The sequence below is a fragment of the Mytilus trossulus genome, chromosome 3 (assembly GCF_036588685.1).
Source record: "Mytilus trossulus isolate FHL-02 chromosome 3, PNRI_Mtr1.1.1.hap1, whole genome shotgun sequence".
Classification (NCBI taxonomy): Eukaryota; Metazoa; Mollusca; class Bivalvia; order Mytilida; family Mytilidae; genus Mytilus; species Mytilus trossulus.
Window position 1 is genome coordinate 23120048 of NC_086375.1, and position 235323 is coordinate 23355370.

Consider the following 235323-nt stretch of genomic DNA (forward strand, 5'->3'; position numbering starts at 1 on the left):
AGATCAACTTACAACAGTCCACGCAATACTAAACAGATCAACTTACAACAGTCCACACAATACTAAACAGATCAACTTACAACAGTCCACACAATACTAAACAGATCAACTTACAACAGTCCACGCAATACTAAACAGATCAACTTACAACAGTCCACACAACACTACACGGATTAACTTACCACAGTCCACACAACACTACACGGATTAACTTACCACGGTCAACTAAACAATACACAAGAACAACTTACAACAGTCCACACAAAACTACACAGATCAACTTACAACAGTCCACACAATACTAAAAAGACCAACTTAACATAGTCCACACAACACTACACAGATCAACTTACTAGTCAACTAAACCATCAGGGGACCAACTTACAACAGTCCACACAATACTAAACAGACCAATTTAACATAGTCCACACAATACTACACAAATCAACTTACCACAGTCCACACAACACTACACAGATTAACTTACCACAGTCAACTAAACAATACACAAGAACAACTTACAACAGTCCACACAAAACTACACAGATCAGCTTACAACAGTCCACACAACACTACACATATAAACTTACAACAGTCCACACAATACTAAACAGATCAACTTACAACAGTCCACACAATACTAAACAGGACAACTTACCAACAGTCCACACAACACTACACGGATTAACTTACCACAGTCAACTAAACAATACACAAGAACAACTTACAACAGTCAACACAAAACTACACATATCAGCTTACAACAGTCCACACAATACTAAAAAGATAAACTTAACATAGTCAACACAACACTACACAGATCAACTTACTAGTCAACTAAACCATCAGGGTGGCCAACTTATAACAGTCCACACAATACTAAACAGACCAATTTAACATAGTCCACACAACACTACACAAATCAACTTACCACAGTCCACACAACACTACACAGATCAACGTACCACAGTCCATACAACACTTCACAGATCATCTTACCAAAGTCGACGCAACACTACACATATCAACTTACCACAGTACACGCAAAACTACACATATCAGTTTACCACAGTCCACACAATACTACAAATATCAACTTACCACAGTTCACACAATACTAAACAGACCAACTTAAAACAGTCCATACAACACTACACATATCAACTTACCACAGTCCACACAACACTAAACAGATCAACTGACCACAGTCAACACAATAAAAACAGACCAACTTACCACAGTCCACACAAAACTACACAGATCAAATTACCACATTTCACACAACACTAGACGGATCAACCTTCCACAGTCCACACAACACTCCACAGATCAACTTATCACAGTCCACACAACACTTCACATATCAACTTACCACAGTTCACACAATACTAAACAGACCAACTTAAAACAGTCCACACAAAACTACACATATCAACTTACCACAGTCCACACAACACTACACAGATCAACTTACCACATTCCACACAACATTAAACAGACCAACTTACCACAGTCCACACAAAACTACACATATCAACTTACCATAGTCCACACACCACTACACAGATCAACTTACCACAGTCCACACAATACTAAACAGACCAACTTACAACAGTCCACACAACACTTTACGGATCAACTTACCACATACCATACGAAACTACACTTATCAACTTTCAACAGTGCACACCAAACTACACATATCAAGTTTCCACATTCCACAGAACACTACACAGCTCAACTAACCACAGTCCACACAACACAATACAGATCAACTTATCACAGTCCACACAACACTACACAGATCAACTTTTATCCTGCAATTGGGTGTCTTACTTACATAATAGTTCTTGAAAAACTGGTCATTATCGTGATATATGGACTGCCCACAGGACAGTGGTATTGACTAAGATAGTGATAATGACTGAGCCGCCAAAGGCGAGGTCATTATTGCTGTCGCAGTCAATACCACCGTCCTACGGGCAGTCCATGTATCACGATAATGACCAGTTTTTCAAGAACTATTATGTTTATTTCATTGAAAAACCATGTTTTGGAAAATTCTCATAAATTCAAAACGCCTATGGCGAACTCGAGTAGTTGTACGATTTCTTTAGCAAAGAGTGATGACCAGTCGTAGTAATACTGCCATTCATTTTAGTGCAACTTTTCTTAATTAAGTTCTCTTTAATTTTACTATTAACGAAAACATATAATAAACAATTCAACAACTTAAATGTAATATTAAAAACAGGAACATGTTTTATAAAAGGTACATCTTTCTAAACAGAGAAACCACGCCCCATCGGTCATTAACAGAGAAACCACGCCCCAACAGTCATTATCAAACGGAAACCACGCCCCAACGGTCATTATCAGACGTAAACCACGCCCCATCGGTCCATATCATGTAAAAGTTCATTAACGACCGGTTTTCTGGTCCGTATTGTTCTGTTAATGACCGATGGAATTTATTACTGAAGATTAATGAATGTCATGTGACCCCTTTTCATCCAATAAGAGAATGTTATTCTCAACCGATATGAAATAGTATACAGATACAGCCCTACAGATATCGCTATGCTGTATCTGCTTAAAAGCTCCACCCACTGTCGGACTGAGTATCGTTTGAACCTGTGTGACCTCAGAATGTGTATTCCAGTTGTATTCCAATGACGATGACAATTGTCGATTTCAAACTTGAATGTGTATGATTCTGTTACAAAATCAACCATGTCAATTTCAGCATGCATGTTTAGTTAATGTCGAGTCTGAAGCGTAGGACAACTCGTACACTTCTGTTTCAAATTGGACAATGTTTTGTTATTTTTTTTTACTGTTGAAATTAGTTGTTATGTTAAAATAGATAATTATTCACTTTGAGCGATGTATTAATGTTGACCATTCGAGATTCTTTTTTTTGCGAACTCGTCTTCAGCGTAATGTGTGATTTTGATATTACTACGCGAGCCTCAAGGGATTACAAATCGAAAATAAATGCTAAACATGTTAGTTTTTGCGTCTTTCAAAACACAAACAATATACAGAATTAATTGCAGGATAAAGACAATAACTGTTTAGTGTCTTTAAATATCAGCTGTATTTGTACTCGGCTCGAAACAGGTGTAGTAGCTCGCTAAAAGCTCGCATACACCTTGTTTCCTAGCCTCGTACAAATACAGCTGATATTTAAAGACACTAAACGGTTATTGTCTATATCACAGTCCGCACAACACTATACAGATCAACTTACCACAGAACACCCAACACTAAGCAGATCAACTTTCCACAGTGCACACCACACTACTCAGATCAACTTACCACAATGCACACCTCACTACACAGATCAAGTTACGACAGTCCACACACCACTACACAGACCAATTTACCACAATGCACACCTCACTACACAGATCAAGTTACGACAGTCCACACAACACTACATAGATCAACTTACCACAGTCCACACAACACTATACAGATCAACTTACCACAGAACACGCAACACTACACAGATAAACATACAACAGTCCACACAACACTACACAGATAAACTAAGCACACAACACTATACAGATCAACTTACCACATAACACACAACACTACACAGATCAACTTACCACAGAACACACAACACTATACAGATCAACTTTCCACTGTGCACACAACACTACACATATCAACTTACCACATAACACACAACACTACACAGATCAACTTACCACAGAACACACAACACTATACAGATCAACTTTCCACTGTGCACACAACACTACACATATCAACTTACCACATAACACACAACACTACACAGATCAACTTACCACATAACACACAACACTACACAGATCAACTTACCACAGAACACACAACACTATACAGATCAACTAAGCACGATCCACACAACACTACACAGATCAATTAATCACAGTCCACACACCACTACACAGATCAATTAATCATAGTCCACACACCACTACACAGATCAATTTACCACAGTCCACACACCACTACACAGATCAATTAATCACAGTCCACACACCACTACACAGATCAATTAATCACAGTCCACACACCACTACACAGATCAATTTACCACAGTCCACACACCACTACACAGATCAATTTACCACAGTCCACACACCACTACACAGATCAATTTACCACAGTCCACACAACACTACACAGATCAATTTACCACAGTTCACACACCACTACACAGATCAATTTACCACAGTCCACACACCACTACACAGATCAATTTACCACAGTCCACACACCACTACACAGATCAACTTACCACAGTCCACACAACACTACACATATCAACTTACCACAGTCCACACAACACTACACATATCAACTTACCAAAGCCCACATAACACTACGCATATCAACTTTTCACAGTCCACACAACACTACACAGATCAACTAACCACAGTCCACACAACACTACACATATCAATTTACCACAGCCCACACAACACTACGTAGAATATGGAAGACATAACCAAAACAATCTTCATAAAGTACCGGGAAGGAACAAGCAGTACTGACATTCCACCCATAGCAAAGGCCATCATTGGCTACAGAGAAAAAATAAAGATTCTTATGAAATGATAAAATAACAGTGTATGTAAAGTGCGGATCCTAAAATATAATTTTCACTGTATATGCCACAAATTTCTGATGTAGAATGATAAATAAACAGACGATTTTTTTTATGAAGAAAATGAAGAAAATGAGTTGAAATGTATATGTTTAGAAATAAGGACATTTCACGCACAGATCGTGCAGGTGATTTAAAACTAGCAGGTAAGATTTTGTTGCAGAAAAGAATTCATTTCAACACAATTATTAAAGTTGTATAACGTAGAATAGGTTTTGTCATTCAGTTTCTTCATATTGAACTAAATTCCACTATGATGCTTTCTGTATGCTTTTCTGTCATGTTTACTGTCGAATAATTATACTATGCTTTCATTTTCACTGTAGAGCGATTCATTAGTATTGTATATACGGTGCATTTTCGCTATATGATTTTTTTTTTTATCTACAAGTATGGACACAGACGCAAATTGTCAGTGGGGGTAAAGGTCGTTACAAATGTATTGAAAGCTAGACTGGAAATGTGTATTAACAAATTGAGTTGATGTGTACATGTCTTCATTCAAATGCATTGACTGATAAAAGGGGGGGGCTTCAACTACCACTCTCTGTGGATTAGTTGTTTGAGTGTTTGAATATGGAGTTTGTTAATAAATAGCTGCACTGTAAGCGCATGATATATCTTGATTCCTTTTAAGCTTGCTTAAAGGTTGAACTATTTTGTTTTGTACAATTATTAGTCTATTTGTTTTCTCATTTCATTTGTTTTATATTTGTCATTTTAAGGTCTTTTATAGCTGACTGTGCTGTATGAGCTTTTGTCATTGTTGAAGGCTATTTGGGGACCTGTAGTTGTTAATCTTGTTTTAAATTTTGGAATGTAGCTGAAGTCAACAGACTTAGACAATTCACCCAAGTTTTATGAAATGATGTGGAAGTGTTTATGTGAATAATTGAGATGGGAAATGAGGAAAGTGTCAAAGTGACAACAACCCAACCATAGAGTAGACAACAGCTGAAGGCCTCCAATGGGTTTTCAATGTAGCCAGAAACTCCTGCACTTATAGGTGTCCAAAAACTATAAAATCCCTTCTTTTTTTGAGCATATATAAAAATTCATAACACAAAAATGTATAATCTGAAATTTATTACAATCAAAAGGGACCTAAGGTCAATAGTGTAAACAATTCACCAAAGTTTAATTAAAGGTGATGGATGCATTTTTGTGTTATTGTTCAAAATTGGAAAATTGTCTCTTTTTTAAGGATAAAATCTCTCTTCATAACATGGAAATGAAAATTCGAAAATTTATAAAATCAATGATAGATATAAACATTTCAACAAATGTTTTTGAAAGGTGGGGGAAGTGTTTTCTAGTTATTGTCTGAAGTGTGGATGATGGACTGATAGACAACAGTATACTATATTATGTTGTGTGTGAGACATTGGTATAATAAAATGGTTTTGAATGAATAATGATTAGAAACTGTTTAATGCAGTTATTGAGGGAACAACAGTGAAGAAATTCCTGAGATCAATGCGTTTGAATCCGAAGAATTCAATTTTTGTTGAAATGAAACAAAGTTCAATTTTTGACCCTTTGGATCTTAATGTAGACCAATTTGGAAAAGGGACAATCCTGTGCAATTGAATATTTCTTGCTATTGTGCAATACTGTGCAATTAAAAATTTCTTGCTATTGCACAATACTGTGCAATTGGAGATTTCTTGCTATTGTGCAATACTGTGCAATTGAACATTTCTTGCTATTGAACAATACTGTGCAATTGAAGATTTCTTGCTATTGCAGAATACTGCACAATTAATAATTTCTTGCTATTGCACAATACTTAGTATAATAATTTTTGACCCCGATTTGGACCAACTTGAAAACTGGGCCCATTATCAAAATCTAAGTACATGTTAAGACTCACCATATCAAAGAACCCCAAGAATTCAATTTTTAATAAAATCAAGCTTATTTTAATTTTGGACCCTTTGGAGTTTAATGTAAACCAATTAGAAAACAGGACCTAAAATTAAGAATTTGGACATGGATAGATTTGGCATATCAAAGAAGCACAATACCGTAATTCATTTTTTTAATGAAATCAAACAAAGTTTAATTTTGGCCCCTTATTCCTTGGGACCAAAACTCCAAAATTAATCCAAACCTACCTTTTGTGGTCATAAACCTTTATAGATTTCTATTAACTTATACTAAAGTAATTGTTCAAAAACCAAGAAAAATGCTTATTTTATCTATTAAAGCCCTAATTTAGCCGACTTGCTCAAACAATAGATAAAGTAAGAGAAGGATTTGATAAAGTTTGCGGATGAAAGATTCAATAGAAATAACATTGATTTCAAATGTGATTCTATTTAATTTCTTATAAATCGTAGGGATCTTGGTCCTTGGATTTATTTATCCATTTCCACGACACTTCATCACAGACTATAATCACGTACATCTTGATACATATAGATGAAACCGTTGGTTTTCCCGTTTGAAAGTTTTACACTGGAGCCCTTTAACTTGCTGTGAGCTAAGATTTCATGTTGAAGACCTTGAATACCTTGAAACCGTAATGGTCTACCTTTATAAATTGTGACTCGGATGGAGAGTTGTCTCATTGTCACATATGACATCTTCTTATATCTATCTTAAGCTCAAATCGAAACGGGACGGGATAAAAAGGGATAAAAACACAGTAATGTTAAAATATATTTACAATGGACTTAATGTGAGTGTTGTCAAATCGTACAATTTTGCCTAACCGGTTACTCGAATAGTAGTTCGACCGATTAACCGGTAGTTTTAGTTCATGTTTGAGAGTCTTGCCTATAGTACACTACAAAAGTTCGTTTTCTTATACGATGAATTTAAAAGAAAAGAGAATGGAATTCGGGAATATATCAAAGACAACAACCCAACCAAAGAGCAGATAACAGCCAGGGCCACCAATGGTTCGTCATTGACGTTTGTCCTTTTGCATTATACATGTTATAAGGATTGTCTGAAAGGAATACCGGCGAAGTTTGTCTTTTAATAATCCAATACTTACGTATATACATATGCTATGGCATATATATACGTAAGTATATGGATGTGTACGGATTGATTGCTCAGTCTTAGAGGCATGATTTTTTTATTAGTTGTTAATGGCTTGAACTAGCTGTCAGATAACTGCGAGTACTCTCAGATCTGTTCATTGTGTCTTTTTGTGTCGGGATGTATAAGTACCCGGCCACGTCCACTTTTATTTTCTGTCAATCTGATGTGTTAAGCCTTTTTCAACTGATTTTTATAGTTCGTTCTTATGTTGTACTGTTATACCACTGTCCCAGGTTAGGGGGAGGGTTGTGATCCCGCTAACATGTTTAACCCCGCCACATTAATTTATGTATGTGCCTGTCCCAAGTCAGGAGCCTGTAAATCAGTGGTTGTCGTTTGTTTATGTGTTACATATTTGTTTTTCGTTCATTTTTTTACATAAATAAGGCCGTTAGTTTTCTCACTTGAATTGTTTTACATTGTCTTATTTGGGCCTTTTATAGCTGACTATATGCGGTATGGGTTTTGCTCATTGTTGAAGGCCGTACGGTGACCTATAATTGTTAATGTTTGTGTCATTATGGTCTTTTGTGGATAGTTGTCTCATTGGCAATCATACCACATCTTCTTTTTTATATGGCGTTTGTAATATCTTCATATTGAAAAATTGAAAAACCTTCTTGATCTCGTCGAATTAAAATGATTTTTTCTCTTTCTCTTGATGTCTCAGAAAATAATGTGGGTGTTTCAATTTGAAATTATTAAGCCAGTTGCATCAAGTATATATTTATTATACTCACCTTGATTTTAGTTCAATCTTTTTAGTTGACATTTCGTTTAAAGTCTGACAAAGTTGAATACGTTCTTTGTTCGCATGTGTATGTATTGTGTGGAAGATAATGTGACATTTTGAGTAGAGTTTTTGTTACAAGTTTGTATAGCTATATATATTAAATGAAGAATGAATGAGGAGTTTGTATTTCAATTTGAAGCTATCATAAATACTTAATCATCAACTAAGTTTTTTCATTTGTTGTAAGTCCATTTATCACATAAATCTACAATAAAAATTCCTCGCATCTTCGAAAATTCTGCATCAATAATGATTGCACTAACAGTGATAATTCGTCGCATCTATAGTTAAAATGGATCGCTTTCAATAATCGATATGCTATATTATGTTGCTTTTATAAGACTTATTTGAACTTTAATGCTATGTTTGTACATTAAAAAGACATATCACAATGAAAATATGTTGAAACTTTCCTTAAAATCAATTATTTTGGTATTTTCGAAACGTAAACAAATACAGTTTTCCCATGATCCTCTATTCTACAATAGACATACCCGCATATGACAGTGAAAATGAACTAGCTGGATTCGCACTTTATATACACTGAAATAAGATAAGTTCATGATGATATGAAAAATAGTGGTAACTAAATATAAAGCACAAGTGTGGTCCATACCTTACATGGGGAATCCAAAGAAAAATATCCCATCCCCGCCCACAATCACACATAACAATGAGAAAGTGTACAATAGCAATATACAGTTGAGAATCTGCAAAAAAAAATAATGTCATTTTGATAAGAGAATTACAAATGTTTACTATAGTGTGCAAATATAATTTCTTTCAAAAGTAAAACCCAAAATGTGGTCAAATGATAAAAATGAAATAATAGGCGCAGAAGAAAATAATTCCGTCAAAGTCTCATGAATTTTCGTTCATCAGTTTAAGCGCGGAAGCGAATAAAAAAAGGCATTATAACTACGAACGGACGAACACACATACGGATGGACGGATGTACATACGGACGAACCCTCTGTCAATATATAAGGCGGGATATAATTAAGTACAATGTATGAAATTGATGATGACATTTACCACAGAATATGAATAAAAAAAACCCGTTACGCTTGCGCTAGTTCCATTCTTTTCGACGTCATAAACATCGCCGCTGCCAACGCTATCGTCGAAGTATCGCCGATAGAAGCACAAGCAGGATAATTTTTTGGAGGTATAAAAATTGATCCCTTGAAGCTTTTTAGAAGATAGAAGAAATCAAAAGAGAAGTGTGGTGAGTTATTTTATTGTACTTTTTATCCGACGGTACTATGTTTTTGGTTCTGGTTTCTATCATTACTACGTACTGAGACAAAAAAAAAGGAAAACCACCTTTAAGGGAAATTTTATTTTAAGGCCTTCATCACCTACAAGTTAATGTAAGTCTTCTTTTTCATTTTCTTGAACTAAGTTCGTTACGTTAATGAGAAGTTCTTTGTTATATTTCCTAATAAAGTATTAAGACATTAATGTATGTTAAATTTGCTGATCATCCTCTATACTTCCATAGATTTTGCGATAACTTTAGTTTGCCTAGACAGTTAATTCTAAAAGTACTTTTGACCTTAAAATTGGAGCTCTATGATGCAGTAATCTGAGATAAAATGACGGCAGGGTCAATATTAACTTCTCTTTATCTTAGCTGGGTAGAATTCGGCAAATTAGATATGTTAAATTTCGTTTATTCTAGAATCATTTTCAGGGTTTTAAGCCATTTGAAAATTTGAAATTGAGCAAACTTAGATTAAATGCATTGGTCAAATGAATGATTAAGAGCTAGCTTAGATTTTTCTGTTCATTCATACCATATAATAAGTAGTCATCAAGAACAATCAAATATAATATATAGTTGCTCAAGCAGACTGTTTTGAAATGGGATATAGGGGAGGGGGTACAACGAATTTCACAATAAATTTTTAATTTTGTCATTTATCTCAACAATCAACAGGATAAGTATGGAGTACCAAGAAGAAAAGGTACATCAGACAGCAGCTGTCTTGTGTGAAGCGATCATTAGTGTTGCATCATTCCATTTCACTCTTGAGCAATGGGAAGTAGTGGAGGTTGACATCAGAGCAGCGGAAGGCAGGGAATCTGCATTGTTAAAGGAATTAGGTATGTTCGTCAAATAGTCTTTCTCCTCTGTCTAAGCTTTCTGAATATAAAACAAAATAAAGATCGTCGCTAATGATCCTTTTGTCCATATATTGACCACTACTAATAATTTCTTAACCTATGGATAAATGATAACCATAAGTTTTGTAGAATATACCGTTAAAGATTCTATTGGGGTATATTATGTAGATATTCTGGTTCTCCGTTTCTAAGCCTTACAGTATGTCAAGGCAAGGATTTGTATAGACTAACTATACAAATCCTTGGTCAAGGTCAACATCGTCTCGCGTCTATACAAGTGGTAACTTAAATTTATAAGATACTTTTGTTCATTTGTATTGTTAGTTAGTTGTCTCATCATGTACAATATGGCAGGCCATCTCCCCAATGTTCAAGATCATTGTGATATATGAAATTGAGAATGGAAATGGGGAATTGGGAATGTGTTAAAGAGACATCAACCTGATCAAAGAGCAGGTAACAGCCGAAGGCCACCAATGGGTCTTCAATGCAATCAAACATGTCTGTTTCTCAATTCAGACAAATTAAAAGATCAGACCACAACTGCAGAAGAAAATACAGAAACAGAAGACATTGAAGTTCCAGACGACACTCAAAGTGTAGATGATTTATTGAAAGACTTAGGGGAGACACTAGACGAAGTAGAACAGCAGGAGGCATCAATGACAGAAGCAGGTAATGACGTCACTTCTGTATTCTTGAATTCAACTTTAATAATTGGACATTTTATATGGTTTAGTTTAAATATATTGTATTTCCTACATCTTAGACAGAAGTATGTAATACTTATTAAATCTTCTCTATAATTAAGTCGTATTTCTTGAGTTCTTTTTGGTTTTTGCTTTCAGTTAAAACGATATGTTCTTTCAGCTATGCCTATAAGTTCCTTCTTTCATGTTATTTACTATGAGCTAAACAGTAGCACTGAGTTTGTTTGTTCATTAAACATCAGTAAATAACATAAATTGTATAGTCGTTTGATTTGAAGGATATTAAGAATTATTTGATGTTTCATCTTTATATTTCACTTTACTAAGTTTAATTATTTTGTTCATTTTATAGGACCAACAGAGAAAACGATGGAAGATGGCAGATATGTTTTTAAGGTAAATAATAATAGGAAAGATGGTGATTACAGAAACAATCTTATATGATATACTGTGAAATATAAACGGGCGGTGGACAGATTTCTTTTTTATTGCTTTTCTTTGTCCTGAATATGTACGAACTATTTGCCACTGAACGTGAAGGCGGGAGAACAGCCACTCTGTTGTGTGAAAAGGGTAAAATGTTACTTTTTGCTGTAAGATTTTACACGATTGATTGATTGATTAATTTATTGATTGATTGCTAGATTTGTTTGATAGTTTCCTCCGGAAAACACTAAGCAATAATATATGTATAGGCTTCTAATATAAAGTGCAAATAAAACATGCCTCTAACAAATATTACCAATGGAACCTGTTATAGAAAGCGTACTAAAGAACAAAGTTGTATCCTATGTGATGGTTCTTACCCTTATAAATGATCATGCTGTTGGTGGCTGTATAAAATTTATAGATTTTTAATTACACCCCTAGTTTGTGATTGGGTTCGTGTTGTTTATTCTTTATTTTTCTATGTTGTGTCGTATTTACTATTGTTGTCTATTTGTTTTTTTCGTATTTAGCCTTGACGTTGTCAGATTATTTTCGATTTATGAGTTTGACTGTCCCTCTGGTATCTTTTGTCCCTCTTTTACTTTTACGACCTCTGGGCAAACGGGTTTAAGCCCTGGTATAACCCCACTAACTAATTGTTGTACCTTTACCAAATCTGGCTGTGTTCACCTTATATTGTCAGTTTTTGATGGTCTTTGTGTTTGAATATGGTGTTCAAGTCTTTTCAATCTGCGCAGTGGGGTGTTGGTACATGGTTTGTGTGATCAAACGCACTATCCAATATGCGAGTAACTCATGTTATTGTATAGCAATATAATATTTCCCACAGAAAGTAACCAAAAGTTAGCGTGCAATAAATTATAATATTGCACTAGTGCAATAAATCTTCAAAATTCATGACGTCATCAACGACAAAATCTTAGTTTAGACCAATTTTCAGTTTCAAATATTATATTGCTATACAATAAAAGGGTTATTGCATGAATATTGGGGAATATTGTCCCTCGTAGAACATATATTGCACTCGCAAGCTCGTGCAATATAAAATTCTACTCGGGACAATATTCCCCAATATTCATGCAATAACCCTATATTATCTTAAAAATTTGAGGAAAAAAAATATTTAGGAACAAAAATTTGAGAAAAAAAAAATTTGAGGAAAAAAATTTTGAGGGAAAAAAAATTTTGAGGAAAAAAAATTTCGAGAAAAAAAAAAATTTGAGGAAAAAAAAAATTTGAGGAAAAAAAATTTTGAGAAAAAAAAAATTCTGAGGAAAAAAAATTTTGAAGGAAATTTTTTTTAGTTTGGACTTGTAATATTTTTTTAAAATTTGAATATCGAAAAAGGAAAAAGGAAAAAGGAACCAACTTGTGTCTGGTCTGTTTTTGTCTTACTAGTATAAATGATATTTTTTTTCAATCGGTGAGTCTTATTGTACTTGATACACGATATTATAAGGAGGTTTATGGGTACGTAAAACTGCCTGTCAGGTATGACCTAATAATGGTCACATTCTGACTATCTTTGCTATACGTTGTTTTGTTCGTTCTTTTTTTACTACTTTTTCGTGTTTATTGGTTCATAGTAGCGAGGCGATGTTGGTTGCTGTAGTCTGTGGTTCTGTCCAATAGTTTGGAAATTCCTGTTTTTTAAAAATGTTTTATAAGATATGATACTATTGATATGCTTCCCGAATGATTATGGAAAGAGGATGACATCAAAGACTACATAAACGATGGGTATTTTTTTTGTATAGGATACAGTCCAGAATTTTGATTTAAATGGAGTTATTAGCAAGCAAAGGAAAAGGGAAATAAAGAGGGGAAAAAGCAAAGCAAAGAAAGAGGAGAAAATAAAAATGAAAATAGCCAAAGAAGAAGAAAAAGTCGTGCAGTTGTATTTCAAAGCAGTTGACAACATTATGTCAAGGTACAGCAAGGATGTTAGAATACAACACAAGAAGGAAGAAAAGAGGAGGAAGCAAATGGAAAAGGCGGAGAAAAAAGCCCTTAAGATGTTGGAGAAAGGTACATATTCATTTTATTAAAACGTACACTTTTAGGGGTTTTCTCCTTAATATTTTCTTATTCTTAATTTAACCAACACATGCCAATGATGAATAAAAAATCGTACAAACTCAAAATTTATGAATTTAATAATACATAAATTCATTTCCTTTAAAAGTTTCTTAAACAATGGTTAGATTTACAATTGGAACACTGAACATCAAAGCTTCTTATGAACTGAATATGTGTTGTAATTTTTTTTTAATTAATACCCACTAAACATTAATGTTAAAAAAAGAACAACAAAAACTCATTTAATTCAATAATAAAAACCAGTCGCTAATTCAAAACTTTGCTTCTCGGACGCTGACGCTTTTCGTGCCGTGAAAATGTTTGTTTAAAACATTCTTTAAGTTACAGCAAATTTAACATAAAAAGTAAAACATAGTCAAATAGTTGATACTGAAACAAAGTATGTTGCATGCAATAAAAAAATCTTTTTTGCACGTGTGTCTTTTTTGTATTTTAGTGTCTCGTTGAACGTAAGAACACTTGCTTTATTTTTATATTTTATTTTTAAAACTTCATAAACTTATTTGAGTGTAACACTTACCTTTACAGAAATAAATAAAAGAGATAAAGAATGTGTAAAGAATGAAAAGAAGAAACCGAACCAATCTGTAGATGAAAAGAAAAAACAAAACGATACAAAGAAAAGCAAAGCAAAGAAAGTTACAGGGAATAATAAGGACTATGAGAAGAAAGAGGCTCACACTGTTGATGATATAGAGACTAAAGAAATTGCTATGAAGAATAGAAAAGCAAAAAAAGGAGAAGAAAAGATCATAGATCAAAAGGAGAAAGATTCTCAAACTATGGATATTAAGGAGGAAAACATTGTTAGAATAGATACAACCATTGATGGAAAGAAGAACAAATTTTCAGCAAACATTCGTGCATTTTTCCGTTTTTTTTCTTGTACACACAAACGACAGGAAATGGGCAAAGCAGCAGCTGTAGTTTGATAAATCGTTTTTGTATAACATTAAATTTTCTATATTTTTCACTGTTTTTATGTTTTATTTTCTAAATGATCAGTCAAAATGGTATAAGCTGAATATATGAAGGGATGACAGAAACAGACCTGCCTATCGGAAGATGTAATTTGCCAGGAATTAAAAAGATAAATTTGATCACTGAGTTAGGGCTTTATTGAATACACAAATGAATTAGAAAAAGTCAAAACAAAACAAAGGCACATAAACACGTACTATCTTATTGTATTTTCTATGGTCCAAGAGCTGTAATTTTGTGAACGTAGTTAATCCAAAACACGAAATCGACTGGTACCTAACCATCTTACACATACTTAAAAATCATAGAAATAAAAAAAACTTTGGTATGTTTAAGCTTGCTAACGAGATATCTAGTCACAGAGACGTAAATGTATGCAATAAAAGGGCACAGTATGGCCTTCAACTATGATACAAAACTTAAACTGTATAGTAGGTTAGTAGCTCCTACAAGACATATCTAATCTCGAAAACCATAGAGTGACAGACACCATACTAATATGGCAGACAACAACCAAAGACCACCACCTAATTAAAGGCTTCTCTCTTTTGACAGACACTCAAATAATGAGCCAGGGTTCAACATTGTTTGCCAGTTCTCAAAACATCCTGACAGGCATGGGATAGAGTTGCAACAACATACCATTAGAGATAACCAATGAAATCAGTAACGCCCGTTAATTTTGTCTTTTTCCTAGGCGTTTTTATGCTACTTGCCGGTATTATGAGTTCAGTAATTTTCCATCTTATATTTACAGTTTGTTCTTATGTTGTACTGTTTAGTTGCATCACTGTCCTTTGATAGGCTGGAGTTGAGCACTCACACACATTAGTAACACTACCGCATTGTCATATGTTCAGTCTGATTATAATGCAGTTATATCTTACTTAGAGTGCTCGTATATATAATATCATATGAGGATTACGAAACCAGAGATCTGTATTTTAATAAGATTTTCAGAATCAGTGTCCAAGAACAGGATGTTATAACCTTAAAGTTTATTTCATAGTACGTCTTTCTATGTTGTGATGTTACACTATTGTTTCGGTAAGGGTGAAGGTTGGTACCTATTGAAATGTTTAAACTCACTGCATTTGTTTGTACGTTTATTATATAAATTAGACCGTTGCATGGTTCTCCCGTTTGAATAGTTTTACACTATAGTGATTTTTGGGGCCCTTAACATTTTGTTGTTCGGTCTGAGCCAAGGTTCCGTGAAGAAGACCGTACTTTGACCTATAATGGGTTTTCTTATACAAATTGTGGATTGAATGGACTGTTGTCTCATTAGCACTCATACCGCACCGTCTAATATCTAAATACATTGATTTTAATGTATTTTAACTTACATACATAAGTCGAGTTGTACAAATGTATCAAAGAATTATCAGACTTTAATACAGTGTTGTACGACGCACGTTTTGTTTGTACATACCCTTCATTATTTGTCTGGGGGTAAAATCTGTGTATTCCCGGCAAAGGATGTTATAGAATGTGTTTGAAAAGGTAAAGAGATCGTGAGGTCAATAACGGACAATAATGCACACAACTAAAAACAACTTCTAGACGAACAAAAATATCCTAACATCACTAAACAAACCCTGAAGATTGAGCAAAACGTACCGTTATTAAACCGAAGGTGAAATCGTGTGCTCCGGAATGGACTAACAGCAGTCCTGTTCTACTAGAACAAAAGGGGGGAGGGTCCAACTATATATCCCCATTAACATGTATTTATCGGCCAAAAAGGGGGTTCCAACCCCGGACCCCCCCTTTTGGATCCGCCAATGTGACGGTAAACCATATGATGTATATATACTTAGCAAAACAGCAGGAACACTTTTTTAGCCATAAGGGGACGACCATTTGATATTCTGGGGGGGGGGGGGGGGGGGCAGGAGGATTTGTTTTTGATCGGTTATTTATTTTTGTAAACTGAGAGGACAGATAATTCATTTTCTGCACTATTGAAGCAAGATTTTTCATTTTCATTAAAGCAAGGGACTGATCATTAATTTTTTACCACTTTATTTATGATATTCGAAAAACATACAATTTTTTGAATATTTGTTAATTATGAATAATTAGATATAGGAAGATGTGGTGTGAGTGCCATTGAGACAACACTCCATCCAAATAACCAATTAAAAAAAGGCAAACCATTAATACATGTATAGTCAAGTCATTGTGTACCATTTAATCAGATTACTAGTAGATCATTATCCCCTTCAGAAATTGTAAGATTCAAGATTTCATTCATAACCTCAGACACATACTTGTGTACAAGAGGACAATATATACAAATATTTTAAAGTACATAGCGAGACAGGACAAACGAAACACAAATACATAGTAATAGGTATATTATAAGAGACAATTGGTATAATTAGATTAAGTATTTTATAATTTTCTGAACGAAAAGAATCATTTATATTCCCAAGCAATATACACATATTGCATACATAATGTACAGTATTATAGTTAATTTAGTTTGGTTTTACCTATCCTCTTTCAAAAGTATTGTCAAACATATTTTGCCGAGCGGAGCGAGGCAAAACATTTGTTTGAAGGGTTTTGGAACCGCTGAAGGCCCAATAAACTATAGACCTGCTGAGTTATTTATTTTCAATACATTGCAAGTCAGGTAATTTATTTTCAAACTACCACAGAACAAACCATTTATTTTTGTGATTATCAAGGCTGAGTTATTTATTTTCAAAATCCTCCTGCCCCCCCCCCCCCCCCCCCAGAATATCAAATGGTCGTCCCCTAAGGTATTTGCGGATATATAGGTGGCTGTGTTATCAAGTGCGTCGTAAGAATAAGGTAAGGTGTTTTTAGAAGTTTGCCACAACCCCACTTTTCAGTCTATACGTGACGTACTTCACTAAAACGAAATGATTGATACCGCTTTTACGCCAAAAAATAAAGTATCCGGCGTTTTTGTACATCAAATTTCTCTTCCTCTTAACTTCAGATACCATTACAGTAAAATGATTTCAGTAGCTTGCCTGTTATATTAGCCGAGCCGTGAAATAATTACAAAATTATAAAATTTACAACCAAGACAGATAGATTGGTTATATGTCGGACTAGTCTACTCTTAAAGAAGGGTAGTGACTTCACTGTTCATCTTGTAATTAGCGGTAAGCCAAAGATATTTCTGTAAGTCATTTTGCTATTATATACAAACTAAATTGAAAATATATAATTATTAACACAGCTATAACTCTGTGCATTTTTATTCTTTTTATTAAAAATAGGCGTTCGAAATATAAACCGGATTTTAGTCAACTCTCTCCGATATTGTTCTGTAATTCGCATTGAATTTTGACAGATGGCGGGAAAATATGTCATTGGTGATTCGGAAAGCGAACAACCCAGGTTCTTGTAGAGAGGACTAACAGGTATAAAATCAAGACAGATAAGACACAACCATTGAGTGTTCATGATGAGAAATGAAAACTATGAATAAGGATCATAAACATTACTAAAAGTTTAAAATATTCTGAAACAAAAAAGCAAATTTTGAAAGACATGCATTTAATATTTATACACATGTATTAAATCTAGTTGCATTTATTGAACTTACAACATAAATTTTACACAGAACTTTTAAACTAAAAAGAGAAAAAAAACAATATTCACCTATAACCAAAAATCTGCCAAATTATCAGTGGTGTATCTAGAAATTTTCATAAGTGGGGGCCCACTGACTGACTAAAGAGAGGGCCCGCTCTAGTCATGCTTCAGTGATTCCCTATATAAGCAACCAAATTTTTCCTCAGGTCCCCAGTGATTGGGAAGGCCGTGCGCCTATAGCACATATTGACAAGAAATGGCGCACGATACTTTTCACTTCGTTTTGAAACGTTTAGATATCGTCAAATGAATTTCCGATCGTGTTCCATGCCGCCATGTGTGTGTACACAACTGTGTAATGTTCCTCCAATAATAGGAGCACCTATATATTTTTGGGACGTCTCAGCTGTTTTCCTATGATAATAGAACCATGCGATTTCACGTCCCGGGTGTTTTCCTATTGTAATAATAGAACCATGCGGTCTAACTGATAACCCGAAAAACGTAATTAACCATCATTCATGATATATATTTTTTTTATAAAGAACTTAATTTGTGAAATTTGGCTAGTACAGACGAGATTTAACCCTTAAAATAATCTCATTTAGTTTAGCTTGCTATTATTTCGATTGAAGAACCCCAAAGACTTTTTAGGAATATAGTTTTTGTCTCCTTAAAAGACGCTTAACTGTCCTTGTCATTTTTTGGTCTTTGGCTCATTTTGACATTTTGTAAACATGACTTCTAAAGCGATTTGTTGTTTTGTTCTATGAATTAATGGTACTCTATACTGTTATTCTTGTCACCGTGATGAGGTTCTATAACGTTTTACCTATAAAACTTTTTAATGACATGGCAATAGATAATCCTATGTTTCCAAATCTATCTGATACACAAAAACTAGTAATTCTACTAAATCCTTCTAATATAAACCAAGTGAAAAAAACAGGTTCCTTTATAAAACAGTCTTTAGAGCTGAGGACAGGGGACTTTTAGTTACTTTTACTTGTATATATATAGATATGTGTGTGTTCAACTCAGTTATTTTATTGTTGTTGTTACTTTTGTTTATGTCACAAGTATAATGTTACTTATATGACAAATAAAGATTATTATATTAATACAAGAAGTGCAGAGGAATTGCCTGAAATGTCCTCTGATACGGAACGTCTTGAATAAGGATGGTATCGACGAAGACCTAAATTTGATGTAAAAAAAACCAACATGAACATGAAAAAGGCAACAGTACCAGTTTAAACATTGTAAACAGGCGTTGGTTCACCACACGGAATTTAATTGTAAATAAAGGTTAACTTAAATATTGTTGGGGTTGGAAGAAGTTATTGTATATTCATTGAAATTGAAATTACAAAATCACAGGAACTATTAGGTCCAAGGACACAGTTATCGTCCTTTGGTTTTCGTTGTCTACGAATATAGTCCCTAGTGTAAACAGTGTATAACTTGCATGTCTTATTTGATACACTTTCCCAATTTATTTCTTGATATTAAATGCATGAAATATCAAGTAGGGGGATGTAATTACATGTAAAAAAAAATTGGGTGCTGAATCTTTATGTAAAGAAGTAAATTGGTCCAGTTCTAAAAGGTTAAATTTTAGCACGTCTGAAGCTGTCAAACTGAATTTTACACCCCCTTAACACAGAATTGTCAATATTTTGAGTTAGAGCTGGTAGAAGTTTCTATAATTTTGATATTATTTGTCTCACTGGTAGTACACTACACTGTAAAAATCTTTTTGAGAAAGAGCAGGTGCGATTTTTTTAATTTGAATTTATTGTCTAAAAGAAATGCACTACGAAATAACTGTGTTCTCGGGCCTAAGAGATGGATTCCTGAAATCTAGATTCTGTACTTTGGCAACTTTCCTGAATGATTTGCTGGTTTCAGTTTGTCAAACGCAATCAAAGTAAAGGATTTACATCTTTGGTTTACAGAAATTCTGTTAAAATGTGCCATTTTGGCATTCTACGGCTATAATAAGCATTTTAAAGCAGTTTACATTTTATGGCTAAGAGGCATGCTGACTTTCTATCTGACAGCTTTTTTGTTCCTGATATTTGTGTTTCTATGATTAAATCAAATTTAATTAACCATTTGTGAACTCTGGATATAGAGAAAAGTAGATTATCACAGAAAAAAAGTGCAGATATTTGTATTCACGGCCATGGTTAAATGGCGTAATAGATGTATGTAAAATGTGAAGAGCTTTGTACATCAAAATTGTAGTCCATCACAAATATTTCACTAAATCTGTAAAAAAAGCACTTTATTATACTCAGTACACCTTACTCCTTTCATAGGCTACCATTTTTTTTCTCTGTATGATAGTAAGTGGTCCAACTTTATGCCTATTAAGGCTAAAACTAAATGCAAGTTTTCCATTGAAAAGTGAAAAAAACTGGCCATCAGACCATATTGTTTCTAAAAAAATTAAATGCAAGAGTCCTTTTGCAATTAGACTTCTTGTATCATAACGCCTTAGCATAGAAATGAGCAAAAAGTTACACATTTTCATTTCTAATAGCTTCTGTGTGCATTTTTATATGTCAATATGGGCTACCGCCTAAATCGACTCTAAATAATTCTCAGTACTACATGGCCCAAGACCATTTTATACTCATGTGGTATGCTTTTTGACACTTTTCTATACATTTAAAGTACATTTTATATATATGAAAGAATAAATTAGGCATAAAAAACTTCAAAATCTTCAAATTGGCTGAGAAAAATGCATATTTATATAAGGCGTCCCTAAATTGGAAAATCTCTATTTTCAGGCATAGGCTTATATAAATTTAACTTTGGAATAATTACAATACATCTGATAAATAAAATGAGTGTTCAGATGCTTTTAATACATAATATTTGATATTCAAGAGCATTTAAAAAGCAAATTTTTGCAAAATTTAAAATTTTAAGGCCAAAATCTTGACAGTTGAAGATATTTGATTTACACGTCAAAAATAAACATTCAAATGTCTATATTAAAATGACCCTAGTGTCTCTAATATATGTCATATGGCCATGAAACTTGGCAACCTATCTCACAATTGCCTAAGCTTAGGTTATGCAAAGTTTTATAAAGATTGGTCAAGTCTTTCTGTCCTATTAGGTCCAAGGACACAGTTATCGTCCTTTGGTTTTCGTTGTCTACGAATATAGTCCCTAGTGTAAACAGTGTATAACTTGCATGTCTTATTTGATACACTTTCCCAATTTATTTCTTGATATTAAATGCATGAAATATCAAGTAGGGGGATGTAATTACATGTAAAAAAAAATTGGGTGCTGAATCTTTATGTTAAGAAGTAAATTGGTCCAGTTCTAAAAGGTCAAATTTTAGCACGTCTGAAGCTGTCAAACTGAATTTTACACCCCCTTAACACAGAATTGTCAATATTTTGAGTTAGAGCTGGTAGAAGTTTCTATAATTTTGATATTATTTGTCTCACTGGTAGTACACTACACTGTAAAAATCTTTTTGAGAAAGAGCAGGTGCGATTTTTTTAATTTGAATTTATTGTCTAAAAGAAATGCACTACGAAATAACTGTGTTCTCGGGCCAATATCCATGTTTTTATTTATGTAAAAGTAAGTACCTCTTTGCCAAAATATACTGATACTTTTATTTTTCACAGAAGTCAATTCCAAATGGCCCACTCATTTGACAACATGGCCCATTATTTTTTAAAATGGCCCATTGAATTTATTTTTGAGGGGCCCTGGGCTCATAGTGAAAAAAACCTTCCAGATCACTGGGTCCCCCTAAATCCGCCTCTGATTATGCATTTTCCCCAATTTGTGTGCTTTTTATAGCTGTTCAGTGTTTATAAAAAAGAAAATTGGGTATGATTGCCAATTAGATTAATACAGAGGCGGATTTAGAGGGTTGGGAAAAAAATTGTTTGCTTATATAGGGTATCACTGAAGCTTGACTGGAGCGAGCCCACTCTTTAGTCAGTCAGTGGGCCCCCACTTACGAAAATTTCTAGATCCACCAGTGAACTATATATCCACAAGAGACCAAAATGATACAAAAATAAACAAATATAGGCCACTGTACGGCCTTCATCAATGAGCAAAGTCCTTAAAGCATAGTCAACTATAAAAGGCCCCGAAATGACAACAATTGAATTCAAACAAGAAAACTTTATTTGGCCTTATTTTTAAGCCAATTTCTAGCAATCCAAGTGAATCACCTTAATTGCTTATAATTTATAAATTTTGTCTTGACAGTTTTATACAGGTTTTTCTTCTTCGCTAAACCAACAAACATGGACATCAATAAGTGCTTACATGTATCTTGTTTAAAAATTGTGTCTGGCGACCTGCTCAACCAACCAAGATGGCCACATTGCCTAAAATAGAACATAGGGGTAAAATGCAGGTTTTGGCTTATAACTCAAAAACCAAAGCATTTACAGCAAATCTGACATATTAAATTGTTTATCAGGTCAATTTCTATCTGCCCTTAAAATTTCAGATGAATCGAACAACCCGTTGTTGGGTTGCTGCACTTGAATTGGTAATTTTAAGGAAATTTTGCTGTTTTTGGTTATTATCTTGTTTAATATTATAGATAGAGATAAACAGTAAACAACAATAATGTTCAGCAAAGTTAGATTTACAAATAAGTCAACACGACCAATATGGTCAGTTGACCCTTTTAGGAGTTATTGCCCTTTATAGTCAATTTATTACATTTTTCATAAATTATTGTAGACTTTTAGAAAATATTTTCCACTGTAATTACTGGGCCAAGTTTATCATAAATAGAGATAATTGGAACAACAAGAATGTTTAGTAAAGTAAGATCTACAAACACATCACAATAATCAATACACAATTTTGTTATGAATTTATCTGTGTCCATATTTTTAATATGCACATAAACCAAAGTGAGCGACACAGGCCTCTCGTTCATAATTTTTGTAGATTTTTAGAAAATATTTTCCATTGTAATTACTGGGCCAAGTTCATTATTGATAGAGATAATTGTAGCAACAGGAATGTTCAGTAAAGTAAGATTTAAAAACTTCCATTTTTAGAAATAAATGATATACAAGAATGTTCAGTAAAGTAAGATCTACAAACACATCACCATCATCAAAACACAATTTTGTTTTGAATTTATCTGTGTCCATTGTTTAATATGCAAATAAACCAAGGTGAGCGACACAGGCTCTTGAGAGCCTTTAGTTTACAAATTGTAAATGTAAACCTCTAGCCAGGAGGACAACATTACACTTTAATTCTTTAACACCAATAGCACATGAGATGCAGGGTTCCACAGAACACTTTTTAAATTTTTTGAAAGGATCCAATCGTAATAAATTATTTTTCCTATTGTTATATTTGGATGTGAGGTATAATAATAATGATACTAATATTTTTCTATTTTCAGTCCAGAAAAGCTTCTTATAGACCACAGTAAAATGGATTCAGGCTTAGAAGAAAAAGGTAATAAATTAAAGATAAAAAAGGTAGAAACAAAAAAGAACATTTTGGTTCAATTAACAAATATTAAGCCCAAGTGCTTCCTTGATAAAAAAAAAATCTAATGAATAAGCACATAAAACATGAACGACGGCAACAAAAAAACCTATTGATTTACACTAGGTTACATATCAAAATAAGATCTGATATTGTCAATGTAAATTTACTGCAAAATATATATAGAGGTCTCCTACGAACCTTTATTATAAACATTACCATAATATCTGTTCCAGTTGGAACAAATATAATATATCCTTTATTTCTATAGGAAAGAATACTGTGATATGTGTTCCATGAGTTTGAAATAATGTTACATACTATTTCTTCAAGTTCCTCTTGGAATGAACTTTTATTTTGTGAGAGTTTGATTGCAAGTGAGACAACTCGCCACCAGAAATTGAATAGGATTACAGTTTGTTAAGTACCAATTTCAAATCATGCCTCCTTCTTTAAGGGTAAAGCAGCATGAAGGTAACTAAAAACCAGACATTAATCAAGATTAGTCATATTGGGTAACTGATGAAAATCTAAGTTTTCACATAGAAATGGATTGGTTATTGTGGCTTGTTTTACATTAGAAAATATATAAACCACAGTTGAATATAATCTTTAACAGTATATAGAAACTTATTTTGGTTTAATTATGGTCAAATGTAAAAATTATAAATGCATGAAGAAGATATTTTTTCTGGACATAAAATGTAGGATAAACAAATCTTGAAATGCATGTAGAAGGTTTTTTCTGGACATAGGATTAACTAGTTTATAACTGAATCAGGATTAACTAGTTTATAACTGAATCAAAGTCACTTTACAACAACGAAAAAAAGAATTCCACACTGTTTTACATTAAAATTTCCTGTTTATTCATAAATCTTGTATTTTACTTTTTTTCAGGATCAAACAATAGTTCAGGTTCTGAAACACCTATGGATACAGCTGAAGGTTCAAGTGACTCCAAAAGTCCTAAACGTAGTAAAAATGATAAGGTACTAGATTCTGACTCTAGTAGTCCATGGTCTGACTTTCCCAGCTTGAGTGAAGATGATTCATCTGAGGAAGAAGACATTGAGGAAGGTGAACGCACAAGTCAGATTCAACTGGACAGATTGTTCTGGTATCTTTATTCTAGGTTATTGAAAGATAAAACATGTTTAAATGACATTTACACAGACCTTTTTGCTAATCCTGGACTTTATGACAAGTTTAAATTCATCAAGAAAATCATGAATGCTTGTGAGTTTGGACCAACCTTTGATACTTTTTGTTTTTCCCTGCCAAGGCCAGATAATATGGAGAACGATTTCAGAAGAGCTGTTCACAGCATGAAAGAGCTTCTAAAGAAGTGTCAAGATGGGTCTGTTACAACAACTTGTATGAATTCTTTAGATTTTCCTTCGGAGTCATCCAAACAAATGGCGGAAAAATTATTGCAGAAGTTAAAGAAGAAACTTGAAAGAGAACCAGTTGAACAACCCAAACAAGATAAAGCTCTTCGTGAACAAACAAAGAAGGCTGAACAAATCACAGATAAGGGGGTCAATGGTACTAAAAATGATGATCAGGACACAAGTTTTAAAGAAAAAGCTTCCTCCAATGCATCAAATACAAGTAAAAAAGAAACCAGTTCCAAAAATAATACTAGTTGCAAGGAAGACAATACCAGTCAAAAGGCCGCAAATTCTCAGGATCAAGAAAAGAAGGTAAATGGTTCTAAAACAAATGCTGGTTCCTATTCTGAAAATGATGATCTAAAGGACACCAGTTCTAAAGAAAAAGCTACATCCAAAGCATCAAAAACTAGTAAAAAAGAAACCAGTTCCAAAAATAATACTAGTTCCAAGGAAGATAATGCCAGTCAAAAGGCCACCAGTTCTAAGGATCAAGATAAGCAGACACCAGATGATCCAGATGCAGAACATGATCAGAACGAGGAAAGCATAGACGAAAACCAGGAGGAGCACAATGATTCAGACTGGGATTATTATGGAGCTGAAGAGGAGTTTGATGAACTTACAGAGGATCAAAAAATAAATAAGATTCTTGCAAATAGCTTCCCACATAATATAATTTATTTGCTGTCGGATGGAAAAACAGATATTATACCATCTTGGTGTGGTCAGATACAGGTTCTTGTCAATCCTGTCAATAAAATATTGTCCTTTTTGATGTATGATTATGTACCATTGTATCCAGATGATATAAGAGGAGCGATATTAAATGGAATGTCAGCACCAGTTGTCCGTAGAAACATTGCTAAGGAACTTGAGAAGTTTGAATGTTGCAGACTGTTAAGGATGGATGTTCCACTAAAAAGCTTGGAAGAATTGTTTGTAGTTCAGCCAAATGATAGGGAGTTCCTCATATATTCAAAATTGACTCCTCCTGCAAAATTTTATCAGAGATATATCAGTGTCAGTTGCAGGGATGGAAATAATTGGAGTGAAAGGCAGCCATTTTTACCTTTTGAAGGTCATTCGTTTTCCGATTGTTCAAGAAAGTATATGCTCATTTTTGGTGGAGAAGTTTCAGAGATGTCAGACATCATGGCACAGATAATTGCATGTAGACCAGAACAAAAAATATGTACTGAACCAAAGGGAAAAATTACTATGGTGGATCTAATAGAAAAATTAAATGAAAATGATGATCCAGAAAATTCCAGTGCAATTAACACTCACTCTAGAGAGGAGGAGACTGAGCATCAAAATATAGATGTTAATATAAGGCACAGGAACAATATATTGGACATGTTGATTAAGTACGAAATTATCAATGAAGATCAGGGTGAAAAAATTAAACAGAATGTGGATTTGAAACAAAAAAAGCCACAAAATAAGAAGATAAACAACTTTCTTGACAAGCTAGATCTTGACCCATGTTTGAAGGATTATGTCAATTTTGGATGTGAAGATGTCAGCAAATTGGAGAAGCACTTGACAAAAAAATTAGAAGCTGGAGAATATGGCCATGAAATGGAGAGCTTGATGTTGAAATATCCAGAAAGATACAACTTTGATGATATAACAGTTGCTGAATTCCTTAATGCAGAAAAAAAGGATAAAAGCTATAGGACTCTTTTTTATTCCTTTTGCAGGTCTGAACCAGAACAATGCGACTGCACGTGGCACTGTAAGGTATGCAAGCAGTGCCAGGATTGGAGATCTTGGCATTGTTCAAACTGCAACAAATGTGCATATGGCATATCAAATTCCATATGTGAATATTGTGGCTATAAGAGTTCTGGAAAATTTATTCTTCAGCCTGATTCATATCACACAGAAAAAATAGAAGCATATGAAGGAATGTATACTTGTAATAAAATAAAAGACCACTGGAATTTAAAGTTGTCCATAGATGATGTCCCTGATTGGACAAAAGAGGTGAAAGTTGATGATGAAAGTTCAGGAGACTTCAAGCTAAAAGATTATATAAACAGGGATGACCTTGGAATAGTTAACCTTTGGGCATTGGCTATAGGGTTGTCTGGTAGTGGTCCAAGGAGGCACATTGGTCGTTTCTTCACTGAGTATTTTAGATATCAAATTGCAGAAAATATTCCTCTGATTGTGTTACATTAATAAATGTTATGTATCTGTATAGAGAGAAAACATTTGAATAGGAGCTACTGGAAATGTACATTCTTTTGGGAAATTGGATATTTGTTACATTTTCTTAGAAATTTTTTATTTGTGTTCTATAGATTTTTTGTTATTTATCATTCTTTGCTACCACAAAAAAGTGTTTTGTATATCAATTTGCTTACTTCTATATATATATATATATATATTCTTTACTGTAAGAGCATGTTGATTCGTGAATAATTAATATTAGTGCTAGGATTTGGTTTAAAAATTGTAAATATTGTGTAGTGTGAATTTACATCAAATTATTTTATTTCCAAGCTGGAGTTTTGTTGCAATGATGTGGATCATCTACAAAAAGTTATGAGAAAAATAGAGTGTTCATTTTTATGTTTGTGCTATTTTGTAAAAATAGCATTATTGATGATGTAGATTTAGTTTTGAAATTTTCCTAGAAAATTGAGAATCAGGTTACAGCTAGTGTCTGAGTGAAAACTCTTATTTTTTTGTAAATGTAGTCAATATCTAAATAATGTTCAAGAAATTATGTAGCTTTCTGTTATAAGTACAGCTAGTGCTTCAGTTATCTAAATCATACATGTTTTTCCGTTTTGATTTGGTTCTAATTGTACAGTTTGTACATGTGGTGTTTTCCTTGAAAAATTTAGTTTATTATTTTGACATTGATCTTTGACAAATAGGTAGTATATATATAAAGTTGAAGAAGAAAATTTTAATGCTTAAGTAAAATGGTAATTATTTTTTTTTTATATAAAGCTTGGCAAAAAAGATTTTTTCAAAATTTCAATACAGTTATAGTGGGTTACTTCCCCTTAAATTAATGATTTGTACAAGGAATACACAAACAGTGTTCTGCAAATGGTCCAGCATGATAAATGATTTGCAAAGTGGTTTTACTACCTTGTTAATGAGAGGACTTACCGGGTAACCCACAATTGTAAATGATATTTCAAAAGTTTACACAAGAAGAAACCTTAATTGGTTACAATTTCATTAAAAATAGATTTATTACCAAAGACATATAAAACCTGTTTTAGTTTCTTCCAATGTTATTGAAATATGATAATATATATGAGTTATAAGTTTTGATTTTAGGTGAAAATTTCTTGATAATATACAAATAACTTGTATGTACATGGAATGTTTATTATACATTTCTGTTGTGAACATTTTAAGCTTTACATTTGACATGGCTAATTTATTTACATAAAAAAAAAACTTCACTTTTATTTATCAGGCAAATTGTACATACATCTTTTCTTTTTTGTCCTTTTTTGTTTGAAATAAAAATTAAATGCAAGATTTGATTTTATTTTCATGAAAGAACAGTGAAGCTGTGAAAAAAACTTGACATTTAGTTCACATGTTCATTATAATTTAAACAGTTTAAAATCTGCTTAAAATTAGGCCCAGGAATTGGCCCAGATTTTACAGTCCACTGAACAAGGAAATATAATAGTGCAATCAGGATATGATGTCCTATTGATGCAAATTCTTCATGACCAATACAAGAAATGATGAAAAATCTTTAATAGTCTCTGTGAATAAATATGAATTCACATCCTTTGTCTAGAGATTAGACGATTTAAGCCTTTTTGTGTGGATTAGACAACCATGTACATGTACTTCTTTGAAACACACAGACATAAAAAGATGTGGTATGAGTGTCAATGAGACAACTCTCCATCCAAGTCACAATTTGTAAAAGTAAACTATTATAGGTTTACATAAAGCCTTCAACATGGAGCCTAGTCTCACACTTAACAGCCAGCTATAAAGGGCCTAAAAAATTACTAGTGTAAAACCATTCAAGCAGGAAATCTAACAATCTAATCTATTTAAAATCCATAATCACCTATGAACTGTTATAATTTCATACTTTTTATTTGACATGTATAATAAATAACACCAAAGGGTGTGTTGTAATGGTTGTACAGCTTTCTAGGTCAAGGTCGATGAATCTAGTTTATGTTGACAACCTAATCTTCTATGGTTACGATCATGTCTGCTCTATATCTCGAGAATCGTTATGATTTCATACATACATTAACCAACACCAGAGGCCGAGGGTGTGTCAAAATGTTTGTACAACTTACCTGGTCAAAAACTAGTTCCAGTTGACAACCCAATCGGCTATGGTTACGATCATGTCTGCTCTATATCTCGAGAACCGTTATGATTTCATACATACATTAACCAACACCAGAGGGTGTGTCAAAATGTTTGTACAACTTCCCTGGTCAAAAACTAGTTCCAGTTGACAACCCAATCGGCTATGGTAAAGATCGAATTCGCTCTATATCTTGAGAGCCATTATGATTTCAAAGCTAATACTTGACATGAACATTAATCAACACCAGATAGTGTGTCAAAATATATGTGTAACTTCCAAGACGAAAGGTCAAGGTCAAAAACTTACAGTTAACAATCCTATGTCCTATGGTAAAAGATCAAGTATATCTTGAGAACCATTATGATTTCAAAGCCTATACTTGACATGTATATTAAACAACACTAGATGGTATGTCATAATCTTTGTACAACTTCCTAGGTATAAGGTCAAGGTCAAAAATTGGTTTCAGTTGACAATTCTATGTCCTTTGGTAAACATAATGTCCACTGTATATCTTGAGACCCCTTATGATTTCAAAGATTATACTTGCTATATACATTAACCAACACCAGAAGGTGCGTCAATTTGTATGTACAACTTCCAAGGTCAAAGTTCAAGGTCAAAACTGGTTTCTGTTGACAACCCAAAGTCGTATAGTCATGAACCAGTATGATTTTAACGTTTATACTTGACATGTATATTAACCAACACCAGATAGTCATACAGTATGTACAACTTCCTAGGTCAAAGGTCAAGGTAAAACAAAATTGGTTTCAGTTGACAAACCTACGTCCTTTGGTAAAGAACTTACACGCTCTATATCTTGAAACCCGTTATGCATTCAAAGATTATAGTTGTCATGTACATTAAGCAACACCAGAGAGTATATCAAAATATATGCACAACTTCCTAGATCAAAGGTTAAGGTTAAAAACTGGTTTCTGTTGACAACTCCATGTCTTAAGGTAAAAATAGTGTCCGCTCTATATCTTGAGTACCATTATGATTTTAAATTTAATACTTGACATGTATATTAACAAACACCAGATGATGTGTCATAATGTATGTACAACTTACTAGGTCAAAGGTCAATGTCAAAAACTTTGGTTTCAGTTGATAACAATATATCCTTTGGTAAAGATCGTGTAAGCTCTATATCTTGAGAACCATTTTAATTTCATAAAGTTTATACTTGACATGTATATCAAACAGCACCAGAGAATGTGTCATAATGTATATTGTACACTTTCCTAGGTCAAGGTCAAGGCCAAAAACTCCGGTCTCAGTTGACAACATCAAGAGACAACTACATTTTTTTACCACACGTCATCCATCTCAATGATGTCTAGTTAGTTCACATCCAGTTCTGCTGTCAAGACTATACAGGCTGAAATGTCTCGCCTATTTTACTTATCATTATTGAATTTATACTGAAAAATTGAAAATGAACATGACGAAGGTATTACTACAAATATCACATAAACTTAACATTATCCATTATCAATGATCCTACAAAATTGGGTTAAGTTCAAATGAACCCTGCCAGCAAGATTTGTAAAAAGTCGAACTCTGCTTGTTACATAACATGGTTGTATAGACGTAAAACATTTTGTGTTTCTGGACAGTAATTAAAGCCATAAGTGGCAATATCTTTATCAAACCCAGTTTGCTAATGCCCAATACATTTTGATGTGTCGAAATGTTAAGGGTTACAACAGCTATTGAGGGGTGTTGCATATTGTGGAAGTCTGTACTGGGCCAGATTAATATATGTCTTTGATGCTACATAGAATTGCTTAAATTCACGCTAATGATTGGACTCTGGTGGATAGTTTGTCTGATTGACAATCATACCCCTTACCGAAAAATAAGCCATGCGGCAAATGTTTGCCACAAGATTACCATGCAAACGAAGGTTGCGGCAAGCTGGCTGCAAACATCATTATGCAAATTAGATTTGCCGCAAGCTTGCTGCAATTGTTTGATGCAAGATTGCGGGAATTGTTTGATGCAAAACTACGGCAAACTTGCAGTAAGTTGAACAATTTATTTCTTTCAAGTTACACAGCAACATTTTTAAAAAGTCAATTCCTGCCTGTATACAAACAGTCATTGAAAGAGTTCTTGTAAACTTATGAGATTTAAGGAAATACTGAATATCCTATACTGAACCAAAATGCCTCCTTGATCTCTTATACTAGTTTGTGAAATGCATTTTCTAAACTCAAATTTCAAATTGTTTTCTTCCAGGAAGTGCCAACTAGGCATGCCAGGTCAATATTGTATAATTCTTGCAATGTTCTTGCAAACATATAGAATTGTCTGCAATCTTGCGGCAAACATTCTTTATCATGTTAAACTTTTTTGAAATCTTACAGCAAACATTTATGTTTCTGCAAACTTGCCGCAAGCCTGCAGCAAAAGGCTGCCATTTTTGCCATAATTTTGCAGCTAGCGACAAACATCTGCAAACACTATTCTCTGTGTTCCTGCAAACACTTCAGTATACACTTTCGTCTTTGTATAAAAATGCCTCATCATGTTACCAAGTTTCCGTCAGTCACATGTCCCTTGACACCATTTTCATGGTTCAGTGAGGCTACTTGAAAACATAGTCAAGTTAAGTTTTTTTGTAATGTGAAATTCTCAATCAGACGATACACTATTGAAACGTACATAGATTTTGTCAATTTAATAAAGGAGCACTAGCTACGATATATATAAAAAAATTAAGTATATATTTTTTTAGATTAATCATTAATTAAATTGGAATAATGAAATAATAATTTGCTTTTAGCAATCAATTTGCTTTAATTTTGTTGAAATAAGCGATTATACATAATTTTTGACTGATTCACTTGCAAGTGAAAACGTCATCATCATTCTAACCGGTATTCATATGAACTTAACTTAACCCCCTAGCTAGAGACTGACAACGCATGCATTGTACGTGAACTGGTTATTTAAAGAAAAAAAATGTCAACAATGAAAGTGAAACTACAGTAAATCATTTGATTACTAATTCGATCCACATAAATTATTTCTTATACGGTTAAAAACAACGAGTAACTTATATTTTTAATCTATAAATTCAAATCAAACAGACCTGTAAAAATCCAATTGCACGTGCTGGTTTAACCTATTCATATCTTTATTTGTGTTTACATCGCTTATATGGTCATCTGAGGTCAAATCGATAGTTAATTAGATGGCGTCTGGATTTAAATACACACGAAACGAACCTACATATCATCTACCCCATGCTCTGTAAACTGTTTATTTTAAACGTTTGATATATTGGATAAATGTTTTACATTGTTATTAATCAAATATGAGAATTTGAGTCAAATTGGTGACCATGAATTTGACAGCTAGTGCCCCTTTAAGGTAAAAATGTATAATCTTCACGGTCTTCATTCCTGCCAATCTGATAATTAAGGATATCTGAGACTATTATAACACTGAATATACTTAGTCTCAGAGGATAGATCAGGATAGTTATCAGCCAGTTTATTTTTTTTCCTTTTTTGAAAAGAAGTCTACAAGAGTTGCAGTGGCGATAAATTATCAATCATACTTGTCTTGATAAAAATCACACAACAAGAGTATGTAAATCATTTGATTTTCAGACTAGGAAAAATAAACTTAGGATAATGGGGCAAACATGTATCATCCAAGTTTTCATGGCTTTGACAAACGCATACAAAACGAAACACCACATTTTTTCTATCAAATGGATGCGTCAACTCTTCTTCATCACCTGAATACTACACTGTCCGACTGCTTGGACTGCTGTAGTACTTTAATATAAGTATTAAAAGTTACATCAAATATATGTATAAAAACCGGATTTTATGCTTGATTATATCCGATACTGTTTTATATTTAGAGTTAAATGACAGATGGCGGGAAACTTTCCCTCGTTAATTCTTCAATTCAGAATTCTCGGAAGAATGTGAAGATTGATTTTTACCATAAAGTAAGTTAACAATTGTGTTACCCTACAAGCTCACGAACTTCATAACTATTGCCATTATTGTCAACAAAGTTGAAAAAGTCAGTAGACTAGTCCTTTTCTCAGCCTCAGCTGCACAGGCACTCGTCTCAGAATTCCCCCCTATATACCTTTATCAGGGGCGTATCTAGAAAGAAATAATGTGCAAGCAACCAAGGATTTGTATAGTGAGACTATACAAATCCTTGTCAGGACTTATAAAAAATTATGATTGTAAAACTATTTAGTATTATAATAATAAATTTTCTGAATAGAGTAATACATAAACAACACACATTTGTGATACAGAATTTACTCAAAATCGTCAAAAATATGTGCTTTGGGTCTAGGCAGAAACAAACTTCTCTATTACGTTGTCAATATTCACACTGAAATACAGATGAATATGCAGTAACTGCATGTCGTTGTTCATTTTTTTATCGTACTTTTGTTTTCAACATACCAATTACACTGATAGTTCTCAATGGTCATATGATGGTAGCACTCGCAAGATGTTATAAACCAGCTTACATATTCGGCATGGAGTGACTAATTAAATTAGACAAAATTACATGCCAGGTCAGTTTCGTATGTCTCAGACAATAATGAGATTTGTTCGTCTGTTATATTTCCTAAAACACGATGAAGCAGATACAGCACAAAGAAGCGACTTTCTAATACTGGTACTAGAGGCGACTCCACTCTCCAGTTCCCTTATCATATGGTTTATGAACGCAAAAAATTATAATGAGACTTTCCAATACTGTTTTGGCGTGTTTGCAGGGTGCTTGGCTCTGGTAGTCTGGGGACCACATTGCCCCGGCATATTTTCAATGTTATCGAAGGGTTCTGATAAATCTAATGTCGATTGGTTCATTTCATTCCAAACTGATGAACCGTGCACTGTAAAATGTGCTCCAAAACTAAATGTCTTGACTGAGTATTACAAATTCATATATATCTTGTAAAAGATACAAGTTACTGTCCGATTTTGCCATCATCTCCAATAAAACTTTTATTTTGAAACCATATGCCGTTATTTAATGACATGTTATCTATTCAAAAAGTGACAACATAGGTGTTTCCTTTAACATTCAATTTATAAATTTTGATTTTGCCATTTTTTTTTTTGCATTCCGAATCGATGTGCATGCAACTGTGTGTTAGCGTATAGGGAGCTATGCGCCTGTTTATATAACACAGGTACTTAACTCGCAATATAGAAAAATGTCAGGCGGTGACTTAATTCCGTTATATGTCGATTTCTCGGCTGTCAACCACCCTAAAACTTGTTATTTCGTAAATCTCAACAAAAGTAGGAGCAAAGATAAATTTAGAGTACAGACCCTTGTGTTATAAAAATGTATATAGGATTTTTTTTCTGAGATGAGTGCCTGTGCTCAGTCAGCTACCGTCTCAAATACATTTAATATGTTATGGTCGGTGTTACAAGTCTCAATTCAAGCACACCAATCTGGCAATCAAGTAAAAGATAAAGAGGATATACGCTATGATTGTGATTTCATTTACATATATATCATTGTGTGATGTGTTTTCGTACAAATAACAATTTTTACTGCTTACTGTTTTCACTGTTGAGTTTTTATTCAGGAGTTTACTCAAATTTAAAAGCATGTCCTGTAGATTGATTTTAGGTACAGTATCTACTTTTTTTTTGTCAAGGCTTACTGCAATTTTTTACTGTTTTCTATTACTTTGTGCTGGGAACAGTATATTTAAGGGGAGATGAATCTGATAGGCTTTTCGGTATAAAATTGATGAAATCTCGTACTCCCCAAGACTTCTGAGATTTATAGATTTTGGTAGGTCTGACTGAAAAAATATCAGAACTGCTCAACAAATTAACCACATAACTCTAATCATAAATAAATACAAGTTTTATCATAAAGTAAATATATTTTGTCATAATAGACAATAGACAATATTTTATTGGCACAAACGCATTTACAATAAATGGTAATGACCGAATGGATAAACAATTTGCTATACATGGTAGTAAAATACAAACAATTATATATATATGTGAATAAACGATTAAAGGTATAATGAAAATCTATTACAATAGATTACTTCTTGCATTAAAACAATTTGTTACGAAAGAGGAAGATAATTTTAGTGCCTTATAGGATGTATTATTAAGTATGAGATTTATTATATTTTTATCACACAATGTGGTTACACTTTTTCCTGTAATATTAAACATTTTTAATACAAAAGACTCTCTAATACTGGAGTAACCGCTACAGTGTAGCAACATGTGCTGTTCATTTTCAATTTCGCCACTTTTACAGATTTCACAAATTCTTTGATCTCTGGGCATTTTTAAATATCTTCCTCTTTCAATGGCAAGGTTATGAGCACGAACTCTTAATTTACATAATGATGATCGATCTGATCTATTTTTTAAAGCATCAACATAACCTGCCCGTTCATTAATTTTGTAGACACTCTGGAAAAATATTAATTTAGGAGATGCTGAAATATTTGCATGTTGTTCCTGAAAACCCTGATCAGTTAGTCTTTGTTTTATGAAACCAAACAGGGGTTTAATAGTAAGGTTATCATTTGACAAATAAGATAAACCTAAGTTTTGAATAATAATATTTAACTTTTTAACCCATGGGTTGCTTTTTTTTGTAGCATTATATATTTGGTGAACTAAACTTCCTTCTGAAGTGATTAAATGATCCCAGAATTTAATGCTAGATAACATTATCCTATTTTTCAATGGCAGTCTTGCAAGTTCGGAACGACATGCATCATTTGAGGCCTTACAGTGTACTCCTAAGATTTCTTTAATAAATTTTATATGCAACTTTTCGTAGGCATCACTGTCTTTAAATGTCGAAATAATCCCCCAGATTTCACTACAATAAAGGAGAATAGGGGCTACTAAGGAATCAAAAAGGTTTTCCAGAAGTTTACAAGGGTTATCTAATCCTATTGTTTTCTTTATTTTAAAATACGCTTTCCTAGCTTTTTCCATAAGCGAAGTGATGGCGACATTAAAACTGCCATTATATCTAATATTTATACCCAAGTAACAATAAGTATTAACTGTCTCTAAGGATTTGCCATTATAATAAAATTCGTTCAGAAAAGACTTTCCGTTTGAATTAAAAACCATTACTTTTGATTTCTCTGTATTGACTTGCAATTTCCAAGAAGAACAATAATTACTTAATGTATTGATACAATTTTGCAAACCCTCTTTGCTATCAGATAATAATACAATATCATCTGCATACAAAAGTGCATTTAATGAAACATCACCAACTACAACTGGATCTGCATTGATATTTTCCAAGTCTTTAAGTATGTCGTTTATAAAAAAATTATAAATATAAAATTACCAAAATAAGTTTGATTTATTTGATGTAAATTGATTTATTATTGTTTGGAAATTTGAGAATCATCGTGGCAATTGCCGCCATTTTTTTATTATCCATATAATCCTGTTTACATTCTGTATCATTCTTTGATGAAATGAATGCAACTTTAACAATTTTAAGTGACAGAATACAAGATTTATACTCTTGCATCACTATAAAATTAGTTTGAATGACATTTTATTGATATTATCAGAAATTATCAGGATAATAGCGAAAATGTATTTTACACATGTCTGTTTCCGTATCGAATCTTTATTACCTATGACCCGACGATAAAATCGACTACAATTAGTTAGTGTCAAGTCCCGTCAATATACATGTTCCTGCTTTGTGTGATTTTTGTATGTAAAAAAAAAACCGGTGTCATATGTTTTTATATGAAATAAAAATCAGTACACGGCTAGGTGATGACTAAAATCTGGAAATTAGTATTTTCTTAAGTCGTGGTTCTGGTACGGTGATTGCTTGAATCATAAAAAAAGTTATTTAAAACTTTTCAGTACTTAAAATTACTAGTCAATAGTTTTAGGTTGGTGTTTCATGTGCTGAAATTGTTAGATTTTGATTAATTTCAGATTAGCACTTTGTTTGTACAAAATACATTATTTATTTTTTTAGATAAAATGCATTTTTCAAAATTTATGGTTAAATATTAAAAGTTAAGACTGTTTTCATCTTCATTTATCAAGGATGAATAAAAAGAATTGTCAATAAAATATTGAAATTTAAATGAATATTAAGAACCATGATAACTTTAACTGGCTGGTTTGTAATAAAAATGACAAAAAAAACCATGATAGTCACATGTCTTGAAGATCCGATGTCAGACAGGCAGACGATATGGGTATAACAACTATTCTAGTGATGCGTATTTTTGACATTAAATAAAAATGGCTGAACAAGCAAGTTTCATTTATATTAGTTCTTACGGTCATTTTGAAATCAAGCATATAATATTTCACTATTTTTATTTGATCCACCCCCTGTAAACAAAAATTTAAAATGTAATCCACCCTCTATTAACAAATGATTAAACATTAATATGCCAAAATTTAAACATGCAAAACAGTTAACCATGTCATTTCATGGAAATATTGCAAATATAAAATAATCTTTTCTAATTTCCTATTTTGGGCTATTTAAGAAAAACATGTTCCTAAGTAAGACCCAAAAGGATCTTTTAATGAAAACAAAACGGCACATTTGTAGTGTTCGTCACCTCAGAATCATCTGTTTAGACTTTTGTATCAAAATTCAACTGTTTGTTTGCAGATTAGATGAATATTTTATCAATAATTGGAGAATTTATTGCTCTACAGTATTTTCTTTCATGATGCGGCTTGCCGTGGCCATGATTAGATTTTTTTTCAAAAATTTCACAAATCGCTGTAAATTTTAATTTATAATTAATTTCTACCAACATGCTCGAACTATTAAGCTGATTATAACAAAATTTGAATGAAATATAACAACTGGTTTATTAGTGTTATGCAGCACCAATATAAAAAAGGACGATGTGGTATGATTGCCAATGAGACAACTCTCCACAAAAGACCAAAATGACACAGAAATTAACAACTATAGGTCACTGTATGTCCTTCAACAATGAGCAAAGCCCATACCGTGTAGTCAGCTATAAAAGCTCCGGAAATAACACTGTAAAACAATTCAAATGAGAAAACCAATTTTATGTATGCATTTTATATCGGACAAAATGACACAAAATGGCAGCTTCCTACATCACCTAGCTAAGTCATGTTATGTCTTACTTAATTGTCATGATATGAATCATGGTAAAAATATAATTCCAGGAATTATTTGACTGTTGTAATCATTGGTTAATTCTTCTTGACATTTGGTATTTTGAAGTATGCAAACTACTCATTTCCATGTGCAAAAAATATAATTCCCCACTTTGAATTTATAAAAAAAATTGAATCCCCCTTTTCCACACACAGAAACAAAACTTGTATTTTGACAACAAAATGACAGAATTCAGATATTTATTGTATGTTCTTATGTGTCATTATCCAGATTGATCAAAAGGTTATCCTTCTGAAATTGTTTCATGTTAAAAAACTATAATAATAAAAATGTTATTAAGATATTTAAGCATAATTTCATTGTATATATAGAGCATGTAAAAACATTTATTTCAAAGAGATAGTTTTTAATGACCTTGACTACCCATGAGGGTCTTAACATTATTTTTGGAATATATACAAATGGATGTACAAAGGGAGATAATTCAATCCCTGCTATCAACTTATTATAAATGTTTCAATGTTTCAAGGAGTTTCAGCAGCATTTGCCACAAAATTATTGCTTTAAATTTCATTATCACAAAATTAGATTAACATATATTTTTGAGTGGAGAAATATTGTTTCTCATCTGAAACAAAATTTATACAATGTACATTGTATTAGAATCCTGTGGTTAATTTATTTTTCTGTATTCATATTCCTGCCAACTTTTTAAAATCCCCATAGCAGAACTGCAAGTGTGCCTCTCATATTGTCATAAGTGTTTATAACCTACTTCTTTATAGGTTGAATGAGTTTGTATTTGCTTAAATACCCTTATTACTCATTTGATCTGTGTTGTTGGGTTCAGTTGAGTTCATATACATTATAATAAAAATGTTTGGTCCTAGTTCTTGATATTAAAATACATTCTGAAAAGACCATAGCCTTCAATGTATATGTGCTGTAAGGTCCTAGGTACAGCAGTGGAAATGACTCTTACTGTCTGCACTCGAAAAATATTTAAGATAGACTACCCTATACAACCAAAGTGTGACTGTCTGCTAAATTGTTGAATGAAGAGTAAAACTTTATGAGTAATTTTCACAAACCTGAACAATCTTTTTTGTAATGGGCATATACTAGTAGCCATATTGAATTGAACAATCTGCCTTCCAGGTACTTGTTAATAGACAATAATTAATTCTTTGAATATTTCAGAGTTGAATACCATGGACAGTGAAGGTTCAGAAAACTCTATGGATTCATCTGAAGTGGAAGATTGTATCCAAGATTCTGAAAATTCTGAAACAGATTTTGATAACAGTAGTGACCAGAGCATGGAACAGGATAATTTGTCATCTAGAGAAAAGGAGGAAGAAAAATCTGCTAATCAGATGAAATTAGACACAATATTTGGGTGTGTATATTCCGACAAAAAAAAAGGACCCCTTGAAATTTATAAACTTTTGCCTGGATCACTTTATGAAAAGTATGAATTAGTTAAGAAAATCATGAATGCCTGCAGTGAATTTGGACCAATCTTTGACACATTTTGTTTTTCACTTCCAAGACCATATGAAAAAGAGAACAGTTTCAAAAGAGCTGTACAAAACATGAAAGAGCTTCGTAAAAATTGCCAAGAAGGATCAGTGGAATTTCCTTCAATAGATTTGTCAGAATTCCCATCTGAATTCTCAAAACAACAAGCCAACAAATTATGTGAGAAGATAAGAAAAAAACTTAAAATGGAACCTCTGAAAGAAAAAGATGAACCACCAGTTGTATTATATACTAAACTGGTACCTGGTGGAGAAATAATAAAAGTAACAAAGAAAAGAAAACTTGGCACAAATGAAAAAGATACCACCACTGAATTGAAACCTAGCTTCTGTAATGAACGTAAGAAAGAAAAATCACCAAAGATAAGAAAACATAACCATGATCAAGATGGAGATTTTGAAACTAATGATCATGATAACTACGATTCCGATATGGACGATTTTGATGATGAAGAGGCTTTCAGTGATCAGAATGAGGAGCAGATTGTTAACACTATACTTGACAACAGTTTTCCTCACAGTATACTACATCTGCTGTCGGATGGTAAAACAGACATCTTGCCATTGTGGTGCGGTCAGATTCAGCTAAGAGTAAATCCTATTGATAAATCATTGTCCTTTTTAATGCTTGACTATGAACCATCGTACCCTGATAAAATAAGAGATGAAATTTTTAAAGAAATTTCCTCGCCAGAAGTTTGTGAAACAATTGCCAAAGAAGTAGAAAAATATGAATGCTGCAGACAGCTAAGGATGGATATTCCGCTTGAAAATTTGGAAGAATTGTTTGTTGTCAATCAAAGTTCAAATGAGGTTTTGATATTTTCAAAACTGGTTCCCTCGGTCAAGTTTTATCAGAGGTTCATTCATGTCAGTACCAAGGATAGGAACAATTGGACAGAAAGACAGCCATTTTTGCCATTTGAGGGACAATCCTTTACTGATTGTTCAAGAGAGTATTTATTAGCTTTTGGAGGAGACCTCTCAGAGATGTCAGACATCTTGGCACAGATAAAGGCATGTAGACTTGATCAAAAGATTTGTATGAATCCAAAGAAAAATACCATGTCTGAGCTCATGAAAGATGTCAGTGACAATCAAACTGGGAAAGACTATTCTTTTTCAAATGCTAAAAAGAAGACAGAAGACCGAAACATTGAGGTCGATTTTACACGTAGGAATAAGATACTAAATGTTTTGAAAAAACACAACATAATATCAAAGAAAAAATGTGATGATTTGAAGAAGACGATGAAAGTCATTCCCGTAAAGATACCCAGCGGAAAAGTGTACAATGGTCTGGATGATCTTGATCTTGATGATGTTTGCTTAAAGGATTACCTAAACCATGTTTGTATAAATGTTCGTGAACTTGAACAACATTTGACCAAAAAATTACGCGCAGGAGATTACGCTCATGAAATGGAGAGCCTGAATTTGATGTATCCAGACAAATATGATTTTGACGATATGACTGTAGCTGAATTTTTATCAGCTGAAAAGGATGATTTAAATGGATGGAAAGAAATATTTTATTCCTTTTGTAGATCTGGACCAGAACAAGATAGCTGTACATGGCACTGTGACGTGTGCAAGAGTTGTGAACCTTGGAGAACTTGGCACTGCCCAAAGTGTGATAAATGTACATATGGAAAAGAAAATCCAATTTGTGAATTTTGCGGCTACAAGGATTACAGTAGTGACTTTGAATTGATGGATTTAAGAAATAAGAGACACAAGAACCAACAATTCATCATCCAACCATATACATATTATTGGGAAGGGATGTTTAGTGAAGGAAACACCAGTACAGTTAAAAGAGATTGGAATATTAAATTGTCTTTGACTGATATACCAGATTGGACAAATGAGATAAAAGTTGATGGTAAAACTACATGTACAAGAAACTTCATCCTGAAGGATTATCTTAATCATGATGACCTTGGGATGGTTAACCTATGGAGATTAGCATATCGCTTGCAAGGTAGTGGACCAAGAAGGCATATTGGTCTTTTTTTCTCTCAGCGTTTTAGATGTGAAATTAGAAGTAATTTTCGGCTGTAGTAATGAAACGTAGTTAAAAGGCGTAGAAAGTGCATGGGGATGCAAAAAGTACAATTACCATTGAATTTGTTTCATATTTGTTTTGAAAGTATTTCCAAACAGAAGGTTTTTACATTATTTTTATTTTTAGTGTCTTTACCGGGTATATACATCATAAGAAATCTAGAAAAAGGAACAGGTTTAGCACTTAAACATATTTTCTTTCTACATGTATAAGGAAGGTAATATGTTTGATACACCATATGTTTTTGGTACATTTGTTTTTCCTTGGAGCATATGGAATAAAGAAATAAGTTTCTTTTGTTTTGATAAAATTATAAACATATCTGTAGCTTCAGTTGATATAAGAAAACACATATATGTCAGTAATGGTACTTAAAAATTAAAAATGAATAAGAAAGGCAAAAGAATGCAAGAAAGAAAAAATGTACATTGTTAATTGTCACGAAAAAATAACTGAGAAGACATGAAATTAGTTTTCGTATTTCTGAGACAAATGTTGCAGTACTTTAATATGCAGCTAAGGAATCATCTAGCAGTATAAGGTTTTGTAAGAAATTTTATTTTATATGTAAGAATGATACATCTCTATAGATGCCATTCAGGTCGGTCTGAATAGGTGGGTGGGGTTGGGGTTGGGGGTCTGTTATTCTGTAAACGTTTAATTTTCACCCCTTTTTTCTCTAATCTTCTAAAAAATAACCGCATTTTTCTCTATTAAATATCCTCCAAAAATGTACCCCTTTTTTCTCTAATATTCATTTTTAAGAGCATTATTCTTTAATCATTTAACAGCCATCCAAACCCTCATTTGGAATGACATTTCCATCAGTTGTCCTTGTCTAATTTGCCATATTTTCATAAAAATTTGAAATGACCACATGAAAAACTACTTTCATTTTCTTCAATTGATCTGTCTTATTTTGTCGTAACAAACTACACATGTGTATGTAATGAGAACCATACATTTCATTTTATTTGTGAAATATATTTGAATATAATTTTTCTTTTAAATGTCATTTTATTTGTGAAATATATGTATTTAATTTTTATTTTAAATGTCATTTTATTTGTGAAGTATATATGTATTTAATTTTTCTTTTAAATGTCATTTTATTTGTGAAATAGATATGTATATAATTTTTCTTTTAAATGTCATTTTATTTGTGAAATATATATGTATACACATGTATAACTTTACTTTTTAAAAATATTAGTAACTAGCACGACCCATTTGTTTTTGACCAAATATTAAAAACAGGTACATCATTACATGTAGATGTAGTGTAAATACACATTTATTACAGGCTATTTGGCACTGAAGATACATAAGGTGTTAACTGCAACTAAGTTAAAAATCTCTCTTACAAGGTGACATTGGTGATGGTTAATGTGTGTGTGACATTGGTGATTGTTGATGTGTTTGTGACATTGCTGATTGTTTATTAACATGTTTGTGACATTGGTGATTGTTAATGTGTTGGAGACATTGGATTGTTAATGTGTTAGTGACATTTGGTGATTGTTAATGTGTTTGTGACATTGGTGATTGTTGATGTGTTGGTGACATTGGTGATTGTTAATGTGTTTGTGACATTGGTGATTGTTCATGTGTTTGTGACATTGGTGATTGTTCATGTGTTGGTAACATTAGTGATTGTTAATGTGTTTGTGACATTGATGATTGTTGATGTGTTTGTGACATTAGTGATTGTTAATGTGTTTGTGACATTGGTGATTGTTAATATGTTTGTGACATTGGTGATTGTTAATGTGTTTGTTACATTGGTGATTGTTAATGTGTTTGTGACATTGGTGATTGTTAATGTGTTTGTTACATTGGTGATTGTTGATGTGTTTGTGACATTGGTGATTGTTGATGTGTTTGTGACATTGGTGATTGTTAATGTGTTTGTTACATTGGTGATTGTTGATGTGTTTGTGACATTGGTGATTGTTAATGTGTTTGTTTCATTGGTGATTGTTGATGTGTTTGTGACATTGGTGATTGTTAATATGTGTGCGACATTGGTGATTGTTATTGTGTTTGTGACATTGGTGATCATAAACATGTTTGTGACATTGGTGATTGTTAACATGTGTGTGACATTGATGGTTGTTTATGTGTTTGTGACATTGGGGATGTTAACATAATGTGTTTGTGACATTGGTAATTGTTAATGTGTTGGTGACATTGGTGATTGTTAATGTGTTTGTTACATTGGTGATTGTTGATGTGTTTGTGACATTGGTGATTGTTGATGTGTTTGTGACATTGGTGATTGTTAATGTGTTTGTTACATTGGTGATTGTTGATGTGTTTGTGACATTGGTGATTGTTAATGTGTTTGTTTCATTGGTGATTGTTGATGTGTTTGTGACATTGGTGATTGTTAATATGTGTGCGACATTGGTGATTGTTATTGTGTTTGTGACATTGGTGATCATAAACATGTTTGTGACATTGGTGATTGTTAACATGTGTGTGACATTGATGGTTGTTTATGTGTTTGTGACATTGGGGATGTTAACATAATGTGTTTGTGACATTGGTAATTGTTAATGTGTTGGTGACATTGGTGATTGTTAATGTGATTGTGACATTGGTGATTGTTGATGTGTTTGTGACATTTGTGATTGTTAATGTGTTTGTGACATTGATGATTGTTAATGTGTTTGTTACATTTGTGATTGTTAATGTGTTTGTTACATTGGTGATTGTTAATGTGTTTGTGACATTTGATGATCGTTAATGTGTTTGTTACATTGGTGATTGTTAATGTGTTTGTTACATTGGTGATTGTTGATGTGTTTGGGACATTGGTGATTGAAGACATGTTTGTGACATTGGTGATTGTTGATACAATGGTGACATTGGTGATTGTTGATGTGTTTGTGACATTGGTGATTGTTAACATGTTTGTGACATTGGTGATTGTTGATGTGTTAGTGACATTTGGTGATTGTTAATGTGTTTGTGACATTGGTGATTGTTCATGTGTTTGTGACATTGGTGATTGTTCATGTGTTGGTAACATTAGTGATTGTTAATGTGTTTGTTACATTGGTGATTGTTAATGTGTTGGTGACATTGGTGATTGTTAATGTATTTGTGACATTGGTGACTTACAGTCAGTAGATTTGAATATGTGTGCCAAGGAATAATTATTCCAATTAATAAAGTTAATTTAAAATCTTCTAACATGCGAATTTTTTTTTTTATAAGAAGTGCATAAACTTTAGTTGAATTGTAACATAACTGAACTTTCCTTATAAGATGATGAACTAATGCCATTAGGAGGTCATTATTTAGGTTTTCCAACAAAACATTTTGTGCTTTTAAAAAACAATATCTTCAAATAACATATTTTGATAATTCCTGGCCCATGGGTAAAACAGCAAAGACTTTTATGGGTTTTGAGGCTACTAGGCGAAAGGTAAAAGTTACAACATAGCTGGACCCTTGCAAAGAACAAGAGGGTATTAACTTTTAGGTTTGTGATTCAAAGGTAAAAATCACAATGATGATTACAGATTGCTCAAGTCTATAAACATGTACATGTATGATTGTCATTAACTAAATGAATCCATCTTTAACTATTCCTGTAATGTATATCGAAATATCTGTGGAGTTGTGACAGTAGGTTGAGGGATATAACTTGAAAAATTATTAATTTACATTTCAACAAATTCCATTGGTATATAAAATGAAAGGGCAAGGCGAACCTATACATGACATACCCGTATCCAGGGGGGGGTTCAAGGGGTTCGGACCCCCCTTGAAAACAAATATGCACTGTTAAAGTCAATGTTCTGTTAGAAATGTGACTGTTAAAGTCGAGTTTGTGAGTCCAACGAACCCCTCTTTGTTAATTCCTGGCTACGGGCCTGCATGCCATATATGTGATTGCATGTTGTTGTTGTTTTTTAAACAGTTCAGAAGCATGTTGAGCAAGTTTAGTATACTTTTGTTGAATTCTCAAATTTTCATTGTCATGGCCATACCTGCAACTAAAAGGTTTTTGTCAAGTATATGCTGTATATTTTTGTTGTATTTGCTTATTTTGTAAAATTTTCCTTTGTTTTGTCATGCCTGCAATAAAAGGCTATAGCTTTTGTTTAAGTACAATGTAAATGATGTATTGATAATTTTTGTGAAATTTTTATTTTTTAATTTTTACGTCAATACCTGCATCCAATAGCTTTGGTTCAAGTGTAAGAAGTTACATTTTGTAAAATTTCCGGGTTTTTTTCTCCATTTCTTAACAAAAGCTACTGATCATGTAAAGACATATTAATTTAAAGTATGTTTTTTTTTTAAATCAATGTTTTCAATCAAGCATTTAAAAGTGCTACTTTTTTCCCATAACATGTGCATTTTTGTTATATTTTGAATTGTACACCACAACAAAAAATGGTTGGATCAAGATTTAATAAGTCCTTGTAAAAAGTTATTAACACTAGACAAGTTTTCAACATACTATTTAATACTTTACAAGAATCAACTTCATAATGCAAAAAAAAATAATATATTTGTTTATGCTAACCATACCTATCCTAATTTTAACTGCCTACCTTAACACTTTTATGCCATTTTGTTAAAGTCTGACTGCAGGCTCCCTAGAAGTAACCAGCAAAAAAATGTTTGTAAAATAATTTATAATCCTACCAACCTTATTTTTTCAGCACTTTAGCAGAAACACCTGTATTGTTTTTTGTACCTAATTTCTGTTTCAACTTTGCCATAAGAAGGCAAGACATATCCCTGTGTGGAAAGTTATGTATTAAATAATATAATAAAGAAAAAGAGATTGTGTAGCTTGATATTTCATTTTCCAAGAAATTCTACTGTTCATAAGCTCTTAATTGCATCATATATATTAAAATCAGAAGATGTGGTATGAATATTGCCATGATGTGACAAGTTTTGCCCTCCAGTATACCAAAGATCAAATTACTTGGAAGTTACCAACCACATATGATGTCACTGTACGGCTATCAACAATGAGGAAAAAGCATATAGCATAGCAAGCTATAACGGTCCTCAAAATGACAAAATGTAATCAATTCAGGCGAGAAAATTTTCGACCTGATTTATGAATGAAACAAGATATATACAAAAACAAACGACAACCACTGAATTACATGATCCTATCTTATTAGGACAAGTAAACACAGAATGTGGTATGGTTAAACATGTTTGTGGCAGCCCAACTTTCCTCTTACCTAGGATAGTGATGTTACAGCACAACATAAGAACAAACCATCAAAATATTGAGAGTGCATAAATGCTGCCTGTTTTATTCATCATTGAAAGAATTCATGTTGAAAGTCTAAGAATTTAGCAACAAGTATCACAATAACTTAACATTATCAATGTTCTAAGAAAATGAAGTCATAATCATTTGAACCATGCCAGACAGACATACATGTACATTATCATGTTACAGTAATTCCATGCACCAAAAATAGTGTTCCTCTCCCAGTTGTACAAGAGAAAAAGATCAAATGACAAAACTTAAACATTGACCAATGAACTATAAATATGAGGTCAAGGTCATATGAATCTCGCCAGACAAACATATACACCTTACAGTAATTCCATACATAAAATATGGACCCATTGCTTATAGTAACTGATAAACTGACAAAACCACAAAAATGTGTTGAACATGAGGTCAAGGTCATATGAACCCTATCAGACATGTACACCTGACAGTTGTTACATTCATAAAATATAACATAAATTATGAGAAATGGACTAAAATACAAAAAACTCCATGTCCAACAAACTTATATAATAAAAGTGAGGTCAAGGTCAGATGAAACCTGCTAGGCTGACATGTTCACCTTATAATTGTTCTATACACCAGATATAGTAGCCCTGTTGTTTATTGTAAAAGACTTGCAAACCACAACTCAAAAAAACATTGACCAATGAACCATGAAAATAAGTCGAGGTCAGATGACACCTGTCAGTTGGACATGTTCACCTTCCAATCATTCCTTGCACAAAATACAGCAGACCTATTACTTATAGTAAGTGAAATATGGACATGACCATGAAAACTTAACCTTGTTCCCTGGTCCATGAAATGAGGTTGAGGAAGTGAAAACTGTCCAACAAGGAGTAATATCGTGGTTCATGTTAGTTGCTGTGTTACATATTTGTGTTTTGTTCATTTATATTTTGTATAAGTTAGACCGTTTGTTTTCTTGTTTTACATTTATTCTTTGAGGCTTTAAGTATCAGACTATGGTATGGGCTTGGTTCATTGTTGAAGGCTGTATGTTGACCTATTGTTCTCATTATAGTATCTGAGACAAGTGACTTCTCAATGATCACAGTTCAGTGAAATGAGGTTATGGAAAAGTTAATTCTGGTCTGAAAGACATGAAGACCTAGCAAGGTACCCTTATACCAAACAGAACCATGAAATTGAGGTGAAGGACAATTGCAATATGTCAGACAGAAACTTCACAACAAGGTATGATGCATCCAGGTATTCTGTCTTCTGTTCAAAGAGTAATGCTTAAAACAAGATTACACAGGCACGCCTGCAGGATTGTATTCCCTGTCCCAACAATTTTGCAGGCAAGAAAAAAAGTTGATGATATCATTGAGACACAAATAATGAATGTAAACAATGACCTCAAAGATAGCACAGAAAGTAGTTCAATGCATTATCATGTTCAGGGAGGCTTATTATAATGTATTATTTCATATCGGTTAAGAATAAGCTTATCTTATTGGATAAAAAGAGGTCACATGACATTCTTCATTCTTCAGTACTAAGTTCCACTGGTCATTAACAGAACAAAACCGACCGGAAAACTGGTCGTTAACAGACTTACCTGATAATGACCGGTGGGGTGTTGTTACGGCCAGAAATCGCCTTTAAATTATAGCCAACAAAAGACACAAATCAATAGCAAAATTTAACAATATTTATTATACAAAAGTTTACAAGAAGTATTTCACAAATATTACTAGCAACTTAACTGTCAAATATGAGCTTTATCTGTATCCGGAAATCTTTCGGAATCCAATCTGAATATTATGTTCACTATTAAGGTCGCAATCCAGTATGATGTTGTTTGTAGAATAAAGTGTCGATCCAAATGCTGTGAATACTAATGTCTATCAATGTCTATGTCCAAGTTTAATTATGAGAGTTTAACTTTAGTGTCTGTATATATAGTGTTGTCATGGAAAATTCTAGAACACTCTATAATGGAACATTGTGGAAAATCCTGGAAAGTTACAACGGAAGTTTCTGGAATAACGTAGAAGTTTAAATTACGCATCTTTTATAAGGATCATTCTAGAAAGTTCCAATCATTCTGTGATTGTTCCAGTGATTCCTAACTGCACAGTTATAAGATTATTTGGTAAACAACTATCAGGCCATACAACACAAATTAGGCCAACATAAATAAACATAATAATTACAATATCATAACACCTCCCCCCTTAAAAGAAGTTTTAGTGTAACAAAAACTTATCAAGAATAATATGAACAAAAATACATAATATATACAAAGTGATTTAATAAGCTCTAGATAAAGCATCAGCTATTACATTATCTTTACCCTTAATATGTTTTACAATTACATCATATTCCTGTAACAATAAACTCCACCTAGTCAACCTCTGATTCTTGTTTCTCATTTTATGCATGAAGGTGAGAGGATTATGATCAGTATAAACAAGAATAGGATATACAGTGGGATTCAAATATACATCAAAATGTTGAAGTGCTGACAACATTGCAAAACACTCTTTTTCAATAGTTGAATAATTTTTCTGATGTTTATCTAATTTCTTAGAAAAATATGATATAGGTTTTTCAACATTATCATCTGTCTCTTGATATAAAACAGCTCCTATTCCTACATCGCTTGCATCAACGGCAAGTTTAAATTGTTTTTCAAAGTCTGGAGTAATCAGAACTGGACTATTAATTAAAAGTGATTTGCTATTTTCAAAAGCTTTTTGACAATTTTCGCTCCAGATAAATTTAGAATCTTTCCGTAAAAGATGAGTCAATGGTTGAACAACAGTAGCAAAATTTGAACAAAATTTTCTGTAAAATCCAATCATGCCTAAATATCTCATAAGTTGTTTTCTATTTGTAGGAGGTGGAAATTTGGAAATAGCTTCCACTTTAGCCATAATAGGTTTTACTTGACCTTGGCCAACTGTATGCCCTAAATAATCAACAGTGGCCTGACAAAATTCACTTTTACCAAGATTAACAGTCAAATTTGATTTTGACAATCTATCAAAAGTATCATACAAATGTTTTAAATGCTGTTCCCAGCTATCACTACATACAATAAGATCATCAATATAAGCATAACAACAGTCTAAATCTTTTATAACATTATTGATCATTCTTTGAAATGTAGCTGGAGCACTTTTCATGCCAAACGGCATTACAGTATATTGAAATAAGCCATCTGGTGTAACAAAAGCTGATATTTCACGAGCTCTCTGTGTCAATGGAACTTGCCAATAACCTTTCAATAAATCAAATTTGCTCACAAATTTTGCTTGACCAATATTGTCAATACAATCGTCTATCCTTGGAATCGGATAGGAATCAGATTTTGAGACTGAATTTACTTTTCTAAAATCAGTCACGAAACGAAAAGTTTTATCTGGTTTTGGCACAAGGAGACAAGGAGAGCTCCATTCACTGTTACTCGGCTCAATAATATCATTGTCAAGCATATATTTAATTTCTTTTCTCATAACTTCAAGTTTGAGTGGATTGAGCCTGTAAGGATGTTGCTTAATTGGAGAAGCATCTCCGACATCAACATCATGACAAACAGCAGTGGTTTTGTTTGGCACATCTGGAAAAAGATTTTTAAAAGAAAATACCAAAGTTTTTATTTCTTCTCCACGATCAAAAGACAGATGTGCAAGTTTTGAATCTAAATTTGACAAAATTTCTGAATTTTTCAATCTAACTGTCTCTTCCATAGTTTTACAACTAAAAGTTGGTTCAATTACATCTGGTTTGTCATGATTGTTCTCAAATTTAACCATGCCTAAAGTGGCAACTGGTTTACTATCACATAGTACATTAGTACGCTCAAAATATGGTTTTAACATATTAATATGACACACTCTATTTTGTTTGCGCCGACCTGGAGTTTTTACAATATAATTCAAATCATTAATTTTACTCTCTATTGTATAAGGACCACAATATTTAGCCTGTAAAGGATGTCCAGGGACTGGCAAACACACAAGTACCTTATCACCAGGCTCAAAAACTCTGTCCCTGGCATCTTTATCATACCATATTTTCATCTTGTTCTGTACATTTTTCAAGTTTTTCTGAGCAATTTGACAAGCAGTATACAATTTTTCTTTAAATCTAGATACATAGTCTAAAAGATTCAAGTCAGTATGTTCAGTAAGCCACTTTTCCTTAATCAATTTTAACGGCCCCCTTACAGTATGACCAAATATCAACTCAAAGGGACTAAATCCAAGGGATTCTTGAACAGCCTCTCGAACCGCAAAAAGTAGAAAGTGAACTCAGCCATCATCCCAGTCTCTGTCAAATTGAAGACAAAAAGTTCTAATCATGTTCTTCAATGTTTGATGAAAACGTTCTAAGGCACCTTGAGATTCTGGATGATAAGCACTTGATCTGTACTGAGCAATCCCTAACTGGTATACGACTTGCTGAAATAAACCTGACATGAAATTTGATCCCTGGTCGGACTGTATAGACTTAGGAAGTCCTACTAATGTGAAAAATTTGATCAAAGCTTTGACGATAGTAGGTGTCTTGATATTTCTGAGCGGAATAGCTTCAGGAAAGCGAGTAGATGTACACATGATCGTCAATAAATACGCATTTCCATTCTTGGTCTTTGGTAAAGGTCCAACGCAGTCAATTAGAACTCTGCTGAAAGGTTCGTCAAAGGCTGGAATAGGCAGAAGAGGTGCTGGTGGTATTTTCTTGTTAGGTTTACCAACAACCTGGCATATATGACATGATTTGCAGTATTCTGCAACATCATTTCTAAGTTTAGGCCAGTAGAAATGCTGCAAGATCTTAAGGCAAGTCTTCCTGATACCTAAGTGTCCAGCCAAGGGGGTGTCATGGGCAAGACCAATAATTTCTTGCCTATAAACTTTAGGCACCACCACTTGGTACACCACTCTCCATTCCTCATCTGGGGTAGCATCAGGAGGCCTCCACTTTCTCATTAAAATGCCGTCCTGATGGTAATAGCATTCGGCCACTTTGTCTGCTTCCTCCTGTGGTTGAGCTCTCTGGCTGAGCTGAAGAACCTCAGGGTCTTTATGTTGTTCTTCAGATAAATTCTTTCGGTCTAATGAATGGCTGTTAACGTCTGGCCATGGCATAATAACATTCTTGTTAACACTAGGTGGTTTTGTAATGGCCTTTTCTGAGCTACCAGGACCTTCAATGTCAGCTATAAAAGTGTCAGAAAGGTCCATGTAATCAAACTTGTCTTTTTGCAAATTCTCATTTTGTTGTTTTCTAGCCATCGCCCTAGTAACAACACAAGCTGGATACAATTCAGCATCATCTTCAGGTGATTTAACATCCACCACCGGTTCACTGGTAACAATTGGTTCAGCAACCACTTTGTTCCTAGCTAGATCATTTCCTAGCAATAATGTAACACCCTCGACAGGGAGATTAGGACGAACACCTACAACAACTGGTCCAGTTATTAAATTTGACTTCAGATAAATACGATGGAGAGGAACATCTATACAACCTAACTCTACACCTTGTAACAAAACGGAGGCACCAACAGAAGTATTCTCGGACAAAGGCAACACACCTTCTAACAATAAAGTCTGAGAAGCTCCAGTGTCCCGTAAAATCTTAATAGGATGAAGAGTGGTATCATCAACAATAGAAACAAACCCATCAGACATAAAGGGTTTGTATTCCTCCATGTAATCACAAAAACTGGACTTAAAAGCCTGACGCGCAGGGCATTCCAATGTACTGGTAATATAAGGTGTCGTACAAGCACTGGTCTTCGGCTTATTATCTCGTTCATTCTTCTTCTGGAGTCTAAAACAATCAGCCATCAGGTGACCAATCTTCTTACAATAAGCACAAGTCAGTGACTTCTTCTCAAAAGTATCAAATTTTGGACTAGACATATTATAACTGGACTGACTCTTATTCTGTGCAACAGGCTTACTATCAGTACGCTCAGTGCTTTGATTTTTGTAATTTCCACTGGAAGTATAAACATTTTGACCCTTGAAACTTCTTTTATGTGAAAGAGTATAATTATCTGAGATGACAGCTGCATCATGTATTGACTCGACAGTTTTGTCGTCTAAATGTGTTTTTAAGTCTAAATGAACACATAGTTTGAACTCTTCTAATAACATCAATTGTCTTAGGTTATCAAAATTGTTATCTGTTTTCTTTGACGTAAGCCATTTATCAAAAAGATCTTCTTTTTCCCGAGCAAATTCCACATATGTTTGTGAATCAAACTTTTTATAAGATCTAAATTTCTGTCTATATGCTTCTGGTACTAGTTCATAAGCTTTCAAAACTTCCTGTTTTACAATATCATAATCAGAACTTTTTTCTGATGGAAGTGCGGAATATATTTCAGCGGCCTTACCCTCAAAAACACTTTGCAGCATCGTAGTCCAATACGGCATTGGCCATTTTAAATTATTAGCAATTTTCTCAAACTGTGGAAAATATTTATCGACTGTTTTTTCACTAAATTTTGGAACCAAACGTATATTTTTTGCTGCATCAAAATAATCTGATTTGGTCTGGACTTTAGTGTTGCTTTCTTCTTTGACCATTTCAATTTTCAGTTTTTCCATCTCAAGCCTTTCTCTCATTTCAAGTTCTTTTAATTTAAATTCATCTTCTTTTTCTTTTTTATCCATTTCCAACCTTTCCTTCATTTCCAGCTCTGTCTGTTTAATTTTAAGTTCATCTTGTTTTTCCTTGGTTTTCTCCATCTCTAACCTTTCCTTCATTTCTAGTTCTTTTAATTTAAGTTCATGTTCTAATGCAAGCTGTTTTAATTTAATAGCGTCAACAGTTTCGACCTTAAGATCAAGAGCCTCTTCACCTAAAATTTCTGCGTCAACTAATTTGTCTATAACCAAATTTTTTATAATTTGTTTTCTCATAGATACTTTAAAAACTAATTTCAGTTGTTTAGCAAGCAACACTAATTCCTCTTTCTTTAAATTATCAAAACTCTCCAGGTCTGGTGTTTTCAAAAATTTACCAGCATCAAATGCCATTTTGTAGAATTTTGTTGGCTAGTTATAATAAAAATACTAAACAAATTTTGAATAAAATATTTTTAAGATCCCGGACGAGCCCCCAATTTCTGTTACGGCCAGAAATCGCCTTTAAATTATAGCCAACAAAAGACACAAATCAATAGTAAAATTTAACAATATTTATTATACAAAAGTTTACAAGAAGTATTTCACAAATATTACTATCAACTTAACTGTCAAATATGAGTCCAATCTTTTATCTTTATCTGTATCCGGAAATCTTTCGGAATCCAATCTGAATATTATGTTCACTATTAAGGTCGCAATCCAGTATGATGTTGTTTGTAGAATAAAGTGTCGATCCAAATGCTGTGAATACTAATGTCTATCAATGTCTATGTCCAAGTTTAATTATGAGAGTTTAACTTTAGTGTCTGTATATATAGTGTTGTCATGGAAAATTCTAGAACACTCTATAATGGAACATTGTGGAAAATCCTGGAAAGTTACAACGGAAGTTTCTGGAATAACGTAGAAGTTTAAATTACGCATCTTTTATAAGGATCATTCTAGAAAGTTCCAATCATTCTGTGATTGTTCCAGTGATTCCTAACTGCACAGTTATAAGATTATTTGGTAAACAACTATCAGGCCATACAACACAAATTAGGCCAACATAAATAAACATAATAATTACAATATCATAACAGTGTGGTTTGTCTGTTTGAGTGACGTTCCTTAATAAAACGCAACGTGATTCAGCTAGATGTGTTTGCAGTTTACAGTTAGGAATATGGAACACACAACTGCTAGTGCAGACAAATCTAAAGACCATTTTGCTACTCATAAAATTATAGTAAACTTTATTTTGTATTTCAAATATTGAAGTGACTTATATAGATATCTGAAACGATGACCAGACTTCACTCCTTCCGAAAGAAATTGTACATTATCTGGAGGTTACTTTCAACAATTTGAATTTTATTTTATGAATTCTTTTAAAACATAAGTTTCTCAAGGAAATAACATAATAATAAAAAAAAACTGGTCATTATCGTGATATATGGACAGTCCATATATTAGGATAATGACCAGTTTTTCAATAACTATTATGTAAGTATGATGTTGTACTGCACTGTACTAGAACAACAGTGTCTGGTTTGATTCGGGGTGGCTATTGATTTCATAACCGTCCACACTGCTGACCAATCAATACCACAATGACATTACTGAGGATGATTTTGGCTGTTTTGGGATATACCTCAACAGGCCCGTAGCCAGGAATTTCCAAAGGGGGGTTCGTTTGACTCACAAACTCGACTTTAACAGTCACAATTCGAACAGAACATCGACTTTAACAGTGCTTAATAGTTTTCAAGGGGGGGTTCGTCCGAACCCCCCGAACCCCCCCTGGCTACGGGTATGCTCAATGAGTTCATATCAAAGGCTATTATTTGCCTGTTTGTCCTTCTCATTTTAAGCCATGGGGTTGTCAGTTTATTTTCTATTTATGAGTTAGACCGTGTTCCACTGTTATCTTTCACCGCTCTTTTATGTCTTTTGGTCAAATAAATATAAGAAAAACTTCAGGGTACATAAAATATTTTTATTAATTGTGCAAGGAAAAACTGAACTTTTGTCTTCAGCTTTATATCTATCATCAATAAAAAAAAAGTACATGTACAATATTATGTCCCATTGGTTAATAGTCTTGACAACAGAAGATTAAGAATTTTATTTCAGCAAGGGAGTTAATAACATTGTATAAAGGGAGCAACGATTGCATTTATAAGGGAAGGCAAAGACATTTAATGATCACAAAAAAATTTATCAATATATAAAAGAAAACTGAACTGGATATGCTTGTAGCAACAACAAAAAAAAAAGAAAAAAAAAGTTTTCTAAATTTTGTAAAAAAAAAAATAATTTGTGTTTGTAAAAACAATTTCGCATCTAACTGTATAAGAATGAAATGGTTGCTCCCTAATTTAGTCCTGCAACAATTCACTGTTTTAAAAACAAAAACAAAAAACTATTTTTATAACTTGATTGAATAATCATTGGTTGCTAAACAACCAGCGGCAAATACTTCTTAACTCATTTTATACCTTTAAAGGAAAATGTACGCTGAACACAAACTAGAAAAAAAAATCAAAACACACTGCTTGATAAAAGATATTTATAAATGTAAAATGTTGTTTACATATCTTTTCTAGGAATGGAACATTAGAATTGTAATTTTCAAAAACATAAACAAATTGATCTTAGGTAACTGGAGTTTTAACTCAAATTTTAGTGAAAATACTGAGATATGGGAGATAACTCAATGTGTATTTCACAATCCACAATCCACATATGATATACTTTTCAGTAGTACTAATTATCCATTTGTAAAATGCATGCATATGCTATTGCTTTATACAGAATTTGTTAAAACTACATAGTCAAAACTACATCAATTTGATATACTGTAAATTCAGAAATTATTGCAAGGTTTTTATTATTGCGAATAATGCGACTGAGTAGTAAACGCAATAATTAAAACTCGCATTTTGTAATATTTTAACTGAATTAAGCATGACTTTTCTCAAAATCGTAAAAATTTAAATCGCATTCAAGTGTAAAATGACAAAATCGCAATAATAAATGCACGCAATAATTTCTGAATTTACAGTATTCAATATAGATCTCTTAAAAATCAAATACACTCCTTGTGCGAAGCATACATTATGACCTGAGATAAAAAAAAACACATGTGAACCAGATTGACCGTCTGCAAGTCCCATTTTTTCTCTAATTTTTTAAAAATAATGTGCCACAGTCAAAACTTAACCAAACTTGGAATAACAATATGATAATTTGCAAAAAAACACAGATATTTGAGATCTAAATACACGTCATTCTGAGTACACCACAATTCTTGCAGAGAATGGGAATGTGGATAAGTTTGACCGTCTGCAAGTTCATTTTTTTTTATGAATTTTGAAATTGTAATGTGCCACAGTCAAAACTTAACCAAACTTGGAATAAGAATATGATCATTTGAAAAAACACAGGTATTTGAGATCTAAATACACATCATTCTCAGTACACCACAATTCTTGCCAAGAATGGGAACAAAAATGAGACACTATAACTGTTGTACAATGGGTATACTGTTATATCATCAGTCAGCTGGGCTGGGTAAAAAAAATGTACATATTGACAATTCAAAACAATACAATTATGAAAGAATTGTATGTATAATGATAAATATTTTAAAATGTTCTATGATATAATGCATCACTCATGTCATCAAAATATACAATTCTAAAATGACAAATTGTCACATGTAAAAAATGCAAAAAACAAAATGCACTTAAACGGAAATGCATGTACTACATAATATTCCATGTAATTCATAATTATAGTACTACAATAGTTTACATGGCTTCTGTAAAAAAAAGGCTGAGTCAGAAATTTTGCTTGTCCTGCAATTCTGTTAATTTGTTTACCATAATTTTAATTCAAATTAACAGATTAACCCTGACAACCAAAATTACCAGCCAGCTATACAAATGACTTTTTTTTAGAGGTTAAAGACAACATTATCAAAAGATTGAGAGAAAAAAGTAAATTACCTCATATGTTCAAAGTTGCACCTGTATATACTTGTTTACAAATATTTCCAAGGTGAAAATACAATCCTATAAAGACATGTACATAAATGCATGATGCCATAATGAATCAAATCATTAGAAAAAAGTTAAAAATCTGATATGTACTTCAGAAATTTTTATAGGTCATAAAAAATATTTATATACCAAATCTTTTTTTCATGTAATGAAAATCTTTATGTAAAACTCAAACCTTTTAAAAACATAACTTAATTCTATGGAGTCATAATTTCAATGCTTTGTCTGTTCATGCTTTTTTTTTTCTCTCCCCAAAAAGCATTTCATGGGCATTAAATCAGGTAGAGAGTGATTTTTGTTTGGCTCTGTGGTGCACCATTCATGATTCATACAATGGAGAATTTTGAAAATTATCATGAAGCTTTATGTTAACCCATCAGTGTCAGAGGCAGATTTAAGGGGGGAGGGGGGGCAGATGGGCCGAGCCCCCCCTTTTTTGGAAAAAATTTGGTTGCTTATATAGGGAAACACTGAAGCGTGACTGGAGCGTGCCCCCTCTTAGGTCAATCAGTGGGCCCCCACTTATGAAAATTTCTGGATCCGCCACTGAGTGTAACCCATTAGGTAGCCTATCTATTGTGTTATCTTATAAAAAAAACTTTCATGTAATTTTAACAGTTTAAGGAAAAATAATGTTCTATTAAACCAAAGTACACTCTGGTCAAAAAAAGGGAGCAAAGCTAAACATCATTTTTGACAACCTAACGCAAATTTTTTTCCCCTAATCAAAGGAGGAATGTATGTCCTCTAAACCTCACCTAAAACCATGTAATTTGTAATTGTTTCTTGGCATGGTAGTTTATTTTGGTAGGAATGAACAATACATAAATGAAATGCCTGGAATGATTGTTAACAATGAAGAATGGTTATGAATGAAACAATGGTTTGAATTTATTTACAATTCAACAATATTTACATTTCTTAAAATAAATTAATTTTATCTGAAAATTTTCATCAACTTTTCTCTCATGATCATAGAGTTTATACAAATATAATAAGATGTTGCGAGTTATCTCCCTTTGGATTTTATAACTGAGAGTTATCTCCCTTCTGATTTAAAGCTAAATTTGGCTATTTCTTAAGTGTTTTAGCTTGGTACAACTGTCATCATTTGAAAGTTCATTTTATAACTTGTTGTAACAGCATATCAACCAAGAACCATATGCTCATTTTCATGCAAATGATTAATTGCATTTAAGCTTGCAGAAGAAATTGCTATCAAAAGTATAACAGCTTTATTCATTTTTTCATTTACAGCCAAGCCCTTCTCAAAAACAAATTTGATGTAAAAAGTTTTTTTGAATGCTCTTTCAACACCGATACTATTATAGAAACAGTAAACACATGGATGGGTCATGCTATAAATGTTAATAACAAGATACTTAGTCTTTTCTTTAAGGAGCTGAGCTTTATTTAGGAGGAGATAACTCTTTTAATCAGTTATGCATTTGAAAAAGTCAAGTTTCATCAATGAATTTTAAACATATACCCGAAACAGATTGGAAATAATCTATGTAACCCAGAAGCTTAAAATATAATAATGAAAATGGTAGACACAAACGTAATGATGATTTTATTTCCCTTAACCGATGTCTACCTCCTTAATTTACCATAGAAATAAACATAACAAAACAATCCATATTTTCTTATTGCTATATTTATCATATTTCTATAAACAAATTCATAATCCAAGCATGTACAGCTGGGAAAAGCATGAGCTTAAAACGATTTATAAGTACTTAAATAAGCTGACCTAGCCATAATAGTAAATACAACACTGTCAACATGATTAAAATCTGGAAAATTTAAGATATGAACCCCAGGTGTTGATGATGCTTTCATTTTCAGATCAACCAAGAGAATTTAGCAACAGTGTTACAATAGAACATAGGGTTCAATGACATCAAACCCGCAAAAATTTAACTCCAGAGGACAAAATCAATATTGTAAACATAAAAAAGGCTGATATCAATGAGATAATTTAAAGTACTGAGATTTAAAAGAAAAAAAACATTTTTACAATTTTACTATTGAACTGAAAGTTTTTCTTTAATAATAATAAAAAATAACCTCTTAAATTCCATACAACCCACCTTTTTTTAAACCTAATTTAAATTTACAGCAGAAACCCTTCATGTTGGCTAATATTCATGCAAGAAATAAAGTCGTTAAATCTAATATTTTCAGGGTGACTTTGTTGTGATTTTTTTTTTGTACATGTACAGAGAGAAAGTAAAATTGTTGGAAAAATTACAATTTGAGGAAAACCTTTCACTATATTCAGATTTTTTAGTCTTAGTAAGTCTGCGAGCATCAATACTGTGTAGCTTGAGTTTGATCTGGGTTTTTTTAAAATTCTTTCTTTCTTTTATTCACCAAAGAGAAATCTCCACTATTCCTTCTTTCTTTTATTCACCAAAGAGAAATCTTCACTAAAGTCATATTGATTTACTAAAGCCATTTTGATTCTTACTTCCTGGATTTGTCGCACACATTTCTAAAAATAAGAAATTACAAAAGAAACATATCCGTCCCTAATATTATCCAATTAGTTTGTCCACTGTACAAAAAGTAGTCAATTGATTTTATGCTCAAATTTATCATTAAGTGGCAACAACAAAAGCAGCAGCAGCTGCCTTTGAGCAAAAAGCTTAAGAAAAATCCTGTCAAACAATGCTCGTAATAGCATCTGAAGAAAATTCACTTTATACCGTTAATGAATGACTGGACGAATACAGCATGAATGCTTATTATAACCACAGGCGATGTTATATATACATAATAAAACATTTCTACTGGACAGATTACACAAAAATGTTTCATATTTTGTATTCATACATTAATTTAAAACATGAACATTCTAAAAATATACTTGCTCTTTGAGTGTGCTTAGTTTTCATTCATGGAGATCAAGGATATAATGACACTCATATCTTTATAGTTAATACAATGTATTACATGAATTGAAAAAAATACATTGTCAAAATTTCAAGACATTTAAGTAATCTTAAAAAAAGTCCAAATTTCAAGACATTATTTCTTAGACAACAATGATAATCAGTTTGCACAGTTAAAGGCAAAATTGTGCATGCATAAGCGTATTTAAATTTAATTTACAGCTTTCGAAAAAAAAGATGGGTACGGAATTTGATATTGTTTAGGTGAGTCAGCTTGCTCATGGTGACATTACAAAATGAACGCCAAATGAGCAATTTTGGTCTAATTATTATGAAAACCACGATTGTTTTTTTTTTAGTTAAATGTTCTTATGAACTGTTAATTCCAAAATGTTTGCGATTTTATTGTAATTATTGTGAAGAAATCAAAAGCTTGCATTTTAAATTTTGATAGCATAAGTTCCTAATGCAGTGCATTTCCAAAATTTTGCAATAATTAATCTTGCCTGTGTGCGACCCAGTAACAATCGACAATACTAAATGCATGAAATAATATGTTGTTCAATTAATGATCATTAATTGATATGAGAGAATAGATTAACAAAATTTTTTTATATAAATTATACCCATATTTCGTCTGCATACAAACATTTCTAGGTTTGATATGAATGAAGGTTCCATGTTTATAACATGTATTCAATATCCTGCAACATGTTTCAAAAGTATTCTGACCTTTCAATAAAAAAATACAGATGCATTCTGGTATACCAGAGGGAGACAACTCTTTGATATGTAACTTTTTTTTTAATTTCCATGACAACAAACTTTCAGTTTAAGTTACAAGCATTTTGATGACTCCATTTTCAATTCCATTTCATTTCACTGTGGAATAAAAACTATTTTGTAATTCTTTTGATGTTCATAATAAGTTCTAACAATCCTTTTTTGGAAGAACATCAATTTAAGTCTTTGTAACCATAGTTACTGATAACATCAATGGTCTCTATTGTCTTCTGCTAAATTGTCTCTTGATGATGATCGTCCAATTTCTTGTACTATTTCTTGATGTTCATCAAGCATTTTTTCAAGCTCTTTCTTTCTGTGTTCTGCGTCTTCCTGAAAGATTCAGAAAATAACTTTTGAATGAAATGAAAATACTCCTATATTTTCACAGGAAAAAGGAACAGATAGTAACAATCACAAATTAGCAACAAAACATTTAACCCATTATTTTGACATCACTATTATATGTCCTGAAAACTATACAAATATAAAATTAAATGCAGGTCAATTGAAAATTGTAAATAAGTTTTTATGTATAATCTCTTTTGAGTGTTTTATGAAGAATGGATTTTCATGATTGCAGTTTCATCATTAATCAGTACTTGGGCAAGATGGATACCAAAGTGGTAGTACTACAGTAGTATTTGTGCCTTTAAAAGGTATTAGATTATGGCGAGAGTAACTACTACCATATAAACACAAAAAAAAACCTGGTCTAAATTTTGCATTTGAAGCTCTTTCTAAATACAAATGTATCCAAATCAATATTATTACCAATCAAAATGTCTATTATGAGAATACTTTACATATTGTTCATAATATCATTATTAATAAACCAAAACAAGAAGTTTTTTTTTTTTCTACTATAAATGACAATGACTCGTCTGTAATTTATATCTACAAGCAATACAATTTGAACTGTAATCATTCCAAGCAATTTGAGCTAGAACGATTAACCTTGATACAAGACATAAAAAGTTTCTTTCATTGAACAATAATTGCTGCTAAGGTACATTGAATAAAGGGAATCAAACAGCACGGATATTACAGAAACACAAGACATGAAAAGTTTCCACCATTGAACAATAATTGCAGCTTTGGTTCATTGAATAAAGAAAATCAAACAGCGCGGATACTACAGAAACATGACAGTCAAATAAGAAGCCTTCCTTCCACGGTAAAAAGATCCTGTGATCTGTCGAGTTACTACATAAAAATCAATTTAAGTTGCATTAACGACTCACTTCCTACCAAAATAATAACAAGTATTTCTAGTAAATCAATGCTCTTCTGACTGGTTTCGGTTATTTTTCTTTAAGTACATTATGTCATGAAATTGAAATAACTTTCGGTTAAAAATTTCACGACTAACGTGGGTTGTCTGTACATAAAATTCCATACTGTTACACATAAAAGACTATAATTGTAGATGGCTTCTAGATATTATATTCTAATATAGGAACAAGATACTTCATAGACATAAGCTTATAATAACGCTTCGAGCTAGAAAAAAATCACATTACTAGAAAAATAAGAATGCAGTAATTTATTATTGATTAAGTATTATTTTATTGACTTGAATACAGTGTATATAAATGACAGCAAAATTAAACAATAGTATATTTTACAAGAGTGGACACACTGTAATGGTTTGCCTGTTGTACTGATTATGATCGAATTTACAGTGAAAATATTAAAGATAATGGTTTTACAACAGTTATCCCATAAATTAATATAATATTTAATCAAATAATCCAAGAAAATGCAGCCAAGGTCAGATGAATTTTGCTAAACAGATATGTACATCTTTCATACATGTGAACCTCACGACGGAAGTACAATAATCCCTAATCTCCTGACCAAAATTTCCAAATCTCCTGATCTGAGTTTCACAGTCCATCACATGTATGACCTTTTATTATATATAATCACTTTATATACCAAATATAGTTCATAAAGCATCTGAGGAATGGACCCAACAACAAAAGCTAAAGGTTGACCAATGAAGAATATAACAAGGTTGAGGTCAGATGAACCCTGTCAGTCAAACATGTACACCTTACAATCAGGGCTTAATACACCATATAAGTTTACCTACTTCTAAAAGTTTCTGAGAAAATGTACAAAATCACAAAAAAACTAACCATGATCACATGAAAATGAGGTCAAGGTCAGGTGAAACAATGTTTGATTTATATGAAGATGGCTTGACAATCAAATTATGGGAGGTGTTTGGTTTGTTGTTCGAACACCAACTTTTATACATCCATGTACGTTATGAGAAAAATAGACCACCAACTTTTTGAACAAATAACAATATCAACTTAGCAAGTTAAGACTAACAAATCAAGTGCACCTAACACTTTTTTATATAACAAGAACAATTCTTAAGCTGCCACTGTAATCAAAATTGCTTATTACTAAGAAAGTTTCATACAAAATACTCCAAACTTCAGACTTAATCCCAATATATAAGCAATTTTTATTCTAACAGTAGTTGCCATCAAAGAACGACCTGTGACCTTGAACTTATTGACTTTCAATATGTCTATTTAACCCAATTCTTAGAAAACTGACAACTTTTGAAATCAAATTGATTACACAAAACTCAAATAACTTGTTTTAAGAAGCTCTTGACTTAAACAATCAAAATAAGAATTGTACTTTGGTTAATACATGAATGGATTTAACCAAGAAATATTAATGTTGTTATAGATCAATGATGTCATTACAGAGATGATATTTTTCTGCTGAATTTTCCTAATAATTGATACCAGTAAATCTAGTTTGTTTAACAACTGACCCTGTCGCTAGATTTCCCGGACTCATCTTATGATTTATCGTACAATAAAGCTAGGTCAATTATCTCGTATTTGGAAATACATCTCGACATTTATACCATAACGGATGACCAGACCAATTAATCATACGGAAACACTGATTTCTAGATTTGATTTCCGACTTCTAATCATTAATGGATGTTTCTTTTGTCTAACTACCGAAATATTATATTGGATAATAACTCAGAATTATAGAAGGTCATTCATCTGTAAATAAGACAGCAACCCAACAAAATGGATGTTTGTTTTGTCCAACTACTAAATCATGTATTAAGTAATACCTCAAAACTAAAGAATGTCATTCATACGTAAGTTAGACAGCCACCCAACAAAAATAAAAGCTAAAAGACAGGAGTCAGCAATGCAATGACAAAAATAGCCAAAAGACATGAGACACCAACCTAATGAAAATGCCATAAGACATCAAGACACCAACCTAATGAGAAAACCATTAGACATGAGACATTAACCTAACAAGAAAACCATTAGACATGAGACATCAACCTAACAAGAAAACCATTAGACATGAGACACCAACCTAACAAGAAAACCATTAGACATGAGACATCAACCTTACAAGAAAACCATTAGACATGAGACACAAACCTAACAAGAAAACCATTAGACATGAGACACAAACCTAACAAGAAAACCATTAGACATGAGACATCAACCTAACAAGAAAACCATTAGACATGAGACACCAACCTAACAAGAAAACCATTAGACATGAGACATCAACCTAACAAGAAAACCATTAGACATGAGACATCAACCTTACAAGAAAACCATTAGACATGAGACACAAACCTAACAAGAAAACCATTAGACATGAGACATCAACCTAACAAGAAAACCATTAGACATGAGACACCAACCTAACAAGAAAACCATTAGACATGAGACATCAACCTAACAAGAAAACCATTAGACATGAGACACCAACCTAACAAGAAAACCATTAGACATGAGACATCAACCTAACAAGAAAACCATTAGACATGAGACACCAACCTAACAAGAAAACCATTAGACATGAGACATCAACCTAACAAGAAAACCATTAGACATGAGACATCAATCCTTTGAAAAAAATAGTTAAAAGGCATGAGACAACAAACTAATAAAAATGCCTTAAGACATGAGACAACAATCCTATAACAAAAATAGCCAAAACACATGATACAACAGCCTAATAAAAATGCCATGACATAGACAACAATCCTATGACAAAAATAACCAAAATACATGATACAACAGCCTAATGAAAATACCATGACATAGACAACAATCCTATGACAAAAATAACCAAAATACATGATACAACAGCCTAATGAAAATGCCATGACATAGACAGCAATCCTTTGACAAAAATAGTCAAAATACATGACACAGCAACCTAATGAAAATGCCATGACATAGACAGCAATCCTTTGACAAAAATAGTCAAAAAGACATGAGAAAGCAACCTAATAAAAATGCCATAACACCGCAATCTAAAGCTCGAAATATCAAATGAATAGATAACAACAGTTAGTTTCCTGATTAGGTGCACACATTTCTTATGAAGAAAATGGTGGATTAAACCTGGTTTTATAGCTAGCTTTCCCTCTCACATAAATTTCACATGCATGCTATGATATACTTTATCACTAATTTTCATGATTTATTACCTTTCTTCATGTAATTACATAATGAAAGATCCAACTTTCACATACCAGTGACAATTTAAAGTAATTTTTCTACTTAAGAATGTCACCAAAAAATGTATGGCTTTTGAAAATTGGTATGAGACTAAAATTAAACTGTAATAATCATTTGAATCCACAATAGAATCTATTGTCAATAGGTCAAGACAAATTTGATATCACAATAGATTAGCTGAAATAGATTTTAGTGTTCACAAATAACCAGATGCTGTTATAAAATATCGAAAGAGATGTGATTTCACAGCATGTTGAAGTCTACAAATAGTGACAATTGTCTTTGTTTAAAATGACTTACTAAGTACAATATGGTTATGGTATATCTTGGTACATATGAATGTATAACCTAATCAGACTAAAATGGGAAGAAATGTTTGCAGCAAAATAATTCCATTCAGACATCTTGAAGGGGATATAATTGAACTGACTGCTGATTTGTAAACTAAAGATGGATGTATTTCTAGTTGATCTTTACTATGCTTAGAAAATGTTATAAAGTCTAACCGAAGACCAGCTCCTAATTACCGGTATAGTGAAAACTAGAATGTGTCCAAAGTATATGGATGCCCCTCTTACACTATCATTTTCTATGTTCAGTGGACCATGAAATTATGGTCAAAATTCTAATTTGGCTTTAATATTAGAAAGTTCATTAAATGGAGAACATGCAAACTAACTTTCAATTGATTGGACTCCAACTACCTTGACCTTAAACTTTAACCTGAAGTTGGACAGACAGACAAACAGACCAACAACCAAACCAACAATTATTAGAAAAAATGAACAAACTACCTTTGAAGACAGATCATAAAAATGTACTCTCCAACAGGATTCTTACAAAGCTTAAGTAAATATTGTCAATTGTACAATCAGTTAGGAGGTGAATTAATTAGTTTTTTCCTGAAAGTTTGATAAAGTTAAACATGCATGGATTCATAATTGGTGTTCCTTTATTGGAATGCTACAGTTGTAAAAGATTTTAATTGGACTTAAACTTTACAAGTAGGACTGCATGCTGAGACTGTAAAATAATTTACACTGATGGAAGACAAAATTTGGAAATTTCTAATATTGATGATGACAATGATGGATGGGCGTTTTACTCCCAGCAACTAATTAAGTGAATAATCAGGACAAGGACAGATTAATGCAATATAAAATCTTTAAACCTGCTTTGTACTAGACTGACACATTGTGCAGGATTTGTATGTGCCCAGCTTAATCACAAGGTTACAGTACTCAGGAAAACATGTCACTCTACCAAGACATATGATTTTAACTCTGACTCTTGAGCAGACCGGTCTTGGATTTGCTCTTACTATCATATCCCGCATACTTAGCTGAGAAGCATCAAATACCAAATTTTAAAGTTTGATTTGACCTGGCTGGGTGCGACACACAACCTCCATCACTCCCAGCAAACATGCTACGGTACAACAATTGAGACCACCAATTCTAATACTAACATCATTAATAGACATGTTATTTCTGTAATTATACTGGTAGCTAAATAAATAATCATTCTATTACAATAACTATACTACTACATGTACTATTTCTATTAAAACACCCATCTTCACTAACAAAAGGTTACGATTCAGTCCCCTCCTGGATTGTATCCCTTGGCTAGCCAAGATGTACAACATCATGTCAAATATTGAAAGATACACATGCAATCATTCTGACAAAATAAAATAAAATTTCATATACAATGTTGGAAGATGCACATGCAATACTTATGATTAAATATAGAAATCAAACAACAATATAGATCTTTACAAAGTACCCAAAGACCTATAATGTTTTAGTATAGAGACCCTCAGAAATAAGTTATTTTATCATTTATGTGAAAAACAATTGAGAAAAATAACTGTTTAAGTATGGTGAAAAAAGCTGTGAAAACAGATGTCAAAGTACTGTGAAAAATTATTTAAAACTAAAAAAAAAGTTTGCCAAAAGTTGAAAACACACCAAGGTAATTCAATTTCTAAACCAATATGTTAGATATTCCGTTTGCATACATTGACTAATAATTGTGATGTTAGTGAACTACAGGTACATGGTTAGAACATCTACATGCAGGTAAAAATAAAGGGGGGTCTACACCAAGTTTACCTTTATTGTATCAATATAGGCTTGAGATATTCTCGACTTTTCAACTTTATCAGTTATTGAGGCTTTACGAACTTTTCCTCTAAAGGGTATTACTACAAGAAATCATGTTTTGAAATCATTAAAGATAACCTGAAAACGTATACATTAGTAATAAAAACAAAAACATATACAACATGAAATTAATTAGTACATAAACAGTAAATTACAGATTCAAAATAGAGAGCAGGATTTGTTTAAACTTAAAAAGTGTTAGTTACATAGAAGCAAGCTTTGGAAATTAACCATTTCTACAAATCACTGCAAAAAGTTAGGAACTGACATAAGTCAAACAAGGTCCAACAAACCTCGCAATAGTAGTAAAAAATAGTCTAAAACATGTCTGTTCTTTAGAAACAAAAACCAAGTTTCAGCCATACCGGGGTATTTAACAATTGGCATACTTTGGATTCAATTTATTTTCTTTATTGTGGAAAACTTTTTGAAGTTTTGATTTTGTTAATTTGCCAAAGGTTGTTTACAAGCCTTAAGAATTTTTTTTTACATCATTAAATATTTAAATTTGTGGTTTATCTTATGCCACCAAATCCATGAAAATTTGTTTCCCAATAACGTTAAGGAATCCATAGTATATTCCTTACCAATTCAACAATTTGATTGGATGATGCAATCTGCATAGGGTCAGATGTTTTCAAAGTTGCATACCAATTATAGTCAAGTCACAATTAATAACAGACAGCCTTTTGATTAGACCAATTTGTTAGTCTGACAATGCCAATTAATAGCAGAATTTGAGAAAGACTGATAGCATTTTAAACTCAAGATTTACAAAACAAACTGACACAACAAATGCCAAAAATGATTTATTTCATATACATCAAGATTGTATGAAATATTTGTTTTGGAAACATAAATCAATGAATTATCCCTTTCTTATAAAATATCACCATTTTTATTCTGGCGTGTATTTTCAATATATAAAATCCCAAAAATGTATATCAAGTAATGAAATTTAAAAGCAGAAAGTTGTAAACAGTAAAGTTCATAGAAATTGAGTGCAGATCTTACAGATCTTTTTAACTGCTTATGTTTAAAGGCAAATTCTGTGACCTGTAAAAAATACCATCAATGGTTTCAATGTTTAATGTCTTATTAAAGTAATAAAAGTAAGAAAAATATAAGATAAATGGAATTCAGGAATGCCTTAATATCACGAAGATTTTTTTGAAGCCTAGTTCCGAAACGACTTTAAAAAAAGAAGCACTCTGTCTAAAAATAAATCACGTTTTCTCAATTCTCATTTTAAAATTCTCCAAGCAAGAATCCAATTCAGATATGTTTCACAGTATCACAATAAATAGACTACAAAACAAAACCTTTTCTGTAACTTTACAACCACTCAAACATAGAATAGCTGGGAGCAATAACACTTTCCTTAAAATGGAAGCCGTTCAAATCAATGTTATTAAGAGCTAGTTTCACAGAGGTTGTCATCATTAAGGTTACATATTAGTTAGTAACAGAAATTCAGCTATTCAAATGTAAAATGTGCCTTTAAAAACAAGTTATATTGATTCACAATTCTACAAATTAACAATTAAACTCCATTTTATTTTTGGTTGGAAATTCCTGTTTACAAAGATTTAAAGTGCTTCTTAAGTTACGTTTTTAATAGAAGATTTGACTCTTAGAAAACATGCTTAGAAAGAAAGGGATTTATGTCTGAGCAATGACAAATGTCTCAAGACAACATTTGGCAACCCCACCCAGCTCTGTTAATTGTTTTGCATTGTCTTATTGCGGCCTTTTATAGCTGACTACGCGGTATGGGCTTTGCTCATTGTTGAAGGCCATACCATGACCTATAGTTGTTAATGTCTGTGTCATTTTGGTCTTTTGTGGATAGCTTTCTCATTGGCAATCATACCAAATCTTCTTTTTTATATCCTTTCTTAGAAAAGATATCTACATGTAAATACAATGTAGTTCTTTAAAGGATAAATTAAAAATTTTATTCACATTATTATATAATTCTTGCATGAATAGTAGAAGAGATATAATAGCTGTATACTTTTTTAAACAAGTAAAGGACATGGGCCAAATACATCATTGCCATTAATCACCATCCAGTTTATTCTTATTTTATATGAACATAAACATCAACTTATTGTCACTTGTGAAGACATAAAAATAGAGTCTGTCTGTCAGACAGACAGGTCTTGTTAGCACTCAAAAGTCTACGATTCTTGCCAGATATTTATATGATTTATATCAACAATGCTGTGATGGAGTTACAACATCAGTTTAGAGGAGTTTTGGCCCTTGGAAATACTTATAGAAAATTGCATTGTTAGTGCTCTCAATCCTACATTTCTTGTATAGTTGTTAGAAAATCTATATGTATGCTTTATATCAGCAATGTCTTAGAGTGAATTCGAAAATCAACACTTTTCTTTTTAACTTTTTACAGGAGTTACTTCTCTATGATATGTAATTTTATATTGAACATTGCATTGAAAGAACTTTCAGTCACAGCTACCAGGCACATTTCTTATCAAATTTTTATGAAGATTATATCAAAGGCTTATATGAGCAAAGTTTTAGAAGAGTGCTGACCAACTTTTTTTACAGGAGTTGTGTCCCTTTGAAGTAGAAATATATGGAACTATCATAGTGTTAACTGTCTTATGCCTACATTTTTGTTAAGATATTTATGAAAAGTTTTAACTTTTTTTTAGTTATAAAATAAGATAAAATAGGTGCAAAGCAGGGGACATTCCAGGAACTCTATTCTTTTATAAACCTTCAATGACTGACAATTTTTAAAAGCATACAACTTGGTGTGTGGTTGTTAGTAATTACACAGTGATACAAAACACACAATGGTAAAAATAAAGATTTTTGGTTGAGTCTACGTCACTTTTTATGAGGTTACGTCATCAAATATCAAAGTCTGAGCATTATTATTCAAAACTGCCAGAAGAAAAGTGAAATTTCTTGTAAAATAGATATGCATAAAGTGATATGATAATTTTTCATTAAAATATATTTCATGCTGTTGTATATAAAGCCTCTAGCACTGAACTGCATCACGAATTTTCTTTCGACATTTGAAAACATATCTATTCACATGAATAAATCAAACAAAAAACATATTAATAAATAAACGGGACCAAATTTTACTTTTATTTCTTGAAAACAAACAATTTTTTAAAAATACTATCAAAAATAAATTTTTCTTACAAGAAACTGATGCAAAAGTAGTTTTTTAAATCCTTGCAAAATTTAAAAGATATTTATTTACTCGATGAATATTTCTTACATAGAAAAGTCTTTTCATTTTTCAACTTGGTTAACCAGTGGTGTTCACACTCAAACTGCTGACAGTTAACCACCTAATATAGTTTCAGTCTAGATACATGTAATTATTGTCATATCTCACTTTTTTTTAATCTCTACGTAAAATCTCAGCAAGAATAAATGATTGATGTCAGAATTACGACAGTTTAAGTCAGAAAGATGTGACAGTACCTATAAATCATATCTATACCTTGTGATTTTACATGGCTATTATAATATTACATGTACATGAAAACATTGTTATGTAATAATTTAGACATATGACATATACTTTTATATTAAATTAAAAGTTCTTTAAATAGATTTTTGCCTTCACTGTGAGAGTTTATTTTGGCATTTATCATGAATTTTATAGCAATTATATCTTTGCACATTTGATTTTGTATTCTTAACCTATAATCTAATGCTGCACATATCTCAATTTTTGTAGTTATTTCAATCAAATTGTTACAAGAGCTGTTTTGAAAGCTGTAGCTGTTGAAATCAAAATTACTTAACATTATAGTATTGTGTCTATGGTTAAGTCACAGGCAGCAAATAGATTCATCTTGGCAATAAGTATTTCTAACTACTAATTAGATATAAGAAGATGTGGTATGAGTGCCAATGAGACAACTCTCCTTCTAAGTCATAATTTGAAAAAGTCAACCATTATAGGTCAAAGTACTAACATTTTTTGTTTACAGATTCTGTTACAATTGTAACAATTGATTTCCAAATTACTGATTATATTTTTTGAAAAAATCAGAGGAAGAATATTTCAAGAAAAGTTATGAGTTTTGACTGAGATTCTAAATCATAAAGCTATTTTGCATTGCCTTTGGTTTATTTTCTGTTTTAATTTGTTAAGAATAAGATCAGTTACTTAATGTGTTGAAGTGACAGTCGAATACAAATAACAGCTTCATTAGGGATCTCTAATGAATTATCTACACCATTTTCACTTTTTAAATGTGGCATAACTGTCTGAACATACATACTTTTAATGGTAAATAAAAAAAAGACTGATTGCTTCCTTTGAAGTTGTCAAAAAAGAGGGTATCATTTATGAATTGCATGTCAGAAGATATATGATGCTGATGAGGTATTACAGATCGCTTTCTATTTTCATAGTGCTGATTATGTGGGAAATATCTTATATTTCACAACGTTTTTTTTTTTTTTTGAATAGGTGAAGTTCATATGTAAGATAGAAACCTTCGGGGAATGCAATATGCATCACGTTTATGCTTAACAATTGATATATTTCATAGTGCTGATTATATGGCAAATATCTTATATTTTACAACGTTTTTTTTTTTTTGAAAAGGTGAAGTTCATATGTAAGATAGAAACCTCAGGGAATGCAATATGCATTGGTTTATGTTTAAACAATTGATATATTTCATAAGGAAAATTGATTTATTAAATTATAGTTTATACACAATACAATGCATCTGTTCATCAAAGATTAGCAGGCCGTATCTTAGTCTATTCTTAGGCAATTGCATAACATTTATTTTTAGATTATTAGGAATAGTGCCCTAGAGGGGGGTTAGAGTATTGTTGATGAAATTGAGAGAACGCATCGATGTATCGGATGCAAGAACAATTAGCTATTATTTACTGGTTTCGAACCATATTCGAAAAAATCTTTTTATGTTAACGGATATTGACATAGATATACGTTTCTTTGGAATAGTGATTGGATATTGTTCATTTCATTGAGTTATTATCATCACTTCAATGTCACTTTCCAAGTGCGTGCTATGGGTACGCACCCAGGTAAACACAGATATCGTATTATGAGCTTTAATATTTCGAAACTGAATTAACTCTTCTTGTAGAGTTGAGAACAAGAACATAGATGTTCAGCTCACGCTATGAGAATGACTGATTGACCTATGGAGACATTCGGCCATGACAGCATTTACAAGTGCGCGATCCCACAATGCAACGCATATATGTAAACAATAACAATATTGGAATAGAACCACGATTGAGTAGACTAAGTGTGTAAACGTTCGTTTTATATTTACTACACAACTTGATTAATAAATAACTGTTGGTCAGCTTTTTCCAAATGTCAGTATCATTACAGTTTCCCGTACATTATGCCCGCCAGTTTTATCGCTATGTCGACGGCATTCAATATTTCATAAACACTACGTTTGAACTCATGCTATATCAGCACACTAGCTATGCATACACATTCCATTTGCGTCGGCCTTTAATGCTTAATTTCTTTGATAAGCAGCCGATAAGCATGTTTCTACCGCCCAGGCTCGGAAGTCAGTGATCGTGATACATGAGATATATACAAATTTGTTATGGTTTTATGCAGGACCACTGCGTCTGGTGGACACTTTGCTTCAACGTAGATATATATAGTTCCAGTTTAGTCCTTACAATGTATTATTTCCGCAGTTCTTCAACACTAGTCCAAGGGCACTGAGGGAACGCTTAGAGCATACAGACACACCGGGTTTACATATACTAGGCTAGTATACAGGTTTATCATATACTACTGCAGAGTAGGGTGTGAAGAGCAGCATGGAGATTCGAAGACACGTATACTCAGCACGTATATATGTCTGAACTTCTTAAGGATATGCAACTGAATGTATTGTATTGGTGGAAACTCTGCCTTTGTTAAGTATATTAGTAATATTTTTTTTTTTTTTTTTTATTTTATTGATAAGCACAACATACATCTGTAATAACAGCAGACACATACATGTATTTATATGAGTAATACTATGTATTAATGTCTCATATTTTAGCACATAGTATCACACAGTATCTTTATCTCTTTTCTAGATTGTTCCACACCGACAGAGATCTCTTCAGGTTAACATTTCGTACATATAGTATGAATTTATATTTTATGTACATGTATATATTCCACATACATGTAGTACAGAAGCACCAGTATTTATCATGTTCATATTGCTATTATAGATTGCTACATGTACATGTATCTCTATTCTAGATTATTCTACACCTTCCAGGACATTTCTCAGTCATATGTATTTATTTTATATGTATGATATTTCATCACATAGCACAGTTTTTATCATATTTATATTTATTCCTGAGTGTTCCACAACCGTCCAAGATCTCTTCAGGTGTATATTTCGTACGGTATATTAGAATTATATGAATTTAAATGTATATATATTTCAGCACAAAGTACATGAAGCACACAGTTTTTATCATGTTCATATCGCTATTCTATTTGCTATCTCTATACTAGATTATTTTACACATTCCAGGATTTTCCAGATGGACATTTCTCAGTATTGTTATGCATACATGTATATATTTATTTTATATCTATTATATTTCAGCACATAGTACATGTAGCACACAGTTATTTATTGTGTTTATATCTTTAGTCTAGATTGCTTCACACATGCAGGGCTCTCCAGGTGTATCGCCACAGGTCATTTTCTTATGTATATTGCACTACACCTGCTGGATCGCCACAGGTTATTTATTTATGTGTATTGTACTAAGCCTGCTGGATCGCCACAGGTTATATTATTTTATTTATATATATTGTACTACGCCTGCTGGATCGCCACAGGTAATTTTATTTATGTGTATTGTACTACGCCTGTTGGATCGCCACAGGTCGTATTACCCTGCTGGATCGCCACAGGCCATTCATTCTCTTTATGTATACTGTACTACACCTGCTGGATCGCCACAGGTCATTCTGTCTATTTATGTGTATTGTACTACGCCTGCTGGATCGCCACAGGTCATTTTCTTATTATGTATATTGCACTACGCCTGCTGGATCGCCACAGGTTATTTTATTTATGTGTATTGTACTACGCCTGCTGGATCGCCACAGGTTATTTTATTTATATATATTGTACTACGCCTGCTGGATCGCCACAGGAAATTTTATTTATGTATACATGTATTGTACTACAGCTGCTGGATCGCCACAGGTTATTTTACTTAGGTGTATTGTACTACGCCTGCTGGATCGCCACAGGTCATACTACCCCTGCTGGATCGCCACAGGTCATTCATTATTTCAGTATAGTAATGCATACATGTAGGTATTTATTTTATATGTATTATATTTCAGCACATAGTACATGTAGCACACAGTATTTATCATGTTTATATCTTTAGTCTAGATTGCTCCACACATGCAGGGATCTCTCCAGGTGTACATTTCATACAGTACAGTTATATATATTATATTTCAGGTCGAACCTGCTGGATCGCTACAGGTCTTTCATTCTTTTTATGTATATTGTATTACACCTGCTGGATCGCCACAGGTCGTATGGTACTTGCTGCATCGCCACAGATCATTCATTATCTTAATGTATACTGTACTACGCATGCTGGATCGCTACAGGTTAATTAATTATGTGTATTGTACTATGCCTGCTGGATCGCCACAGGTCATATTATCTTTTATTATGTATTAATGTGTTATATTTAACTCAGCTAGTATTTCCACTTAGACTCTCTTGTTTAAGGATTACTAAGACTTCCCAGGTTGTTTCTTTTCTTTTATTTTACAGGAAAATACAGATACAGATATTAAAACCTTCGTTTTATCGGATGAAGACTTCAGAACTTTATAGCACCGTTATATATAGAAAACATACCCTGATGCCTGCCTTCATATATAGTAAAATGTGTTAGACAACAGTTCAACTTTGTTTATTAACCTATCGTTTTCGGATGCAGAATTCAGAACTATTAAGCACTGGAATATGAGGACAGCATATCTTGAAGCAACTTCAGAACTATATAGCAACTAAATATATAAGGAGGACGATACTTGATTCATGCATTCATAGTTAATGTGTCAGAACTACAGTCACACTTCTTTAAGCATTAAACGCAAGAATTTTAACTATGTAAGACAGAGTTATTTTATCCGTCTGGGTTAGAGAGAAGTGATTACTGTTATCACTCTTTCAGAACTGGTAGAGGGTTCTTTTTAAAGCACAACAGAAATGTGTTGTTTTTAAAATCTTCAGCGGCAGCAGCGGGAATTGAAGATCATATCATACAAACACTTGGTAGATGGTCATCGGACTGTTATATCAGACATATAAGAACTGATAAGAGAGTTATTTCTAAAGCACAACAGATAATGTGTCATTTTTGAAATTAATGTTTTGGTAATGTTGTTTATTTTTACATATGTGTTTTTAAGCATTATTATTTCTTGGGGGCTTTCATTCTTTCATTAATGAACTCATTTCATTTGGCCTTTTTAATTCCAGGGGAATCATACTCCCCCAATTCAATAATACATCAGATAGGTTCCTGTCGAGGAACAAATAGGTAGTTTAAAGTAGTATTTTTACTACGCTGGGATCGCCCAGAAGCAATTAGGTTCATTCCTGGGGGTCGCCCCAGGAATTAGGTTCATTCCTGTCGAGGAACAAATAGGTTCATTCCTGGGGATCGCCCCAGGAACAATAGGCTCATTCCTGGGGGTCGCCCCAGGAAATAGGTTCATTCCTGTCGAGGAACAATAGGCTCATTCCTGGGGGTCGCCCCAGGAAATAGGCTCATTCCTGTCGAGGAACAATAGGTCATTCCTGTCGAGGAACAATAGGTCATTCCTGTCGAGGAACAATAGGTCATTCCTGTCGAGGAACAATAGGTCATTCCTGTCGAGGAACATAAGTCATTCCTGGGGGTCGCCCCAGGAAATAGGCTCATTCCTGTCGAGGAACAATAGGTCATTCCTGTCGAGGAACAATAGGTCATTCCTGTCGAGGAACAATAGGTCATTCCTGTCGAGGAACATAAGTCATTCCTGGGGGTCGCCCCAGGAAATAGGTTCATTCCTGCCGAGGAACAATAGGCTCATTCCTGGGGATCGCCTCAGGAACAATTTTTTAAATTTATTTTTCTCATATTTTGATTAGTTTGAAATATTCATTTTTTCTCATATTTTGATAAGATTTTTAAAATTAAGCCAAATTTTTTAAGTGAATGAGTAGCCCCAAGAAAGCCAATAATGTATTATAGTGTTTATAGTCTTGCCATGTAGAAAGATATGTACTGTTATGTTACAGTTTATTTTAATATTATGTGTAGATTTAGTATGTTTTGATATTTTAATAATAAACATTATTCTTAAATTGTGTTGTGTATAAAAGGAAAATTGATTTATTAAATTATAGTTTATACACAATACAATGCATCTGTTCATCAAAGATTAGCAGGCCGTATCTTAGTCTATTCTTAGGCAATTGCATAACATTTATTTTTAGATTATTAGGAATAGTGCCCTAGAGGGGGGTTAGAGTATTGTTGATGAAATTGAGAGAACGCATCGATGTATCGGATGCAAGAACAATTAGCTATCCCACCCGCCTTCCCCTACAACACCTGTGCATTAACTGGGTATTTAGTCTACAGGTCATGATTGGATAAAATATGCTATAAGTACTGAAAGAGTTATTTAGTTACAGTCAGGTCTATAATTAAATTCTGACTAAACATTTAAGAATATTCATATAGCGGAGTAGTTGGTTTTTGTTCTCATATAGCTGATGAGTGTTTTCCATGCATTCACTCAAGCGAAGTCGAAAATATATCTATAATTGATGTTATAAAGAATGATTTGAAATTGCTATATTACATTGTGAAAGATCTATTATATTTCTAGTTTGTTATTTTCAAATGTACATATTTGTTACTTCATGTTTAAGGGGCTACTCATATAGAAATGATATGTGTATTTTTGCCTTTTTAATTCCAGGGGAATCATACTCCCCCAATTCAATAATACATCAGATAGGTTCCTGTCGAGGAACAAATAGGTAGTTTAAAGTAGTATTTTTACTACGCTGGGATCGCCCAGAAGCAATTAGGTTCATTCCTGGGGGTCGCCCCAGGAATTAGGTTCATTCCTGTCGAGGAACAAATAGGTTCATTCCTGGGGATCGCCCCAGGAACAATAGGCTCATTCCTGGGGGTCGCCCCAGGAAATAGGTTCATTCCTGTCGAGGAACAATAGGCTCATTCCTGGGGGTCGCCCCAGGAAATAGGCTCATTCCTGTCGAGGAACAATAGGTCATTCCTGTCGAGGAACAATAGGTCATTCCTGTCGAGGAACAATAGGTCATTCCTGTCGAGGAACAATAGGTCATTCCTGTCGAGGAACATAAGTCATTCCTGGGGGTCGCCCCAGGAAATAGGCTCACTCCTGTCGAGGAACAATAGGTCATTCCTGTCGAGGAACAATAGGTCATTCCTGTCGAGGAACAATAGGTCATTCCTGTCGAGGAACATAAGTCATTCCTGGGGGTCGCCCCAGGAAATAGGTTCATTCCTGCCGAGGAACAATAGGCTCATTCCTGGGGATCGCCTCAGGAACAATTTTTTAAATTTATTTTTCTCATATTTTGATTAGTTTGAAATATTCATTTTTTCTCATATTTTGATAAGATTTTTAAAATTAAGCCAAATTTTTTAAGTGAATGAGTAGCCCCAAGAAAGCCAATAATGTATTATAGTGTTTATAGTCTTGCCATGTAGAAAGATATGTACTGTTATGTTACAGTTTATTTTAATATTATGTGTAGATTTAGTATGTTTTGATATTTTAATAATAAACATTATTCTTAAATTGTGTTGTGTATAAAGTGCTGATTATATGGCAAATATCTAATATTTCACAATGTTTTTTGAAAAGGTGAAGTTCGTATGTAAGATATAAACCTCCAGAGAATGTGATATGAATCAAGTTTATGAAATAAAATTAATATAAAGGTTAAAAGTACATTCAACAATCAAAAACTCTACTCAGCAGCTGTATCATTATTCTGATTCAAATTCCAGAGCCTTGAAATCTAATATAATTTGGAAATTTCTCTGCTAAAAACAGGTCAATTATAGGAGAATCATATTAAAATCGCTTATCTGATTTTATACGGTTCAAAAATAGATTTTAGAATTACTGTTTTCATAATTAGAAGAAGATATCAAATTATTTTCCAGGCTACTTCTAATGAGCAATAATTATGTCTCATGGTCTGTGAAACAGAAAAAAAGCTTCAGTTTATGCAGTTTAAATAGTAAACAAATGTATTAAAAATGTCAAGAAACAAATTTTATATCTTAAAATAGTCAGTTAATGTTAATCTTATAGTGGAAAGAAAACCTATTTTGTAGCAATAATTGGACATCTAATGCAAATTAAATCAATTTAAAAAATTTCTTTCATGAACAAATCATTCTAAATGATTTTTTATACAAATCAAATGATTATTCACTGGAAAAATGTCAAGAAAAAGATAGCCAACAGAGAGATACAATAAAAAATCCAAATTAAGATATGCAGAGACATGAAATAAATGCTGACATAAGCATGTTTGAAGACTTATTAATGCAGGTTGTCCACACATTGTGCAAACTTTATATGATTAATGACGTGAACTCTCCGTAACAGACAATGCATGGTATTAGTTATTACACAGAAAACAATATCCGGTTAAGTTCTATACTTTTATTACATTGAAACACTCCAACATGGTACATATTAAACTAGTCAGAAATATTTGAATTTCAGTACCTTTTATTTAAAACTAAATAGCCTCTAAAATAAAGATAGGGCTGATAAACTTACGTGAGAGGTACTTTATGTCTTTAAATGATCAAAGCCTTAAATGATTGTTCGAGTAAAACATTACTAAATGAGAAGGGTACAGGTATTAAACGAATCAGTCTCTATCTTTTAACTGATGAACATTTTAAACATGGTACATCTGTCAGTCCAAATGCCTTTTAAGATAAAATTCTCTTGATGAATATTTTAACTTCTTCAGCTTATATGGAAAAAAACCATAAGGGGACAAGTTTCAAGAAAATATGTATGAGGTTCGAGTCAGTCCAAATGTATATAATAAGACAAAATTCTTTTCATGAGCATTTTAATTTCTCAAGCTTATATGGGAGAAAAAGCCCATTTAACCGGACTAGTTTCAAGAAAATATGTATGAGGTTGGAGTGTTTCTGCAGTGTAAATCACAAATTAATAAAGAGTTTATCTTTAAAATTATTACCTTCTTCTTGCTCTTCTTCTGGAGCATCTATTTCGACTTCACATTCCTTCCCATGCTCGTCTGAAACTCCAAAATGGATGTCATCTTTTTTCTGGTCAGAATCTGACATCTTACAGTCATCACCGACCTTCATGGAAATATGAACAGGTTTTCCCGTTTCTGAAGAAAACAAGATCTTAATGTTACAAAAAGGTGTTGGAAATGTCATACATTGATGATATACACCATACGAACTATAATCCTAAACGTTCTCATTAGTTAATATCACAACAGAATCATTTCCGTTCTCTCGTACCATTCTTTAAGGAATAGATATCGCTGTTTACAGTGAAATCAGGTGGAAAATTAAACATCATTATATCATCAATACAGTACAAAGAGCAACAAACAAACCTTACCTTAGGAGAGTTAATTAAAAGAATCAAAAAGGTCTCAGGTGTGAAAGGCATACACAGTGAATGACGTATAGATTTGTCAAGTGAAATAATGCTTCTTTGTATATAACATGCTCATGTATAAAAGTCATACATATATCTTTAATACCATCTAAACGTAATAAACGACAGGTACTTGTAAACTGTACAAATTTAGTCAATCACCTATCAATTTACAATTCCATCTGTCGTATATGGCTGTTCGAGCATCAACAAAAGGGAAATCAAAAGTGCTTAGCAAACAAATGTTTGGTCATTTAAGTTTATATCATCATAAAATTATTTGATTTCATTCATAATCAAAGTAAAATTATTCTCAATATAAAAATTTCATTCTTGTTCAATGATATTCGGTAGCAAACAAATGTTTGGTAATTAGATGTTTATATCATAATAAAATTATTTGATATCATTCACTATTATAGTAAAATTATTCCCAATATAAAACTTTCATTCACTGTTCTCTGTTCAATGGTATTTGGTGGCAAATAACTGTATGGTAATTAAAAGTTTATATCATAATGAAAATTATTTTATTTCATTCACAAATATAGTAGAAAAAATTCCCATCATAAAAATTCCATTCACTATAATATTTCTGTTCAATGATATTTGCGGTTAAATTAGATCTTAATGATTTTCAGTTAAAATATGCAAAATAGGGCTTTCAAATTAATTCAATTACCTTTATTAATTAAAAGATATAAATAGAAATAAAAGTTATTTATAGAAACAAACAATAGACAGGAGGACTAATTTGAAACTTATTTTTGATTTTTAAAAATTTTGGATTATAATAACTTTTACAAATACTGTGTTGAAAAGGAAAAATTACACACAATGGGAAAAGTTTAACTAAAGTTTGAAAACACTTTTCATTTATGACGCATTAAGCCAAATCATCTATGTTATAATACTTAAATACAACCAAAAGAATTACAATTCAAACCATACATGTGTTAAACACCAATTTTCTTGTCCTAGTCAGTTTGATATTAATTCATCAAAAGCATAAATCACTGGCAGTACAATGATATTCTATTATGACATTCCTCAAACCCTTAAGTACACACCCGTGGTAAAACATGAATAAATTGCATGTCAACAGATCGACAATGTCATGATTTCTTGGGGCTGTTCTGATGGTGTAAATTATCTGCCTTCCCCTAAAGAGCTTAGACTAGAAATTATTCCTGTGGGTTTGAATTTATACTGATTTTCCCACAGGTTTGCCCATTCATGCCAATATTTTACACCTCACAATCGCCTGTGGTAAAATTAGTATAAATTAAAGCCATGGTAGAATTAGAAAGCCAGCAGGGTGCCCTCCTCAAGTCTGATGCTACATTTATGAGTTATGTGCCTTTCACTTGTTCAACTTCACACAATGTATTATAAGTGGACCCTTAAGCCCCCCTTTTTGCAAAAATCCAGGATCCACATCTGTTAAATGTTGGATGTCAGAATTTGTTTTCAAATCTAAGAAAAACCATAGCTAGTGTTCCAAATTACATGGTATCAAATTGCTTTTAGCTTCAAATGAGAAAAAGCAATTTTATGTTTAAAGTATTTTGATTTACAACACTGCACAAAGATTCAAAAAGCAATGGGGTAAAATTGTCCACCAATTGATCAGTTTGATGAATGATTTGAAATCATGGGGCGAATCCAGCCATTCAAAAAAGGGGTGAGAATCTCAACCTAGGATAAAGGGGGGGCGGATTCCAACTATATGTCCCTGTTCAAATGCATAGATCTTCACCGCCATTGTAAATTGAATTTGGAAAAATATTTAACCAATTGGTATTGAAACCCACATTACTTACTTGTAACAGCTAGCATCAGGTAAATTTGCATTAGTTCCTCCACAGTACCATATAAGTTTGTTTTATTTCGAGGGATATTTTTCAAATCAGATCTTGATAAAATTGAAATATAACTGACCGCTTACAAGGAAACTTGTTAATACCAGTATTGATTTCAATTGTTATTTAGTATAAGGATATTTTCATTACGTAAATTTAAATGATCAACTACAATGAGTTATCAGGATCTCTTTTGAGTAATATTAACACCTTTATGAAAACCGGTAAACAAAAAATAAATAATTAATTTTACTTCCGACTTTATTCAATACAAAATTAAAAAGATAACCACAAAATAAATGCTAAAAGCCATTTATCAAATTTGTAATTAAATAAAAACTTTTTCAGATTTAACTTAAGACATTAATCGGTCAAATAAAATCAAGACTAGAAAACTGACTACTGAATCAGCAAGGGCCCAGCTTGCAATTTTTTATGTGTGTCAAAGAAACTGATGCATAAAAAGCAAATTCATTAGTCGCAATTTACATAAATTTTTACACCTGCAACTATTAAATTCAGGATTTGTTCTCGATAAACGCATGTTTTGTTAAAAATGCAAGCACATAATGTATTTGATGGGCATTTTCCTAAATGGTGGACAACGAATAAATTTTTTACACACAAAATCGTATTGCCATAGCAAATAATACATTTTTCATTTTCATCCGCAAAAAATATGATTCTCCGGTATGCACAACAACTGTAAAAATTTTCATTTGTCGATCTCCTACATTTACTTTTGAAGATTTTGCATTCAAGAAAACCATTGACCGACCAACAGACAGACATATAGATGGATGGACAAAGAGAATATTAAAGGGCTGCAGAATCCTTGATGCAGTCTCCCCTAAATATGTGTCCAAAACTTTGACCAGATATGAGCTGTCACATTTCCAAGTTCAGTGAACCACGAAATCTAGGTTAAAACCCAGTTGTCAAATATATTTATTTCACTCCTGGGTCAGATCAAAGAATTTAAAAGTGTTTATTTCTGCATCATACTCATATGTCTTCCTGCTTATATGTCTAACTGTATTGTGAAAAGCAGAATATGTTCACATCTCATTAATATTAAATTGTCATGAAAATTTCTGCAATATTTGCCGCTGTACATTTAACAGTATAGTGCAAAGCAGTATATGTTCATGATGATCCCATTAACATTATATTGTCCTGAAAATTTCTGCAATATTTGCCGCTGTACATTTAACAGTCGTCAAACATTTTAAAATTTCAAGTGGCAATTTGAAAAAAGTAAAATCACAAAAATACTGAACTCAGAGGATAATCAAATCAGAAAGTTCCTAATCACATGGCAAAATCGAATGACAAAACACATCAAAATGAATGTTGTGATCTTAATCATACATTTTAAAACCCTTCAACACTTGTGTGTACCAAGATTTTAATAATCCGTGTCGATTCTTAATCTCTGTAAGTACCATGACCTTTTTAAACTTTCAGAGAACTGTGATTTTAAATATACATTTTGTAATCTGTATAAGTATTATTTTTTTTTTAAACTTTATAATGACATTACTTTGATATTAAATATACTTCTACTTTTTTTAAACTCTATGCACTATGAATTTATTAATACATTTTTTAAACTCTAATAGTACATAGATTTTAATGATACTTTTTTTCCCTAAAACACAACTGAATACTCATCAACACAAAGTAAAATTAAGTAATTAAGATGTCAAGAAAAAATCTGATGTTAATTATTCATCTGAAGAGTTTCAAGGACTTAGTATTTCTGAAGCTAATTTCTCTGACAGGAGTCAACCTGAAGTTCACCTTTTAAGTACATTTTCTTATCAATTTTATACTTATATAGTTATTTATATAATTATCAAATGAGCTTTACTATATAAGATCAGTAATAAGATGGTGATGATGGTTCACTGTTTATTGTTCTCTGGCAAATTATATGCGTATTTAGGACTTAAAAGTGAAAATTTGATAAGACTAGACTGACACACTCTGCAGGACTTTAAACGGTCCAGTTCAATAGGTTTCATTTCCACTGAAGACAGGTTCTCCAACCCAGACACATAATTCTTAAATCCAAGCTAACCAGTTTTGCTCTTACTCCAAAATGCTACATGCTTAGCAGGAAAGTAGCAAATATCATTTTTCCTGCCAATGGTTTTGAACCCATGACCTCCAGGACTGGAGGCGAAAACAACACCACTCTGGCGGCCAACCAGAAAAAAACTCAAATAAATGGCTTTAACATGAGATCATTGTCCACTATCCATGGTCAATCCCACATCATTGAAAAAAATCTTTTTTCATAAAAGGGAACTTTCAGAAGTGGATCCATAAATTTTCATAATGGAGGCCCACTGGGTGTCTATTCTTTTTATGCCGAACAGGGTAACTTTCAGTTGTGGATAAAAAGTTTTCATAAGGGGGCCCATTCAGGCATTGACTGTCTATGCGGGAACCCAGTCATGTTCAGTGATGCCCTATTAGTATTATTATCAACAATAGTTTTCCCTTAAAAAAGGGGGGGGGGGGGGGGGGCACCCTCCACCTAAGTCCACCTCTAACTTTGTCAATCCAAAGACATTGTAAATAAACTTATTTTTATTATCTTAATAACAGACTGGAGATAAATAAATTATTCATCCATGTGAAAAATCTATTATCTATTGAGGTGAACAGAGTAATATAAATTATGTCCATGAGATAAGCAGTAACATCTTAATATTTTTTATCAATTTTTTTTTCTTTTATCTTTAAATGGCATCTTTTCTTACTAATTTAATATAAATATGTGATTCAAATTTATCTCTCTTTGAAAACCCCCAACATTAAATATATCTCTTAAACATCAATGATCAAATGAATCTTAAAAAAAAAATGATTTAGAATAATAGTTTCTTACCAGGATCAGAATCCACTAAATCCAACATGAAAATTTCAGCGAAATCTGTCAAACGGAAATTCATAAACTTAAACTTTTAAATCTTCCTCGACTGGTTTAATGAACACAAAACAAACACAAATATTTATAAATTTGAAGAAATGTCAACTTGTTTTTCTTACTGTACAACAAACTAAACATGGTTTGATAACAGAATATATCTTTATAACTTTTAGCTCAAACTTATGACGTCAATGCCCAAGTCAATTTAATATTGTGTTAATTAAGGCTTACTCAAATCACAAAAGTTTTTAAAGTTTACAAGATTTTACAATACAATATTAAAATCTTACCACAAGAAAGCATTACACAATATTAGATGAGATTTATTTAACAGGTTTTGATATCGTCAGCTCACTGGGAATAATATAGAATTTTTCAAATCTGGTTAATTATAAAACAGATAGAAAAAATATTTGGCAGAAGATAAGACAACTGTATGGAGAGAGAAGCCAGGTAGTGGTTAGATAACCCTCAATCAGGTTTTGTAATACTGGAAACATTTTCCGTCATACAGGGACATTTACCATGCTAAAAAAGAATGTTGGGCAGTAATTCTTTATTTCATTTACCATACATAAAACGAATCAATAATTCATTAAATATCTTTATAGATTCATCACCAAAACATGTGTGAATTGATTTAGACTTCATTTCTATTTCAAGTTGTTCTGTTAATTTTCCTACAGATTTGGTTTCCCCAATTTTCCATCAATAAATTTGTAACATTGATTATATTTGTTGATAACTGTAACTTTGGTATCTTTTCACATAAGAATATCTTGTCCTCTGGGAAAAAATAGATATCTGCATTTGCTTCCAGATTTCTTGAAGGTCAAATCTGAACATCAGGGGTCGTAAAGTCAATCCATTGAAAATTTCACCCCTGGGCAGAGCAATGTACTATCATGGTACGATTTTATCAATGTTGCATCAAATGGATACATTTGCATTATGAAATAATTTTATTTTTTGAATTCAATATTTCCTGATTGCTGATACTGCATGATTTTGATTGAAACAAGAATGTGTCCATAGTACATTGATGCCCTATCCGCACTATCATTTTATATGTTCAATGGACTGTGAAAATGGGGTAAAAAATCTAATTTGGCTTTAAAATTAGAAAGATCATATCATAGGGAACATGTGTACTAAGTTTCAAGTTGATTGCACTTCAACTTCATCAAAAACTACCTCAACCAAAAACTTTAACCTGAGGTGGGACAGATGGACAGACTAACGTACTAACAGAAGGGACGCACAGACAAGGAAACATATATATATAATGCCCATAAATGGAGCATAAAAACATAATTCCCATAAATAGGGTATACAAATATTTTTCAAAATCAGACTTTAAATGTGACTAAATAGTTTCGTATACCTGGACCTTTAAGGGTTTATATATGGGAGAGAGACAGAAACCTAATATCAAAAATAGCAAAGAAACATCTAGAGGTCAATGGACTGTGTTTAATAATAAACAGGTGTCAATGCATGGTATATGTCAAGCTCTATATCTGTCCAAGTTTTAAAAAGCTGTGAAGAAATTTCACAGAAATTATCAAAGATCTACCATAGCATTGAATTGGTTATTATTAGTAACTGATAAATTTATTCCTTTTGTAGATATTTAAAAAAAATTGCTAATTGTTAATGACGTAGCAGCTACTGACATGTATTTTATAGGTGTCAGACCACCAATTCAAAATCTCTGGCTTTTAAAATGTTAAGTTTTTGGCATTCCTGATGAATTCCAGGAAATTGGAATTCAAGATGCCCAAAGTTTTATAAAGTGTTTATTTCGTTTGCATTTCACAAACTTTACAAATCTTGTTATCTTTTTATATTCTCTATCTTCATTATTTCATGAGCTTACTCTAAATAAAAAATTAATACCTAACTGGTTTTTAAATTTTGTGGTTTTATTACAAATTTAATGAAACTTTTTCTCCAGAATAACGCTCTCTTGGTCAAATCATTTATGAACAATTAGAAGATCATACAATCCATTAAAAAGACGTGTTTTCTGTAATTTTTTTAAAAACAAATTGAGGAAAACTCATGCTTTCAGATAAACAGCTCTAAGTATGAGATAACAGCCAAGAAATTCCCTATTGTTTGAAAATACCCATTGATAAACTATAAATTGATGATGTAGTATATTTGTTTAGGGACCAGCTGAAGGACGCCTCTGGGTGCGGGAGTTTCTCCCTACATTGAAGACCCATTGGTGGCTTTTGGCTGTTGTCTGCTCTATGATAGGGTTGTTGTCTCCTTGACACATTCCCCATTTTCATTCTCAATTTTACTATAAATAATTGATCTATTTGGTCATCTTTATTCCAATTGTTTTTTCATGCAAACTTTCGAGACCTGCATACTTAATCCATTGACATGATTAAATCTCTTTTTTTAGTATTCAGACAATGAATGCCAAGCAGAATGAGAATATGAGAAAAAAATCCAATTATAATCCATCTCAGCTCAAACCTATATTAAAAGTCAAACCAAAGCGCTGTAATAACTATTAATTTAATTTTACGGCTGCCCATCAAGGTTGAATATCAATGATAATGGGAATATAACCTATTTTGTTCTTATTTCTATTTCCAAGGATAACATTCATTTACATTTACTGGAATAGCTTAATAACCCAGATCTGAATCTCTTATACTCACAAAAGCAGCCAAACAGTGATATTTTATGATTCAGCTATGCCCAGACTGTTACTTAGTGAAAGTTGCTGATTCAATAAAGTGAACTCACAAAAAGGGAATGAAATATAATGTCTCAAGGTGATTTTTTTAAACTGAGGTTTACATCTTTTGATTTTTATTATACATGTTTCTGGTAAAAAGATCAAATAAAACCTTATTCCACTCAAGAAGATCCAAAATTTGATATGTTGCCTGTAGAAATCGGTCTTTTGTTGAAGACTGTATGTTAATGATGACCCTCTGATTTCTTTGCGATATTTTAAATTTTATTTTTATTTTCATTAGGTTTCTGCAGCATTGAAGTAAAGTTATATACCCCACATATATCTTTTTTTAAATTCAAAACATGTCTGATTTCATGAAAATATTGTTTTTTTTTTATTTTTAAAATTTCTTACATTTGTACACCAGGTTATATATCTACTCTATTTCGAGGGACAAAAACAAATAGAAATTGACATATGATGTAATGAAATGACATCTGACCAGCTGCAACAAAACAGTGCATGAGGTCACAACTTTTGTGCTCTTAGTCATCAGAAATTGACTGTTAACATATTTAATTAGAACTTATTGGACATTAACATGCCTAACTTCATTCTTGATCCTACAGTTTTGTATTACCATGGTGATAACTGAAAAAGTCAATTCTCAAAATGTCACACTATAATTCAATTTATCACAATATAATATGGCTGTCACATGGCTTCTGGTAGAGAGCGATTTTACTTCATTCAATTTTTCATTTTTTTATTTAATAAATCTTTAGAGCTCAAACTCAATATAATCTAAAGTCAATCACAATTCATAAAACAGTATAAAATATTACCTTGGTATAAAACAAACATGGCTCCTTGAAGCGAAGATTTTGGCCCTGGAAATAGTCTTCAAACAAGCACTTAAGATGTTTTATTAGAAACCAATTTCTTGATTAGAGAAGTTTTTAGTAGACTATAATAATTCTTTGTTAATAGCCACTTGAAATGACGTCAATACAATTTAGTAAGGTATTATACCACTATTTACACGACCAGAAGTCAAACAAAAAGAATACGATAGATGGACACTCGCTTTTTTTATTCATTAAACCCCACCTTGTATAGACAATAAATTGGTGAAAATAAAAATAGGAACAAAACATAAGAGACGTTTTTCTAGAGATTCTACGTCAAATCAATACATCGTTCTTTCTGATTTGTAATTGAAGATTTATCTATAAGGGGCTTGCTGCAAAAAATCTATAGTTGTTAGCTTAAAAATTTCTTTGAAACTGAAATAGCCCGTGTTTAATCTGTAATAAACCATCATCTGTCATTCGGTGTTTAATGGACATAATTAAACCATCCACGGAAAATTGTTAAGCAAGGGAAGTACAAGGCAAATTAGATTAGATTTACGATTTCATCAATAGTTCAAGAAAAAAATAAACAAATCAGTTATTTCATCATTCCTTTACAACTTGTCAGTGATGAATTATACTTTTTTCTATGCATCGGAATAACAAATGCTAGCATAATCCTACTTCTAAATATTCTAATAGTTTTTTTCTACAATTAAAATCATTGATTAGGGATTTCATGTAACGAATACCATTTTATGGTGCCTGCATGATCATAATAAAATAAATCTATTTAATAGATCGCAATACAAGGAAAGAACAATAATACTTTTATTGTTAAAATAGCATCTGCTTATTAAGTGCTTTTCTTTCATTTAACTTCATTTTGTTCGGTTGCTGTCTCATTTTCTTTCATTCAATATTTCCATAAAACTTTCATTCATCTTATCATAAAAAATCTTCTCTGACTAACAAGAGCTGAACGACCATTTTCATATTACATTGTACTGACTTTTGACTTTATATTTAAATTGTTACTGATTTCCTTAAATTTTGCGTGTGTAAAACACATATTGCAATTAATTTCCCTTAAAATAGTACCGATTGTAATCTTTAATTTTACTTCTTGGTGTTGCTTTTACTTGACCAAGTACAAGAATGTCCTACTGTAGAGAAGGTAAATTGTTGAAAAAATATAAACTCAGGAGTTCAAAGTCGGTCATATGAAAAATTGTAATACTTTAATTAGACATAATCTTCTTTTACAAAAGTCGGTCATATGAAAATAGTCTACTAGAATACTTCAATGAGTAGTAATCTACTGATACGCCACGACTTAGAGGCCCTAAAGAGCCTGTATCCTTCACCTTAAGGTTTCATGTGTATCTTCAACGATGGACAGCAATCGCTTTGTTAGTATTATTTTGTATAATCCTATGTGAAACTAAGATTATAAAATCATCCCAGAAAAAAAGTCTGAACTAGAAGACAACAAAAACAAATGTACCATTAAATATATGTATTATATACTTTCTTGTGCTATTGTTTCAAAGAATTAATGCAATTATTGAAGGCAAGCTTAAAGTACTTTTATTTTCTGAAATAGATATCATGTTGTTCTTACACTCCAATATGTTCTATAATATCAGCTCTATTTCTTTGGATAAGATTTCATTCAACAAATCTATCAAAAGTGCAGGAAGACATGATTTTGCTAAAACATCTTCAAATGTCAGAGGTAGATTTGTACAGAATTTCTTAAGCAAAACAAAAGTATGAAATGAAAGAGTCAACGCTATAGTCTTGTTTCAAACTATAAATACACAACTGGTATTCACAAAAAACTTTTGTTTTTCACAATTTATAAATCATACAAGGGGAAATTACAGAACATATTGGTTAAATTTAAAAGGACAGCAACCAAGCAATGAAATGAAAAATAAATGTCCCCATGATGCAATTGAAATTAAGATAACTTTATTTCTATAACAAGAAAACATGTACATGAGGGTACTATATGCCCCACTAGGCGAGTAGCACTATCACATTATTATGTACAGAATCCATGAAGGCTTGGTCAAAACTCAAAACCCTACTTTGTATATAGATATACATAAGATATGGTATGAGACTGTGAACTCTCCATCCAAGAAAAAAATTGTAAAAGTAAACCAGTATAGGTCATCATAGAGCCTTGGAAGACATTGATCAGCAATATATTCTAATAAGGCAACATCATGCTGACAAAAACTGTATTTAAAGTTTATGTAACTAGAACATCATGGTAAGCTTCCTTAAATAAAAACTTTAAGCAGCAGGTATGAGATGGAGTAATGAATGAACTGATGCACAACCCTGAACCATAAAACCTTTTGTTTAAGAACGAACTTTTAGAGCATCTACTCCTCTTTAATGGCCTCTTTACCCATAACACACCATTTCTTAATGCACTTGCTCAATTTTCTGGAAAAACTGTTCCTCAATTTAATTGTCTACGACCTAATCTCTATATACAACATAATTAATAAAAATAGAAAATCACAAAACGTATGCACCAACTTTTCTGCTGGCATACAAAATCATAGACTGTGCTATTGAATAGGTATCAAAGAAAAAGAAAGGAATCTAATCAAATCAGCTTAATCAGCGTTCTACGAAGTTGAAAGTGATATTGTCGATTGAGAATGCACCTGCATTGTATGTTGTAATGGGATTATTACGGTACTGACGGGGAAAGAAGAATCGCATCCACACGTCTCATTCATTACGGGATTAAGTATAAAGTATGTAAAATTTTCCTATCAATATATGTACTTTCTGACAATTGCTATTGATTACATCTCTAAAGTTAATTCCTTTAAATTGAAATAGAAAGTCATTGGCATCATCTCCAATAGCACTATGCAAAACCACTAACCAGATAAAACCGATTTTTTTTCTGCAGGTTTTTCGCATTGTTTTTTTCAATGTGATTTTTCATGGCTTCCTATATACAGGAAGAATTGTGGCGTAATATCCCATTCAATTTAAATTCTTAATTAGTTGACTCGAAAACAACAAAACAAGTCTGTGAATCATCACAGCTAAAACTCAATACTGCTAAGTATCTGCTTTGTAACAAGGTTTGAGAGGAAAATGGAAGAACTTAGCGAAGCATTTACAAATTAAGAGATTAAAAGTTCTATGGATCATAGCTTTAAGAAAATGAAAAGAGGGTTTAAGGCTAAAAAAAATTAAAAAATTGCTTCTTGAATTTGAATAAAAAGAAGAACTTATATTGCAACTGAGTTTGGAAATTATAATACAACTGTATTGTCAAAAGGTCAGAGCTTTTTCTGTAAGTATATTAAAGAAGGAAAATTTAGGACTTCTCCAAATATATGTATAAGCAAATAAAAAAAATCTGGTTACATTGAACTAAATGCCATTTTTAGTTTCATGAAGAGCTCTTATAAATAATTAAAGATATTAAAGCCAAAATTGATAATCAGGCTGATTTCATATAAAACCTGCAGCGGGATCTGATTATCCTTCTGGAGCACCTGAGATCATACCTCTTTCTTGGTTGGGATTGAAATGTTCAGTTTTAGTTCTATGTTATATTTTCTGGACTGTTATTTGTTTTTATTTTTTTGCAATGGCATATTTGTCAGTTTGTTTAAAACTTAAAAGTTTGAATGTCCCTTTGGTATGTTTTGCATTTTTTCCCCTGAAGCAGCTGCTTCACCTTGTGGGAAATTATCGATTCAATGCCTTACAAATCTTTAAATAGCCTCTACCCGATAGAAACAGTGTAAAATCCAAATTAATCTTAACAGTTTTAAGAATTAATCAACAAATGTACAATGTTTATATGTCATCGCGTAGTTTTAACATTTTAAAAGTGAAATAAATAATGACCAAATGGATATTGACCCATTTTCCTTTGTAATTACTGATGTCTTTAAACACAAGTTTGTCACAGTATGATTTTTAGGTGTTATAATGTCATTTTAATAATTAAGTGAATATTATGACCAAAAGGATATTGACCGACTTTCTTTTGTAATTATTGATGTCTTTAAACATAAGTTTGTCTCAGTATGACATATTGCTAGATTTTTTTAGGATAATCCTTCTTATAAATTAAGTGACATCACAATGCTCTAGATAATGAGATTTATTGAAAATGTGATTTAAGTACATAGTACTTTAAAGATACTATTTTTTGTGGATTTCGTGGGTACTGGTTTACAACAAATGCCACATTTCCTATTAAGTTGTATGCAGACTTTGGCAAAACTATGAAATCACATATCCACAAAAATGCAAGGTTCCTACAATCCACCAAAATTGGCACCCATGAAAATGAAATAATCCACAGTATACTGACTATCAGTAAATATTACTGAATTTCATAGACTATAAGTTTGCACTAAGCAATGAATTTCATAAATATACAAGAAAAAAAGTCTGTTTTAATGTTATAAATCAAAATTACATTTGATTTCCATCAACTATAAACGTTATGAATTCCCAATTTCGTAAAAAAAGTTTGTATTGTTTGTCTGCTCAACAGTCCTTTTATTTGGCAATGCTTTAAACTGGTTTAACACCAAGTTTTCATTTCTTTACTAATGGTAATTTAAAATCAAATTAGTCCAACGATTTAGAAAGAGGTTACAAAAATATGAAGGAAAGTTTGGAATCAAAATAGTGTAACTTAGAGAGAGGTTACAAAAATATGATAATTTAATGCAAGCTATTTTGAATAAAGCACACATTCAAATTGTTGACAATAGCTCAAAAAGCCCTTTAAACCAGGTGAGCTAAACAAATCCTTTCTAAAATGTCTACCCATCAACCTATAATTACCTTTGTCAATGTATCCAAGGTAACATGAATAATCATTGTTTGAATTACTACATGTACATCAAAACGGAAGAAAATAGCCTTACCACTAAAATGTCTACCCTACCCATCTATGTATAATAACCTTCCTAAATGTATTGAAATTAACATGTATAATCATCCTTTGAATTACCACATTTATATGAAAGTGAAGAAAATAACCTTACCACTAAAATGTCTACCTAACTCTCATAATCTTCCTAAATATATCAAAATTAACATGTATAATCATCCTTTGAATTACTACATGTACATGAAATGGAAGAAAATAACCTTACCACTAAAATGTAAAATGTCTACCCATCTACCTATAATTACCTTTGTCTATGTATTGAAATATACATGTACGTGTATAATCATTGTTTGATTTGCTATAATATGAAACTGAAGAAAATAAGACAATTATAATCCATACTTAATCCAGGAGAATGGAAAACATATATATTCATATAGATTCTATTACAATTCCTGATATTCATCTTTTGAAGAGTCAAGTAATGACATTATAGATATAGAATTGAAAATTGAAATTGTAAAATCAGAAATAATAATTTAAAGCAATAGAATCTGCTTCTTTAGTAAAACTTAAGGAATATAGTCTAACTTTAATATTATGAAACCTTAATGAATTTGAAATAAGAAAATTAAGAGGCGGAAAACACAAAAGTGACATTCAAAACCCTTAAGTTGTAGAAAACTGATAACACCATGGCGAACAAAAAGAAATTAAATGAAAGATGACATACATAGAAAACTACAGATTGGGAACCAAAAGGGTAAGCAGATCCTTGCTCCACATAGGGTCACTAATCATGACATGTTTAGTACAAACTTTGTGATAAGTCCTAATCTGTGATGTCACACACGTGGAAAAGAAATCGTCTAACAAATAATCGAAATGGTCAGAATTTGTCTCATAAAACATGAAAAAGACATAGAAAAAAAATGTTTTCACAAGATATTGATGATATAAATTAGCACCTTGTTTTCTGTTGTAATACATGTATCATAGTATCACATCATATAAAGTTACAGAATCAATCTAATGACAAAAAATATACTGGAGCAGGTGTTTATGTGCTAGTTCTAAAGGTCAATCTACATTCATTACGCAATACTGCTTTTTTAGCTATTTTTTGTAGTTTTTGCTGAAAATTGAGGCAGGCTTAAGTACCTCCTTTCTTCATTCCTTTTATGTTTTCTATTTCAAGGTAGTGGTGATCAGGATTCTGGAAAGATATATTTGCTTTGCCCCATACTTGCATGGTTATGTTTGCTTTGCCCCAGTTTTTAAAACTGAGGGTGTCAGACTTATGTCAGACAGAATTTTGATACTGCACTTGTACTTTTTTTTTGCGGGTACTTATTTTCGCAAATTATGTATTTCAAACACGTTCACTGGTATTTTTTTTTGTGATTTTATAATTATTGCCTTTTAGTTGAAAGGTTTGATTTAGATTTGCGTGTATTTATTTTCACGATAGTAAGCCAACCGCCAAATTCCTGAAAATAAGTACACTGTGAAAATAAGTACACCGCAAAAATAAGTACAATTACAGTACTTATGTAACTATAGTTAATTGAATCTAACATTTCAGTATCGTGAGTGAAAGTAAATTGTTTATTTGTTATATTCTTCATTGTATCTATGTATTTCATTTATTATTTCTTGACCATTATAGATGAACTGTTGCAATAAAGGTTACTTTAAATAGACATATAACTATGTTGATGTGGAATGATAGCCAATTAGACAACTATCCACCCGAGAGACCAAAGGACACTAATTTTAGCAACTATAGGTCATTCTTCTGGCATCAACAATAAGCATTGTCACATTTTCAGTATAAACAAGATCTTGTTAAATTGTTCGGTGCAGATAAGTCAAATTTCACTTAACATCATAAAAGACCAAACAAAATAAACAGTGTTATATATCTTATTTGTAATCCTATTTTGATAAATAAATATGAGTCAATTTTTTTATAACTTTGACAAAAACATGAATCTTAAAGGTCACGGATAGGCTGATAGCGCTTAATTATACTCCAATCAGAGTGCTTTTCTTGATCAAAACTTCATGTTCCACTCAAAGGATAACAAAATAATTACAAAAGCATCACATGGCTATGTCATTGATCTTTATCCTACATCTACTTCTAAGGCATATCGTAACAAAATAAAAACAAGCCTTAATAACTCTAGAATCATGCCTGACTTGTCAAAATCCTCATGGGGGATTTGAAGCACAACAGAACCTTAATATGTCAAAAATATACTTGTGTTTTGAATGAGTATAAAATTGAGAAAGAAAAAGGGGAATGTGTCAAAGAGACAGCCATCCAACAAAAGAGCAGAATGTAAATATGTGCTTAAACACTGTTTTTATGAGAATGAGAGTGAAAAGTTTACAGTTTGTCAACCTCTTTGACAAATTTGACCATAACAATAATTAAAAGCAAGTGTTATTTCTATGGGAGTTATAGTAAGTTAGTATAGATTGTATAATTTACTTCGTTTGCCCTCTACTTCAGACTTTTCAAAAAATTTAATGCATAAATCTTAACAATCATTATTCATTGCCTAAACTTGAAAAGTACTTTTACGTCTTTAGCTATATTTCATTTGCTCTCTCCTTTTAAACTTTTCAAAAAGGTTAATGCACAAGTCTTAGCAACCATTGTTCATTGCTTAAACTTGAAAAGTAATTTTTACATCTTTAGTTATATTTCATTAAGTGTGGTTCTCCAATTGATATGCCATATAAAATAACACCCAAGTAATTAAATCTGGTCACGTATGGTAATACGAGAGAGGAGTATTCAGAGAGAAAAAATCTATACCTTTTTGTTGTTTTCGTCTTCATAGTTATGGCTTAATTAAAACTGAAGTAAAACCTGTTTTTACTGAAGCAACCATAAATGGAAGCAATGACGTTTTTATTTTAAAATGATTTAATGACCTGCATGACATACAAATGCTTCTTTTTATGTTTAAAAGACAGCTGTTCAAATTTTACGATTCCTACAACTTTTCAAAAAATATTTTATAAACGTTTTGTTAAAAGTAAAATGTTGTGTGTTAAAAGAAATAAAGACCTACCTTGTATCGAATCTTCATCTTTATTATCTCTAGGAGTACCCTGTAAATACAGAGAAATTATCATGTCAATAAATCAAGGAGAAAAAAATCTCAAATCAATAGAATAAAATAACAGAGCGTAAACCTACCATTAAATGGCAGCAGAATTTTTTCATCAACCATGAATTAAATCTTTGCATTTAAATTTTCATTGACACAAATTCTCTTTTAAAATAGTAACGCTATATTCCCAGTTGGTGACGATAAGGACGGTCTTCAAACAAGTGATCGTTAATTGCAATTTCCTCTATCGTATTCCTTACATCTCAATTCTGTTGACCGAGCAGTTCATTAACTGGTTAATGTCACAGATCCATTTCACTCGTAACGAAATGAGCGACAATACTATAACAAGAAGATTATAACGCCTTTCTCTCACTGTCCACCAGGTTTCACGTTTGTATCCAAATCGGATAAAACACAATTATCTCCTAAATGGTAGTCAGATATTTCTTTGTACGGCAGTGCATCGTAATTTAAGAACCGATAGGACACAATAGAGAAGAGCTCAATATGATGAAACTTTTATGAATTGGCTTTTTGTTTAGAGTATGAGAAGGAAGAATAATATAAAAAGATTATCAATATTTCTCAATCACTGTTTTCCTTCTGTTTTATAATCCGTATTCTATATTTAGATAGTTATAAAAACACCCCCATTCCTCATGTACATTATATGAGTTATTTCTGTATTTTAGAATTAATTAAATATTTCTATAAACTGAAAGAAATTAAAATCATAGAGCCAAGATTGCTATGGTCCAAACATTATATTTACCTTCATTTGTATAACATAGTGTCTAATTCAGTACTTGTTCTACTCTTTATTTAGTATCAAACATCAAGTGTTGGTGGATATATTTTAAGAAGAACGCCTTCTTACTTTTAAATAAGTTACAAATACATAGCTATACATAAATGTAATTTCCTAACTACAAATAAGGTAAGAGATACTTTTTAGAATCCACTGTGAAAAAAACAGAAAACTCATTTAATTACCAGGCTTATTCTATAAATGTCAAATTCATCAGTTTTGCTAGAAACAGTGAAGATGGAAAGCCAAATTAATTATGAAGTCGATGAGCATTGATAATAAAAATAATCCCAAGTTTTGCCAAATAAATCTGACTTTTGATATGCTTAAAATTATTGCAGCTTTTTTTTGTTAAAAGTGAATTTTAAATTATTGAAGCTTTTTATTTACATGTAAATTTTGAATATTGCAACTTTTTATTAACAGTTATAAGTTTTGAAATATTGAAATTTTTTATAACAGTAAATTTTGATTTTGAATATTTCAATTCTATCAACAGTAAAAGTACACAATGAGAGAACCAATGATATTTCTTGAAGGCACAGCACTGAATACTGACGTGATGGTGTACTCGCAAGGATATAAGTCTACAAGCAGTGGCAAGTCAACCATGTGGTTTTAAACCTCACCAAAGATAACAAACAGCATGGCTTATGATGATTTAGTATGCTGCATACAAGTATGTCTACACAAAGACTCAATTATGTACTTCGTAAAAAAGCCCAAACCTCCAAAAACATTTTATCAACAGTTTTAACATCTACAGCCAATGACCTTATCACTGTCATAAAGACAGCATTATGAGCTTGGCAGGAGATACCCACACTGGCGGCCCACTGACTGCCTAAGAGGGGGCCTGCTCCAGTCACGCTTCAGTGATTCCCTATATAAGCAACCATTTTCTTCCCCCTGGCCCCTCCTAAATCCGCCTCTGATCCACGATAACTTAACATCAACCAGTTGGCATCAACCTAAGTAGTTTTTAAATTGCAACATAAATACCAGAACCTTATAAGACAACTTATGACATACAAAATATTGTTTTCTCTTTCTACCTTTCCAGAAACACATCTTTCAAGGCTATATCACCTCACATGCAAGACCCTCAGATCCCTCGTGGGTCGTCAAGGTCTTTTAAAAAACAAACTTATTGTAAATGCTATCTTATTACTAGACATATATTTTGTCCTTGTGCAATTCATCACACACAAGACAATTGGCATTAAAAGTGGACTCAAAATGTGACACAAAAACATAACAAACAATTTCTAAGAATATTTTCTTATTCAAAATAATCATAGAGGAGCCTGCTGGGTTATTTTCATTCTTTGTGATCGGCACATTTTTGCTATGGTGATACGTTTTTTCGACAGATTTTTATTTTATATTATGGTGATCTGTGATCATGGAAATTTATTTTCTGGTGAATTGTGATTGACAAAAAACTTGTGAATCCTGATGAGACCATCCCCCATCAGGCCCCTCATCATAAGGATGATGCCCAGCTTTAAATCTATCCAAACATTTGCTACTAGATTCAAATGGTCGTCCCTGAGCTTCTAAAATCAAAATGTCAATGCATGACTCATGAGAAATGTTTATACCTTTTAAGATCAATAGAACTTATGTTATACATATATCTAGTGCTCTTTGCTCCTTTGTATAACACAATAAAATGCTCCTTACTATTCTACATAACACTATAAAACCTGCCTTTATTGCAATCTTTAATGCAGGTAATGGCTTCCGTAGTTCATTCATTACATTCATTATTAGATATTGAACTTTAAGGATACTATAACCTAAATGAGATTTTCAAATGCAATCATAATTTAGCATGGAAAATAGAAACGATAGGATTTTAATTTTTCTTAAACACATATATGTTCAAAATAATGCAATGTTCAGATAGCAATATTTGTAAAATGTTTCACCTTATCAAGGTTGCATAACTTTACAACAGAAATAATTCTAATATTTTAACTGATTGTTTTGCAACTTGTTATCCAAATCTATTAAATTTAATCAAATTATTTAAAAAAAAAAATCCCATTTATCTTTTAAAACTGATTTGAAACAGTTTGATATATCTAATAGTAACTATACAAAATGAAATAGATTCCCCTGATTTCAACCTTGACAATCTAAGTCTCAACATCAGAATTTTTGTTTAGTGTAGCATATCTATAAATATGCAATAAAATGAAAATAAAATTTACGATCTATAAATTTACAAGTCAATTGTTGTAAGAAAATGAAGAAATGAATTGTTTCTGCTGTCATTCAGTTAGGTTATATTTGGTTCAGTTATAAAAGATGAACTAATAAAAAAAGTCCTTTCCGAGTTCACAGTGAGGTCAACTAAAGAAAAAATACATCACAAATAGCTAATATTAATAGATTTCTTAACAATCAATGTAGTCTGCCTTTCAGTGATACACTACAGATTTAATTAATTACAGGTTTATGAATTAAGTTCAATTAGTAAGGGGAGAAAACTCTGTAATAATCAATGGAGGGAAAGAGATAGTTGACACATTTTAAAATTCATCAATCTGAACTTTACGCTCACTAATAAGGCATGTTGTTTCAACTGAATTTCACTGCAAAAAAAACAGTTATGTTTTAACACAAATTAATTTCGTTAAAAGACATGTCAGTACCAAACGATCAATCAACCATTCGACACACATGCAGTAAGATAAAAGAAAGGGTATGGAATATAAAGTCATAAATCTTTTTAAATACACCTGACAAACTCCCAGGCAACCAAACAGTGCTTTTAGTGCCTGGGGCTCACATTATATAAAAATCGAGACAACAGGATAAAAATAAATTAAAAAGCTAAATCTAAATAAATAACCCTATAATCTACCATGCTTCAAAAAATCAAGTTACCCTCCACTTACTGGCTTTCACAGTAATAATGACAAATAATATGGTTTGCTGCGCTAGATCAAAATTTGCTTGTTGATAATTTTTTTCTGTTTATAGTTTCTAAAGGGGAATAACTCCAACAAATAGTCAATTGAGTGTTTTTGGTCATCTCATTTATTTGTATCGTATTTCTTGCCTGGGTGGTAATTCTTTGTTTTGTACAATCTCGGTTTCTTGATATAATAAAATCTATATTATACTGTAGACAAAAACATAAAAATTTGCCAAAAACATCATTAAAGAAGAATTAGCCCTAAAAGAAGTCAATTTAATGGTTTCAGTCATATTGTCTTTTTTGTATATATAAGTTATTGTAGTGTTCATGTTGCTTAGTCTTAGTTTTTTATGTTGTGTACTTATATTTGTCTGTTTGTCTGGTTTCAGCTAATTTGGCTTTATTTTGTATCTCAGTCATTATAGGGTCCATGTGGCTCAGTCTTTAGTTTTCTATGTTGTGTTTTGTCTATACTCTTGTTTGTCTTTTGATCTACATCTAATTTGCCCTGGCTTTGTCAGTTAATTTTTGAAATGAGTTTGAAAGTCCATTTGATATCCTTTTATAGCCTCTCTTATATTGCTGATTAATTGCTTTTTTAGTTATAGATTCCAAGAAAAATGACAGGAAACTTTAAAGTTTGTTAAATAAAAAATGCATCCAGGGGCAATAACTCCTACAAGGAGTTAATTGAAGGTTTGCCATATTGATAGCTAATTTTGTTATTTACATATTCTTCCTACATTCAAAATTATTAATTTCTTGTGATTGGGTTCCTGTTTTTTTTGTACTATTTTGGTTGCTGCCTGTTTTCATTTTGCCATCGTTTATGCCATCTTTGTTTTTCTTTTTTTCTTTTATCATTTTATATTCTGAAAGCCCCATCCAGACACAAATAGATCTAAAATCATGAGCAGAAGTGGACTCTTAAACTCTATATATATTTGGGGATATTGCCTCTAATGTTCGATCAATACTGCTTATAGTTCTTCAATCTTTCTATTTTGATACTTATTTAGAGATGAATTCATCAAAAGGCAACTCAAATATAAATTTCTGTTAATAGATCAGATGTTATTTCTTAAAGTGTCTTATACTAAACCTTTATTCTTAGATTCACAGCAGAGGCCATTCACATGCTAATTTTTATTTTTGGAAATGATCTATTAATTCTATTTTGATAATTGCAGATGTTATTTTGAAAATTAATAATCAGGATTTAAGATGGATCACATGAGTAAGACTTATTTAACAAATAACATTCTTTAATAGATTCTATTTACAACAACAACAAAATCTGCAAAGATAGGATTGAGCTTTTGAATTAGCTTTTTGACTTTTCCATTTTAGATTTTCTTTGGCGTTTGATATTTCAATTATTTTACTTTTTACCAGAAAATTAGATCTTGTATTGATGTTGATCAGTTTTATTTCTTACATTCTACTCTTATCTATTTTGATTTTCAAGATAATCAGCAAGAATGCTAAACTTGTTAAAAAAATTAAAAAAATTAAGGGCAATAACTCTAGCTTGCAACTTTTGTGGTGATAAAGTAAGTATATATATCTTGATATTTTGAGGTTATGCTTATTCCCCATTTTTTTTTATATTTATCTTATTTCATTCTTTCCTTTATGTTCTATTTTAAGCCATGGTGGCCATTCAAACTGATTGGCAGCAACAAAAAATAGAAACTTTATACTTGAAACACTAGCAAAATTTTGGTTGCAATGGTCCTATGATTTTCGTAGAACATAAAGAAGTTTACCACAAATGACAGACACCAAATGATGCCTGTCAGGTCAGGATAGGGCACAGAGATGTCTGTATTATAACAAAAAATAAAAGAAGATGAAATACTAGTTTATATGCTATTCTCTCCCTTCATCAAGGGGAGACCAAAAAATAATAAAATACTACTATATAGCACTATAAAACAAACCTACCCTAAAGGCAAATAAACTAAAAGATGAAATACATTTGAGAATGGAAATGGGGAATGTGTCAAAGAGACAACAACCAAACCATGAGCAGACAACAGCCAAAGGCCACCAATGGGTTTTCAAAGACGTGGGAAACTCCCGCATCCAGAGGTGTCCTTCAGTTGGCCCCTAAACAAACATTTCTAAACACACAAAATACTGTATCACAAATAATTATAAAAAAAATCCTTTTCATTTACAAAATAAATAGAGGAAATTATATGTCATTGGGATGAACACTATTATACTAGATCTTCATTTTCAATCAACTGGTCACTTTTATCTTGATTGTTATAAGAGCTATGGTATAATAACAAGAGCAGTGAATTTGAATATAAAGGCAAACAGTTCTTATTTCATCATGAATAATACAATATTGTAAACTTAATTCTTGAAATTAGTTAAAATTAAATTTGAGATTTTTCAAGAGATTTCATTGAAAAATTAATGCACAGTTTTTTATGATTTTCTGGGTACTTTTCTTATAGTTAAAGTTTTTTTTGCTTTAATTTCAAAACATATTTGAGGACAAATTGAGGCATTGCCTTATTGAAATCAGACTAGTCGTAACAATATAGATCAGTTGAAAAAACATATAGATTAGTATGGTTTTTTCCCAAAACTAGAAATAAGGTGTTATTTATAAAAAAAAAATCAGTGTTGTGCTATGGTAATAGAGGAACAAAAATAAAATATCTAAATAATAAACAATTAAATATGACTCAAAAATAAAATTAACTTGTTACATATAAATTATTCAGTTTTATGCTATGGTAATAAAGGAACACAAATATAATATCTAAATAAAAAAGTCAACATGTTATTAAAACATAAGAGGAAAATATAATGGAATGACACAATCCTAAAATACCTGAATATCTGGTTCTGACGGTTGATAAAAAATTCCTCGACCCTGAAGGTGAAAAAAATCTCTATTTGGTTAAATTTTTATATACCTATACTATAATATTTTGAAGGATGAACAAAATGCATATTCAAAATTAAATCATGCTTTCAGACATTTTCAAATGAATTTTAACTACCAAGTATAAACATGCATTTGGTAAAACCTTGGAAATCATACAAAAGAAACAAATTCTCCTTCTCTTTATCATAAGTTACAAAACTCTTTTCTCTGGATGGAAAGTTCTAGATTTTAAATAAATAGGTAGGTGTGGTATCAGTGCCAATGAGATAACTCACTATCCAAGTCACAGTGTATAAAAAGTGAACAATTATAGGTTGAAGTACGGCCTCCAACTTGGCACCTTTGTTTACACTGGACAGGGCTCTACAAAGGGCCCTAAAATGTCACCTACAGTCAAACCCATAATTGTAAAATATATGGGTATACACAAACAAGCATTTTTGTGTCATTTTGGTCTTTTGTGGATAGTTGTCTCATTGGCAATCATACCACATCTTCTTTTTTATATATGGAGACACATTCTACTTCACCAACAAAGTATGAACATCAAATCTTGCAGTCAATATGCTTGCTTAAGCTTGTATAATTGCTGAAAACCTTAAATTGCTTGTGTAGACCACATGCAATCTGCGCTAATGTCATCCTAAGTTACCTGATGATTTTTACCACATAAAATATTAAGATTAAGCAACGGAACTGACTTAAGTTAAATTGCAAGAAAATTGGCAAACATGTACTTCATGGTTCCAGTTGTAAAAGTAAATAACATTTAGTGTTTAATACACGACAACAAAACTATGTTATTGAAAAATGCTCTCTATAGATAATTTTCATGTTCAAGTAAAATAATTAAGAAAGACCTTTTCAAATTTACCATTAAATCTGTTTATTTTCATTCCATAAACAATGTTTGACATTTTGATCACACCCACTATAATAATGTCTGATGTTTAAAATCTCAAATATCATCAAACAAAAGACACTTCCTGCCTACCAATATAGTACAATAAAACATCATTCTTATTACCATACATATTATTGTGGGTTGACATCTTTCTGTTGATGCATCTTCTGGCTCAATAGAAGTTTAAACTCCTTTGAAACACATGATTCTAATTTCTTTTTATTGTGGGTAGACATATCTTTCTGTGGTGACACCCTCTAACTCATTAGGAGTTTGAACTCCTTAGAAATATGTATAACATATATATCTGATCAGGGTAATTGTACTATAAAATTGGAATCAAATAAGATAATGATTTGTCAGTTTATAATGCTTAAAAGTCCCAGATATACAACTCAGAAACCCAAAATATAAATGGCTGGAACATTGAAGAGAAGGTCACAGTGAGGTGATTTCTGCCAGTCTTATGTATGACCCTGATAATAATTTAAGATTACCCCCTCCCATTCTGTATGTACATGTATTGTGTCTGTCCAAAATCATGTAGAAGCCTGTAATTCAGTGGTTGTGGTTTTTTGCTGTACATTTATTAGGCCGTTATTTTTCTTGTTTAAATGATTTTACATTTGTGATTTCGGGGCCTTTTATAGCATACTATGTGGTATGGGCTTTACTCATTGCTGAAAGCCGTAACCTATAGCTGTTAATTTTGGTGTCATTTTGTCTCTTAAGGAGAGTTGTCTCATTGGCAATTATACCACATCTTCTTTTTTATAAACAAACAAATGAAGGAAGAAAAAAAAGACCATAAAGATCGTACACAATTTTTTTTTTCATATTTCTTTCAATTGATAAAATAAAAAAATGTTTTGTAAAGCTAATTCATTCTTTAAAAAGTTATGGTATTTCAAACAAAAAGTAACAAACTAAAATTACACAGAAGAATGGAAAATCCTTAATCTTCAAAAAGGAAGGAATAAATTGTATTTTTACTGGTCATCTTTGCCTTAATAATACTTGTTTGCAACTATATACTCGCTACACTTTGAAATTTTCATTCATTGTTATTTTAAACAAAAGCTAACAAGAAAGCAAAAATTTATAAAGTATAAACCTTGGCTTAGTTTCTCTTGTTCAAAAATCCATAAAAAACTGTTCTAGTTTATGCCACATCAGCATTTTTTAATACATCATATTTTTTAACCTTATTTGATAATAATCATCATGTTGATGAGGGAATATGATATATAATATTTCAATATATAAGAATGAACAATGAGAAGCCATCATTAGTTACCTTGATGGAGGGATTATAGACAAGACATATCGCATTATTGATTTTTACATAAGAAAACTTTTTTTTTAGGTTTATTTCCTGATGCTGTGCAAATTCATTAATCAGACTTCATCGAGCTTTATTTTTTCTACAATTTAGAATTGGATGGTACTGTGAATTATGCAAATCTAACGAAACCTTGCAAAAGTAAGATGGAAAAGAAAATCAAACATTAAGTCTACTTTGATGTTAAGCCTGTTGAAATTTCCGACAGGGAAAATGCTGAGAAATGTTTTTTAGCATGCAAATTAGTTTCTTAGAAAAGAAAACCTTCGTCTATATAAAAAAATACTTTACTTAGGTAACACTGAGTTGGTACTGGTCATTCCTAGCAGATAAATAAATTTATCACTATTTTATGAAATTTTCCTTTGATCTTACTAACTGATTATTTTCCAATCTAAGCGCAGCAGAGTAATATGCAAACTAAGGGTGCACGTGCCTTCGCCAATGTAATTAACAATGTCATCATAGGCAAAATATCGATAAACAGTTTATCCAAGCTCCGTGTTGAAGGCCGTACTTTAACCTATAATGGTTTAATTTTTAAATTGTTATTTGGATGGAGAGTTGTCTCATTGGCACTCACACCACATCTTCCTATATCTATCATTGGTCATATCAACTCATTTGCTTTTCTCATTTTTGCAGTAACGGCTCAAGCGAGAAAATCAATCTCATTGATATGAACAACAATAATCTATATATATATCAGTTACTTGTAGCCAGTGATATCTTACTGGCATGCTTTTTGTAGTATTTCAATCCAAAATTATTTAATTATACTACAACTATAATGTTGTAACTCCCTTAGGGAAAGTTACCTAGAGGAGGTTTGGTCTCTCACTCTGTTTTTGGACCCTTTTATTAAATTTTTGTATCACATATATTTTGTGGTCTCTTAAAGTATCTAAAGGTTATTCCAGAATGAACCTTAATGCATGCAATGTTGTTTGCTCTATGGTCGGGTGGTTGTCGCTTTGACATATTCACCATTTCCTTTCTCAATTTTATTCATTTGGTTTCTTTTAATCATGTTCCAGGTATATGAACTACATTTCTTGTGTTTTTGTTTGTGAGTTTGGTATGCTGTTCACTGATTTACACATTGAAAGGTTAACAAACTGTTGTACCATATGCATACTCTAATTTTTCACACAAAAACAGGCAAAATATCAATTCAATAAATAACAATAACACTTTGGAGCGAGTTCATTGATTGAAGGAAGATGTTTTGGTCACTCAGACAATAACTCAACACAAAAATAAACATGTTACTGTACAAGTCAGCTAACTTGACAAAAGTTATAGATATAGGAAGATGTGGTGTGAGTGCCAATGAGACAACTCTCCATCGACAGCTAACTTGACAAAAGTTGTAGCATGTGTATGTACAATGTTCTTTGCTTGTTTCTTTTATCTTAATTACAAATCACACACCCAACAATTTGCAGGAAAACTGCCAATACCAGCAAATTCAGATTGGAAAATGCTTTTCAAATCACCCCTTTCTACCTAGTATAGTGATACATATTCATGATTGTTTGGGTTCACTTAAAATTGAGAAATTGGAAACTGGGAATGGGTCAAAGAGACTGCTTGAGCTGATCCCTAAACAATAATGTGTACTAGTTCAATCGAAGCAATCAGGAAACATTTAAGACAATTTTATTCTTTTTTAAAATATTTATATATATCTTGAAAAAAACAAAAATTTTAGTTTTTAGGACAATCAAAGGTGTGTATGCCATCCACGCAACCCTGGATCCTCCAATGGAAACCCATCAAATTATAAATAATCCACCTACATACATGTAAGTAGCTATTGATGTATCATATTTATCATGTTTAGGTACTGAAAATAAGCCTAATAAGGAAACAAGCATGAAAATAGATCAGATTTACCATCAACAGTTTGTATAAAACCTGCTTTCATATGAAATCTAATTGGTTTTAGCATTAAACAGATATTGTATGTTATTATTATCATCACATGGTAATTAATACCTATAGATTATTTTTTTCAGCTTACTTGGTTCAGAGACATGTAATAATCTAAATCTAAATATTTCTGATTTGTTACCAGTGAGAACAGAGCAAATTACAACAGGTGATTTTGTTATCAATATGATTTTAGCAGTTGATTTTTTTTTTTAAATATGACTTCATTTTTTATGAAGTATTATAACATGGTTGCCAGTTTGTTAAAAACTTACTAATGAAATATATTCAACTTTTTATTCCCCTATTGCAATTAAACACTTAAAACAGACATCTGATTGGCTCTTTCATCTTACAGAGTGCCAATAAAAATCCAAGATTTAAGTCATGTTTTTAAAATTATACCCATATTAAGAGTTAAGGCCCTCCATCTGAATGCCCTCCTAGATAGGAGAGATTCATTTAAAAGGTCCTTAATTATTTGAGTAACCTATGCCTAAGCAATATGGGTGTAATTCCTGGTAAAATCAACTACTTGCCAGATATGTAACATCTGTATATAAAGCTTGTGTGTAAACATGGTATCCAAAAAACGTTAGTAATGCATGAACACAACCTTTTTCACAGTATAAAAATAATTGTACATAACATTATAAACATTGTAGTCCAGAAAAATGCATAAACTCTGAAACTTAAAACTGAACATATAACATCAAAATGCAATTATAACACAAAAGGAGCATACCATGTGCCAGACCTTAAACCATTGAAGGCATGCTGTAAAAAAAAGGACAAACTGTGGACATTGCAATTGTGACTAAGACACAAGTCAAAATTTCATGCAAATACATTTTTTGAGAGTGATCTCCCCTTTACCCTGTGTTTTCCCTTTAACCACCTGACAAACATTTCATGCCAATGAACACAACTCACTTTTAAAATAAAGATGAATGTGAACGTAGCCTTTTCCTCTCCATTAACTACAAATATGTTAACAGTGGTTCAAGAAATAATTATCATCATAAATCTCATAAAATAACAGTCTACGTACAATATATGTTAATATGTTTTAATACTAGAGTACTAGTGACATGAAAGAGCTTTAAATTACCATATAAACTGAAATTGAAATATATGCTGCAATTATAAACCCATCTGTAATTCTATGAAAGTGACCCAAAATATTGTTGTTACAGGTAGACTAATTGCTTTACAAAAAGAGTCACTTTTTAAGCATTGCATTACCTAATCTGAAATTCCACCGAATCTTACGCTTGAGCATTACAAAGTCTGAACATCATCTGTGATTGTGCAGATTGTTCGACACATAAACCATGGATTTTACACCCTCAAAATATATTGTGTCATCCAATCAAAATTGGTGTTACAATGGAGTTTCATTCATAATCTTCTTACTATATATGGTATTGCTGCTAGATTTTCAGAGAGGACTTTCAGTAGCGACTGTGTTTAATAAATAATGAAACATGATAACCTCTTCTACTGGAACTATAAGATTAAGTAACAACTTACATGCAATTTTCCATGTAGTCTAAAATCTGTTTCACTCCACGCTGACCTAGTTTTGATTCCACGAGACAGAGCACCAGCACCTTGAGCTGCCATTATTTTGGAACCAGTTCCATTCAAAGACTGGAACTGATCTGTAAATAAAACAGAATTTTTTTTATCTTGAAAGTTAGGTATACCATATTTTATGGAGTCAAAATACATATAGACTAGAAGGGCTTTCGAGTTTTGGACAGAAAAAAATTCATCAATACTTGTCATGAAAGATTTTCAGCAAAAACATAAAAGTACCACTTTTATTTGCATATTTATTGCAAGTTTGAATTTGTTTTTTTCATCTAACCTAATTTAATAATATAATTCTTCAATAAGCACGACTGAAGTTCAATGTTGACGTCACCATACGAAATTTAAGATTTTAAAAATTGGAGTAGATTATCTATCATAAGTCGGATTAATGTTAAGCTTGTCAACTTTCATTATACAACATCTCCGTTATTAAAGGATTAACCTATTACGAGGCCTTGGAATTTATAAATTATCCCTCACTAGTCAAATATAGGTTGTTTTATCATGTAGGAAATTAGATATCTCAGCAGAAAATGGTTATTTTCTTGAGAAGGCCTATCTAGATTGTGTCTGGAGAGGGCAATAAGTCTTTATTGTTTCAAAATCTAAAACCTTGGTTTTTAGTTTGTAATAAGGTCAGATATCTCAGGTTTTGACATTGTACTATATAACTCACATGGCATCACATTTATACATACATATTGCTAATCATAAACATTAAAGATTGAACTTTAGAACAGATATGTGCTATTTACAAGCATCAGTATTTGAATTTTAAATAATTAATTTATTTGTATTATATCACATTTAATAATGAGCAAGGCAGAAGATAGAACATGGAATAAATCTCAGAATCTGTGTCTGTAAAAGCTAATTCCTATAAAGAAATATACTTGGAAAGGACAAGGTACAATAAGGTCTGATTTACCCCCCCTATTTTCTTAATTTTCAAATTCTGCCTTGGAAATCTACTTATTATGTAAAGATATTTCCCTGAGGTTTGAAGTTTGCATAGATGAACTTCAAAACCTCTAATTTTAACAACTTGGTGAGGTGAGGGGGGGTAAACCCTCTGTTATTATTCAAATATTGTAAATATTATTCACTTTACAGGTGTTCCTTACAATATTTTTTTAGTTTTTAAGTGCGCCTAAATAACCCTGGAATTTTTTTATTCTTATGTCATGAGAACTGTTTTTGCAGACTAAATCACCTTAATTTTCTCCAGGTCAGATAGGCACTTGCTTATAAATTTTAAGAAACATTGGCTAAAAATTGTAGTTTTTCCTTCTTTTGGGGTTTTATATGCCCTTTTAACCCCCGAATCTCACCTATTTTCTGAAATTAATGGTTTTGAAGTTCATTTAAATAAACTTCAAACCCAAGGGAATAGTTTAAGGTGATAAGTAGCTTTCCAAAACAAAATTTGAAAAATGAGAAAATAGGGGGGTGGGGTGGAAATGGGCCTTATTGTACCTTGTCCTTTCTGTTCTCACTGGTCATTCAGGTCATGAAAGTTATATAAAAAAAAATAAAGATTGCAGACTATGATCCAGGATTGTATTCAATTATATGGGGGTGTTCCTTACCTTATTTTGACACAAAATTGGCTTTACTTTTACCTATACATTATATTGACTTTTTGCTCTTTTAAAGGTGGGGAGATGGGGGTCTTTGCATTGGGATGTGCCCCATCTTAAACCATGCCTGGATTGGGTAAATTTGTCAAAATTAAACTTGAACACTGAAAAAGCATAAAATTAGTAATTCAAAAATAAAATTTCAACGGAGCATAACTAACTACTCACTTCATACCATTTCAAATATCAGACATCATTTCAAATTCGTGTTAGATACCACAGCATTGCAGACTTTTATTTAATTTTCAGGTGCTGCTTAAGTTTAGCAGTTTTAGCATTATGATTGATTGAATGATTTAATAACTAGAGGCTCTAAAGAGCCTGTGTCGCTCACCTTGGTCTATGTGAATATTAAACAAAGGAAGCAGATGGATTTATGACAAAATTGTGTTTTGGTGATGGTGATGTGTTTGTACATCTTACTTTACTAAACAGTCTTGCTGCTTACAATTATCTCTATCTATAATGAACTTGGCCCAGTAGTTTCAGTGGAAAATGTTAATAAAAATTCACAAATTTTATGAAAATTGTTAAAAATTGACTATAAAGGACAATAACTCCTTAGGGGGTCAATTGACCATTTCGGGCATTTGACTTATTTGTAAATCTTACTTTGCTGAACATTATTACTGTTTACAGTTTAAATCTATCCATAATAATATTCAAGATAATAACCAAAATAAGAAAAATTTCCCTTAAATTACCGATTTAGGGACAGCAACCCTACAACAGGTTGTGTGATTCATCTGAAAATTTCAGGGCAGATAGATGTTGACCTGATAAACAATCTTACTCCGTCAAATTTGCTCTTTATGCTTTGGTTTTTGAGTTATAAGCCAAAAACTGCATTTTACCCCTATGTTCAATTTTTAGCCGTGTTGGCCATCTTGGTTGGTTGACCAGGTCACGCCACACATTTTTAAAACTAGATACCCCAATGATGATTGTGGCCAAGTTCGGATTAATTTGGCCCAGTAGTTTCAGAGGAGAAGATTTTTGTTAAAGATAAATGAGATTTATGAAAAATAGATAAAAATTGACTATAAAGGGCAATAACTCCTGAAGGGGTCAACTGACCATTTTGAACATGTTGACTTATTTGTAAATCTTACTTTGCTGAACATTATTGCTGTTTACAGTTTATCTCTATCTATAATAATATTCAAGATAATAACCAAAAACATCAAAATTTCCTTAAAATTACAAATTCAGGGGCAGCAAACCAACAACGGGTTATTCGATTCGTCTGAAAATTACAGGGCAGATAGATCTTGACCTTATTAACAATTTAACTTATGTCATATTTGCTCTAAATGCTTTGGTTTTTGAGTTATAAGCCAAAAACTGCATTTTACCCCTATGTTCTATTTTTAGCCGTGGCAGCCATCTTGGATGGTTGACCGGGTCACGCCACACATTTTTTAAACTAGATACCCCAATGATGATTGTGGCCAAGTTTGGTTTAATTTGGCCCAGTAGTTTCAGAGGAGAAGATTTTTCTAAAAGCTAACGACGACAGAGGACGACGACCGACGCCGGACGCCAAGTGATGGGAAAAGCTCACTTGGCCCTTTGGGCCAGGTGAGCTAAAAAGAGAAATCTTAATGCATAATACACTCTCTAAGAACTCCTTTAAAACAATTAAAAAATATTCAGGAATTCTGTTAGGAATTCTTTTTTCCAGGCAGATTCCTGCTACAATCCAGCTGGAGTATACCCAATTTTCCTGTAGGAATTTCAAATGGTATTCCTACAAGAGTAAGCATTTTTTTAAGATTGATTAGTTCATGTATGCAGGTGTACCCTACATTAATATATAGATATTTGTAAGCCATTCAACTGAATAGATAGCTACAGAGCCAATCAAATAGCTTTAATAAGACTGTTAGATACAGTTAGACTTAATAAATAACTCCAGCTTTAATCAAATAGCTTTAATTAGATAGTTACCTACAGTTTGCATTAATTCTCATATATTTGACAGTTATGTCAATTCTATTCTGATTAACTTTCATTTTTTGACAGCTCTTGTTAATTAAAATCCATAACTATACTATTAACACAATTTCGCCTTAAAATAATAAATCCTTATTCTGATTGACTTTCATATTTTCACAGTTTTTGGTAATTAAAATCAATAGCAAAACTACAAAATGTATTGCTCTAAAATGATAAAAATGATAAAAATCATTTACACAGTTTTATCTAAACCCTGAAGAACCACAATAAAAAGACCTTTTTCTGCGATAAATTATTTTTCTTCAGAGATTGTTGTCTATTCTACATCCTGCCCCGTAGAAATAAAAAGAAATAAAATTATCAACGAAAATATAAAACTTAATCACAATGCCGTTTGAAGGAATGATTATGAGATCTGAAAATGATGACAATAAATTGATTGCATTGAATTTTATGTGATAAAATGCCAAATGACAGATAGAATGATCTGTAGTAAGGTTCATAGTACCAGTTTTACAGCACCAGATTCACAAGTGACGTCTAGTCAGTGATTCTGGAGGTCAAAATCAAAACCTAACAAAATCGTTGTAGACACAGGCACTAATGTCTTCTATCAATGGCAAGATCTACTATGCCTATATATAAGGACAGCTTGCAGATGAAGAACTGATACTAGCAAAGAGGATCACATTTCGACAATTGATGTCTAGTCAGTAATTCTGGAGGGCAAAATCAAAACCGTACAAAATTGTTGTAGACACAGGCACTTGTTTTCTATCCATGGAAAGATCTTCTAACTACCCCTATATAAAGGAACAGCATGTGTTGAAAAGCTGATACAAGCAAAGAGGACCTAAAGTATAGTCAAATCTGGGCATGGAATCAGAGCTATGAATGAGATATATTCCTTAATCAAAATGATTTCAAAAATTGCATAACAGCAAACTTCAATCAATTCTATGATTACAGCAGATCTATGACAAAAGTTAATTAATCAAAACTTTTCAGCTGTCATTATTTTTCCGCCAAATATTTTGTTTCATGAATCTTATTATTTCCCTCTTTTTCATTTGCTACTTTTTATGAATGATTGAAAGGTCAAACTAAGGGACCTGAAAATTACAGTTACACCACTATCTTTTGAGAGCAATTTATTAACTTGAACTTTGAGAATAAAAAAATAATGTTTTTTTATTTGGGACTTATTAATTTGAATCTTTGCAAATTTAAACATTTCAAAAAAGTTAGAAAATTGAATGAAAAATAAATTGTTGCAAATTGAACAACTGAAATTGGTTAAACCCATTCATTAACATTGATTTCATTTGTAAAGTGTTCTTGTTTTAAAGTATGGATTGCCATTAAGCAACTACAGAATACGATTAATGTATGTTTTTTCGTTTTTTCAGTCACCGCATTAATTATCCATTGGATTAGATCAATGTTATTACTATGAAGTTAGTGTCAGCTTGAGAGGTGCATTGCAATTGTGATATTTAAAAAACAATGCAATTTTTTCGTTTCCTTCACAAGGTTTTATTTTATATTCCCAAAAATAAAAATAAAATTTGAGCCATTGTACAAGTGTCATATAACAGATTTTTTTTTAATATTCATAGCATTAAACTGAATAAGATTATTTTTTTAGAATATACTCCTTGATATAACCAGCACTCAACCAGATTCATTTCATGAACATATTAATAAGGAATTTTTTTTCAAAACAACAAAAGGTATTCATTTACTGTGGATTCATTATTATTCGTTGGATACCAATTTTCGTGGATTTCGTGGGTACTGGTCAACCACGAATTCAAATGTCCCACGAACTGCAATTTTTCTATAGGATTGTATGCAGACTCTGACAAAACCACAGAATCAAATATCCACGAAAATGCAAGTTTTCACCAATCCACGAAAATTGATACCCACAAAAATAAATGAATCCACAGTATGTGTAATTAGCAAAGAAGATTCAGCAATAGCCTCGATAACAATGAGATCCATGTACACAGTGTACTACACACCAGCTGCTTTTGGGTGAGAGAAAGAAACAAGAGGCTCTGAAGAGCCTGAATCACTTATCTGTAATTATTTGCTATAATCTTTGACTGGTTCAGTAGCTTCAGAGGAGAAGATGTTTGAAATAGTTTAAAGTAGATGGAAGGGGAGGACGATGGAAGACGATGTAGGAAGATGGATGCCCAGTGATGGCAAAAGTACCAAGCTTGATGTCACCTCATCTAAACAGTTATCACTTCCAGGGCAATTGTCACCTGGGTAATTTACACACTGAATTGCCTCTATTATATATTCAAGGTCATCGCAATTAAGAAAATGATTTCAAATTATCATCTTCGCTAGCCTAGGGTTACGATCCATCGCCAAGGGTGAAGAGAGCGGGAGCAGATCCTAACCCTTGGCTAGCAAAGATGCAAATTATAAGCTGCAATTAAAATACAGATACTTAAATGGTAACTTTTCTAGACAATAACTGAATTTACCCAATTACTGTGTGCAACTTTTCTTTCTGACTTCAAAATGGTGATTAAACCTTTTCGATCATAGTTAATATCTTGATATATAGGTAAAACATAGAGAGTTCAGACAGGTGTGCATGCTCTTCAATTATGTCCTAGTCAATCGATGAACACAATTGCATTGACACTCTACAATCATTGCCATCTTCGAATGATAACTATTTCAGTACATGATTAAACGGCCTATTTTTTAATGCTGACTTCATATGTACATAGACATCACGATCATTATACACCTGTACTTCACCCAAGAGTGGGTGTGTTGAGGAAATCGAGATATGATAATATTATAAACACAGTTTTTTAGCTTTCTTAATGATGCAAATATTATCATTTACCCTTTTGAGGTGTGTAGTAATATGATTTCATTTTTGGGGATCAAGAAAAATCAGCAACAGAATGTTTATCTCATGATTTATATTTATTCTGCATGCTAAATGCATCAACTTCTGTATATTCTTGATCACTCATTCAGTACTGTAAAAAATTCCATGAGTAACTTCCCTTGCACAAATTAAATAATTGATTGATTGGTGACTGCTAAACATGGCCGTAGCCCACTTCAAGTGTTAACACAATGACAGCTTTTAAAATGTATTTGATAAAAATGAATCAATGTTTGCATATCAACAGACTGTTACTATGAATTGATACAAAAAAATCGTGAAATAAACAAACAGCCTTTTAGTTTGTAGGTGACTGCGGACTTACTTATTTTAACTGTAAAATAAAAAAATAATGTTTATAACTATTTCTTTAATATATATTGTACAATGTATATCGCTCTCTTACAAGAATTCAACTCATGGACACATTTTGAAATTTGCTTCTTATTAAATTCCAATCATCAATTCAAACCTTGGTCAAGAGAAATACTGTTCTACAGATATTTCCTAGAGTTATGTCCCTTTAAATTTTTAAAGACTGAAAATAAACTTGAAGCAGCATCATACAAAATATAAAAAAGTGATAACAAAAAGAAAAATTTATCATAATTGTTTAAATCATAGTAGAATATCACTTTGTAAAACTTATGACGCTACAAAGGAATGATTTACACTTATGACAATACATTTGCTATTCCTGAGCACATAAAATATCTGAAGGTTTGTCTGCATAAATAATATAAAGCAGCTTTAAAAAAATAGAAACACAGAATTATTCCTTATTCTAGTAAATATTTTCAACATCAATACTGTCATAATGATGATATTTATCACATCAGGGTAGTTAAATTTCAAATTTTAAATGCAAGGGTTGGCAAGCAAATTGGAAAATTTAACTATCAAGAGATGAAAAATATTGTATTCTACAGAGTATACAATGGAAGAATCTGTTTTGAATGAATGAAAAGAAAAATCCTTTTAAACCTTGATAAAAAACATCTCCTTTTGACCTGCTCAAGCAGGCTTGTTTTATTTTTTTTAAACAAGGAAAACTCTTTTAATATCTTTTTTATAACTTCATAATCACATTTATCAGGATGTCATTAAAGTCGAAGTGTCTATACCTGGCTTAGATATCATGGCTGCAGGCATAAATAGAAATCTTAATCAAAAGAACATCTTTCAGTGAAAAACTAGGACAAACAATGTCCTTCTCGTACCATGCCCTTTTATGGAAATCAAATATATAGGTCATATGAAGTTACCACAGTATATGCTGATAGGTGGTACCTAATTATCTTCTCTTATATTTGCAATTACGTCTCATTTCCTTTCCACGTAGTTTTGTCTGACAAGAATGTTCTCCTGTTATTGGATTAATCATTCCTAGAATGCATACTGTCCTATATATCATGGGACTTGATAAGAAATTTGAATTTGTCGATTCTTCAGATGCTATTGAAAACTGTGGATACTTTTTTTTTAATTTGAACTCTTTATTATGACTGGTATATCCATAGGGAGGTGAAATCCTTAATTTTCAAGAAAAACATTCTCCCTTCAACATTTAGATTTTTTGTCCTATCTAATAATTTAATTTTCACGTAAAAAAATGGCAAAACATTGTCTTCTTACATATCAAAGTCTGTCAAAGCCTAAGCTTAGAAGGTAATAAAAAACTAATATGTTAGTTTATGGATTTTTTAAACCTTAAAATCAACTATATTGAATTTCATCTTGTTTATCAAAGAAATGTTATCCCACAATGCATCAGATTATCAAGGAATAGAAAAAACTTACTTTCAAACTTAGAAGATGGAGTAGTCCTTCCATTTTTAGCACTTAATGAAAATTTTGTATATGGATTACTATAATATCTAAAGAAATAGGGACTGGGCACCAGTGGTCGACTTGGCTGTGATGGTACTGTTTTAGGACGTCCAGTTTGATTAAAGTTAGCCATTATTTCTGCACTTTTGGGATTTCTGTAACTCCTATAAAACATTAAAAAGATAAAAACAATTTAAAACATTTATACAGTTTAGAAATTCTACAGCTCATAGACATTTCCCCTCCTCAATCCCACAAAAAAATTAATCACATGATAATTTAAACCATAATTTTTCCAGGAATCATCAGGGACTGGAGAAATGGTTTAGATATTGACAATAATTTTTATATACTATCTACACAGATATTGTTTTTGGACATTGTCACTTGATCATAAATTTTTGTGCTTATAGATATAGGAAGATGTGGTGTGAGTGCCAATGAGACAACTCTCCATCCAAATAACAATTTAGAAAGTAAACCATTATAGGTTAAAGTACGGCCTTCAACACAGAGCCTTGGCTCACACCGAACAACAAGCTATAAAGGGCCCCAAAATTACTAGTGTAAAACCATTCAAACGGGAAAACCAACGGTCTAATCTATATAAACAAATCCATATTATGCCAAAAAACAAAATACTGATTTAATTTATATTTCAATTAGGAAGCCATCTTCGTTGGCAAGCAATAATAGTGCTCAAACACTTCAAAATTGCCTACATTGACAAACAACTGTCCTATTTTCAGTTTATGTAAAGAACATCTATTATTGTTGAATCGATAAAGAAAATTTTCATTGATCAAATCTGCCTGTATCTTTTTGAAATCCAATTTCTATTAAAAAGAAGCCATCTTGGTTGGCAAGCAATAATAGTCTCCAAACACTCCAAAATAGCCTCAGTAACAGACCAACATTGATAAACTGCCCTATTTTTAGTTTATAAGAAGGACATCTATGATTGTTGAATGGATAAAGGAAATTTTCATTGATCAAATCTGCCTGTATCTTTTTGAAATTCAATTTCTATTTCAAAGAAGCCATCTTGGTTGGCAAGCAATAATAGTCTCCAAACATTCCAAAATAGCCTAAGTAAAAGACCAGAATTGATAAAATGCCCTATTTTTAGTTTATAAGAAGGAGATCTATGATTGTTGAATGGATAAAGGAAATTTTCATTGATCAAATCTGCCTGTATCTTTTTGAAATCCAATTTCTATTTCAAAGAAGCCATCTTGGTTGGCAAGCAATAATAGTCTCCAAACATTTCAAAATAGCCTAAGTAAAAGACCAGAATTGATAAAATGCCCTATTTTTAGTTTATAAGAAGGAGATCTATGATTGTTGAATGGATAAAGGAAATTTTCATTGATCAAATCTGCCTGTATCTTTTTGAAATCCAATTTCTATTTCAAAGAAGCCATCTTGGTTGGCAAGCAATAATAGTCTCCAAACATTTCAAAATAGCCTAAGTAAAAGACCAGAATTGATAAAATGCCCTATTTTTAGTTTATAAGAAGGACATCTATGATTGTTGAATGGATAAAGGAAAATTTCATTGATCAAATCTGCCTGTACCTTTTTGAAATTCAATTTTTATTTCAAAGAAGCCATCTTGGTTGGCAAGCAATAATAGTCTCCAAACATTTCAAAATAGCCTAAGTAAAAGACCAGCATTGATAAAATGCCCTATTTTTAGTTTATAAGAAGAACATCTATGATTGTTGAATGGATAAAGAAAATTTTCATTGATCAAATCTGCCTGTATCTTTTTGAAATTCAATTTCTATTTAAAAGAAGCCATCTTGGTTGGCAAGCAATAATAGTCTCCAAACACTCCAAAATAGCCTCAGTAAAAGACCAGCATTGATAAAATGCCCTATTTATAGTTTATAAGAAGGACATCTATGATTGTTGAATGGATAAAGGAAAATTTCATTGATCAAATCTGCCTGTATCTTTTTGAAATTCAATTTCTATTTCAAAGAAGCCATCTTGGTTGGCAAGCAATAATAGTCTCCAAACATTTCAAAATAGCCTCAGTAAAAGACCAACATTGATGAACTGCCCTATTTTTAGTTTATAAGAAGAACATCTATGATTGTTGAATGGATAAAGGAAAATTTCATTGATCAAATCTGCCTGTATCTTTTTGAAATTCAATTTCTCTTTTAAAGGAAGCCATCTTGGTTGGCAAGCAATAATAGTCTCCAAACACTTCAAAATAGCCTCAGTAAAGACCAGCATTGATGAAATGCCCTATTTATAGTTTATAAGAAGAACATCTATGATTGTTGAATGGATAAAGGAAAATTTCATTGATCAATCTGCCTGTATCTTTTTGAAATCAAATCAATGAAACTCTTGTCTAACTGACTGCATGGATCAGAGTTTATCTGTAATTACAATCTTACCTTACAGTGAAACCTGTGCTAAATGCAGTTTGTGATCTGTTTAATTGCTGTGTCTTCCTGTAGGGTAATAATGTCTGCATATTTTCTACTTTACCCTGAAATAACATTTATAATCAAATATTGGAACTTGAATCAAAGAACGTGTATTCATTTCCTGAAAGTAATTGTTCTTTAAATTGGATGCTGATTTCATGGTATATACATACCAAAAAAGAACAAATTTTTTTATGCGCAGGAATTTCAAACTAATGAAACAAATGCATGCATACATTTCAATTCCAGATTTCCATATGTTGAATATGACACTAAAATAGGATATAAAACCAAACATTATCCTTATTGGGAAATAATACAGATTGGGAAAATTTTCTTTATATTTAAACCCGGTGACTTTCATGGCTACCATTCTTTATTGGTGGAGGGAGCTGGAGTGCTAAATAAATTAAATTGGGAATGAATTTCTTTACAAGATGAATGAAAATTTATTACTTTCATGTACAAATAATTACACATATTCCTAAAAACAAATATGAATTAAAGGAAATGTCTGAAATACCTCCTTGCCACAGGTACCAAACACCACAAAAACACTGATAGTTTCTGTTTAATTCAACTTACAGCCTTTTTAAACTTTGATATTGCCCCAAGTTTATGGTTCACCTCTCCATATTTTTAATAATTTTGCATTGTTTAGCTGCTGTCTTGTTGAAGTTGTACATAGGCGGATCCAGGGTGAGGGGGACCCTGCCCCCCCCCCCCTTTTGTGGGAAAAATTTGATTGATTATATAGGGAATCATTGATTTATGACTGGAACGGGCCCCTCTTAGGAAAAGTTCTGGATCCGCAACCATTGTAGGTAGCTTTCTTGTGACATGAGTTGTTAGGTTATTCAGATTCATCATTCTGAATCAAAAGCAGACCCATTTTCACATTTACTCTAAAAATGTTATGGCCTTAAGGGAGAAGCAGCATATACAAATGTTAAAGCCGTTGGTATTTATCAGTTTGGAGCCATGCCAATGACCTCCTGTAAAAGGTAGGCTTCAGATCTTGGATTTTGTTAATGTTTATATGAATCTATTTAATATTCACAACTTTTATAAACTGAACTATTAAAAGAATAATTATTTGTATAAAATTCTTCCTATTGTTGAAAATAAATAAGATACTGTGGTATAAACTATACACTAGATAATAAAGATACATGTATAAATAAACTCATCATAGATTTTAAAGCAAATATAGATCCATATCACCATATAGGCTTCAACATTGAGAAAAACTTGTATGGTTGAAGACATTTTAGAAGTGCCCTCCAGATGGTTTTTTTTTGTTTGGTTGCTTTATATTCATACTTTGAGCCAATGAAGGCTGACATCTAAACTTAATCATCAATTTATTTGTTAAGACAAATGTATATCAGGTACATATATTGTGATATTTTTTTAAATCTGTTTTGTTTCAAACTATTTATTACCTTGCAAACATGTCTAAAACAGTCTTCCAAAGCAGAATCTTCTACGTCATGAGTAGATATTTTTGTCACCTCGTCAGCCAAAGCTTCAGCATACATGCCATCACTATTATGGCCCTCATCGTAACTTGCTAAACCAGATAAATTCTCTGACCTCGTCACTCCATTGTTAACCACAACTGTAAAGTTTCTAGGATTTGTCCTGAAAAAAAAGATACTTTTATCTGAAGTTCTTTTAATTTATTTAGACTGTGATAGATTTTTTTTTATGAAATTGTTAGTTGTTGATCAAAATATTTGAAATGACTCTAGACTGGGGGGGTGGGCTCATATTCGCCGGGGACACAATTTCGCCGTTATATGATTTTGGGGTGTATAAACTTCAAAGGATGGCTGAAATGGAAGAAATATGCCGATAAATTATGATTTTATAACAAATATGATTACTTTTAAACTTAAATAAAATTACGGCACTTACTGCAAAAGGGCCGAAAAACGTACAACAATTTTCAGTTAATTTCCTGAAAGAAAACAGGTTTTTCAAAGAATTTTTTCATAGTAATTTTTTGACTGATTGGCCTAAATTTCTGTTTTTTACACCTTTGAAATGTCTGCTGTTCATCTATAATGAAATTTATTTGTAAAATATTATATAAAGCTGCAGTTATTTGGTTTTTAAAAGATGTGTAAAAACGGCGAATATGTGTCCCCCATTGACAAAATATCAGGAAATTTCAAACACCCTTTAATCTAACTTTACAGATGATTATTTCAAACAAACATGTTTTCAAGCTTAAGAATATTTTGCATTTGAAGTTATCTTCATATAGAAATATCAGTTTACTTCAAAAACATATAAACCTGAACATAAACTGTAGAAAACATGGAAAGATATGGCGAAAATGAGCACCCCACTCTACACCATGTTTCAAGTAGCATATTAAATAACGATGAATTTATCAGAATTCCACCTTACGATCTTAATCTGAACAGCTATCTTATCTTTTTACAATTACATGTAATTTACGGGTCACAAAACATAATGGCTGACATGTAAATTTGCTTTTACTGTAATACAGCATACTGGCAATCATACCACATCTTCTTATTTTTTTATTTATAAGGTCTAAACTTTGGCCACCATTACCTGTCTATTATCCTTTTTATATGTTTTTCATGTTTTTTAGATTCTTGGTGATTTAATCTTTATTAAAGTTTTGGGATTTAACCAATTCATTATTTTTGCATTATGAAAGCATTTATTTTCATTTTTAGGGACCTTCCCAGAATTATATCATGTACAGCTAAGGCTATGACATTTCATTCATTAAATGTTTACAATTCAACAACAAAATAGGTCATGAAATTCCTTATATCATGACAATTAGGAATGTTTGTTAAAAACATTTCTATTTACCTTTAACTTAATCAATTATTTACATGAATGCAAAATATTCAAAGTAAACGAAGTGATTAGAGATATCAAGTTTTATGTCTGATTAAAGCTTGCGAGTTCTTAATATGTTTTTGATCATAATGATCCCTTAAAAGAGCAGTATATCAAAAACAAATTTCTTCAAATACAGTTATTTAAATTGATTTACTTTGAATAGAAATTTATTTTGAGATTGTCCTTGAACTGAAACCATAAAAAGCATATATATGTGTCTCAAAAGTAAATAACATTATATATAAGGATAATTTTTCTTGTCATAAATTTTGATTTTTCCTTAATGCTTTGTAACCCTCCGATTTTTTCCCATGCTATGCAATAATAAAACAGAAGCAACAGCTATATAGCTATATTACTCAATAATTTTGGTTATTTCTTATACAGTTTAATTAAGTTTAACAATCATTTTTATACATATATCTTGCATGAATAATCCTAAAGAAACCAAATTTTCATAATGGTACATTCTTTTATTTTTCCCATGATTTTTGAAGTAACATAATAATTTTCATTATCTAGTGACAGGGGGGGGGGGGCAATCAGGGGTCCGTTAAAATTTTAACAACACCTCGATTTTGGCAAAAACAGTTAACAACAAATGCAAAAATGATGATAATAGATAACACAGAGGGTTGAAAACAGTTAACTGTTTAAATTTATCTCAGATAACAGTTAAAACAACACCTTGAAAAAAAACAAACACAGGTTCACATAAAAAGGTATTGCTCCCAGTCCCACCCCTAAAGAGAAAGAAATGAATTTAGGCAACAAACAATATTAATAAATCTACAAAATGCAATCTACCACATTCCAGCATCTGAAACTGCCTTACCTAATAAGATCATAGAAATCATTTCTATTGGCATGTTTTGCAGGTCCCCATTGTTTTGCAGTCTGGGATCGTGGAGAAAGATTTGAATTCAAATTCTCAGGATTATCTGCTGGTTGCCTCCTCTGTAACAGATGTTGCTAAAAAAAATAATAAAACAATCATAACATCATCATAACATCAAACCTTTAAAAGAAATATTTATAATTTAATAAAAAGTGAAAGCTGACTTCACTGTTGTTTATAAAAATAGCAATTTTCAATAACATCCATTTAGTGTTCCTAAACACGTTAAAATACCAATTACCACATGTGACATTAAGGCAGTCATCTGGTCTGAGAGGTTACATTTGTTATTTGAATTTTACAAAAATAAATTTTAAAAAAGACCTTGAATTAGCGCAAAGTCTTTTAAGAATGTCCTTCATTTTAAAATGTATAAGAAACAGATGTATCTTGAGCATATGGTATGCCAATCCAACTTAATAAATATACATGAAAGGATAAAAGGGGAAAAGTCAATGAATCAGCAATCATTTTTTTTTTTTTATATAGATTAGACTGTTGGTTTTCCTGTTTGAAAATTTTTTCACTAGTAATTTTTGGGCTCTTTATAGCGTGCTGTTCGGTGTGAGTCTAGGCTCAAGGTTGAAGGCCGTACCTTGACCTATAATAATTTGCTTTTTAATAAATTGTTACTTCAATACTTGGATGGACAGTTGTCTCATTGGCACTGATACCATATCTTCCTATATCTATCAGCTTAATATAACCTTGACCTACCTTTAATGGCTGTCCAACAAATCCTCGACTCTCTTCTTTAATTCTAAGCTGTTCTACCAATCTCTGTAAAAATAAGAACAAATGAGGTTTACAATGGTAAATTTTTTGGGTTGCTGACTTCTTTAAAACATTCACCCAATCAGACATCTTGGTAGATTGCTGTCTTCTTTATAAACTTTACCACCTTTCAGACATTTGTTATTCCTAAAACACCTTAAGGATGCAACTAAGGTGAGGTAAGGTAAAAATTAAGAAATCAAGAAATTAAAATTGATACTTTTAGCTGGTAGAACATCAATTTAGGATAATGATAAGCTAAAAATATTGATAGGTCATGGACCTCCTTTTCGAGATATTTGAGATTTAAAATATGGCGGAAAAAAGCTGACTCAGACTTTTACCTTATACATTACTTGCATTGGTATTATTTGGGTCTCAAAACAAAAGAAAGAAAATCAAGAATCTTCTAAAATTTCAGGAGCTATTAAGTCTTATATGAAAAAACAAATGGGTGTTATGATCATGAGGCAAAATATTTTACATTGTACTGTATGGAAAAACACCAAGGAGTCCAAACATTTGACACAAATTCCAAAACCTCCTACTTACATCCTTAATGTTTAGATTTCTTTTTTTTCGTACATTTTGTGTTTTGTATTATGTCATTCTCTACATTTTTAATGGGTTTTTGCATTTTTAATTGAAATTGATTTAATAGATTCACTTAACTTAACAGCTTATATATGACATTCAGTTCCGAAATTATAAGCAAAATATCCTGCAACTCAAAGAATAAAATACACTGTAAGGCACTATACAGAAAGGCAGGGGGGAAAACTTGCATGAAGATTTTTCATATCAACAAAATAGATACTGTAAAGCAAAAATCTATCAGAAGTGAACCAATTTCTTGTACATGTAATAGTAAATAATATTTAGATTATAACTAAAGCGTTTGAAAAAAAATACAATTATAAATAAAAAGATGTGATATGAGTGCCAATGAGACATCTCTTCATCTAAGTCAAAATATGTACAATGTAAACAATTATAGGTCAATGTACAGAGCCTTGGTTCACACCAAAGGACCCAAAATGATTGCTTGATTTGTTATTTTTTTTCTCAAGTGCTTTTAACAACCTAAAGTACGGTATTAAAACTGGCCACTTCCAATACAAAATTGTTTGACAGTGTTCTACAAATAAAATTGTCCCTATAAAATCAACTTTAACTGAAATATGAATTGTACACTTTAAAGATAAATTTAGCATGTATATTGCAATACAACATGCCCGTAGCCAGGAATTTCCAAAGGGGGTTCTTTGGACTCACAAACTTGACTTTAACAGTCAAAATTCGAACAGAACATTGACTTTAACAGTGCTTATTTGTTTTCATGGCTACGGGTATGTACAATGTGTACAAACAACACCTTTTTACATTTAAAACCCATTTAAAAGATCATAATAAAAAAGTGTTGAATGCTAAAAATGCTGAATAATGTGGTCAAACATGCAGTAAAAGTTTTTCTGTAAAACATGTAAGCATGTGATATAAATGTCATTTACATGTTGAAGTGTCTCAGCTGGACTCAAAATAAAACACAGCTTGCAAATAAAATGCCATAAAATATCATAATGGTCACTTATAACCAGGGATAAAAGTATCAGTCTCCTTCAGTGAACAAATTATTACTCTGAAATATGTATGTGATAATTGTCTATGGCAAATATAATCTAGCATGCCTATTTACATATTTATAATTAACTGACTGACAAAGAATCAATATAAAAGTACACTTGAACCCTGATCCAGCTTACTATAATATCTCTATATGTGTAACCTTGAATTGGCTAAATTTTTCTAAATCCCCAATATTAACTTGTTTTGACCAGAGAGATAAATGGTTGATAAAGCATTATTATTATAACAGTTATTGACTGATTGACTAACTAATTGTCTGTGATTTCACACAAAATCTATTGGAAGTACCATACTTATAATTCTTTTTTTAAATCATTTGAATAACATATAAAATTTAGATGGAAATGGGGAATGTGTCAAAAACAACAACCTAAACAAAGGGCAGATAACAGCTGAAGGCCTGCTAATGGGTCTTCAACATAGCATTAGAATCCTGCACCCAGGGGAGGGTTTCAGCTGGCCCCTAAGCAAAATGTTTACAAGTTCAATGAAAATGATCTTCACCCACATAAAACTAGAGGCTCTAAAGAGCCTGTGTCGCTCACCTTGGTCTATGTTAATATTAAACATTGTACACAAATGAATTCATGACAAAATTGTGTTTTGGTGCTGGTGATGTGTTTGAAGATCTTACTTTACTAAACATTTTTGCTGCTTACAATTATCTCTATCTATAACAGTAGTTTCTGTGGAAAATGTTAGTGAAAATCTACAAATTTTGTGAAAATTGTTAAAAAATGACTATGAAGGGCAATAACTCCTCAGGGGGTCAATTGACTATTTTGGTCATGTTGACTCATTTTTAGTTCTTACTTTACTGTACATTATTGCTGTTTACAGTTTATCTCTATCTATAATAATATTCAAGATAATAACAAAAAAACAGCAAAATTTCCTCAAAATTACCAATTTAGGGGCAGCAACCTAACAACCGATGATCCAATTCATCTGAAAAATCCTGGGCAGATAGATCTTGACCTGATCAACAATTTCAACTCTGTCAGATTTGCTCTTAATGCTTTGTTTTTTGGGTTATAAGCCAAAAACTGCATTTTACTCCCATGTTCTATTTTTAGCCATGGCCGCCATCTTGGTTGGTTGGCCAAGTTACCGGACACAATTTTTATACTAGATACCCCAAAGATGATTGTGGCCAAGTTTCAATTAATTTGGCCCAGTAGTTTCAGAGGAGAAGATTTTTCTAAAAGATAACTAAGATTTACGTAAAATGGTTAAAAATTGACTATAAAGGGCAATAACTCCTACAGTGGTCAACTGACCATTTTGGTCATGTTGACTTATTTGTAGATCTTACTTTGCTGAACATTATTGCTGTTTACAGTTTTTCTCTATCTATAATAATATTCAAGATAATAACCAAAAACAGCAAAATTTCCTTAAAATTACTGATTCAGGGGCAGCAACCTAACAACGGAATGTCAGATTCATCTGAAAATTTCAAGGCAGATAGATCTTAACCTGATAAACAATTTTACCCCATGTCAGATTTGCTCTAAATGCTTTGGTTTTTGAGTTATAAGCCAAAAACTGCATTTTACCCCTATGTTCTATTTTTAGCCATGGCGGCCATCTTGGTTGGTTGGCAAGGTCACCAGACACAATTTTCAAACTAGATACCTCAATGATGATTGTTGCCAAGTTTGGTTAAATTTGGCCCAGTAGTTTCAGAGGAGAAGATTTTTGTAAAAGTTAACGCCGGACGACGACGGACGACGACAGACGACGGACGCCAAGTGATGAGAAAAGCTCACTTGGCCCTTCGGGCCAGGTGAGCTAAAAACTAAAATTTAAAAACCACAAGACTAACAAAAGCCAGAGACTCCTGACTTGGGTCAGACGCAAAAATGCAGCCGGGTTGAACATGTTTTGTGAGATCTCAACTCTCCCCCTATACCTCAAGCCAATATAGTTTAAAAGACACATTAATTATTTACATGTATTTAATCAATCTTAATTTACATTTTCAATTAGAACTACATTGTACCTTTAGTTGATAAGTATAATAATTAATAGTCCGGGTAAAGGTCAATATAAAAGCAACCCAATGATATAAGCATCAACCATAGGTGACAACATTTTTCTACAATAAATTGATAAGTGTCCATAGCTCATACCTTGGCATTGCCAAGAATGCAGAAAACCAATGAATTCACTGAACATTGAAGTGATCCTAGGTCTAGCAACAACAACTGGCAACAATGACCTTGAGACAATTATCAAGTCAAAAACTACATACAAATTACTTTTTTCATTTATTGAGAAATAAAAAAATATTAATAATTGTCACAAGGCACATGCTACCAAGACATCCTTCTAAAAAACCTTGACTATTTTCATTAGACAAATATTATCATAGGTTGTCTCATGGAAATCTTAGAAATTATCTTACTTCCTTATTTAACATCAGAAAAATGGTTCCCCGCGGAGATATATAACATTGAAATAATATTTATAGCTTGTTTGTATAACATTCATGATTTGTACATAAAAGGTTGACAGACAGATCATCTGGTACTACAAAAATTAAATCCTGCTGCAAAATTCTCTTCATAGTCATTTAGATGCTATGCCCTTTTTATAATATATACCAGTATATGAAACATCTTAACAATTGTGAAAAGTGACTTGTCTACCATGTAGGTTGTGGGGGAAATAAAGAATCTGAAGAAGGCCAGAGGCCAAAACATCTTAAAGAATATAGTTTAATTACTACAAAAATGTCAGATGTGTTTCCTATTGGCGTTTCTACACAAGATTTTATATTATCTTTAATTTTTACCATTTATGTCAAATATGTTTCCTAACGTATACAAAATTGTATAATGTCTTCAATGTGATTATTGTTTGGTTGCTGAATGAGTGCCTTATTAAGAATAAGAAAAACAACATCTCCTTTCATTCCTATTACAACGACATGACAACTGTTTCATTGTTTTATTACCAAAAGTGGGTGGAGAACTGATAGCAAGAAATGTTACTGTTCAATAAGTATTGATAAAATTCTTACATGAAATCCATTATATGATGGAAGCTATTATAGATCCCAAATTGTGAATTGTCCAGTACCATGAAAAGTAAAATCAAATATTAAACAAAAATGTGTCCATAGTACACAGATGCCTTTCTGCTCTATCATTTTCTATGTTCAGTGGACCGTGAAAAATGGGTAAAAACTCTAATTCAGTCTTAAAATTAAAAAGATTATAGGGAACATGTGCACTAAGTTTCAAGTTGAATGGACTTCAAATTCATCAAAATCTATCTCAGTTCATTTTTTCTTCAAAAATCCAGTTAAAAACCTTTCCTTTCAATGGTAAACTGAATTTAACATTATAAGATTGGACTAAACCTATATAATGTGGATTTATAATTAATAATTAGGTACTAAATTCCATTGATCTAATAGTTAAAGATGGTCACTATCAAAATTCATATATTGAACACAAAAAGTCGCATGTTAACGTCTTGTTTGCAGAATTTGAAAAAAAAACCAAAAACATGTATCTATGAAAATACAATGTTTCCTTTGAACTATGAAAATTGATATCAAGATATAAGTGAATCCACAGTAAATGCAAAATGTGAAATAATCTTTAAATCTTATATAATTTAATCTATTCTGATTGGCTGATGTTGTTTTGTTTATCAGCTCATAGACATAATTTCATCATGTGACCGTGATGTCAGCAACTTCTTTTCATGGTTTACTCAACTTTAAAATGGAATTTAAAATAAAATTAGAAGAAATTACTCTTAAAATATTTTATCAGTTTGTTTCAATTAAAATATAAAACATGGTGCACAATTTAGAATAACCCGCTACAGGGGTTATTCAGTGTGCACTACATTTTTTATGTTATTTCTTCATAGACAGAAAAAGTATTACAGTCATTTCTTAAATGAAATACCTTTCTGATCAGACAAGAATCAAGAAAGACAAAAGAAAAACTGCTTCTCAATTGAAAAAGAAACATTACAATTTCAATGAACTTTGATTTAAGGACAGAAGCTTAATATCAAATGAGCCTAATAATTATTGCATCACAAAATAAATAGAGCTCAATGACTGAGCATGTTTGAGGATCGTGGTGATCAAAGGAAATCTTTATAAGTGGCATTTCAACATTATTACATAATTATATATTTCCCTTTACTTAGAATAGTAATCGTTAAATCAAATACAATTAAAACATTTAGCAATTTATATATTAAATCACAATTACAAAATCGTCTCAGGCAATACCATTTATCTTCTTTTAACTACAAGACAATTTATTTTAAATTCATTTTACTAAACTGAGTACATGTACACAAATGCTGGCTTCATTACTGGCATTTCAAATACGCTAGCAAAAACAACAGTACAATGTAAATCCATAATGTTCAGTTGTTTAGTTATGACCATTTAACTTCAAGGAGGGGGATGCATATTTTCCCCATACCTTATAGTGTTAAATTTTGCAAAAAAACATTTGATTGACAGTAAATAAATATTTTCTGACTCCTAAATATAACCCTTAACCCCCTTAAAGTTAAATGGTCAGTCCATTATAATCCGTTGCTCTATGACGGCTACATTAACATGGCAAGGAGGGGTGATTGATTAAGGGGAGGGACTGATTTATTTGGATTAGTAATATAATCATACACTTTCAATGAAAAATATGTGAATATGCTAAGAAAACGAATAACAAACGAACAAGAGGGAATTTTATAAGAGTCAATACACCTACTCACAAACTTGTCATTACTGTAAATTCAGAAATTATTGCGAGGTTTTTATTATTGCGAATAATGCGACTGAGTTGTAAACGCAATAATTAAAACTCGCATTCTGTAATATTTCAACTGAATTAAGCATGACTTTTCTCAAAATCGTAAAAATTAAAATCGCATTCAAGTGTAAAATGACAATATCGCAATAATAAATGCACGCAATAATTTCTGAATTTACAGTATCACATTAAAATATGTTCAGAAAATTAATAAAATGTTCACAATATGACAACTTACCATGACAACTAATCAAGAAAAAATTACAATTCTAATTAAGACCTTACACAAGTAGACATCATATTCAATCCTTAGGTCAATTTTTCAACTTATCTATTAATGTTCAGATTGTTAACAAACAAAACATACTGAATTTTCTGAAAGATACTAAACAATACTGAATTGACTGCAAGCCAAACGTTTGAACAGTGCTGAATTTACAACAGGAAAATTATCTGAAAGTAACTTTAACTCAAGCAAGAACTGAGTGTTTTTCAGTTCACACTTCTCAGATGTTGTTAAGATTAAAATAACTGTTTAAGAATAAGAATAAATTTTATTTACCAGTGAGAGAATTGGTGTGGAAATTGTGTGATAACACCTAAACACTTCAAATCAAAAGAAAATATCTAATGAGGTACAAAAAAATTTCATATATTTTGTGCTTTCTAGCTGAATGCATGAATTTCTGCCAAAAACTAATTTCTACAAAAAGTTAACTCTTCATTTATGATGTTTTGGTTAAAATTATAAATATTTGAAAACAGGCTTTATATTCTTGGGCTGCCATAGAATTTAAGACCAATATTACTTAGATGTGATTTGCAGATTCTGCAACTGGTGCTCTCAAATATTACTGGTAGTGCAAAGTTGACTTGCCCAAAAAACAAAATTGTTTTGCAGGTCTATCTTTCCACCAATCTTTTGCACAAAAGATAAAACCATTAATATTAAAAAAAAAGATATATTAATTATATATAAAGGTGAAGGGAAAAGGACAAAATCACAAATGCTGGTGCTACCCATAAAACAATTGATAATAAAAAAGTTACTTTCCAATACCACAGTAGATATCAAAAACATACTAAATACTAGAAATAGCAAAATGTAAAAAAAACTAAACAATTTTACCTTCCGTTGTTCCTCCTTGCTCTAAAATAATTTTACAGATTTATATGTTTATAGAAATTCTTCCTGAAAATTTAATAGTCAGAAAAGGCCATGTTTAAGTATGGGATATTATAACAGGCACATGCCTTCATGTCCTCTAGAATCTATTATTTTTGCATTTCTGTTACATTATTTTTAGTCATCAGCAATATTATACGTTACAGTGATTTGTGTTTCTAAAGAAAATCAAGGGACATAACTTGTAAAAAAAAAATGATTTTGAAATAGGACTACTGTGGATTCATTTATTTTCGTGGGTACCAATTTTCGTGGATTGAGAAAAATTTACATGTTCATGGATATTTGATTTCGTGGTTTTGCCAAAATCTGCATACAAGCCTATAGAAAATTTGGTGTTCGTTGAACATTTAATTTCGTGGTTCACCTGTTCCCACGAAAACCAAGAAAATTGGTATCCAACGAATAATAATGAATCCACAGTATTAAGTTTTTTAAGAACTGTATTATCTAAAGTTCTGCTTTAAATCTGGTTGCTTTGACAAGGATACACTTCTAAAAAGACAAAAGGTGTTTCTTTTTTCTGCAAAATGAATAAATTATTAAATTTCTAATTACTGTAAGCATTTTTCTGCACCTTCCTTTAAAGCACTTACATATCGTCTTTGTTCTGTGGGTGTGCGTATCCTATTAGAAATTCTTCTGCCTCTTGCCAACGGAGAAATGCCCACTGTTGTTTTCACTGTTGGAGGTTTAATGTTCCCTTCCTGGAAATTGAAAAATAAGTTAGCAATACATGAACTTGAGGGTCTGACTCTTTCATATCTTTATTCTAATTTTTTTAGACCATTTTTCATTTTACTTTATATATTATCATAATTATGCCAATTATTCTCTTCTCTTTATATTCTAACACCACATGCCATTCTTCCCTATTTATCATGCCAATTTTTCTTCATTCTTCCCCCTCCCCCCTTTTATTCTGCACTTTTATTTTCTATTATTCTCTATTCTGTAAACCCCATCCAGACCATCATACATTAGCACTGGCATGCTCATAAGATAGAGTAATGGTCCTTATAGTGAACGAGCAAATACCTTCTTTTTCGCTTCTCTTCATGTAAAATTCCCTCTTTTCACATACTCACTATCATTATCATTAGGTGTAAATAAAAATTAAATTGCAGACTTCTCGGTGTCCAAGCACTGCCTTTAAGTTGGAGTGGGGATTGCCCTTGTAAGTATTGTTGCAAATACACTAGGGACAGATCTCCATTAATCCCTTTAGGGAGTGTACACCAACTCTGCTATACCCTCACAGCTCTCGAGAGGTGCTCCTCCAAATAATGAAGGAATCTACCACTACCAGTACATACAATGTATTTGTAACTATCTTTGATAATGAGTTTTTTTTGGTGTATCAAAATTCCTGAAAGCTTAATATAAAATTTTACTTACCAAACCAAGATAAATACCAGTCATGTTGCGTGGCTGTGCTTTACTAGGAACACTTTTTGTGGTGAATGGCATATTTCTAGTCACTGGCAAATCCGGAGAATTTGGTGGTAAATTCCTCATGATTTAAGTCTTATAACAGTCAATTTATATTTTCCATTTAAAATATCACATATCTATAATTCCCATAGATTTTTTATGATTATATTCAAGCTTGAGTTTCCCGTCTTTTACATTTTGTTAATTGTCTGGTCAAAAATTAGCTACAAATAGAAAGAGTTGACATGAATAGTAATAAAATCTCATAAATAAATATTTTCAGTATTGTTTTTTATGAAGAACAAAAGAAATTAAATAAAGTTATTTGTAACTTAACAGACTTACGATATATCATGTTTCATATCTTAAACTGAAAACTATTCAAACTGAACAATTCTAAAGTGACAAAAATCAAAATGTCATATATTGATCAAATACGATTTCATATTAATCCTTGACAAAAGTTAGGTACACATTAATGATATATATTGTAAAGTTCCTTTGATATAACTGAAGTGTCAATGTTAATAATATTTACCTTTTCAAAGCAAAGTCTACTTTTTCAGAAATATTACAACTTTAGAAGAATGCTTCACTTTTTCAAAGTCAATCAGCATTTTAATTGTAAAAAATATTATTAATATCAATATTACAAGATTAACCGATTTGATTCCGATTGCATCTAAAAGGGGGATACACAAGGTCATAATATTTCTGATTCTGACACAGTGTCAAAGAATTAAAACCCATAGTATTTAAACAAGACCAATTTAAAGATATAGTGTTAAAATCCCACAGAAAAATCTTATCAAGAAGTTCAATCAAATATTTTTTTTGGCAGTAGGCCACCCTACATGATACTCGATAACTTTACACATTTGAAGTGTTCAATAAATTTCATTGTTTATTGAAGCATTATATTGCAACACACGATACACATTGAATGATATTGATATGCAATTTACTTATAAGACCTATCAAAATAACACTCTATATATGCATGTAAATTTAAAAACCTCCCTAAATTGTCTTACATGTATTTCATAATTCTATATCTTGTTATCCCCCTTAATAGCTCATTCCAGTTTTAATACATGTACTTGATTTCCAATGAAACTTGACAGATAACCATTAAACAACTCTAAAAACAGCAAACATATGGCCATATAAAACTTGACATTCCAATTCAATTCTGTTTAAGTCTAACTAATGGTGACTTCAATCTTATTGTAATATACAATGTATATCTATGTACATTTAGTACCAAGAAAATTTAGCATGCATAAATGTGGATTTGATTTTTGATTATTGGTATTTTAATGCCACTTTTAAGCTCTGCATTTAGACTTTTTAGAGGTAGCCAGTTTTATTGTTGGAGGAAGCCAGAGTGCCCAGAGAAAATCAAGACCTTTGATAGGAAAACTGATAATCCTAGTCAATTAAGATTGTAGTTGAGTGCACCTGCACTTGCCGGGTTGGAACCCACAACCTCAGTGCTGACTGGCTAGTGTTTACAGTAGTAACTACTTAGACTACTCAGCCATGGAAAATTTGAAAGGATTCAACAGAGGAAAAAATTGATGATGAAAGGTTGAAATAAGTTCATAAAACATAAAGCTTACAAGTTTTTATTGTTGGCAGAACAGAGTTACTTCCCTTTCAAAACAAAACAAAGAAATATGAAAGGATTCAACAGACGAAAAATTTGATACATGTAATGCACCATTTTAAAAAATTCATAAACTAACTTTAAAGCTAGAAAGTTGTTTTTGTTGGCATTTGTTTTCTGTATAGACAAATGGAAGTAGGATCTTAATACTGAAGAATTGATCACTTTGATAAACCGCTAGTCAAAATAGTCGGTAAGATACCAAAGGGATTAGAAAAGCAGAAGATACCAAAGGGATTAGAAAAGCAGAAGATAAATGTGCCAAAGGGATATAAAAACTATGAAGATGCCAAAGGGATATAAAAACTTGGAAGATGCCAAAGGGATATAAAAACTTGGAAGATGCCAAAGGGATAATCAGAAAAGCAGAAGATACCAAAGGGATATAAAAACTCAGGAGATACCAAAGGGATTAGAAAAGCAGAAGATACCAAAGGGATTAGAAAAGCAGAAGATACCAAACGGATATAAAAACTTGGAAGATGCCAAAGGGATATAAAAACTCAGGAAATACCAAAGGGATATAAAAACTCAGAAGATACCAAGGGGATATTAAATCTTAGAAGATATGAATGGGATAAAAAAAAATCAGAAGATATGAAAGGGATAATTAAACTCGGTATATACCGAAGGGATAAAAAAAACTCAGAAGATACCAATGGGATAAAAAACTCAGAAGATATCAAAGGGACAAAAAAACCTCAGAAGATACCAAAGGGATAAAAAAAAAAATCAGAAGATATCAAAGGGACAAAAAAAACTCAGAAGATACCAAAGGGATAAAAAAAACTCAGAAGATATCAAAGGGTTATAAAAAACTCAGAAGATACCAAAGGGATAAAAAAACTCAGAAGATATCAAAGGGATAAAAAAAACTCAGATGATACCAAAGGGATAAAAAAAAAAACTCAGAAGATACCAAAGGGATAAAAAAAAACTCAGAAGATATCAAAGGGATAAAAAAACTCAGAAGATATCAAAGGGAATAAAAAAAACTCAGAAGATATCAAAGGGATAAAAAAAACTCAGAAGATACCAAAGGGATAAAAAAACTCAGAAGATATCAAAGGGACAAAAAAAAACTCAGAAGATACCAATGGGATAAAAAACTCAGAATATATCAAAGGGACAAAAAAAACTCAGAAGATATCAAAGGGATAAAAAAACTCAGAAGAAATCAAAGGGACAAAAAAAACTCAGAAGATACCAAAGGGATAAAAAAAACTCAGAAGATACCAAAGGGTTATAAAAAACTTGAAAGATCCAAAAGAGATATAAAAACTCGGATTGTTCTTTTTTACATCATGGCAATTAAAAATATTTCTCTTGCCAAAAAAAATTGGATCTGGTGGAGGTCTCTTAAAAATTGTCTTTATTTATAACAAACCAAATAAAGGCTCATAACTCCAGATCCACAATTTGAAAAATGACAGAATCTGATGACGGGAGCTTTAGCTTGCACTAATTGAACAAGAATATCAGAAAAATTGGAACCAATATGTTTAATTGTGTAAATTTGTGGTATTGAAAATAAAATATGAATTTAATACGTACATTTGTACTGAAAACTGATAACTCTCAAAGGTTATTTCTAAATTTGTTAAAATTCAAATAGGACCCTCTGCATCCTGTAAGGAACAAATTTGAATAGATCTTGAGGTTTAAAATGGTCAATCTTAGTAGTAACTAAAGTCCAATAACTCTATCTGAAAAATCAGAAAAAAAAGGCAAAATCAACAGGAAACTTGCATTGCCTATCATGAAACAAAGCTTTAAGTGTGTATGTAACTTTTTTCCAATAAATCAAATACGACAAACCTTAGTTATCCTGATACATCACAAATTAGAGTACTTAAAATCAAAGCACCCTAAAACTCTAACAGCAGACATCTCCAGGCAGACATTGTTGTCATCAAAAGGGAGCTAATAAAAATGAAGTTAGTGTCTTCATACATTTATAACCATAATTAAGCTATGTATAAAATTTTGTAGGAATTATTTTAGTAAAAAATACAGAGATCATGAAAACATTGTATACACAAATCTTAAATAAGAAGACAACAATATTATACAATTGCTATCCTTTTTATTTACTTTCGAAAAACTAGTATTCATGCATTGAGGTTGTCTTTTTCAATCTAACAACATATTTACCAAAAAAGATTCATGTAGTACAAAAAAAATGTGAAGCAATAACTACAGGCTGAGTTCTGATGCCAAGTTGTAAAGAGTGCAGTCAACTTAATACTTCAGGTGAATTTGCTGTTTTATTTAAAATCTTAAGTTTATATTGATCAATATAGAAAAACTTACATGTGCTAAGATGATACTAATATGAAATAAACCAGAATATGTCCATCACTTAGGGGATATAACTTTTTTAATATATACAATATAAAAAAATAACAGCGTATAAAATGAGGTCATTTTTTAAAAGGCTTTTACACTGTGCATCATCGTACAGCGGATATAGGTACTAACCAAGCGGGCGTGAGTGATTTTGATCTTACAGGGGAAAGAAAATCTTTGTTTTGTTCACATAATATCAATGTGTACTTCAATCTAAACATAATTGCTGTTTTAAGAAATGATTTGGTCGTAGGTTGATGGTTAGAGATGTCTCATTATTTTTCCCAAAACAAGAGGGATTACTAAAATATTGTAAAAGCATGTGCAAATACTTGTCAAAGAAGTTGGCCCTGGTCTCATCCGATGTAATTCTATATTCATTGCAACTCTTTGTCTGATAGAAGGTCAATGTGTGTGTGTAATAAATATAGCTGTTTCAATAATTGGCATTGAAATCTTTCATACACATGTGCATATGTTATTTTTCGATATTTTATCCATAAAAAAGTGTTGTGTACGGGGTTTAGCTGACCACATAAAATCCTTATGTACGGTGCATAGTTATGTTGTTGTACACCGTACACGAAAACATTATTTTTATACTCATTTAATACCCAAAATGTTTCAAGGAATGAGTAATCACAGGTAGGTTAATGATTGGTGACTATTACTTTTGCCCTGTATTAGGTTTATTTCAGATAAAACATGTAAATGTCTCAACAACTGTATCGAAATTGAAAGTTGGTGTTGACATTCACAACTATTTGATCTTGTACAAGTTAATGGTTCTATTTACAACATCAAATTTGTTTTATGAAAAGGAAAAAATCGATGTGAAAATTATTTAGGAGCAGGAATTTCAAATGTTGAGAAATGTACATGAATATTCATTTTATTGATCAAGCAAAACAAAGATTTTCGTTAACGTGTAAAGTCAAAATCGATCATGCCCGCTTGCTTAGTACCTATGTATGGTGTACTGATGATACACAGTATTTGAGAAAGGTTCAACTTCCAATTTTTTTAAACATAGCACCATCCTTATCCATGTTTATAATTCAATTATCTCCCTTTCTCTTAAAAAAAACAAAATTTAAAAACTACAATGTGTGTGGGAGTCTGTGGGAGTACAGAAACCAAAACCTTCATAATCATAAGCATATTATATACATGTACAAACAGTTCAGTATTTTAACACAGGCAAACTCGAGGAAACTTAAATTGTAGGAATCGTTCCCAAGCATTATTTTTTTATCTATTTTTTGGAAAAATTAAAATGCATAGCACGTACAGCAATTATTCAACTTGGATTTTTTTCTAATTATGGAATTTGCATAATTTCTTGTGCTCAGACTTACAAAGAATACAAACATTATCTGATATTTTAGGATAGATAATCATATCATAGAAAGTTGCCCATTTCATGTTCATAATAACATATACCTGCAGTACATGTTTGATATTTCACTATTGTATGCGGCTGCCTAACAATCTGTGAAAAGGGAAATTCGTGAAAAGCTTCTGAACATTTAAAAATAAAGGACACTCTTTACAACTTACATGTAAATTCACATCATTTGGACTCTTACTTAGTTGCATCATTGGCAAGCATACAAGGTCATTATTCTTACTCAATACATATACAGCACTTTTTATTCTTGTGGAATTATTTATAACCACAATCGAATAAATATGATCTGGTATATATTTTTTTGATTCAGCAGTTTAAAATTATATCAGCAAATATAATGTTGACCTAACAGAGCCATTTAAAAACATGATTTTTAATTTTTTAAGGGTAAATTTTGTTGATATATCAGAAACATATGATGCATGTATATACACATTGTATTCACTCATGTAAATGTACATGTAGGTGAATGAATCGGCAACTGTTACACCCTTGTTTCAGTACAACTGGGTTGAGTTCGATATGGTTGCCGCTAGGTAATGGCTATATATAGCTGCTATCAAGATCTATGTAGCAGCTAGTCTATAGCTGAACGTTCAATAGCCAAATCTATGTAGCACTACTAGCAGCTACAATATTGAACGTGGCCCTGATGTAACATACATTTGTAAATATCGAGACTGACAGATTATTTTACCTGGGACTAACTTAATATTATTTATTAGTCCTGCTGCATAAGAACTTCTTTTCAAGTATATAGGTAAAATAGGGCACAAAGTTAAAATTATAATGATACTAAAATTTAAGTAAAAACAACAATATCAGATAGTTACTGCATAACCATATACATTTACAGTCCATTTGACAATATTCTATTTATATGAAACAACCAGTAATTGAGTATAATATATTCAATTGCTGTTTCAATTATTTTCTTACGTGAAAACAACTCGATTGCAATGTTTATTACACTTTTACGTTTTGCATGATCATGGTATTCAACACCTTTACCATGTTTACATGTTTCACACCGTCTTTTCATGTTCAAACAAAAGAATTGAGGGCATGCTATTGATCTTAAATAACCATAAGAATGTATGTCAATTTAAGGTTATCACAGTTTTCAATAAATATGCTTTTTACCTTAAAATTTCCTAAAATTTCTGTACGTGACGTCAGCTAGCAACATCAAGCTTTCTGAATGGCCAAGGAAAGTGTCAGAGGAGTTTCGATTGTAATTTTAGAGTTAGTTCCCTTGTATAACAGGTGCGCGTTTTTCAATATTTTTAAATGACTAAAATTTGTTAGAAATATTATATTAAAGTTAATGTCGGTCGCCGCCTCGATGTGTAAATTTCTTTTCGAATTTCAAAAACACACATGATGCTAGCGATATGCGTGTCTTAAGTGAAGGCTTTTAAAATATGTTAATTAATAACTGTCAGAGACGGAATAAAGGGGGGGGGGGGGGGGGGCAGCCCCCCCCCCCCCCCATAAATGATCATTTCTGGATCTACCGTCAAATCTATAAATTTAACCAGTATAACATGGGACGCCGGGTACAATGCATTTTGACTTCAATATACGGTAGAAAAATATAAACAGAACGATTGCAGTATGAGATATCTGGTCTTATTTTATCAGATACCGAGTAGAAGCTAGGAGGGGTGTCAACTGACCAAATGTCGCTTTTAAAAGTGGAGAAATTTTTTATCTGTCAGTCCCTGCCCCTCCCCCACCCGCCCATACACTTTTATTTCTTTTTTTTTCTAAATTTAAGAAAAAGAAAATAGAAGAGTACTCTTTTTTTTTAAACTTCTTGACAATTTAATTAAAAAGTTTTTTTGCTTTGCATGATTTCGAAACGGTTTAAAATTAATTACCCTAATCTCTTTTCAGCAGTCTACTCCCATTCACATATTACATTGGCATATGCCGTCCAAGTTTATCCGGACGGCCTAGTCTTACGACAGCCATATCTTGCCAAGAATGTAGTGGATTCAAAATGAAATCGTCCATTACAATAAAGGCAACAAAAACATCAATAGATATAGGAAGATGTGGTGTGAGTGCCAATGAGACAACTCTCCATCCAAATAACAATTTAACTGAAAATGAATGTATAGGCTTATCTTTCTCCTGGCCAAATGAAACCTGCCGTAACCCCCCCCCCCCCCCCCCCCCCCCCAAAAAAAAATGTTGGAAATACCAGTAGTTTGGGGGGCAAAAATTCTTTAAACTGCGGCTTGTTTTGCCGTCACGAACAAGTGTAAAGTTATTCTAAATGTATGATGCGATTTTTTCCGGCTTTAATTCAGTAATACATGATGTACATCAATAAATTTGGTATAGATACTTCCATAAGATAGCCATGTACACATAGTATAGCTTTTCTAGGCGGTACTGGTCTACCGTCAAGATACACTGAATGTTCAGAGAACCGACTCAACTCAAATCAGTTTTATTGCAGAATTCTGGTTAGTCATTCTTATTTCATAGTTTATTCATAATTTTTACGTATACAAAGAAATAATACTAGACTTGATGATATTGACCGAATACGGTGATGACCTCTAACATGCATATAGCTATGTACGCCAACTCTCTTTCAAAGATGAACAACCAAGATTATAGCATTCACTTAAAATCGTGTGTATTAATCTTACACACGGAGCCCCGACTTAAAGGCTTCTATTTTTTCAAGTTTTCTAAACTCTCCATGCCTCTGCATTCCTATCAAAATCAAAGGCATAATTCGAGCAACACTGAAGACCATTTTTAAAGTGCATGGATTGCATCATTAATATTGTGGAAGTGTGTCGAGTCGCTTTAGCAGTCTGTGATGTTGTTGATACGAACTGCCTTTCTCCTTTGTAAAATTAAGCCACGAGCAGGGTGAGCAAGAGCAAACGACAAACTTTTCGGCCTCTATTCAAAAAAATATTCCGGATCGATCCCCAGTGGGTGATATGGCAACCTCGGGATTGGCACATGCAGTAATCATCAATCAATCATGCATGGACCACAACCCAAGTTCATGAACGTTGATGTACGATGTTTTGGGTTTCATTTCAAAATATTTGTTTTCGGTAAACTTTATAAAGAACTAGTCTTAAAACGAGACTATGCAGTACTATTGACAATTCTTATCAGACAATGAACTTGAACTGGCTGTAGCACAGACTATTTAATCATATAACCAAACATTGCACCGATATAGAATTTACTTTTTTAAATTATTCACAAACACTGTCACGAAGGACAATCAATTTTATATACAGTTCGTTCGAGTTGAGTATTTGAATTTGGTTAATTCGACAACTTAGTAAGTGGTCCTTGTACCGTTTGCTAAATTCAGACATGATTCGGGTTTGGATATTTTTGTTTAAAAGGTCAAACAAAGTTAAAAACATCTTTCAGTTATTAGATTGTTTTAAATTTTAATTATCCGAACATTCAAAACTTCTTTTTTATATACATGCTCAATACTGACAGACAATATAAAACTGCAAATTATGCAAACTGATAGAAACAAAACAGATCAAACCCGATTAAGTGACAAAACACACAAACAAATTGGAAACATTGTTTAATTTTCGGCTCACGTTTTGCAAGCACGAGACCAACTGTCCAAACGTAATTGATTAGTATTTCATAAATCTGATCCAAGGTCCCGCAAAGTTGTTTTTCGCACATTTTTTGTTTTATAACTTGAGATTATAAAACGTAGAATGAGCATTAAAACATATTCATAAAGGAATATGGACGAAGATATGAGAGTCAGAGTTAGGCTGCATAAAAGACTGTCTGGTTTAAATGATGTATTAGACAACGAATTAAATTACAAAGTTAACAAAATAACCAAGGACCAGAGGAGAGCTTTTGCTCAACTGGAAACCGGTATGAAACTTTTAAAAAGGGAGCTTTCAATGTGTTCATTAAATTCAGACAAAGAGTTGGACCTTTCTCAAAACAAAAATTGGGATAAACCTTCTGCTGTTGTTTTGAAAGCCAGGATGATGCTTAAAACTAACCCTTTGCGGAAGAATAAATCTGAAGAGAAGGACAAATATAATCGAGAGAAAATATTACCAAAGAATGTGATACGCTTAGAGGATTTGCCGAGAATACGATACGAACTTAAACAAAAGCTGCAGATTTCAAAAGATGAAAGATCGACTGACACATCTGACTCAGAGGAAAATATAACGTCTTCGACTTCGGAGTCATGTGCACTTATGACTAATGATATGACTTCATCATATGATGAAATTGAAGATTCTGACACCGTTTCTGATGAATTAGTTTCTGAGATGTTCCCGAGGAGATTGATACATCGACGCCAGTCTCTTCCAGTGATATCGACACCACCAATCATATCGACAACACCAATTTTATCGACAACACCAACCATATCGACAACACCAATCTTATCGACAACTCCAATCATATCGGCAACACAGATGACAAAAAATAATGACAAAACATTTAGAAGAGGATCTATTCCATCGGATCAGTTGGAATTGATTGATTTTAAGCACAACAAAACAGAAATCGTTTCTGGATCTCGACTGGAACGTCGACGCTCTTCTATTCAAACTGACATTGAGTGTGTGCAATTCAAAGTTCCGACTCAATCAGAACGTCGCCGTCAATCGTTACCAAACATTATGGTCAAACCAAATATCGGTATGTGCTCTAGCAGATTAGATGGAGAATCTGATGGGAACGATTATCTTGAAGTGAAATTTAACAAATGTACCGGACCATCAAATAGTGAGAGACGTGTTCTTATGAGGAAAAGCAGCTCCTTCAGAATATACAGATATTTAGCAGATGAAATCCCACACATGTCTAACCAAACATTAGCAGACATTCATAGATCGCGACAGACAATTCGCGACGACAAAATATGAACATTTTTTCACATGATTTGTGAATAACAGGAAATACACAGGGCCAGCTGGACTAATTTAAATTTATTTATATGTTCTATGCATTTTCTCGAATAAGTTTTGGACAAAAGACAATATTCAGTAAGTGATATCTTGCTTGTAGTAGCCATGGCCAAGGACATAAATAAGAGGCTTGTTAACAATGGTTGACAATTTACAATAAATAAAGTTCAAAAAAGTATTTAAGTTATTATTTCTTATTTTATTTCTTAGGTATTCATGCTCTTTGTGTTTAGATATTTTATCTATTGCATGACATTTTCATATATAATTGTTAGTTAGGAACTTACATGATTTTACATGTAGCTATAATTTACCAAATTGTATATTTCTATGTTTTCGTTTTTGTCAATAAACTTTTCAGCTGGTCTTTTAGAAAATTGGAGTTGAATCAGAGTTGATTGAGTTGGTAATATACTGGTTTAGTCCCCTTTTCCGCCACATCGTATGTTTGTAAGTAAAGAACTTGGTGGGCCGTCGTCTTACGTCATCCGGGTGCGGCATTTTTCTCGCTGTGTTGATGAATAGGCCTGGTGCTGTTTTCTGCTTTTTTATTCTCAATTAATTTTACTGGTCTTTTGTAGATGTATGTTTATCATATTTTTTGATTTGTTGCTCGAATGCCTTTTTGATAAACACATATACCACATTTCATTTTACCCTATTCATATTTGAAAACATATCTTAATATAAGTTATGAAGTATGTTTCTTTAAGAGAAAAAGTGTGGACACAGATAAGTGTGGATAGTATGTTTGAAAGCATGGCAGTGTGTTCTGAGTTCTCTGGTTTTCGCCATGGGTTGTATGTAAAACTGTGTTGCAGAGTGACTTTTAAGAACTATACGAATAAGTTTCTACATACAGCATTTCAAGAACATGCTTATCGTTGATATTTTTGCTCAATAAATGTTTCAGTTGAATTTAATTCTACTTATTGATCATTTTTAAAATTGCAAATACTAGAAATGTGTACACCGAAAGGATTCTGATGATACATTGAATGCACTTCCTGCAACAAGTATCTCAATTACAAGAGATCTGCTTTCTTTGAGTTCACATCTTCCAATCAAGAGTTATGACCCTTGGGGTCTCTTGTAAAGATGTCAAATTCAGACTGTCAAGCAATGTCTGTGATCACAAAAAAAGCTTCTTCCAGTTTATTTCGTATATGTTACAACGTATCTAAGAGAGAATCGCTTTTCTATATAAAAAAAGGAGATGTGGTATGACAATAAGACAGCTATCCACCAGAGACCGAAGAAAGAGAATGTAAACAGCAATACTATAGATCACCGTGAGACCTTCATCAACGAGCAAAACTCATAACGTCATATTGAAAGATATAAAAGGTCACGACACGACAAAATGGGAAACAAACAAAAAACAAACAAAAAACCACACGACATGAAAAGTTAAAAATGATAAATACGACAGAGCGATCAGCGATAACAACCTACTTACACAGAGGGGCGAACGATATACCAGAGGGACATTCAAACTCATAAATTGAAAATAAACTGACATTGCTATGGCGAAAAAGACAAATAACAGTACACAAGACACAACATAGAAAACTAAAGACTGAACAACACCACAACCCCACAAATACTTGAGAGCTCCAGAAGGCTTAGTAGATCATGTTCCTGCACCCGTCGTGGTAATTGCTCGTGTTATTACAAACCCAGTATATACTCGGTCTAATTCGGTAGGTAAACTTTTAAAAGGATATTTAAACTAAAAAGTCGAAAATAAATCAACAACGCCATGGAAAAATACCCAGACAAACGGTCGTATGCAAAGTTTGTACCCCACCATAAAAAGCGGGGATGCTCTCAGGTGCTCGTAAAAGGTAAGCTGAACCTGCTCCTCATGTGGCACATGCATCGTCAGAATGTAGGTGCACATATGAGTGAAACGATACATTATAACCTGAAAATATATATAATCAGTTTTTATTGTATCTTGAAACTGTTACAACTAGACATCCGGTTCGTAAATCTGCTTTTTAAGTCTAGTTAAAGATTGTACTTCTCGATGAATGGTATTGCTTCGTTGTAAGATCATACTTATTTCTCTTTGACGCTTATGCATGTCATCCTGTATTTCCGCCAGTTCAAAATGTCGTATTGGTACATAATTTAATCTCCTGTCCGATTCTTCGTCTGCCATTGGAGAATCAGTTTTAATGAAAGCCCACTTATATTTTGCTCCATGATTTTTCATGAACTCGTCACATAGTATATCTGTGATGTGCTGGAGAAAAGTTTCTATTTGAACGGTATTCGGGCCTTGGTAAAATATCTCGAAGTCGTTTTTTCAAGGGTCCATCTTTTTCCCACAATTTTGTTAACTCCTTAAACTTTTCGGCCCAGAACTGTGCTTGTTTCAAAGAAAAATCAGGTTGCTTAACGTCTATCTTTTTAGGTTTAATGAATGCATATGGCGGCGATTGATATGTCGGCTGTCGTCTTTGCAATCGACTAGGTCTTGCACCTTCAATCTGTATTCCCCCAGATATACTTTGAACTATTTTTATTTTTTGGAAAGCATTTCCCCATGCAGTTTTTCCTTTTGATGTTTTCGGACGTTTTGAATCGTTTGGATGACGTTCCTCTTGCACAGTTTGTGGTCGAGCAGGCATATTTGGCTTTGGTTGGTTAGATGGAGACACCTTTCCGGGAGCAGTTACGGGTCGGATATCAATTCGCATGGTTGGGAGGCTACCAGCATGTATTATTTTGGTATCACCATCCTCATCACTTTGCGCTATTTTCTTCTCTCGTTCCTTTTCGGCATGTAGCATTGTGTGATGGTTGTACATTGTTTCTCCAGCCTCTTTAGATAAGAGGTTTTGTATTTTTTGCGGACATTCTATCTTTTTAGTCAAATCCTCAATTTGACGTATGGGTTTGATTTTCGTTGTCATAATGGTCCCTAAAATAAAATTAAAAATTAAATAGTATAAGGACTACTTTAAAAATATAGTTAAATCAAAATTACATGTACGAAAGCGAACTCGATATAATGTTGGAAATTGTTGTGTTTATCGTGTTTTAGCGAAATTTAGACATTGTCTTTTGGATCAATTTTTGTGAATGCATTACATTAACGCAATTAACTGCTCTTTAAGCACTCCCATTTTCTCGTTTTTCATACTAAATACTCAGAACAATTTTTAAAAACTCTTCAGATTATATAGACAAATCTGTCAAGAATTGGAGATTGTATGATACCGTCTATATATAAAGTTCTTCGTGTGAGTGTGTCTATTTGATGTATACTCCACTTTCTTGAGGTAGGATTTTGAAAGGGGAGGGGGCAAACTAATCAACACTATAATAGTTGGACATTGATCATGAAAAATCTATGTATTTACCCACATATATTATGGCTCCATTGGGGAAACTGCACCCCTCTGTCAACACCCCGAAATATGCATCTGCACCCCCTATTATTATTTTTTCATTGAGTTTTGATACTTTAGACAATAATACTTTCTGTTTAAAAATGGATTCTGGATAACATGGAGACGTATTACGTCTGTCAACAATCCATAAGCGTAAAAGAGAGTAGAAAGATACCGAAAGAACTTTCAAACTCTCAGTCGAAAACAAATTGACAAAACCATAGCAAATAAATACAAACGAACGAATGACAAACAACAGTAAACCAAACACAACATATCAGGGGAAGGATTGGCGCCTTCAGACTTGTATAATATGACCGCATTATGTAAATGGGTCTCTCTGAAGTTAGGAGCCTGTAAGTGGTTGTCATTTTTTGCTGTATATATTGTTATTTTTGGGTTCTCGGTATGTTAAAACACTACAGTCTCATGCAGACTAGGGTAGGGTTGGCACCATTAAACATGTTCATAAATAAGGCAGTTATTTTTTTTCTTCAATTTAATTGTTTCATATTCTATATGGCTGGGCCTTTTATAGTCGTCTATACGGTATGTGTGTTTATCGTTGTTGAAGACCGTATACAGTTGCATATAAATGCTTACATTCACTTTATTTCATCTTTGGTGGATAAATGTCTCATTGGCAATCATATCATACGCCTTATGTCTTAAGTTAAAACTAGAGACAGAAGGTAATATGTTAAAATCTTGTATGCTTTATATGTGTTGTTGCTCCTGTTGGCAAAGCATATACATATTAAGCTATATTTAATGATTATTTGCGTTTGATTTGTTAACGTAAAGGACAGAATACAGATATAAAGTATCCAAGTATATTTTGCAACTGATATGTTATGTTCAACGACAAAAAAAAATATTCTTCTTTGTCTTTGGTAATGATATAGGAAGATGTGGTATGAGTGCGAATGAGACAACTCTTCATCCAAGTCACAATTTATAAAAGTAAACCATCATAGGTCAAGGTGCGGTCTTCAACACAGAGCCTAGGATTACACCGAAAACAAGCAAGAAAGCAAGAAAAAAGTGCATGACATATAATTTGATAATTTAGTATTAAAAAACTGAGTCATGCATGTAAGTGTTAAATTATTGAATTTGGATTATTGTACTCGTTTACAGTATGTATAAGGAGTTTGTTACACTAACTTTTGTGTCACTCATGTGTGGATTTTTTTAAATACACCTGTCATCCTCGACATGATTATTAATCTGTCAAGTAAAATCGGTTGTCGTCAACTACAATATACCATTTGAATGTTGAAAAAAGAGAAAGTTAAGAGATCTGTGATCCTGAGAACAATTTAAGTTTTGAGCTGTTACTGATTTCAACAAGTAAACATCTTTATTAACAAGAATTTCCTTTTTGTTTTACAATAGTCCTCCGACATCCAGAAAATTCGGTACGACAACAAAAACTAAAACAGAATTTGTAAGAACATAATGACCGATGTCTCCATACATGTAAGTTTTTTGCACAGACCCCTTGATTATAAACCAGGAACTTATTAAAAAAAAGTAGTTCTCAAATATTCAAATATTCACATCCAGGTGTTATATATATATTTTCCTCAAGAGAACCAACTTTTCTGTCTGTTGAGGTGGATGGAAAAATCTTTGTATATTCTGTGTTTTATTTACAACTTTTCTAGAGTTGTGCCAATTAATAACGTTGCATGTTATTTAGATAGTTGTCAAATACTTATTATTTTTTTTTTTTTTTTTTTTTTTATCGAATAGGTTTTCAAATGCTTTGGTTCATATTTATTCTTGGGTAGAGTGTTCCTGATGAAATAAATCCAGACTGAAATCGTTTCGGACTTATCCAATTTATAAATTGATATTTTCGTTTTTTTTATCTGTTTTTGAAGACCATGTGTTGAACCAATTTCTTTGTATATTTTGTGTCGTGTAATAATTAATTTAATGTTTATCACACATCTCCATCGAATCTATAAATATTCAACCCAGTTCAAATACGCCACATAATCACGTGTCTGTCCTAAGTCAGGTACCTCGTCAGGGTTTGTCTTCTGTCATCATTCATTATCCAAGTTGTGGCCATATTGAGCTTTTTAGGGCTTTGAAGTATGAAGTTCATGAACATCCTTAGTGAACAAAAGATTTAGAAAAATTGAGAATCTATAGGTTGAATGATCACTTCTTTTTTTAGCCCCCACCACTGAACCTGCTCAGTAATGTGCGCGCTAAGCCCTTTTAAGTTCACTGAATATGTTTAATACTATAAACAGCTTAATCTTCGAATCATAAAGAAATACACGAGTCTCGTTCTTTTCAAACCATCTTGTTTTGTATCTAACAATCTTTGGGTATTTCTTACTCAGTATTTTTTTAAAAAGTGTCTGATATCAGTACTTAACGCCTATGTTCGTGAAATTTGGGAAAGTATTGTATATAGAAATATCAGTTTCGTAAATATATATTTATGGTGTTGTGGTCAGGGAGTTATCAACAGTGTGAAACAACAAAACATAATAGTCATTTCATCGGGGCCAGTTATAGTGCAACCAGATCTATGACATTGATATAACAACACACATTATTTTTTTAAAACTTACCTCTATTTTCCTCCACAAAACTGATTTTCCTTTCCCGTTATGATCTAGGTAACCATTATAATTTGTTCTTCTAGTTATTAAAATTACGATTTTACGAATCCTGTAACCTTATACCAAAACAATGAATGTTTTCAATTCAGTGAATAATTTAAAACAATGGTATCTAATATATGAAGTGTCACTTTAATTTGCGACCATTTAACCCTATTCAAAGCACAATAATGCACATATATGACCTTAAGCTAACCGAGACATGTGTAAATGCATATAAATTTGCCCATGCATTGGACTGGAGAAAGTAACAAATGTGCAATATCATTAGATATAGGAAGATGTGGTGTGAGTGCCAATGAGACAACTCTCCATCCAAATAACAATTTAAAAATTAAACCATTATAGGTTAAAGTACGGCCTTCAACACATGTAATAGAATTGTTATACTTGGTTACGACAGTTCAACATCGCTCACTTTGCTTGTTTGCTAAAATGTATATAGTAAAAGTAGAATAAGTGTTTCGTTCTATGACTTGGGGTTTGGCGAGTGTGTAATCGCATGTCTCTTTCAGTGGCAACTTCAAAACACATTCTTCTTTTTTTTTTTTTTTAATTCGGAATGAAAATAAGAGAATCGTTGTAACATTTTGCATTTATGTTCATATTCTAGTATAGAACTAATTCATTTAGTGAGCACCGTTTTATTTTCAAAAAAATGACGGATTCGTAAAACATATGGTGTGTCCGATCAGTTTGAATGGGGGGGGGGGGTCTTAAATTAGAGTCAAGAATTGAGTGCAAGGATGGCAGCAAGAAAGAAAAATGAAGAGTAAAAATAAGTGTTATTCTTTATAGTTTTTTTTTTTTTTTTTTTTTTTTTTTTTTCATCTATTCTGTATTTATTTTACAACTTCTTTTCCGAGTCTCTTAGGTGTCTGATGCGAATCAATCATTCTGAAAAAAGGGGGCACAGCACTTAAATTAAAAAAAATCTGGGTCGGTATAGGTAAAAAATCAGGATTTACAATACATGTAGCTCCATAAGAAGGGCATCCTCCCTAAATCCGCATCTAAATGTACATTACTTTAATCACAGCCCGTTATTTTGCTAAATACCAAGACTGAAAAGTTGAAGCTAAACCCATACACACAAATTATTCTTTCATTGTTGCATAATTCTCTCTAATAAAAAAAACATATCTGTTCAAATGGTCCGAGTGTCAACGCGAGTCCTTCTGCATCTGATACAAAGTTTTTCGATATATCTCTTTGATAGACTTCTATCATTGAACTCTATGCTCAATTATATGATTGGAAGTTGTATTTGATATTTCAAATTTTGTCTTCAAATATAGATTTTTTTCTGGAAATTTTTGATAAATTCATTACCGAACTCCTACCCTCCGAAGATAAGTCTTTTGCATAATCGGCATACTTCTCGACTGAACGCTGTATTGATCCGCTTTTCTTAACTATCATTTTTGTGTTTTTTAATCTTCGTGATACATCTCCGTGAATGCTTGCAAGTTCCTGTCTAGAAATGGAAAAGTTTTTACGACCACCCGTAGTTACAGCGCTATGATTGGACGTCGCAGACGATAGGTTCATCTGTGTCCTATATTTGGAGCCAAATCTCCGAACAAATGCTTTCAGTCTTTTCTCTGTTTCGGTCATTTCCGTTTTATGCACAGGTGGTGTAATTGGGCGTTTTGCACGCGAAGCACGAGAAGCAACGCTAAATATATCGTTATCGATGAAATCATCTTCGTTATCCTCTAAATCCCATTTATCAATGGCGTATCGAACTTTTCTGGACCAAAATATAGCCAATTCACTTTCAGGTTGCTTCTTTCGATAAAAATCGGCAGTTTTTGGTCGGCGACGGTTATGCTGTAAATAGTCGCATGTAACCGGAATGTTTTCGATAGATATTTGTTCATCTTGAGAATTCCTCTTTTCGTTGAGTTCATTTGAATTCACAGATTTTGTTTTTTGTACAATTTCTTTGACCTTTATCCAAGCATTCTTTGGTTTTTGACCAGTATCTTTACGCTCAACATCGCATTGTTCTTCATCACCTTTGTTTTCATTCTGCGGTATTAATGGATGAGCTGAAGATGGTCGCTTTTGTTTACTATCAGTTTTATCATGTTGACCATGAGCTGTTTGTGGGCGAAGTCGTGTATTGTTAACATCAGCGTCTACAATAGTTCTTTCGTGTGTATTGGAATAACTCGGCTTTGCTGTTTTTGGTCTTTTCTTAAAATTTTCTTTTTCTTTTAATGTTGCTTCATGCAACAATTGGTACGTAAATGAAACACATGATTCTGCTATGCATTGATTCCTCCTCTGGGAAGTTTTGTATTCTTTTTCTAGACCTTTAAATGACCGCTCCAACTGCTTTTGCAAAACAAAATTTCTGTCTAATGTCCGATTCATTGAGCTTAAGTAACCTGGAATGAAGATGATATTGAATATTTATACGTGACCAGTAGGCAGAAAATTTCAACTTATATAATGTAGTTGATTCGAAACAAATACTCTATCATACCAATCACATGACCATAAAGGAAATGGTATATGGTGTCTCAAAGTTCGCAATGTTAACAAAAAATTGAAATATATGTTTATGCAGTTAATGATAAATGTTTCATAAAAAAACAATACATATTCAAGAACTCAAAATACAGTTCATAAAAAAGGAAGTATGTATGCATAAAATGTAAATAATTGTTCATAAGCATTTTTTTACATTTATATAAGTTCATAAAACCAAACGATTGATCATAAAAAAAAAAGAAATGTGTTCATAAAATAGAAATATTTGTTCATAGCATTTAATAATTTAGAAACAAATTTAGGAACTGCACTTCGTAATAAAAGAAAGAAAATACAACTACAAATTTATCTGACGTCTGGCAGTCTCTTTTAGAGATGGCGTGTCTCACGACCAAAGTAAGACATATAAACAGGTTCGGTCAAATCTCAAAGCAACCTTGGGCTACCATGAAAGCAGTCAGTTAAATCGCTTTGATTCAAGTTATATTAATATGACATGCAGACTTTGTTTTGAGAATTGCATTGAATGTTTATTTTTTCTTTTGTAGATTAGTAAAAATCACTTTATCCCTACTTTCTTTCCGATAAATTAAAGAGTTTATCTTAATTGTCCGAATTTTTAGACAGAAGTTTTACTGTGACTACCAACTCGAAAGAACACGCGTCAATGAATTATACGGACAGAAACACTAATCATGCTTACTATGAAAGGGAAAATGAGTCGGTGAATCCTCGACACCCCTCCACAAAAAACAAATAAAAAACAAACGTTTCCTATGAATGTAAATTTTGGCCAATTCGCTTATTAAAAGTAATTAGCTCTCCCAGTTTTCATTTCATCTACAACGGTGCTGATTTGTTTTCAAATGACTCTATAAACTTCATTTTAATGCTTACAATGTGGAAGACCATTGGCCAAATGTTAAGAAGTTATAAACAAATTTTGTTCTAAAACTGTGCTGTACAAAACCTTTTTCTCTAAATGAATAAAAATATGAACTTACCATTTACCGGTACATATATCAGTTTTTTGTTTCATTCATAGAAAATATTTTCTTAAATTTGTAAAAAGGTGTATATAAATCTGCACTTACCTTTGTTAAGTTCTAACCAGGTTGTTTTAAATATTTGAAGTAAGAAAAAAGGATTTTATTTTATTTTAGAGACTTCTAATGTTCGAACGAGTTAAGTTAGTAGCAATTAATCGACAAACTATGTGTATTACAAATAGCTTTAATCGGATTTAGTTGTATTTTTAATCGCCATATTGGTACTTTGTTCAAGTGTTTAAATACAATGTTATGAGTATACTAAATCTCTTGTTTGTAGTTTTATACCCTGTTATATAATCAAAGTAAAAAAATCTGTAGAAACGTCACAAACAAACGAGAATCAAACAACTCTTCTTTGAACTTTAACACGAATAGCTTTATACATAGCACTTGAAATATGATTTTAAAAACACCTTTTTATCAGAAAATATGTACTTTAATCAGAGAGGAAAAAACGACGAAAGATTAACGAAATGAGAAAAAGAGCGAGCACGTACAATGAGGACAGTATGTGTTTTATATCAATACCACCCAAAAATGTCGCAATTTTTTTTTTAAATCTTATAATATGTTATACCTTAAATAGATTAAGTGAATCATTCGTTATATCATAGTGATTATTCGATTATTCACAGGCAGATCTATTTCGGACTGGAGAACATGATAAGGTCATCTGATCCATACGACAAGACTGAGCTATTGCAATCAACTTGTGTCCTAAGTTATAGTTGACATTGTTTAAGATTTTGATACTTTGATTAATATTTCATTTTGATCGAGTTAATCCATCTCAACTGATATTTTCTAGAGTGTCCTTCTATATGTTGTTATGTTTGATACATGTACTACTGTTGTATGTTATGTTTTATACATGTACTACTGTTGTATGTTATGTTTTATACATGTACTACTGTTGTATGTTATGTTTTATACATGTACTACTGTTGTATGTTATGTTTTATACATGTACTACTGTTGTATGTTATGTTTTATACATGTACTACTGTTGTATGTTATGATGAAGGTTGGCGCCTGTGTCACCACTGCATTTGTTAGCGCCTGTCTTAATCTGTTTGTTAGTGTTTGTCTATTTTTTTTTTTGGTTCATAATTGTTTCTCATTTCTCGTTTTTTTTTAATACAACCTAGACCGTTTATTTTTTAGGTTGTCTGAATTGTTTTACACTGACTGGTCATCTGGGGGTCCTTTAATTATCAATAGCTTAATTGCTGTTCGGTGTGAGCAAGGACTTGTATAGCGAGTGTCTCACTTTACAAATACTTGGTGTGAGCCAAGGATCCGTATTGAAGGCTGTATCTTGACCTGTAATTGTTATTTTTTATATATATATATATACCTCAGGCTTTCACTGTTTCATGATGTTTACATTAGGACAATCCCCCTCCCCCCAAAAAAAACAAGGGCAAAACCAAAACATTTGCCAGAAGGGATATCATTTTGTTTTATTTATTTCGTGAAACTGTGACTTGGGACTACTAGTATCACATGATAGGCTTTGCCGGCTAGTATAATAGTTTCCAGTACTGAGCGGATCCAGAAATTGTCATAAGTGGGGACCCACTGACTGCCTAAGAGGGGACCCGCTCCAGTCACGATTCAGTGATTCCCTATATAAGCAACCAAATTTTTTTCCCAAAAGTGGGGCCTAGGCCCCCTGCCCATAAATGCGCCTCTGGTTTCAATAGTCCCAGATAAAACTGTTGAAAAAAGGAACAATTAACATAATGGGCAGGAAGGATATCAATATTAATCTTCTTGTTATTATTTCATCTGCAAGAAATTACTTCAAATAAAATTTTGAAAAAAAAAGTTAAAATAATAACACAGAAGTAGTATCATTGCTACAACGGGCCCCTTGTTTTAAAACCGAGTTATCTTTTCTTTGTTTACTTCCTGTCAAAGTGAAAGTGACATCAGCACGTTGATATGTCAATGCATCAGTGATTCAGTATCGTATCTTTTAATCATTAAGGCCAACCCAAGTCAAAAGTACCTATCAGCAGTTTTATGGACAAAGGCTACTAGAGTTCGAAAATTGCATACATGTTTAATACGGAAACAAGAGGTCAAAGTTGGTAGACAATCAACACCGGCAAGCAAAACTATGTCAAAAAGATATGACTTGTTATTGAGATTATTGCTTGTTGGGGAAACTGGGGTTGGAAAAACTTGTCTACTATGTAAATACATAAACCAAGATTTCATCAGTGCTCATATATCTACAATTGGTAAGTTTTACACAATGCATTTTGCAGTACATGTTTATTTCATAATTAATGTATCCTTTCAATCATCAGGTTTGGACTACTGGCATGACTGCAATTAGTCTTGGTCCAAAGGCAAATGTGTAATTATTAAATAATAACAAGTTTGGGACATAATATTCCAAAATGGAATATAGATTAACAGTGGGATTTTATCAAAATTATTTAAAAGTGTATTTGTATTCAGATTAACTTTTACTTTTTGTTAATGACTTTTCCAGAAGATGAATTATTTTTCTGAAATCCTTAGTTTAAAAAGAAAAATCATCTGTTACTTAGAAACTATATATGTAACACAGAATTATTGCACTTTGGGAATATTGCATTGGCGGATCCAGGAGGGTTCAGGGGGTTAGAACGATCAATGCATTTGAATGGGGACTTACATGTATAGTGGACCCCCCCCCCCCCCCTTTATCTAGGGTTGGGACCCCCCTTTTTTAAATGGCTGGGTCCGCCCCTGTAATTTCTTCAATTATCAAGTGGTGATGGAAGTCACATGTCAGAATCAACTAACTTATTGTACCCTGGAAATGCTGTATGTTGTACATGCTGCATGTAATTGCCACCTAAACTTTTTAATTGCTTGATTCATTTATATTCGTTGGTACCAATTTTCATGATTTGACAAAAACTTGCATTTTTGTGGATATTTAAATTCATAGATTAAGCAAAGACTGCATGCATTCCTTTCAAAAATTTGACTTTTGTTGAATATTTACTTAGTTACATAATGTTTGAATTCGTGGTTTGTCATTACCCACGAAATCCACAAAAATTAATATCTAACGAATAAGTATAATAAATCTACAGTATAAGCAGAAAGAAATAATACAATGTAGATTATGACCTTTTTAATCAAGCTTCTTATGCCCCTTTCTTGGCTACAGCCATGACACAGACAGTTGGCATCATACATGTATATGAGGGAGGGTAGGAGAGGTCCTGATCCCGAATTCCCGGCTTAAAAACACGAAATCCTGAAATCCTGGACTTAAAAACACGAAACCCCTTGGTCCCGAATTTCGAAAAAAAAAATTCCCTGATCCCGAAAGGGTCAATCCGGAAATCCCGAGCTTAAAACACCCAAATCGTGGAGTCCAGATAAAGGTCCTATCCCCCCTCATATATACCTAAAACATATACAGGACATGTACTATATCTTTCTTTAGAATGAAAAAATATAACATGTTTTCAATGTTTGTAATACGATGATCATGCAATAACATGGATAAAGTTCAATGAGATCAAGTTCAATACAGCTTACATTTTCCAAACTTTTAATTGTCTTTTATAAATCAAAAAAAATTGTACAAATTTACAGGATCTTATCCAATCCATATAAGTGTCGTCTCCTTTGTAATACAATTTCATTGCCAATTCATGTAAAGAAATGTGTTAGATCATGATTAGAATACATGTATTTTAGACACTATCTTGTATCTGGTCAGTTGTCATAGAACATTTGATATTTACCCTGAGGAAATATAGATACCAATAATGACCAGAATGAGATAATGTTGTTATAATGTATTGGCAATACATATTTATTTCTTGTCTGGTTCAATTTTTGATGTAAATTTGCATGATTTATTAATTTTGGGGGTAAATTAGGGTTCTATTTTATTTTTTTCTAATTGTAAAACATGTGAAGTTTTTCTGCTAGTTTCTGTGTATTTGAATACGTAGTTAAGGATATTTAAGAGATTAATTCATTGAACATATTAAACATTGACCTTCAAATTTAATATTGCACCTTTCTCACAGTCAGATTTCAAGTAGACCAGTGAGACAGAGTAAAGCCTAAAAGGCCTACAATATAAATTATAGAAGATTTGGGGTTTGTGTATCGATGTGATAGTAACAGAGGTGCACATTGAGAGGTTTCAAATCCCTAAACATTACAAAATATAGAAACATACATGTACACCGCAAGCATGGGGACATTATTTACACACAGCACTAGAGACAAACTAAACATGTAATGTATATTAGTAAAAGGGTATACTTTAATGAAACAGAAATATTTAAGCTACCAACATAAAGATAAATTGATGGCAGTCAGATTCATTTGTGAAGAAAACTTGTTACAAGATGTTAAACTAATTGTTCCTCAGTGAGAAACTGACAAACTAATGTAAAGTGTACTTTGCTATTTTTTTGAAATGAACAGTGATAATCAAACTCTACATGTATGTAGATAGTGTTTGGCTGAAGTTTTCTGCTAAATGTTGATCAACTGCTAACACTGTACCAAGATTATACCATATGATTATACCTATAAAAAATATGAAAATATGGTATGATTGTCTATGAACCAACTCTAAACCAGTGACCAAATGACAGTTTCTGAAAATTGTTTCCATAAGCAATGAAAATTTATGCAAGTTAATACATGTAAGCAAATTTTGATGGGATGTACTTGTAACCTTGAGTGACTTTTAGTACAATGAGTTTATTTATCTTAAATATACATGTACACATTTATAGTAAGGAAATTGGAAGACACCTATTTTTATGTGATATAAAAATATATTTCAAAGAACTCCTTTAATCTGTGTGATTCCTTATTTTTTACTTGAAGGTATTGACTTCAAGATGAAAACATTACAGATTAATGATAGAGTAGTTAAAGTTCAAATCTGGTAAGTACACTAGTACTTATACTTTAAACTGAAAAAGAGGCAATCTGAGATTGATGTAAAGGAGACAAAATTCTATTTCAATAGTAATGAAAACACATGATCCACATTACAATGTACACTTTTTACTTTTAAACCGAATATATAACTTATACCATTAGCAAAATAGGAGTTGTCTTTCTTCTTTCATCAAATAAGTCATGCCATTTTAAACCTCAATTCATATAACAAAATACTACATATAAAAAATAATCAGCTCTGTATAAAAAGTAACCAGTACATATTGACAAAGCAAGACTTTTACTGCTTTTCATTTTGGCAGTTGCTTCTTCAATTATAAACTAAGAATTTCCGAATTTACTTCAAATCAAAGACAATTGGAGCAGTTGCACTCAACTCCTATCCTAATTGACTAGGATTGAGAGTTTTCCTACCCAAGGTTGATGGTTTCCTCCAAGCACTCAGGCTTTCTCAACCAATAAAAACTGACCACAGCAAAATAACATAATGGTGTTGAAAGTAACATTAAACACCAATCAATCAAAATAAAGACAACTGAATATTTGCTTTGATATTAAGAAACCTGTCCTTCTAAAAAATTTCCGAGACAAAAAAGGGTAAAACCTACAAATCTAACTTCAGTTTATCACAATGACATGCATTGAGCCATTGACCTATGTTTTGTTACAGGGATACTGCTGGTCAGGAAAGATTTGAATCCATTACAAAACAGTTCTACAGACGTGCACAGGTAATTCTTACATAGAAAACTTGATTAAAGATGAGTTAAAAAAAACATATGTACATGTACATGTCATGCAGGACACAGATTTCTCAATTTCTATTAATTTTTAAAATGTATATTTCCTTTTTGGTAATATTTTTAATAATATGTCATTCTTCACTGTCTATACATTTGTATTTTGTAATCATGCACATGCGCAACAATTTTTAGATTCATATCATTTTCATTACAGAAAAAACTATTGCTTAGCCAGTACATTGACTTTTTGACCTCATCTACAGTTTCATTTGAACTGATCTTGTATCTTTGTTTTTCTATGTACATTGTTAAATTCTTTCTACAAAGAAAGCGTTTGTAAGTGATCACACTTATCTCGGCTGCAATATAGAAATCATCTCAATTAAGATACTTGTGGCTCTCTGTAATGACATAATTTATGCACAAAGAACACACAAATGATGATCAAGAATGTCCTCTCAAGCTTTTTACTTTGTAGGAGTTTTGACTATTGGAACCATTGCCTTAACTCTTGTGACTTAATATAGATATGTGTATTGGAAACAAGATATTAGGAATTGACCACTTTTTACATGTATGAAAAATAAAGTGAGTTGATCAGATGTTTCATTGGATATTTTCATTGATTTTAGGGTGTTTTACTTGTGTACGACATGTCTAGTAGATCTTCATTTGAAGCTATACCAAAGTGGCTAGCCCATGTAGAACAGGTATTTGTACATAAGATAAATGCATGTTTCTTGTTGCTCACTTTTTTTTATGGATCAAAAATGAAATACAGTAAAGAAAGCAGTAAAAATAGCCAAGTACAAAGGTTTTTTTCTTCTTCAGATTTTGCATTAAAATTTTTTATCACATTTACATTATATGAATGTATAAAGTTTAGGTTTTTCATAAATTATGAATCTTTCAAAAGGTTTTATTCTTAATATCATTTACTTTTTGTCAAAGTAAGCTTTTTTCCACAGTTTTGTAAAGAAGATGTTAGTGTGATGTTACTAGGAAATAAATGTGATAGAGAGGACAGGAGACAAGTCACAACCAAAGAAGCTAGTCAGGTAATTATAAAAAAGAATGAAGGGGTATGATTGCCAATGAGACAACTCTCCACAAGGGACCAAATGACATAGAAATTTAAAACAACTATTGGTCACTGTATGGCTTTCAAAAATGAGCAAGGCCCATACCACTTAGTGAGCTATAAAAGGTCCAGAAATAACAATGAAAAACAATTCAAACGAAAAAACTAATAACCTAATTTATGTACAAAAAATGAACAAACAACAAATATGTAACACGTCAACAAACAACAACTACTGTATTACAGTCTCCTGACTTAGAAAAATTGGCAGGGTTACACATGTTAGCGAGATCCCAACTTCCCCCTAACCTGGGACAGTGGTGTAACAGTACAACATCAGAACAAATTAAAAAAATTAGTTGAAAAAGGCGTAACTCATCAGATGGAGACAAATAGAAATACATGTAACAAAAACATAGAGTTCATCTCTACAAAAATATGTCTTTTGATATTCCTGCCACACATTCTTCTGACACTACCAAGCACTAAGCATTTTTTTCATATTTTACCACAAGGTCATTAACAAGACCAGGGTGTAAGGGGAAAATGTATATCAAATATGTATTGCAAACTTTTTAAAAGTTCAAATTGATTTACCGGTAGTTTTTTAAAAAAAATCTAGAAATTCTTATTTATAGGTAAATATTATCAGCTTTTCTGCCCTTTAGATTGTTCAATATCAGCCACAAGTAAATCTTGGTATTGAGAAGTGCAACAAATTAGATGAAAATCTTCACATTGTGTCAAGATGCTAATAGTTTACAATATCTATACTAAGAAAACCCAATAATCAGTTTATAGTTTTGATATTTTTTGTCTCCCTTTGATATGTTTTAATGTGAAATGAGCTACATGTATAATTACAGAAAATATAGCTTTTATTCTTTTCTTTTTAGTTTGCCAAAGAGCATGGAATAATGTTTAGTGAAACAAGTGCTAAAAGTAGTAGCAATCTAGAGAAGGTAAGAAAGTAATACAGATAATACAAAAACAAGAAGATGTGGTATGATTGCCAATGTGACATCTCTCCACAAGAGACCAAATGGCACAGAAACTAACAGCTATACAGTGTAGGTTACCGACAGCCTTTAACAGTAAGCAAAACCAATTTACTTACTCAGTCCAATTAAAAAAAAACCAACAATATTTGTCTGTCAAATGCAATACATTTGAATAAGAATAAAAGAGAAAATATTACCACAAGCCAAACCCTTTCAACACTAAGACCTTACCAAATTATGTGTCATTTAAAATAGCTTACTTTCCATAGATGTTCAAGTTATGTAAATGAATTGATTATTGTTCAGGTCAATTGGAATTGCAACATAAAGTAAAATATGCAATGTCTGGGTTCTACATACTTTGAAAACTGGTTTACAAACTTTAGTTTTCAGAATAAGATAAGAGATTAAATTTTATAGAACTGAAAAAAGTTAATTTTATTTCCAAGTAGCCAGTAAAATACAAATTTGCGGTCAATTGAGATTCCATCAATTATAATTACACATTTCAAATATGTGTGTCCAAAGTCAGGAACCGCGTAAGTGGTTACCTATGGTCAAATCTTTATGGTTGTCTTTTTGTAGTTTTTGGTGTTTATGACAATCTTTAGAAGTTCATTCTTCCCAACTGCTGTATCACCCTTAGAGATAAGCATATTAAAGATGGACATGTATTTTTATACGACTGCAAAAACATTTTTTTGTGTCATATAATCATGATAATGGTATCATGTCTTCGTCTGAGTCATCATCATCTGAAGACACATTTAGTTTCCGGACAATTACTTAAGATATAGTGAATGGATCTCTATAAATTTTTACCAGAAGGTTAAATACCACCAAAGGAAGGTTGTGATTGATTTTCAGGTTTATGGTCCCAATAGTTTAAGAATTAGGGGCAAAAAAGGGGGCCCAAAATAAGCATTTTTGTAGTTTTCAAAAAATAACTTGTGTTTTAGCGGATGAATCTCTATGAAATTATACCACAAGTTTCCAAACCATGAAGGGATAGTTGGTTATGACTTGGGGGGAGGGGGTAGTAGTTTTCATTTTTTTTCCCAAATTTTTTAAAAAGTTTGAAGAAGAAATCTTTAATTGGACAATATTGCAGAATAGATTGTAAGATCTTGACATTTGATTTGTGTCAGAAACTCATATTATGTCAAGAATTTGATTACAATCCAAATTCAGAGCTGTTTCAAAATCTTGTGTCCATACTTGGCCCAACTGTTCAGGGTTCAACCTCTGTGCTCGTATTAAGCTTCACCAGCGGAGCACTGGTTCTATTATGCATGACTGCATGATGACCTGTAAATTGTATTTGTGAGTCTGCTGTGTTGTTAGGTTGCATAATATTGATGAATATTATAAAAAAAAGATATATTGTTTAACAGGCATTTCTAGATATGTGTACAGACATCATAGAATCACAAGAACAGCAGGCAGCTGAGTCAAGATCCAGTATAAGTTTGGATGAAGATTCTTCTCACTTTGATAGTCATTCTGATTCATCACAGCTCCTATCTGATGGTGGACGTAAGAGGTGCTGCTGAAACATACTGTTGGTTCAATGCAGAATGTGTCTGACAGAAGATATTGATGTAACACTGCTTACTTAAAGTCTGTTTGAAGCAAAATCATAACAAAAAAGGTTTCTTAGTCATTTCATTCACATTTTTGTTAATGGAGCTGTTTTTTGTTTTGTTTTTATACTGTTAAGTTTTTTGAATGAATTTATAATCAGACTTAAAAAGTCATAGATAAAATAAATTCATTGAAATCCATTTTTTGATGCTGCTACTAACAACCAATCTCTTAATGTGTGTTACTTCAGGTTAATGTGACTTTCATGTGCATCTTTTATTGATTCTTTTTGTCAATCAAGCACTGATCCATGCAGAACAAAGAAGCTAGTATTCAGAATGCTGTGTTTATGCTACTTTTTTTAAACACCTTCTTTTTAAAAGATTTTTATAAAATACTCAAGTGAAAAAAACTCCAAAAAAAAGACAAACAAAGTTTGGTAAGGGAATAGCGTTTTTCACTGTTTCAGTTGGGTATACAAGAAGTTTAAGTTTAATTCATTTGAATTATGGTAAAAATGCTCAAAAACTTTTATGGTTAAGTTGAAAGTTAGAACTACATTATTTTATGTCGGAATTACAAATATGAAAATAATTCTCCCAATTTCTTTTCTTTTCTTAGTATTGAATTAAAAGAATAAGTAAATTATAGTCAAGTACAAATAAATAGTTTGTGTGGCTATAGAGAAAACTAGATATTCATTAACATATATGTATAAAATACTTCTATAAAATGAGGAAAATAAATTTACTGTATAGATCTCCATTCAAATCAAAATCATATGGTAATGAATTGACTACAATAATGTACATAACAGTTTTAGCAGACCTTCTCTTTAATATTTATGGAGTTTAAAAAGGTCCAACTTCTGAGACTTTTTTTCATTTGTTTGTAAATGTCAATTACCATGATATGGCCAGTGTTATAAGGGTGCAGGGACTAGAAAATTGTGTTAAAAAATGTAGTTGATTGTTTTATTTTATGCTTTTCATTGCACAATAAATTAAATTCAAAGCTTTTTAGATAATTTCTATTATGGTAATAACAACAAACTTACGGATGTACTTAGGTGAATTTAAGTGAAAATTAGGAAATTAAGAAAATAAAATTGATACTATAAGCTGGTAGAGCATCAATTAAGGATATAGATAAGCTAAAAATATTGATAGGTCATGGACCTCTTTTTTGAGATATTTGAGATTTAGAATATGGCGGGAAAAGGCTGACTCAGACTTTTACCTTATATTTACATTGGTATTATTTGGGTCTCAAAACGAAAGAAAGAAAATCCAGAATCTTCTAAAAAAATTTCATGAGCTATTAAGTCTTATATGAAAATATAAATGGGTGTTATGGGGCAAAATATTTTACATTGTATTTTATGGAAAAACACCAAGGAGGTGGAACATTTGACACAAATTCCAAGACCTCACCTAAGTTCATCCTTAAGTCATCAGCTAGTTTTTATTTTGTTAACTGATTGTTTGATCAAAATAAAAGTACAGGTTATTATTGTATTTTGTGTACTATACTTTGCTCTTTTGGCTGCTTTAGCAGTTTAGATAATGTGCCGTTAACAGCATTTCATTTTTGATAAACTTCATTTTTTTTTATGTCAAAATGAATTGGATGCATATTATATGATAATTTTTCTTTTAAAAAAAAGTCTTTTATCTTGATAATAATTAATGCTTGAATGCTATTATTCTTACCCACATGACATTGTATCTATAATCCATAATTTCAGTATTAGAAACATCCATGACTGTTTAAGCTGTATTGGTTTTTTCTTTTTTGGGGTATTTTGTGTCTTTGTTGGTTTTTTTCTAACAAACAGACTTGGTATTTTTTCACATTGACTCATTTTCACATATTTCGTAAATTTTTGTTTTGTGAGCTAATGAAAGATTTATCTCTTTATATTAATTTTATGTACAACTAGTTACAATTTAATGTCAACCTTATATAATATTCAGATAAATATCATAAAAGTTAAAATCTATCCATACAGAATTAAGGCTTATATAGGGTATATGAGAGTTAGTTATCCAATTGAATAATTGGTATTGTATCTGAAATAAGTATTCTTTTGTGCATCTGCACAAACCGAAATATTCCAAGGTTTCAGATAATTGGATTTTGATTTTTTGAAAATCTTTGTTTCTCCATTATTTTGAGAAGTTTTCCTATTTTATGCTCTGTTCCAATAATGTAGTAAAAACATGTTATAAGTAGTTATTACAGATGTTTTCTATTTGTTTTCCTTGCACAAAGAAGATGTGAAGAGACAGTTTGTGTTTCCAAAATGCTGAAAATTAAACATTAAGATTTGTTTTCCTTTTGACTTTATGAGAACAGCAATATCAGATTTTTTTAATTTTTAAAGAAAAAACCAAGTTTTAGCAATTGTGTAATATTTACATCCTAAAAATAAAACCTACAGGGACTTGGGATATGCACTTGAAATCTTTACTTAGGAAAGGTGTCAAAATATTAATTTTTACATTTAAATTGCAGTAAAATTCTTAAATTGCCTTTACAGGTAGACTGCGTTCACAGGGTATACTCTATGTTTTTATGGATCCATATAAATTGCATATTTAAATTTTTTGTTTTAAATGATTGATTTTAAAATGGAAATCCTGTCAATACTTACCACCTTTAGTATATATAAAATATCCTAGAAAAAAACATGAACACATAGTTAACAACACAAGGTTTTTGTTTCAACCACATTCAAATGTGATGAAATTTGAGAAATGATATGGTAATCTTTGAGGTTTATTTTTCATTCACTTTAGAAAATAATATATTGGAATGAAGAATTTAAGATTTAAAGAAGAGTATTACTATAAAACACAATATTTGGTTATTGTCACTTGGGTAAGTTTTTAGCAAATGGAAACCAATAGAAGTATGAAGATTTACATTAAATGGAGTAAAAGAAATATTCCAAGAAAGATGATGAGTAATTTATAGTGGAATTTACTTTCCAAAAAAATATTTGAAGCTATAAACATTCATGCATATGTGTTATGGAAAATGTTCTTACTTACTTTAAGTATTCATGAAAATATCTTTAGAGAACTCTCCTGACACATGTACATGAAACCTGTTTGATGTTGCCCATTATTTGATGATGAGTGATATTGTTGATATGCCTTATATATTATACATATGCTAGTTAAATGTAAACACCATTGCGCACAATTGTGATATATATATTTGCAAATATTTTTCTTGTTTATATTTTATATTATATTTATTAGTTATTCATATAATCATATTGTTAAATATACATTCATATTGTAAAATATACATACATATTTATTTTATACATTCTTAAGTGCCTATTACATGTATACATGATTACTGCAGAACCATGAAACTCATGGATACAACTAGACTTAAAGGCAACAGTAGTATACTGCTGTTCTATAGTCATTAATCGAAAGCAAAAACAAATCTAGGTCACAAACCAAAACTGAGGGAAACACAGCATATATAAGAACAACAGAAACACTGAACTGCAACACAAACAAATGCCAACATACTTAGAAAGGACTATTTGATAACGACAACCATATTTCTGAAGGGGTACAGGCAATTTTAAAAAGAATGGTGGATTGAACCAGGTTTTATGGCTAACTAAACTTCCCATTTACATGGCAAGTAACCAGATCTTAATTTTCCACAAGTTTATTAAGTCCTAAAAGTTCTGCTCAAAGTAAACATCATGTAACATGAATCTCAGTGATTTGTATTTCATGTGAATATCAGAACCAGTTTAAAATGGACATATTTTTATGTACCATATAATTAATTTTGTACAACCATACACACAGTTACAGAAACCAAAACAAATGAGATAAGAATACCCTCTGTTATGTGACCTTATGTCACACAAGGTATAAAGAGTAATAAAGAGAGTTAGTTTATGGTTCTGCAGTTGTCGCTCGTTGCTTGCCTTGTGTATTTGCAATTTATGTTTTATTTGTTATATTTAACTTTACGCAAGTTTTCAATTTAGAGATATTAATTGTCTTTGTATTGTTAAGTTTTTATTGAAATATTCCAAGAATATGTCTTATTTGCCTTTTTACAGTTATCATTTGTTTTATAATTAATTTAAGTCAAAGACTTGCATTTTTAAAATCAAATTTATAGAGAATCAGCATTTTCTCTGGTTATCTAGTCAGCGGGACCAATATGATATATTTTATAAGAACACAATGACTGCCTTTTAATATTTTAATATTTTGTTGTTTTATTATAACCAATTTATAGAAAAATCAGTTTCATATTTATTTCTTACAACTACAAAAATCATCTTATATAACATCATCTCTTGGTATCTATGATGAGTTTATTCATTTGTATCAGAAATATTTTATTTACTGGCAGTGTCAATTTTTTTTTAGTAAATCAAGTACTGCATTTAGAAAGTAAGTTTTATTATCAATAATCTGTTTATTTAAAGTATTTGTATTTTAATTTTTAGGGGAAAACTGCTAATTTGCTTTGAAAGACAGTGGACATTTTTCATTAATTGCAAAATTTTGTGTTGTAAAAGAATTTCCATTTTGAAATTTGATGACTCCAATGCAAAAGTATGTTGCGTTTGAGACCAATTGGTGGCTTTTGGCTGGTTCTAATCTTTGACTCATTCCTGGTTTCCATTCTATTTCATATATCATCAAAACATTTAGTAAAATTTATAGAAAAAAACAAAACACCAGATTGTTGAAAATTTGCTTTGATTGTTTTAATCTTTCAGACTTTATTAAAATCTAACTCTTTTTTCATGGTACTAATGTTTATATTCCTATTGCATTTAATGGTGGAAGGGAGTTTAATTTATTTAACAGGGTGATATAGCATTTATTTCAAAATCAGTCAATTGTGAATCATGATGTTTTTAATGATTTCATTAATTCTGAAATGAAGTTGATATGAATTTGTTTTTAGTCACTTTGTATTTTTTACATTTTTTCAATATTTATTATCATTTTTTCTGTGTGTTTTGAACAGAATAGCTTTTGTTTGCTACATGAGTATCATTTGATAAATAAAAACTTATAAATGATATCTGCTTGTTTTAATAATTTGGAAATTTTGAACATTTAAAGATCAAGAAATGTATAGGTTGTAAATGACTGATACAGTAAAACCTATGCTAACATTTATCAAGTCCCACTAAAAAATATGTCACAGCAATACAGGATTCACAATCTTTTCTATTTCTACCTTTTTAGCTCACCTGGCCCGAAGGTCCAAGTGAGCTTTTCTCATCACTTGACGTCCGTCGTACGTCATCGCCAAATGGCGTCGTCCATTGTCGTGGTCGTTAACTTTTTACATTTTGAACTTCTTCTAGAGAACAAATTAATGGAATGAAACCAAACATAGCATGAATGTTCCTTATGAGGTGCTGACTTAGTGTTGTAACTTTGTAGCTGATCCATCATCCAAAATGGCCGCCTGTCGAGAACGTACTTTAACATAGGACCCTATGGGAAATGCATACAAATGACTTCGTTTACTGAACCATTGAATAGAATGAAACCAAACATAGTATGAATGTTCCTTATGAGGTGTTGACAAAGTGTTGTTACTTTATAGCCGGTCCATCATCCCAAGATGGCAACCAGCGGGGGACTTGGTTTAACATAGGGCCCTATGGGAAATGCATACTAAAGTCTTCTAGAGAACCACTGAATTGAATGAAACCAAACATAGCATGGATTTTTCTTTCCTTAAGAGGTGCTGGCCAAGTGTTGTTACTTTGTGGCCAAATTTTATATTTGTCAATATGATTTCAAAAACCTAAGTAGAGTCATGTGAGCAATACAGGCTCTTGAGAACCTCTAGTTATTCAAGTCACCAAAAAAAAACTATTTATATTACAGTGATTTATTTCAGAATGATCGACTTTAAAATTCAGTTTGTCCTTTTATAAAAAATATTTCTCTCTTACGAAGTTATCATGGCATTAATCTTTTGACAAAAAAGAAAACCCACAGTGTACATGTTGATGTTCTTGAGGTGATAGTCCACGGCATGTATTTCCTAGCTGAATTTTCATGATGCATATCTTTTAAATACTAGGAAGATAACTAGAATTAAACTAGGGTTTTTAAATGGTTATTTAAAGTAATTCTTTCACTATCATGCATTGCTTACTCATAATACAATATAATGTTTATCATAGATGATCATGCATGTCTTCCATTTTGTGTAGTAAATATGCATTAACAATCCTGTCCACTTTTCTTTGCTACCTTTATACTTTTCAAAAGACCAACAGACAAAAAAGTATCTTGTAATGTTTTCTAATTCAGTTCCAGGTATGCTGATGATGTTCTACCACTCAAAAACTCACATTTAAATAATGCTTATATCTCAAATATCCAAGTGAACTGGAAATAAAGCATCTCGGTATTGTAACAGGTGTATTTCAAATTAGAATCTATTATAAAAGTTATGAGTTAAAATTTCCAATTGATATCTTCCCATTTCTCAGCAGTAACATACCCTCTTTTCCCCTTCATTGTATGGCTTTTGTATATTGAATAAGGCAACAGTAGAATACCGCTGTTCAAAAGACACAAATTGATTAAACAGCTTTCATGACAATAGTGTTTTGTCTGATCTCCTTTATCCGTATCGTACTTGATTGTCCAGGATTTTGCCATGACTGTTAGCTTCATTCGTGTTGTTTAAGTCGTTGTCTAGGTTGAGTAACCTACCACTGCTGGGGCCAAGTGAGCTATTCTCATCTCTTGACGTTCGTCGTCCGTCGCTGTCCGTTGTTGTCGGCATTAAATTTTCTACGACCGCAAAATTTTCTTGGTTGAATATTGGTATCACATCGTTGTCTTCACCGTCAGCATCATCTGGAGACAGATGATTTGCGGATAACAACTTTAATATAAGTAAATAAAAAATCAAAAAATATTAACACAAGGTTTACAATCACTTATGGAAAGCTGGGAATGATTTTGGGGTTTATGGCCCCCACTGTTTAGGAATTATAGGGACACTCATAAGCATTTTTCTAGTTTCCAGACAAAAACTTGTGTGCAAGTGCATGGATCCTTCTGAAATTGTACCATAAGGTTTCATACCAAATACGAAAGGTTCGGATAGAGTTTGGGGTCATGGCCCTCACTGTTTAGGAATTAGGGCTAAAATAGAGAGAAAAAAATACTTTTCTATATTGCTTATTTCTTGACCAATTTCAATGAGGTTTTATTCTTGGATTCTTAGGATTCTTTAATATGCTGATTCTAACAGTGTATTAAGTTTTTGGATTTTGGGTACCATTTTTAAGATTGGTCCCCATTGAGGTCCAAAGGGTCCAAAATTGGTTTATGTTTGATTTCATCAAAAATTAAATTCTTGGGGTTCTTTGATATGCCTAATCTAACCGTGTTTTTACATTTTAACATTTTAGTCCCGTTTTAAAATTGGTCTACATTACGGTCCTTAGGGTCTAAAATTGAACTAAGTTTGTTTTAAACAAAAAAATGAATTCAATGGGTTCTTTGATATGCTGAATTTTAAAAATGTATTTAGATTTTTTATTATGGGCCCAGTTTTCAAGATTTCAATCAGGGTTAAACTTTGTTTAACAAACATTAAATGTGTGGCGTTATTTGATATGCAGAATTTAACCATGTATTAAGATTTAAGATTTTTGGGCCCGTTATCAAATTGGTCCTCATTGAGTCAAAAGTGGTCCTAAATAAAACTATTTGTTTTGATTCACCAACAATTGAATTCTTGGGGTTCTTTGATATGCTGAATCTAACCATGTATTTAGATTTTGGATATTGAACCTTAAAAGGTAAATGTTCAATTTAAATTTTTGAGTTCTAAGACCTCATTCATTCTGTGTCAGAAACCTATGAGACAAATATTTAATCACAATCCAAATTCAGAGCTGTATTAAGTTAAAATGTTGTGTCCATACTTGCCCCAGCTTTTTTTCAGGGTTCCATCTCTGGTCGAATAAAGCTGTGCCCTGCGGAGCAATTCATCAAATTTTGAACTTCTTCTAGAGAATCACTTAATGGAATGTAAGCAAAAATTGCATGAATGTTCCTTATGATGTGCTGACCAAGTGTTGTTACTACGTAGCCGTTCCATCATCCAAGATGGCCGCCATCGTGAACTTCGTTTAACATAGGGCCCTATGAACTTAACATACCAGTGTCTTTTGTTTGAGAACCACTGAATTGAATGAAACCAAACATAGCATGAATGTTCTTTATGAGGAGTTTTGTTACTTTGTAGCCAATCCACCATCCAAGATGATCGCAAGCGGGGTACTTAGTTTAACATTGGACCCTTTGGGAAAACATACAAATGTCTTCTTATAGGTAACCACTACATGGAATGAAACCAAACATACCACGAATGTTCCTAATGAGGTGCTGACCAAGTGTTGTTACTTTGTAGCCGATCTATCTTCCAAGTTGGCTACCAGCGGGGGAATAAGTTTAACATAGGACCCGACGGGAAATACATACAAATGTCTTCTTTTAGAGAACCACTGAATGGAATGAAACCAAATTTAGAATGAATGTTTATTATGAGATGCTGACCAAGTGTTGTTACTTTGTAGCCGATCAATTATCCCAGATGGCCGCCAGTGGGAGACTTTGTTTAAAATAGGACCCTCCGAGAAAATACTTGCAAATGTTTTCTTTCAGAGAACCACAGAATTGAAAGCAATTTTGGACCAAATTTGGCCTGAATCATTATTTAAGTATCTATTATGATTTTTTTTAATCTTTTTTATATGATTTCAAAAACCCAAGTAAAGTCAGGTGAGCGACACAGGCTCTTGAGAGCTTCAACATTATATGTTTCGTTGAAAAATGTACAAAAAAGGTTGATATATAGTTCTACAATTTTAAGGAAAACTTGTGTTACGAATATAAAAAAGAGATTTTTTTTTTTTTTTAATTAGTCAAATACTAACTTATTTTGCAGAAGTAGATGACTGCTATTTTTATAGTTTAATGTTTAATTTCTTTAACAATAACACAAACAAACGATGAACTGTTCATTTAATTAAGTTTCATTCAATGAAATTCGTCATATGCAACTCAGTTTTTCCAGAATCCGTACAACCGATCACTAACTGTCCTTCTTTATTCAAACATATACTAACTGGCTCAGTTATGTTAGTGTCTGCAATACAATTACAGATAAATTGCCCATCCTTCGAAAGAACATGAATTGCATTTGTTTTTTTCTCAGCCACAAGAACAAGATCCAAAGATGTTGTGATAATGTCGTTGGGAGAAAAGTCATTCTCTGAATTTATGTCTGGATGACCACTATATATCCACTTAGGCTGCCCCCATTTCCCAATAACTACAACTCTTGGCTTTTTTGGATACCTGGGCTTATCTAAAACACAAACATATCCATTGATGTTTGTTGTAATTTTTTTCGGAAGAGTAATAAATTCTTTACTATTGCCCTCAACGCGTCTCATTATACTTTTGTTATATGTGTAAATCATTTTGGGAGGCGCGAATGTCATATGAGTTAGTTCAAAGAATCCAGCAGAACAGTCCCTCCTGTTAGTAAAACCTAAAATGATTTCTTTTTTCTTAGTTGTATGAATACCTTCAAAACTGAGATTATCGTCTGTTATTGACGGTGACAATTCTTCAAATTGTCCATTCCTTCTAAGACGTCTTATTTTAAACTTGTCATCTGAAAGTAAGATATCTTCCTTATAGTTTGTTATATCTGAAATATTTGCATATCCGGAATTTACACTTTCATCTATAAAATCATTTGTAGTGACAAATTTGGAACCTGATATTGTAAAAAACACAAATCTTCTAGAATTTCGGTTGAACATAACATATATATCATCATTAAGCGACACTAGTCTATTTATCTTGGGAAAATTAAGCTTAAAAGTATGATTTAAAACTACTTTAGGCATCCTTATTACTGATCCCAAGACTTCTTTTATACATTTCTCGTTTGGTTCAACGTAAACCAGACCTGGTGGTTCTATTCCCAAAGCGAATTCCTCTGGTATGTCTCTACTAGCGTTTTCTGCAGTTTAAAAAACTGAAGCAGGATCTTGTGTTTCCAAAACTTCGCCAAGACTATTTTTTCTGGTCATTAAATCTTGTTCTGTCTGAAATAGTCTTTCACGTTCTGTTACTACTGGATTGTTTTCTGGATCCCATATACCTTTCATAACTTCTTCAAGTTTAAATGCTTCCCTAGTTACCGTATCTTTAACTTCATTTTTCCGATTAGAAATTTTTTCTTTTATTTCGTTTTGTTTTGTGACCTCATCATCATCCATTTTTCTAAATTTCGACGCTTGCTCTTCAAAGAATGGATAACATGCATCAATTTTTCTTTTTAAATCTTTGAGTAAAAGATGTTTTTCTTCATATACTTGATTAAGTTTCTCACACTGAAATGGTCTGATTAAGCACGACGAGCATAATGATTTGTCGCAGTTTAGACAGTAGGAGACACATGTCTGATCCGTATGTTTTGAACATGAAATCTGTTTCAAGTCCACTTGTTTTACATTTTCCAAATTCGCAATGTTTTCCCCATGTTGTAAAAGTTCCAACTTGTGTTCGGATAATTTTTCAATTTTTGTGTGAATTTTGGTATTGCATACATCACACAGATTTAGATCACATGACTGGCAGCGCCATTTTACGACATCAGGTTCATCACAAAATTGGCAGTTTGAAGGTTTACCGGCCATTCTTTTTTGTTCATCCTATTATCGGAAGATTTTTTTTTCGATCAGCATAAATTTAAGTTAAACTAAAAATAAGTTTAAGTTATTCAGTTCATTTAAAGTCTTTTAAAAAGTATGTGAAGCAAATTCAAACTTTCTATCTACAGTTCTATACTTTAAACAGTCATGTACTTGCTTAATCGTTAATCTACAGATTTTCTTCAGTGACTCTATAGAAGACAACACAATCATGCAAGTGATTAACAACAAAAGATATATTGTCGTTGTAATAAAATAAAAGAATTTAAATTGTCTGATCGTCCACATGCAAAATAAATGCTATGCTTTATAAAAAGTATTATTAAAAGATATGTTATGCATTCTAATAAGACGTCCTTATTACGCTTTGTAAACAAAGCGGTGTTCTAATGAGCACAAAATATGTTTGACACATGCACACAAACTTACTGTTCATATTAACGTAATTTCCATCGTTATCCTTTAAAATGTATACATTTAAGCAGCTAACATAAACTTTTATTATATATTTTTATAAAACAACTCATATTTACCCTGCTCGTAGATTTTAAACTTATCAAATATGAAATGTAATACGTACAGACTCCTCGGGGAGGAAACGGGAACATTCAATCATTTTTACGATATTTTCGTACGCTTCGACCTGTAAAAATACTGAATTTGTCCACATTTTAAAAATCGCTAACGCTCAGTGTAAAATATCGACAAATATAATGCCTACCCATGTTAAAATGAGCATAGAGCATGACGTGCAGGAATTATTTCTTAAATTATGCATGGATGTTATTACCCATTATTTTATAAATGTCTTTTATCTGTTATTGATCGACATGCGCTGAATGTTTTTTTGTCAATGCAATGTGTTATAAAAATATGAATGCTCTATTTTCTTAATTTGAAATAATGAATTTAATTTCGTGCAACTTAAATGATAAGAATTTTGAATCTTTATAAGTTTATTGGCACTTATATGTCAGTGGTTTTTTTTTACTTGCGTTAAAACAAAAAATAAAAGTTGTACCAGTCTTCACCCTATGAATCCTTAATAGAGTATATCTTTTTTCTTCTAATACTTAACTTGATGACACAGACCATGGAAGTAAATTTAAAAAGGAATAACATCATCGTCAGTTCAAGGGTTTCATCTGCGTTACCGCCCATTTTTCGATAACTCGTTAATTGGTTTAATATCTGGCATGGAAGTTGATTTTCTGCATGTGATCGATCAAATCACTGACACTTTTCGGTCATTTTCGTGATCACGAATAATTACGAACAGATAAGTTTTTGTCGTATATACGTGCGAAGTAACCCAAATAGTCCATTCGTTACATTCCGTTGCCGAATAGAGTCATTCGTTCAATTTTTATTTTAGTCCAATTTCCTATTTCTGGTTAGTTTGATCTTAATAGTTTAAACCGACAGCTATCACATGTGAGCTGTGTCATTTATCAATCTTAATATTTACAGACAGTTGAAAGGCCATTTCCGTAATTTAAGAAGATGAAGTTATACAAAAAATACATGTGGACCCTTTTTTTTTTTTTATTAAAAACGAATAATCTATGTCTTTCGTGTTATAGTCAATTAAAATATTTAAAAACGGTTCTATCCTTCAATATATAGTTCTTGATACATAAACTAATTCTTGTAAAAATATATTTGCCGTCAGACAGATAGCGTCAAGCTCATTTTGTCGGTTTGTTTAATTTTTGCTGTAGCTTGTTATGGTGATACAAGTATTCCACAATAAGCACTTTAAAAATATATATTTACGAACATATTTATGACCATTTTAGTTGCCCAGTTTCAATAATCAATGACATTTATGACATATACATAAATCTAGAATACTTGAAAGTAAATATCCTTTTTTAAATCTCGATAAACTTTGCATATTTCAACAACAAAACAATCTATGTCTAGATTTGTTTGTATTATTTTGTTAAACATCATGGGAAACCTAACCGATTCATCGGTATTTACCTGTTTTATTCGGGATTCGCTTTTAACCGGAAAATACTTTTAGAACAGTTTAAAACAAACGGTAAAAAGCAAAAATATGCTAAATTATATACAATTGTCCATGCTAAACTGTTGTAGTTACAATTTTCGTACTTTTTATTCAGTTTTTTTTTACATCATACGACTTCTTTCTGTGGGTAGATACCTGAGCGACAGTCAAGCTCATAAATTGAAAATAAACTGACAACGCCATGGCTAAAAATGAAAAGGACAAACAATAGCCCACATGACACAACATAAACAACTAAAGAATAAGCCAAACGAACCCCTCCAAAAACTAGGGGTGATTTCCGGTGCTCCGTAATGGTGTGCAGATCCTGTTCCACATGTGACACCCGTTGTGAAAGTATGATTGATAGATTTAAACGAACCGGGTAATGTACAATCACTATCCTATGGAGTTTAAGTTAGCGCCTCGTTACGACACATATTTTTCCAATCGTCATCATGAAAGAAATTGAATTTTAGCTCTTGAAAATCGATAAATATATTTACATTGGCTGCATATCATTCATAGTTTCATTCAATTTTTAAACAAACCTACTGCGTTGAAATCAATAATATTCCGAAAATTTGCTTGCAGTCATTTTAGAACAGCTAAGCTTTCAGACAATTCAAACGAAATGCTGAAGAGTACAGGTAAATAATAACCGATGAGAAAGCATGTATAGAGACGGCAGATATCTAATTTGACTGAAGGCAAAATATTTAATGAACAGTAATGATTTTTTCGCAGTTGATAAGACTGAAAATTTACAAACAAGACTGAATGTGACTTGGCTTATTTATTGTCAGTCTTGTATAAATTAAGGCAACGGTAGAATACCACTGTTTCAAAAGTCAATAATCATATTAGAGAAAAGAATACAGGTTACAAACTAAAACTAAAACACATCATCTATAAGAGAAAAACAACGAAACAACAGAATCATTGAAGAGCAACAAAAACAAACTACAATGCAACATACAGGTTTTCAATTTAAACAATATGCACATGCATATTTACTGGTAACATTCCTAAGTTATGTCTCCGTGAGATGTTCCTCCTCCCTTGTTTCAATTTTTAAAAGAATTTGAAAACAAGACTTTAATTATTGCCAGCTTATCCTATTTACATATTTTCTGATATAAAATGCTTAGAACCTGTTTAAAACTGTTTTGATAACCTATTGAAAGCATATATCAGAATACTATAATTAGCTATCAAAGGTGGTACCAAGATTGTAATTTAGTACGCCAGACGCGCGTTTCGTCCTCATAAGACTCATCAGTGACGCTCATATGTGACTTTAATTATTGCCAGCTTACCCTATTTACATATTTTCTGATATATAATGCCTAGAACCTGTTAAAAACTGTTTTGATAACCTATTGAAAGCATATCAGAATACTATAAATGTAAGGTTAGGGGACGGTTGGGATCCCGCTAACATGTTTAACCCCGCCACATTATTTATGTATGTGCCTGTCCCAAGTCAGGAAGCTGTAATTCAGTGGTTGTCGTTTGTTTATGTGTTACATATTTGTTTTTCTTTCATTTTTTTACTTAAATAAGGCCTTTTGTTTGCTCGTTTGAATTGTTTTACACTAACTTATCGGGGTCTTTTATAGCTGACTATGCCGTATGGGCTTTGTTCATTGTTGAAGGCCGTACGGTGACCTATAGTTGTTAAGGTTTGTGTCTCATTTTGGTCTTTTGTGGATAGTTGTCTCATTGGCAATCATACCACATATTTTTTTTATATAACATTCAATATTATATAAACTATCCAATCCTGCCTGTCTCCAGTCCTCAACTTACTGTATGCTTATTTTACTATGAAGTTTTGATTTTTTTTTTATCCTAGATTGATAGTTCATATGCACTACAATTTTTTTCAAAGGTCAAAATATAGGGCTTTGCGGCATATTTTTAACATTTATATACTTTTTTAGTTTAACTAACAATAATTTTCTAAACTACCCCTACCTCGAATGAAGGGTAACCACAGTTTTCAATGTAAACAATATGCACATTTACTGGTAACATTCACAAGTTATGTCTCTGTGAGATGGAATACAGAGAGAATAACTGAGAACCAGTATGCAAACAAAATATATTTTCTATGAATATTCTAAATCTCCCCAAAAGAGGCATGGTTTGAGAAACAGCTGTATTTACAAAGTGCAACCTACACAGAAATGAACTATAAGATATCAGTTGCAATTTTCATGACTTTGTACAGGACATTTTAAAAAAAAAAAATGGTGGGTTTAACCTTGTGTTGTGGCTAGCCAAAATTCGCGCTTTGGTGGCAATGTTATTGATACCACAAAAATTGACAACATTACATGACAATAATACAGTACAAATGAATGCAAGAACATTCAGGAAAGCGAAATACATGGGTACACAATACAATAGTACATGCTAATCATAGAACAAAAGCAAACACGTAAAACAACCTGGAACAGAACACAAAAACATCCCAACAGAACCCCGAACTGTCCGTCACACGACTCTATAAACGCAACAAAAGTGACGTCACAGGTAAATTTCTAATTATTGGATATAAATCAAGAAAATGTCTGTAATTATGTTATTTGATGTATGTTACTATAATTACAAGTATATTAATAAAGAATTGAGTGAGTAGGCCTACTTAGATATTTTTAAAATTGTATTATCTAGCTTTGTCGGAATTTCTTCTAAATCAAATTGTAAAACAAATAAACGTGTACATAAAGTTGCTTCAAACTAAAATATATAAATGCACTTAATGATTAATTATCTTTACTTTAACATACGAATAGACTACAACTCTTCCCTTTTTGTAATATGCTGATTTATCACACAAATACATCTATTGATATTTCTTGTTAACCTTTTAGGAAGGGCGCACAATGTTTTACTGTTGCCCTCAATGCGTCTCTTTATATATGAGTTATGCGTGTAACTCATATTGGGAGCCACGAATCGCTGATCAATAATTCCAGCGGAAGAGCAAGTGTTGATACCAAACCCTACAGTTTTTTCTTTATTTTCAGTTGCACAAATACTATAAAAAGCAATTTTATCGTTTGCTAATGAATGTGAAATTTTCAAATTGTCCAGTTTTTTTAAGCCGTCTAATTTGAAATCTTTAATCTGTTAGTAAGAGCTAGTTATATCTAAAATTCCGTAATATTTTTCTTTTTTTATTCGTCTAGCAAGTCATTTTGATCATCTTTTATAAAAGCTTTGGATTTCAAATATTTTGGCCACGAGCATCACCGAAGAGACATGTATTGTCGAAATGCGCATTTGGTGCAAGAAAATTGGTACCGTTAATTTTATTACTACCACTGGGTCGATGCCTCTGCTGGTGGACTATTAGTCCACGATGGTATCACCAACCCAGTAGAAAGTACTTTGGTACTGGCATGATAATACGGATTGTTTGTGTTATTAAAATTTACTGTACAAAATATTAGAAATTAATTTAAATTAAGGAATGTATCTCCCTCATGCAAAGCTCTGATTCCTTTCACGGATTTGGCTATACTTTTTGGACCTTTTGGATTATATCTCTTCATCTTTAATATAAGCTTTGGATTTCAAATATTTTGATCACATGACTAGCAATGCTTTTTTATAACATTGGCCGTTTGAATATTCGTAAGCCATTTTCAAATTTTTTAAACTTTTTTTCAATTTTTAAGCAGCAATTAATTGAGTTGAACTAACATGATGAGAAATCCGTGTTTTTGGAAATTCGTTTAATTTTATAATTTAAACGTTAATGTGTCTTATCGGAAATTTAAGAATGCAGTATGAACATGAAACTAAATTAACAAATAATATATAGATATACTGTTATTGCAGTTAATGAAAAAATCTTGAATTTTGTGAATGTCCCCATGCAACTAGTGTGTTACGTTTTTAAGATATCTTTTACAGATCACTATCGGATTACAGATCATATAAAGAGTGGTTGTACTTTACTTTTATCTCTCGCCTTGAAGGTCAAGATTTCAGATATCTTGTGGCTATCATGGATTGATATACGTTTACGGGGGTCTATTAAAGATAATATTATAAAGATAGACATTTAACTTTTTCAAGTAACAGATTTGTAACTGAAAAGAAACGATATATGATTGAACTAATCAGTAAATGATTATTTTTCAAAAAAATTGTGAAAATAATTCTTAAGTATATTTTTTCACGTATCAACAAAATGTGAAAACTCAAATATACTGAACTCCGAGGAAAATTCAGAAAGGAAAGTCCAAAATAAAAAGTCCAAACACATCAAACGAATGGATAACAACTGACATATTCATATAAAAGCGGAATTATGAATTGGTATTTCAAAATAAGATGTCAATTTGTCCCAAATTGGTCATCTGAGCTTCGATTGAATTAGCTAGCGATTGGGGTTTCGCAAGTACTGAGCGTGTTCGGTTAGTAAAGGAAAATAATGGCGATACTGAAAGTGAAGTTGACAGAATCGATCCACAAAAAAATAATTTTTATACAGGTCAAAACGATGATTACATACGTTTTGAACCAATAACATGAAACAAAAAATAGCAATAAAGAACGTGTTCGTTGTCTTTTTGTTTATATCTTTGTTTAAATCGATGTATATGACCGTCGGCAGACTTCGGAGGTCATCTGGATGGTTATGTTGAAGACTAAAATACACACGCAATACAGATATATATTATCGAGTCAATGTATTGTCACTTGTTTATTTTAGTTTGTTGTAAATCAAATGTGAAAATTTGAGCCGTATCAATGAACATGAATTTGACAGCTAATGCTCGTTCAAAGTATTTGGTAAATACTGATAGCCAATGTTAGCAAAAGAACTTGCATTTTCCATAGAATCCTTATTGAGAATATATGTTGAATGTTATATAAATAACAAATTAAATCTTTTAGTATGGTGAGGAATTTTTATATTTTGATAAACATATTGGTAATTTAAACTGTTTTGAATCAAATTTAACATTTGAAAGTTAAACAATGCGACAATAATTAAAGAGTCTATCAAATAATGTTCTTAAATTACGATCCACTTTTGCTTTGTGCTGACGTTGTGTATCCTTTGATTTACTTCATAGTGTCCCCCTGGTTTATCTTTGTACTCTCATCTTCCGTTTGGTCGTATGACTATGACTTGGTTCAGTATTTGTTCGTCTAGCTTTTGGGTTTTTGGCTTTTGTCATTCCTGATGTCGATGAATTCAGATGTTCAAATCGAACGCTTAAGGTTTTTATAGTGTTATTTTCATATGATATACCCTATACATTTTACTTTATTTGTACTCCATCGGAAAACATGTTCATGTCATCATATTTTAATATACTGTATTGACTCTCAACTGAATATATGTGTTTTCTTTATGTCTTTGTTCGACTCAAATGGTATTTGTTTGTTTGAAACGTTAACCAATTATGTCTGTGTGAGTTTCTAACCAGTTTGTTTTCAATATAATAAAACTATAAACAATTATCATATAAGTGGAAGTATTGACATTAATATCAATAATATGGCCATTTTCATAAATTTCCTGTCTACCAAAGAATGAATTTTTCGAGAAAAAAAACCCGAAGGATTTTCTTATCCCAGACATAGATTACCTTTTTCGTATTTGGCACAATTTTTTGAAATCTTGGGTCCTCAATGATCTTCAACATTGTACTTCATAACATTTTTTTTTTATCTGAGAGTCACTGATGAGTCTTATGAAGACGAAACGCGCGTCTGGCGTATTAAAATATAAGCCTGGTATCTTTCATAACTTTAATTCCAAGTTGAAACCACAATATTTTTCTTTAAAAGCCTATACCAAGTCAGGCATGTGACAGTTGTTGGTTGATAAAACCGAACGTTTGTTTTTTTCAGGTTTCATGGACTTCCCAATTTTTTATTTGCATTGGTGTTTTTTGTTAATACTTTTCTTATACCCAAAGGAGTAGGTTCAGTAAGATCCCTTTTTGGCCCCAAAATATAGCAGTTTTACAAAATTATTAGATATTTATTGGAAAAAAGAATGCTTCTGTCACATACATATGGGCTGAGTTTTTTTTTTACTATACAATGCACATATCGGGTACTAGCATCATTAAGTCGTGCTTAATTACTAAAATCTTCACAATTTTAGCATTTTAGTTAAATTTTCGACGGTTTCCGTCTTAAATGAATTTGCCGCATTTGTGTTCATTCTAAATATTGAAATGTAGGTTGTATTTGATGATAGTACATAACATGTATAAGGGTTAAGGATGAACACGGATGCGGCCACTTTCATTTTTGACAAAAAAATCTGAAAAGTGACATTATTTGGCATATATGATAGATTTTTCATATTTAAGCTTGAATTGTAAAGTTTTTAATAACGAAATCAGTTACAATGTTTCACATAAAGTAACCGAATCAACTGAAATTGACACTGAAGTGTTTGGAAAGAGTCCAAAATCTTTCGTCAGATGAACCTGCTATTTGAGGCCAAAATCGGCCCTTACCGGACCTACTCCTTTTCTATATGGACTTTTGCAAAACCATAAAATTAAAGATCTATGAAAATGTAAGTTTTCCTCGATCCCGGAATATTGGAACCCATGAAAATAGATGAATCCATAGTACTGTAAATTCAGATATTATTGCGTGCATTTTTCATTGCGATTTTGTCATTTTAGACTTAAATGTGATTCTAGTTTTTACAATTTTGAGAAAAATCCTGTTAAATTCATATAAAATATTTCAAAATGCGAGTATAAATTAATGCGATAACAACTCAGTCGCATTTTTCGCAATAATAAAAGCCTCGCATTAATTTCTGAATTTAAAAGTCTTCAGATTTCTTGTTAAATAGTAATAGTGATAAAAAAAACTTTACGAGCTGGAGAAACAAAACCTATATGAAATCCTGTAAAGTGAAAGATAAGGTTCGTGTGCTTGCGATCACAATTGGATTTGTAAAATCTATCTTATTTTGAACGCAGTTTTGAATTAAAATGAATATTCCTTTGGAGTATGTTTACTAAGAATATTTATTAAAACGTAAAACCATGATGTTTAACATGAAGTATTCCTTACTTAGGTCTCATTCATAGAAATCCACGATATGCAATTTGGTTTCTCCTGAATCTGAACAACCAATCATTAACTGTCCTTTATTGTTAAAACATATGCTAACAGGCGCAATTATTTCACTATCTGATAAACAATTACAGATAAATTGTCCATCGTTTGAAAGGACATGTATTGCGTTTGTCTCTTTCTCGGCCACCAGAACCATCCCTGAAGATGTTGTGACAATATCATTGGGGTAAAAATCTCCTGCTCTTTCTTCTTCTTCTTCTTCTTCTTCTTCTTCTTCTTCTTCGTCATCATCCTCGGATTCTCCTACTGCTGATACTGGGTTAAGGCTCTGATGACCACTGTATGTCCACTTTGGTTGGCCCCATTTCCCAATCGATACAACTCTTCGAGAAAAATGTAACACATCTATAACAAAAATATCTCCTTCGGTGTCTGTAGTTATCTTTATTGGAAAATCAAATAATTGTTTGTCACTGCCTTTGTCGCATTCAACGCGTCTTATCTCGCTTGTCTTTTTGGTATAATCGGTATCGGTTAGTTCAAGAATTCCAGTAGACTTCATCCCTTTATTAGAAAAACCAACGATAATTTCATAGTCATTTGCTGCATGGATACCATAAAAAAACAGTTTATCTTTTGAAAACGACGGTGATATATTCTCGAACGTTCCATTATTCTTAAGGCGTCTCATTTGAAATGTGTCATCCGACAAGACAACTTCTTCATTATAACTTGTTATATCCATAATCTTTACATAATCATGTATGTTCTTTTTGCTTTCATCTACTATGTCATTTTTCGTTGTAACAAACTTTAAATCAGAGATTGTGAAATACTTAAATCTGCGACAATCTTTGTTATACATAACACATATGTCATCATTCAGAGATACTAATCCATTGATCTCTGGAAAATCAACCTCAAATGTCTCTATCAAAACTACTTTAGGTTTACTGATTATTGATCCCAAGATCCTTTCCATATTTATATCTACTGGCTCTATATAATACAGTTCTGGTGGTGTTACCTCTAAAACCGATTTCTCTGGTATATCTCTTCTGATGTTGTCTGCAGTTGAAAAAACTAAAGCTGGCTCTTGAGTTTGTGTCGCTTCGTGGAGAACTTTTTGTCGGGCCTTTAAATCTTGTTCTACTTGACGAAGTCGTTCACGTTCTGTTTTTAGTGGATTATTGTCTGCATCCCATATACCTTTCATAACTTCTACTCAGGTTAAAGCTTCCTTTGATACTGCATTCTTTACTTCATTTTTCCTTTTAAAAATGTTCTCTTTTATTTCGTTGTGCTTATCGACTTCATTATCATCCTTTTTCCGAAAATCATCTGCTTTCTCTTCAAAAAAAGGGAAGCATTCGTCAATTTTGCTCTGTAAATCTGGGAGTAGAAGATATTTTTCCTCGTATACTTTGTTTAATTTCTCATACTGAAATGGGCGGATTAAACAAGAGGCACATAAGGATTTGTCGCAATTTAGACAGTATGTTACACATTTTTGATCCATATGTTTTGAACATGCAATCTCCTTCAAGTTCACTTTTCGTAGATTTTCCAACTCCTTATTATTTTCTCCATCTTTTAAAAGTTCGACCTCGTGTTCAGATAATTTTTTGCTCCTCGTATGAATTTTTGTATTGCATAGATCACAGAGATTCAGATCACATGACTGACAATGCCAATTCACATCCGCGGCTTCTTCACAAAATTGACAGTTTGCATATTTGCTAGCCATTTTACAAATGTTCATCCCATTTCTTTCACATTTGCTTCTTAAATTTTACTTTTTTTTTGGTGGAAACTTTCTTTTCATATACAAATAAGCTAGCCCTAAACACGTTTGTCTGGTATCTTTTCGTTTATTATATTGTAAAGGTCTTATCTAAATCTACCTGTGTTCTTTATTGATTTGATAGAATTCCACGTAATGCACTTGCGTCAAACATCATTGATAAAGTTTTTAACAGTGAAGTAAGGTATTGTCTTTTTGATAAAATGAAATAAGATAAATTTGCCTGTAACCATGTTACATGTGAACTATGTTTAAAAATATAACACGTATAGTTCATGAGTGATTTTATCAGTGTGTGTTGTTTTTCTTTCGCTACTTGATCCAAATAAATGGTTTTATGAGTGTCTTAGTGATAATTTTTGCAGTTAAATGTTTCTTTCTGTCTATTATAGTTTCAGGATAATAGGCAAAAATCGGGAAAAATACCAAAATCCGTCAATTATAGGAAATAATTCCAACAAGAAGTCGTCTGATAGTTCTGGTGAAATAGACAACTGGTAGAGCTTAACACTCTAAATATTTGTGCTCTGTCAGATTTTCTCTGTTTAGAACAGGTTTCAAGTAAAAGACAAAACTTGCATTTAACCAGGTCGGCCATCTCGGTAATCTTGGTTGGTAGGCAGCATCATCGGGCACATTTAAAAAGATATATACCCTAGTAATAATTATGAGCAAGTTATGGGAAAGTAGTTTTAGAAAAGAAGATTTTTGTAAAGTTAACAGACGACAACGGACGACGACCGGCCAAGTGAGCTTTTCTTATCACTTGGCACTCTGGGCCAGATGAGCTAGAAATACTAACAATACGGTTCTATTTTTGTTATGTTATTACGAGGATCAAAAGTTTTTACCATTTGAGTTCAGTATTTTTGTGATTTAATTTCTTTTTTATACACAATTCATGCAATTCGTTTTGTATTTGATAAATAATGGTTTTTGTTTGATTCATTGTCTAATTTCGACAAATATCACAAATATCTCTCAAATTTGAAATTAAGTAGATATAAGTAATTATAGGCGAACTAAGCGGCCATCAACAGTGAGAATAAAATCACACCGTTTGGTCGGCTATAAAACACCCGACATGAAAAATATACAGCAATTCAAATCAGGAACTAAAGACATAACTTATCTAAAAAAACAATCAAAGAAAAACTACAGTGACAGATATGAACAGCTGAACTACAGGCTCTAGACTTTGGACAGACGCATACAGAATTTGGCTAGGCTCTGCCCTCCTTGGACTTGTGATGTAACAGAACAATATTAGAAGGAACTATATTAATCAGTTGAAAAAGGCTTAACTCATTAGATGGATACAAATAGGAGGGAGTAAGATTGGTCCTAATTCCGAAATCCCGAGGTCCCAAATCTAAATAAATTGAAATCCCGACATCCCGAATTTCGAAAAAAAGAATTCCCGAAACCCAAAAGCGTAATTTCCAAAATCCCGAGCTTAAATACACCCGATCCTGGAGTCTCGATAAAAGTCCTATCCCCTCTGACAAATAGAAATATATCTAACTAAACCACAAAGTGGATGTGGACGGATACTTTTACATCTCCCTAAAAAAGTAGAGATCTGTGAGTACTCAAAGCCAAATGTATAATTATAAACGTGTATACTTTGGTTGGTTTTACTTTAATTTGTTATTAAAAAACACAAACAAACAATCTCACATTATCATGATCACAAATTGGTAGTTTGCCCTCTTCTTTTTTATTCTTAGAAATATTTAACAAAAGAACAATTTTATTTCATCAAGAATAACCCTAACAATTGGGTTGTTCAACGAATTTCACAGTATGTAACGTGGTGATGTCTGTACCACTGTACAATTCATACCCTGAACAACCGATTAATAACTGTCCCTTGTTAAAACAAATACTACATGGACGAGTTATTCCACTTGCTGAGAGACAATGACAAAAAAATTGCCCTTCCTTAGATAGAACATTTTTGCATTTCTCAGGTACCAGTACAAGACCAGAATATGTTGCGACAATTTCATTGGGAGAAAACGAAAATCTTGAATTTATATTTCGATGACCGTATTATGTCCATTTTTGGTTGTTCTCATTTATCAACTTTGTACGTGTTTGGCTTTATAAATATTTAGATATGAGCGTCACTGATGAGTCTTATGTAGACGGAACGCGCGTCTGGCGTACTAAATTATAATCCTGGTACCTTTGATAACTATTATTAATTACTACAATTCTTGCCCTTTTTGACTTCAGACGGTCTATCACACAAATAGTATCATTAATTTGAGAAGTGACCTTTTCCAGAAGTGAAAACAATGTTTCATATTCGCGGCTCTTACATTCCATCCGTTTCATCAGGCATACATGCTTATGCTTATTAATTTTAATTTTCAAAATTCCAGCAGATCCCGATGTTTGAGTAAAACCGACGATTAGTCTATCATAACTAGTAGAATGGATGTCATGGAAGTTAAGCTCATCGCTGTTAAACGATAATGATAGGTTTTCAAATATACCACTATTCTTAAAGCATATTATACTTGATAGAAAATAGCTCCGTAACATTTGGTTAAATCTAAAAACGTAGTAGAATTTTCTTTATCTCCTTTTTTGATTCATCTATAATGACTTTCGTAGTTATTATCCTAGATATTGGGAAATATTTAATTTTGCTAGAAGTAGTGCTATGCATAACACAAATATCATCACCAAGAAACACTAGTTTACTTAGCTTGGTAATATTTGAATATTTGTTTTAAATGTCTTGTAAACTAGTTCTGGAGGCTGTATTTCCAAAATTGATTTTTCTGATATTTCTCTGCCGATATATTCTACTATAGAGAAAACGGAATCTTGCGTTTTTTCTTCTATCGCTTTGTCAATTACAATTTTCTTGCTTTTAGTTCTTGTTCTATTTGACTGAACATTTTGCGTTCTGTTGAAGCTGAATTTTTTCTGTATCCCATATCTCTTTTATAATGCATACAAGCTTTAAAAAAAAACCCGCTGTGTTTAAGTACCTGATTATCATCCATTTTGCTTTCTCTTCAAAGAATGGAAAGCATTCGCCGATTTGTGTTTTGATATCTTTGAGTAAAATATTTTTTCCTTCGTATACTTTACTTAATTCTTCAAACTGAAATGATCGGATGAAACAAGACGAGAATAACGATTTATCGCAATTTAGGCAGTATGTTTCACATTCCTGATCCATATGTGTCGAACAAACAATCTCCTTCAAGTCAACTTTATTAAGAAGTTCGACACCTTCGCTATTATCTTTGCAAAAGGAAATGTTCAGTTTAGCACGTTTTGAATGAATTTTTATATTGTATGAATCACACAGATATGTATCACATGAATTGCTTTGCCATTTAAGGAAGCTCGCTTGTCATGTTTTGAAATTTTGGCCAGAATCCTCTGGGTTTTTTTTGAATGCCTTAACTGATTTTTTCTTTTAACAATTATTTTACATGTATAATGATAAGCCGTCTGTTAAAGTCTTATAACATTTTAATCATTTTTTTAATGGTTTTGGAGGACTTAAACTTGTCAATGATAAAGCTAAGAAAAGTCAAGAGAAAACATTTCCCGCCAAATTTTCACTGACTTATATCTCGAAAATAAGCACGGTGACCTATATATTATATTTGCTCTTTTGATTGATAGTAATCCCCTATCAATATATGCTAGTGTTTTGAAAAGCAATAATATTAAAACTGAGAAGCCAACTTCACCAGCTGATCCTTTACAAAATTGACAGTTTGGATATTTACTAGCCATTTTTCAACGTCCGTCCAATTGCGCTCAAGTATGCTTTTCATCAGGATTATAAACACGATTGGAGAACATGTTATTCTTATAAAAAAAAACATTACCAGTGCATAGATTGTTTTGTATCTACACTTCCTAATTTTAAGTTTGATGTCTCTTATCTTTAACCATCTGAATCGTATTATTGATTTGATAAAAATTCCACATAAGAACATACATGTGTTTCTTAAAATTTCGATAAAGGTGATAACAGAGAAATTAAATATTTCCGTTGTCAAAACCAAATAAATCCGCTTGGTCATCATGTTGCAAAAACCCTCCGTTCAAATATATGACCAACAGTTTATTGTCTGTTTCAGTGTGGTTGTTTGTACTTTTTGACACTTTTTCAAATAGTAAAGTTTAAGGAGTTTAAAGTGTGATCAGCGGTATACTACTTTTGCCATTATTTGCGGAGAATAGGTTTAGCCTCTTGTTAAAAATAAACTATTGAAAAAGTGTCACTTGTATGTGTGTGACTTCCTTTCTTGTTTATTTCACGTGGCTGCATACATTAACTGCTTAATGATCAAGTTATCATATTTAACAAACCTGGTAAACTTTTAAAAGAATATCTTTATTTCGAACAGAAACAAGTTTAAGAATGTTTTAACAATTTTAAGTATTTATGTTTGAAAGTCATATCTAGTAGACATTTTAAGCAAGGAAAGAAATAATTATATATAAAAAAAATTAAAATCCCGAAAAGCTGTTAAATTGAAAAGATCTTTCTACTTTATTACATATATATTATTTTACAAGAAACCCCGTTTTAATGTATGGCAGTAAAATTACAGGTATGTTTATAACTAGCTCTGCAGCATTCCAGAAAGAAAGTGAATATCTATTACAGCCTATTTTTATGAAGTATTTTTTTTAAGATAAATCCAATTTAAGATATGTGAAGTGTATCCTAAGCGAACAAAATAGCTTAGCTTACTAGAATATTGGTTTAGAATAAAAGTCATACGAAACGAGTTACCGGTGAAAAATAATGATCTTCCAATTCTTGAACCAATGCATACAAACATCATTAACTTAGTCTTCTGTGAACGAATTTATCATTTTTTTTAGTGTAAATTTCTTATACTAGTAATCGTCAATTTTTTTTTCAATCGGTCAGTGTTGTTGTAAAAATATGGCAGAAAATAATAGTTCGTGTTTTGAAGCCGAAGTTTAACGATTGTCACCTGTTTGTCAACAAACGACAAAAAATCAACAAAAGTATGGAAATTGAGCACGTGTTTAACATGTAAATTCAGATAATAGTTTATTTTAAGGACATACATGCGTATTGTGATCACCGGATTTTTACGAGATGGGTCACACTGAGGTCACTTTGCATACGGAAAATATGTCGGGGGAATTGCTTCCTTCCTTCCTTCAATTAAATTAAAGTAAACTTCTTCTAAATATGAATACATTAAAGAATTTTCTTCAGAAGAAAAGTATATAAATTGAGAATGGAAACGAGGAATGTGTCAAAGAGACAACAACCCGACCAAATAAAAAAAACAACAGCAGGTCACCAACAGGTCTTCAATGTAGCGAGAAATTCCCGCACCCGGAGGTGTCCTTTAGCTGGCCCCTTAACAAATATATACTAGTTCAGTGATAATGAACGCCATACTAATTTCCAAATTGTACACAAGAAACTGAAATTTAAATAACACAAGACTTACAAAGGCCAGAGGCTCCTGACTTGGGACAGGGGCAAAAATGCGGCGGGGTTAAACATGTTTGTGAGATCTCAACCCTTCTCCCTATATCTCTAACTAATGTAGAAAAGTAAACGCCTAACAATACGCACATTAAAATTTAGTACTAGAGAAGTCCGAGTCTGATGTCCGAAGATGTAACCAAGGAAAATAAACAAAATGACAATAATACATAAATAACAACAGACTACTAGGAGTTAACTGACATGCCAGCTCCAGACTTCAATTAAACTGACTGAAAGATTATAATTTCATCATATGAACATCCGGCACAATCCTTTCCGTTAAGGGTTTAGTATCATACCATCATAACATATATGAGAAGAACATAACCCGTGTCATGCCAACAACAATATGTACATAAGTTTTATAATGAAAACTATCCATTGAGTTATAAAAAAACATATGCACTATTTTTTTTTGATGTGAGGTTTCTTATGACTTTAAAAATGTGAACGATGATTTATAACTGTATGATACACATTTGCATAACAAAAACATGTTAACTAACAATATTGAATGCTAGTATAAATCCATACATTACATTTTTAAAAAAGCTGAATATTCATAATTTGCAGGTAAAGCTTTACTTTTTTATCAATTTATTTAAGGAGGCTCGCGGGTATAAGATTTTCAGAAAAAAATAAACATTTATTTTTCATTGCAAATTTTATAAACTACCTTTAGTAGTTGTTACTTTAACATATGGTACAAAAATAATTCAAAAACAAAAATACGTGTTGGCTCTAGGTGACTTTTAAAATGTAGATATCATCAAAAAAGCTCCAAATTATCTTCCTTTTGGTGCAAAAATGCCATAATTTGTCATTAAAATTGAAATATCTTATCGGTGACCAATTTTTTTATTGTTGTTTTCGAATAATCTGTACATAAACTAAATAATTGTAAAATTTAAGCGATTTCTGTAATTTAGTTCTTTTTTTTTTGTATTTCGATAGTACCGCTATTTCTCCTATTAGTTCAACAGAAAAAAAGGACATTAACAAAAATGTAAGCTTCTTTCGAAGACACATTGTCGCGTAAATGAACGTTGACCCCATTTTTTTTAATTTCTTTTTCTATTAAGTATAAGATTAAGTTCATACAAAGAAAAAATGTAACGAAATCCTATATTAAATTAAAAAAAAATGATTTAGACCCGCGAGCTCCATTCAGTAAAAACTTTGTGATAGTTTTGTAAAATTTTGGAATACAAAGAGAATAGATACAAAGAGTAGTAAATTAGATACTTTCTTCAAACAAACAAAAAAAACAAAATTCTTAAGAAATGTATCTTTAAACAATTTTCAACTGAAAAATTCCATACGTAAAATCAGAATCAGTGCTCAAAATAGAAAGAGACAGGTATAGAACTTTATATAAAGAAAGAATCAAGGGCTTTGTAAGAAATGTACTCTAATTCTATCACTGGTTGTCCGACATACAAAGATGATAGAGAGATATTTTTTTCAAAGAGATCAACATCATTTGGCTTATTTTTCATATCTCTCAAATGAGCCAAGTTTGTTTGTTTATTTACTTATGAAAATGTTCTGTACTTAAATATTTATGAGTATATATATATATACGTTTAGATGTTAGACGAAATGTAAATTAATTTATGATATACCAATGATAACTGTAATAAATGTATGATTCTGGTCCTGCCTGGATAAAATGTATGTGATTTTTACCGAATGGAGATAATAACATTCGTCAGAACTTTTTAATGTTTTATTTCAATATATTGAAGAAAAAAAAATTCCGTCACAAATCATGATTTGTTGTATATGTTCATGTCAGGCCCTTGTTCGGAATATTTCTTATTCAAAGAAAACGTCAATAGCATTGCTAGCTATTAGTAGGTTACAACGGCAAATATTTGTATGTCGTTTTATTACGTTTAGCTTCTTTTCAGTCCTTTCATTTTTGAAGTAATCAAAAGGAGAGAACCCCGCTTATTATTTTTTTCTTATCATAAAAATTAACTCATTATAATTAGTTTTTTAGTTTAAACATATTTATTTAGAGTGGATTGGGAAACAAGTTTTGCAACTTATATTAATCCCTTTCCACTTTGCGGGTGCGAGTTCTGCCTTGTAGCGGCATTAGCCTACTCTTTTTCGAAATCTACAAGGGTGTCTTTAACGTGCAAGAGATATGGCTCTCTCTTAACACGGGTCAGCCATTTATCGTCCCCTTCCGACGGACTATCATCTTTTCCTTAAGACCATACTCGCTAATGGTGTCAAGGGAGAGCCGAAAATTGAGTTCCTGAAATTTTCATCCCAAACGGGAATCGAACCAGGAACCTTTGTGTTAGTAGTCAGATGCACTAACCACTACACCACGGCTCTTAAAGGATTATAGTTTGATACGCCAGACGTGCGTTTAGTCTACATTAGACTCACCAGTGACGCTCAAAATCGTTATTAAAACAAACAAGTACAAAGTTAAAGAGCATTGAGGACTAAAAATTCCAAACCGTTGTGCTTAGTACGGCTAAGGTTATTCCTGCAAGGGATACGAAAATCCTCAGTATTTCGAAAAATTCATACTTTTATAAACATAAAATTTATCAAATGACCACATAATTGATATTCTTGTTAACACCGAAGTGCTGACTACTTGGCTGTTGATACCTTCGGGTCGAAAAGTCCACCAGCAGTGGCAACGAACCAGTTGTGTAAATAGTTATCACAGGTACCAGGATTAAAATGTAAGCCAGACGCGCGTTTCTTCTTCATAAGACTCATCAGTGATGCTCAGATATACTCAAATTTACACACAGTAAAATGCAAGATATTTTTTTTTAATTTTTACTTTTAAGGTTAATATTATCATAGATTTCACCTGATAGAAAATACTTTGTGATATTAAACAGATCCATTTATCGGCAATGTGTGGCTACACACTTTACACTGTCACTCCATACACCACATTCAATATTGTTTTGTACTGCCTACCGCTTATATGTTTTCCCCGAATAGAAGCACATCATAGGGACAATAAGGCAAGACATGAAGTGATGTTTTCAATTATGTTATAATATTTGACCTAGCAACCGGAAATAACTGTATCAGTCAAATAACAGGGCGTGACGTCGGTTTTTGTTTATTTTTTACTTGACTTTAATTATTTCATTTGTGTTAAAGTTGTCTGTCGGGTCGCATAGTATGTCTAGTTCCTCTTATGGGAATATGCCGATGAAAAATGAAATTTTCAAATAATTAAAGAGCTAAAAAGTACAAGCCATCGCTGACAGGTGGAGATGAAAACTAAATATGTGTACAAGAGACAACTTTATATCACATTATTAACTATAATTCAAGAGAACTCCCCACAGAACAATTCTCATTGGCAGTGTAAATTTACAAAAAGAAAACATTGAAAAAAAGATCACGAATGAAGCCATTATAAAACTCACTTCATTTCGTCACGAGACAGGAGAGCCATCTTGCATACCATCATAATATGCAGCTGAAATACCATCAGTATATTTAGCAATATTATATACAGAAGCAGTAGCAGCAACCTAAACAACCTTTAGGAACTTCACAACGAAAGTGCTAACCTATGCTGCGTATCAAACGATATTTGGTAATGTTTTGCCTTGAAATTTCCTACTTAATGGATGATGAGATTACTGTCTTTTAACAGGAAACACCAATAGCCTGTTAATCTCATCGCTTGATTTTTTTAAGTGGGATTATATAGTTAACACCATATGGTCTCTATTATTCTCTTTTTATCATTTATGTTTACCAGAGAGTGTTCTTATCAATTTTTTATCCGTAGCGTCCTTCTGAATAAGAAAACGTTGAATATTTCTATTTACCATGTATGATCCACTTTGTTACTGCGTTTTTACTGCTAATTTCCCTTTTTAAAATAATTTCTTTAACTTCGTTATATGTTCTACTTTCAGACCAACAAAACAAACAACATAATTTATGAACAAAATAATGACCGAAAAACATAGCGACTAACAACAAACACTGAATTACAGGTACATGTATACAGAATGTGGCAGCGACAAAAATTTAAGTGTGCGCAAAATCCTCCCCCTAATCCTGCAACAGAACATTACAAGAACTATACAAAACTATAAACAAACAACACCTATTAGTTCCCTATAATAAAATGGTCTCTAGCTTAAAAAGCTATCGCAATGGAGACAATTTGCACCACCTTTCTTATCCAAATATATTAAATAGAAACTCTCCTACAAATCCAGTTTTCCCGGGTTTAGAATTCTGAATATCATCTATAACTTTTTTGAAAACATTTTATGGTCACATATAAATGGCAGAAGAATAGCCTAAAATTATAAGGTAATTTAAGAATTAATATAGTTCTATTATAACAATAATCACACACACACAGTTTGAAGAGTGAATTTCAGTAAGATCTCACACCATGAAGTTTACTATGTGCAACTTGGTTATCTGGGAATCTGAGCACCCTATCATTAACTGTCCCTTTTTGTCAAAACATATACTAACTGGATTAGTAATAACGCTGTCTGAAATACAATTACAGATAAATTGTCCTTCTTTTGAAAGGACATGAATAGCGTCTGTGCCTTTCTCTGCAATTAAAACCAGGCCTGACGATGTTGTAATAATGTCATTCGGAGAGAACACAGTTTCTGAATTGATACTTGGGTGACCGCTGTATGTCCATTTTGGTTTTCCCCATTTTCCAATCACTACCACTCTTGCTTTGACTGAAATCATGCGGTCTATCACACAAATATCTCCATTGTTGTTTGTAACGATCTTTTCAGGACAAATGAATAATGCTTTGTCACTTTTAGTATCGCATTCAACTCGTCTCATCTTCTCGCTCATGCCTAAACTATTACCGATATTAGATAGTTCAAGAATTCCGGCAGAACTCCAGCTAGTAATAAAACCTACCATTACTACATTATATCTAGAAGAATGAATACCAGTACATTTAAGTTCATTGCGTACGAATGGTAGTGATAATTTTTCAAAAGTGCCAGTATTTTTTAGGAGTCTCATATCTGACAATAATAATTCTTCATTATAGTTTGTTATATCTGTAATATTTTGGCGATTTTTATCATATTTTCTTCTCTCATCTAGTATGTCTTTTGTAGTTACGAACTTAGAACCTGATATTGTGAAATACTTAAACTGACCAGAGTTATCACTATACATAACACAGATATCGTCGGTAAGAGACACTAGTCCACTTATATCACCGAACTGGACGACAAATGTATAAATTAAAGATATTTTAGGTAACCTTATTACTGATCCCAAGACTTCATTCATATTTTTCTCTTTTGGTTCAATGTAAAAGAGTTCTGGAGGCTGTATTTTCAAATATGCTTTCTCTGGAATGTCTCTTTTAATTTTTTCTACAGTTGAGAAAACTGAAGCTGGGTCCTTATCTTCTAATACATCGTGAAGTGTATTCTTTCTAGTCTGTAATTCTTGCTCTATCTGAGAAAGTCTTTCGCGTTCTGTAACCAATGGATTGTTTTCCGTATCCCATATACCTTCCATAGCGCCTATAAGGTTAACTGATGCCTTTGTTACCGCATCTTTTATTTCACTTTTCCTATTACAAATTTTGTTTTTTATATCGTTTTGTCTTTTTACCTCATCATCATCCATTTTTCGGAATTTGGCTGCTTTCTTTTCAAAAAATGGATGACATTCGTCAATTTTACGTTTTAAATCTTCGAGTAAAACGCACTTTTCCTCGTAAACTTTTTGTAATTCTTCATACTGAAATGGTCGAATAAAACAGGACGAGCATAAAGGTTTATCGCAATTTAGACAGTATCTTTCAAACTTCTGATCCATATGTTTCGTACATGATATCTCTGTCAAGTCCAATTGTCCTTGATTCTCCAATTCTTCAATATTTTCTACGTTTTGTAAAAGTACAACATTATGTTCGGATAATTTTTCACTTTTTGTATGAATATTTGTGTTGCATATATCACAAAGATCTAAATCACATGACTGACATTTCCATTTAATATCAGTTAACTCTTTGCAAAATTGACATTTAGCTAGATTGCTAGTCATTTTAAAATATTAATTCCATTTTCTTCAAGTTCGTTATTGAGCTGCATTAACGTTCAAATGAACTGAAAATACCTAAGCTATGCAAGTTCAGTCTAGTTGTTAACTAGTTTGTAAAAAAAGTCATTTTCTATACAGCTTAAATAATATAAAACTTTTATGTGACATTAAATATACTAGTACTTGTTTTTCTTCACTGGCTCAATAGAAGTTCATGTGAGCATGTAAGTATTTACATTATGACGTTGAAATGAGATATTCCCATTGTTGTAAAAGAAAAGACAAATTATGAATCTAGTCATCATTCAATAAATTCACTGTGTATGAAAATATCACTTTCATATCATTTTCTAATTATAGATCAGTTTGTTGGGGTTGTAATTTTTGTCCCCATTCCAAAGTTTAAATCTCGAGGACAGTTTATTGTATTCTCATTTAAGGCAGTTTAATCAAAATTATATATATAATGCAGCTTAAAGTATGCTACTTCTAAGTATATTATATCTACTAGTATATGCATTTACGAATTTCGTTTTTAAATTTGCAGTGAGATTTTTTTGAAATCAAAATAATAAAACAGAGGAATAAACTCCGTCATGCAAAGCTCTAATCAGAATCCGGATCCGGATATACTTTAGATCCATAGTTTTGTCACCTCATAAGTTTTGGTTTAACAAACATTTTGGCATCGAGTCGCACTGAAGAGACACTACTTGTCAAAATGTGCATCTGGTGCATCAACATTTGAAACCTTTATGTTATTAGATGCACCTCAACCTGTTTTCATACAATGAAAAAACGGGCACTTCAAAAGAAGCAGTATATACAAATTTTGTATATAACACTGAGAAAAGGACTCATTCAAAAATTCGTTTAGAAATATTACTTTTGTCAGTCGTTTAATTGGTGTGTATAGTCGAGCGTATGATTTTATCAATGTTAAGGATTTCACTTTTGTAGTTTCTTTAGATTCAATATTTTTGTTACAACAAAAAAACATTTTTTTTTGTGTTTAAAAATCACATTTGAACTTGGCTGTGCCCCCTTTTCATGTGCTGGTTTAGGTTGTTTTACGTTTTCATTTTTATTCTGTAGTTAGTCGATCACAACTTCGGTGTTAACATGTATATCTATTATACAGGCATTCTAATAAATTTACTGTTTGGAAAAGTATGAATTATTTTAAATACTAAGGATTTTCTTATCTCAGACAGACACCTTTGCTGTATTTGGAACAACTTTTTTTAAACTTTTGGTCCTCAATACTCTTCAACATAATGCCTGTTTTGGCTTTCGAACTTTTTGATCTGAGCGTCACTAACGGGTCTTGTGTAGACGAAGCGCGCGTTTGCCGTATTAAACTATAAATCTGTTACCTTAAATAGCTATCATTTGTGTGTTTCTCTTACCTGTATGTTCTCCGACTTATTTGCATTTTAGTTCTGCCATGTAATTTTGTCATTTAAATGTTACAATCAACATTGCCGTAAAAAGGGGGATCTTTGGCTTACCACAAAACCAGTTTCAACCCACCAAATATGTCCTCTGCCAAGTCAGAAAAAATGGCAATTGTTTTCTTATAGTTTGTTTCTGTGTGAGTGGCTTTGTAGGTTTTTCTGTTCACTTCAGTGTTTCTAATGATTTGTTGTGGAAATGTACAATATTGTTTTGTTTATTTGCGTAATTCTCTATCCTGAGTGTTCTTGCATTTATTTGAACTGTATTCCTGTCATGTAATGGTATCATTTTAGTGTCATGTTTAACATTGCCATAAAAGTGCGAGGTTTGGCTAGCCACAAAACCAGGTTTAACCAAACATTTTTCTTATATGTCCTAAACCAAGTCAGGAAAATGACCATTGTTATGTTATAGTTCGTTTCTATGTGCGTTGTTGCATTTTAGTGTTGTGTTTCTGTTGTGTCGTAGTTCTTCTCTTATATTTTATGTGTTTTCCTCGGTTTTGGTTTGTGACTCAGGTTTTTTTTCACAACCAATTTATGAATTTCGAAAAGTGGAATACTACTGTTGCCTTTATAGATTACCCACTTATTTAGTTATTTATTCGCCGGCTGTGTCCAGTCAGTTCCTGTTTGCAATAATTTGACTGAGTGAATATTTGCATGTAGGTGCATGCACAGCAAGAGACACTTTCCTTGTCGACACATCGGTCTCTCTCATTTGTATATTATGCGATTGACTAACGTTGTTTTTACCCTGATTTTTATTTTTTTAATGGACTTATGGACAAAAATCATCTGCTTTTAATCATCCCATTTTGATTACATTTGACAGTACGTAGATCTAAAAAAAATCAATTTTGTTGTCACCTGTCAAATTTTTGCTATCTATGTATGTCGTTCATTTTTTTCACATAAATAACACAAATATCGTCGGTAAGAGACACTAGTCCACTTATATCACTGAACTGGACGTAAAATGTGTGTATTAAAGATATTTTAGGTTTCCTAATTACTGTTCCCAAGACATCCTTCATATTTTTTTCTTCTGGTTCAATGTAAACGAGTTCTGGAGGCTGTATTTTCAAATATGCTTTCTCTGGAATGTCTTTTTTAATTGTTTCTACAGTTGAGAAAACTGATGCTGGGTCTTTATCTTCTAATACATTGTGAAGTGTATTTTGTCTAGTCTGTAATTCTTGCTCTATCTGAGAAAGTCTTTCGCGTTCTGTAACCAATGGATTGTTTTCCGTATCCCATATACCTTCCATAGCGCCTATAAGGTTATCTGATTCCTTTGTTACCGCATCTTTTATTTCACTTTTCTTATTACAAATTTTGTCTTTTATATCGTTGTGTCTTTTTACCTCATCATCATCCATTTTTCGGAATTTGGCTGCTTTCTTTTCAAAAAATGGACGACATTCGTCAATTTTACGTTTTAAATCTTCGAGTAAAACGCACTTTTCCTCGTAAACTTTTTTTAATTCTTCATACTGAAATGGTCGAATAAAACAGGACGAGCATAAGGCTTTATCGCAATTTAGACAGTATCTTTCAAACTTCTGATCCATATGTTTCGTACATGATATCTCTGTCAAGTCCAATTGTCCTTGATTCTCCAATTCTTCAATATTTTCAACGTTTTGTAAAAGGACAACATTATGTTTAGATAAGTCTTCACTTTTTGTATGAATATTTGTGTTGCATATATCACAAAGATCTAAACCACATGACTGGCATTTCCATTTAATATCAGTTAACTCTTTGCAAAATTGACATTTAGTTTGATTGCTAGTCATTTTAGAATATTCATTCCATTTTCTTCAAGTTTGTTATCGAACTGCATTAACGTTCAAATGAACTGAAAATACCTAAGTTATGCAAGTTCAATCTAGTTGTTAACTAGTTTGTGAAAAAAGTCATTTTTATCCAGTTTAAATAATATAAAACTTTTATGTGACATTAAATATACTTGTTTTTCTTCACTGGCTCAATAGAAGTTTATGTAAGCATGTAAGTATTTAGATTATAATGTTGAAATGAGATATTCCAATTGTTGTAAAAGAAAAGAAAAATTATAAATCTAGTCATCATTCAATAAATTCACCGTGTTTAATCATATCACTTACATATCATTTGCTGATTGTAGATCAGTTTGTGGGGTTGTAATGTTTGTCCCCTTTCCAAAGTTTAGATCTCGAGTACAGTTTATGATTCTTCTAACTCTATATATATATATTCATTTACGAATTTAGTTTTTAAATTTACAGTGAGATTTTTTTTAACTTTTTGAAATCAAAATAATAAAAAAGAGGAATAGACTCCGTCATGCAAAGCTCTAATCAGAATTGTGTGAGTGGCTTTGTAGGTTTTTCTGTTCACTTCAGTGTTTCTAATGATTTGTTGTGGAAATGTACAATATTGTTTTGTTTATTTGCGTAATTCTCTATCCTGAGTGTTCTTGCATTTATTTGAACTGTATTCCTGTCATGTAATGGTATCATTTTAGTGTCATGTTTAACATTGCCATAAAAGTGCGAGGTTTGGCTAGCCACAAAACCAGGTTTAACCAAACATTTTTCTTATATGTCCTAAACCAAGTCAGGAAAATGACCATTGTTATGTTATAGTTCGTTTCTATGTGCGTTGTTGCATTTTAGTGTTGTGTTTCTGTTGTGTCGTAGTTCTTCTCTTATATTTTATGTGTTTTCCTCGGTTTTGGTTTGTGACTCAGGTTTTTTTTCACAACCAATTTATGAATTTCGAAAAGTGGAATACTACTGTTGCCTTTATAGATTACCCACTTATTTAGTTATTTATTCGCCGGCTGTGTCCAGTCAGTTCCTGTTTGCAATAATTTGACTGAGTGAATATTTGCATGTAGGTGCATGCACAGCAAGAGACACTTTCCTTGTCGACACATCGGTCTCTCTCATTTGTATATTATGCGATTGACTAACGTTGTTTTTACCCTGATTTTTATTTTTTTTAATGGACTTATGGACAAAAATCATCTGCTTTTAATCATCCCATTTTGATTACATTTGACAGTACGTAGATCTAAAAAAAATCAATTTTGTTGTCACCTGTCAAATTTTTGCTATCTATGTATGTCGTTCATTTTTTTAACATAAATAAGGCCGTTAGTTTTCTCGTTTGAATAACGTAAATAAGACTAAGTGCTTTCGGCAAGGTGTGTTAATAAGGAACAACTACTTGCGGTAAAATTCCGCCTACTTAGTCTTAGAGGCATGATTTTTTTATTAGTTGTTAATGGCTTTGAACTAGCTGTCAGATAACTGCGAGTACTCTCAGATGTTCATTGTGTCTTTTTGTGTCGGGATGTATAAGTACCCGGCCACGTCCACTTGTATTTTTTGTCTATCTGATGAGTTAAGCCTTTTTCAACTGATTTTTATAGTTCGTTCTTATGTTGTACCGTTATACCACTGTCCCAGGTTAGGGGGAGGGTTGGGATCCCGCTAACATGTTTAACCCCGCCACATTATTCATGTATGAGCCTGTAATTCAGTGGTTGTCGTTTGTTTATGTTTTACATATTTGTTTTTCGTTCATTTTTTTACATAAATAAGGCCGTTAGTTTTCTCGTTTGAATTGTTTTACATTGTCTTATCGGGGCCTTTTATAGCTGACTATATGCGGTATGGGCTTTGCTCATTGTTGAAGGCCGTACGGTGACCTATCATTGTTAATGTTTGTGTCATTTTGGTCATTTATGATACAAAACTACTATGTGCGGAATTAATGGTTATCAATTAAAACAAATATGCAAGACACATAATGAAAAACATATTTCCCAACAAAAACATTTTGAATCTATTTAAAACATAAAAAAACGCACTGAGAGCTGTTCATTACTATGGTGTCATTCAATTAATTCCACAATTTGAAGCTTAGTTTTTCCAGAGTCTGAACAACCGATCATTAATTGTCCCTTTTTGTTAAAACATAGACTAACAGGTTCTGTTATTTCAGTGTCTGAAATACAATTACATATAAATTGACCATCCTTAGAAAGGACATGAATTGCATTTGTATTTTTTTCCGCTATTAAAATCAGACTTGACGATGTTGTGACAATGCCATTGGGAAAAAAGTCTTTTTCGAAATTAATGCTTGGATGACCGCTATATGTCCATTTTGGTTGTCCCCATTTCCCAATCACTACAATTCGCCCATGGGTTGAATCCATTTGGTCTATCACACATATATAACCACAAACGTGTTTAGTTATTTTTTTCGGTATAGTAAATAAAGAATTTTTACTGCATCCTCCGCATTTGATCTTCCGGATCTTGCTAGTATTGTCAACAGAATGGACATCGTCAACTTGAAGAATTCCAGTAGAAGATCCATAGTTTCTTTTAAAACCTATGATAATTTCATTGACATTTGTAGCATGAATATCACAAAATTTAATGTCTTTGTGTGTTGACAAAAATAATTGTTCAAATCCTCCAGTACTTTCAGCCTTCTCATTTGAAATGAGTCATCTGACAGTAAAATGTCTCCGTTACAGTTTGTTATATCGAAAATATTCGCAAAACGATTATATTTTGGTTTATTAGCTACGTCTTGTATTATATTTTTTAGTACAAACATATTACCTGCTATTGTGAAGAAGACAAATGCGCGGGAAGTACTGTTAAACATAACGTAGATGTCATCATTCAGAGAAACTAGTCCACTTATCTCGGGAAAATCTACCTTAAATGTCTGAATAACAGTTACTTTTGGTATTTTAAGAACTGATCCTAAGATTTTTGCCGTAAAACTCTCTTTTGGCTGAATGTAAATCAATTCAGGGGGCTGTATTTCCAAAGACAATTTCTCTGGTATATCTTTGCTAATTTTTTCTACAGTTAAGAAAACTAAAGTTGGCTGTTGTTTTTCTAAAACCTCAAAAAGTGTATTTTTTCTAGTCTTTAATTCTTTCTCTATTTGACAAAGCCTTTTTCGTTCAGTTATAACTGGATTATTTTCCGGATCCCATATATCTTTCATAACTTCTTCAAGTTTTAATGCCTCCGTAGTTACTGAATCTTTAACTTCATTTTTCCTGTTAGAAATTTTCTCTTTTATTTCGTTGTGTTTTGTGATCTCATTATCATCCATTTTTCTAAATTTCGCTGCTTGCTCTTCGAAGAATGGATAACATGCATCAATTTTTCTTTTTAAATCTTTGAGTAAAAGACATTTTTCTTCATATACATTATTAAGTTCCACATGCTGATATGGTCTGATTAAGCAAGACGAGCACAACGATTTATCGCAATTTAGACAGTAAGATACACATGTTTTATCCATATGTTTCGAACATGAAATCCCCTGCAAGTCCACTTTTCTTACATTTTCCAAATCTTCAATACTAGTATTGTCTCCATGTTGTAAAAGTACCACCTTGTGTTTAGATAATTTTTCACTCTTTGTATGAATTTTTGTATTGCATTCATCACAAAGATTTGAATCACATGACTTGCAGTGCCATTTCACACCAATTACACCTTCGCAAAATTGACATTTTACATGTATACTAGCCATTTTCAGATATTTATCATATTACTTCACATTTGTTGTTTTACTGTTGTAAAGCAGTACCAAAGTTAGCGATTCAGAAAAAGCATTTCGTCTGCAGTTGATGAGATAGATTTTACATTTCAGACACAGTCCTTTAAAAGTTTACAAGCTTATATTATTTACCCTATCATTAACTGACTTGAACGAAGTCCATACAATCATGTGATTCACATGATACATATAAAGTTAATTGATAACGATAAAAGTATGAATTTCATAGATTGCATGTAAATCCAAGTAAGAAACACCTGTTCTATTGCCATATATTGAAATTAAACTAAAAAAAAGTTTAATTGTTATAGAACTTTCAAGGAGAGAAGTATTTAGATTTCAACATTCTTTTTGATTGGTGACTTTTTTATCTATGATTTCTGTAGCAATAAATGTTTAAAAGGAGGCAAAAAAAATGTTGTCGATGTATTTAACAATCTATGTTAAAAGGGGGTACATGATCACACCATCACCACTACAAAATAAATGTATAGATCATTTTACACCTCTTGTTATTGCATTTTGGATTCATAAGTTGTATTTTCGACAGTTTGGATATAACAATCAAGTTTGTCCTATAACTTTTTCTAGTCGTTTTACAGGTGTATATAGTCGAGTGTGTAGTTTTATAAAATTTTAAGGATTTCACTTATTCAGGTTTAGTAATTTTGTTATTACAAAAAATATTGTTTAGTGTTTAAACCACATTTTATAACCTGTTAATCTAGTTATTAATTCGACATTTGTGTCCAATTCAAGTTTGTAATAATTTGACTGGATGAAGATTGGCATGTAGGTGCAAGTATAGCAGGGGACACTTGTCGACACTCCGGGTCTCTCTCATTTGTATAGTATGCGATTGATTACCGTTGATTTTATCGTATTTTTGTATTTTCTTAATGAACTTAAAAGAATTAAATGTTAGTTGTTTACTATTGTTCTTATGCATCCCATTTTGTTAACATTTGGTTGTTTGCAGTGCTTTGCACAATTTTAATAGAAAATTTAATTCAGTTCGTGAATAAACTTTTAAATTCATCTAAATATCTATAAATTGGCCTTTTTTATTTCTTATGTTTGCCTGTTTTCTCTATTGATTTGATATTTATACAATTAAGATTAATTTGATAACAGTAAAGTAACATTTCGTTTTTTGTCAGTTGTCTTTCTTCAATATATATCGCGTTTAAAAATATCATTGTTAAACCTGCTGCGTTTTTTTCGACTTTTGACACAAAAGCTTAACTTTAAAGAGTTTTAATTATTCATAATGGATTGACAGAGGTTCTACTATGTTTCATATCACTTGGTTTCACAGTGAAACTATATTTTACCTTTGGTATTTAGGCAGAATTAACCACCCGTATTTAGATACCTCAGTCATGATTGGGTTCATGATTGATTGGAAAAATTATTTCGCAATGTTAAACCTTCATTAAGGTGCTGAGTATGTCGATTATGATTCTAGATTCATAAACTAAATCATAAAAGGTAAATAAAGTAAAATCAGTTATTCAGATGAGTGAATTGCTCAAACTATCAGGGCATCCTCGTGTAATTCACTGTCGTTTAATTTTCAGGAAATTCGTTGTCATCTTTATTTTATGTACGACGAAGGCGCCCAAATACACCTCGAACCGTCGATTAATTTGTCTTGCTGTCAAAACCCGAAAAAAACGTTGTGTGCTAGCATGAAAATAGTTATCGAAGGTACCAGGATTATAATTTAATACGCCAGACGCGCGTTCGTATACATAAGTCTCACCAGTGACGCTCAGATCAAAATAGTTGTAAAGCCAAACAAGTAAAATGTTGAAGAGCATTGAGGACCAAAAATTGCTAAAGGTTGTGCCAAATACGGCTAAGGTAATCTATCCTGGGATAAGAAAATCCTTAGTTTTTCGAAAAATACAAGGTTTTGTTACAGGAAATTTATAAAAATGACCATATAATTGATATTCATGTCAACATCGAAGTGGTGACTACTGGGCTGGTGATAACCTCGGGGACGAAACGTCCGCCAGCAGTGTCATCGACCCAGTGGTGTAAATGTGGAGGTTAAAAGTAGGATATTTTCGCTAATATAAACAAATGCGTCTGTTCAGCCATAACTTTTAATAACAACTCAAAGAGCCCACGGCGACGTCACTGAAGTCGCAAACGTCGCCAATGGTAATGTACAAACTTAGGAACGTCATGATCCCGCGGTATTCTCGACATACTGGGGGCCGCAAAAAGTGCAAATTATCTTAAATTTCACATTAACTGTCCATATTTGTAAATAAATCAAATTAAAAAAGTCTCTATCTCCATGAATGAACTAAATTGAATTAACTAAGTTCTTGTTCACATAAATGAAAAACTTGAATTAACTTTAAAAGTCCTTTTGAAAATTGTTAATCTTCTTCATCATTTTCGTCTACATTGGTTGTCCACTTTCGTATCCTCTCCCGGGCCTTGATGCTCGCATTTCGTTTCGGTTTAGTACTTCTTTGCGTTGTGTCTTGATGTTGCTCGTCAGTGTGATCGCTTGTAGCATTCGAATGTGTCCCCGATACTTCCAACGGAAATAGTTTAACGATCGGTCGGGATGTCTCACCATTGCTTGTCTGTATCCGTGCTGCTCGTACATGTCGATCATTGCCTCTAATAAGTTCATTTACTATACCTAGTTTCCAATTTACTCTGGGCGATTCATTGTGAATTTGAACTATGTCTCCAATTTGAAAAGATTGTTCGTTTTTTCCTAAAGTTTTGTGAAATTCGCGCAATGAAGTTAAGTACTCGGACTTCCATCTGGTCCAGAAGTGTTGTATTAATAAAGTTTGTCTGTGTGCACATTTGTTGAGTTCTTTATGATTCATATAGGTTGGATCGTTGGGTTCCTCCATGTCTATTTGCGGATATGGCAGCGCTGATATTTTTCTACCATACAAAAGATGAGCGGGGTTTAACGTCTCGCAATCTCTGATATCTGATGAAGAATATGTAAGTGGCCTGTCATTTAAAATTCTTTCTATTTCTGTCACGACAGTCTGTAGAGTTTCCATACTAACTTGAGTTCGTCCAAGTGTCTTTTTCAAGCTTGTCTTTGTTAGCGCAATAAGTCTCTCCCAGAATCCACCATACCACGGTGCGCGTTTTGGTATGAATTTCCATTCTATTCCTCGTGTAGACAACGTTTCTTTTAGTGTTGCCGATTCACATAATCTTTTTAGTTCCTCTGCTCCTGCGATGAAAGTTGTTGCATTATCTGATATAAGTGTCTTAGGTATTGATTTGCGGCTTACGAAACGCCTAAAAGCTTGAACAAACGAATGTTCGGTTAGGTTCGGTACCACCTCTAGATGAACGGCTCTGGTAGAAGCGCAGGTAAACAGGCATATATATGCTTTTGTTAAAATTCTATTTTCGTCTCTTACAAGTAATGCTCCTGTAAAGTCCACTCCTGTGACTGTAAAGGGGGGTGCTTCCTGTAATCGGATTTTCGGTAAAGGTGGTGGGTCTGGTGCAACGTACGATTTTCCATTCACTTTGCGGCAAATAACGCATTTGCGGAGTAATTTCTTTGCATACTGTCGAATAGTTGGTATCCAAAACGTTTGTCTAATATAGGTGACTGTAGCATTCATTCCACTATGAAGTAATTTTTCGTGTGCGTCCGATACAATTAGTCTAGTTAACGGATGATTTGCCGGTATAAGGTACGGAAATTTCGCTGATTCTGGTATTGGTGCGTTGTGTATTCTCCCGTTACATCTAATAAGACCGGTTTCGTCTGAGAAAAGTCCCAATTGTCGGACTCTGGGTACTTTGTTTGTGTTTCTGTGTTGTGCTCCTCTCAGATATGACATTTCATCTGTATACGTAGACTCTTGACAATCTAGAATCCAAGTATTTACTGCTGTTTGAATTTCATTGACCTCCAGTGGTCCGCCTTTTCTGGAAATCCTATCCCGTTTACAGTTGCGTATAAAACGGATGACATACGCGGTAATACGTAATAACTTCATGTAAGATCCATAATTCGAAATATCCAATATGTTTTTTATACTGCTTAGACTATTTTGGTGCGTCATATTCAAGTTGTCCAATTCCTCTTCATTTTCTCTGTCATCTACCAGTGACGTCAAAACGGTGTTTGTTGCGCTGTTTAGTTCTGGCCATTTTGTACTATCTGTTAACCAATGTGGTCCTTTCCGCCAAAGTATACTCTGGTCAAATTGTTCAAATGTAAGTCCTCTTGTAAGAAGATCTGCCGGGTTGTTATCAGTAGGGCAATACCGCCATTTGTATGGATGCGTCAATTCTGTTATTTCCTTCACTCGATTAGCTATAAAACGTTTCAAAGTCTTCGTAGATGTTAGCCAATGAAGAACGATGCTGCTATCTGACCAAAATACAACTTTTGGATAATTAAGTGTTGAATGAAGATGCGCAGCTAGTCGTGCGCCGATGATTGCTGCCATAAGTTCAAGTTGTGGGAGGGTTAAGCATTTGACTGGTGCTACTCTGGTTTTCGCCATTACTAAAGTTGTTTCGTTTTCGTTACTCAAATAAGCTGCTGCGCCGTACGCCTTTGTACTTGCGTCTGTAAATACATGAAGTACTAATTCTGTTGATGTTGATGGCTTGCTAAAATAATATCGAGGAATAGTGAATTGTATTGCCTTTTCCAAATCTTTGGTCAAATCTATCCACGTAGTCTTTAAATTATCTGGTATTAGTTCGTCCCAATCTAATCCACGTTTCCATAACTCTTGTATCAGGATTTTCGCTCTAATTGTAACCGGACTAAGTAAGCCTAGTGGATCATAAATCTTTGAAGAATATTTCAAAACTTTTCGTTTAGTAACATTTTGAAGTAGTTCTGGTGTAGGAATATCACGCTTAGGGTACACAATCTCGTCGCTACGACTGTTCCACAATATTCCAAGTATTTTGGTATACTTATCCGTATCTAGGACGTTTTCTTCTTTAGCTAATTCTAGTAATTTAGCACTGTTTGAACTCCATGATCTCAAGTTGAATCCAGCTCCAGCCATCAAGCTTCTCGCTTCTTTGAAATACGTAAGTAAATCTTCCTCTTTGTTCATACTAGACAAATATCTCTTTCTAGAATTTTAGCTGTTTCACTGTTTCCGAATTGTTTCAAATGTTTCTGTATTGTGGCGTTGAGTATAAAGGGCGAAGACGTCGCTCCAAATAACACTGCTTTGAACCTATAAGTTTTCAGCTGACTTCCTGGATTTGTAGGGTCACTTAGCCATAAAAATCGGGTAACATCTCTATCTTCTTCGTTCAATCCAACATGTAAGAAAGCTTTCTCAATATCAGTACATGTATCAAACTGGTTGGCTCTAAACTGTACTAGGAGTTTTGTCAAATCATTTAATTTTGGTGGTGTGTCCATAAGACAATCATTTAGACTTGGATGACTTGGTGATTGACGACAATTTCAGTCGTATACTATTCGTATAGGAGTTGTGCTAGATTCCTTGTGTATAGGATGGTGTGGGATGTAATGAATTTTCCCGCCTTTTTGTTCTTTTTCATCTACTGTCTCAACAAATCCTCTGCGTTCCTGTTCGGCGATTATATCTCCATACTTTTTTAGTAGTTCAGGATCTTGACTAAGTTTCTTAATAACGTTCTCTGTTCTTCTTCTTGTGACTGTACAGTTTGATGGTAGTTCGTCATGTTCCTGTTTCCATGGCAACTTTGCAAAGTATTTATTACCTCTGAGTTCAATCGAAGTGTCTTGATATGTTTCCAAAAAATCCGTATCGTCTTCGTCTGTTTCCTTTGAGTTAATACCAATCGATTCCAATCTCCAAAATGTTTCTATATCATGCTCTTCCGAGAAATAAGAATATTAAAAATGCTAGTACCCATCAATGAGTTATCCATCTTGTCGCTTACTGGATCGGAAAGTAAAAAACCTAGCTTTGACCTCACGGCGGTTGGACCATTCTCCCGTATGACTTCATCCTCGACTAAGTCCCAGTAGTAGTCAGCTCCGATCAATAACGATATTTCGAAAGACCTGTGTTACCGGATGTGCTAACTTAAGTCCCCGTAAATAATTTAGTCCTCTGTTGATGTGGCGAATATTGTTCTGTAAAGGTACGGCAATCATTGGTACAATTAGAACGTGTATCGGTATTTTCTGTCCTGCATCTGTTTCTACGAACACTGTCGATTTATCTAAATGTCTTACGTTTTTGTTTCTATCTCCAAATGATGATAACTGTAGAATTTCAGTTCCCTCTGAATGCAAATTAAGTTTTCTGGCTAAATCTTCGGTCACAAATGATCTCTGTGGTCCCTCGTCAAAAAGTATATGGGTGTCTCTACATGAGTTGTCTGACCATACGGGTGCTACTGCAGTTTTTAAAAGAACATTTGTACGTACCTCGACTGACGATGAGTATAGAATTGACGTGTCCTCTTCCTTCTGATTCGTGTCATTTACCAAAATGTACAGATGTCTGATTAGCTTGTCCATTGTTACCATGAAAATTCATATGCTGTTGGCTGTAATTTGTATTTTGCACGCTTTGTCTACTTCTGTCATTATCGTAGTTCTTGTTGTTAAATTGGCGTACAGTACACAGACTTGTGTGATGTCTTTTGTTGCAATTTCGGCATAAGTGCTTTGACTTACATTCATGTATACGATGTGTTCCAAGGCAGTTGAAACACAATTTCTCCCGTTTTACAATGTTCATGCGTGCTGCTGGATCCGATATGTTCGCGCAATGCGCTGGTGCGTGTACATCGCGGCAGAATACACAAGGTTTAGTGTCTAAATTCTGGCGTGTATTTCTTGTATTTAGAGCTTGATTTTGGCGGGGTTTTGTTGATTTAGTTTCGGTAAAGAAAGATGATGTACTTGGTAAATTGTCAGAAGTTTCAGTGTCTTGTCCCGCATCAATTATGTTAGGTAGCAATAAACAGTTAGGAAAAAATATTAAAATTTGCTCTCATAAATTTTACCATCCCCTTTTCATTGCTTTCTTGCAATACTAATCTTACTGTTTGTGTCATATATGTGCATATGTATGTAATCAGAATCTTTCATAGATTTTATATCCAGTATATAAAATGGTAAAATATTATTTCTTTTGGGTGTATCCATGGCAACAATCTGCACTTATTTGCTATAAAATATTGCAAAAAGGGGGGAAAAGATGTCACATATTTCCCCAAAATATGACTAAAAGTAGAATTTCAATCGCTTGAAGTAATACCTTTTCTGAAACTGTGTACATATATCATTCAGTAGATCCAATGAAAATCATATGTCTTTCATCTCATTTTTTTGTAAAATTGCGTCAAAAACTTCGTGTAGAAAAAAACTGTTTGTAAACATAACATTAATTTCTGGACCAATGGCCGGTCAAGCTATGAAAATACGGATTGTCAAACAGAAAATAGCCCATAAAACATGTTAAAAACAATCTTGATGCCCTTATAAACCATCTTTGAAGGCTAAATTAGTACTCAGCTGTCTAAAAAGGAATTTTATTACACAATAACTTTCCTATTTGAAAAATCCACAGGGGCCATAATGCGAAACTAAACTCCTAACTGTGTATTGCTACCTTAATTTCATTGCAAATACTTTTCCGGAGGTCTCGTAATGACCAGTTTTCTGTTCCATGTTCACGGGCAAGTTTTTTTTTAATTTCTCCCGGTATTTTTTTTCAAAATAATTGGTACAAGTAATGTTCCATACGAGTCTTGTGACTGGCCCAAAGATTCTAGCCCTCTGACGTAAGTTTCCATTTGATCATAGAATTGTCTCAAACTAACAAGATGGTTTCGTGGTGATGGAATATCTAATAATGCTTGTATGTATGCTTGCGTGATTTTGTGTGTTTGTCCGAATCTTTCCTTCAATAAAATAATGGCGTCTGCGTAGTTTGCATTAGTAAGCGCAAAACCAGCGATGGTGCGTAAAGCTTCATTTTGTAACTGGGCTTTGAGGTAATTAAATTTCTGGACATCGGTCAATGAAGGGTTTAAATGTATGGCGCATTCATACGAATCCCAGAAAGTTTGCCACTCTAATATATTCCCTGTGAATATTGGAAGTGAGAGTTTTGGTAGGTAGTGATTCTGACTGCTTGCGGATGTATACGAATTTATATTAGTACTCACTGTGTTACTAGCTTGAGAGAACGGATTTTGTGACGACTGCGTGCATGAGTTTTCTGTGAGATTTGCTGAGACGAACGGTTGAGAGTCAACATTTAATATCTGGGATGAAGTTTCACTCTGAAGTGTCTTTGATGTGGTATGAGTATCATGAACAAAATTTCTTATGTGTCTGATTTTGGTTTCTAACGTAATACAATACTCATCTGAATCTAGAATTTCACTTTCAATATCTTCTGCTTCCGCTAGGTTGAGTATCTGCTCGTTCAAGTTGGTCAGTATCTTCTGTTTCTGGAGAAGGTTTTCAAATGTTGCTGTCAATTCTTCTGGGTCGAAATCTGTGTCTTGCTTCGCTGCATCTATCTTCCGTATAAGTTTTGTAACAGCACTTCTGTTCCCGGGTCGTATCGACTTGAGCTTGCTTAAATCCATTGGTCACGGTACCATAAATGTGGAGGTTAAAAGTAGGATATTTTCGCTAATATAAACAAATACGTCTGTTCAGCCATAACTTTTAATAACAACTCAAAGAGCCCACGGCGACGTCACTGAAGTCGCAAACGTCGCCAATGGTAATGTACAAACTTAGGAACGTCGTGATCCCGCGGTAATCTCGACAGTAAATAGAAAAGTAAAAGGACACCGATGAATGATCGAGCGGGTGTGGGAATCATCGGTATACCTATTCGTTTCACATACAGTAAACGGTGTAAGTTGAATGTGTAAAAATGATAACCCATCTCAATTTAACTCGTGATTTGATAGCTCAAAAACTATATTAGTAACATTGATAGGTATAACAGTACTGTAATATTTGCATTGAGTTTGTGTTTTCTTTACACTGAACAGATCTTTTAAAACTTGTTAAATAAACTAACTGTGGCTTTCTGAAATAATTGCTCAATTCCTTTAGAAGTTTTATTGAATTGAAATGTGTTTCAATATCGTAACTGGTTTAACATGTCGAAAAGAATTCAACTGTTGATTTTTGTCTTTGAAGAGAAAGTAGGTAATTGTAAACAAATTGGATGATAAACTGATAACAGATCGGTCAAATAGCTTTTTGTGTCAGAACGACATGCAGAAAGCATTGAAAACATCATTAATGCTAATATAGCTGGCCAGGTCAAGAATAGGAATTTTCATCAATATTCAAGAGTATATGAAACAACACCAAACTCGAGAGTCCCGCCTGTATGATCAACCTCTAATCAATTCAATAGGCTAAACTTTTTATCAATTTTATTTATATTGAAATCGTTTGGTTTTTTTTATTTGTCGTCAAATTTTATGAAAAGCAAATAAAATGGCAGGAAGGAAGTGTTGTCATTTGAATAGGATTAAGGACTTACAATGTTGAAATTTCTGACCAAGAGTCAAAGAGTTTAAGAGTGTTTGATCTGATATATCAGAAAGCGATTAGCAAAATTTTTAATGAACTGCAATAGGTTGGGAAAAGACGCCTAAACACATAGTAATCTACTACTCCGGTTTAGCATAACCTGTAATAAGACTGCTCCATGGTTGGGAATAATGTACACAAAATGCTTTTCATTTCATATCATGGGATTTTATCCGATATTTGAATAGAATTTGTATTTGTCCTATCATATGAGTTGTTAAATGAAGGTAACAGTAGTATACCGCTTTTCGAAGGTCATAAATCGATTGGATTAAAACCAAGGGAAACACATCAACTATAAGAGAAAAATAACAAAACAACAGAAACAATGGAGTGCGACATTTTTAAGACATGCTTATAGTGCGAGGTTTGGCATGCCACAAAACCAGGTTCAACCCATCGCTTTTATTCCCCTTTAAAAGTGTCCTGTACCAAGTCAGGAAGATGGCCATTGTTATATTATTGTTCGTTTCTGTGTGTGTTGCATTTTAACGTTGAGTCGTTTGTGTTTTCTCTTATTTTTGAGATATTGAGATAAGACGTGGCACGGTACTTGTCTATCCCAAATTCATGTATTTGGTTTTGATGTTATATTTGTTATTCTCGTGGTGTTTTGTCTGTTGCTTGGTCCGTTTCTGTGTGTGTTGCGTTTCGGTGTTGTGTCGTTGTTCTCCTCTTATATTTAATGCGATTCCCTCGGTTTTAGTTTGTTACCCCGATTTTGTTTTTTGTCCATGGATTTATGAGTTTTGAACAGCGGTATACTACTGTTGCCTTTATTTATATCTTTATGTAAAGCTTTTACAAATTTTTCGTTTTATGTTCATAAACTCCCTATGATATTTATATTTTGGTCTATGTCGAATAAAGAACTAGTAGAAAAACGTCAGGAGAAAACAGCAACATAACAAAACTACCGGAAAATGCAAAATGACAAACTTAACATCATTCCGTGTGGGAAAAAAAGGTGATAATAAATGCAGAAACAACAATAGATGCCTTTTCCATGATATTTTTCTAAATTGAATAAAAAACATAACTTTGATTTATGGACACATGAGTTGTTCCTTGTTAAAGGGTCATTCAATAAATTTTACAATATGCAAACTTGAATCTCCCGAATCTCCAAAAATGGAATAACCTGCATTTAATTGTCCTTTTGTACTTGAACCGATCATTAACTGTCCGTTTTTGTTAAAGCAAAGGCTACCTGGTTCAGTAATTCCACTTCCCGAAATACAATTACAAATGAATTGTCCATTCTTTGATAGGACATGAATAGCATTTGTGTTTTTCTCAGCTACCAGAACCAGACCAGAAGGTGTTGTGATAATGTCATTTGGAGAAAAATCATTTCCTGAATTTATGCTTGAATGACCGTTGTATTTCCACTTTGGTTGCCCCCATTTCTCTATCGCTACAACTCTTCTCCTTTTTGAATCCAGACGGTCTATTACATAAATATAACCATTGATGCTTGTAGTGATCTTTTCCGGCAGTGTAAATAATGTTCTAAATTCACTGCTATTCCATTCAATTCGTCTCTTCTTGCATATTTCTTTACGATGGTTGATTTCTAATTCAAGGATTCCAGCAGATTCCGTTTTACATCTATCTTTGCTGAGTATTACATGTGTAAATCCTACGGTAAATGTATCATAGTTATCAGAATGGATGCCATGGAAGTTCAGTTTATCGCTTGTAAACGACAATGATAGGTTTTCCAATATGCCACTATCCTTTATAAGTGTCATATTTGACAGCACAATTTCTCCTTTATAGTTGGTCGTATCTACTTCTTTGTAAAAACCGAATTTATTATCTGTTATGTCTTTAACAGTAACAAACTTTGAACCGGATATGGTGAAATACTTAAATTTGTTAGCAGAGGTACTATGCATAACACATATGTCATCATTAAGAGACACTAGTCCGCTTAAGTTGAAAGATTTTACCTCAAACGTCTGAACCAGAACTACTTCCGGTATCTTTATAATTGATCCCAGGACTTCTGTCGTGAATCTCTCTTTGCCCTCAATATAAATAAAATCTGGAGGCTGTATATCCAAAGTTGATTCTTCTGGTATATCTCTGCTCATGTTTTCTACAATAGAGAAAACGGAATCCGGCTTTTGTTTTTCTATCACTTCGTCAATTATGTTTTTTCTAGCTCTTAATTCTTGTTCTATTTGACAAAGCCTTTTGCGTTCTGTTGTAATCGGAGTATTGTCTGTGTCCCATATCTCTTTCATAAATTCTACTAGCTTTAAAGCTTCATTTGATACGAATTCTTTCACTTCATTTTTCCTATTAGAAATTTTCTCTTTTATTTCGTTATGTTTAACGACCTCGCCTTCATCCATTTTTCTAAAATAATCTGCTTTTTCTTCAAAGAAGTGATAGCATTCGTCAATTTTACTTTTTAAATCTTTCAGTAGAAAACATTTTTCTTCGAACACGTTGTTTAGTTCCTCATACTGAAATGGGTGAATTAAACAAGAAGAACACAAAGATTTATCGCAATTTCGACAGTAAGTAACACACTTCTGATCCATATGTTTTGAACATGCAATCTTTTTAAGGTCCACTTTTCTTATGTTTTCCAAATCTTCAATATTTTCTTCCTGTTCTGAAAGTACAACCTTATGGTCAGATAATTGTTCTAGTTTTGAGTGGATTTTGATATTGCATGCATCACACAGGTTCATATCACATGAACGGCAATACCATTTTACACTAGCTGATTCTTCACAAAACTGACAGTTTGCATATTTACTTGCCATTCTTCAAATGTTTATTCCATTTTGTTTAAATCGCAATCAAGCAGAATTTAAAATGTTGTTTTAAGAATCCTATTAAAAATAATCCAGTTCTATAACTAAGTTTTTATTGTATCAATATAAAAACAAGGAGATTCGATATGATTGCCAATGCGGCAACTATCCACCACCGTTCAAAGGAAGTACAAAACGTCTATCGATTAAAATTTTATCTTAATTGACCTGTTTTCTGTATTGATTTGGTAGATTGTCACGCTACCAACTGAGTAATTCACTACATGCAAATATGATAACAGTGAATTTGAATAGTGCCGTTGTTACGAACAAAATGTAAATACATAAACATTGTCACCATGTTATACAAAACTGATTAAATTTCATATAAATAGAGGTTACTGAAATTTATTATGGTCTGAAAATTATTGAACCGATGCATATACATATACTAAACAAAATTCTTTAAGCACGATCAATTTACATTTGCTATGAATTCATAACGTTTTATCAACAAACAATATTTCATTCAGTGAAAACTTATGTTTGAAAACTTATTTATTTATGCTTTTATAATAAAATAAATAATCACCGAATTCGTATTTATAAGCATTAAACTCAGGGAAAATAAATAACCTTATCAATGCTAGTGAAACTTTTTATTGCTAAGCAAGACATATCTCTTTGTAAAACTAAACTATATTGTAGAACTAAAAGGTATTGATTTTGAAGTCAACTAAGAATATACTCTTATGAAGAGATTTATATTTGAAATAAATCCCAGTAAAACAAATTTGCATGATAAAGTTGTAATTTTTTGGCTGAAGCGATCCTCGGGGACGAAACGTCCACCAGCAGTGGCATCGACCCCGTGGTGTAAATAGTTATCAAAGGTACCAGGATTATAATTTAATAAGCCAGACGTGCGTTTCGTCTACATTAGACTCATCAGTGACGCTCATATCAAAATAGTTGAAAGCCAAACAAACACAAAGTTGAAGAGCATTGAGGACCCAAAATTCCAAAAAGTTGTGCAAATTACGGCTAAGGTAATCTATTCCTGGGATAAAAAAAAATCCTTAGTTTTTCGAAAAATTCAAAGTTTTGTAACAGGAAATTTATCAAAATGACCACATAATTGATATTCATGTCAACGCCGAAGTGCTGACTACTGGGCTGGTGGTACACTAGGTGACGAAACGTCCATCTGCAGTGGCATCGACCCAGTGGTGTAAATAGTTATCAAAGGTCCCAGGATTATAATTTAATACGCCAGACGCGCGTTTCGTCTACATAAGGATCATAAGTGACGCTCATATCAAAATAGTTGAAAAGCCAAACAAATACAAAGTTGAAGAGCATTGACAACCCAAAATTCCAAAACGTTGTGCCAAATACGGCTAAGGTAATCTATTCCTGGGATAAGAAAATCCTTAGTTTTTCAAAAAAATCAAAGTTTTGTAACAGGAAATTTATAAAAATGACCACATAATTGGTATTCATGTCAACACCGAAGTGCTGACTACTGGGCTGGTGATACCCTAGGGGACGAAACGTCCACCAGCAGTGGCATCGAACCAGTGGTGTAAATAGTTATCAAAGGTACCAGGATTATAATTTAGTACGCCAGACGCACTCATCAGTGACGCTCATATCAAAATATTTATAAGCCAAACAAGTACAAAGTTGACGAGCATTGAGGATCCAAAATTCCAAAAAGTTATGCCAAATACGTCTAAGGTTTTCTATGCCTGGGATCAGAAAATCCTTATTTAAAAAAAAAATTGAACAGTCATCTAACTCGTCATGGTAAAGAGGTGAACAAACATCGTCGGTTGTTCTCTTATGTCATATTTTACCGTTATGTTTTGAACAGTTCTGTTTTGTTTATCCACTTTTTTATGAACTTCTCAAAATTAAGAACTAAATATATATTGTATGACTCTAGAATATTATTGGAAATAATTGTATAGAATTTTTGATGATTTTAGTGTCCCATTGGTTAACACTTCCTTTCAAAACACATGATATGCAATGTCTTTTCTTAATAAGGTTTTTAAACCAAGATTTCCAAATGGTGGAGTTAAAATCATTCAAGATAATCGGAATGAGTAATGCAAATTAAGTTTTGGCTAAACCAATTTTAAATATACGTAATCGTTTAATATGTTTTCAACTGCCTCGTGATATCCGATCTTTCACGATCCGAAAAATCTGTCTGGAAGTGTTTCATGTTTTGCTAAATTTCTGATTGTGCTAACTCAAAGAATTGAATCATTAAGATTGAAAGTCTTTCGATGTATAAAAACATCTTTTTTGTTTACATTTTAAATGACATTTAAAAGTCGATGTGCAATCTGCCCTTTGTAGTTTTAAACCTTTATTTGATTTCTCAGATACTGATCATGATGATGAATCATTTGAACAAACAGTTTTATTTTCTTTTTGAAAATGTGTCCGTTTATTTCATTAGATTGGATAAGTTATTGACCGCGCATATGTCTCGTAAATAAGATTTCGTTAGGTAAGGTATTCTTTTACAATCACTTTGCCCGACATACTGAATGACACCAATGTTTTATAATTCGAGTCTATGAGAGTATAGAAGAACTTTAACCGAAAAAAATTAAAGATGTGTCATTAAAATTATAGAGTATTAAGATTTTAATCATTGTTTACTTTGTTTTTCACATTTTTGTAATTTGAAGTAGTATACTAGTAATCAGTTTTTACCCCAAAATTTACACACGCTGAAATATTTCGTCTTCTTTACTAATCATTGATATTACGTGATAGTCCTAAATTTAAAGCTTTATAACAACTGTCACATAAACTCAAAAATATCCAAGAAAACTTAACATTGATCAATGAACCATTAAAATGAGGTCAAGGTCAGATGAACCATGCCAGGCAGACATGTACAGCTACCAATTATTCCATACAACAAATATAGTGGACCTATTGCTTATAAATTAAGAAAACAAGACCAAAACACACTTAACACTTAGCAATGAACCTTGAAAATGAGGTCAAGGTCAAATAAAACCTATGCGACTGACATAGATATCATAAAATATTTTCATACACCAAATATAGTTGACCTAATGAATATAGTATTAAAAATATAGACCGAAACTCAAAAAATTAACTTTGACCACTGAACCATGAAAATGAGGTCATGGTCAGATGATACCTGTCAGCTAGACATGTACACCTTACAATCATTCCATACACCAAATATAGTAGACCTATTGCATATAGTATCTGAGATATGGACTTGACCACCAAAACTTAACCTTGTTCACTGATCCATGAAATGAGATCGAATTCAAGTGTCTGACGGGCATGAGGACCTTGCAAAGTATGCACATACACAATATAGTTATCATATTACTTATAATCAGAGAGAATTTAACACTACAAAAAATCTTAACTTTTTTCAAATAGTCACTGAACTATGAAAATGAGGTCAAGGACATTGGACATGTGACTGACGGAAAGTTCGTAACATGAGGCATATATATACAAAGTAAGAAGCATCCAGGTCTTCAACTTTCTAAAATATAATGCTTTTGAGAAGTTAGCTAACGCCGCCGCCGCCGCTGCCGGATCATTATTCCTAAGTCGAGCTTTCTGCAACAAAAGTTGCAGGCTCGACAAAAAGTAGATGTGATCAAATAATAAAACAATTTGGCAGAATTAAATGAGTTAGGTTTCCTGAGCAATTCAATATAAAATGGACAATTTTATTAATCATAAAATGCACATTGGTATATAATGCACTGTTTCTTATAATGACCTCATTCCACAAAATCTACGACATACAACTTGGTTTTTCCAGAATATGAACAACCGATCATTAAATGTCCCTTGTGAAAACATATATTAATAGGCTCTGTAATATCAGTGTCTGAAATACAATTACAAATGAATTGGCAATCCTTTGATAGGACATGAATAGCATTTTTGCTTTTCTCAGCCACAAGAACTAGACCTGACGATGTTGTTACAATGTCATTTGGAGAAAAATCCTTTTTTTAATTAATGGTCGAATGACCACTGTATGTCTATTTGCGTTGTCCCCATTCCCCAATCACTACAACACTTCCTGTTTTCGAATTCAATAGTTGGTCGATCACACAAAAATGACCGTTGACGTTTCTAGTTATTTTTTTCGGTAGAGAAAATAATGTGTTACTATTGCTTTCAAACCGCTTCATCTTCCGTATTCTTTGAAATCTGGCAAAGTCACCTGTGCCTGGGTGAAGCATAAAACTCCTATTGAATTCAAGAATTTCAGCAGATGATCCTTTGTTATTAGTAAAACCTACGACAACTTGGTCACTGTCAAATGCATGACTGCCATAAAAGTCAAGTTGATTTTTTGTTATTGACGGTGAAAATATTTCAAATTCTCCATTTCTTTTAAGCCGTCTCATTGCAAATTTGTCATTTGACATTACGAAAACTCCATTAAAGTTTGTTATATCTAAAATTTTCGCAAAATGGTTATCTTTAATACTCGTATCTATTATTTCATTTGTAGTAATAAACTTAGAATCTGAAATTGTGAAATACTTGAATTTGCGAGATTGGTGGTGAAATATAACACAGAAATCATCATTTAGAGACACCATCTTGGCAAACAGTTTTGTTTTCTTTTTGAAAATTTGTCCGGTTAATTAATTAAATTAGATTAGTAATAGACCTCGCATATGTCTCGTAGATAAGATTATAATAGGTAAGGTATTCTTTTGTTTACGATCATTTTGCTCGGCATACTGAATGACACCAGTGTTATATGATTCGAGTCTATGTTAGTTTAAAATAAATTTAACAGAAAATAAATAGTTGACACAGAATAGGTTTCTGACACAGAATGAATGTGGTCTAAGAATTTAAAAAAATTAAATTAGATATTTACCTGTTATGGTCCAATATCTACAATCTTAATCATGGTTAGATTCAGCATATCAAAGAACCCCAAGAGTTCATTTTTTTTATGAAATCATATAAAGATCAATTTTGGACCCTTTAGAACTCAATGTGGACCAATTTGATAAAGGGGCCCAAATATCAAAAATCTAAATACATGGATAGATTCAGCATATAAAAAAAAACATAAATCAATTTTTGTTGAAATCAAACAAAAAAAAGTTAAATTTTGGACCCCAATTTGGACCAACTTGAAAAATGGGCCCATAATCAAAAATCAAAGTACATATTTAGATTCAGCATATCAAAGAACCCCAAGAATTCAATTTTTGAAAAAATCAAAATAAGTTTGATTTTTGACCCTTTTGACCCCTAATTCCTAGACTGTTGGGATCAAAAACTCCCAAAATCAATCCCAACCTTTCTTTTGTGGTCATAAACCTTGTGTTTAAATTTCATAGATTTCTATTTACTTATACTAAAGTTATTGTGCGAAAACCAAGAAAAATGCTTATTTGTTACCCTTTTTGGCCCCTAATTCCTAAGCTGTTCGGACCAAAAACCACAAAATCAATCCCAAACATCCTTAAGTGGTAATAAACCTTGTATTAGAATTTATTTGATTTCTATTTACTTATACTAAAGTTATTATCCGGAAATCATCCGCCTTCGGACGACGCTGACGACTACGACGCTGACGCCTACGACGCAGACGACGACAACATCGCAGACGACGGCGACAACGACGACGACGTGTTACAAACATACGACCAAATTTTTTTCATTTTTGCGATCGAATCAAAGATGTTTTAATTTGAAGTATAGTATTGTCGGTGTTTACCCCATGATACAAAAATCAAATGTTATCAAATAATAACAAAATATTGCAGAATTAAATGAATTAGGTTGTCGGAGCAATTCAATATAAAATGGACAATTTTATTAATCATAAAATGCACATTGGTATATAATGCACTGTTTCTTATAATGACCTCATTCCACAAAATCTACGACATACAACTTGGTTTTTCCAGAATATGAACAACCGATCATTAAATGTCCCTTGTGAAAACATATATTAATAGGCTCTGTAATATCAGTGTCTGAAATACAATTACAAATGAATTGGCAATCCTTTGATAGGACATGAATAGCATTTTTGCTTTTCTCAGCCACAAGAACTAGACCTGACGATGTTGTTACAATGTCATTTGGAGAAAAATCCTTTTTTTAATTAATGGTGGAATGACCACTGTATGTCCATTTGCGTTGTCCCCATTCCCCAATCACTACAACACTTCCTGTTTTCGAATTCAATAGTTGGTCGATCACACAAAAATGACCGTTGACGTTTCTAGTTATTTTTTTCGGTAGAGAAAATAATGTGTTACTATTGCTTTCAAACCGCTTCATCTTCCGTATTCTTTGAAAGCTGGCAAAGTCACCTGTGCCTGGGTGAAGCATAAAACTCCTATTGAATTCAAGAATTCCAGCAGATGATCCTTTGTTATTAGTAAAACCTACGACAACTTGGTCACTGTCAAATGCATGACTGCCATAAAAGTCAAGTTGATTTTTTGTTATTGACGGTGAAAATATTTCAAATTCTCCATTTCTTTTAAGCCGTCTCATTGCAAATTTGTCATTTGACATTACGAATACTCCATTAAAGTTTGTTATATCTAAAATTTTCGCAAAATGGTTATCTTTAATACTCGTATCTATTATTTCATTTGTAGTAATAAACTTAGAATCTGAAATTGTGAAATACTTGAATTTGCGAGATTGGCGGTGAAACATAACACAGAAATCATCATTTAGAGACACCATCTTGGCAAACAGTTTTGTTTTCTTTTTGAAAATTTGGCCGGTTAATTAATTAAATTAGATTAGTAATAGACCTCGCATATGTCTCGTAGATAAGATTATAATAGGTAAGGTATTCTTTTTTTTACGATCATTTTGCTCGGCATACTGAATGACACCAGTGTTATATGATTCGAGTCTATGTTAGTTTAAAATAAATTTAACAGAAAATAAATAGTTGACACAGAATAGGTTTCTGACACAGAATGAATGTGGTCTAAGAATTTAAAAAAATTAAATTGGATATTTACCTGTTATGGTCCAATATCTACAATCTTAATCATGGTTAGATTCAGCATATCAAAGAACCCCAAGAGTTCATTTTTTTTATGAAATCATATAAAGATCAATTTTGGACCCTTTAGAACTCAATGTGGACCAATTTGATAAAGGGGCCCAAATATCAAAAATCTAAATACATGGATAGATTCAGCATATAAAAAAAACCATAAATCAATTTTTGTTGAAATCAAACAAAAAAAAGGTAAATTTTGGACTCCAATTTGGACCAACTTGATAAATGGGCCCATAATCAAAAATCAAAGTACATATTTAGATTCAGCATATCAAAGAACCCCAAGAATTCAATTTTTGAAAAAATCAAAATAAGTTTGATTTTTTACCCTTTTGACCCCTAATTCCTAGACTGTTGGGATCAAAAACTCCCAAAATCAATCCCAACCTTTCTTTTGTGGTCATAAACCTTGTGTTTAAATTTCATAGATTTCTATTTACCTATACTAAAGTTATTGTGCGAAAACCAAGAAAAATGCTTATTTGTTACCCTTTTTGGCCCCTAATTCCTAAGCTGTTCGGACCAAAAAACCCCAAATCAATCCCAAACATCCTTAAGTGGTAATAAACCTTGTATTAGAATTTATTTGATTTCTATTTACTTATACTAAAGTTATTATCCGGAAATCATCCGCCTTCGGACGACGCTGACGACTACGACGCTGACGCCTACGACGCAGACGACGACAACGACGCAGACGACGACAACGACGCAGACGACGGCGACAACGACGACGACGTGTTACAAACATACGACCAATTTTTTTTCATTTTTGCGATCGAATCAAAGATGTTTTAATTTGAAGTATAGTATTGTCGGTGTTTACCCCATGATACAAAAATCAAATGTTATCAAATAATAACAAAATATTGCAGAATTAAATGAATTAGGTTGTCGGAGCAATACAATATAAAATGGACAATTTTATTAATCATAAAATGCACATTGGTATATAATGCACTGTTTCTTATAATGACCTCATTCCACAAAATCTACGACATACAACTTGGTTTTTCCAGAATATGAACAACCGATCATTAAATGTCCCTTGTGAAAACATATATTAATAGGCTCTGTAATATCAATTCTGAAATACAATTACAAATGAATTGGCAATCCTTTAATAGGACATGAATAGCATTTTTTCTTTTCTCAGCCACAAGAACTAGACCTGACGATGTTGTTACAATGTCATTTGGAGAAAAATCCTTTTTTTAATTAATGGTCGAATGACCACTGTATGTCCATTTGCGTTGTCCCCATTCCCCAATCACTACAACACTTCCTGTTTTCGAATTCAATAGTTGGTCGATCACACAAAAATGACCGTTGACGTTTCTAGTTATTTTATTCGGTAGAGAAAATAATGTGTTATTATTGCTTTCAAACCGCTTCATCTTCCGTATTCTTTGAAAGCTGGCAAAGTCACCTGTGCCTGGGTGAAGCATAAAACTCCTATTGAATTCAAGAATTCCAGCAGATGATCCTTTGTTATTAGTAAAACCTACGACAACTTGGTCACTGTCAAATGCATGACTGCCATAAAAGTCAAGTTGATTTTTTGTTATTGACGGTGAAAATATTTCAAATTCTCCATTTCTTTTAAGCCGTCTCATTGCAAAGGAGTAGGGGCATTAAGGCCTAGTTTTGGCCCAAGAAAATAAAATGTTTGAAAACTATTTCAAATTGGCACATAATGTTTAGAAATGTATAGGGTCAAGAAATATAAATGAAAAACATAAAGATTTGTATCTGATGACGTCACAATTACGTCATGATATGTACTGTTTTCACAAAAACCATGAAAAGTGCAGAATTTATGCAGTTTTCTGTCTTTATTTCCGTTGTGGAAACATCCTGCGCAGCCGAGAAACAAAAAAATAATTTAACAGAAGCTTTATTATATCTATTGGCATAATCTCACCAAATATAAAGTTGTTTCTTGGGTGCGCACATACTTTTTCAATCTGAAATATACTTAAAATTTGATGAAAAAACAAGGAAAATCACGAAATTTAACAGAATATGCAAATTAGGTCATGCTTTGTTGCCATGGAAACTTGTTCGATGTCAAAGCTGTTTTGTTTTTCTTTGTACCTTATACCTTAGTCAAGTTTTCAGTAATTAATGATTATGTGTGATAACTTTTAAATTTGCAATAATTTTTGGGCCAAATAAGGGCCTTATTGCCCCTACTCCTTTGTCATTTGACATTACGAATACTCCATTAAAGTTTGTTATATCTAAAATTTTCGCAAAATGGTTATCTTTAATACTCGTATCTATTATTTCATTTGTAGTAATAAACTTAGAATCTGAAATTGTGAAATACTTGAATTTGCGAGATTGGCGGTGAAACATAACACAGAAATCATCATTTAGAGACACCATCTTGGCAAACAGTTTTGTTTTCTTTTTGAAAATTTGTCCGGTTAATTAATTAAATTAGATTAGTAATAGACCTCGCATATGTCTCGTAGATAAGATTATAATAGGTAAGGTATTCTTTTTTTTACGATCATTTTGCTCGGCATACTGAATGACACCAGTGTTATATGATTCGAGTCTATGTTAGTTTAAAATAAATTTAACAGAAAATAAATAGTTGACACAGAATAGGTTTCTGACACAGAATGAATGTGGTCTAAGAATTTAAAAAAATTAAATTGGATATTTACCTGTTATGGTCCAATATCTACAATCTTAATCATGGTTAGATTCAGCATATCAAAGAACCCCAAGAGTTCATTTTTTTTATGAAATCATATAAAGATCAATTTTGGACCCTTTAGAACTCAATGTGGACCAATTTGATAAAGGGGCCCAAATATCAAAAATCTAAATACATGGATAGATTCAGCATATAAAAAAAACCATAAATCAATTTTTGTTGAAATCAAACAAAAAAAAGGTAAATTTTGGACTCCAATTTGGACCAACTTGAAAAATGGGCCCATAATCAAAAATCAAAGTACATATTTAGATTCAGCATATCAAAGAACCCCAAGAATTCAATTTTTGAAAAAATCAAAATAAGTTTGATTTTTTACCCTTTTGACCCCTAATTCCTAGACTGTTGGGATCAAAAACTCCCAAAATCAGTCCCAACCTTTCTTTTGTGGTCATAAACCTTGTGTTTAAATTTCATAGATTTCTATTTACCTATACTAAAGTTATTGTGCGAAAACCAAGAAAAATGCTTATTTGTTACCCTTTTTGGCCCCTAATTCCTAAGCTGTTCGGACCAAAAAACCCAAAATCAATCCCAAACATCCTTAAGTGGTAATAAACCTTGTATTAGAATTTATTTGATTTCTATTTACTTATACTAAAGTTATTATCCGGAAATCATCCACCTTCGGACGACGCTGACGACTACGACGCTGACGCCTACGACGCAGACGACGACAACGACGCAGACGACGACAACGACGCAGACGACGGCGACAACGACGTGTTACAAACATACGACCAATTTTTTTTCATTTTTGCGATCGAATCAAAGATGTTTTAATTTGAAGTATAGTATTGTCGGTGTTTACCCCATGATACAAAAATCAAATGTTATCAAATAATAACAAAATATTGCAGAATTAAATGAATTAGGTTGTCGGAGCAATACAATATAAAATGGACAATTTTATTAATCATAAAATGCACATTGGTATATAATGTACTGTTTCTTATAATGACCTCATTCCACAAAATCTACGACATACAACTTGGTTTTTCCAGAATATGAACAACCGATCATTAAATGTCCCTTGTGAAAACATATATTAATAGGCTCTGTAATATCAATTCTGAAATACAATTACAAATGAATTGGCAATCCTTTAATAGGACATGAATAGTATTTTTTCTTTTCTCAGCCACAAGAACTAGACCTGACGATGTTGTTACAAAGTCATTTGGAGAAAAATCCTTTTTTTAATTAATGGTCGAATGACCACTGTATGTCCATTTGCGTTGTCCCCATTCCCCAATCACTACAACACTTCCTGTTTTCGAATTCAATAGTTGGTCGATCACACAAAAATGACCGTTGACGTTTCTAGTTATTTTATTCGGTAGAGAAAATAATGTGTTACTATTGCTTTCAAACCGCTTCATCTTCCGTATTCTTTGAAAGCTGGCAAAGTCACCTGTGCCTGGGTGAAGCATAAAACTCCTATTGAATTCAAGAATTCCAGCAGATGATCCTTTGTTATTAGTAAAACCTACGACAACTTGGTCACTGTCAAATGCATGACTGCCATAAAAGTCAAGTTGATTTTTTGTTATTGACGGTGAAAATATTTCAAATTCTCCATTTCTTTTAAGCCGTCTCATTGCAAATTTGTCATTTGACATTACGAATACTCCATTAAAGTTTGTTATATCTAAAATTTTCGCAAAATGGTTATCTTTAATACTCGTATCTATTATTTCATTTGTAGTAATAAACTTAGAATCTGAAATTGTGAAATACTTGAATTTGCGAGATTGGCGGTGAAACATAACACAGAAATCATCATTTAGAGACACCATCTTGGCAAACAGTTTTGTTTTCTTTTTGAAAATTTGTCCGGTTAATTAATTAAATTAGATTAGTAATAGACCTCGCATATGTCTCGTAGATAAGATTATAATAGGTAAGGTATTCTTTTTTTTACGATCATTTTGCTCGGCATACTGAATGACACCAGTGTTATATGATTCGAGTCTATGTTAGTTTAAAATAAATTTAACAGAAAATAAATAGTTGGCACAGAATAGGTTTCTGACACAGAATGAATGTGGTCTAAGAATTTAAAAAAATTAAATTGGATATTTACCTGTTATGGTCCAATATCTACAATCTTAATCATGGTTAAATTCAGCATATCAAAGAACCCCAAGAGTTCATTTTTTTTATGAAATCATATAAAGATCAATTTTGGACCTTTTAGAACTCAATGTGGACCAATTTGATAAAGGGGCCCAAATATCAAAAATCTAAATACATGGATAGATTCAGCATAAAAAAAAAAACATAAATCAATTTTTGTTGAAATCAAACCAAAAAAAAGTTAAATTTTGGACTCCAATTTGGACCAACTTGAAAAATGGGCCCATAATCAAAAATCAAAGTACATATTTAGATTCAGCATATCAAAGAACCCCAAGAATTCAATTTTTGAAAAAATCAAAATAAGTTTGATTGTTGACCCTTTTGACCCCTAATTCCTAGACTGTTGGGATCAAAAACTCCCAAAATCAATCCCAACCTTTCTTTTGTGGTCATAAACCTTGTGTTTAAATTTCATAGATTTCTATTTTCTTATACTAAAGTTATTGTGCGAAAACCAAGAAAAATGCTTATTTGTTACCCTTTTTGGCCCCTAATTCCTAAGCTGTTCGGACCAAAAAACCCAAAATCAATCCCAAACATCCTTAAGTGGTAATAATCCTTGTATTAGAATTTATTTGATTTCTATTTACTTATACTAAAGTTATTATCCGGAAATCATCCGCCTTCGGACGACGCTGACGCCTACGACGCAGACGACGACAACGACGCAGACGACGGCGACAACGACGTGTTACAAACATACGACCAATTTTTTTTCATTTTTGCGATCGAATCAAAGATGTTTTAATTTGAAGTATAGTATTGTCGGTGTTTACCCCATGATACAAAAATCAAATGTTATCAAATAATAACAAAATATTGCAGAATTAAATGAATTAGGTTGTCGGAGCAATACAATATAAAATGGACAATTTTATTAATCATAAAATGCACATTGGTATATAATGCACTGTTTCTTATAATGACCTCATTCCACAAAATCTACGACATACAACTTGGTTTTTCCAGAATATGAACAACCGATCATTAAATGTCCCTTGTGAAAACATATATTAATAGGCTCTGTAATATCAATTCTGAAATACAATTACAAATGAATTGGCAATCCTTTAATAGGACATGAATAGTATTTTTTTCTTTTCTCAGCCACAAGAACTAGACCTGACGATGTTGTTACAATGTCATTTGGAGAAAAATCCTTTTTTTAATTAATGGTCGAATGACCACTGTATGTCCATTTGCGTTGTCCCCATTCCCCAATCACTACAACACTTCCTGTTTTCGAATTCAATAGTTGGTCGATCACACAAAAATGACCGTTGACGTTTCTAGTTATTTTATTCGGTAGAGAAAATAATGTGTTACTATTGCTTTCAAACCGCTTCATCTTCCGTATTCTTTGAAAGCTGGCAAAGTCACCTGTGCCTGGGTGAAGCATAAAACTCCTATTGAATTCAAGAATTCCAGCAGATGATCCTTTGTTATTAGTAAAACCTACGACAACTTGGTCACTGTCAAATGCATGACTGCCATAAAAGTCAAGTTGATTTTTTGTTATTGACGGTGAAAATATTTCAAATTCTCCATTTCTTTTAAGCCGTCTCATTGCAAATTTGTCATTTGACATTACGAATACTCCATTAAAGTTTGTAATATCTAAAATTTTCGCAAAATGGTTATCTTTAATACTCGTATCTATTATTTCATTTGTAGTAATAAACTTAGAATCTGAAATTGTGAAATACTTGAATTTGCGAGATTGGCGGTGAAACATAACACAGAAATCATCATTTAGAGACACCATCTTGGCAAACAGTTTTGTTTTCTTTTTGAAAATTTGTCCGGTTAATTAATTAAATTAGATTAGTAATAGACCTCGCATATGTCTCGTAGATAAGATTATAATAGGTAAGGTATTCTTTTTTTTACGATCATTTTGCTCGGCATACTGAATGACACCAGTGTTATATGATTCGAGTCTATGTTAGTTTAAAATAAATTTAACAGAAAATAAATAGTTGGCACAGAATAGGTTTCTGACACAGAATGAATGTGGTCTAAGAATTTTAAAAAATTAAATTGGATATTTACCTGTTATGGTCCAATATCTACAATCTTAATCATGGTTAAATTCAGCATATCAAAGAACCCCAAGAGTTCATTTTTTTTATGAAATCATATAAAGATCAATTTTGGACCCTTTAGAACTCAATGTGGACCAATTTGATAAAGGGGCCCAAATATCAAAAATCTAAATACATGGATAGATTCAGCATATAAAAAAAAACATAAATCAATTTTTGTTGAAATCAAACCAAAAAAAAGTTAAATTTTGGACTCCAATTTGGACCAACTTGAAAAATGGGCCCATAATCAAAAATCAAAGTACATATTTAGATTCAGCATATCAAAGAACCCCAAGAATTCAATTTTTGAAAAAATCAAAATAAGTTTGATTTTTTACCCTTTTGACCCCTAATTCCTAGACTGTTGGGATCAAAAACTCCCAAAATCAATCCCAACCTTTCTTTTGTGGTCATAAACCTTGTGTTTAAATTTCATAGATTTCTATTTTCTTATACTAAAGTTATTGTGCGAAAACCAAGAAAAATGCTTATTTGTTACCCTTTTTGGCCCCTAATTCCTAAGCTGTTCGGACCAAAAAACCCAAAATCAATCCCAAACATCCTTAAGTGGTAATAATCCTTGTATTAGAATTTATTTGATTTCTATTTACTTATACTAAAGTTATTATCCGGAAATCATCCGCCTTCGGACGACGCTGACGACTACGACGCTGACGCCTACGACGCAGACGACGACAACGACGCAGACGACGACAACGACGCAGACGACGGCGACAACGACGTGTTACAAACATACGACCAATTTTTTTTCATTTTTGCGATCGAATCAAAGATGTTTTAATTTGAAGTATAGTATTGTCGGTGTTTACCCCATGATACAAAAATCAAATGTTATCAAATAATAACAAAATATTGCAGAATTAAATGAATTAGGTTGTCGGAGCAATACAATATAAAATGGACAATTTTATTAATCATAAAATGCACATTGGTATATAATGCACTGTTTCTTATAATGACCTCATTCCACAAAATCTACGACATACAACTTGGTTTTTCCAGAATATGAACAACCGATCATTAAATGTCCCTTGTGAAAACATATATTAATAGGCTCTGTAATATCAGTGTCTGAAATACAATTTTACGTTCTATATCTTTGAGATAAATACATTTTTCTTTCTATACTTTATTTAGTTTCTCATACTGGAATGGTCGGATAAAACAAGACGAGCACACCGATTTATCGCAACTTAGACAATAAGATACACATTTCTTTCCAAATGTTTCGAGCACGAAATCTCCTTCAAGTCCACTTTTCGTGAATTTTCGAAGTCTTCAATTTGTCCACCATGTTGTGAAAGATCAACTTTGTGTCCAGATAATTTGTCATCTTAAAATGATTTTTTTTATTGCATACGTCACACAATTTAAATCGCATGACTTGCAATGCCATTTTACATCAGTCGACTCTTCACAAAATTGACAGTTTCCAGATTTGCAAGCCATTTTTAGGTATTGATTAGAATTTTAATATCAATATTGATTTTAAAGCAGCCCAAAAAAATAAAACTCACAAGTTAAAATATGCAGTTCCCTTCCAGAATTCAATTGGTTATTGAGATAAATTTTAGATCATATCTGCACTGTTTAAATTTAAAATGTCACGTGTCTAATCATATCTGCTAATTGAATTACTGACTTAAACGAAGTCCATGTAATCATGTCATTCATGTGATCAATGTTAAATAAATTGATAACAGTCACAGTAAAAGTTACAATTACATGCGTTATTGTCCTATATTAAAATAAAACTGATGTGTTTCAGCTTTTGATCTTGTCATTTGATTAGCAAGTATGAAGACAATTCCTTACCGGAAGAAAACGTAGACTTTCCGTTTTGATTTTTTTTCTTTCGCGTTCGGTATTTTTAATTGTTTGTCTGTTTGTCTGTTTGTCTTTTTCATTTTTAGCCATGGTGTTGTCAGTTTATTTTTCGATTTATGAGTTTGACTCTGCTCTGGTATCTTTCGTCCCTCTTTTATAATGAGACATATCAACAAATAATTAATTCTGTTAAAACACAGCAATTCATTTCATAAATTTTGACACCAGGAAACAATTCAGGATATGTCACAAGTAAATATTCATATTTCACAAACAAACAAAAAAGTGCTTCGCAGGGCGCAGCTTTATACGACCGCAGAAGTCGAACCCTGAACAGTTTCGGCAAGTATGGACACAACATTCAAGCTTGATAAAGCTCTTAATTTGGATTGCTATCAATTTTTTTTTATATAATATGAGTTTCTGACACAAAAAAAATGTCAAGATCTTACAAATTGATTGTGCAATATTGTGCAATTAAAGATTTCTTCTTAAAACTTTTCAAAAATTGGGAATTTGAAAAATTTGAAAAAAAAAAATTAAAACTACTATACTTCCATCCCCCTTTTTTTTGCAATTAGTCCAAAACCTGACATTTCTTAATACATAGTATACAAGAAGTGTAAGGGGGGTAAATCTGAACATACCTAACATTGAATGTTAAATGTTTTCTTAATTGTCCATTGACCAAAAATACCTAGTTTTCCCCTTTTTTTGCCCCTATTTCCAAAACCCTTTTAGCCATAACCCCCCTAAGTCAATACTTACCATCCCTTCATGGTATGGAAACTTGTGGTTTAATTTCAAAGAGATTCATACACTTAAACATAAGTTATTGTTTGAAAACTTCAAAAATAATTATTTTGTGCCCCCTTTTTAGCACCTACTTTCTTGGGAACCATAACCCCCATGATCAATCCCAACCTTCCTTTAGTGGTATTGAACCTCCTGGTAAAAATTTATAGAGATCCATACTCTCAAACACAAGTTATTGTCTGTAAACTAGAAAAATGTTTCTTTTTGGCCCTTTTTTGTCCCCTTTTGCCTACATATCTGGGAAAATTAACCCCTAACTGAATCCCAGCCTTCCCTGTTTTATATGGAACCTTGTGGTACACTGTCAGAGAGATCCATACAGTAACACACAAGTTATTGTCCAGAAACTATAAAAATGCTTGTTTTTGACCACTTTTTGGCCCTTAATTCCTATACTTTTTGCCCAATAACCCCCTAAAATAAATCCCAACCTTCTACATATGATATTAAACAGTGTGGTACAATTTCAGAACAATTGAAATACTAATACACAACTGTTTGTCCTGAAACTAGAAAAATGCTGTTTCTGGCCCCTTTGGGACCCTAATTCCTAAACCTTTGGAACCATAACCCCAAAATCAATCCCAAGCTTCCTTTAGTGGTTATAAACATTGTGTTAAAATTTTATTGATTTCTTTTCATTTTTTTAAAAGTTATTATCTAGAAACAATCTATTGCTGTTTTTGGCCACTTTGGGCCCCTAATTCCTAAACCTTGGGGACCATAACCCCCAAAATCAATCCCAAGCTTCCTTTAGTGGTTATAAACATTGTGTTTAATTTTTATTGATTTCTTTTTACTTATTCAAAAGTTATTATCCGGAAACAATCCATCTTCGGACAACGACGACTACGACGATGCAGACGATGACGACGTGATACCAATATACGACCAAAATAAATTTAATTTTTGCGGTCGTATAAAAGCCTGACTAAGTTATGGCACACATTTTAAAAATGATCATCGAAATTTTGACATAACGAATCAATTTTCCTTTAAATATCATATTTACATGAATTTTTTGTTCCACGTCAAACTGGACAAATCAGAAAATAAAAAAAAACACCTAAGGAGCTTTATTTTATCACTCCCACGGTATTGTAAAGTTTGCAAGGAATCAATCAGGCACATAGGAGTTTGTGTTTAATACATAATATGAAAAATGGCCTGGTTTCAAACAAATTATAATTCTATGACAACAAACAAGAATATTAAATAAACACAAATGATATCCGTCTAGGCATACAAGAGGAAGTGTGCAATATTGAAAAAAAAATAAAGCATTAATTCAAATTGTCAAGAAAATCTGTTAACCTTGAAATGACATTCTAGTAGCCAAATATTTTCTAAATCGAAACTGATCTTTCTGCTATCAATCCTCATTTTGTCTTAAACCTACATGAGAATTAGACACAGCAAGTTTGATTGTTGATACAAAGTAATGACAGACAGATGTTTACTATAATAGTAATAGTACTTGTATGGCGTTAAAAAATTAATGGGCCTATTTTCGCCAAAAATCAACCAAAGAGTTTATAGCTTAATTTTAATTTAACAAGTATCAATTAAATCCTCATAATGTTCCCATTACAATATGTAAGTATATGTATATATAAATGTATACATATTCATATTGTTATGAGTTGTTTAGATACCATATGAATAGAGAAGGAGCACATCAACCATCTCAATGTAAATGATATCAAATGACTGTG

The 235323-nt window shown here is 32.2% G+C and overlaps 8 protein-coding genes and 1 long non-coding RNA gene across 13 annotated transcripts; 5 read left to right on the forward strand and 4 right to left on the reverse strand.

The window, feature by feature from the left end:
• The first annotated feature begins 11642 nt into the window (after window positions 1-11642).
• Window positions 11643-14880, forward strand: LOC134709293 (microtubule-associated protein 9-like). The gene is made up of 3 exons (XM_063569460.1): window positions 11643-11752; window positions 13564-13834; window positions 14435-14880. Exons 1-3 carry the CDS (start codon window positions 11726-11728, stop codon window positions 14836-14838), a joined length of 702 nt encoding a protein of 233 aa, XP_063425530.1. The 5' UTR covers window positions 11643-11725; the 3' UTR covers window positions 14839-14880.
• Window positions 14881-18195: 3315 nt separating this feature from the next.
• On the forward strand, window positions 18196-28824 carry LOC134710629 (uncharacterized). The gene is made up of 3 exons (XM_063571012.1): window positions 18196-18294; window positions 23898-23953; window positions 24887-28824. Exons 2-3 carry the CDS (start codon window positions 23929-23931, stop codon window positions 27568-27570), a joined length of 2709 nt encoding a protein of 902 aa, XP_063427082.1. The 5' UTR covers window positions 18196-18294; window positions 23898-23928; the 3' UTR covers window positions 27571-28824.
• Window positions 28825-33590: 4766 nt separating this feature from the next.
• On the forward strand, window positions 33591-43462 carry LOC134710631 (uncharacterized). Its single transcript, XM_063571015.1, has 2 exons — window positions 33591-33686; window positions 40079-43462. The coding sequence occupies exon 2, from the start codon at window positions 40090-40092 to the stop codon at window positions 42481-42483; it is 2394 nt and encodes a 797-aa protein (XP_063427085.1). The 5' UTR covers window positions 33591-33686; window positions 40079-40089; the 3' UTR covers window positions 42484-43462.
• Window positions 43463-56358: 12896 nt separating this feature from the next.
• LOC134710645 (uncharacterized) lies at window positions 56359-141542 on the reverse strand. Of its 5 annotated transcripts, XM_063571027.1 has the most exons (15): window positions 141450-141542; window positions 134842-135101; window positions 134040-134150; window positions 133387-133407; window positions 125758-125820; window positions 124978-125114; window positions 122696-122894; window positions 121218-121312; window positions 118774-118967; window positions 110383-110513; window positions 104612-104653; window positions 97973-98012; window positions 81183-81341; window positions 68782-68873; window positions 56359-62453 (listed from the first exon to the last, which is right to left on the reverse strand). In XM_063571027.1, exons 2-15 carry the CDS (start codon window positions 134959-134961, stop codon window positions 62331-62333), a joined length of 1527 nt encoding a protein of 508 aa, XP_063427097.1. In that variant the 5' UTR covers window positions 134962-135101; window positions 141450-141542; the 3' UTR covers window positions 56359-62330. The 5 variants fall into 5 exon arrangements, with proteins under 5 accessions (XP_063427097.1, XP_063427098.1, XP_063427099.1 ...); XM_063571028.1 differs by lacking the exon at window positions 133387-133407; XM_063571029.1 differs by lacking the exon at window positions 104612-104653.
• LOC134710639 (uncharacterized) lies at window positions 74027-79747 on the forward strand. Its single transcript, XR_010106124.1, has 2 exons — window positions 74027-79263; window positions 79342-79747. It is a non-coding gene; the product is annotated as an uncharacterized LOC134710639 (long non-coding RNA).
• A 5694-nt stretch (window positions 141543-147236) lies between the features above and the next one.
• Window positions 147237-151387, reverse strand: LOC134709295 (uncharacterized). The gene is made up of 2 exons (XM_063569461.1): window positions 151266-151387; window positions 147237-148196 (listed from the first exon to the last, which is right to left on the reverse strand). Exon 2 carries the CDS (start codon window positions 148186-148188, stop codon window positions 147493-147495), a length of 696 nt encoding a protein of 231 aa, XP_063425531.1. The 5' UTR covers window positions 148189-148196; window positions 151266-151387; the 3' UTR covers window positions 147237-147492.
• Window positions 151388-152183: 796 nt separating this feature from the next.
• LOC134710647 (uncharacterized) lies at window positions 152184-155031 on the reverse strand. The gene is made up of 2 exons (XM_063571032.1): window positions 154913-155031; window positions 152184-153712 (listed from the first exon to the last, which is right to left on the reverse strand). Exon 2 carries the CDS (start codon window positions 153696-153698, stop codon window positions 152592-152594), a length of 1107 nt encoding a protein of 368 aa, XP_063427102.1. The 5' UTR covers window positions 153699-153712; window positions 154913-155031; the 3' UTR covers window positions 152184-152591.
• A 1761-nt stretch (window positions 155032-156792) lies between these two features.
• On the forward strand, window positions 156793-169271 carry LOC134710648 (ras-related protein Rab-10-like). Its single transcript, XM_063571033.1, has 7 exons — window positions 156793-157119; window positions 159740-159800; window positions 160488-160548; window positions 161193-161270; window positions 161529-161618; window positions 162538-162603; window positions 164037-169271. The coding sequence occupies exons 1-7, from the start codon at window positions 156996-156998 to the stop codon at window positions 164193-164195; spliced, it is 639 nt and encodes a 212-aa protein (XP_063427103.1). The 5' UTR covers window positions 156793-156995; the 3' UTR covers window positions 164196-169271.
• A 4043-nt stretch (window positions 169272-173314) lies between these two features.
• LOC134710548 (uncharacterized) lies at window positions 173315-174199 on the reverse strand. Its single transcript, XM_063570919.1, has one exon. The coding sequence runs from the start codon at window positions 174197-174199 to the stop codon at window positions 173315-173317; it is 885 nt and encodes a 294-aa protein (XP_063426989.1).
• Between the last annotated feature and the right edge of the window lie 61124 nt (window positions 174200-235323).

Excerpts from the sequence above, each read along its gene's own strand:
- LOC134710645 (XM_063571027.1), bottom strand. The coding sequence starts at position 134,961 with ATGAGGAATTTACCACCAAATTCTCCGGATTTGCCAGTGACTAGAAAT. Across the intron at positions 125,115-125,757 it reads TTGTTGGACAGCCATTAAAG|CAACATCTGTTACAGAGGAG; the intron begins GTAGGTCAAGGT and ends TATTTTTTTTAG. Across the intron at positions 104,654-110,382 it reads GACTACATGGAAAATTGCAT|GGTCGAGGAATTTTTTATCA; the intron begins GTAAGTTGTTAC and ends TTTCACCTTCAG.
- LOC134710647 (XM_063571032.1), bottom strand. The coding sequence starts at position 153,698 with ATGAATCGGACATTAGACAGAAATTTTGTTTTGCAAAAGCAGTTGGAG.
- LOC134710548 (XM_063570919.1), bottom strand. The coding sequence starts at position 174,199 with ATGCCTAAAGTAGTTTTAAATCATACTTTTAAGCTTAATTTTCCCAAG.
- LOC134710648 (XM_063571033.1), top strand. The coding sequence starts at position 156,996 with ATGTCAAAAAGATATGACTTGTTATTGAGATTATTGCTTGTTGGGGAA. Across the intron at positions 157,120-159,739 it reads TGCTCATATATCTACAATTG|GTATTGACTTCAAGATGAAA; the intron begins GTAAGTTTTACA and ends TTTTACTTGAAG. Across the intron at positions 159,801-160,487 it reads GTAGTTAAAGTTCAAATCTG|GGATACTGCTGGTCAGGAAA; the intron begins GTAAGTACACTA and ends GTTTTGTTACAG.
- LOC134710629 (XM_063571012.1), top strand. The coding sequence starts at position 23,929 with ATGGATTCAGGCTTAGAAGAAAAAG. Across the intron at positions 23,954-24,886 it reads TTCAGGCTTAGAAGAAAAAG|GATCAAACAATAGTTCAGGT; the intron begins GTAATAAATTAA and ends ACTTTTTTTCAG.
- LOC134709295 (XM_063569461.1), bottom strand. The coding sequence starts at position 148,188 with ATGACAACGAAAATCAAACCCATACGTCAAATTGAGGATTTGACTAAA.
- LOC134710631 (XM_063571015.1), top strand. The coding sequence starts at position 40,090 with ATGGACAGTGAAGGTTCAGAAAACTCTATGGATTCATCTGAAGTGGAA.
- LOC134709293 (XM_063569460.1), top strand. The coding sequence starts at position 11,726 with ATGGAAGATGGCAGATATGTTTTTAAG. Across the intron at positions 11,753-13,563 it reads ATGGCAGATATGTTTTTAAG|GATACAGTCCAGAATTTTGA; the intron begins GTAAATAATAAT and ends TTTTTTGTATAG. Across the intron at positions 13,835-14,434 it reads CCTTAAGATGTTGGAGAAAG|AAATAAATAAAAGAGATAAA; the intron begins GTACATATTCAT and ends TTACCTTTACAG.